Genomic DNA, 280,257 nt, shown 5'->3' on the forward strand with positions numbered 1-280,257 from the left:
AATGAACATGCGGGTGCATGTGTCTCTTTTAAGGAGAGTGTTGTCCGGATAGATGCCCAAGAGTGGGATGGTGGGGTCATATGGAAGTTCTATGTATAGATTTCTAAGGTATCTCCAAACTGTTCTCCATAGTGGCTGTACCAGCTTACATTCCCACCAGCAGTGCAGGAGGGTTCCCTTTTCTCCACAGCCCCTCCAGCACTTGTTATTTGTGGACTTATTAATGAGGGCCATTCTGACTGGTGTGAGGTGGTATCTCATGGTAGTTTTGATTTGCATTTCTCTTATGATCAGCGATGTTGAGCATTTTCTCATGTGTTTGCTGGCCATCTGTATATCTTCCTTGGAGAACAGTCTATTCAGGTCTTTTGCCCATTTTTCCATTGATTGATTGGCTTTTTTACTGTTGGGTTGTATAAGTTGCTTATATATTCTAGAGATTAAGCCCTTGTCGGTTGCATCATTTGAAACTATTTTCTCCCATTCTGTAAGTTGTCTTTTTGTTTTCTTTTGGGTTTGGGATTTCCTTTCTAATTTAGGATGACAAATGAAACTAGAAAAAAATTTTTTTAAAGCTATAATATCGGTTAAGGGGCAATGCAAGGAAAACGGTACCCAAACCCAGCAAAACAGAAAATTAGGCTGAGGGATGTAGACATATTCTCCCACAAAAGCCCACGTTCTCCAGCCATGGGCCCCTCCCCAGGATTTCCAAGGGGAGACTCAGACACTGGGGTTATTGGAGGAGCCTGGGTTAAAATGCCTGAGGCGAAATTCCCACGCCTGGCTCTGCCCCTGGCTATCCGAAGTGCACTTCCCTCTCTGGGAGCCTCGCCCTTCATCTGCAAAGCCTGTGAGGGTGGGGGCTTGGGCCCACACATCCTCGAGCCCCCTCCAGCTCTAGTCTCTGTAATGAGGTGTTTCACCGAGACTCTTAGGAGGGAGGGGCACTCAGATGTTTGGGAGCAAACAAATGTAGGCAGATCTGGAGAAAATATGCTCCATCTTAACAGGAAAGACACTTTTTTTTTTCTACACAGTTAAAGAGGACAGGCTGTGTGTCACTGATGAGACTGCCCTTGGGGGCTTGAAAGGCAGCAGAGAGGGGTATGGCGTTTCCATTCTCCAGGAACAGGTGAGAAAGGAGCTCAGTCACCACAGAGCAGTGTGTCACCAGCAGGGGGCAGCAGAGGCCAGGGCACAATGCATGGCCCCAGGCTGTGTCCAAGAGGCTCCCTCCAGAATGCTCCATCCAGGATGCAGAGGTGGGGGTGCTGGGTCCGGGGTGTGTCCAGGATGCTCACAGCAAATCTCCCTCTGCAGACCCTCCCTCCTAGCCTGGTTTGATTGCTCAAGCATGCACTTGCCCACCAATACCCCTCTGCTCTCCGTACCCTGCGTGGCCACAGCCAGTGCCTGGGAGGCAGGAGAGGCTGTGCTTTGTTTGTTGAACAGATGAATGAACGTACAAAGGAAGAGCTGAAGACCAGGACACAATCTGGTGCAGAGTCAGTCTGATGTGATGGAGGGAGTTCAAGCCGCGGGTTCCCTTCTGCTCACCTCAGAATGATGCTTGCAACTCAGAGGGCATGAATGTAAGGCTACTGTATGTCACTGGGTTTGTCACTAAATGCCTTGGGGCCACAGCTGAAGTCCTCACCTCCGTCACAGCTGAGTCCCATGTGTGATGTTGTGGGAAACACAATACCTTGTTGGGAAAACAAGAGCATTGGTCTCAGAAAGACTCTCATGAACTGACCCCCTCCTGGTAGCAAATTGAGGGCACCAGTTAGCGTATCCTTTTCCCTTGAGTCACTGTAAGTGGTAGTCAGATCCCCGTCATGTGCAGCCACACTCAGGGATGTCTTAGTGTGTTTCTACTAGAGACGTGGTACCCAGCTGATGATGTTATTTACAAAATGAGGAATCCTTGTCGTGGCTCAGTGAGTTACAAACCCAACTAGTATCCATGAGGATGCGGGTTCAACCCTTGGCCGCTCTCAGTTTACAAGGTATGGTCATTTCTGCTGTGCAACAAAGTGAGTCAGTTAGACACACACACACGCTTCCACTCTCTTTCAGATTCTTTTCCCACACAGATGATCACGGACTGTTGGGTGGAGTTCTCTGTGCTACACAGCAGGTGCCCATTGGCCAGTCCTTCCGTATACCTCAGTGTACACATGCCAGTCCCAAACCCCCAGTCCCTCCCTCCCACAACCTGTCCCCTTTGTTAACCAGAAGTTTGTTTTCAAAGTCTGTGGGTCTGTTTCCACTCTGTAAATAACTTCATTTATATCCTTTTTCTAATTTCTTGTCTTTTTAGGGCCACACTCGAAGCATATGGAAGTTCCCAGGCTAGAGATCGAATTGGAACTTCAGCTGGAGCCAAGGCCACAGCCACAGTGACATGGGATTCAAGCCACATCTTTGACCTACAGCACAGCTCATGGCAACGCCAGATCCTTAAGCCACTGAGCGAGGCCAGGGATCAAACCCTCGTGCTCATGGATGCTAGTTGGGTTCGTTAACTGCTGAGCCACGACAGGAACACACTATATCCTTTTTTAGAGTTCACTTATAAGTGATGTCACACTTTAATTTTAAAATACTTTGTTGCTTTAAAATGCTAACCATCATCCGAGCTTCCAGTGAATCATAATCTTTTTGCAGTAGGAACACCAGCCACAGATCACCATAACAAACATCATAACAATGAAAAAGTTTGACCAAAATGTGGTCACAGACACATGAAGTCAAAAAATGCTGTTGGGGAGTTCCCGTCGTGGCGCAGTGGTTAACGAACCCAACTAGGAACCATGAGGTTACAGATTCGATCCCTGGCCTTGCTCAGTGGGTTAAGGATCCGGCGTGGCCGTGGGCTGTGGTGTGGGTCACAGATGTGGCTCAGATCTGGCGTTGCTGTGGCTGTGGTGTAGGCCGACGGCTACAGCTCCAATTAGACCCCTAGCCTGGGAGTCTCCATATGCCGCAGGAGCGGCCCTAGAAAAGGAAAAAAAAAAAAATGCTGTTGGAAAAATGGCACCAATAGACTTGCTCAACACAGGGCTGCCTCAAACCTTCAATTTGTAAAAATCGCAGTATCTGAAAAGCATGATAAAGCAAAGTGTAATAAAATGGTGTATGCCTGTATATACAACACAAAGGCAAAATGCATTGTGAGTCCATACTTCTATTTTAAAATCAAATGTAGAGCTCCAGAGTTTTTGTACCCCTTAATCGGTCTTGTATTTGTATCTCCTTTGTCTGTTTTTTGTTTTTGTTTTTGTCTTTTAATGCAGGTTCAGAGTTCCCACCATGGCGCAGTGGGTTAAGAATCCAACTGCAGCATCTCAGTCACTGTGGGGGTGAGGGTTTGATCCCCAGCCCAGGACAGCAGGTTAAGGATCCAGCCTTGCCAAAGTCATGGCTGTGGCTTGGATTCAAACCATGGCCCAGGAACTGCAGCCATATGCCTTGGGTATGGCCATAAGATTTTTTTTTTTAATGCAGTACCTATTACTTTACCCAACATTCCATGGACCAGGTTAAATTTGGACTCCAATGTGTACAGACACATAAATATATAAACAAATAATATATTAGACAAAATGTAAAATAGAACCCATAATATATACTGTTTAATATTTCCTACGTAATATTTAGCCTCTAATAAACAAGCACAATGCATAAAACATGGTATATAAAGACATGAGGAAAACACTGCAAACTATGAAGAATGATTGTCTCCGGGATGGTAACATATAAGCAATTTTTATTTTCTTTTTTGCACATTTCTAAAATTCCCAATAAAGCAATATTTAATCTGCAAAGTTTGGTAGGCCCTGTATCAATGCTCTCCCAAATTTTAACTTGTATGCAGGAAATAATACTGCAAAAGGAATATAAAAGCCACCCATTATGATTTTGTAATCTTATTAATTCTAGAAGTGTTTTGTTTTTAGTTAAATGTGTGGTGTGTGTAACTTGAGCCTAACACTCGGGATGTCCCAGTGGGTGTCTCTAAATATCAGGATACCCTGCCTAGAAGTTGCTCCTGCCCCGCTCACCCCAAAATGCTGAAAGAGCCCAAGGGCTCCTGGTTATTGTCCCGTGGCTGACCCTGCGTCTGTCCCCTCCCTTCCTATCCACAAAACAGCCCCAGGATTGGGGATGAAAGGGCCCCCAGTCCACGCCCATGAACAGGCTGCGCCTTCCTGCAACACTTTATGGAGCAGCCTAAGCTGCAGTAAACAGGTTTCCTAACCACAGACCATCAATCTCCTTGTCTCATCTTCCCGGAACACCCCTCCCTACCTCCGGTGCATCCCGCAAGATCCAGCACACATACCCGGCTCTCGTGGCCAGCTCACAGTTCTCTCCACCACACATTCCACTTCTGTGACCTTCCCACCTCGAGGTCCAGTCATTCCTTCTGCATCTGGATATCTGTGATGCGTCCAAGTCAGGCTGTGGCTCATTCATCTCTGCATCTCTCCGCACTAAAGATATCATGGGCACTGAACACATTGCTATGAAAGAAATGGAAGGCATCCTTTAGAAAAAGCACACAGAGCTGTCCAGTGCTGAAACGGGAGAGCTCACGGGTAGAGAGCTCATCGCGCTCCGTGAATGTCAGGAAGTGTCCCTCCTTTGGAGAGAGCTGTGTAAAAGGGTGAACAAGCCCCTCCTCACCAAGCTTAGGGTCCAGGCCCGTGCAAGGAGCTTTGCAGACCCCATCCCAGGAGGATTGGGTTTTATTAACTATGTTTTATTGGAAAGTAACATGTAGGGGGGGGGCACTGCACAGCTCCCCAGCATACGGCTTGCTGGATTTCCACAACATGTGCACACACAGTGTGTCCAAGACCTGCCTGTGGAGCCCCCTGGCTGCCTAGAACTCCTCCTGGGCACTGCCCCACTTCAAAGTGAGGCCAGGCCCAGACAGATCCTTGAGTCCCCTGATCAGCCTGCTACTTTTGAAACTGGTCTCATGTCATGATGAAAGATAACGTAAGAAAGGGCATGAATATATGTGTATGACTGGGTCACTTTGCTGTACAGCAGAAATTGGCACAACATTATAAATCACCTATATTTAATTTTTAGAAGTTTTTTAACGTTTTAAAAAAGAAGTTGGGGAGTTCCCGTCATGACGCAGTGGTTAATGAATCCGACTAGGAACCATGAGGTTGCGGGTTCGATCCCTGCCCTTGCTCAGTGGGTTGGGGATCCGGCGTTGCCGTGAGCTGTGGTGTGAGTCACAGACACGGCTCAGATCCCGCGTTGCTGTGGCTCTGGCGTAGGCCAGTGGCTACAGCTCCGATTAGACCCCTAGCCTGGGAACCTCCATATGCCGCGGGAGCAGCCCTAGAAAAGGCAAAAAGAAAAAAAAAAAAAAAAGAAGAAGAAGTTGGTGTTGTGGAAATATGATACGTACTCTTTTTCTGGATGTGGATTTTTTTTTTCACTTAACACAATATTCAAGGAACATCTTTTAAATTTAAGTTAAAAAGCAAACTTTAAATAGGAGTTCCTGTTGTGGCTCAGTGGTAACAAACCCTACTAGTATCCATGAGGATGTGAGTTCCATCCCTGGCCTTGCTCATTGGTTAAAGATCCAGCTTTGCTGAGAGCTGTGGTATATGGTCCTGCGTCAGATCCTGCATTACTGTGGCTGTGGGCATAGGCTGGCAGCTGCAGCTCCGATTTGACCCCTAGCCTGGGAACCTCCGTATGCCGAGGGTTGCCAGTTTATTCAGCATCTTCTCAAGGCGAACAGGCTTCTGTTACGTATCATGTGTATATGCATCCAGGTGTATTCTTTCTTAAATTCCTTTAAGACAGCGGCACCATATGTTGCATGCAGAAAAGACCTCTTCACAAGGTCACCTCCTGGGAATCTCCCCAGTTAGCTTGCCTTCTCTCCCTGCCTATCGCCACCACGCTGCCCGCCTTTGAAGACTACACCCAGTTACTTAGTAGAAGTCATTCAGTTTGGCATTGCCTGGTGTTTCCTCATGATTTGATTAGGTCTATGCTCCTAGGGCAGTAAGACCCCAGAAGCGATGCTGTGCCCCCAGCACTTCCTGCCAGGAGACATCATATGTCCATGTGCCCCTTTTCAGAAGCACAAACTTTGATCACTCAGTGAAGGACGGGTCTCCGTGTTTGTCTATTTTAAAATCACTGAAATCAGTTTGTGATGAGTTAAGTAAAACTTGCAGGGCCTTCTTTGAGACAATGCACGTCTCCTTGGTCATCAAATGTCCACTCAAAGCATTGATGGAGAAAATTTGTGGGCACATGTGCTGCAGCCACACCTATAGATTCCTGGACCCCTTCCCACCCTGACAGCCGTCTGTCACGTCCTCCACACCAGTTTCAAGTACACAGAGCAGACATTTACCCTGAAGGATCCCCAGGGGCCAAAAGGAAAGAGAGAGGAAGGTTCCTGACCTCCTTCCAGAAGGAAGGGCCTGGTGGACCCTGACCTCTGGGGTACCACCTGCCCCCGGCAAGTCAGGCAGCTCAAGGCCTGGAGGCTCGCCGTGCCCATCCCAGGTCCTCAGTCTCCTGGTTCACAGGTCCTGGAGAGAAGGAGGCCTTCCGTGCACCCTCTGGCCATCCCCAAAGCTTGGGGCCTGCAGTGCCCAAGAGCAGTCCTGCCTCTGCCTCCAGGAGCTCCTCCAAAAGTGCTGTTGCTTCTCTGTGACTCTCTGGAGCCTCTGTCCTCAGAAGTTTCCAGAGTGGACAAGAAGAGAGCACTGCAGAGACTCCAAGTCCCGCCCCCTCGTCCCCTAAACAAAAGCTCTTATTTCAATCTCAAAGTATGCCTGTGATGGCCCATTTTGTGTGTCAACTTGGCCAGACCATCATACTCAGTTTTTGGTCAGACCCCAGTCTAGAGCTTGCTGGGGAAGTATTTTTAAGATACGATTAACATTTTAATCCGCAGACTTTGATTAAAGTAGATCTCCCTGCATAGTGTGGGTGAGCCTCGTCTAATCGGGTGAAGCCCATAAGAGACAAAAGATTGAGGTTTCCTGAGACAGAGGGATTTTTGCCTCCCCACACCCCTCGAGAGTCAAGATACAGCATCAGCTCCTCCCTGGGACTCCAGCCTGCCTCCTGCCCTGCAGATTTCAGGCTTGCCAGCCCCACGATTGCATGAGCCAACCCCTTAAAATAGATGGGGATTGGGGGAGGAAAGAGAGATAGAGATTAAAAGGCAGAAAGATATGGAACAACAAAAGACCCAGAATCACCAAAGCAATCCTGAGAAACAAAAACCAAGCAGGAGGCATGACTCTCCCAGACTTCAAGAAATACTACAAAGCCACAGTCATCAAAACAGTGTGGTACTGGTATCAAAACAGACAGATCAATGGAACAGAATAGAGAACCCAGGAATAAACCCTGACACCTATGGTCAATTAATCTTTGACAAGGGAGGCAAGAACATAAAATGGGAAAAGGAAAGTCTATTCAGCAAGCATTGCTGGGAAACCTGGACAGCTGCATGCAAAGCAATGAAACTAGAACACACCCTCACACCATGCACAAAAATAAACTCAAAATGGCTGAAAGACTTAAATATACGACAGGACACCATCAAACTCCTAGAAGAAAACATAGGCAAAACACTCTCTGACATCAACCTCATGAATATTTTCTCAGGTCAGTCTCCCAAAGCAACAGAAATAAGAGCAAAAATAAACCCATGGGACCTAATCAAATGGAAAAGCTTTTGCACAGCATAGGAAACCCAAAAGAAAACAAAAAGACAACTTTCAGAATGGGAGAAAATAGTTTCAAATGATGCAACCGACAAGGGCTTAATCTCTAGAATATATAAGCAACTTATACAACCCAACAGCAAAAAAGCCAATCAATCAATGGAAAAATGGGCAAAAGACCTGAATAGACTGTTCTCCAAGGAAGATATACAGATGGCCAGCAAACACATGAGAAAATGCTCAACATCGCTGATCATAAGAGAAATGCAAATCAAAACTACCATGAGATACCACCTCACACCAGTCAGAATGGCCATCATTAATAAGTCCACAAATAACAAGGGCTGGAGGGGCTGTGGAGAAAAGGGAACCCTCCTGCACTGCTGGTGGGAATGAAAGCTGGTACAGCCACTATGGAGAACAGTTTGGAGAGACCTTAGAAATCTATACATAGAACTTCCATAGGACCCCGCAATCCCACTCTTGGGCATCTATCCGGACAAAACTCTCCTTAAAAGAGACACATGCACCCGCATGTTCATTGCAGCACTATTCACAATAGCCAGGACATGGAAACAACCCAAATGTCCATCAACAGATGACTGGATTCGGAAGACGTCGTGTATATACACAATGGAATACTACTCAGCCATAAAAAAGAATGACATAATGCCATTTGCAGCAACATGGATGGAACTAGAGAATCTCATCCTGAGTGAAATGAGCCAGAAAGACAAAGACAAATACCACATGATATCACTTATAACTGGAATCTAATATCCAGCACAAATGAACATCTCCACAGAAAAGAAAATCATGGACTTGGAGAAGAGACTTGTGGCTGCCTGATGGGAGGGGGAGGGAGTGGGAGGGATGGGGAGCTTGGGCTCATCAGACACAACTTGGAATAGATTTACAAGGAGATCCTGCTGAATAGCATTGAGAACCATGTCTAGATACTCATGTTGCAACAGAACAAAGGGTGGGGAAAAAATGTAATTGTAATGTATACATGTAAGGATAACTTGATCCCCTTGCTGTACAGTGGGAAAATAAAATAAAATAAAAAAATAAAAAATAAAAATAAATAAAAGGCAGAAAGAGTCAGAGAGACTGGAAGAGGCAGAACAAGGCAGAGAAAATGCAAAGCACAGAGTCCTTGGAAATCAGGGGGCAAAATGCAAAGGAAAAGGAAGGAACAAGAAGGTTGGGCCCACCAGGGCCTCTGTGTCCCTCTTGCCTTGAAGGCAAATAGAAAGCCCTCTGGCCAGACCTGCAGAGCAGCTCCTGGGCACCTGGGCCCACCCGGAGCCGGGAAGACAAGACTAAGGTCCACCTGCTATTTGGCTGGGGGAGGGGCAGGGGGAGGGAGTCGGGGAACAGAGGGTGGGGCACTTCTGCAGCCCTTACCCAGAGGTGGGACTGAGTGACCAGTCATGAAACTGGGATGAGAGAATCAACTTCTCTCTCTCTCACACACACACACACACTCACACATAGAATTTGTTGCTACTGTTTTATTTTTGTTCAAGTTCTCATTGCTGCTTCTTGATTTTGTGAATTTCCTGGATTAATTCTGTAGATTCTGTATCCCCTGCAATATGTGGGGATATCTCTCTGCTAGCATTTTTTCTTTTTAGTTCTTTATGTTGTTGTTTTTTTTCCATTTTTTGGCCATCCTATAGCATATGAAGTGCCCGGGCCAGGAATCAGACCCAAGCCACAGTCAGGACCTAAGCCACAGCTGCAGCAATGCCAGATCCTTAACCCACTGTACCAGGCCAGGGATCGACCCTGCGTCCCAGCGCTCCCAAGATACCACCAATCCCTTTGCACCATAGCAGGAACTCCTCTTATTTTTATTTTTAAGCCTCGCTTCCTATGAGTCACCCTGGGTCAGTATCATTTAGCAGTCAGCCAATTATCAATCCTAAGATGTTCTTCAATGCCTTGAACCACCCTTGGCCAAGGGCATCTGTTTCTAAAGGCACATCTTGGAACTTCAGGCAGTTCACAAGACAGGTGTAGCGTTCATTTCCTGCTTGCATGGGGTCTCGAGGTCAGCCAGACCTCATTGCCCAGGTCCTTCCTGGGCATGGACGCAGCACTGTGCATGCCCAGGAATGTGCCAACGCTTTTTGAACTTCCCTATGGTCATGCGGTTCTCCAAGTCTTCCTCTTCAATTTTTAGCCAAGCTTTTTTCACCTCAGCTGAAATTATAGCCAGTGTAGCCACAATATTACCAGCAGATTGCTATTGTTTTCTGTAATAAGATATGGTTTGGTTTTGGTTTTTTTTCCAGAGCTGAACTCTGAGTCAAATCAAGCAGAGATTGTCCCATGGAGATGAAGTTTCTTCCAGGTCACTTCCAGTTAAGTTGGACTATTGACTCTGTGCTAAGGGGGCTTTTAGTGGAGCTCTCAATATGGTCATTCCGAGGTTGGCTGATCTGGGGAGGAAGGACAGATGTAATAGCCTTTTTTGGCCATGCCCACCGCATGCAGAAATTCCTGAGCCAGGGAATGAACCCAAGCCACAGCAGTGACCTGAGCCACTCCAGTGACGACCTGCTGAGCCGCACGGGAACCCCTCAGAATGGAGCCGTGGGAATACTGCCACACACCCCGCTGTTCTTGTGAAAATTCAGAAGATTTTTTTTTCCTTGAATGTATGCTTTGTCGTTTGTTCTGTGTCTTTGATTCATTTCTAGAGTTCTAAAATTGTTGGGTTTTGGAGTTTCCAAAGTGGCCCAGTGTGTTAAGGACCCAACATTGTCTCCATGAGGATGCAGGTTCGATCCCTGGTCTTGCTCAGTGGGTTAAAGCATCCCTCATTGCTGCAAGCTGCGACGTAGGTCCCAGATACAGCTTGGATCTGGTGTTGCTGTAGCTGTGGTGTAGACCTCAGCTGCAGCTCTGAATCAACCCCTAGCTTGGGAATTCCCATATGCCACGCACATGGCCATAAAAAAAAAATGTAAAATGGTTGGTTCTTATTGATTTGTCATCTTTGTTGCTTTTCCAGGAAAGCGGTTTCCTAAGATCCACTCTTTCAACAGCCTCTATTTTTAAGCTGTCTTGAAACTCTTTAGGAAACAGGTCCGGTATAAAGCATGACGTGATTATATCAGTTAACCAAAACCATAAGATTTTTATAAAACCATCCTTCAAAAACATAAGTCACTCTTGGAATATTCAAGAGAATTTCCAAAGCATTAAGAATAGAGCCTTACACACTGTATCTTTAGCCCGCACTATTCTGTTTTAAGTTGTCCTAGTTTTTCCATAGAACCCAACATACCCTTCAAGATAAAATACACTTGCAGACAAGAGATTCTGTCTGTGAACCTGACACAAAAGGGGCCCTTAAAGACCCATCAAGAAGCTTTTGTCTTAGGACTTCCTCAGTTCGTCAAGAGCAAATGCTTATAAACAAAGAAATCTGCCACCCAATGCAGCAGTAATTGTGAACCATTGGTAAATACCATGTCTGATTAAAGCAACAGGATGGAAAATCTTAGCACCCCTGTATCAGGCAGCCACCCTGACCAAAATGTTTAATGAACCCCCTGGTGGAGCAAAATCTGTACTTCCTTTTAGAGACTTTTAAAAATAGAAACGAAAGTCTGGAAACAGCTGATAACTGCTCCCGCCGCTCAAATATCTCAGTCATTATGATTGTTGATTCTGAATATACCCAAGACGATGGATGCCTGCAGTACCCACAAAGCTCGCGTATTGCTTTTGAGGCTGTATAAGGGGTGACAGCCCAGTCAAGGAATTCACACACCTCTGGGACCAAGATCCACCAGCCATTGACCCCTTGCTGCTATACACCAGTGACTGCTCACAGAAACTCAGATGAAGAGGAACGGCAACCTGAAAGGTACCCAGCCAAGGAGAAATTAGAGTCAGACCCAACCAGGGTTTATTAAACATGCTCTCATCTGTGCAACTACACGAATTCCAAGGCTTAGGGCAGGTAAGCCCCAGGACGCAATGCATTCTCAGCCCAGCCCGCCTGTTTCCCACGAGAGCTGCTGACTGTCTGCATTTCTGATTACAGCTGCCTTTCCAACCAGGAAGAATAGGCCCTATGTTCCCAAAGGCCTCTGCTCCTCATAGGCAGGACCCCCTGCTTCCTGGATGCTTTTTTCCCCCCTGACTCCTGTGTTCTTACACTTTAGTTCTGCTCTCTGTTCCTCAAGCCCTAGTCACTCATCTGGTCCTACGAGCATTTACCATTTTCTATGTGTATCACGCACCAGAGCTACAACAAGAACAGACCAAAGGCAGTGCACCAGGTGTCACAGAAAATGTGAACTGGGGGGTTTATTCAAAAAAACATGGAAGGTTTCACCCTTGACCAAATTCCCAAGTTGTGAAAGCTCCATTCAGCCAGCATCTTCTCATCCCTGCCCCACCAATAGCATCGCTCGGCCTTGACCTTCAGACCAGAGCTGGGGGGAGGGGAGGTCATTCCAGGGCACAGGTTTACTGCAAGGATAATGTACTTACTTGGCACACACACACTAACCCACAGGCAGATACACACAGACACACAGACACACTCACCCACACAGATGCACACACCCACAGATACACACGTGCACACTCACACACAGACACACCTGCACACACACACACATGAATATGCATGCACAGCCCTATACACATGTACACACCCAAAGACACATGCCCACACATGCAGGCACATGCTGATACACACATGAACACACGCACGCTCACACAGGCCCACAAGTGTGCATAACGCACACAGGTGCACACACTCAGCCATACACGGATCCACACAGAGACATACTCGCATGCACACTGACATACACACACACACACACACACACACACACACACACACACACACAGTATCTTGGAAGCCTCCCTGCAAGGCCAAGGAAAGCGTACGGACAGCACATAGACATGCTTCCTAGAAGGCTCTGGATCCAAGCACTTAGCTGGGCCCTCCTGAGCCTGGGTTACCGGGCGGGCGGAGGCCCCTGGCCCGGGCTCACGCGTAAAAGGCATAGAATCAAGCAAGACAGGTGGTCCCTCGCTCCCTCCCCAGCTTCTGCGAGCTTTAGAGTAAAGAGGTGGGGAGTAAACCGTGCCCCAGATTAGAGCAGAGCAGTGGGCACCGCCCCCTCAGGCCCCGGGGTCTGGGGCACCGGCCCTGTCCTCAGCCCGCGGCCCTGTGCAGCGGGGCCCTGGCCCCCTCTTGGGACTCATCCGGGTTCCCGAATTCCAGAGGCCTGCGCACGGTGACCCGCCAGCTCCCGGGGTCTGCCCCAGGCTGCGCCCCTCCCGCGCGTCCGCCCCCTCGCCGGGCGGAGGTCTTTGTGTCAGCGTCACGCTCGGGATAGAATCCTGGACACGTGGGGTATCCCGCGGGGAACACTACGGTGGCTCGGGCCCCCCCAAAGAATGCCCTTTGTTTTATTTTGCAAGCAGTCAACCGAGCGAGCGGCCCGGCGGGTCGCAGCGTCGCCTCCCGCCGAGCCGGGCAGGGGGCGGGCCCGGGCCCCTGGGCTTTGCGGCGCATGCGCAGCTCGGGGATGCAGCCGGCACCTGCCGGGCTGGCGGCAGAAGGAGGGGACCCGCCCGTCGGGGCGTCCCCTGGCCCTGCAGCGACTCCTTCTCCTGGTCTCCCTGAGCAGAAGGGCCGAGTTCTCTCGGAGCTGCGGTTGTCTACACCAGGCTGCTGAGAAGCTCCGTAACACTGTCCAAAGAGCGAGAAGAAAGAAAAGGAAACCCTCCACCTTTCGGGCTTCCTCTGCCCAGGAGGACGGGGTTTTTGTTGGGATTCGGGCCTCCCTTGCTGCCCCCTCCCATTTCGGCAGCTGAGGCCTGTCTTTAGGTAAAAACTGTGAGAGAAAAGAGAAAAGCTAGGAAGTAACCCCCCTCCCCTCCCGCCCCCACCTCCTGAGGGGTGCTTCTCCGATTTTGACTTCACAGTTTACAGCCTTTGTGACTCTTCTGAGTCCTCAGGCGACTGTATTTTGTTTTGCCCGGTGGTTTCTGTTGCACTCTGCGGGAGAGGCTGCGGCAGACTCCCGCCAGCCTGGTCGGAACCGGAGCTCCAGGGAGCCGTTCACTTCCGTCTCCATGGTGACTCGAGGCCTCTCAATGGACAGGGAGGTTTCCAGGTCTTTCCACCATCCCTGCTCATCCCCAAACCCCCGCCCCCCACCCTCCCCACCCCAGTTTGCAGGGACCTCCACGCCTGGTTCCCTCGAACCTCCAGGCATCTCAGGGTCTCCCATCACCTGCTGATATTTTCTGAAGACCCCCAATTCCTTCCCACCCTCTCCTGTCTTCCAGCAGCTTCTTCCGTTTCTCCAAAGGCTTGGCCACTGGTCACCCACGACCAGAGGTCACCAGGACCCATCTGTGTCCCTTATAACCATCTCCCTCACAAGGACCAAGAAAGTAAAATTCTTTCCATGTCACTGGAGTACAACCAGAGACAGGAAATCCTGCTCCCTCAATGAGGTGACAGTGGCCAGGAGCAACAGAGAAGGCACAGAGGCCAAGGGTGGCCTTTAGAAACAAAACGGCGGGGACGCTGGGAAGCAGAGGGAAGAAGGGTGTTCCTGGGGGAGGAAGGATCTGAGAAACCAGGCAGAGGACAAGGCGCAGAGCACGTGTAGTGCAGGTCTTCCTCCAGCCACAGGGAGAAGCCCCCACAGGGGCCTGAGCAGGAAACCCCAAGGAAGAATTAGCTGAAATTTAGCTGTGTATATTCTACTTCCTAGTTTTTTTTGTTGTTATATAAAACATGATATTACGTGCTCTAAAGTTTCCCTTTCATCTTGCTCTACCAGACTTTATTGGATTTTCTAAATTCTGCTGTCTTTCCTGAGATTGCACTAAATGTCACGCTTTTACTCGGGGGAGCATGTGTACCCTCAGCAGGGCACTTGTTTGGGCATTTCCTTTAACTCAGCATGGAATTCTCGAAAATGTCAGACCCTGGTAATCATTCCTGCCTCTGCTGAGATCTTGCTATTCCACAGCGGTAGGTAAGCGTTCCCAAGCTTGAGGGCTTCTTGAAACTTCTCTCCAGGCTGTACACCCACCCTCTGTCCACGTCTCCCCAAATTAGGGAATTTATTTGAAAACTATCAGAATTGTGTTTTCTCTCCTTTTCCCAGTATAGTCTCTGGGGCGTTGTGGAGGCCTGAGATGCAGCACGAGAATCTTCTCCTGTTTTCCTTGACTCCTATTTTCAAATGCTGCAGCACAAATTTGTACCATTTTCTCTCTTAGATAGTGAGATTTTTTTTTTTTTTTGCCAATTTTCTGTTTATTAATCTCATCAGGAATTGGGGAAGGGAGAGTCTCAGATCTGGGTTCATTGTACCATGTTTTACCAGGAAGTCTTTCCAGTTGGTTTTCTCAATAAACAATAGATTTGTTCTCAGAGGAAATTCTCAGAATATGGGAGTGGCAGCTATGAACCCACTAGACACTGTGACTCCTTCTCTTCCTTTCTGCGCTGGTGGAGGAAACAAGAACATAAGTGAACAAATGATGTTTATAGAAGTAAATGAATGATACTGTCAAGATGAAAAGGACTGTGCAAAATTCTCATTCCGCAGCTCTGCGGTGTGAGCTGCCAAGGAGCCTCAGCAGTGGGGCCTCAGGCAACAAACCGTGGGTGTTTATCTGGGGCCCCGGGATGGTGGCATCCGTTCCCAAGCCATTGTTTGGTTAAGAACCAAAGTAAATGTTTGAAAATGGTGCAGCACAGACACGTTTCAAACGTGCACACTCTGGGAGTTCCCACTGTGGCTCAGCCAGTTAAGGACACAGCCTCGATCCCTGGCCTTGCTCAGTGGGTTAAGGATCTGGCTTTGCCATGAGCTATAGTGTAGGTCATAGACACGGCTCACATCTGCCACTGCTGTGGCTGTGGTGTAGGCCAGCAGCTGCAGCTCCAGTTCAACCCCTAGCCTGGGAATTGCCATAAGCCACAGGTGTGGCCCTAAAAAAAAAAAAAATGGAGGGGGAGGGGGGAGAAAAGTGTGTCCCTTAGGTCCCTGCCCTTGGCTGTTAGCCAGTCTTGGGAACATAGGAGAAAATCGATTAAAGGATGTGTCCCCTGCCCAAGAGAATCAACGAACCTCACGTTTTGAAAGCCAATCTGTTTGTATTGGTTAATAGATCCTGATGGGCTCTTACAGAAGGCCTCGAAGAAGGAAATTAAAACCTTGTAGTGCTTTGGGTTCACATATGCTGACTCTTTAAGGAAAATCCCACGGACTCTGGAAGGCGGGACTCCATCTCAGAGGGGCAACCGGAACTGAAGCCTCCACCAACCCTGACTTGAGATGCTGTTGCTTAGCTACAGGACGAGGAGCAAAGAAATGCGATTAGTTAAGGATGAAAAGGAAAAATCTCCAAAACCCCTAAAATATCAAGATGTTTGAACAAGATCTTTTTTTTTAATTCAAGTCCTTATTTTATTTCCACATTAGTTTTTCTTGATTTAAACAAGATTTTTTAAATGTCAGCGTGCTCTGAAAATATTGAGGAATTATACAAGGATTTTTTGGGGGGCGATTACCAAAAAAATAATAATTCATTTAATGTTCCATGTCTCCGTTCATCCTGATACAAATTTAGCGGGGCCAGTAATTTGATATAAAATATTGCCGTTGACCTTCTTGTAACACAGCGGTGAAGCAAGTTGTGTTTATTTCCTCTTAATAAATCAAATTAATTTGAACATCTTAAATTTCCTATCCTGGTTTTATGCGTCACTATCATTTCCACTAAACGTTTAGTGCTGTGAGAATGTAATCATGTGTTCAACCAAATTGAATTATCATAACTAATGGCTTTACTTTTTAAAAAAATCGGTTTGTACTGTCAAACCAGGCTGCAAGCAGTATAGTCACACCGACAGATCTGCGGCGTCTGCAGTAAGCCTGTGGCTATAGTCGGCTGAAATGTAATTTCCAAGGCGCCTGATGGGTCCTTGATTAGTAAATGATCTTTGATTATTTGGAATTTTTCGATCAAATTAAAGTTCCATACAGCAGAAATTGGCACAACGTGGTAAATCAACTCTGAGTTTTAAAAGACCTATAGTTGGACCTGAAATATATGAATTAATTAATTTCCATAAAGACAGCGAGAGGGAAAATCCTGGGAACTGAGTCGTCACTGATACACACTCCTCTACCCAAACGCAGATCTGCTCTTGATTTCGAGTTTCTATTGTGACAGTAACAGTACATAGAAATCGTCATGGGCAGATGAGCTTAAGAATATGGAGCTGCCAGAGTTCCCACTGTGGCGCAACGCGATCAGCGGCTCCTCTGGAGCACCGGGACACGGGTTTGATCCCTGCCCCAGCCCAGTGGATTAAAGGATCTGGCATTGCCACAGCTTCAATATGGGTCACAAAGGGTCTCAATTGCAGCTCGGACCTTACCGCTGGGAACTCCATGTGCTGTCCAGTGGCCAAAAATGAAGGGAAAAAAGAAAAAGAGAGAATGAACAAACACGGAGTTCCCGTTGTGGTTCAGTGGGTTAAGAATCCCACATAGTCTCTGTGAGGATGCAGGTGTGATCCCTGGCCTCCCTCAGCCAGTTAAGTATCCCACGTGGTCACAGGCTGCAGCCTATGTCTCAGATGTGGCTCGGATGAGTGTTGTGGTGCCTGGGCTGTAGGCTGGCAGCTGTAGCTCCAACTCAGCCTATAACCCAGAACCTCCATAGGCCACAGGTACATTAAAGAAAAAAAATAAAAATTATAAAGCTAAACAGATGTTGCCTTAGTTTGCTAGGACTTCCATAACAAAGCACCAACAAAGCCACCAGGTGGCTTGAACAACAGAGATTTAGCCTCTCCCAGACTGGAAGGCCAAGATCAAGGTGTTGGCAGGGCTGGTTCTTTCTGAGGCTGTGGGGGAGAATCTGATCCCCGCTGTCCCCCAGCTGGTGCTGGCTGGCCGTCCTGGCACGCGTCATCTTGTAAAAGCATCACCAGGGGTCTGCCCAGATGTAGCCTCTCCCTGGGTGTCTCTGTATCCAAATTTCCCGCTGAAGGACAGCAGCCATTGGCTTAGGAGCCAGGGGGACCTCATATTGCCTGCATTTACAAGGACCCCGTCTCCAAGTGAGGTCACACGCTGAGGTGCTGGGCTTTAGGGCTTCAAACATAAGACTTGGGAGGACACAATCCAGCCCTTATTACCCAGTGTTCAGAAATGGGGCTGGGCTCCCGGTGGCATCCAGGCCCCCAAAGTCTCTGGAGGCCAATGGCCCGTGTTCCGAGGCTTTGGGGCCGTCATCACAGGAGGCAGGGATGGTCCCTCTCTGCAGACAGAGACAGGCCCCACCCCTTCGCAGATCTGGGGACCAACAGGTAGAGACAAATAATCTGGACGTGGTGAAGGGGAGTTAATCCGTTAAAATGAAAACAAGTTTTCTGGGTCCTTGAGGAACCTCCAGATGGGAATTTGTACAACTTTAAGAGGTTGACTGACCAAAGGGCAAGGCAGACTGTGAATCAGCTCCCGCCCGCCGCCCAAGGAGATCCCAGGGCCCAGATGGGCCCAGATCACAGTTGCTGTGAAAGGCCCAGGTAAAGAGTGACCAGGGCAGGAGTTCCGGTCGTGGCGCAATGGTTAACGAATCCGACTAGGAACCATGAGGTTGCGGGTTCGATCCCTGGCCTTGCTCAGTGGCTTAAGGATCTGGAGTTGCTGTGAGCTGTGGTGTAGGCCAGTGGCTACAGCTCCGATTCGATCCCTAGCCTGGGAATCTTCATATGCCGAGGGAGCGGCCCTAGAAAAGGCAAAAAGACAAAACAAAAAAACAAACAAAAAAAATGGGCCAGGGCAGTGTTGGGAAATCTTCCTTGGAGAAGGAAAGCAGCGTGGAGGATTCAAATCAGTGTGCAGATGATCGTGACAGAGAATGTGCGGCCCAAGTTAAACCCGTGTCTAATTTCCATTGTAGAAAGTGATTGACTAAGAGACACATTCCAGGGAGTTTCCTTTGTGGCTCGGCAATAACGAACCTGACTTGTATCCATGAGGACTCAGGTTCGATCCCCGGCCTCGCACAGTGGGTTAAGGATCTGGTGTTGCCATGAGCTGTGGTGTAGGACACAAACAAAGCTCAGATCCCACATTGCGGTGGCTGTGGTATAGGCCGGCAGCTGCAGCTCCGATTCGATTCGACTCCTAGCCCGGGAACCTCCACAGGCTGAGGGAAAGAAAGACAGGTAGGGTGGGAGGGGGTGGGGGGTGGGGGTGCCATCCAGGTGCACCTGCTGCAGGGCCATGGCCCTCGGGTGCTTGCTGAGTGATGGGAGTTTTCTGAGTGGCAAATGACCACCTGGTCCTCTGAGCTGAGGATTAGGCAGCCAGTGGGGCCCTCAACCCTGTCCTGGAAAAACCGGCTGGACTTCAGCACCAGGCCCTGCCAGATGCCTTTGCTCTCCCCCTCAAGGGGAAGGGGAGTGGGTGGGGTCGGTTGGCGGACCCTGCCCAGGGGGAGGCGGCCCAGAGGGACTGGTGTCCCATCCCCCACTTCCCCAGGGAGTCTGGGGTTTGTTCCCATCTAAGAGCAGACGCGCAGAGGGGCTGGCAGGGGGGCTAAGGTTTCCATGCACACCCAGAGAGCACCGAGCAAACACCAGAGTGGCCACATCACCACCTCCCTGTCCCCACTTTCCCAGAACCCCTCCCAACAGCCCACCCGAACGCCAGGTACCAGCTGGAACCAGCCTGGTTTAGGGTGGATCCCACCTTGCGCCTCTAAACAAGCTCAGAGGATGGCAGCAGTGTTGGCGAACAGGAGGGGAGGAAAGGGGGTGCCCAGGAGGGGAGGAGCGGGCACCCAGGGTGACTCAGGGCCTTGGTGTCAAGTGATGCCTGTTCTGGGGCCCAGGGGATTTCCTGAGGCCAAAGAGCCAGAGGGCAGCCTGAGAACACAGGGGACTTTTCCAGGAAACCAGACATTTCCTGGCAGTGCTTAGGCGGCCCCCAAGTCATGACCCTCCTGCAGCCCCCAGAGAGGCCAGAGCCTTGGCCCTTAACTCAAGAGGGACCAAAACAGGCCAGCCGGGGAACCGGACAGTCCAGCGCGAGGGTGACCTTGGTGTGTGTGGGTTTGGTGTGACCCCTGGTGTGGGTGTGACCTGGATGTGTAGGCTTGATCCTGGGTGTCACCTTCTTGTCATGGGGACAACCTTGCCCCTGAGGCACTGAGCCAAGGCCACCTGCCTTGAGGCCTTGAAGAGGAGACAGCCCTGCGTCTGCGTGGCCTTGCTGTGCGTCCTGTGAATCCAGAAAGTTCAGCATCCTCCCTTTGTCCAGCTCTGTCCCCTTCCATCCAGGCAGCACTGCTTCCCCTCCATCATTTCATGATCTCTTTACCAAGTGATAATCCAGCCACATTCTGAGGGTCTCTCCAGAACATTCTTTCTCACTTTTTGCAATACGAGTAGGCTGAGAATTTTCCAAATCTTCAAGTCCTCATTTATTTTTTGCCGAATAATTCCTTCTTCAGGAGTTCCCGTCGTTGGCTCAGTGGTTAACGAATCCAACTAAGAACCATGAGGTTGCGGGTTCAATCCCTGGCCTTGCTCAGTGGGTCAGAGATCTGGCGTTGCCATGAGCTGTGGTGTAGGTCGCAGACGCGGCTCAGATGTGGTGTTGCTGTGGCTCTGGTGTAGGCCGGCAGCTGTCAATCTGATTGGACCCCTAGCCTGGGAACCTCCACATGCCCTGGGAGTGGCCCTAGAAATGGCCAGAAAAAAAGACAAAAAATAATAATAATTCCTTCTTCATTCGTCTTCCTCCTCTAGCTTTTTACTAGAAGCAGTGAGGAGAGAGCCGGCCACACCTTCACATGCACACCTGGCTTAGAATTCTCTTCAGCTCAACATCCAGCTCCATCACGCCAAAGTTCTACTTTCCCACAGCGCGCTCGTTGGCCATTCTGCCAAGGTCTTGGCCGCCGTGTATCAGGGACCACCTCCCTCCGGTTTCCAACAACCCACATTCTTCGTTTGCATCGGAGGCCTCACAGTCCGTCTTCCACCCGCCTGTGCTCCGGATTGTTGGCATCTATTCTCTTAGAAGACAGAGGTTTTTCTCTCCATCCTCTTTTCTCTAGGAGCCCGACTAGAATCACCACTAACATCCATATTTCAGAGTTCCCGTCTGGTTCATCCGCTTAAGAACCGGACGAGTATCTGTGAGGATATGGGTTTGATCCCTGGCCTCGCTCAGTGGGTTAAGGATGTGGTGTCACCGTGAGCTGTGGTGTAGGTCACAGACACGGCTCGGATCGCAAGTTGCTGTGGCAGCGGCAGCTCCCCTTAGCTTGGGAGCTTCCATATGCCACAAATGCAGTCCTAAAAATCCAAAAAAAAAAAAAAAAAAAAAACCCACATACACACACACACACAAAAACAGTATGTGTGAAGCAGGGTTTGGGTTTCCTGGAAAGATGACCCAAACTTGTGTCAAATAAACACAGCGCATTTGTCCACAAGCTCTGTCCGCACAGCACCCTACTCTGGGACTCACTGGATCTCTGATCCACCTGGAACTGGAAGAGCATCCTGCTTCTGGGCCTATCACAACCCCCGCTCCCGCGACCGTAGATCCCACATCCCTCCGCCTCGGGAACTGGTGGCCTGGGCTATTTCCAGAACACTCCTCTCTGCCAGCTTTTCTAGAGATCCTGGCCAGGCTCTGCACCTCCCCCCCACCCCAAGTCTCAGCATGCAGCTCCCCTCCCGCCACCCCCACTCTCAGAAGAGTTATTTTAGAGCTCCGGCCCATGTCGTCCTGCTGCCATCACCCAGTCACTGTCACCTCCCCCAGGTCACTACCCTGAGCACATCTGTGCCCAGCCTTTTCTGGTCACTCTCAGATGACAAAATCACTTGGTCCACGGGTGGCAGTTAAACCAGCCAACCCCCCACACAAAACAGAGCTCACCCTATGCGGCCCTGTCTGGGGAAGGCCTTACTCTCCCCACTTCCTGCGCCCACCTCAGGCTCCTCCAGGCCACAGGGTGGAAGGTGCAGGAGCGTCCCCTGGCATTGCCCTCCCCTGGCTGGGCCAGGGCTCCAGGGTGCCCAGGCCCTCCCCCCACAGCCTCTCCACCTCCAAATAGCAGGAGACACACCATCAGACCCTCTGAGAGGCCTCCTGTGAAGCTCCTGCCGGCAGACTCAAGGTCAGGAGAGAAGAAGCCTGTCTCTCAAGAAGCCTCTCTTGGGAGTTCCCATTGTGGCTCAGTGGTAACAAGCCCAACTAGTACCCATGGGGACTCAGGTTCGATCCCTGGCCTTGCTCAGTGGGTTAGGAATCCGACATCGCTGTGAGCTGTGCTGTAGGTCACAGATGAGGCTCAGACCTGGTGTTGCCCTGGCTGTGGTGTAGGCTGGCAGCTGCAGCTGCAATTCAACCCCTAGCCTGGGAACCTCCATATGCCATAGGTGCAGCCCTAAAAGGCAAAAAAAATTAAAAGAAAAAGAAGAAGAAGAAGAAGCCTCCTTCTACCTGCCAGGGCCCTGCTGCCCTAAGTCCCAGCCTCTCACCTCCCCAGGCAAGGGAGGCAGTGGACCCTGTGGTCCTGGGGCCTTGGCCCAAGCAGACCGGGAACCCTTACTCTCCCTGTACCGTGTGCTGTAGGATGGGGCTAAGGACTGAACCGTGTCTCCCAAAATTCATGTGTCGAAGCTGAAACCCCAATTGCCTATATTTAGATATGCGGCTTTTAGGAAGGTGATTGAGGTTAAATAAGGTCGTAAGCCTGAGGCCCTAATCTCAAGGGACTGGCGGCCTTATTAAAAAAAGAGACGCCAGAACTCTGTCTCTCTCCGCCTCTCTCGGTCTCTCCCTGTCTGACATGTGAGGACACAGCAGGAAGGTGGCTGTCGACCCTCACCAGAACCCACCCCTGCTGGCACCCCGATTGCAGATTTCCAGCCTCCAGAACTGTGAGAAATCAATGTGGTTTGAGCAGGATGTTGTCATGGCAACAGAGCTAAGACAGATGGCAGAACACATGAAGTGTGCCCAAGTGACCTGCCATCAGATTCCCATCAGCCCTCCGGTGATCGTTTTTTAGGTAGAATTCGCCTCACCTTTTACCTTCACGGCAGCTTCAGTAATAACACGCTCATAGCTGGGCACACGTGGTGCTTCGTTTGTGTCAGGGTTCACTTGGGTCCTCGAAGGGATCCTGGACTGGAGCCATCGCTCATGATACGGGCAGGAAGCCAACCCCCACCTGCCCAAGGGAAGGGGGGACAGACGTGAACCCCGTGCGGGTACTGGCCTGTGCTTGGTACCCCGCAGCGTGCTGCCTCCAGGCTTGCAGAGTACTTTCACAGGCACCGTTACCTAACATAACCATTCAAGTGATTCACCCACGAAGGCGCTAGTGAGCCCTTCTGCAGCCCATGCAGTGTGCATGAGTCCTGGACGGCCAAGGACACAGGAGGCAGACACACCACTGGCTCCCCGGGGCCCCGTAGAGAAAGCGAGAAGCCGTCGAACTATTCCTGCACAAGCACAGGTAAAGCTGCAGGTGTACAAACTACACATTCACTGCCATCTCATTCAAAACTCCAGCTGGAAAGACGCTAACAAGCACGTTCTAGAATTCGTACAGGACAGGAGAGATCTGCAGATAGCTCTGTGCATTTTGGAAAAAAAGGAGCAGACAGAGGACTCCGTTTCCCAAGCACTCAGACCTGCTTCAGAGCCTCAGCGACAGCAGCCAACCCTGCTCCAGAACCGACAGACAAAGGGCCCCTGTAGGGGATTCAATAGGAGAGGCAGCGCCACCAGAAAGCAGAGGAGACAGGAAATACAGCTTCATGGGCAGTATTGTTCCTAATATGGGGACACAAAAAGCCAGACCCCAAGTCACACCATCTACAAAGGTGGACGTCACGCAGATTAAAGTCTTAAATGGGGAGTTCCCACTGTGGCTCAGTAGGTTAAGGATTTGGCGCTGCTGTAGCTGCAGAGTAGGTCATAGCTGTGGCTTAGATTCAATCCCTGGCCCAGGAACTTCCATACGCCACAAGTGTGGCCCACCCAAAAAAAAAACTTCGATGGGAAAAAGGTATAATTATAAACCTGTGAGAAGAGAACAGAGAACGTTGTCATGACTGGGGTGAAGAAAGTCTCCTTAAATAACAGGAAAACAATAGGCGTTCCCGACGTGGCGCAGTGCAGACGAATCCAACTAGGAACCGTGAGGTTGCGTCACTCAGTAGGTTAAGGATCCGGCATTGCTGTGAGCTGTGGTGTAGGTCGCAGCTGTAGCTCCGATTAGACCCCTAGCCTGGGAACCTCCATATGCCATGGGTGTGGCCCTAAAAAGACAAAAAAATAAAAATTAAAAATTAAATTAAAATTAAAACAATAAGTAAAGTCTTTTTTAATTTTTGTTACTCAATGAATTTATTACATTTATGGTTGTACAATGATCATCACAATCCAATTTTATAGGATTTCCATCCCACAACCCCAGCGCATCCCCCCCCCCAACTGTCTCCTTTGGAAACCATAAGTTTTTCAAAGTCTGTGAGTTAGTATCTGTTCTGCAAAGCAGTTCCGTCTGTCCTTTTTTCAGATTCCACATGTTGGTGAAAGCATTTGATGTTGGTGTCTCATTGTATGGCTGACTTCACTTAGCATGAGAGTTTCTAGGAAAATGCCGGTATTTCGTTCCCTTTAGTGGCTGAGTCGTATTCCATTGTGTATATGGACCACATCTTCTTGATCCACTCCTCTGTCGATGGACATTTAGGTTGTTTCCAGGTCTTGGCTATTGCAAATAGTGCTGCAGTGAACATCAGAATACATGTGTCTCTGCGAGTCATGGTTTTCTCTGGATAGATGCCCAGGAGTGGGATTGCTGGATCAAACGGTAATTCTATTTTCAGTTTTTAGTTTACAGTAAGTAAAGTCTTCTTAAATAAAAGCACAAACCACAAGGTGAAGACATGTTAGATTTGATGATAAAAATATTAAGGACCCTGTTCAGCGACAGATACCACCTGCACATGAAGTGATGAAGCCACACCTAAAACTCTAAAGAGAGTGCGGGGAATTCCAAGGAACGACTGATGCAAGTCGGAAACCCTCACAGACAGACGCGGATGAATGGGAATTGTAGGAAAGGAAGCCCAGCTGGCGAGTGAGTCTATGAGACATGCTCGCCCTCACTGGTAACAGGATAAAGCACAGCTTTTAAAGGAGAGCCCGCGTTGAACCCAATAGAGTCACACACACACATTAGAAAGGGGTATGATGCCCAGTGCTCGCTAAGATGTGAAGAAAAGAGACCCCTCCTGCTCCACCAGGAGGAGAATAAACTGGATTCAGCCATCGGGGAAAGCAATCTGGCGCACTCATGAAATGAGGCAGGTACCCGCCAACCATCCAGGAACTCTGCTCCAGGGAAGGCATCCCGGAGACCCTCCTGGGGCTCCAAAAAGAGGGTGCCCATCACGGGATCCGGGGTGGCAGACAAGCCGGGCGTCCTCGGGAGGAGAATGGCCAGGTCAATGTGCCAGGTGCCTGGCTGACCCAACACTCAGTCCCCACCCCTTATCTACCTCCACTTTGCAGCGCGGAGAACAGAAATATTATGCGTTCCAGAGGCCCACGCCGACGGAGGTGGTTGGCAGTGAGAGAGAAGCGAGAGTCCGCTGAGGATGTGTTCAGCACGCCAGGAAGAGCAGAGACAGAGCAGCAGGCGACACAGCAGGTGCAGGGGCAGCCGCCAGAGCCGTGAACAGGGGCGCTTCCCCCCCACCCTCCCACTGGATGCCTTGTTTGTGTCTCTCATCTCTCTTGCCTTCTGAACTGGCCTTCGAAGGCAGCCAGTAGCGTGGACGCAAGGCCCCCTGGCTCTCTGAACACAGGAATTCTAGGGCTGGTGCTGTCTGTGTCCTGCCCCACCCTTCCCGCTGTCTCAAGGTCCTCCAGGTCGTTGGTTTACTTTGTTCCCGTCTCTTCCGTTCAGAGGCTAAAATTCCCATCCCCAGCTTCCAGGGCGTGTGTCAGGTTTAGGGGTGGGGACCCAGGCACCCCTTCAGATAACCCTCTGACACCAGCTGGGGGTCCTACACTTCCACCCAACTCTGACACTCTCTCCTGGAGACAGAGGCAGATGCCACGAGACTGACTCTCTTCACGACACTCTTTCAGATGCCAGTTGAAAGCCAGGCTGTCACCTGGGCTCTGACCAGCTGGCTCTAAATTGGAGGTTCTGTGATGCCCTGCTTCCTTGGGTTTGACATCAACTTGCTAGAGCGGCTCCCAGAACTTAGGAAACCCATTTACTTAATAAATTACTGGATGGAGCTCCCGTTGTGGCAGTGCCACCTGCAGTGGACACAGTCGCAGATGCGGCTCGGATCTGGCGCATTGCCGTGGCTGTGGCGTAGGTCGGCAGCTGCAGCTCCAATTCAACTCCTAGGCTGGGAACTTCCATAGGTTGTGGATGCGGCCCTAGAAAGACAAAAAAAAGTAATTAACTACTTAATTAATTAAATAGATCCCTGACTTATTATTACTGGATATAACTCTGGAACTTCCAGATGAAAGAGACGCACGGGCCCGGGTATGGGGACGGACACGGAGCTTGCGTGCCTCTCCCAGAGCACCATTCTCCCCGGGTCTCCCCTCGTTCACCAGCCTGGAAGGCCTCCAAACCCTGTCCTTGGCGGCCTTGGTAGAGGCTTCACTATACAGACATGATTGATTAGATCATTGGCCACTAGAGACAGATTCAGCCTCTAACCCCTCTCCCATTCCCAGAGGTTGAGCCGTTTGGGGGACACGGGGACCGAGAGTTCCAACCCGCTAACCACTCAGTTGCAAGGCTGAGTCTCCTGGCGAACAGCCCCCATCTGTAGATGCTTTTCCAAATTTACTTTGTTATTATAGCAAGAGACACATCTATCACACTTGTCACTTAAGAAATTCCAAGGGTTTTAGGAGCTCTGTGCCATAAACAGGATGAAGACATATATACGTATATATTTTTTTAGGGCCACACCCATGGCATATGGAGGTTCCCAGGCTGGGGGTCGAATCGGAGCTGTGGCCACCGGCCTACGCCAGAGCCACGGCAATGCAGGATCTGAGCCACGTCTGCGACCCACACCACAGCTCACAGCAACGCTGGATCCTTAACCCACTGGTCGAGGCCAAGGATCGAACCCACAGCCTCATGGATGTTAGTCGGATTCGTTAACCGCTTAGCCACAATGGGAATTCCCAAAGACCTATATAGATATAATATAATATATTATTTATTTATTTATTTATTTATTTATTTATTTAGGGCTGCACCCGCAGCATATGGAAGTTTCCAGGCTAGGAGACCTGAATTGGAGCTGCAACCTCCAGCCTACACCATAGCCACAGCAACATGGGATCTGAACCACGTCTGGAACTTACACCACAGCTCATGGCAATGCTGGATCCTCCCTGAGTGAGGCCAGGGATTGAAGCTGCATCCTCCTAGTCAGGCTCTTAACCTGCTGAGCCACAGTGGGAACTCCTAAATATATATTTCTTATTATAAATCACAATATCACAGAGGATCTCTGGGAAAGTCAGCTGACCCTGGACCACATGTGACTCCTTAAAAGGAGAACATTAAAACACTGGCTGGAGGCTCCGGCAAGAAGGCAGAGTCTGGCTCTACAGATGTGGCTCAAGTAGGGTGACCCCCCGCCCCCCGCCGTGGCCCCATAGCCTCGCTAGGGGAGCCCCAGAGGTCAGCATCCATTGCTCCTGCCTCCTAGCTTGGCAGCTTCCTCAGGGGGGATTGTCCGGCCTCCTGCAGGAGGGAACACTCCAGGAAGGGGCAGGGAAAGTGGCCGGGCCTCACCTCCCCACATGGGTCACCCTTCAGCCTCTCCAGAGTCACCCGGGTCTCCTTTGGGGGGAGAGGGGGCCAGGCGGTCTAGAGGTCCCCCCTGACCCCCCCGCTCCCCTCATGGGCGTGGCCAGTCCACAGCCCACCTGCTGAGCCCTGGCGCCCTGGCTCCCTGGGGTCCTTGTCTCCTGTCAGCCTGGCCCCCCAGGTGCCCCTGAGGTCTCTCCTTCTCCACTTTGCAAAGTGCACCTGCTTCCGGCTTCAGTAGGTGCCTCTGAGTGTCTTCAGACGTGTTTCCTGTTTCCTCCTTGTCCTGCAGCTCCCTCTGTGTGGGTTTAGGGGGTTCAGGGAAGTGAGCATTACTCCGCCGCATTTAACCCAAAGTCCTGTCCCCAAGTTTTCAGCCCCACCCAGGATTCTCTCCGGACCGAGGAAGGAACAGAGAAGGCCTGTGTTCCCTCCGGACGATCCCCCGAGGGCCGGTCTGCCTCCTCGCCCTCGAGTTCCTCTTCCCACCCCTTTGCTGGGAGCAGCGCTCTTACGGGAGCACCTGCGTCCCAGGAAGCGGAGTCTGCCTGAGCGGGGAGGTGTGGCGCTTAGACGTCCCTTCTCTGGCACCGTGGAGCCCTGCGTTCCAGACTGTGGCCTCGGCAGAACTCCAAGTCAGTCTTGAAACCCAAAACCAGGTAGCGACTGTCTTGTCCCACGCATTGTCTGAGTGGAATTGTATCAGTGCGAGGGAGCCCACGGGAGCAGCTGAGTTATGGGGATATAGAAATACCTTGGTTTGATGTTTGAACAGGCACCACAATCCTTCACGGTCCAATGGGCATGCGTAACCGGGGACTCCGACCCCTTCTTGTCTTCTGGGGAGGTGAGGGGCTCAGACTGAAGAACAGCAGGTGTTAATAGAGCCGAGGGGAACAGATGTGCCAGTGGCCCCGCTGCACCAGCCCTTTCCTTACTGCCTTCTGTTCTGATGTTTCAGATTCAGGGCTTCTGCTCGTGGGGAGGGTGGAAATTCTGGCCCCTCGGCCAGGGGCCAATAGGCTTCCAGGACAAACCTGCAGATTTCCTGTTTTGAAGTCCATGCTCAGAGTGGCTCCGTCCCGACCCTCAGGACCTTCGGCCCCCAGCCGCACCAGGCCTTCTTCCCACATCCAGGCTGGGAAACGTCAGAGCCTTGCCGTACCGAGCAAAGGCACTGGGGTCAGACCCATCACCTCACTTTTTCCTCCAGGCTGGCGCCCACACTGACCTCAGGGAGCATCACGCAGCCATTGTGTCAGGAATGGATGTGTTTTTCAGGTGGAAGCTCTCATGGGTGTCTCAGGAGGCGAGGGAAGTGCCTTCCGTCTGCCAAGTCCTGCCCAGTGCTGGGCCTGGGAGGGGCTTTCTGGATGACGCCTAACTTCAGGGAAACTACATGTCTGTGGTCCCATGGGCAGGCAGAGGAAATCCTGCTAGATGCAGTTCACCCTGTTTTTACAGCTCCTGCAGTTATTTGGAAGTTCTATGAAATTGGAGGCTGGGAGGAGCGGCGCTTGACAACCGATTCCATTCCAGAAGCAGCAGTTCCGAGTCTCAGTCCTAGACAAAAATCCTAGCATTTCTGGTCCCCACTAGTCCACTCATGGCCCAAGAACACAGCCACGGGAGCTCCTAATGACTCCCAAACCTTCATCTTTAGTTAAATCCCTCCCAAGCTCCAGATTCAGACATGGACCCCAGCCACCAAAATCGGCATGTGTCTAGAACTGAACTCATACCAGGAGGAGATCGGGGTGGGTGAGAAGGCCTTTAAATTGGGCCTCATAGGAGAGCCAGAGGCAGACATGGGAAAGGGATGGATGGAAATGAAAACAGATGTGAGAAAACTATACCGAGTAGAAGCAACAGGGCCAGGAATTTGAACAGATACAGCAGGGCAGTTCAGGTATAGAGAGGAATTCAGGCATATCCAGTAACACATGTTTAAATATTATTTCTGGAAATGATAATACTTGTACAGGTTCAATATTTTAAAGCTACAAAAAGGTACATAATGAAAAGTCAGTCTCAGAGTTCCCATCGTGGCTGTTAATAAACCCGGCTGGCATCCATGAGAACGTGGGTTCAATCCCTGGCCTTGCTCGTTGGGTTAAGGATCTGGTGTTGCCTTGAGCTGTGGTGTAGGTCGCAGACACAGCTCGGATCCCTCGTTGCTGTGGCTGCGGCGTAGGCCAATGGCTGCAACTCCGATTCGACCCCGAGCCTGGGAACCTCCATAGGCCGCCGGTGCACCCCTAAAAAGACAGGAAAAAAAAAAGTCCATCTGTCTTTCTCACGTCCATCCTGGACTGGGCCCACCAGAGGCCATGAAATACACAGTGCTCTGAACCTGACAACACACCATGGGGCTCACCTGCCTCAACACACATCAAAGGTGCCGCCTTGCATTTAATGAGTGTTCTGCTCCTGAGCATTCAAGCTGGTCCCAAAATTCTGCTGCCGTGAGTGTCTTTATGAGGCAGAATACGACCTCCAGGGGTCCGTGGAGGAGCCTGGGCTTCGATGCATGCTCTGATACGGCTACTGATGGACACGTGTGGCTTAAGGGCTCCAGAGAGTCATTCCCCACAGGCCTTGTTTTACTATAGGAAGTGTGCCTCCCCTACAGGCTTTGTTTACTATACGAAATGTGCCTTTCCTGCCCCCCCCACCTTAATCTCTAGCCCACTCCTCAACTGAGAGAAAAGGAATGAGAGGAAAGGTGACTCAGTCTAAGGAAAGAGAAGGACAAAGAAACCATAAAACTTATGGGGCACGTCCACCCCTAAAAGCCTATTGGACAAGCACTGATATAGGAAACTGGGCAAGGCCAACGGGAGGAAAACATCTTTCTGGACCCCACGTTGGTACCCCCCATCTTTAAGGGAGAAAAACCCCCACAGGACAATAGAGATCGGAGGTGGGAGGGGCTCTTCTCCCCGCTCCCAGCAGCCCTGGGAGGTATTTGCTTTCCTGTAATAAACACTTTGCTTGCTTGCTGCCTGTGTGTTCTCGAAGGTCATTCTTCAACTGCGTGATCAAGAACCCGGATACCGGTAACATCTTTCTGGCATCACTTATAACCTGTGCAAGTATGTTAGTAAGATGAATATTTGGTGAGGTGAAATTGTAGGTCAAAGGCAAACCCATTTCCATTTGGAAATGCAGACATCGCGGAAGCACACCCACAATGACTGTGCCAGTTCACGCCCCCACCAGCAACAAGTGAGAGCTTTGCCCTCACTTCCTCTCCTGCGCAGTGCAATGTCAACTTTGGATTTGTTGATCAGTGAGGAATGATGGCACTTTTGTGTGTGTGTGTGTGTGTGTGTGTGTGTGTTTAGTTATTTATTTATTTTGTCTTTTGTCTTTTGTCTTGTTAGGGCTGCACCCACAGCCTATGGAGCTTCCCAGGCTAGGGGTCGAATTGGAGCTACAGCTGCCAGCCTACACCACAGCCATAGCAATGCAGGATCCGAGCCGGGTCTGCAACCTACACCACAGCTCACGGCAACACCAGATCTCTGGCCCACTGAGCAAGGCCAGGGACCAAAGCCTAGTCCTCATGGGTGCTAGTTGGATTCGTTTCCACTGTGCCGCAACAGGAACTCCTGGGAAGCTGATTGTTTAAAGCAATCATTTAAAGCTTCTAGAATTATCCTAAGAGCGTAAAGCATATGGAAAAATATTTACTCAAGAAAATCTACTAGGAGTTCCCGTCGTGGCACAGTAGAAACAAATCCAACTAGGAACCATAAGGTTTCGGGTTCGATCCCTGGCCTCACTCAATGGGTTAAGGATCTGGTATTGCCGTGAGCTGTGCTGTAGGTCACAGACTTGACTTGGATCTGGCGTTGCTGTGGCTCTGGCGTAGGCCAGCAGCAACAGCTCCGATTAGACCCCTAGCCTGGGAACCTCCACATGCTGCTGGTGCGGCCCTAAAAAAAAGGACAAAAGACAAAAAAGGAAAACCTACTAAATCTCAGGAGGAGCAGTGAGACACTATGGCATCTGAGTACTTACCTATTCCTTTCCCCAGAGCTTGGTGAGATGGAATCTATATTCTGGACAGGCGCAGTCATGAAGACGGGGCTCCTTTTCTCCCCACTTCCCAATTTATGACAACAGTCATTCCCCAGGAGGGGCAGGCCCCAGCTTTTCTCACCTCGCCTGCTCTGTGCTGCAGAAGCTCTCGTCCAGACACGTGTAACTGAAAAATTCTTTTTCCACCCAACCCATACTTATAGGGCCGTAGCTCTACCCAGGGGCAGTAGGCTGAGAATATTGGACCCACTGTCCTAAGCTCACTCGTAGGGCAGGGTTCAATGTCAAGAGAGGTAAGCCGCAAAGACCAGAGGCTACTGCACATGTCCATCACCCTGCGTGCAGAACAGACGCATCACTCAGAGAGAAGAAAGCCACTGTCCTGATCCCCAGCCTCAAAACAGTGGCGTGGAGGTTCTCCGATAAAAGACAAGCAGTGAGAACGGACAGCTCCGTGGCCCTCACTGAGGGAACTGACTTCATTTAGAACAAAATTCAGGGACTTTCAAGCCTAAGGGCACCTAAGGGTACCATCGAAGACAATGGAGATTTTGGTGAAGAGCAGTTAAGAGGATGGCAGCTCCATCCATGAGAGCAGCAACTGAAATGGAACAGCGAGAAATTTAACAGAGAAAATCAGGAAACGAGACAGCTGAGAGGAGCCCTCCTGAGGTTGGAGCAAGCCTCAAAGACTGGCGTCAAAGAAAGCCAGCTAGGAGTTCCCAGGTGGCTCAGCAGGTTAAGCATTCAGCATCGTCATTGCTATAGCTCAGGTTCGATCTGGGAAATTCAGCATGCTCTGCTATGGCGAAAGAAAGAGAAAGAAAGAAAAGAAGGAAGGAGGGCTGGATGGAAGAGAGGCAGGGATGAAGGGAAGAAGGAAGGAAGGAGAAAGAAAGATAGAAAGAAAGAGAGGAAAAGAACTCCCTGCTTAGCATGGAGATATTAATTGGATCAGACTGTGGAGATGTATTTCGGGGCTTGTCAATTAAAAAAAAAAAATCATGGGAATTCTCTGATGGCCTAGCAGGTTGAGGTTCCTACATTCTCACCCTCACTGCTGTGGCTCTGGTTGCTGCTGTGTGGCATAGGTTCAATCCCTGGCCCAGGAATTCCAACACACTGCCTATGTGGCAAAAAAAAGAAAAAAAAAAAAAAAAAAACACCGAGAGGACCTGAAATAAACATTGCAACTCTCATTTAAAAAAAAAAAAAAAAAAAGCAATCGGCTTGCAGTTATCGAAGAATAATACCTGGGTGTGATACCTCTATAGGCAGACTGCCCCGAATTTCAACAGCGATACCAGGGAAATGGTCAAAGGAAACCCCAGTGAAGACGCTTGCCAGCCCTCGGGGAGGAGAGGTCAGGGCGATGCCCAAGGCTAGGTCTTCTGAAGCCTAAAATCAGAGGCTTCGTGCTCCAGGGGATACAGATTTCATCAAAGCAGTCGATCCAAGTCACTAAACAAATGAGCAAGCAGACAAGAAAACCAGCCAAAAACTCCTGAGGAGAGGCAATCAATATCCAAAATTGCTACAACATATTATCTAAAAAGTCTAATTTTTCCCCAAAGAAACATGAGACATGCAAAGAAACAGCAAAGCGTGATGCATATTCACTTTGATTTTTTTTTTAAGTGGGCAAAAGGAATTGCCTTTATCTTTGAGCCTCCCAGATATTGGAGTTAACAGACTAAGACTTCAAAGTAGCTATGATAAATGTGCTCAAAAACCAGAAGTAATCATGTGCAAAGAATTAGATGATATGGTTAAAAAAATGCCTCATCAAATAGAAAATATTAATGAAAAGATAGAAATTATGAAAAGAGCCAAATAGAAATTCTGGTGTTGTCAAGTACAACAGCCAAAAGGAAAAATTCAATAGAGCAACTCATCAGTATGAACTGACAAAGAAAAAAGATCAGTGATTTTGAAAGTAGATTAATACAATTTAGGCAATCCGAAGAACAGAAAGAAAAAGAATGAAGAAAAATGAACAGAACCTCAGCGAAATGTGAGACACCATTAAGCACACCGACAAACATGAAATTGGACTTCCAGAAAGAGAGGACAGGGTTACAGGTGCAGAAAAATTTTTGGAACAACTAGTAACCGAAAACTTCCAGAATGTGATGAAAAAAATTGTACACAGGTAAGAAGTTCAATGTACTCCAAGCAAGATAAAAACTAAGAGACACACACTCAGACACCTCATAGGCAAAATACTGAAAGACAAAGAGAAAATTCTAAAAACAAAATTATGCAAGAGAAAAATGACTTGTCACATACAAGAGATCTCCAATAATATCGATAGCTGACTTCACATCAGAAACAAGGAAGGTCAGAAGGCAGTGAGAATGTCACATTGAAAGTACGGTGAGGGAGTTCCCATGGTGGCGCAGTGGTTAACAAATCTGACTAGGAACCATGAGGTTGCAGGTTCGATCCCTGGCCTTGCTCAGTGGGTTGAGGATCTGACATTGTCATGAGCTGTGGTGTAGGTCGCAGACTCGGCTTGGACCCGAGTTGCTGTGGCTCTGGCGTAGGCCGGTGGCTACAGCTCCAATTTGACCCGTAGCCTGGGAACCTCTGTATGTCGCGGGAGCGGCCCTAGAAAAGGCAAAAAGACAAAAGAAAAAAGAGAAAGAAAAGAAAGTACTGCGGGAAAAGCACTGTTAACCAAGAATCTTAGATCAAACAAAACCATCTTTCCAAAATGAAGGTGAAATAAAGACCTTCTGAGAAAAAAAAAGCTGAGGGAATTCATTGCTAGCAGACGTGTCTTACAAGAAACTTCATCACAGGAAAAGAAAGTGACACCAAAAAATAATTTGAATCCACTTGAAAAATTAAAGAGCTCCAGTTAAAATCTCCCATGTGGCGCAGTAGGTTAAGGATCCAGCATTGCCACAGCTGTAGCACAAGCTGCAAATGTGGCACGGGCCCGATCCCCAGCCCAGGAACTTCCACAGGCCACAGGTGCAGCCAAAAATAAGAGCTCCAGTGAAGACAACGATGTACTTCACATGCCAAAGAGTTCATCTCTTCTCTTGGCTAAAGCAAAAGGAAATTGCATAAAACAATATCTATGAAATTGTATTGTTGGAACTGTAGCAAAAAAATATATAATATTTTTGACAACAGCAATACAAAGGAAGTGGGAATGAAACTACAGTGGTGTCAGGAAGTGAAGATAGAGAATAATTTGACTCCACAGGAGGAAATGGGAAGAGTCAGAAATGGTAAACACAAATGTTACTATTTTTAAAACTCTAAATACATTTGTTTTCTCCTTTTGTTTCTTAGCGCCTTTAAAAGACAGGATTGTATAAAGCTATAATTGCGCCAGTGTACTGAGTTTGTAACATATATGGATGTGACATGTATAACAATAATAGCATAAAAACAAGGACAGGGGAGGGAGCTCACAGGAGTAAATTTATATATCTTACTGGAATTAAGCTGGTATAAATCTGAACTAGATCTGCTATGTTAAGGTGTCTTAACGATCCGGCGTTGCCGTGAGCTGTGGTGTAGGTTGCAGACGCGGCTCGGATCCCGAGTTGCTGTGGCTCTGGCGTAGGCCGGCGGCTACAGCTCTGAGTGGACCCCTAGCCTGGGAACCTCCATATGCCACGGGAGCGGCCCAAAGAAATAGCAAAAAAGACAAAAAAAAAAAAAAATTTCTCTTTCTCATACTATCTTCCATTGCGTTCTATTCCAAAAGATAGGGTGTAGTTGCCTGTGCTGTACAGTAGGATCTCATTGCTTATCCATTCTAAATGTAGCAGTTTGCATCTATTAATCCTAAACTCCCCATCCCCCTCCCTCCCCACCTCCTTGGCAACCACAAGTCTGTTCTCTACATCTGTGCATCTGTTTCTGTTTTGTAGGTAGGTTCATTTGTGCTGTATTGTATTGTATTGCATTGTATTTTAATTTACATACTTTTTTGTTTTTGGTCTCACCCTTGGCATAGGGTGTTCCGGGGCCAGGGATCAAATCCGAGCTGCAGCTGTGCCCTACGCCACAGCTGTGGCAACATCAGATCCTTAACCCACTTCACTGGGCTGGGGATAGAACTGGCAACACCAGATCATTCACCTACTGCGCCACATTGGGAACTCCCTTTCAATCGTTTTATCAAGTATATCTTTGAGCTGTTTTCTTGGTGGTTTCTCTAGGGCTTTTGTTGTTGTTGTTGTTGCTATTTCTTGGGCCGCTCCCTCGGCATGTGGAGGTTCCCAGGCTAGAGGTCTAATCAGAGCTGTTGCTGCCAGCCTACAACCACAGCCACAGCAACGCCAGATCCGAGCCGAGTCTGCAACCTACACCACAGCTCACGGCAACGCCGGATCGTTAACCCACTGAGCAAGGGCAGGGACCGAACCTGCAACCTCATGGTTCCTAGTCGGATTCGTTAACCACTGCGCCATGACGGGAACTCCGAGAAAGAGAATATTTATATATGTAGGGCTGGGTCATTTTGCTGTATAGCAGAAACTGGCACAAAAATAAATCAACTATACTTTTTTTTTTTGTCTTTTGTCCTTTTTTAGGGCCACACCCTCGGCATGTGGAGGTTCCCAGGCTAGAGGTCTAATCAGAGCTGTTGCTGCCAGCCTACAACCACAGCCACAGCAACGCCAGATCCGAGCCGCATCTGCAACCTACACCAACAGCTCACTGCAATGCTGGGTCCTTAACCCACTGAGCGAGGCCAGGGATCAAACCTGCAACCTCATGGTTCCTAGTCGGATTTGTTTCCACTGCACCATGACGGGAACTCCAACTATACTTTAATCTTTAAAAAGAAAGAAAAAAGGAATTCCTGTTGTGGCACAGTGGAAACGAATCCAACTAGGAACCTTGAGGTTGTGGGTTCAATCCCTGGTCTCACTCAGTGGGTTAAGGATCTGGCGTTGCTAGGAGCTGTGGTGTAGGTCACAGACACGGCTCAGATCTGGTGTTGCTGTGGCTGTGGTGTAGGCCGGCAGCTGTCAATCTGATTGGACCCCTAGCCTGGGAACCTCCATATGCCGCAGGTGTGGCCCTAAAAAGCAAGAAAAAAAGAAAGAAAGAAAGAAAAAAGAATAGATCACAAGCTGCCCAAGAGAAAAAAGATTTAAATGCAAAGTTAACACAAAGCTATTTAATCAAAGAAAAGCAGCAAACAGCCATGAGAATAAAAATGATGCAAAGAAAGAAGTAAATCAGGTCAGAGAGGAAGGAGTAGAAATGGAAGAAATACTATTTGTATTTACTAGAACCCCTGAGGGCAAAAGCAAAAGAGTGGACTAGAATTAATATTCAAAAGTATAATGCAAGAAACATTCCAGAAACAGGAAAAGACTTAAATCTGTACAGTAAGGGGCCCACTGGGAACCTGGGAGAATTAACCCAGAATGTCCAACTTCAAGGCATATTTTAGTAAAACTACCACATATCAAAGATGAAGGTAAAATCCTCAAGGCCTCTGGGTATAAAGTAAAAATAACTTAAAAGGCAAAAGAATTAGATTAACCTCAGATCTTTAGAAACACAGGGCAAAGCTGGCAACAGTGGAATGGCATTTTTCAAAATCCCAGGGAACAAAAGTATGAAGGAGGATTTAAACACAGCCAAGCTGCCCTTCAGGCACCAAGTTTACAGGAGGCACATTTCAGCACCCAGGGACTTAGGGAACCCTTCACCCATTAGCCCTTCCGAGGCTCCTCTTTCTCTTGAGTTGAAAGCAAAACCTTTATATCACCAACACACAGGGAGGGGAGGGGAGGGAGGAAGGACGGGGAGTTTGAGGTTGGTAGATGCAAACTATTGCGTTTGGAGTGGATAAGAAATGAGATTCTACTGTATAGCCCAATGACCTATATCAGATTGCTTATGATGGAGAATAATGTGAAAAATGCATATATGTGTGTGTGTGTGTGTGTATATATATATGGATAATTGGGTTATTTTTCTGTACAGCAGAAATTAACAGAACATTATAAATCAACTATAATAAAAAGCGTTTTTTAAAAAACCAACATACGGACCAGCCATTAGGACCACCCACCTTCCCAACTCAACGCAAGATTTGAAGTTAACCCTCTAGCGTCCTAGAGATTTCCCCCAGAAACACCCCTTACCTCCAGTCACGCCTCTAGTGATGAGTGGGATGGGTAAGCGGTGTGGGTCAAGTGGGAGAAGGATGTTTGTCAACAGGAAGTAAAGAAACCCGTTACCCCTTAACCAAACTTCCCAGGCCGGTCGGTTTAATGCAAAGAGCTCTATGGAGACGAAACATCTAGAGACTGATTATTTAATCTCTCTTTGTGTAAGCACAGCCTTTGAAAGTCTTTTTGAGTTTCTACATTACAGGTACCCCCAGATGGAAGGATCCTTTTTAAAAGCGTATTCACCATTTCCAATCTCATTTATTTGCAGACTTATTGGGTTTTATACGTAGTTTCCTCTTTGTTGCAAAAAGTGCTTACAGAGGTCTGCAAAATGCATCCAATACCTAAAAAACAGAAGTCAAAGATAAGTGTAAACTAGAAGAGGGAGTGCGGTTAATACCCAGTTAATATCTTTGATATCCATGAGGTCCTGCACACCTGCAAGAGACGGGCCCCAGAGGTGACTCTCAATTTCCTCACAGCCAGTAAGAAAAAGAAAGCGTTACCCACTCTACACAGTTCACAGCATATAAAGGGCAGAAACAGTCCCCTTGGGTAAGAGAACTGCAACTGTTCTTGAAGTCAGACCAAAACGGAGTTTCTCGAAAACAAAATCATGGACTTGGAGAATAGACTTGTGGTCGCCAGGGGAGAGGGGCAGGGAGTGGGATGGACTGGGAATCTGGGGTTGATAGATGCAAACTCTTGCCTTTGGAATGGATAAGCAATGAGATCCTGCTGCATAGCACTGGGAACTATGTCTAGTCCCTTATGATGGAGCATGATCAGGTGAGAAAAAAGAATGTATACGTGTATGTGTAACTGGCTCACCTTGCTGCATAGTAGGAAGAAAAAATTGTATTGGGGAAATAACAATTAAAAAAAAAAGGGGAGTTCCCGTCGTGGCGCAGTGGTTAACGAATCCGACTAGGAACCATGAGGTTGCGGGTTCGGTCCCTGCCCTTGCTCAGTGGGTTAACGATCCGGCGTTGCCGTGAGCTGTGGTGTAGGTTGCAGACGCGGCTCGGATCCCGCGTTGCTGTGGCTGTGGTGTAGGCCGGCAGCTACAGCTCCGATTCAACCCCTAGCCTGGGAACCTCCATATGCCGTGGGAGCGGCCCAAGAAATAGCAACAACAACAACAACAACAACAACAACAAAAGACAAAAGACAAAAAAAAAAAAAAAAAAAAAAAAAAAAGGATTGCTCCTGCAAGTCGCTGAGTGATGCGATGACCCCGGAGTGTTACCTAACCACGCTGAGAACTCAGTCTCCTCATCTGCAAAATAGCCATAAAAATAGAATCTGCCCCAAGGATCATGTGGGGGTCACAGGATACAGGACACTTAGGCACAGTTTCCGAAAGGCAGTCAACATTCAGGAAGGATGTGCTATTATTTGTTCCTGGAAGCCCAGGTCCCACTGTTCCTTCCCTGTGGATTTGCTATCAGGAAATACTTTAATTCCTGGCCGTGAAGCTCCCTGCCTCCAACAGCCCCCTCTCTGGGTGCCTCGGAAGCAATCTACGGATGATCCCACCTACTTTTTTTTTTTTCTTTTTTAGGGTTGCACCTGCAGCATACGGAGGTTCCCGGGCTGGAGGTCGAATCTGAGCTGCAGCTGCCAGCCTACACCACAGCCACAGCAACACAGGATCTGAGTTGTGTCTGTGACCTACATAGCCACTCACGGCCACGCCTGATCCTTAACCCAATAAGCGAGGCCAGGGGTCAAAGTTGCATCCTCATGGATACTAGGTGGGTTCTTATCTGGCTGAGCCACGAAGGGAACTCCCCAGGAGGCTTTCTACTTCCCTAGAGGGCCCACCCAATGCCCCCTGCGAGGCTCCGGGGGGCGGGACCCTCTCCATGCCCTCTTTTCAAAGAGCTCCCATGAACTTGGCCTTGTGGGTTCAGCATCTGTGCCTGGGCCCTGGGGCTTAGGGAGTGCAGGAGGCGCCACTAGCAGGGGGTCCTCGCATGGACAGCCATCTCTGCACAGACGAGCTGTGATTGGACAGCCCCGAAAATCAAGAGGCTTCCAGCACCCCTCAGGTGTGTGCCACAGCCCCAGCACCCCCACCCCAGCCACAAGGGAGCCTGCTGTGACCCTCAGAGGCCAGCTGGGAACCCCAGCCTGACCCCCTCACCCCATCTCAGACAGGCACAATTTCTGAATTGCGGTTGGACCAGCCCTTGGTCCCTGTTCGACCCGCCCTCTGTTGGTTCCCAGGACCTTTGCACATGCAGACCCTCCACTCAAAAGTCCTTCCCGACTCCACTTAGCACATCCCTGTAGTGAACCAGACCTGTCTCCACGCCTGGCCCAGCGGCCCTCCTCTCCTCATCCCCAGGCAACAGCAGCCTCCCCGGTGCTCCCGCAGCTTTTCCCCACATTGTCATGGTCACGTGCTTTGCCCCCTCCCCTGCACACGGGGCCTAATTTCCCAGCACCCCCTCTGCGGCCCTTTCTGAATACCAGACCATGCCACCCGTTGTCCTGCTACCAAAACCCAGCTGTTGCCCAGATGTGGAGCCCTGTGCAGTGGCCCCAGAGCCCTTGTGTCTCCATCAGGTCCTGAGCCTTCCTGCCACCACCCCCAGGCAGAGAGATCGCTCACCAGCTAACCTCTTAGCCCTTGCCTCTCCCGCCCCCATCCATGCTGGGGCAGCTGGGGTTCCCGCACCCCAAGAATACAGGCAAGCCTCCATCCCTAAGACGTGTTCCTGCCTCCCGAATGGAGCTCAAAAGCAGACACTCACTCGGGGCAGGTGGAGGGGCTGGCAGCATCAGGAGCCTCAGAGATGACCGGGAGCCCAGGCTATGACAGAAGGTGGGGAAGAGCGCCATTTGCTGCAGTGGCCCGGGCCCTTTCCAGAAGGTTCAGCTTTTCTGGACTGCAGGGTCTCATATTTGAGATATTTTGCAAAAGGGTCATTTTAAAGCCATGGCATCGGCTACCGCCACAGCCAGCTTTTGCCCAAAAGACAGGGAATTGCCAACACGCAAATGTTCTGGGTTTTCTCCCAGAAATATTTTTTCAGATCTGACTCCAAAGCAAGGCCGCCCCCGCACCCCAGCCCCCTGGCCCAGCTGTGTGGGAAGCGGGGTGTTCCCCGGGAGAAGGCGGGGAGGGCACAGGCTCGGCACTCCATCAGCCATCCCAGGGCAGGCCTGGCCAGGCATCCTCACTGCTTCACCAACCACACAGCCCCAGGTCCACCGCCCACAGGGCAAGAACAACCACGCGAACCATCCTTCAGGCCCATCCTGGGCCGCCTCAGCCGGGAGCTCAGCCTGTCCCCCACGGGGCAAGTGTAACAGGCAGGGTGGCCGTCGGAACAACACTGACAGCCATCCCCCAACCACCCCGAGCGGGTTTCTCAGGCCAAGCCCATGGCCGGCCTCATCCATTCGCCATCACAGAAGTGCAGCCCCTACACACAGCCTTCCCCACAGTTTCATGTTTATCAAAAGTATATGTGGCCCAGTTTAAGCAGTAAAAAGAGATTTATGCATGAAAACAACTGGCCTGCCCACTGCCCCCATTTCCTCTTCAAGGTAACTGCTTTGATCTCTTGCAAACAATAATTTTAGTATCTTTTTCCTAACAGTTTTTATTTCAGTATTTTTTTCCAAGTGTATCGAGATATAATTGATATGTAATATATTGCAAGGTATACAATGTAATAATCTGATATATGTGTAGATATATTTTTTTTAGTAGTAGTAGAGAAAACTTTTAAACTCTGCTCTCTTAGCAAATTTAAATTATAAAATCTTGTTTGGAGGTGTTCCCTTCCTGGCTCAGCGGTTAACGAACCTGAATAGGATCCCTGAGGATGCGGGTTTGATCCCTGGCCTTGCTCAGTGGGTTAAGGATCCCAAGTTGCTGTGGCTGTGGTGTAGGCCAGCAGCTGCAACTCAGATTTGACCCCTAGCCTGGGAACTTTCATATGCAGCAGTGCAGCCTAAAGGGAAAAAAAAAAAATGTTTGGGGTTTTTTCTTTCTTTTTTTTATGGCTGCACATGTGGCATATGGAAGTTCCCAGGATAGGAGTTTAGGAGTTGAGTCAGAGCTGCAGCTGAGGCCTATGTCACAGCTACAACAACACGGGATCTGAGCCACATCTGTGACCTGCAATGCAGCTTGCGGCAGCACCAGATCCTTAACCCACTGAGTGAGGCCAGGGATGGAGCCTGCATCCTCCCAGACAGTATGTTGGGTCCTTAACTTGCTGAGCCACAGTGGGAGCTCCTCAAGCATATGGCATTGTTGACTATCATCTGTCACCTGCTATAAATGAAGTCCCCAGAACTTACTCATGTTAAAACTGGACGTTTGTATGCTTTGATCAATATCTCCCCAATCGCTTCCCCTGTAAACACCACTCTACTCTCTGTTCCTGTGCGTTCGGGTTTTTTTGATTTCACAGGGAAATGGGATCGGACAGTATCTGTTTTTCTCAGACTGCTCACTTAGCTTGCTGGCCTCAAGGTCCATTCCTGCTGCTGCAAATGTCCTTTTCTTAATGGCTGAATTTACCTCCCTCTCCCTAAATACCACGCTTGGTGGTGCTGCTGCTTTTTTGTTACATGTGGACTTTTCATTGTAAAGAAGGAAGCGTTGGGTCTAGATGCCCCCCCACCCATGCAGCCCCAACACCCACATCCCTCCAGTCCTCAACCGCCACTGGGTCCCTTCCTATTTGTTTGCGAGCAGAAGTCTGGATTCTGCAATGATAACTGTGTGATCCGAGATCACTAACTCCAGGAGATGCTGACAGCATGGAGAGGCCCATGGGGTGAGGAGCCAGAGCATCCTAAGTGATGCACCTGTTGAGCTTCAGATGAAGCAGTCCATCTGACAGTGTGACTGCAGCCTCAAGAGACACTGGACCAGACCTGTCCAGCTGAGCCACTCCCAGATTCCCAACTCTCAGAAACCCTGTAGGATAATTAATGTAACATGTTGTCTCACTCTGCTACGTTGTGACACAGCAATGGGTGACTAATGTAGATTTGTCCTTTTTAGGGGCTGAGGTGTGCCAGGTGGCACAACTCTGCCAATGAGGCTGGCCTTGGAGCAGGGCTGGAAACAAAAGACCAGGAAAAAGAAAGGTTCCCCATCTCCAGCAAGCAGGGGTCCCATTGTCTGATGGTCCGTCTAAAAATGAGGCGGTCCTCCTGGAGGCTTGCCATCCACCTGGCAAAGTTCCAGGGTTCAGCCCGACCTCAGGTCAAAGCCAGAGGTGGAGGATAAAAAAGAAGTCATGGGCCTCAGCCTTGTTAGAGGGGTTCTAACTTCCCTGGTCAGCCTGCTCTTGGCTCCTTGGAGGCCTCAGGTGGCTGCTTCTTGGATCTGTCTGGAGTTTGTTGGAATCAGGGGGAGAGATCAGCTTTGGTCAGCCTCCTCCATCTCCTGACTCATCTGCTCCAAGTTCTACGGGGTGTGCCACGGTATGGATGTAATCCTCCTGCTGTTTAGTCATTCCCAGTCTATCCATCCTGCAAACAACGCAACAGCACAGCCTCATTCCCTGTCCTTTACACCCAGGCGTGCACGTATTTCTCCAGCACTGCTCCTGGGCTGGGAAAAACACCTCTCGGAGTTCCCGTCGTGGCGCAGTGGTTAACGAATCCGACTAGGAACCATGAGGTTGTGGGTTCAATCCCTGGTCTCACTCAGTGGGTTAAGGATCTGGCGTTGCCGTGAGCTGTGGTGTAGGTTGCAGACGCGGCTCGGATCCCGCGTTGCTGTGGCTGTGGTGTAGGCCGGCAGCTACAGCTCCGATTCAACCCCTAGCCTGGGAACCTCCATATGCCGTGGGAGCGGCCCAAGAAATAGCAACAACAACAACAACAACAACAACAACAAAAGACAAAAGACAAAAAAAAAAAAAAAAAAAAAAAAAAAGGATTGCTCCTGCAAGTCGCTGAGTGATGCGATGACCCCGGAGTGTTACCTAACCACGCTGAGAACTCAGTCTCCTCATCTGCAAAATAGCCATAAAAATAGAATCTGCCCCAAGGATCATGTGGGGGTCACAGGATACAGGACACTTAGGCACAGTTTCCGAAAGGCAGTCAACATTCAGGAAGGATGTGCTATTATTTGTTCCTGGAAGCCCAGGTCCCACTGTTCCTTCCCTGTGGATTTGCTATCAGGAAATACTTTAATTCCTGGCCGTGAAGCTCCCTGCCTCCAACAGCCCCCTCTCTGGGTGCCTCGGAAGCAATCTACGGATGATCCCACCTACTTTTTTTTTTTTCTTTTTTAGGGTTGCACCTGCAGCATACGGAGGTTCCCGGGCTGGAGGTCGAATCTGAGCTGCAGCTGCCAGCCTACACCACAGCCACAGCAACACAGGATCTGAGTTGTGTCTGTGACCTACATAGCCACTCACGGCCACGCCTGATCCTTAACCCAATAAGCGAGGCCAGGGGTCAAAGTTGCATCCTCATGGATACTAGGTGGGTTCTTATCTGGCTGAGCCACGAAGGGAACTCCCCAGGAGGCTTTCTACTTCCCTAGAGGGCCCACCCAATGCCCCCTGCGAGGCTCCGGGGGGCGGGACCCTCTCCATGCCCTCTTTTCAAAGAGCTCCCATGAACTTGGCCTTGTGGGTTCAGCATCTGTGCCTGGGCCCTGGGGCTTAGGGAGTGCAGGAGGCGCCACTAGCAGGGGGTCCTCGCATGGACAGCCATCTCTGCACAGACGAGCTGTGATTGGACAGCCCCGAAAATCAAGAGGCTTCCAGCACCCCTCAGGTGTGTGCCACAGCCCCAGCACCCCCACCCCAGCCACAAGGGAGCCTGCTGTGACCCTCAGAGGCCAGCTGGGAACCCCAGCCTGACCCCCTCACCCCATCTCAGACAGGCACAATTTCTGAATTGCGGTTGGACCAGCCCTTGGTCCCTGTTCGACCCGCCCTCTGTTGGTTCCCAGGACCTTTGCACATGCAGACCCTCCACTCAAAAGTCCTTCCCGACTCCACTTAGCACATCCCTGTAGTGAACCAGACCTGTCTCCACGCCTGGCCCAGCGGCCCTCCTCTCCTCATCCCCAGGCAACAGCAGCCTCCCCGGTGCTCCCGCAGCTTTTCCCCACATTGTCATGGTCACGTGCTTTGCCCCCTCCCCTGCACACGGGGCCTAATTTCCCAGCACCCCCTCTGCGGCCCTTTCTGAATACCAGACCATGCCACCCGTTGTCCTGCTACCAAAACCCAGCTGTTGCCCAGATGTGGAGCCCTGTGCAGTGGCCCCAGAGCCCTTGTGTCTCCATCAGGTCCTGAGCCTTCCTGCCACCACCCCCAGGCAGAGAGATCGCTCACCAGCTAACCTCTTAGCCCTTGCCTCTCCCGCCCCCATCCATGCTGGGGCAGCTGGGGTTCCCGCACCCCAAGAATACAGGCAAGCCTCCATCCCTAAGACGTGTTCCTGCCTCCCGAATGGAGCTCAAAAGCAGACACTCACTCGGGGCAGGTGGAGGGGCTGGCAGCATCAGGAGCCTCAGAGATGACCGGGAGCCCAGGCTATGACAGAAGGTGGGGAAGAGCGCCATTTGCTGCAGTGGCCCGGGCCCTTTCCAGAAGGTTCAGCTTTTCTGGACTGCAGGGTCTCATATTTGAGATATTTTGCAAAAGGGTCATTTTAAAGCCATGGCATCGGCTACCGCCACAGCCAGCTTTTGCCCAAAAGACAGGGAATTGCCAACACGCAAATGTTCTGGGTTTTCTCCCAGAAATATTTTTTCAGATCTGACTCCAAAGCAAGGCCGCCCCCGCACCCCAGCCCCCTGGCCCAGCTGTGTGGGAAGCGGGGTGTTCCCCGGGAGAAGGCGGGGAGGGCACAGGCTCGGCACTCCATCAGCCATCCCAGGGCAGGCCTGGCCAGGCATCCTCACTGCTTCACCAACCACACAGCCCCAGGTCCACCGCCCACAGGGCAAGAACAACCACGCGAACCATCCTTCAGGCCCATCCTGGGCCGCCTCAGCCGGGAGCTCAGCCTGTCCCCCACGGGGCAAGTGTAACAGGCAGGGTGGCCGTCGGAACAACACTGACAGCCATCCCCCAACCACCCCGAGCGGGTTTCTCAGGCCAAGCCCATGGCCGGCCTCATCCATTCGCCATCACAGAAGTGCAGCCCCTACACACAGCCTTCCCCACAGTTTCATGTTTATCAAAAGTATATGTGGCCCAGTTTAAGCAGTAAAAAGAGATTTATGCATGAAAACAACTGGCCTGCCCACTGCCCCCATTTCCTCTTCAAGGTAACTGCTTTGATCTCTTGCAAACAATAATTTTAGTATCTTTTTCCTAACAGTTTTTATTTCAGTATTTTTTTCCAAGTGTATCGAGATATAATTGATATGTAATATATTGCAAGGTATACAATGTAATAATCTGATATATGTGTAGATATATTTTTTTTAGTAGTAGTAGAGAAAACTTTTAAACTCTGCTCTCTTAGCAAATTTAAATTATAAAATCTTGTTTGGAGGTGTTCCCTTCCTGGCTCAGCGGTTAACGAACCTGAATAGGATCCCTGAGGATGCGGGTTTGATCCCTGGCCTTGCTCAGTGGGTTAAGGATCCCAAGTTGCTGTGGCTGTGGTGTAGGCCAGCAGCTGCAACTCAGATTTGACCCCTAGCCTGGGAACTTTCATATGCAGCAGTGCAGCCTAAAGGGAAAAAAAAAAAATGTTTGGGGTTTTTTCTTTCTTTTTTTTATGGCTGCACATGTGGCATATGGAAGTTCCCAGGATAGGAGTTTAGGAGTTGAGTCAGAGCTGCAGCTGAGGCCTATGTCACAGCTACAACAACACGGGATCTGAGCCACATCTGTGACCTGCAATGCAGCTTGCGGCAGCACCAGATCCTTAACCCACTGAGTGAGGCCAGGGATGGAGCCTGCATCCTCCCAGACAGTATGTTGGGTCCTTAACTTGCTGAGCCACAGTGGGAGCTCCTCAAGCATATGGCATTGTTGACTATCATCTGTCACCTGCTATAAATGAAGTCCCCAGAACTTACTCATGTTAAAACTGGACGTTTGTATGCTTTGATCAATATCTCCCCAATCGCTTCCCCTGTAAACACCACTCTACTCTCTGTTCCTGTGCGTTCGGGTTTTTTTGATTTCACAGGGAAATGGGATCGGACAGTATCTGTTTTTCTCAGACTGCTCACTTAGCTTGCTGGCCTCAAGGTCCATTCCTGCTGCTGCAAATGTCCTTTTCTTAATGGCTGAATTTACCTCCCTCTCCCTAAATACCACGCTTGGTGGTGCTGCTGCTTTTTTGTTACATGTGGACTTTTCATTGTAAAGAAGGAAGCGTTGGGTCTAGATGCCCCCCCACCCATGCAGCCCCAACACCCACATCCCTCCAGTCCTCAACCGCCACTGGGTCCCTTCCTATTTGTTTGCGAGCAGAAGTCTGGATTCTGCAATGATAACTGTGTGATCCGAGATCACTAACTCCAGGAGATGCTGACAGCATGGAGAGGCCCATGGGGTGAGGAGCCAGAGCATCCTAAGTGATGCACCTGTTGAGCTTCAGATGAAGCAGTCCATCTGACAGTGTGACTGCAGCCTCAAGAGACACTGGACCAGACCTGTCCAGCTGAGCCACTCCCAGATTCCCAACTCTCAGAAACCCTGTAGGATAATTAATGTAACATGTTGTCTCACTCTGCTACGTTGTGACACAGCAATGGGTGACTAATGTAGATTTGTCCTTTTTAGGGGCTGAGGTGTGCCAGGTGGCACAACTCTGCCAATGAGGCTGGCCTTGGAGCAGGGCTGGAAACAAAAGACCAGGAAAAAGAAAGGTTCCCCATCTCCAGCAAGCAGGGGTCCCATTGTCTGATGGTCCGTCTAAAAATGAGGCGGTCCTCCTGGAGGCTTGCCATCCACCTGGCAAAGTTCCAGGGTTCAGCCCGACCTCAGGTCAAAGCCAGAGGTGGAGGATAAAAAAGAAGTCATGGGCCTCAGCCTTGTTAGAGGGGTTCTAACTTCCCTGGTCAGCCTGCTCTTGGCTCCTTGGAGGCCTCAGGTGGCTGCTTCTTGGATCTGTCTGGAGTTTGTTGGAATCAGGGGGAGAGATCAGCTTTGGTCAGCCTCCTCCATCTCCTGACTCATCTGCTCCAAGTTCTACGGGGTGTGCCACGGTATGGATGTAATCCTCCTGCTGTTTAGTCATTCCCAGTCTATCCATCCTGCAAACAACGCAACAGCACAGCCTCATTCCCTGTCCTTTACACCCAGGCGTGCACGTATTTCTCCAGCACTGCTCCTGGGCTGGGAAAAACACCTCTCGGAGTTCCCGTCGTGGCGCAGTGGTTAACGAATCCGACTAGGAACCATGAGGTTGTGGGTTCAATCCCTGGTCTCACTCAGTGGGTTAAGGATCTGGCGTTGCCGTGAGCTGTGGTGTAGGTTGCAGACGCGGCTCGGATCCCGCGTTGCTGTGGCTGTGGTGTAGGCCGGCAGCTACAGCTCCGATTCAACCCCTAGCCTGGGAACCTCCATATGCCGTGGGAGCGGCCCAAGAAATAGCAACAACAACAACAACAACAACAACAACAAAAGACAAAAGACAAAAAAAAAAAAAAAAAAAAAAAAAAAGGATTGCTCCTGCAAGTCGCTGAGTGATGCGATGACCCCGGAGTGTTACCTAACCACGCTGAGAACTCAGTCTCCTCATCTGCAAAATAGCCATAAAAATAGAATCTGCCCCAAGGATCATGTGGGGGTCACAGGATACAGGACACTTAGGCACAGTTTCCGAAAGGCAGTCAACATTCAGGAAGGATGTGCTATTATTTGTTCCTGGAAGCCCAGGTCCCACTGTTCCTTCCCTGTGGATTTGCTATCAGGAAATACTTTAATTCCTGGCCGTGAAGCTCCCTGCCTCCAACAGCCCCCTCTCTGGGTGCCTCGGAAGCAATCTACGGATGATCCCACCTACTTTTTTTTTTTTCTTTTTTAGGGTTGCACCTGCAGCATACGGAGGTTCCCGGGCTGGAGGTCGAATCTGAGCTGCAGCTGCCAGCCTACACCACAGCCACAGCAACACAGGATCTGAGTTGTGTCTGTGACCTACATAGCCACTCACGGCCACGCCTGATCCTTAACCCAATAAGCGAGGCCAGGGGTCAAAGTTGCATCCTCATGGATACTAGGTGGGTTCTTATCTGGCTGAGCCACGAAGGGAACTCCCCAGGAGGCTTTCTACTTCCCTAGAGGGCCCACCCAATGCCCCCTGCGAGGCTCCGGGGGGCGGGACCCTCTCCATGCCCTCTTTTCAAAGAGCTCCCATGAACTTGGCCTTGTGGGTTCAGCATCTGTGCCTGGGCCCTGGGGCTTAGGGAGTGCAGGAGGCGCCACTAGCAGGGGGTCCTCGCATGGACAGCCATCTCTGCACAGACGAGCTGTGATTGGACAGCCCCGAAAATCAAGAGGCTTCCAGCACCCCTCAGGTGTGTGCCACAGCCCCAGCACCCCCACCCCAGCCACAAGGGAGCCTGCTGTGACCCTCAGAGGCCAGCTGGGAACCCCAGCCTGACCCCCTCACCCCATCTCAGACAGGCACAATTTCTGAATTGCGGTTGGACCAGCCCTTGGTCCCTGTTCGACCCGCCCTCTGTTGGTTCCCAGGACCTTTGCACATGCAGACCCTCCACTCAAAAGTCCTTCCCGACTCCACTTAGCACATCCCTGTAGTGAACCAGACCTGTCTCCACGCCTGGCCCAGCGGCCCTCCTCTCCTCATCCCCAGGCAACAGCAGCCTCCCCGGTGCTCCCGCAGCTTTTCCCCACATTGTCATGGTCACGTGCTTTGCCCCCTCCCCTGCACACGGGGCCTAATTTCCCAGCACCCCCTCTGCGGCCCTTTCTGAATACCAGACCATGCCACCCGTTGTCCTGCTACCAAAACCCAGCTGTTGCCCAGATGTGGAGCCCTGTGCAGTGGCCCCAGAGCCCTTGTGTCTCCATCAGGTCCTGAGCCTTCCTGCCACCACCCCCAGGCAGAGAGATCGCTCACCAGCTAACCTCTTAGCCCTTGCCTCTCCCGCCCCCATCCATGCTGGGGCAGCTGGGGTTCCCGCACCCCAAGAATACAGGCAAGCCTCCATCCCTAAGACGTGTTCCTGCCTCCCGAATGGAGCTCAAAAGCAGACACTCACTCGGGGCAGGTGGAGGGGCTGGCAGCATCAGGAGCCTCAGAGATGACCGGGAGCCCAGGCTATGACAGAAGGTGGGGAAGAGCGCCATTTGCTGCAGTGGCCCGGGCCCTTTCCAGAAGGTTCAGCTTTTCTGGACTGCAGGGTCTCATATTTGAGATATTTTGCAAAAGGGTCATTTTAAAGCCATGGCATCGGCTACCGCCACAGCCAGCTTTTGCCCAAAAGACAGGGAATTGCCAACACGCAAATGTTCTGGGTTTTCTCCCAGAAATATTTTTTCAGATCTGACTCCAAAGCAAGGCCGCCCCCGCACCCCAGCCCCCTGGCCCAGCTGTGTGGGAAGCGGGGTGTTCCCCGGGAGAAGGCGGGGAGGGCACAGGCTCGGCACTCCATCAGCCATCCCAGGGCAGGCCTGGCCAGGCATCCTCACTGCTTCACCAACCACACAGCCCCAGGTCCACCGCCCACAGGGCAAGAACAACCACGCGAACCATCCTTCAGGCCCATCCTGGGCCGCCTCAGCCGGGAGCTCAGCCTGTCCCCCACGGGGCAAGTGTAACAGGCAGGGTGGCCGTCGGAACAACACTGACAGCCATCCCCCAACCACCCCGAGCGGGTTTCTCAGGCCAAGCCCATGGCCGGCCTCATCCATTCGCCATCACAGAAGTGCAGCCCCTACACACAGCCTTCCCCACAGTTTCATGTTTATCAAAAGTATATGTGGCCCAGTTTAAGCAGTAAAAAGAGATTTATGCATGAAAACAACTGGCCTGCCCACTGCCCCCATTTCCTCTTCAAGGTAACTGCTTTGATCTCTTGCAAACAATAATTTTAGTATCTTTTTCCTAACAGTTTTTATTTCAGTATTTTTTTCCAAGTGTATCGAGATATAATTGATATGTAATATATTGCAAGGTATACAATGTAATAATCTGATATATGTGTAGATATATTTTTTTTAGTAGTAGTAGAGAAAACTTTTAAACTCTGCTCTCTTAGCAAATTTAAATTATAAAATCTTGTTTGGAGGTGTTCCCTTCCTGGCTCAGCGGTTAACGAACCTGAATAGGATCCCTGAGGATGCGGGTTTGATCCCTGGCCTTGCTCAGTGGGTTAAGGATCCCAAGTTGCTGTGGCTGTGGTGTAGGCCAGCAGCTGCAACTCAGATTTGACCCCTAGCCTGGGAACTTTCATATGCAGCAGTGCAGCCTAAAGGGAAAAAAAAAAAATGTTTGGGGTTTTTTCTTTCTTTTTTTTATGGCTGCACATGTGGCATATGGAAGTTCCCAGGATAGGAGTTTAGGAGTTGAGTCAGAGCTGCAGCTGAGGCCTATGTCACAGCTACAACAACACGGGATCTGAGCCACATCTGTGACCTGCAATGCAGCTTGCGGCAGCACCAGATCCTTAACCCACTGAGTGAGGCCAGGGATGGAGCCTGCATCCTCCCAGACAGTATGTTGGGTCCTTAACTTGCTGAGCCACAGTGGGAGCTCCTCAAGCATATGGCATTGTTGACTATCATCTGTCACCTGCTATAAATGAAGTCCCCAGAACTTACTCATGTTAAAACTGGACGTTTGTATGCTTTGATCAATATCTCCCCAATCGCTTCCCCTGTAAACACCACTCTACTCTCTGTTCCTGTGCGTTCGGGTTTTTTTGATTTCACAGGGAAATGGGATCGGACAGTATCTGTTTTTCTCAGACTGCTCACTTAGCTTGCTGGCCTCAAGGTCCATTCCTGCTGCTGCAAATGTCCTTTTCTTAATGGCTGAATTTACCTCCCTCTCCCTAAATACCACGCTTGGTGGTGCTGCTGCTTTTTTGTTACATGTGGACTTTTCATTGTAAAGAAGGAAGCGTTGGGTCTAGATGCCCCCCCACCCATGCAGCCCCAACACCCACATCCCTCCAGTCCTCAACCGCCACTGGGTCCCTTCCTATTTGTTTGCGAGCAGAAGTCTGGATTCTGCAATGATAACTGTGTGATCCGAGATCACTAACTCCAGGAGATGCTGACAGCATGGAGAGGCCCATGGGGTGAGGAGCCAGAGCATCCTAAGTGATGCACCTGTTGAGCTTCAGATGAAGCAGTCCATCTGACAGTGTGACTGCGGCCTCAAGAGACACTGGACCAGACCTGTCCAGCTGAGCCACTCCCAGATTCCCAACTCTCAGAAACCCTGTAGGATAATTAATGTAACATGTTGTCTCACTCTGCTACGTTGTGACACAGCAATGGGTGACTAATGTAGATTTGTCCTTTTTAGGGGCTGAGGTGTGCCAGGTGGCACAACTCTGCCAATGAGGCTGGCCTTGGAGCAGGGCTGGAAACAAAAGACCAGGAAAAAGAAAGGTTCCCCATCTCCAGCAAGCAGGGGTCCCATTGTCTGATGGTCCGTCTAAAAATGAGGCGGTCCTCCTGGAGGCTTGCCATCCACCTGGCAAAGTTCCAGGGTTCAGCCCGACCTCAGGTCAAAGCCAGAGGTGGAGGATAAAAAAGAAGTCATGGGCCTCAGCCTTGTTAGAGGGGTTCTAACTTCCCTGGTCAGCCTGCTCTTGGCTCCTTGGAGGCCTCAGGTGGCTGCTTCTTGGATCTGTCTGGAGTTTGTTGGAATCAGGGGGAGAGATCAGCTTTGGTCAGCCTCCTCCATCTCCTGACTCATCTGCTCCAAGTTCTACGGGGTGTGCCACGGTATGGATGTAATCCTCCTGCTGTTTAGTCATTCCCAGTCTATCCATCCTGCAAACAACGCAACAGCACAGCCTCATTCCCTGTCCTTTACACCCAGGCGTGCACGTATTTCTCCAGCACTGCTCCTGGGCTGGGAAAAACACCTCTCGGAGTTCCCGTCGTGGCGCAGTGGTTAACGAATCCGACTAGGAACCATGAGGTTGTGGGTTCAATCCCTGGTCTCTCAGTGGGTTAAGGATCTGGCGTTGCCGTGAGCTGTGGTGTAGGTTGCAGACGCGGCTCGGATCCCGCGTTGCTGTGGCTGTGGTGTAGGCCGGCAGCTACAGCTCCGATTCAACCCCTAGCCTGGGAACCTCCATATGCCGTGGGAGCGGCCCAAGAAATAGCAACAACAACAACAACAACAACAACAACAAAAGACAAAAGACAAAAAAAAAAAAAAAAAAAAAAAAAAAAGGATTGCTCCTGCAAGTCGCTGAGTGATGCGATGACCCCGGAGTGTTACCTAACCACGCTGAGAACTCAGTCTCCTCATCTGCAAAATAGCCATAAAAATAGAATCTGCCCCAAGGATCATGTGGGGGTCACAGGATACAGGACACTTAGGCACAGTTTCCGAAAGGCAGTCAACATTCAGGAAGGATGTGCTATTATTTGTTCCTGGAAGCCCAGGTCCCACTGTTCCTTCCCTGTGGATTTGCTATCAGGAAATACTTTAATTCCTGGCCGTGAAGCTCCCTGCCTCCAACAGCCCCCTCTCTGGGTGCCTCGGAAGCAATCTACGGATGATCCCACCTACTTTTTTTTTTTTCTTTTTTAGGGTTGCACCTGCAGCATACGGAGGTTCCCGGGCTGGAGGTCGAATCTGAGCTGCAGCTGCCAGCCTACACCACAGCCACAGCAACACAGGATCTGAGTTGTGTCTGTGACCTACATAGCCACTCACGGCCACGCCTGATCCTTAACCCAATAAGCGAGGCCAGGGGTCAAAGTTGCATCCTCATGGATACTAGGTGGGTTCTTATCTGGCTGAGCCACGAAGGGAACTCCCCAGGAGGCTTTCTACTTCCCTAGAGGGCCCACCCAATGCCCCCTGCGAGGCTCCGGGGGGCGGGACCCTCTCCATGCCCTCTTTTCAAAGAGCTCCCATGAACTTGGCCTTGTGGGTTCAGCATCTGTGCCTGGGCCCTGGGGCTTAGGGAGTGCAGGAGGCGCCACTAGCAGGGGGTCCTCGCATGGACAGCCATCTCTGCACAGACGAGCTGTGATTGGACAGCCCCGAAAATCAAGAGGCTTCCAGCACCCCTCAGGTGTGTGCCACAGCCCCAGCACCCCCACCCCAGCCACAAGGGAGCCTGCTGTGACCCTCAGAGGCCAGCTGGGAACCCCAGCCTGACCCCCTCACCCCATCTCAGACAGGCACAATTTCTGAATTGCGGTTGGACCAGCCCTTGGTCCCTGTTCGACCCGCCCTCTGTTGGTTCCCAGGACCTTTGCACATGCAGACCCTCCACTCAAAAGTCCTTCCCGACTCCACTTAGCACATCCCTGTAGTGAACCAGACCTGTCTCCACGCCTGGCCCAGCGGCCCTCCTCTCCTCATCCCCAGGCAACAGCAGCCTCCCCGGTGCTCCCGCAGCTTTTCCCCACATTGTCATGGTCACGTGCTTTGCCCCCTCCCCTGCACACGGGGCCTAATTTCCCAGCACCCCCTCTGCGGCCCTTTCTGAATACCAGACCATGCCACCCGTTGTCCTGCTACCAAAACCCAGCTGTTGCCCAGATGTGGAGCCCTGTGCAGTGGCCCCAGAGCCCTTGTGTCTCCATCAGGTCCTGAGCCTTCCTGCCACCACCCCCAGGCAGAGAGATCGCTCACCAGCTAACCTCTTAGCCCTTGCCTCTCCCGCCCCCATCCATGCTGGGGCAGCTGGGGTTCCCGCACCCCAAGAATACAGGCAAGCCTCCATCCCTAAGACGTGTTCCTGCCTCCCGAATGGAGCTCAAAAGCAGACACTCACTCGGGGCAGGTGGAGGGGCTGGCAGCATCAGGAGCCTCAGAGATGACCGGGAGCCCAGGCTATGACAGAAGGTGGGGAAGAGCGCCATTTGCTGCAGTGGCCCGGGCCCTTTCCAGAAGGTTCAGCTTTTCTGGACTGCAGGGTCTCATATTTGAGATATTTTGCAAAAGGGTCATTTTAAAGCCATGGCATCGGCTACCGCCACAGCCAGCTTTTGCCCAAAAGACAGGGAATTGCCAACACGCAAATGTTCTGGGTTTTCTCCCAGAAATATTTTTTCAGATCTGACTCCAAAGCAAGGCCGCCCCCGCACCCCAGCCCCCTGGCCCAGCTGTGTGGGAAGCGGGGTGTTCCCCGGGAGAAGGCGGGGAGGGCACAGGCTCGGCACTCCATCAGCCATCCCAGGGCAGGCCTGGCCAGGCATCCTCACTGCTTCACCAACCACACAGCCCCAGGTCCACCGCCCACAGGGCAAGAACAACCACGCGAACCATCCTTCAGGCCCATCCTGGGCCGCCTCAGCCGGGAGCTCAGCCTGTCCCCCACGGGGCAAGTGTAACAGGCAGGGTGGCCGTCGGAACAACACTGACAGCCATCCCCCAACCACCCCGAGCGGGTTTCTCAGGCCAAGCCCATGGCCGGCCTCATCCATTCGCCATCACAGAAGTGCAGCCCCTACACACAGCCTTCCCCACAGTTTCATGTTTATCAAAAGTATATGTGGCCCAGTTTAAGCAGTAAAAAGAGATTTATGCATGAAAACAACTGGCCTGCCCACTGCCCCCATTTCCTCTTCAAGGTAACTGCTTTGATCTCTTGCAAACAATAATTTTAGTATCTTTTTCCTAACAGTTTTTATTTCAGTATTTTTTTCCAAGTGTATCGAGATATAATTGATATGTAATATATTGCAAGGTATACAATGTAATAATCTGATATATGTGTAGATATATTTTTTTTAGTAGTAGTAGAGAAAACTTTTAAACTCTGCTCTCTTAGCAAATTTAAATTATAAAATCTTGTTTGGAGGTGTTCCCTTCCTGGCTCAGCGGTTAACGAACCTGAATAGGATCCCTGAGGATGCGGGTTTGATCCCTGGCCTTGCTCAGTGGGTTAAGGATCCCAAGTTGCTGTGGCTGTGGTGTAGGCCAGCAGCTGCAACTCAGATTTGACCCCTAGCCTGGGAACTTTCATATGCAGCAGTGCAGCCTAAAGGGAAAAAAAAAAAATGTTTGGGGTTTTTTCTTTCTTTTTTTTATGGCTGCACATGTGGCATATGGAAGTTCCCAGGATAGGAGTTTAGGAGTTGAGTCAGAGCTGCAGCTGAGGCCTATGTCACAGCTACAACAACACGGGATCTGAGCCACATCTGTGACCTGCAATGCAGCTTGCGGCAGCACCAGATCCTTAACCCACTGAGTGAGGCCAGGGATGGAGCCTGCATCCTCCCAGACAGTATGTTGGGTCCTTAACTTGCTGAGCCACAGTGGGAGCTCCTCAAGCATATGGCATTGTTGACTATCATCTGTCACCTGCTATAAATGAAGTCCCCAGAACTTACTCATGTTAAAACTGGACGTTTGTATGCTTTGATCAATATCTCCCCAATCGCTTCCCCTGTAAACACCACTCTACTCTCTGTTCCTGTGCGTTCGGGTTTTTTTGATTTCACAGGGAAATGGGATCGGACAGTATCTGTTTTTCTCAGACTGCTCACTTAGCTTGCTGGCCTCAAGGTCCATTCCTGCTGCTGCAAATGTCCTTTTCTTAATGGCTGAATTTACCTCCCTCTCCCTAAATACCACGCTTGGTGGTGCTGCTGCTTTTTTGTTACATGTGGACTTTTCATTGTAAAGAAGGAAGCGTTGGGTCTAGATGCCCCCCCACCCATGCAGCCCCAACACCCACATCCCTCCAGTCCTCAACCGCCACTGGGTCCCTTCCTATTTGTTTGCGAGCAGAAGTCTGGATTCTGCAATGATAACTGTGTGATCCGAGATCACTAACTCCAGGAGATGCTGACAGCATGGAGAGGCCCATGGGGTGAGGAGCCAGAGCATCCTAAGTGATGCACCTGTTGAGCTTCAGATGAAGCAGTCCACCTGACAGTGTGACTGCGGCCTCAAGAGACACTGGACCAGACCTGCCCAGCTGAGCCACTCCCAGATTCCCAACTCTCAGAAACCCTGTAGGATAATTAATGTAACATGTTGTCTCACTCTGCTACGTTGTGACACAGCAATGGGTGACTAATGTAGATTTGTCCTTTTTAGGGGCTGAGGTGTGCCAGGTGGCACAACTCTGCCAATGAGGCTGGCCTTGGAGCAGGGCTGGAAACAAAAGACCAGGAAAAAGAAAGACTAAGGTTCCCCATCTCCAGCAAGCAGGGGTCCCATTGTCTGATGGTCCGTCTAAAAATGAGGCGGTCCACCTGGAGGCTTGCCATCCACCTGGCAAAGTTCCAGGGTTCAGCCCGACCTCAGGTCAAAGCCAGAGGTGGAGGATAAAAAAGAAGTCATGGGCCTCAGCCTTGTTAGAGGGGTTCTAACTTCCCTGGTCAGCCTGCTCTTGGCTCCTTGGAGGCCTCAGGTGGCTGCTTCTTGGATCTGTCTGGAGTTTGTTGGAATCAGGGGGAGAGATCAGCTTTGGTCAGCCTCCTCCATCTCCTGACTCATCTGTTCCAAGTTCTACGGGGTGTGCCACGGTATGGATGTAATCCTCCTGCTGTTTAGTCATTCCCAGTCTATCCATCCTGCAAACAACGCAACAGCACAGCCTCATTCCCTGTCCTTTACACCCAGGCGTGCACGTATTTCTCCAGCACTGCTCCTGGGCTGGGAAAAACACCTCTCGGAGTTCCCGTCGTGGCGCAGTGGTTAACGAATCCGACTAGGAACCATGAGGTTGTGGGTTCAATCCCTGGTCTCACTCAGTGGGTTAAGGATCTGGCGTTGCCGTGAGCTGTGGTGTAGGTTGCAGACGCGGCTCAGATCCCGTGTTGCTGTAGCTGTGGTGTAGGCCGGCAGCTACAGCTCCAATTAGACCCCTAGCCTGGGAACCTCCATATGCCGTGGAAGCGGCCCAAGAAATGGCAAAAAGACAAAAAAAAAAAAAAAAAAAAAACACTCTTTTCCCATGGAGATTGCTAAATTGTCCACAAAAAAGATACATTTATTTAAGGTCCAACCAAGATCTTTCAACACACCCTACCGACACTTGGCATTCTCCGTCTTTGTCATTTTCACAGTCAACATGAATATCTCCTTATTTTGATTTAAGTACCCTAAGACTTAGCTCCTTTCTGTGTGCCTGTAAGCTGTTTCTATAGCTCTTTGCAGTTCTTTGCTATCAGTGGCCTGTTTAAAAATTGCACTTTTTTTTTCATTGATTTATAGAAGTTCTTTTTATGTGTATATACACTCGATCTTGAGAGTTGTCCTATCTGGTTTATTCCTAGATATCTTACAGTTTTATGGCTATTGTGGATAGGCTATTTCCTACAATAATTTATATTTGAATATTGCTGTTATAGAAATAGATTAAATTGGTTTTGCTTCAAGCCGCACTAAAATCTCCTAGGTTCTAATTATTTTTTTGATGTTCTTGGCTTTTCTAGGTAGAGCATCGTGTGTCTGCAAATGGGGACTGTTTTGACCCTTCCTTTTCCACCACGTCATTTATTGTCAGTTTCTCGGCCCTGACTAAGGTCCCTGCCATAACACTGAGTGCCAGCTGCGACGTGAGCGGGGGTGACGGGAGACACCCGCCCACTCTGCCAGCTGCTGGTGCCTTTCATGACCAAACCCAACCAAAGCACCAACCACCCCAGGATCTGGGAGTCCCTCCCGGGCAGGGGACTGCCCCTGGGGACATGCAGAGGGCCAGGAATGGCCTCTGTCAGAGTCTCTCCTGGTGACAACAGAAACCAAACCTGTGGACCCTCTGACTCTGCTCGTTCATCACAGTTTTGTCCAGACCCCCCACAGCCTCCAGATACCAGGGTTCTCACAAGCAGGTGTAAGGGGACCCCCACCCCCACCTTCCTCAGAAACATGCCCTTCGCCCAGAGCCTCCCCAAGGCCAAGCCTGCATCCCACCTGGCCTCCCATCCAGCCTCCTTTGGTCCTGACCCCGTCTGACCCTCCAGCCCCTGCTCAGGCAGGACCAGTCACCAAAACCCTAGGGACCCAGTGCTGGCAGCCTTTGTGGGCCCTCTTCCTCAGCAAGTTGGGGAGGAGCCCAGGTCCTGGGCACCTGTGCAGCCTCTCCGCTCCCACAGGGCACAGGGGACTAGGTCAGCCTGTCCCCTGACCATCATCCCCTGACCGTCACCCACTCCCATGCTGTCACATGGAGGGACATGCTGGGGACTCCCCAGTTCAGACCTCAGCCCAGACTTTCCATAATGACAGCCACCAGTGAGCACCTACTGTGTGCCAGGTTCAGCTGAGCTGTGGATTATCTCATCCCATCCTCCCGAGACCCTGTGTAGACCAGAAACCCACCGTGTGCAGAAGCCGCATACTTGGCAAAGGTCACACCACAAGCGGCAGAGCCAGGATCGAACCCAGGCGGTCTCCTGCAGCACCCCCACGCCTTGACCATCATGCAGAGTCCACACATAGCACACCTCGGTCAAGGCCACGTTGAGGGTTCCGGCACCCACCCCCTCCAGGGGAGGGGCGACCTGGGCTGACCTGCGTGGAGGAGTAAGACAGAGGCAGGACCGCGCATGCTCACAGTGAGAACGGGGGACCGGCCAGGGTGAGATGCTGTCACTCGCGGGGGGGATGGGTTGGACAGCATGAGCCCGAATGTCTCTCCCAAGGAGCACAGCCCTGGGCTCACCACTCACACCCAGGACCGCAGAGGCTCTGCAGGGCTGCTTTGATGTCCCCGTGTCTGATCTCTACGCAAATCTGTCGCCTCTGTGGGTGTCCCACTCAGCTGTCAGCCTCTGCTGGTGTCCTGCAGCTGCTCCATTGTGTTGACAATGACCTGGGACATAAATGCCCCACATTCTAATTCAATTCAGTTTGGGCCCCTTGACAGGGTGGCTTTAACGTCTCCGTCTCTGGGGTTTGCTCTGACCCCATCGGGGCTCTTTGTTCTTGTCCCCGTCCCCACTTGTTCCCTGTGGGAAAACCCAGCTGCCTGTGGTTTAATATGTGCTCTCATGGAGCTGCCAGCTTCCTCTCACACTCACCTCCACCGTGTGTCCTCCAGCCTCCTCAGCCCCCAAATCCCCACAGCTCCTGCGAGCTCCCTTAGGCTTGGACTCTCCACATCTATTCCCAATAAAGTCAGTTCCCACGGAGAGAGCGCACGACTGCTGCTAGTGGAGACCTCTGACTCACTCTCCCGGGGTTGCTGGGGTCATGGCCAGTGGCCCATTTTCTTTCTTTCTTTCTTTTTTTTTTGGGGGGAGGGGGTCTTTTTAGGGCCATGGCCACGGCATATGTAAGTTCCCAGGCTAGGGGTCGAATCGAAGCTGTAGCTGCCGGCCTCCAACACAGCCACAGCAACACAGGATCCTAGGCACATCTGTGACCTACACCATAGCTCACACAACCCCAGATTGCTGACCCACTGATCGAGGCCAGGGATCGAACCTGCATTCTCATGGACACTAGTTGGGTTAGTTACCACTGCGCCACCATGAGGCATGACACCCCCGCTTTATGAGCAGGAGTTTGAGTGGGGGCAGCAGCTTCTGGTCCTCTCAGCCTGCCTCTCTTGGCAGGAACCTCCACTTTATAGGTGAGCTGATGGGGCCCAGAATCCTCAACATCCCGTGTCTGGCGGAGAGCCCCTCCCCTCACCACCAGGGAGGTCTGGCTGTGGGAAGGGAGCCCTGGCTTCTCACCCGTTCCCACCTGGAAGTTAGTCTCTGTGACATGGAAATCCCGGCCGTCCTAGGGAGATACCACATCAAGACTCCTTGTCCATAAAATGGATGGAGGGAGCTCGCGTCGTGGCTCAGGGGTTATGAACCCAACCAGGATCCATGAGGATGAGGGTTTGATCCCCAGCCCTGCTCACTGGGTTAAGGATCCGGGCTTCCCTGCATGAGCTGCGGTGTAGGTTACAGATGCAGCTCGGATCCCGTGTTGCTGTGGCTGTGGTGTAGGCCGGCAGCTGTAGCTCCGATTCAACCCCTAGCCTGGGAACCTCCATATGTCGCAGATGCGGCCCTAAAAAGAAAAAGACAAAATTCAATTCAATTCAATTCAATTTTTAAAAAATAAAATGCGCAGACAGGGAATCCCCTTGTCCTCAAGCTAGGGGAGAGACACACACACACACACACACACACACACACACACGCATGCATACACACACCTTCCCTGTGTGGGCCCGACCCCTCTAGACCCGAGGGAAAAAACCCATGAATGGGGAGAAAGCGGGGAAAGATTCACACATGAAACTTGAGTAGACTCGCCTTACTCCTGGACCTTGAGTCTGTGAACATGCTGAATGGACATCTAGCTTCCTTCCTGCTGGGACGAGTGGGGACAGGTGCCCGGGGTCCCGCCGGCCCCCACCCTCAGTCCTGCACACAGCACTGCGGCTGCCCCCACCGCCCCCAGGCCCTCAGGCCCTCGATGCAGGTGAGGCCCTCCGTCCAGACTCTCCAACACACAAGGCACAGGCGCACTGGTCTCAGTCAACGTCCCAACCAAACCAGAGGCCCCTCGGCCCGAAAGGGTGCCTGCGGACTGGCACACTAATGCATGTTTCTAGAAATAAGTGCACAGAGGACGTCAGACGGTGGGGCCGGCCCTAGAGACACCCTGCTCCTGGTGCCCTCTGTCCCTCAGAGGACGTGCCCTTTGCCGGCTCCTCTTCCCTCCCTGCCTTCAACGGGTACAAAGCAAGCCACCGTGTGCAGGGCACAGGGGTGCCATGGAAGTCTCCCTCCACCCTCAAAGTGCTGGGCACCCGCGGGAGGCACAGAACCGCAGTGAGCTGGGCGCGCAGACCCCTCCCACCTGCCCGCAGGGCCCTCCCCTCCTGTGAAGCCCTCTATGATATTCCCGTCTGTAAGACGGGCGTGGGGGACTTGCCAGTTCTAAGAGGCCAAGTTGGGTCTCTCAGAATTCCCTGAAATAAAGCTGGAAACCCCAGGGGTAGCATGAGTCTTTATTCACAGAAAGCACAGACACGGCAGACAGAGCTCAGCCAGAACGAGAGCGCTCGGGACTCACCCCAAGGTCTTGCTCACAGGGGGGCCGGTCAGGAAAGAGCCCACCCCCAATTCTAGCCCCTGGTCATGACAAAAGACACCAGGTCTCAGGCTGCGCGGCGGCTCCATGGAACCCTCAGCCCAACCCTGTCTTCCAGATTCTCTCCAGGCAGGATCCCGACCAAGAGGCCTCAAGGCCTGCAAAGCACAGACCTACAAAAGCCCCTCCCGCCCTCTCTTCCCCCAGGCCCAGCCAGGCGGGAAGGGGCACACCCTTCCAGAGGGCTGCTGGGGTGGAGCCAGAGTCGGGAGTGAGTTCGGAGTGGGAGATGGGCCCGAGCTGGGGTTAGGGGCCAGCCGCAGAGCCAGGGCTGGGGGTGGGGTCAGGGCGGGGCAGGGGGCGGGAGCAGTGGCAGGTCCGGGGGTGGAGTTAGGGCGGGGGGCGGGGTCAGGGGTGGGGGTGGAGTCAGAGCACGGCCTGGGCAGGGGTCAAGACCAGGAATGGGGCCTGGGGTGGAGATAGGGTCATGGTGGGTGTCAGGGCCAGGGCTGAGGGTGGGGTCAGAGCTGGAGGTGAGGTCAAGGCCGGAGGTGGGGGTCAGGCCCGGGGGTGGAGTCAGGGCTGGAGTGGGACCAGGGGCAGAGTCGGTGGAAAGGCAGCAGCAGGGTCTGGGGCCCCATGGGACTAGGTGCTAAGGAGACCTAGGAACCCCAAAGGCCCAGCCCGGCTGGGGACAGCGCGGGCGAAGCAGCGGCAATTGTGCCTGGCACACAAGCTCCAGCCACAGCACATTTTCTTTCACCAGCCCACGGCCACCCAGGCAGGGTCGGGGGGCAGCAGAAGCAGCGTCCACGGGCTCTCCCAGCCCTGGGGGAACTTTCTTCCATCTCTCCGGGCGCGGCCCCTCGGACTCACCGGGCCCTCACACCACCTGGGCGGCGCGTTTGCTGCGCCACACCACCAGGCCAGTCATGGCGAGGGTCAGCAGGATGGGCACCACGATGAGCGGGATGAGAATTTCATCCGGGGGGTCCTGCCACTGTTGCCTGTCCACTGAGCAGTTGTGGAAATAGCGCCTGTGGACGCCGGTGATGAAGCTCTGGGCCAGGGGGTTGGGCCAGTAGCAGCCCACCACGTTGGTCTCCACCTCAGTGCAGTTGGTGAAGCTCTCGTAGTACCTGCGAAGGCAAAGGGCTTGATGGTCCAGCTCCCCCGGCCCTCCTCGCTCTGGCCCCGACCAACCAACCGACCGTCTGCCCGGAAGTGAGGGGCAGTCCTGTAGAGCCGGCCACCTGCTCCCAGTCAGGGCCCCAGGCCACGTGGGAAGAGGGCACCCTCGTGCTCCCACTCCTGTTGGGCCTGCTGGGCTGGCAGGGTCCATCCCCCTGGCATCCTTGCCCAGAGGTTCTCTAGCCTGGTGACCGCAGCCCCTGCATCCTGGCACTTGCCACCTCTAGGCTCAGCCCTCCTCCATCTGCACCTGAGCCTCCCCCCCAAAGTTCCGCTCTGCTTCACAGGCTACTGGGCACAAACACTCAATTCCCCCCCAGGAGACCCTGCAGAGCAGGCCCCTCTGCACAGACCCCGAGGATCACCCAGCCCAACCCCGGGCCCTCTCATCTTGGAAGAGAAGCAGCTGAGCCCAGCAGGGAACCTCTGAGGCCGCGAGCTCCCCGTCCAGACCCATGCCCACATCCGCATCGCCTCACCGTCCCTGCCCTTCGTCATCCACACCCGGGACCTGCTCCTTATGAGGACACGTGCGCCCAGCACCCCAGCCCCGGGGTCCCAGCACTTCCCAGGTCTTCCCAGAGGACACGCCGGGCCCGGCTTCTTTCTCCAAGGCCAAAGGATGCACGGGGTCAAAGCCACTTGGACCTTGAAGGCCCTCGATACCTAGGGCCACCCTGTGGGCCCCCAGAGAGGAGGTGTCTCTGAGGCCAGGTGCCGGCTGCTTCCCAGTCAAGTCCACCTGCCCTCATGGAGCAGGTGGGGGGCGGGGGGTCCCTCCTCTCAGAAGTCTCCTCCCCTAGCCCTCAGCTGATAGGAAGACATGAGACCCACCCCCTGTCGCCGCCCCAGAGTCTTCCTGCCTGTGCTGATCAAAGCTGGAAAAGGCACTCAGCAAACCACCCATGAGGTGGCCCAGCCAGCAGGCAGGAGGCTCTGGAGAGTCCCTGAGGCCAACCAAGGGCGACAGCTACCAGGACCCAGAGTTCAGCCCAGCAGCCCCCTGGCCCGGGATTAGCGGCCTCTGCAGGAGGTGGCCTAGACTGGCAGCCACTGTCCACGCTGCTCTGGGGAGAGAGCTGGACAGACACCTGCTGGATGGTGCACCGGTGGGGTGCTGCAGGCAGGACAGGCGCAGGGAGGGGCTCCTGCCTCATCTCCCGTGGGAACTGGGGGCCGGGGTGAGGCCCCCTCCTCCCCCTATCCTCTGGCTTGGCCTGAGCTGGCAAAGGAAGGAACTGCTTCCTGCAAGGAGCTTCCTGTACAGAAGCTTGTCTCTGCTTGGGAAGGGGGTGGGAAAAGGGGCTGAACCCCTGGTCCCCACCTGCTGGGCAGCCCCGGGCAGTCGCCCAGCCCAGACCCTGAGTTACTGGTCAGGCACATGTCTGCCCTACAGCTCTCAGATGACCCAGGCAAGGAGGAGCCACACAAGGCAAAAAGAGGGCAGGAAGCATGGCTGTGAGCCATGATGTGGCCCTTGAGACCTGCCTAGGCTCTGGGACACCTCACCAGCCAGGTCTTCAGGCAAATCCAACACCCTCCAAGGCCCGCTGGGCCCCAGTCAGTGACCTGCTGTCCCAGAGCCTCTAACCCAACACCATAAAAAGCCTCGACCCACCCTGGGGGCTCAGAGGGGCTGAGACGAGGCAGATGGAGGACGCCCCGCTGTGGGCAGCAAATCCGTGGGGGCCAGGAGGTGGTGGGCGGTCCCCGCGACCCCCTCGCACAGAAAACCGCACAGAATAGCAGCTTAGGACTCAGGATGCAGAGTCCATGTGATGCAACAGGCTTCCTCCAATCCCAGCTCGGCCTGGACCGTCTCCCTGACTCTTCTGCCCACGTTGCTTAGCCTCCCTGGGCCTCGGGTTCTCTGCCTAGGAATGGGGCTCCTAATTCTTATCCAATGAGGTGACCAAAAAGACCAAATAAGGTGCCGTGAATACACTCTTAGCGAGTGCCTGGCTTGGTGAGGTTTCAGCGTGAGCCCGCATGGCTAGGAGCGGGGCACTGCTGAGCGCAGCACCCACCTCTGTGGATTAACCAGCAGGGCCACCGCAGAATGCCCACGTCTGGTGCCTCCCAAGGACGCAGGGAACTGGCTCCGTGTTACAACAGCAAACGTTTTTAGGGCCAAAGGTCAGGCCCTCAGGCACCTGGCAAGAGCCACCGAAGCCAGCTCCCACCGGCTGACATCCCGTGCTGCCCTGGGTGGGGAGGCAGGGACGCGCACGTCCCTGCACCCAGCCCCCCATGCCCTGTTAACTCACCAGCCCGGGTTCAGGCTGGAGATAAAATCAAGGCGTTCCTCGCAAGGAAGCCACTGTTTGCTGGACCTCACAGAACCAGGGTCACGGCAGGGTCTGCCCGTCCCAAGCATCCCTGGACATCTGCCCCCCACCCGTGTCCTCCCTTCAGTCTGGCCCCAGGAGCCCCCTCCCTCCAGCTCCTGGAGTGCATCTCACAGCTAGAGAAGCCGCAGCCAGAGCCCAAATGGCAAAGGGGGACACAGAGCTGGAGGGCAGCCGACCAGCCCATCCGACTCCACCTCCCACCAGGCAAATCTTGGCCCCTCTCTCTCCGACCCTCAGACCCCCTCCTGGCTGCCCTTCTGCCATCCCCCGGCCCTGGGGGTGGGTGTCTGTTTGAGCCCTGCACTGAGGCTTTAGCAGATGGCAGGGGCACAGGCCGAGAAGCCCCCGCCTCACCCTCCCTCACCTCCCTACCCCCTGTGTGTCCACTCCCACCTTGGCGTCCAGGCCAGATTCTGAGGACAAGAGGTCTGGCCAAGCCCCTTCCTGAGCCCTCAGCACGCATCCCCAGTGAACACAGAAATTTCACTCCACTTGGTCCCGTGAATGACTAGGCATGGGGCCCACCAGGGGGCGGTAGACGAGGAGCCACCAGCCCCGGGGAGACAGGCATGGAAGCCCCTAGAACAGCCACTGGGAACGGAGAGCACAGAGACCGGGGTCTTGGAGGGGAAAGAGGACTGAGGAGACTGAGCAGAGGGGGGGCTCCAAGAGAGGATGGGGCTCCCGGCAGGCACGGTTCCCGGGACAGCTGGAGTCTGGCGTGGCCACCAGCACAGCAGCAGCTTGAGAGGGCCAAGTGGGAAGTGGGGAGGGCAGGGATCGCCTATCAGGGATTTCCAAGGAGGTGAAAGGCACATCTTGACCTTGAAGCTGAGAGTGAGCACAGGAGAGGAAAAACCTCGGGAGCTTCTGGAACGTGGGGCCCTGTGGTGCGGCGTGGCCCCACCACACCGGGTGGGCATCAGTGAGATTCAGTGTCTCTGGGGTCCACTGGTCCCGACTACAAAGCCAGCCTTGGCTGGTGCTGTGAGGACGACCCCAAATGACAATCTCCACCCAGCACGGGACCACGAAGAGCGGCAGGCACCCCAAGGCAAGCACCCCAAGGCAATCCTGATCAGGGAGGTGGGTGGGGGTCAAGGGCTTCTCAGAGCAATGACCCCACTCAGAGGAGTGGGGGACACACAGCCTGGGGGGGTCCAGTTGGAAGCGCTAGCACGGTTGGTGAGGGGAGTAGGGGCCTGAGGACGGACCTCCGAGCATGGGGAGCACAGACGCTGTGGACAGAACGTGGGCAGGCTGCGGGCAGGGTGTGAACAGGACATGGGCAGGGTGTGAGCAGGCCGTGGGGAGGGTGTGGGCAGGCCGTGGGGAGGGTGTGGGCAGGCCGTGGGCAGGCTGTGGGCAGGGCATGGGCAGGGAGTGGACAGGCCGTGGGGAGGGTTTGGGCAGGCCGTGGGCAGGCTGTGGGCAGGGCGTGGGCATGCTGTGGGCAGGGAGTGGACAGGCCGTGGGAAGGGTGTGGGCAGGGCGTGGGCAGGGTGTGGGCAGGCCGTGGGCAGGCTGTGGACAGGCCATGGACAGGCCGTGGGCAGGGTGTGGGCAGGCCATGGGCAGGGGGTGGGCAGGGCATGGGCAGGGCGTGGGCATGCTGTGGACAGGCCGTGGGAAGGGTGTGGGCAGGCCGTGGGCAGGCTGTGGGCAGGGAGTGGACAGGCCGTGGGAAGGGTGTGGGCAGGCCGTGGGCAGGCTGTGGGCAGCGTGTGGGCAGGGAGTGGACAGGCCATGGGCAGGGTGTGGGCAGGCCGTGGGCAGGGAGCGGGCAGAGCGGGGGCAGGCCCAGCGCCTGAGCAGGGGCACTCACACGATGAACTCCGACAGGTTGCACCACTTCCAGACCTCCACCTTCTTCATCATTTCGGCGAAGGTCTTGCCGCAGCGGGGCAGCATGGCCAGCATGCGCTTCTCGTTGCAGCCGCTCACCGGGGGACACTCGCCTAGAGGGCAGACGGCCGTGAGCACTGCTCGGAAGGCTCGGGGGCCCCGGAAGGGCTCCTGCGGACGACGTCCCCCAAGGCCACCTGGGCTCCCCCTCCCCTTGGCCTCCATGCAACCCGGGAAGGTTGAAGCCATGCAGAAAGAGGGACCCACAGGGGGGTGTCACTGAGATTGGGCCAGAGGGGCAGGGCCTCCCAGTGGGCATGGGAGGCAGAAGGCAGGGGGAGGGCAGCACGCAGAGAGACGGAGTCGTGGGGGCGGAGAGGCTGAGGGCAGACGGGTCCCAGCAAGGGTGGGGGCGGGGAGCAGCGTCCATGGCTCGAGGGTGAGAGGCCCTGGAACATGTCCCGAGAAGGATTCCAAGCGTCTGATGACAGTTCCGGGCCTCTGGGCAGCAATGGAGGCCCCTTGAAAGTAAGGACGCCCCACCCTGCCAAAGTCACACCCTTGAGCTCCAGGAGGCCAGGGGCTGAGGGCTGTAAGGACTTGTGGTCCATCTACAGGGACCAGTCCTTGAACTCTCTTGGGGTCTGGCAGGGCCCCTGCCCCAGGACTCCTTGTCACTCCCACAGGAGAACACCTTCCTCCCACCAGGAATGCCCATCTGACCCTCAGGATCCCCCCAATTTCCAGGGGTCAGGTCCCCGCCTCGTCAACTTGCCTCTCATGACCCCCAGGTTTGCCTTCCATCATGTAATCAAGAGAAAGCCCTGCTGTGAGTGTCCCGGCGCATGTATGGTGTATACATACATGTGTACATCTGTGTGTGTGTACATCTGTGTGTGTGTACATCTATGTGTACACTGCCCATCTCGGGGGGGGGGGGTGTCTGCGCGTTGTGTGTGTGTGTCTATCTGCCCTGTCATGTGTATCCCGGTGTATGTGAATATAAATGTATATATACCGCCCTGCCATGTGTGTCCTGATGTGTGTATGTGTGTGTTGTGTCTACATGTATGACTATGTGGGTGTGTTGTATGTGTATTTGTGCATGCGTGCATGTGTACACTGCCCTACTGTGTGTATCCTAGTGTGCGTACTGGTGTAAGGATAGACGTATAGATCAATGGAATAAAATCGAGAGTCCAGGAATCAACCTTCATTCTAGAATAAAACTATTTTCTGCAAGTGTACCAAGACAATTCACCAGAGAGGTTCACCAGATTGTGGCCTTTTCAACAAATGGGGCTGGAGCAACTGTCTATACACATGCAAGAGAGAATGAAGGTAGACTTTATCCTCGCAGCATACACAAACATTAATGCAAAACATACAATAGATCTAAATGTAAGAGCTAAACTATGAAACTCTTTGCAGCTGCATTATCCACAATATCTAGAAGTAGAAACAACCCAAATACCCACCAAGGGATGACTGGGTAAACAAATGCAGGATATCCTTATAGAATATGAGAGTTCTATAAAAGATCTCTAGATTCTGAATACAGACTATTGGTTTCCCATAAAAGAATGAAGTACTGACACCTGCTACGATACGGAGAAACCTTGAAAACATTATGTTCAGTGAAAGATGCCAGTCGCAAAATATTGCAGGTTATATGATTACATCTAGTCAAATCTACAGAATAGCCAATTCTACAGACAGAGGCAGAGTGCAGACTAGTAGTCGCTTAAGGCTGAGGGGGTTGGTGGAGTGGGGCATGGCTGCTAGTAAGAGTCCGGAATGTTTTTGGGGTGATGAAAATGTCCTCATGCAGCCTGTGGTAATAGTTGCAAAATTCTCTGAATGTACTTAAAAAAATTGAACTATATACATCAAATGGGTGAACTGTAGTACTGAGTTATATCTCAAAAAGCTTTTTTAAAAAAATTAAAACATTTGGGAGCTCCAGCTGTGATACAGTGGATTAAGAATTCAAAGGCAGGAGTTCCCATCATGGCTCAGTGGTTAATAAATGCGACTAGGAACCATGAGGTTGAGGGTTCAATCCCTGCCCTTGCTCAGTGGGTTAAGGATCTGGCGTTGCCGTTAGCTGTGTTGTGGGTTGCAGACACGGCTCGGATCCCGCATTGCTGTGGCTCTGGTGTAGGCCAGCGGCTACAGCTCCCATTCGATCCCTAGCCTGGGAACCTCCATATGCCACGGGAGCGGCCCAAGAAATGGCAAAAAAAGACCTCCCCCCCCCAAAAAAAATTCAAAGGCAGCGGCTCAAGTCACTGCAGAGACACAGGATCAATCCCCAGCCCGGCGCAGTGGGTTAAAGGATCTGGCATTGCCAGGCTGTGCCATAGATGGCATCTGCAGCTCAGATTCAATCCCTGGCCTGGGCACTTCCATGTGCCGCAGGTACAGCCATAAATAAGTCAATAAATAATAAAATGAAAGTTTTTAAACATTCAAAAGTTGAAAGAAAGTATTACCAGCACACTGAAACTTCAAATAATATTTAAGAATATCCTTGAGGGAGAAAGAAGTACCATGGAAGGAGATACTGATCTTGACAAAGGAGGAAGCGCGCGATAACGTACGTAACCAATTGTAACTACACGCGTCACGTATAAAACTCGCTTCTCAATAGTTAAATCTCCTTAAAAGGTAACTGACTGTGAAAACTGAACCAACAAAGTATCGTGGATTTACAACTTCAGTTTAAATAAACTGTATGACAGCAAAAACGTAAAAGTCAGAATGGAAGATTCTCGTGCTATACGTGAATTGACATAATATCACTTAAAGACGGACTGTGAGACGTTAAAAACACACACTATAAACCCTAAAGCAACCAAAGCTAATAAAGAAAAGGAGGAGGCAGAGGAGAGGAAGAGAATCCCTCCCAACCCTGGACCTCAGTTTCCAGGTCTATGCCATGAAGAGAAGCATCAGAGGAACTCCAAGCCACCTGCTGGCCAAGCACTTCCTTGCAGTCCCTGCATCCCTGGGGTACCCGCTAGCCAGCTGCTGCACCTGGGCCCACTTGAGTCCACAGAATCCAATGGGACAGGAGGTGGCTCAACAGCAGGACAACATGACTCCTATTAGTGACAAAAACTGTGACCGTGCCACGTTCGCACACACAGACTAGCATGGGCACTCTCTGGGGGCGCTGTAAGGGAGCCCTGGGAGGCACAGTTGCTAGCAAACTCGTACATGTTAAATGCTAAACATTTATTGAAGGTCTAAGTCATTTTTTTTTCTTTTTTTATTACTCAAATGAATTGATCACATCTGTAGTTGTATAATGATCATAACAATCTGATTTCACAGGATTTCCATCCCACAGCCCAAGCACATCCCCCCACCCCCCAAACTGTCTCCTCCGGAGACCATAAGTTTTTCAATGTCTGTGAGTCAGCATCTGTTCTGCAAAGCAGTTCCGTCTGTCCTTTTTTCAGATTCCACATGTCAGTGAAAGCATTTGATGTTGGTGTCTCATTGTATGACTGACTTCATTTAGCATGATAGTTTCTAGGTCCATCCATGTTGCAAAAAATGCTGGTATCTCATTCTTTCTAATGGCTGAGTAATATGGTCTAAGTTATTTTTAAGATAAAATACTGGAACATTGATTGCTAGATAAGTCTGAGTTTACCTTTGTTTGTTTTATGAGAAAAAAAAGCTAAAGATGTTTGGGCTTATTAGACACACGTCTGGTGCCATTTTAAAGAGAGAAATTATGCTATAAAACACGTATGTTTGGGGGAGGTCCCTTCATGGCACACCAGAAATGAATCCAACTAGTATCCATGAGGATTCGGATTCAATCCCTGGCCTTGCTCTGTGGATCAGGGATCTGGCGTTGCCGTGAACTGTAGCATAGGTCACAGCAAAATACTTGGATCCCGCGTTGCTGTGGCTGTGGTGTAGGCCAGCAGCTGTAGCTCTGATTCGACCCCTAGCCTGGGAACTCCCATGTGCCCTGGATGCAGCCCTAAAAAAAGAGGAAAAAATAATTTTATCCTAGAGCTGGCTGTTTCTAGATGGGAAAAAAATGAGAGACAAACATATAGATACAGAAAGTTGTGGAAGGTTTATGGGAAAGAAAATTTTGGAAAAGAGTTCTGTGCATGGTCAGAACGGATTAATATTAGATTGAATCTAATGAAATAAATAAATTTTGTTATTAAAAGTAAATACAAGACTAGAGCTTGGTTTTCTCTGTTAAAAGAACAAAGTTTTCATGAAATATTGAGCTGCTTTTGACAACAGGTTGCAAGTTTCTTTCTCTAGCTAACTTTGAGTTTCCCAAAGAGCCCCTGAGGTAGCTAAGAAAGAAATACTAAACTAAGATTATTTGGTTCTTTAAACCACATGGAAAACAATATATGAAAAAATTTCTGAGTTCCCACTGTGGCACCGTGGGTTAAGGATCCAACGTTGTCTCTGCAGTGGCTTGGGTTCAATCCTCAGCCCAGCACAGTGAGTTAAGGATCGAACGTTGCTGCCGCTGTGGCGTAGGTCACAGCTGCAGCATGGATTTGATGCCTGGCCCAAGAACTTCCATATGCCATGGGTGCAGCCAAGAAAGAAAAAAATTCTCTGGTAAAGCTGTCACAGAGTATAGCTACTCATGGCATGTATCACTGCTTGAAGCACATGTACAAAGTTTGCATGACAATTTGGTAATTGATATCACCAATTACCTGTACTTGGTTATTATGTCAGGAGTTTCCCCCCAGTGTGAACACCGAGGCAGACACATAGACAAAAAAGGAGGCCTAACACCAAGACATGGTGAACCCAGAGCAGGCAGCAACCACAATCAAGGGACAAGTATTGGGATCATTAATGCTTTCGACTGAAAGATTTGCAATCAAAAGGGGGAAATGATAGAAGAAATTTTCACAGATTAAGGTATGGGGGGAGTTCCCATCAGGACACAGCAGAAACGAATCCGACGAGGAATCATGAGGTTGCAGGTTTGATCCCTGGCCTCGCTGAGTGGGTTAAGGATAAGGCATGGCCATGGCTGTGGTGTAGGCCGGCCACTGCAGCTCCAATTCGACCCCTAGCCTGGGAACCTCCATATGCTGCAGGTGCGGCCCTAAAAAGTAAAAACAAACAAACAAAAAAGGTATGGAAAGGTCATCCTGGTTTACACATGATTTAATGGGAACTTCAGGCTAACCAAAACAGCCTGTATATTACACATACAATGTACATCTGCTTTAGCCACTAAGGGAAAAAATACAGAGATGCATTTTCATTACTATCTTCATTGCAATATGTCTACTAATTTTCAAATGTTTGTCCAGGTGCTCTGACAAAGCAATACAGAAAGAAGTAACGTTTTCATAATACAAAATATTGATACTACACTTGGAACTGGGAACTGTTTCCAACTCTGTGTCCACACCCCAAATTGAGGCAAGACCACACCCTGTTTCAGCAGGAAATACCTAGAGCAATCGTCACCCCGTTTCTGCAAAGATTCAGGAACAGCTCAAACAAAAATGGAACGAAAACCAAACTCCACTGCCAAGTTTATGACTAACCTCGCAATCCAAAATTTTATTCGCTTTCATGTTCCGCACCTGTGCCTCTTCAGGTGGGGGGATATCACCGAAAAGGAAGGACTGAAACCTACCAGGACCCTGTGGGGCCCCTCAGGTACCAAAGCCCAGAAGGCTTTAGTCTCCTGAGACCTCCCCAGAGTCACAAATAGCCTGGCTCAAGAATGAATGATGAGGAATTCCCATGGGGCCCAGCAGGTGAGGGTCCGGAGGTGTCACTGCAGAAGTGTCACTGCAGAGGCTCAGGTTACTGCTGTGGGGCAGGTTCAATCCCTGGCCTGGGAATTTCCACATGCTGCGGACACAGCCAAAAAAAAAAAAGAAGAAGAATTAATGATTGAATCACTGAAAGGATGTAGACATGTAATGACAAAAATAGCAGTTAAGCCTACAGACTGGTAACCGTTCAAAGAGCAAATCAGCCATTTAGTGCTTCCAGAATCTTTAGTTCCTCTCTGAAGAACATAGATAGCAAGGTCCGGTGTGTGATGCACATTCCTGAGTTGTTTTGCAGCTGTTAAAACCACCACCAGAGGGAAAAATCTAACTGCGTGATGATCAGACTGCAGCCATGACATAAGCTGCTCCATTTTGAGCAGTGCTGCTCTGCACGTAGCCCCCTAGCTGCATATCCTTGAAGTTTTCCTTTAAAAGCTCTTGCCCTCTGATTGGCAACTCAGAGATGGTTTGGGGAGGACGCTAGTTTGCAATCTTCCTAGGTTGCCAGCTTCCTGAATAAAGCCTCTTCCCCCCGACCCCACCAACCCTTGTCTCTAGAACATTGACTTTTGAGCAATGAGCAGCTAAACCTTTTCAGTTCCAGCTCTGGGTGGGAACACACATAGAAGCTCAGAGGCAGAGCCCAGCTGAGCAGACTGCTGCTGGACCACACTACCCCAGACCAGATTCCCCCACTTTACACAGCCCAGAGGCAGCTCAGGGACAAGCAGGGTGTCAGGATCCAGAGCATAGGCAGCCAGCAGCCCTGGATCCTCCTTCTAGAGGCAGCAGCTTCCAGGGCTGATGTGGCCCCCATCTCCCCCATGACAAAGCAGCATGTGACCTGCCTGCATCTCCCTCACTCATTCCGAGCCAGCTCTTGGGGCCCTCACTCTGACCAGGCAAGCACTGGATTGATGTCTGCTGAGAAGCTGGCCTGGCCCCATCCTGGCTCCAAGGGAGGGGGATACTGGGATGGAGACAAGATGAGGTGGCCTCCAGAACTGTGCCAACGTGGCCCGAGGTTATTAAGAGAGATTTCTGTCTTGGTCCTTGCCCTGTGAGGACAGCCTTAGCTTCCCTCGAAACCAATCAGAAGATTCCTCCTCCAAGGGCTTTGCATTCGAAGGTCACAGATCCTGCCTCAGTGTGCTCCTGCTTTCTGGAATCACCCATCACCCTTGCCTTCAACCCAAAAATCCAGCTGACCCTAGGGCTCTAACACCGGAATATGAAATGAAGTCACACCTTCTTCCCCCCAGACACCTTCTGGAAAGGTAACCTAGAATTCAAGATGTCAGTGAGCTGATGCAGCCTTTTCCAAATGCCAGATGGTCAAAGCTGACAGTGATACTGCAAACAAGCCCAGTTGTGCATCTTACAGTCAGAGAGGCCAGTGAGGGCAAGGGAGCATCCCAAAGGACCTAGGGGACAGTGCCCTCCCCAAGACAGGGCCTGGGATTCCTGGCCACCAAGCCAGGGATCCCCCACCCCCACCCCGCCGGACCCACCTGCTTCCCCTCCCAGAGCCGCCCAGGCTCAGACCCTGCTCTGCAACCCAGCCTCACCTCGTCTCGCCCAAGGAAGCCCTCCCCAAGCGCCCAGACCCTGTCACTTGTTCTTAGATGATTTCTTTAGAACGATTTTGCAAAGCAAGCTTTTCATTCAATCCATTCCCTATTTGTGAGCCATGCCTCCCCCCAGGAGTGGTGTTTTCTAGCTTAGAAGGGGTCTGGGAGGTAAAACCTCAGAAGGCTGCCCCCTGCCCCCTCCAGCCAGACACACGCACACACATTTACACTGAAGGACCGTCCTGGAAGCGGACAGGCACCGCAGGGAAGGTCCAGGCCTCCCGGTGCTGGATTCCTCTCCTCCACACCCCCGTGCATGGCGCGCACGCACGAGCTCAGGACAAGGAATGCACTGCCTCACAGGGGGAGAGATGGGCACGCCCGCTATAGGAGGTCGCGCTGCCGTGGCGACCCTAGCCCCCGGGCAGCAACGAGGGGGACATCGCAGCTGGGAGCAACAGGCCCAGGCCCAGCTCACTGGCGATGCAGAGCCCGAGGGAGACCCCGCGCCTTCCGTCCTAGTCTGATCCGTCGCCATCAGCTCGAGAGGAGCCTGGGGACAGAGCCCCGAGTCACCCCTCGCCCCTCCGGAGCAGGACGCACGGGGCTCGCCCTGGTGGGCTCAGGGGAGGAGGTGCAGCCAGGTGCGGGTGCGGGAGGACGAAGGCCGAGCGGGTCCCCGTGGCCCCCGAGGAGGTTGGGGCGCCCCCGTGCCCGACCCAGCATCTTCTTACCGCAGAGCAGTAGCAGCAGCAGCAGCAGCGGAAGAAGGTGCCGGCGCCGCGGCGCTGTCGCCTCCATGGCTAGCCAGCTGTGGCGCGCCGTCCAGCTGCGGCGGGAGCAGTCCAGCTGCGGCAAGCGATACAGCTGCGTCCCCGCTGGGGGCGCTAGGGGCTCCCGGAGGCGGAGCTCAGGCGGGGGGGTGGGGCCGCAGAGAGCCCGCCCCCAGGAGGTGCTTTGCCCCCGGGAGGGGCTCCCACCCCAGGACGCGCTCCCACCCCAGGACGCGCTCCCACCCCAGGACGCGCTCCCACAACGAGGATGCACGCCTCCCCCCGCCTCAGCCTCCCAGGGGCCCTCCGTCGGGTCGTGCTCCTCCGAGATACGCTCCCCCGCAGGACGCTTCCTCCCCTAGGATACGCCTGACCCCCCAAGACATGTCCTCCCCCACAGGGCAGTCCTTCCCCCAGGAGGCACCCCCTCCCCGGGGCAAGCCCCCTCCTCCTGCTCCAGGGGCAAGGCCCATGCCAAGTTCGCGCTTGTGGGGCCTCGGCGTCCGGCGGGGCAGGGGGACCGGAGAGGGGTGGGCAGCCTGGCAAGGAGCAGACGGGATCCGGCAGGTGCACCCACCCTTACCCCAGCCCGCAGAAGGGCTCGGGGAGGTGTCTGGAGAGGGGGTGCTGTGCAGCGCGGGGGGACAAGAGAGACTGGGAAGGGGGGAGGGGGTGCGGAGAGGGAGCCCCCCTGAGGAGGGAGCTAGCTGGGAGTGGGGGAGTCCCTGTGTGCCGCGAGGAACCCTCATGGTGAATCGTGACTGACTCTAGAGTTCCCGTGGGCCCCAATCCTTGCTGGGGGCCTCCCTGCGCTGGAGCCTTTGCACCCTCCGGACCAGAGGGGATGGGGCACAGACAGGTGCACACACCTACACTTGCACACACACCACTGCCCATGGCCCGGGTCCTCAAGCCCTGGTGCTTGCTCTGTGCTTTCTGAAGGCCTCGGGGGACAAAAGAGGGCCTGGAGCATGACTGGGTGTCCCTAATGACCTGACCTAAAGAAGTGTCATGGGCTCTGAGGGGAGGGAGGAGGGACTCAGGATTCTCCTACCATGGGTCACGTAGCCTGGTTTGGTCGCCTCTGTCACTCATCCCCTAGCACAGACCCTGGCCCCCATGGACATCTGGGCACTTTGTCACCTGGTGGGGTGGAAACCCTTCTGCCCTGCAGTGCTCAGAGACATGCTGGTCTGAGGGCTCAGGGAGCAGGGCTGGGAAGGTAGGACCCCCTCAGGGGTTGACTGCTCTTAGCCGGAGCATCCATCCCAAGTCAGAGGGATGAGCAGGAGGGATCCCCACCTGGCCAGGGCCTCCGCCTCTCTGAGTGGGGGAGGCAGGAATTAACCCGGCCTGGAAGGCCGGGGGTGTGGGAGGATTCTAGCGCAGGCGTTGCTGAACAGCTGCCTCGCATAAGCCCTGCTGACCTTTCCTGCATTAGGAAGCCCACTTAATAAGGGATTTCTGCGCTTATTCTGCTAAGAACCAGAATTATTTCAAGGAGGAATTAAAGCTAATTAAAATTGACCAACCAGCCTGCCCAAGGTGGTGGGGAGCACAGATGCAGGAATGACCCAGAACCTCCTGTGACCCAGGCCTGGCAGGGGCTGCAGGCTCCATCCGTGCATCCTGCCAGCCACCCTTCTCAGATGCCCTGCACCAAGAGAGACAAACCAAGAGCAAGTTCAGATGTCACCAGTGTCCCAGGAGGCCACAGGATCACGGAGGCCCACACCACTCCACAGGAGAGGTGAGGCCAGACCCCACAGATGGTTGCACACAAGCAGGCTGGGACAGGAGGGTGGGTCATCAGAGGGGGCCAGACCAGACAGCACCCTGAAGTCTGCCCCCTGGGGCCGTGCTCCGCACACCACCAGTACTTGGGAATGAGCACCCTGGGAGGCAGCGCTGGATAAAGTTTCTCCTCTTTCCAGGATGCCCTCCCCTCCCCCATCCTGGCTCTGATGTCCCTGCAGGTTCATTCCCTGCACCCCCACCTCCATGCAGCTCCTCGGTCTCCCACAGCAAACTTCCCAGGGCCCACAGGCTGCCCCATTGCCCCTGTTAGAAGGAGTCCATGAGAAGCAAGGCTCTAGCTCCTCTCCCCTGTGCCCCCACAGAGCAAATGACTGCTGGTGCAGGTGGTTTTTGTGAGAAGGGAAGATGCACAGACATAGACCCAGCCAGGCTCCATTATATCCAAAACACAAGACCCTCAAGGAGCCTAGCATTTTCCATCTGAAGCTGGAGAGAATAACATCCCTGCCCCATTCTCAGGACAGAGGTGAGGACAAAGGAGCCTGTGCTGAGCCCACAGCGGGATAGAGATGGAAATTATGGAAGTGGAGGTGGTGGTGGAGGTGGAGGTGATGGTTGAGGTAGAGATGGTTCAGGTGGAGATGCAGGTTGGAAGTGGCAGAGGTGGAGATGGTGGAGACCGTGAAAATGGTGGTGGAGGTGGATGTGGAGCTGGTGATTGAGGCAGAGATGGTACCGGTGGAGGCAGAGGTGATAGAGGTGGGGATGATGAAGATGGTAGTGGATGCGGTAGAGGTGGAGTTGCTGGTGGAGGTAGAGATGATGGAGATGGAGATGGTGGTGGAAGTGGAGTTGGTGGACATGGTGGAGATGGTGGTGGAGGTGGAGTTGGTGGACATGGTGGAGATGGTGGTGGAGGTGGAGTTGCTGGTGGAGGCGGAGATGGTGGAGGTGGCAGAGGTAGAGATGATGGACAGAGTGATGGAAGTGGAGGTGGTGAAGGTGGAGATGGTGGTGGAGGTGGAGTTGGTGGTTGACGCGGAGATGGTACAGTAGAGGTGGCACGAGTGGAGATGGAGGTGGAGTCGAGGAGGACCCAGATGGCCGCAGCTGGCTCAGAAAAGCCCAGCAGCCTCATCTGACTCCTCCTTGCAGCCCCATCACCTGAACAGGTGGGAAGACATGGTTATCAGACGCCATCTTCTCTAGCAGGCCTAGAGGGTCCTCTCCTCACTCCTGTCTGGCCGCAGGCCACCGGATGGAAAAAGAGCAGATATGTTGATTGAGGAGGGGCCTCTGCAGGCTCCTGGGACATGTGCCAGGTCCTCTGGGAAACCCAGGCACTGGATGGGCACAAGAGCCCCTAAGACAGGCACTTCCTGTGTGGCTCCTGGAGGGCCCAGGCTCCCTGGAGCAAGCCAAGCCCTCAGGAATGAGCCTGAGTGGTGTTGCTAGCCTGCCGGTGACCTGACAGTCAGTGCCACCCAGAGGGCAGCACGGAGTGGGGGCTGCTTTCCACCTATACAGCTGGACCCCAGAGTCTGAGACCCAGCGAGAAGGCAGCTACCCCTGCACCTGGGTCTTCTCACCTGTGACATTCGGAGGCTCAGTTCCACTTACATGTATGATACACCAAGGCAGCACCTGGCCCCTGATGTACTCCCCCAAAGATGTGGCCCCCAGGAGTCTGCTGACCGGGTGCCCCTACAGCTGTGTCCTGTCTCCCCACGTAGACCGTCCCGTCTCCCTTCCCAGTTCTCTGTATCAGCCTCTCCTGTGCCAATTACTGCATAGCTTCCCTCTCCTGACCAGCCCTGACTGACACAGTGTTATATTTATTCGGTCATTTCTCTTTCTTGTAATGGTTTTAAGAGTAAGTTCTCTCAACAGTAAAGTTCTCCTGTAGCTCAGCGGTTAACCCTCCACTGCAACAGCTTGGATCACCGCTGTGGTACAAGTTCAATCCCTGGCCTGGGAGCTTCCACATGTGGCCTGTGCAGCCAAAATAAATAAATAAATAAATAAATAATTAAATAAAGGCACTTCTAAGTGGAGGGCTTGTGAGCAAATGCGATCAGAGAAACGCGGGCCATCTCAGCCCCACGCATCTCGCCCAGGAGCCAGCAGGAGAGGAGCCGAGCCAGGCTCAGGGAGGGCCCTCTCTGGAGGTTTCCCTGCAAAGCCCTAGACCTTGGGAGACTTGACTGGAGAGGCCCGAGGAGCAGGGCAGGCGCATCGGTACTTGGCGCCCCCTAGCGGTGAAACATTGCGTCTCCATCCTCAGTGAAGCAGAGAAAGTGACACCCGCATTTGAAGTGGCAGCGATCTGTCTACACCGTAGGCAGGAAGGAGATCCTCTGACACTCTGGTTTCCCAGAGCCCCAGGGCTCAACCCTCTGTGTGTGGTTGTTGCTGCTGTTGTTGTTGCTGCTGCTGCTGTAGTAAAACACACATCATAAAATTTACCTTCCTATCCACTTGTCCGTGTAGCGTTCAGCGGCATTGAGCAAACTTGTATGTTGTGCAGCCATGACCACCATCCATCTCCAGAACTTTCACCTTCCCAAACCCTGCCCCCATGAAACACCAACTCCCCCTTGCCCCCTCCCACAGCCTCTGGCACCCATGAAGTGTCTCTATGAATCTGACCATTGGGGACCCCATAAGTGAACTCACGTCTGCCCTTTTGTGACCGGCTATGTCACTTAGCATCACCTCTTCCAGGCTCCTCGTTTTGCAGTGTCAGAAGTTCCCCTCCTTCCTGAGGCTGAACACTATTCCACTGTGTGACACACCACCTTCTGCTTAGCTCTACTTTGCCGTCCGCATCCTCTGTAAGTGAACAAAGCAAGCTTCCTTTCGTTTAATTCCATTTTTGTCAAACCTATCAGAAAATGTTTTGGGGAGGAGTTCCCGTCATGGCGCAGTGGTTAACAAATCCGACTAGGAACCATGAGGTTGCGGGTTTGATCCCTGCCCTTGCTCAGTGGGTTAAGGATCTGGTGTTGCCGTGAGCTGTGGTGTGAGTCACAGACGCGGCTCGGATCCCACGTCGCTGTGGCTCTGGCGTAGGCCGGTGGCTACAGCTCTGATTAGACCCCTAACCTGGGAACCTCCATATGCCATGGGAGTGGCTCAAGAAAACGCAAAAAGACAAAAAAAAAAAAAAAAAAAGTCTTGGAGTTCCCCCTGTGGTGCAGTGGGATCATATCTGGCATTAGTGTGGCTGTGGCTGTGGCAGTGCCTACAGCTCCGATTGGACCCCTAGTCTGGGAACCCCCACATGTCTCGGGTGTGGCCCTAAAAAAAGTTCTGGAGGGCCGCACTGCCCAAATTCCAGGGGAGGGCGGCGGTGATCCAGGCTAAGGCGGAAGTGGCAGAGGTGGGACCAGGAGCAAGAAAGCTGCCAAGCTCCCCTGCTTCCATGGCATATTTATCCCCCCTTGATGTTTCCTGGGGGGCAGGGAGGGGGCCATCTCCCCAAACCCCCCTTCTCAGGCTTGAGAGGTGTGTGCCTTCCCAGGACCTGAGGCAGCACATCCTCAGCCCAAACCCCCCCTGCTGGACCCTGGACCACGCCCTCTCTGAGTCCCCCTGGTCCCATGTCAGGACACCCGCAGGTCACAGGTCTCAGTCCTCACGGCTACAGCTCTTGCAGCCCCTCAGATGCGGCTGTGCTCCCCCCTCCTGGAGCAGAGGAGAGGCGTCCCCCTCACTGCCTGCCTCCCTCTCCTCCTCCCTTAAAGTCACCTCTTTTCCCACGTCCCGACTTTTCCACCATAAATGAGCTTCCCTTTTCCAGCCGGAACATGACAAATATTCCATGCGACTGCACATTAGTGATGGCAGGCCTGATCCTTCAACAGCAATAACCTAATCACTTGATCGGTGACCTGATTTGCATGAAGTCCCTCCATAGCACGCGGTGGAGCCTGGCTTGTCCGAGTATTCTGGCCTCATAGCCCAGCCCGCTCCCCAACACACCCCTGGGCCTGAGATGAAAGGGCTGCTGTCTGTCTCCTGCGGGACAAGTGCTCCTGGCACACGATATGCACACAAGGTGTATCTGCTGGATGGATGGATGGACGGATAGATGGACGGACAGTGGCCATGGACGGCCCACCCTCTCCAGCTGGCAGGTCACTCAGCCTGTCAAAACTTGTGAGCAAGAGTGACTTCACACCTGCATTTTGAGAAGCAGCTGGAGGAGGGGCCCTGGACCACAAGCTCTCAGGGAGACGGAGGAGGAAAAGGCAGTGAGGAGTGGGAGTGAGGCATTTAGGGATAACATCGGCAGGACTTGGCCAGAATCCCCCAGTGTTCTGCCCAGGCTCAGTGGGTGGAGGTGCAGGCTTAGCAGGAGAGGGCCTGGCCAGACCTCAGAGGAAAGACAGGGCTGGCTGGAGGTGGGCCGTGCAGAAACCCCAGCAAAGCGGAAGCTTGGTGCCTTCAGGACCTCATTGAGAGGCTGAGCGCTGGAGGTTAAGCCAGCGAAGCACCAAGAAGGGATGCCAGGGTTGAGAGGAAAACCAGGCGCACAGTGGGCACAAAGGGACCACACATCACAGGGGGGAGGAGGCTGAAGGCTGGGGACGCCCACAGAAGTCGCCACAACTTTGGCAGGAGCTGATTCAGAGGCAGCTCGTCTGCCCTCCCTGCCCTGAGCCTGGAAGGGGTTGCTGCTGAGGCACAGGCTGGATCCCTGGCCCAGTCCAGTGGGTTAAGTATCTGGCGTTGCCTCAGCTGTGGCATAGGTCACAGCCATGGCTTGGAGTCGATCCCTGGCCTGGGAACTCCCATATGCTGTGGGTGCAGCAAAAAAAAAAAAAAAGAATGTGTGTGTGTGTGTGTGTGTGTGTGTGTGTGTGTAACTAAGTCACTTTGCTACACAGCAGAAATTAACACAACATTGCAAAACAACTATACTTCAATAAAACTTTTTTTAAATTAAATTAAAATTAATTAGGAGTTCCCATTGTGGCTGAGCAGTAACAAACCCAACTAGTATCCAGGAGGACATGGGTTCGATCCTCGGCCGCACTCAGTGGGTTAAGGATCTGGAGTTGCTGTGGCTGTGGCATAGACCGGCAGCTGCAGCTCCCACTCAACCTCTAGCCTGGGAACTTCCATATGCTGTGGATGTGGCCCCAAAAAGACAAATTAAAATATAAAATAAAATATAAAGATAAAGAGTAACATCAGAAATACAGCAGAGAGGAGTTCCCATCCTGGTGCAGCGGAAACGAATCTGACTAGAAATCATGAGGTTGCGGGTTCGATCCCTGGCCTCGCTCAGCCCGTTAAGGATCTGGCATTGCGTGACCTGTGGTGTAGGTCACAGACAAGGCTTGGATCTGGCATTGATGTGGCTGTGGTGTAGGCCAGCAGCTGTAGCTCCGATTAGAACCCTCGCCTGGGAACCTCCATATGCCGCAGGTGCAGCCCTAAAAAGAAAAAGAAAAAGAAAAAAGAAAGAAAGAAAGAAATACGGCAGAGTGAAAAACTCCCTTTGTCTCTCCCCTTCAATCTACACCAGTAAAACATCCAATTCGACAAAGGTTCCTCCTAACACAGCAGGACAGAGAGAATGCCCGCGTCAGTACATCTGAAGGTGGGTGGTTTGGAACAGAGGAGGCAGAACCCAGGGAGCAGTGGGGTCGGTGCCTGCGGTGCTGGCCCTCTGACCAAGGCGGCTTCAGAGAAGCCAGGAGCAGCAGGGGAACCAGCACACAAGAGTCAGGCCTTCCAAGTGCACAGGTGCCCATGGCCACAGATGCCTGGGCAGCAGGGGCAGTGGAGCCTTCCAGCCACTGAGGCACCCACTACACCCGCCCCCCCACCGGCAGGGATGTAGCCGGTGAACCTTACAACAGAGGCACAGGAGAGATGCCTGTGGACCCGGGCGCCCCCTCCCATCGTCTCCCTCTCCAACAGTGGAGCCTGTGTCTCGGGGATCCCAGGCACAAGGGAAGAGCCCACCTGCCCAGGGATGACAGCAGCTCTGTCAGAAAAAAGGAAGCAATGACCCCAGAGGCACAAGAGTCAACAAAGAAGGCACAGAGCCACGCCTCTTACAGAAACTGCAGTGGAAACTGGAAAGGGCTGATTCTCAAGTATGACCAGAGGCAGCTCAGCTAAAAGAGAAACCAAACACTGTGTGACAGCGCCCCCTACCGGGGAATAAATGAAAGGACTCTAACTTTTTTGGGGGGGTGGGAATTGCACATTTTATTTACTATTTATTTGTTTGTTTATTTTTTGGCCACGTCTGCAGCATGAGGATGTTCCCAGAGCAGGGATTGAACCCGAGCCGCAACAGTGACAACACTGTAAAGGACTCTAGCTTCTAACCCATCTTTTGCGCGCGCGCATGTGTGTGTGTGTGTGTGTGTGCGCGTGCACATGTCTTTTTAGGGCCACACCCACCGCATATGGCAGTTCCCAGGCTAGGGGTCGAATTGGAGCTTCAGCTTCTGGCCTCCACCACAGCCACAGCAACACGGGATTTGAGTCGCATCTTCAACCTACATCGCAGCTCACTGCCATGCCCAATCCTTAACCCACTGAGCGAGGCCAGGGATCAAAACCTCATGGATACCAGTCAGGTTCGTTACCACTGCGCCACCATGGGAACCCCCATAAGCTGTCATTTAATATCAAATGCATCAGCAAAGAAAGAGTTCATCAAACAACATGAAGAACCACAGTAATACTACGCAGAAAGAAAATGACAACTCTCCCGAAACCAGATTAAAGTCATGAAACAATTGCATCTACCTGACAGAGAATTCAGAAGAGCTGCCATGAAGAAACTCAAGGAGATACAAGAAAACTCAGCCAGGCGGTTGAATGAGCTCAGGAATAAAACTGATGAACAGAAGGAATACTTTACCAAAGAGACTAAAACTCCAAAAAAGAGCCAAACAGAAATTCTGGAGCTGACGACCTCAGTAAATAAGATGAAGGATGGATTAGCCCTGGAAATAGAGCAGAGCCTGGAAGAGAGAATCAGTGAGCTCAGAGACAGGAGTCCGGCAATGATACAAGCAAAAGAGGAAGAGAAGTAAGATTTTTTTTTTGTCTTTTTAGGGCCGCACCTGCGGCATATGGAGGTTCCCAGGCTAGGGGTCAAATCGGAGCTGTAGCTGCCGGCCTCCACCACAGCCACAGCAACAAGGGATCCTTAACCTACTGAGCAGGGCCAGGGATCAAACCCACGTCCTCATGGATACTAGTCGGGTTCGTTACCACGGGGCCACGAGGCGAACTCCTGGACTCTCCTCGCTCTTGGCCTCAGTCCCTTCACCGAGCAGGACGGGCCTGGGTCTCTATCATGTGTCACTGTCTGACAGCACTGCCCCACGTGACCCCTGGGACCATCCACACCTTAAGTCCGCAGTCAGCCCCCAGGCCCCTGCCCGTGAGATGCCCGCCAGGGTATACCTGGGGCTAGAGGGCCACATCTCATTCACCACTGTCCCTGGCCAGCCAGCCTGGACGAAGGGTGGATAAATGAGGACGCTGCATAAGAGTGACACCCTGAGGGCCCAGCCAGCCAAGCCTTCCTCCACCGTCCTGCCCACAGCCCCTGGAGCCTACCCTTTGCCCTGGAGGTCCTACCAACCCAGCAGACCCCACCCCCCAACCGACCAGGAGCCTAGGGGGCCATGGCGCTGCTGGGACAAGAGGAGAAGGGTAATGAGCCCCTGTGAAACTGGTGCTCCAGGTGGTCACAGCTGGGCCTCGGTTCCCGTCCATCCTGGCACACCAGAGCCGGGGGAGGGACAAGGCCTGCAGGTCTGGGAAGAGGACAGGTGGAGGCCCGGTGGGGCCAGTAAACACCCCCAGGGCCCAAGAACACTGCGTCCCTGCTCCAGGGCTGGTGAGCTCAAGGAACATCATTCCTGGAAATTTCTAGCCCTCGGGGCCGAGCACCTGCCCCAAGGCCTGGCCCACCAACACCTCTCCCTGCCCAGCCCCGCCAGACCTGCACCCCCTCCTGGCCAGGCCTTCGGGCCCCAGGCAGTTGGGGCGGGCCCCCAGCCCCCTCCAGGTGAGAAGCGCAGTCCCATGGCTGCTGCATGAAGGGTTCCCTTGGAAGCTGAGGAAACGGGTTAACGGTGGTGGCCTGCCAGGTAAGTGACCTGGTTCCCCACCACTGATGACATGCTTTCCAGAAGTCTTGCGGGCATGAGAGAACTCGGAGTCTCTGTGACTGCACCACACCTGCAGCACAGCCCCAGTGACACAAGATTGTGTAGGGGCGTTGGGGACAGTCAATATATCTACAGAAGGATGTGGTATATACAGAGGTGCCTGCAGAGGAAAAACCAGGTGAAGCTGAACCAAGACGTGCCCAAAGAAGCCCCCAGTCATGTGTGATTTGTTTTCTTCTTTGAGCTTTTCTGAATTGTTCAAGTTTTCCACAAGATGTACTTGTGGGTTTTGTAATGTAAAAATTTTGAGGAGTTCCCACTGTGGCTCAGCAGGTTATGAACCCAACACAGGATCCAGGAGGATGTGGATTCACTCCCTGTTCTTGCTCAGTGGGTTATGGAGCCAACATCGCCATGAGCTGTGGTGTAGGCTGCAGGCACGGTTCGATCCCACGTTGCTGTGGCTGCGGCATAGGCAGGCAACTGCAGCTCTGATTGGACCCCTAGCCTGGGAACCTCCATATGCCGTGGGTGCGGCCCTAAATAAATAAATAACAGAACACAGTTGGGTTGTTGGTATTTAAAAAAAAGAAAGAAATCTGTAGAGAGCTTTCATTCATGTGTCACTTCATGTAATCCACATGCCTACCGATCGTGAGAGATGCTGCTGCTGCCTCCGCTTCATAAACGGGAAACTGAGGAGGGCACGTGTCCAGGGAACAACCTGAGGTCACACAGCAATAAGACTACGGCCTGAGTCCCAGGAACAGCCCTCTTCCATGAAGGGCTTACCCAGGGGCCTTAAATCCTGAGACTTCAAATCTTAGGCAAGACTTCAATGTTAGCCAATGCATTTGTATTGATCAAAAAATACATTCTGGGGGTTCCCACCATGGCACAATGGGATAGGTGAAATCTGCAGCATCGGGAGGCAGGTTCGATCCCCACCCGGCCTGGTACAGTGGGTTAAAGGATCCAGTGTTGCCAAAGCTGCCACGTAGCTTGCAACTACAACGTGGATCTGATCCCTGGCCTGGGAGCTCCACAGGCCAAGGGTCGGCCAAAAAAGAAAAAGCAAATCTGAGGTGTCCCCTCAGCGGGTTAAGGATCCAGCATTGTCACTGCCGTGGCTCTGGTTACTGCTGTGGCCCAGGTTCAATGCTTGACCCAGGAATTTCTGCATGTTCAGGCATGGCCACACCACCCCGAGAGTCCCAGCTGTGACCGTGAGGATAAGAAAACGCCAAGGACAGGAATCTCTGCTAATGTGCCGAGCACCGGGCACCGAACCCTCACAACAACCTGGTCCCAGAGGTATCATCACCACCTCTGGCACCGATGAGGAAGCAGTAAACAGACACTCACAGAGCTAGCAGTGCCTGGACACCCCAGGCGTGGACTCGAACCTGACTCTGAGCCTCGTCATAGAAAAGGCATTCACACCATGCCTCATGCTTATTGGACTTCACCTCCCTGGGTAAAGGAGGGAAGTTTTAGGGGAGGGGGCTAGTGATAGGATCATGCCAGTGGGTGGAAGCTCAGCTGGCCAGAAAGGGGCCCCTGGTGCAGCCCCCTCCTGCTCCCACCTGTCCACAAAGTTCCCGAAGAATAAGGGAGCTGTCCCAGACACTGGGACACCTGATCAGTGAGACAGAAGGGAGCCCTGACCGCAGGGGACTTACACTCAGGAAAAACAGACAATAAACAGGAAAATCAATGAATGATCAAGGTCCTCCAGAGTCAAACAGGTGTGGTAAGGCAGCCGTCAGCGGCCCGGGTACCAAGAGAGCCTTGGCAGGGCAGAGCCGGGGAGAGAGGCGACAGCGAGCGGGAGGGCTTCCAGAGGACCAATGGGGGAGGCTTTGCAGGTGCCAGGCTTCCTGCTCTGGGCAGGGGTGGGGGTGCTGTTCCCCAACAGAAGAGATTCTGGGCACCCAGGAACCAGTGCCCAGGCTGTGCCCATCCCGGAAAAGACGGTCACTCTTGGGAGGGGAGAAACCAGGGCAGTGAGGCCGAGGGGCAAGTGTAGATGTGACCCCAAAATGGGCAGAGCAGGAGGAGCAGCGGCGGCGGAGGGACCACTGGGCAGGGCCAGGGGAGGAGTCAGGACCGAGGAGGGAACGGAAAGGAGGTGAGGCGGGTTGAGGGGCACCTTTCCATGGAGGCCAGACTGTGCAGAGGGGGAGACCATGGCAGCCCAAAGCGGAGGGAAGAGGACTCAGAAAGAGGCCCGCTCTTTTAATTTTTTGTTGTTGTTGTCTTTTTAGGGCCACACCCGTCTCCAGGCCAGGCGTCGAATCAGAGCTGCAGCCGTTAGCCTACGCCACAGCCACGCCAGATCCAAGCCATGACTGGGACCTACGCAACAGCTCACGGCAACGCCAGATCTTTAACCCACTGAGCGAGGCCAGGGATCAAACCTGTGTCCTCATGGATGCTAGGCAGATTCATTTCCACTGAGCCACCATGCGAACTCTGAAAGAGGCCTTCTAGCACACAAAGTTCATTTGTCTTGCCCAGAAAGAAGATGCAACGGACTCCCAAACCCCTAGAATTCCATATGTATGAAAGTGTCCCCAAGCTCTCTAACTTCATACTCAACAGAACATTTTTTTTCTCTTTTTACAGCCATACCTGCACACATGGAAGGCCCCGTGCTAAGGGTCAAATCGGAGCTGCAGCTGCAGCTGCCGCCTCCGCCAGAGCACTCGGCAACATCAGATCCTTAACCCGCTGAGCAAGGCCAGGCGTCAAACCCACATCCTCATGGAGATGAGTCAGGTTCTTAACCCACTGAGCCACAATGGGAACTCCTCGACAGGACACTCGATACGATGTGGAGCCTTGCGAGGGCGGGGCAAGGCATGTGACATGTGTGTCCACCCTTCCTGGCCACCCCAAGTGCACCCGGCATTCGTGATGTCCCATGTGACCCCAACTGGAGAGGAACGGACATCCTGGGTCCCTAGGAGACTTCAGACACAGGGAGGAGGCAGGGGCGTCTAAGAACCCCAAGGGACCCAGAACGCCCCTCCCCCTTCCAATGAGGCTTCTTCCTGTAGGACCAGCCAGTTACACAGAAAATGAGGACAAAGAGAAAGGGACAGACAGAAAGAGCCCTCCGCTCCTTCTCTTTCAGCCTTGCAGACTCCGGGCCGGCTGGGTGGAGTGCAGACAGACTGTGCAGGTAGGCAGCGAAACCAGGAATACCCTCAGCAGCACTACTCAGCAACAGCCCGAGCAGCCGTCGGTACAGGAAGGGCGAACAAGACGTGGTCCAGCCGCTCGGCCGAGCAGTGTCCGGCCATAAACAGAAAGGAAGCGCTGAGCACGCTCCCCTGGGACGCCCCCTGAGGACTCGATGCTCACTGAGGGCCAGACACAAAAGGACGCACAGGCCACGGTTCCGTCTACATGCAAAGTCCAAGACGGGCAAACCCACAGAGACAGGAAGCAGACTGGAGGTTGCCAGGCGCTGGGAGGCGGCGAGCAGTCACTGCTAACAGACACAGGGCTTCCTGGGAGAGGAATGAAATGCTCTAAAATTAAAGAGTTAGTTGCAGGGAGTTCCGGTCATGGCTCAGCAGAAATGAACCTGACTAGTATCCTCAGGGATGCGGATTCGACCCCTGGCCTCCCTCAGTGGGTTAAGGATCCAGCATTGCCGTGAGCCGTGGTGTAGGTCGCAGGCATGGTTCAGATCCCACATTGCTATAGCTGTGGTGTAGGCCGGCAAATGCAGCTCCAACTGGACCCCTAGCCTGGGAACCTCTACATGCTGAGAAAAGACAAATAAGGAGTTCCCATTGTGGTGTGGTGGAAACAAATCTGACTAGGAACCATGAGGTTGTGGGTTCGATCCCTGGCCTCGCTCAGTGGGTTAAGGATCCAGTGTTGTTGTGAGCAATGGAGTAGGTTGCAGGCGCAGCTTGGATCCTGCATTGCTGGGGCTGTGGTGTCGGCTGGCAGCTGTAGCACCGAATCAACCTCTAGTCTGGGAATGTCTATATGTCGTGGGCACAGCCCTAAAAAGCAAAAAAAAAAAAAAAAAAAAGACAAAGAGTTAGTTGCACAGTTCTGCAAACTAAAAACCACTGACTTGTACACCAGTGAACTTTATGACATGGAAATCATATCTCAGTAAAAAAGAAAAATAAGATAAAATCAAGAATGCAAATTTTACCCTCTTCAACATAGAAACACACCTAGAAGTGTGCGGCCGTGAATGAAAACCAGACCTTCAGGCAGTGTCTGGCCTCACCCTTCGGGCACAGGCAGGACCATGGAGGGTTAAAGGGGTTTTGTTGACGGGAGAGGCCCGTCTGACAAAAGTCAATCAGTTCATTGTATCAGGAAAAATAAAAGTGCTTCCGAGGACACAGACTCCTCAGAACAAGAATGCGTCTGAAAATAAAAGGAAAAGAGGTGAAGAGAAAGCTGCTGGGTGAGTTTTGTGCAGAATGAAATACACGTGCCTGTCCCAGCCAGGGATGTGAAGTGGGTGATTTCGGTGATTCTGCATAAGAGTTAAATGCTCCTGAGTTTGCATTTCAAGCGGCATTGCACAACATAAAGACAAACGGTAATAATAGAAACATTTAATTTTTTTTTTTTTTCATTTTTGGCCACCCTGCAGCAATGTGGAGGTTCCCAGGCTAGGGGTCTAGTTAGAGCTGCAGCTGCCGGCCTACACCACAACCAGAGCAACACAAGATCCAAGCTGCGTCTGTGACCTACACCACAGTGCTTGGCAATACCGGATCCTTAACCCACTGAGTGCGGCCAGGGATCGAACCCGCATCCACATGGTTATAGTTAGTTGGATTCGTTTCCACTGCACCACAAGGGTAACTCTAACACATTTTTTTTTTTAAACACCGTTTTTAAAAACAAAAGAGAGACCTGGAAAAGAGGAAAACCTTTGTATTTAGTCTATTTGCCCACTTTTTTCCCACTTGTTGAACAAAGAACCCCACAAAGTACATCGCCAGCCCTCTGTCAGCGAGGAAGGGACCAGGCTCTGTGACCCTGTGACTGCAGGCCCCAGAGGCCAAGGGCTGTGACCGTGGGAGCCAGAGACTGGAGACTCAGAATGAGGCCACAGCCCAGTGGTCTGAGTTCCTGGTGTGGTCAAGCCAGGCCTTGGACCTTGCATCTGAGTAGGGGGGACCCTGAGACCTCCCGGCCATGGTGTAAGGGAAGCGCAGAGAATAGGGAGAGAAAGGCCAGCTGGGCCAGACAGAGAGTGATGATGGCCTGGCCGCCCCTCGCTTCTCCACCCTCAGTGTCTGGCGTAGGTACCGCCTCTTTTCCAGGCTGCAGGACGGGAAACAACCAAAGGCGTGGCATTGTGCCAACTACCAGCACGGAAAGGCACCAAGAGAAAGCAAGTCACCCTTGGCCAGGACCTCCAGACCCCAATCCCCGAAGGCCAGCCCTGGAGGGGTCTGGGCTGAGGCCCTAGAATGATGCTGAGGGGTTTTCTGGGCCCAGACGGTGCTGCGTGGGGTCCAGGGCAGGGAGAGCCAGGGGCGTTGGAGCCACCTATCTGAATGCAAGTGTGTTCTGGGCTAGAACATCTGGAAAGGTCTGTAGCACAAGCTGAGGGCCCGATGGGAAGAAGTGAGGGGCTCTGTGTCCAAGGCCTCGAGGCCGCAGGCCCAGCAGAGGGGTGCGGCCTGGACCAGAGCGGGGTACTGACTATCGGCACATGTGGTCGCCCTGGGGCCACCTTCCCTGTCCATGCCCTCAGGGCACAAGGATCAAGGAAGTCTCCCCAGAGAAGAAGGGGCAGAGTCTGAGCATTCATCCTGCCCCCCACCCCTGCAGCCTCCCAGGGCACAAGCGGGGTCCTTCTGGGAAGAGGCCCTCCCAGTGCCCACACTGCACGGAAACAGCCCCGACACTGAACCTGCCTGCCCCTCCCCTTCTCAGACAACTGACATTCTCTGCACAGAGCACACAGCTCATAAACTCAAGATGGCCATTCTTGCTGCAGGTTCGGGGCGGGGGGCAGAGGGGAGAAAACCACTGCAGGAGAAATAAAATGCCCTCCACAGTAACCCCTGCTCCACCTCCTCTGCTACCTGTGGGCCATGTTCTGAACTGGACATGTCACTCCCTGTCCCTGAAGGGCCCTCCATGACCACAGAAAAGGTTGGCTATCGTGGAACTTGTTTCTTCCTTTGTCTGCCCTAATTTTCTTAATTCTCATCATCAGCATACATTACTTTCAAATGTATGCTTATTGTGGGAAAAAAGTCCACCTTAATAGGAATTCTTTTATTTTTTCCTTTAAAAATCTGGCCCAGGGTGCTCCTGTTGTGGCTCAGCGAAAATGAATCCAACTAATATCCATGAGGATGCAGGTTCAATCCCTGGCCCTGCTCAGTGAGTTAAGGATCTGGCATTGCTGTGAGCTGAGGAGTAGATGGCAGATGCAGCTCGGATCCTGTGTTGCTGTGGCTGTGGCTGTGGCACAGGCCAGCAGCTCTAGCTCCAATTCAACCCCTAGCCCTAGCCTGAGAACTGCAGATGCAGCCCTAAAAAAGCAGGAAAAAAAAAAAAAAGTGGCCCAAGGCAGCAACTACCCCATCTGGGGTCTATCCAAGCCGGAAGCCCCTAGGCCCTGCTGGGGCAGCGCCAGCCACCCGCCCTCCCTCTAGGTTCCTGTACCCGCTGCCTCCTTTAAAAATGCCCCAGGGCCACCAGCCACCATCTGCCACCTGCCTGCCAGCCACCACCATGCGCTTTCTTACCAGTCTGGCCCTGGCCCTGATCGCCCTGGAGGCTGCCCTCGCACTGGCCCCAGCCCTCAACCTGCCAGGTAGGCCCAGGAGGGTCGTCCCGACCTTCCCCCTCTCCAGGTGTGCCCCAAAACACTATCCAGACCTCACAGTCTGGCGACCAGGACAAGAGGAGCAGAATCGGGAAGGCACATCCCCAGGGTCAGTAACAACCTAAGCATGGGATGGGAGCTCCCATGGTGGCACAGCAAGTTAAGGATCTGGCATTGTCTCTGCAGCAGCTCGGGTCCTTGCTGAAGCACAGGTTCCATCCCTGGCCTAAGGACTTCCATTTGCAGCGTGTGTGGGGTGGGGGAAAAAAAAGTGGGGTGCTGCCCAGAGACTCCCACATGCTGGGGAACAAAGCTACAGGGCTGAGGCCACTGTCCCTGGAAAAGAAGTGACCAGACAGTGAAGTGGATGTGGGGGGCACCTGTCCTGTCCTCAGGGTCTTAACTCCACCTCCTGCAGTGGGCCTGTGGCCTTGTTCCCGAATTCTCACAGCTGACTCACACTTCTGTCAGCGGTCACATTTCTGGCATTTTTCCTTCCTGGAAGCAGGGTGTTGGGGTGCCGAGGAGCAGGCTCCCCACGCTTCTTGTCCTTGCCCCACCCTGCTCTTCCCTAAGGAGCCCCATCCCACCGCCCCCCACCCACCTGCCCACCCTGTGTGCAGGGCTGGCCACGTGCCCAGAGCTCAGCTCCTCCTCCGAGGACCCCTGCGTAATCTCCTGCGTCAACGATGAGAGCTGTCCCCAAGGCACCAAGTGCTGCGCCAGGAGCCCCTGCAGCCGATCCTGCACGGTCCCCCTCCTGGGTAATGCCACCCATCCCTGTGCCCCAGCAGAGCCCTGCTGGAGGGAGGGCTTTGCCAAGTGTCCGCCTAGAGTCTGCACTCCGCACCCCTCTCTCAGAGAACCCCCGGCAGCCCCACGCACTCGGCCTGGCCCTGACACGGGCCCACGGCTGGACCCAGTCGAGGCTCCCCCACTTCTTCCAATGTCATGCAGGCTGCAGTCTCCCTCCCGGCCCTGAAGGCCCCAAACCACTAAGGGGGTGGGGGTGGGGGGCCCACGGAAGACCCACAGCAGGGCAGGCCCAGCAAGCCAGCAGGTGAGGAAGGCCTCTCCCATCTCTCTCCCAGTGCCTGTCCCCAAGGCCGGCCGCTGCCCCTGGGTGCCGGCCCCGCTGGCCCCTGAGCTCTGCTTGGAGAAAAATGAGTGCTCCAGGGACGACCAGTGTAGGGGCAACAAGAAGTGCTGCTTCAGCTCGTGTGCCATGAGGTGTCTGGACCCTGACACAGGTAAGTTCCCAAGACCCCACTCCTGGGACACCGTTCTGGGCCACCGCCCTGGGAATGGTGGACTTGGCTTCTCCCTTGGCCTCCCCTGAACTTGGTGGCCTCCACAGGGCCCCAAAGGCCATGATATTCAACAGAGGGTGGGGGCTTAAGGGACAGCGTGACCCAGGCTGCACCAGCCACAGACTTCTGCAGGCCCCTGATGTGGTCACTGGGATACAGAGGGTCTCCGTCTAGCAGAGGGGGCTCAGAGGAGCCCTGACTTCCGGGTGGGACTTCCAGCCAGGCCCGCCTGCCACGCTTGTGCCTTTGCCACTCAATCTGGGGAGGAGACCTGGGCTAGGAGCCCAGAGATGCGGTTCCTGGATAACCAGTCCCTGCCACCCTTGACCTTGCCGGCCCACCTACGGCAATGATGAGGGCCCAGGAGGGATGGGTGTGGACGGCTCGCTGGCTTGCCCACACAGTCCCTCCCTCCCCGCCCCCACATGGCTGGGCTCCACCTCCTCTGAGGCCTCCGTGTCCCCTACAGAGGCCCCTCTTCAGTGAGGGACATCCCTGGGAGCCCCCGGCTGCCAGGAGTGACCAGCCCGAGTCCACTCAGCAAGAACCTTCTCTCTCGGATCCAGAGACCACACGATGCCTCCTATCTGCTGCTAATAAAAACCTACTCGGCTTCATGTCTCTCCGCCCTCTGTCTGTCTGTCCCTGGAACCTGCCAGAGGGCACGAGACACACAGGCCTTGCCTCTGAGAGCTCCCCAGCAAGCCTGGAAGCCCCTGGAAACCGGCAGTCCCAGCTGAGGTGTAGTGAGACCAGGCAGGATGTAGGTAGACAGGACGGGTCCTGGGTGAGCCAGAGGAAAGGCCACCACCTCTTCTCTCCCAGGGTCTGGGGGAGCTATGGGCCCCAGGTGGGCACAGGCTTGACCTGGGGTCAGTCCTGTCTGGGCCATCAGCCAGCACTTAAGGTCAAGGGGGCCACCCACATCATCACACTGGCTGAGATGAAGGTGGGACATGGGGACGTGTCTCACCTCCCTCCATCCCTGCCCTGGGGAGAAGACCCTTCCCAGAGCTTGGAAGGTAGGGTGACAGGGCCAGTCATGGGAAGCCCAGGCCCATGGCACATGAGGTCACTCCTCCCTGGCTTTGGTGCCCACGAGGCCTGGCCCCCATTATACGGAGTCAGTGAAGAGGAAAAAAGCATTCTCGACTGCCTATTAGCCCCTGTGTACCAGCCCTCCCCAGGCTACTGGCTTTGGGCGTACACAAGGTCCCCCACAAAAGAGAGCCTGCTGTGTTGCCATATGCAGGAGAAGAGAGGAGCCCTCCTAAATGAAAGTGGCCCTAGAACTGCTGGAGAAGGGGAGCGGTGGGGCCCAGGGCCATCTCAGAAGGCACCAGGCACTGAGAGTGGGCAACTGCTTGAGACCCTGGGCCTCTGTGTCTCCTCCACCTTCCTGTCCAGATTCACTCGATAATTGGCCACATTTCAGTCTCTATCATGTGCCAGTTGATGAGCGGGAATTGGAGAGACAGGATGAATTGTCCCAAATGAAAAGGGCTTCAACCAATGGCTGAATTCTGTTTCTGAACCACTAAAGGAATCAGAATTCCTTGGAGAAACAGCCAAGCTGAAGAACTATCAAGCTAGTGTGGGCATCTTGCATCATAAAGCATGGAGCCAGCCTGAGTCCCCACCAGCCAAACTTGGCACCACCAGGGTATCCATGGTAAAGCATGACATTGGAGCAAAGGGAAAGCTCTTCTTCACAGAAGATGCTAGTTAACACATGGAGAAGGAACGACTGAGTTAGAAAAGCCACCATTTTGCAACACCCAAAATAATCGTTAATCTGAGCAAGAATCATTAGAAGGCGAAAACCCAGGTGCAGAGATTGCCCAGGATTCACAAAGGGGGAAGCTGCTTCCACAACAGGCAGTGAGGAGAGGGAGGAGGAGGAAAACAGAGACTAGGGGGAGAACAGCTGAAGAAATTCGAGTGTGGACTAGACACTAGATGACCTGAGTGAATCGATGTGAATCTTCTCGGTGGAATAACGACGTGGTGGTCACGTGGTGAACATACACTGCTGAATTACTGAGAGTTCACGATGTCTGCAACTCACTTTCACAGGATATATCGCACTAACCAATACACACACAGGCTTACATCTATCTATGGAATGCCTACCGACATGTGCGCGTGCGCGCGCACACACACACACACACACACACACACACACACACACACACACACACGTGTGCCGTGGGGAGGAGAGAGGGAGAAAACAAAGGCACGAGAGCAACTGCTACCGGCTGAAGCCAAGTAAAGGGGAGAGGATGGTCACTGTGCTGTGCTCTGAGCTTTTCGGAAAGGTGGCCGATTTTCACAATAAAAAGGGAAAGAAGGTCAATGTCCATGAGCCGACCTTCCAGGCCTAGAGAGTGCTGGGTCACCCGATGGGAGGCCTGTGCAGGCTGCCATGTTTGGAAGGTCCTGAAGTGGGTAACGCGTGGCTGGGAACCCAGCACCAGAGAGGAGGCGCTGCTCGAGGACACACAGGAGGGAGGCCTGGATGCCCAGCAGGCAAAAGGGCACTCCAGGGGGCGAGGAAGTTGGGTCTGCAGGTCTGGAGGGAGCCCCAGCCAACCAACACGCAAAGGGACTCTGGACTTTGGTCAAGGACACACAGAGCTACCACACCTCCAGGAAGCCCCAAGGCTGGAAGAGAGAAGGCACCCCTTCCCCCACCCCCACCTGTGCTGGACAGGTGCCGGTAGAGCTTCTGGGGAGACAGGTGAGTCTGAGATGGAGCTGAACCCCTGGACGGGGCTGTCACTCATGCTGGGGCCCAGGCCCAGGAAAGACCCCTGGCTGGCCCTAATCCCAGCCTGGGCAGCTGGAACCACCCAGCCCACCCTGCCCTGAGCTCATAATGAATGGTGTGGAAGATGCAGCAGCCCTGCTCACTCCCATGCTGGGGATTCTTCTCCTGCAGAGAACACCCATCCCGGCATCAACCACATGCCAGCTTCTCTACTGTGATGCTCTTAACATCTACCCTACATGCATATCCTGGACGCCTCAATGACACGCCCGTCCCACCCTGCTCGGCTTCCCGCCTCAGGTGTGCAAATCAACCAACCCAGAGACCACACCCCCACCACCTCCTCTATGGGGTCTTATACTCCAGGTCACTGTCCTACCACAGGGCCAGGGACAGACAACTAGGGGCAGCCCCTACCCCCCCGAGCCCTCTGCCATTACTCACACTAGCCAGTCCTAAGCCTGCTCATCCTGACTCTCCCACTCCTTCCACGGAAACCACAGTAAAGGCTCCTGCCCGCCAACCCCACCCCTCCTGGCTGACCCTGTGCTTCCCCCGGTGGCCCTTCATGAGGGAGGTGCCTCTTTCTCGTGGGAACTGTTAGTAATAAACCATCCTCACTGGCAGTCATCTTAGAGTTTCCATTAACACACTCTTTCAAAACAGTCACTTTCAGGGGCGGGAGATCCAGGGGCTGTGAGGGGATTCGCTCTCCACTCCACCACCTCTTGAGGCTTTTGCTCCCAGCAGCCCACCCCAGAGCTCTCAGCACCCTACGAGGCTGACCCCTTGGCCTCACCACAGCTCCATCACTCCTGCAATGCCCAGAAAGGGCCCTTCCTGCAGCACAGGTACTCAGTGCCAACCGCCTTCAGAGTAGGAGCGCAGGTGGAAGCCAGGAGCGGCTGTAAGGAAGGTCCCGGGGCGCAGCACCACTCTGGGCCTCGGTTTCCCCATCTGTCAGCAAGCGTGTTGGACGAGAAGGCTTCTGAGGTATCCTAGCTCTCTTTTCCAACCCCTCTGGGAGGGAGACCGCAGCCCTGGGCAGCCCGATGTCCTGCCAGGTGGAGCCACAGCTTGTTCCTCATTAGGGACCTTGCTGTCTAAGGAAGGCATTTGGCTCAGATTCCCCACCTCAGGCCAGTCCATCCCTCAAAGTCACCAAGAAGCCAGTCCTAAGGGGAGGAGGAGGTAGTGCTAGAATCAGGAAGGAAATAAGAATGAGCAAAATATCTGCTTCTTCCATGCCCTCCTCCACACTAAATTCCATTTCATCGCCTCTGATGGCAGCACAGTCCCACCCTCAATGCACAGGAACTTATTTTGAAGATGTCTTTAAAAGTCAGATCCTCTCCCCCAATCCACAACCTGAATAACTACCTCTCTCTATCCCCTCCCCAAAAAAGGCCAGAAACTTCTCTCCAAAGAAGATAACAGAGGGCATCTGGAATGGACTGCCTCAGCCCTCTGCAAGAGCAGGGTTACCTTGCAAAAATCCAATGACTGTGGCAGTTCTAAATGTAGGGAGGGAGGGAGGGGGAACAAACATCTCACATACAACTTCTGGACGCCTCGTAAACGTGAGACACTAACGAGCTAGAGGTTCACAGAGTAGCCTTCGAAATCAGGAAATGACTTCTAAAATACCCAGCCAGGGGGTCCCTGTGGCCTAGCAGTTAAAGACTCGGCATTGTCCCTGCTGAGCCTCAGGTCACCACTGTGGTTCAGGTTCCATCCCTGGCCCAGGAACTTTCCTATGCTGTGAGAGAGGCCAAAAAATAAAAATTAAAAAAAAAGTGATAAAATATGCAGGCAAACTATCAATCAGGCAGGAGGATATAATAAAGACATTCTAAACCTGCAAAAGGCCTTTAAAACTTACCTCCTTGGCATCCTCTCTCACAGAGGTACTGGAAAATGTGCTCTACCCAAACAAGGGGATAAACCAAGAAATACGATAAAAGACCTAGGAAATGAGAGAGAAGCAAAAGGAACACTTAGGACGTGGTAAAGGGAGACTCCCAGGATGACACCTGCCCTGAGAACATAGTGGTGATAATACGCCCTGGAGGTCAGAAGGCTCAGGAAGAAACTTCCTCAGTTAAGATTAAATGTATGACGTATGTGAAGTGTTGGAACATCTCGAGAGACTTAGACAACTGGAGACGGATCTTGGGGAGAATTTGCAATAAATACGTGGAATCTTAAACCGCAACAAGACAATTCTTTATATCAAGGAAATAAAAACTTCTGCAGGAAGAAAAATTAATTGAGTCTCTTTACAGACCTCTTGTTTGGCTTTCCCCGCACTTTCATTCTTTTATAAAATTAAAAGTCAATACTCAAAAATCAGTACATTGCACTTAAAATTCCAGAGTCCTAGGTTCTTTTCTGGAAAAACTGCAAGACCTAAGCAAATCGTGCCTACCTTTCGGCACACCTATACCGAGCGGCCGCCCACCGGGTCAGAGCCCAGCCCACCCCTGGGCAGTTTGCAGACGGCGCTTCTCAATCAACTGGGAGAGGCGCGCGGGGCAGGCAGGAGAGGCGGGGGAGGCGGGGTGAGGACAACCGACGACTGAGGGTCGCCTCCTGCACTCCGAATGGGGGCTGGGGACTGACTGGCGGGCGCCCCAGCCTCCTAGCCTTTATTTCCGAGCCTTTTACTCTTTCCCCGCCCATTCTCCCGACACCGTTCCACGACGGTCCGTCACTTCCCTTCCCATTAGCCAGTTTGCGCCCTCAGCAAAGATGGCACCCGACCGGAAGTCAGCGGCAGGGAAACGGAAGCGGGAGCGACTTCTGGCCCGGAGGCGGGCGGCGAGCCTCGCTTCCGGCGGCGCTCCGAGTGACGAAAGCGAGCGCGCCGCGCCGTGTGGAACGAGGGCCGTGCTCGGGCGCATGGAGGTCAGCGGCGGCGCTCGTGACGGCGGCGGCGGTGGCGCCGTAGGTCTCGGGGCCCGGGGGGAGGGGGTCCTGAAGGCAAGGGGGGCGTGGCCAGGAGAGGAGACCGGGAGGGCGCGCTGGGATGGAGGGGTTAGGGGTGCGGGGCAGGGGCTGGGCCCTGTTCTGAGCCGCGCGCGCTCGTGCGCACGCTCCCTCTCCCGAGGTGCGGCGTACCCACCTGCGAGCCACGCTTTGGCCCTCGGCGTCTACCCCGCTGGCCTTCGTGCGGGTCGTTCTAAGCCCGAGGGCCGAGGTTCCGGGTTGGTGTTTCCGTAAATCCAGTTGGGCTTCTCAACTTGTTACTTACCCAGCTCGTTGGGCTGCCTTCAGTAGGGAACGCTTCCGGTCCTTCCCCGCTGCTGGGGCTCCGTGGGAGGTGCATATTGCCCTTGGGCCAGTGTTCCTTCTCGCTGAGCCTCTTTGTTAAAGCATTTTACAGCTGCCATGATCAGCTCTTATAAAAATAAAATGTCTCAGAACTGGGTCGAAGATCCCACACGCTCTCTGCTTTGGCACCGGAGAGGCCCAGGTTAACCTTTTGTCGTTCCCGGGCGGTGCCTTACGAGGTCAGTTAATCACACTGGTGAGCAGGACAGAATTGTTGAAAGCAGCGGCATCGGGATATGTAACAAATTCATGGGGTAGGTAAGGTTTTGTCTGGGTGTGGAAAGGTGGAGAGTGATTTCCTGTGCCCTGTGTTGGGGTTAAAAAAAAAGAGAGAGGCAACAGGCCTTACCCTGCCCTGCCCTGCCTTGCCCTACCAAGGTGTAATGAAAGTGCAAGGCCTGTTTAGACTGAGGGCGTGTGTTCCAGGGAGGAAGAAGAGGTAAAACTGGGAATATAATTCTGGGCCATATTAAGAAGTGCTTTTTATAGTTGGTTAGGGAATTTGGCTCTTAGAAGGGATGTATGTGTGTTTAGTATGTCAGTGGTGTAATACCGTAAGTTGGTTTGGGGAGGTTCACTCACATGTCTGTAAGTATTAAAATATTTCTACACCTCAGGAGTTCTGGGATATGTATGGATTATATGTCCAGGGTTTTCCAGGAGTAGTCTAATTTAAAATATTCTGTCTCCAAAAGAAAAAAAAAAAGTAGTTCCCGTCGTGGCACAGGGGAAATGAATCAGACTAGGAGCCATGAGGTTGCAGGTTCAATCCCTGGCCTCTCTCCGTGGATTAAGGATCCAGCATTGCCATGAGTTCTGGTGTAGGTCGCAGACACAGCTCGGATCCAGCATTGCTGTGGCTGTGATACAGGCCGGCAGTTAGAGCTCTGATTCAACCCCCCAGCCTGGGAAATTCCATATGCCACAGGCGCAGCCCTGAAGAGATGAAAAAGACCAAAAAAAAAAAAAAAAAAATTCTGTCTCATCGTCTCTACTGTAAGGTAATAATTTTTAATCCTGGGTACTTTAAAAAAAATTTTTTTTTTCATTTTTTTGCTTTTTAGGGCCACACTTGCAGCATGTGGAAGTTCCTAGGCTAGGGGTCAAATCAGAGGTACAGCTGCCTGCCTGTGTCACAGCCCCAGCAACACCAGATCCAAGCCACATCTGCAACCCTCACTGCAACTTGTGGCAACGCCAGATCCTTAACCCACTGAGCGAGGCCAGGGCTTGAACCTGCATCTTCACTGAGACTATGTCCAGTTCTTAACCCAATGAGTCACAATGGGACCTCCAACAAAAAGGAGTTCCCTCGTGGCTCAATGGGTTAGGCTCTGGTATCACTGCCGTGGCTCTGGTCACAGCTGTGGCACGGGTTCAATCCCTGGCCCAGGAATTTCCACCTGCTGTGGGTATAGCAACCTCTACCCCCCCAAAAAAGGAATGCTGTTTGCAGAGAAACCCACTCTGGAAGTCTTGGACGGGCCTGGGATTCTGCAGTGGTTCACCATTCCCGAGGTGACTACACAACCAAGACTAAAATCCTCCAGCCCAAGCTGTGATGCTCTGATTTTGGATATTTGGTTGTATTCTAATCTAGGGGTGGGGGGTGGGAGCCTTCAGATTTTTGCTTCAGAAAACACTGTTGCGTGTGGACAGTCAGGAGGGGCTCAGGCTGCTTTGTGGGAAGTGTGGCAGTGACTCCATTCAGCATGTTCTTCTGTTGTGTTTGTGAGTCAGGAGCCGCCCCCCACACCACCCCCTTCTCTCTCCTTTTGCTCTGCAGGGCTTTGGACTCCCTTGCTAGCAGTCTTCCCTCCCCACCACCGGGCTACCAGTCATGGCATCTCGCCTGGTGAGGCGATGCACGTGCCTCCTGAGAGAGGCCGCCCGTCTGGCCCCTGCCATGTCTCCGGTTGGCCAGCCGAGACTCACCCGGGGAGCCCCCAGGACTCTGACCTCCTCGGCTACCTCGCCCAGCTCCCACCTCCCTGGTTCCTTGTCAGAGCTTGTGGAGAGGGGACAAGTGTTTACTCCCTACCCGGAGCGCCAGGAGGTGGACCATCTCATCGAGAGGGCCACCCAGCCAGAGGAGATCCTGGCGCTGCTTGGTGGCGGCCACTGTCTGCACCAGAACCGCGCGGCCCTCATGGTCATCCAGCTCTCCCGCCTGCTGTCTGAGAAGCCGAAAGACAAAGCCTTGCTCATCAAGGATGCCCGCTTTCAGCACCTTCTCCGTCTTGTTAACAGCCAGGTGGGTTCTGGAGCCCAAAGCCTCCGGTTGCTTCGTAGGTATAGACGGGAGCTCTGCTGAGTGCTTAGTTCCCCAACATCCTGTAGTCTGTTTGTGTTTCTCGTTTCGGAGATTCCAAAGTACTTTATCCTGTTAATTCTCACAGCAGCCCCGTGAGCTGAACACTGCTGTCCTCATCTTTTGGGCAGGCAGCCAGGACACAGTAAACAGCAGCGCGGGGCTCGGGCCTGCTTCCTCTCAGTGCGTCTGGCTGCCCTCAGACGTAGTGGAAGCTGGAGAAGAGGAGGAGTGACAGGGGAAGGGCGTAGATGTCATCCAGCCGGTCAGATCCTTAAAGGAGGAGCGTGGAGAGAAGGGACCTACCTATGTGTGGCAGGAGTTGAGGGGTCGAGCTCACCCCAGTCTCTCTTCAGCGTGAGGAGACTGAAAAGCACTCAGGACTCCTGTCATGCAGGCTCTTCCCCAGGCGTCGCGGCGTTGGCTGCAGGCAGAGGGCCCGCGGCGGCGCAGAAGGGAGGTAGAGCCCTCACGCTGGCTCTGCTGGCCCTCGCTCCCCTGGTCTTGGCGGGGGCCGGGGGCGCCGTCCTGTGCCTGCTTGTCTGGGATAATGAGGACATTCACAGCTCAGGAGGACTGCACTAAACTGCGGGTCCTGAAAGCGTGGGAGGTGTGACCAACTGTTTTCAGTGTCGTGGAGAATACTGTGGAAACCATTCCCCTTGCAGCGAGGGAAGCTTTTCCTGGAAGTCTCTTTTAGTGAAGTGAGGAGGTGTTGGGGTTGCAGTACAAGTTGTATTTCTTGCTGAGAATGTAGCTCATAAAAATTATCTTAATCAGGGAGTTCCTGTCGTGGCTCAGCAGTTAGCGAACCGGACTGACATCCATGAGGAGGCAGGTTCAGTCCCTGGCCTTGCTCAGTGGGTTAAGGATCCAGCATTGCCCTGAGCTGTGGTGTAGGTCACAGACGCAGCTTGAATCCCATCTTGCTGTGGCTCTGGTGTAGGCCAGTGGCTACAGTTCTGATTGGACCCCCTAGCTGGGAACCTCCATACACCATGGGTGCAGCCCTAAAAGACAAAAAGACCCGTAAAATAAATTTTATCCTAATTAGATCTCTTGTTCTAAGGCTATAATTCTAGTTGTTATTTATCGAACATTTTAAACACACTTAGTGGAAGCGAAGCTTTAGAGACAAGACTGAACCTTGTGGCGTTCCCGCTGTGGCACAGTGGGTTTAGAATCCTACTGCATCCCCTTTCTAAAAGCACTCAGGGGGCCTTTTGAATATGACCCACTGAGCCGTCAAGAAAGGGCAGAGTGAAAACACCACTTTTGGGTGAAGCAGCAGCGTGTCGTGTTGTTTTGCTTCAATCGGTGGTGTGATAAGGTGGGGGAAAAAAAGAAGAATCCGACTGCAGGTGCCCGGATCACTGGAGGTACAGGTTCAACCCCCAGCCCAGTGGGTTAAGGATCCCGCAGTGCAGCTTAGGTTGCAGCTGCAACTCAGATTCAATCCCTGGCCCGGAAACTCCATATGCAGGGTTGGGGGCAGCCATTTAAAAAAAAGACTGAGGGAGTTCCCGTCATGGCACAGTGGATAATGAATGCAACTGGGAACCATGAGGTTGCGGGTTTGATCCCTGCCCTTGCTCAGTGGGTTAAGGATCCAGCGTTGCTGTGAGCTGTGGTGTAGGTTGCAGACACGGCTTGGATCCCACGTTGCTGTGGCTCTGGCGTAGGCCGGTGGCTACAGCTCCAATTCGACCCCTAGCCTGGGAACCTCCATATGCCGTGGGTGTGGCCCTAAAAAAAAAAAAAAAAGGACTGAACACTATAACAAAATTATAAGCCAGTAACAAACTGGCAACAAAGTGTTTAGAAATAAATATAACCAGTGACAAAGCTTTCTTTTAAAGGTCCCGCCTGCTGTCTGGGCCATTCTCCTGCCCAGCCCTTCCCATAGCAGCCCTTCTCTTGCCCCTCCTCTCGTGTGTGTGATTTCAGTTCCTACTCTCAGCTGCAGCCTCATTTCACAGACCGGGGGTCAGGAGGCGTGCAGCGTGGCAGCATTAAGAGCCTTAGCACAGCAAAGGACAGAGCCAGACTCGTGTACCACAGGCTGCCTTCCGCGAGGGGAGGTCTGGGCTCCTCAGGTGGCCCCCATATTTCTCTGAGGCCTGGGAACAACTGGGTCACCAAGGTGCAGGAGTGGAGCTGGCAGAGCTGGTCCCATTGCTGGGTGCAGATTCAGGTTGTGCTGTTCACACCAAGATTTGGGGGAAATGGGGAGCGTGGGGTGAGGAGGCCTCACAGGATGCTTGGTTTGATGAGAACTGGTAGGGGAGTCTGAACAAGTGGCCAGCCGGCTGCTCGTCCCCCAGCGCCCGGAGTTTCAGAGTGGGCCGGACTCTGTGACAACAGGAATCTTTTACCCACAAAGAACTTTCCTGCACAGCATTGGGCCCCATGGACACCTGGCTGGCTTCAGTCACACCACTGGAGGGAGGGCAAGGCCATCTCTGCTCTAAAGCAGCAGTTGCATTCACAAGAAGCTCCTTGTTGATAGAAACTCTTAGAGAAAAGGGGTATAGGTTCTGGAGCATCTCAGACCCGACAGTTATCTTCCTGAAGAAAAGTCAGTGTTGTTTCTGTTTGTTTTATCCTGGCCCCACCTATGGTATGCAGAAGTTCCCGGTCCAGGGATCGAACTCTCGCCACAGCAAGAGCAACACTGGATCCCCTAGAGAACTACTGTCATTGTTTTTGATAGCTAAAAACTCTAATTGTCACTGCAAGCAAAAGATGGGTTGGAGTTCTGGTTGTGGCTCAGAGGAAGCGAATCCAACTACCCATGAGGATGCAGGTTCAGTCCCTGGCCTCACTCATTGGGTTAAGGATCCAGCGTTGCTGTGGTGTACGCCGGCAGCCGTACCTCTGATTCAACCCCTAGCCTGGGGACTTCTGTGGGTGCAGCTGTAAAAAGCCAAAAACAAACCAAAAAAAAAATGAGCTGGTTGACAAAACTGACCTAATGGTCCCTTCTTGACCCACTCCTACGGGCTTCTTTCTGGCCCCTGGACTTGGCAGTTGGCATGCAGCTCAGGTCCGTGCATGAGAGACAAGCATGGTCAGGGGTGCCCCCCATGCAGAGCTATAGCCAGGTCTCCATTGAATCAGCCGCACCAGTGGAATTTGTGCTAGGGAAGCTCTTGGCGGAGTTGCCTTATCCCTCTGAGTTCTTGCCGTGATAGCAAACGGCTGGCTGGCTGGCACAGAAGTAGAGTTTATTGGAGGCTGGAGAACCAGGGTCCGAAGACAGGCCATGAGGAGCAGCCTGGTGCCCCTGCAAGAAGTGCCTGCCTTAAAATGATGGGTCAGGAACTGGTTCTGGGGAGGTAGCCCCAGCTCAGACCCTTGGATCATCAGGGACTCGGGTGTGACTTTACCTGTGTCCCCCACCCAGATAAATGCAGTCTGGCACGGGACCCTCGTGAAGCTGCTCCGGAGTCTCTACGCGCTGGGGCTCCCGGCGACCTCCAAGGAGCTGCAGTCGGTGGAGCAGGAGGTCCGCTGGCGCATGCGCAGGCTCAGGTACAAGCACCTGGCCTTCCTGGCCGAGTCCAGCGCCACCTACATGCAGGAGCAGGGCTCCCAGGAGCTGCTGGCTGAGCTGCTTGTGCACCTGGAGCGGCGCTGGACGGAAATCGATGACGGGCGCACAGTGGTGGCCATGATGGTGAAGATAGGACACCTCTCCCAGTCGCTGATGAACCGCCTGGAGGACAAGGTACAGGGGCAGGAGCCCTGGCAGCTTCCGTCCATGGAGTCTGGGGCGTGGCGCTAGAGGGACTTGCGCTTCAGGTGGCTGCAGGCGGCACTCCGTGCCCACTGGCTCCTCCAAGCATCCTGGCAGTGGCGGGAAAGGTGCTCTCCTTTGTCTTAGGTGTAACGCAGAGAAGGCAGGGTCAGGCAAGCCCAGTGGCTCCCCTTCTGGTGGGTGCTTCCTAGAGACCATGTCGGCCACCCCGCCTTGGCCCTGCAGTCAAGTCAAATTCAGTCCCTGCTCTGTCGTGGCGGGGACTGGCCCAAACGACTGCCACAGCAAGCTTGCAGCTCATGGGCCCTGGGTCTCCTGCTCTGGGACCTGGGGATAAGTTTGGCTGCGAACATGGTGCCCCTGGGCTGGGAGCTGAGGCAGGCCCTGCACAGACGGGGCCTGTGTTTAGTAAGCTCAGGCCCAGTTGCTGTCTCGCAGGGCCTCACTGCATGGGACCCCTGGCCCTCGGGCCACCGAGCTGACCCCTGCCGGCTGTGGTTGACAGTGCCTGGAGCTGGTGGAGCAGTTTGGCCCTGAGGAGCTGCGGAAGGTACTGGTGATGTTGGCAGCTCAGAACCGGCGCTCGGTGCCCTTGCTGCGGGCTGTCTCTTACCACCTGGTCCAGAAGCCCTTCACCCTGACGAAAAGCATCCTCCTGGACCTGGCCTATGCCTATGGTGAGCCCGGGTGCGGGCAGCAGAGGGAGGGGGCGAGCTGTGGCCGCAGCTGTGTCAAATTCAGTGCCTGCCCGCCCATGGCAGACACTGGCCCAAGAGGCTGCCACAGAAACACTGTGACTCATGGGCCCTGATCCTCTCTGTTGGGCCTCAGGGATAAATTTGGTTACAGACACGAAGCTCTTACTCCTTGAGACCAGGGCGGGCTGGGGTGTGGGCCCAAGGAGAGCCTGCGGATGCTCACCGGTTAAATCCCAGGCTCTGTCCCCAAGGCAAACTCGGCTTCCACCAGACCCAGGTGTTCCAGCGCCTGGCTGCTGACCTGCTGCCCCACACGCCTAGCCTGACTTCCAGCGAGGTGGCCCGCTGCACCAAGTCCTTTGCCTTCCTTAAGTGGCTCAGCCTGCCCCTGTTTGAGGCCTTTGCCCAGGTGAGCTGGGGTGCAGACCCGAGAGTCCTCTGCCTGACCGCCTGCTTGAGCCAGCTCCCTGGTTGCCTCATCAGGGGCCCAGCAGCCTGTAGCCGCTTCCTGGTGGCACATGTGGCACCTTACTCTGGCTTATTTGGAGAGACCCTGTGTGACTCAGTAGCGAGAGAAAGAGTAGTTGAGAATGATTATCTCCAGTCTTTCGCCACACGTTGGCGTTTTTGTCTGTCATTGAGTGGCTGTGCGGGGAGCGGTGCAGACAGCAAGGCCGGGAACCCACTCAGTGCTCTCCCCAAATTTCCAGCCGCCCCAGGTGGCGTTGAGAAGAAAGAGGGTGCTGGCTCTTAGGTTTATGTGCCACAGGTCAGAACTGCGTTTATGGGCTGAAGGGTATTTGTAAAGCTGTCGTCAGGGGCCTTTGCGTGTGTGATTATCTCTGAGAGGCTAGGGTCTGGCCCTCCACCCGCTGCCATGTGTAAATTAGCCCTTATGGTGGGGGGCTTGTGGGCACCGGGGACTGACCACCAGGCCCCTCTCATCCCGCCCTTCTGCCCTCTGTGACCGGCCCAGCACGTCCTGGACAGAGCCCAGAGCATCGCTCTGCCACACCTGTGCAACATGCTCCTGGCTTTCGCCCGTGTGAACTTCCGGCCAGAACGGGAGGACCAGTTCTTCAGCCTGGTACAGTCTTCTGCTCCCCCTGCCCCATCCCCCTCCCTCCCACTGATGCTCAACCCTCCACGAAGAAGCAGCTCGGGACTTGCGGGGGTGAGGGGGTGGACTTCTGCCAAGGAGCCCTGGGCGCAGAGGTAGTAAGGAAGAAGGCCTGGCATGGAGGGAGCTGGCTAGAGTCAGATAGGTGCCCCAGGGCATGTCCGGGGGCCAATCACGCAAAATCCAGCGTGGCGGCCCGGGTGGGAGCATACCTGGTGGCTCACAGTGCCGTCAGGCCTGGAACCCCTGTGCTCACCTCCTAGTGCTCCCTTAATGCCCTGCTGAGGCCCAGAGATCTCAGTCCACTTGGAGTGGTCAGAGCGTCCTAGGTGTGGACGGCCATGACCCGAAGCGCCCCCCAGAGGACCCCACCGCAGCCAGCCGGCTGCTTCCCCTTTTACAACCCCCAGCTCCTCCTGGCGACGTGGTTTTGTGCCGTGGGTCCCTGCCAGTGGGAGGGGCAGGGGTAGCCCAGCTGCTGTCCACATCGGGCCTGGGAGAGGAAGAGGGTGTCTGGTACCTTCCACCAGGGGTGCCCCAAGCCTGACCAAGGGTTGCTCCCCATCGCCCCTTTGGGCCTGGCCAGGGAGGTCTGGCCCCTGAGCAGAGCCCGCTCTCTCCACCCCGCCCGGTCCTTGCCCAGGTGCATGAGAAGCTGGGGTCGCAGCTGGCAGGCCTGGAGCCAGCCCTGCAGGTGGACGTGGTGTGGTCCCTGTGTGTGCTGCAGCAGGCCAGGGAGGCCGAGCTGCAGGCTGTGCTCCGCCCTGAACTTCACGGCCAGTTTCTAGGTGAGCCTCTCCTGAGTGAGGGCAAGCCCGTGGTGCCCTCTCCCGCCTGAACCCACAACTGCCGAAGCGGAGAGGCTGCCTGAGCAGGAGGGAGACGGGCAGGCCGGGGCTCACCCTGCACTCACTCCTGCTCTGGCCACTCCTCGTGAGTGACCAGCAGACCCTCTTTCTGCTGCTCCCAACCCAGAGTCCCTGGTGAGACTTGGGTACGGGGGTGCCTCTGGCGCCCCCTCCTGGCCTCTGTGTCCCTCCATCCCAGTGCTCCTGCCCTCCCTTCTGACTCCATCCTCTCCCCTTAGGTGACAAGTCCCCAAAGGATCAAAGCACCTTCCAGAAGCTGCTCCATATCAACGCCACTGCCCAGCTGGAGCACCCCGAGTACACAGGCCCCCACTTGCCATCCTCAGCCTTGGTCCCCAGGCCCTCCGCCCTTGACAAGAAGGTGACCCCCTTGCAGAAGGAGCTGCAGGAGACACTGAAGGGACTGCTGGGGAGCGCCAACAAGGGCAGCTTCTTGGTGGCCACACGATATGGCTGGATTCTGGGTGAGGGCCCTCCCCTCCCCCTCCCGGCAGTCCTGTCGGGGACGAAATTAAACCTGCCTCCTCTGCTCTCCAGGGTCTCTGTCCATCCACGGAGCTGGGCGGGGGCCTCTCAGCCCAGTTGGTCTCCCAGGCACAGTCCCGAGCACATTTTCGTTCCGTGCTCTCCCCAGATGCTGAGGTCCTGCTGGACGCCGACAGCCAGCTCCTGCCCCTGAGGGACTTTGTGGCTCCTCATCTCGCCCAGCCCTCTGGGAGCCAGCCGCTGCCCGCTGGGGCCAAGAGGTAGGAGCCACACAACCCCCAGGCCCGACAGACTGGACCCTCCTCTGATAGCCCTCTTCGCTCCCAGGGCCCTGGCCGGCCTGTTGCTCGGGGCCCGGGAGAGCTGAAGGCACCCGCAGCGTCCCCTGTCCCCCTGCAGGCTGGCCTTCCTGTGCTGGGAGTTCCCCAACTTCAACAGCCGAAGCAAAGACTTGCTGGGGCGCTTTGTGCTGGCCCGGCGCCACCTGCTGGCCGCTGGCTTCCTGCTGGTCGACGTGAGTGTCTGTTGGACGGGCGGCAAGGGCACAGGGAGAAGGCCCCGCTCCTGCTCGGGTGATGGAGGAGCTGGTGCTCACACAGGTCCCAGCTCTCGAGGGTGGCCTGCTGGGGTTCCCCATCCACGGGTGAGGACAGGCAAGCTTGGAAGCTCTTGTATTTTTTCCCAACGTCACACAACTTTTAAGTTATCAGTGATGCCTCTCCACAGCCAGGTGCCTGGGTCGAGGTGTCCGTGTGTGTCTGGCACACCTCTGTGCTGTGTGCCAGCCCTGGGGCCTGGCTCTAGCTTTTTACCTCAGAGACCTCTGCCCCAGGAAGCAGTTTGTCCCGTAGGGGCCAGAAAATAGGAGTGGCTGTCCTGGGTGTTTGTGTTTTGTGGTCGTTTTGGGGGTTGTGTGGGTTGTGTGGGCTGTGCCGTCAGCATGCAGATCACAGGGAGATCGAACCTGTGCCGCAGAAACCTCCACCCCCTGGGCCACACAGAAACTCCTTTTTGTTTTGCCTTGAAAATTTCAGAAGTCACCCTTGGTCTCGAGTAGTTGTGGGCCCCTGCAGCTCTGAGCCGGCCAGGAGTGTGGGGTGCAGTGCAGTGGGGCCAGCACGAGTCCCCGCCCACCCTGACTCGTCTCCACTGTCTCCCCCAGGTCCCGTACTACGAGTGGCTGGAACTCAAGTCTGAGTGGCAGAAGAGCGCCTACCTCAAGGACAAGATGCGCAAAGCAGTGGCAGAGGAGCTGGCCAAGTGACCTGTCTCACAGCCAGGACCTTGTGCCCAGGGGGCCGGACTGCCCCAGAGTCTGGGCGGCAAGGGGGTGGCACACTTGAGGACAGATCTCAGTGCAGGACCGTGGTTGGAAGTGGGGTGGTGGCAGGCTGCTCAATAAACGTGTCATCAGCTGCCGGTGTCCCAGCTTCTCTGCCACCCACAGAGGACCTTCTCATGTTCACACCTTCATATGTGGCCGGCCTGCTGCTCAGGGCCTGCGCTCAGCCCCGGCACAGGCCGAGTCTCAGTGCCGCACTTCGGCGCAGGAGGACCTTCCCAGGGGAGCCGGCTGGGTGGGTCCTCGGTGCGCGGCTTAGGGTCTAATGGGTCACCGTCGTCCGGGCAGGTCCCTCCCATCCAGGGGCCTCCACTGCCACAAGGCAGGAGCACCGGTCACCCAAGTAGAAGGTGAGAGTGCAGGACAGGTGCCACAGTCTGCTGCCCCTACCGCTGTCATGGGAGTGGCCCGGGGCCCCCTTCACCGCACCAGCAGTGACACCGCCAGATGCTGGAAAGAAATGGGCTTTCTCCTTTCCAGTCCTGCACAGCAGGCTTTGCTGGAGACAGGGCTCTGTCATTTGCCTCCAGCAGTGGGGGATGGAGGGAGGCTGATGGGAGCAGAGCTGAGCAGAGGAGAGGACTCTTCCTCTCTGGGCCCCTCCTCAGCCATTCCCCACCCACTCCAAAGTGGTCCCTCGGAAAGCAAGTCACGTGGGGAGTTCCCTTCGTGGCTCAGCGGTTAACAAACCCGACTAGGATGCAGGGATTGAACCCAGAGGAAGCGGGTTTAATCCCTGGCCTTGTTCAGTGGGTTAAGGATCCAGCGTTACCATGAGCTGCAGTGTAGGTGGCAGATGCGGCTTGGATCTGGCATTGGCTATGGCTATGGTGTAGGCCAGCAGGTGTAGCTCCAATTTGACCCCTAGCCTGGGAACTTCATGTGCCACGGGTGTGGCCCTAAAACACAAAAAAAAAAAAAAAAAAAAAAGTCCCGTGGGCGTTGGCATAGAGGGAGCCACAGCTCAGGATGCAATGCAGTGGTCCTGTGCCCTCTCTCAGTTCCCTAGGTGGTGACCTCTTGCAGAACTCTGGCACACGGCACACCAGGATGCCGGTGGGAGTAGAAGTGCACGTGCAGGGCTGTATCGCTACCGAGATGCTCACTCCCCCCCCTCCCCCGCCTTGTCCTCTGCCGCCAGCAATTGCCAGCCTGCCCTTCGTTTCTGTTTTGTTACTTTGGGGATGTGCTGTAGAGGAATTGTTCAGTAGATAACCTTTAGAAATTGGGTTTCTTCATGGGCAGTTCTCCGAAGCTTCATCCAGCATCTCCCAACATCCTTACTGCTGTTGGGCTGTAGTTCACCCTGTGTGGGGGCGTCCCTGCAAGCCTGAGTTTTCATTTCTCTGGGACGAGTCCCTGGGAACGCAGCTTCCAGGTTGTATGGGATTTATTCATTGGTTAAGAAACGGCCACGGTGTGTTCCGGAGGTGCTGTGCCATCCTCCGTTCCCCCCAGCGGTGTGAGAAGCGGTAGGTCCTTGGCATCCCTGCCCGTAAATGGTGTTCACGGACTACTATAGCGGCTCCGATGGGTGCGGAAGGATACCTTCCATTTCATTTGCTCGTGACTAGGCATGTTGCACACTCTTCCCTTCCAGTCATCTTGGTGGCTGTGGAGTGCTATCATTGTGGCTTTAATGGTCATTTCCGTGATGATTGATGATATCTTTTCATGTGCCTGTGGCCCGTTTGCACATACTTGTCTTTGGAGAAATACTTACTTAGATTCTTTGTCCAGTTTTTAGTTAGGTTGTTTCATTGAATTGTAGGAGTTCTTTGTATGTTCTTGAAGCAGATCCCTTGGCGTTCTCACGGTGGCACAGTGGGTTGAGACTGCAGCAGCTCAGGTTGCTGTGGAGGCACAGGCTCAATCCTCAGCCCCGAGCAGGGGGTTAAGGATCCTGCAATGCTGCAGCTGTGGCTTGAATTTCATTCCCGCCTGGGAACTTCCATATGCTCTGGGCATGGCCATAAAAAGTAAAATAATTAGATCCCTTGTCAAATATTTTCTCCATTCTGTAGACTGTATTTTCACATTCTTGATGGTGTCCTTTGCAATACAGAAGTTCTAAATTTTGGTGTAGTGGAGTCCTCTCCCTCAAGTGGGGGCTAGGCAGAAAAGAGAGCCCCACCCCTTGCCTGGGGCTCCACCTCAGCAGCAGGAACCTCCCTGGAAGAAAGCCCTGTGGCAGGAGCAGCGTGGGGTGGGGGCCAGGGGTTCTGGGCCCTGCAGTGGCTGCTCCGCCTTGTGAGGGAAGGAAGACCCTGCTTCAAGTGGTGGGCTTCCTTAGCACGCTGGCACAGATTTTCTTGGAGAAGCTATTTCTTTACCTGTTTGCCCTTCAGACCCTTCCATGAGCTTTAAATGTTTGTTGTTTTAGAATTTTTAACAATTTCCCTGGGGAACTGGTCAGTGGAGCTCCTCCTGCTTTCATGCTCAAGTCCATCTCCCTTTTTGTTTTCTTTCCTTATTGCAGGGGTGAGAATTTCCAATACTATTAAAAACAGAAACAACACTTCTGTTGAGAGCAAGCATCCTTGCCTTGTTCCCAGTCTCAGAAAGTGTTCAATCTTCCACCATCAAGTGCGAAGCTGGCTGTAAGGCTCTTATATATGGTCTTTATCAAGTTTATTTTAACTGGCTGCAAAGTTTCTTAAAAATCTGAAAGGCTCTTGGACTATGTCAAGTGCTTTGTCAAATGTCTGTGTCAATTGATACATGATCTTTCTTCTTCCGTCTGTTGGTGTAGTGGATGACATTGACCTTCAAGTGTCAAACCACCTGGAACAAATTCCACTTGGTCATGGTGTATAATTATTTTTACACATTCTTGGATTTGATTTGCTTCTATTTTATTGAGAATTTTTGTGCCTAAGGTCATGCGAGATATTGGGCTTTAGTTTTGGTTTTTGGTATTATCTTCGCCTGGTTTGGGTATCAAAGGACTTCTTGTCGCATAAAATGAATTAGGAATGTTTCCTCCTATTGTGTAAAAGAAATTGTTTAAAGTCATTGTTAATTCTACTGTAAATACCTGGTAGGTGGAGGTGCCACGGGCACATCCCAAACCAACACCTGGTAGAACGCCAGTTGACACTAGCTGGATCTAGAGACTTCTTTGGGGAAGATTTAAGTTACAAATTCAACTCTTTCATGGTTATAGGACTATTCCTATTATCTGTTTCATCTTGTTTGAATTTTTGATCATTTGAATGTTCAAGGAGTTGTCCATCTCTTCAAAGTTGTTGCATTGATGAGCATCGAGTTGTTTGCAGCCTTACCTTCGTATCCTTGTACTGTCCTCAGGCTTTGTAATGTTAGCCCTGTTGTCAGCATTCTCCAGAGAAACAGGATCTATGTACACACACATAAAGGTAAGAGGAGATTTATTACAGGAATTGGCTCACGCAGTTATGGAGGCTGAGAAGTCCCATAATTTGTTGTCTGCACCAGCAAGAAAGCCGTAGCCGGTGGTCTAAGTTGAGTCCAAGTGCAAAGGTTTGGCAGGAGGAGGGGGTGTCACTGGTGTCAGCCCTGGAATCCAAAGGCCAGAGAACCAGGAGCTCCGGTGTCCAGGGGCAGGAGATGGTGTCCCAGCTCAAGAAGAGAGTGAAATCCGGCTCCTTTGCCTTTTGTTTCTCTCTGCCCCCGCCCTCGCCCCCCCCAACAGATTGGCTGGTGCCCGCCCACATGGGTGAGGGCGGATCTCCAGACTCCGAATCACATGCCAATCTCTACAGAGATGCCCTCACAGTACACACCCAGAAATAGCATTTAACCCGTTCTCTGGGCCTTCCTCAGCCCAGTCAAGGTGACACATAAAATTAACTATCACAGCAGAAATTATCACAACATTGTAAATGAACTAAACTTTAATACAACTTTGTTTTTAAATGAAAAAAAAATAATTTAGGCCTAAAAATAGAATTAAATGATCTAATAAATAAATAAGTAAAATCGACCATCACAGCCCCCATTGCATGCTGATCATTTCTGTCTGTATTTTTGCCCATCTTGCCATTTTATCGAATTTTTTCAAAGAATTATTCTTTGTTTCATTGATTTCCTCTGTTGTTTTCCTGTTTTCAGTTTCATTGATTTCTGCTTCTGACTTTGTAATTTCTTTGTTTCTGCTTGTGTTGCTCTTCTTTTCCTTGTTTCCTGAGGTAGGAACTTAGACGATTGATTTAGACCTTGCCTCTTTAGATGTGCTATAAAAACCTCTCAGCACTCTTATCTGCAGGCCACATAATTTGATAGTTTGTATTTTTGTTTCCATTCACTTCAATTCTGTGTTTTAAAATTTTCTATCTAGTGGTTTTCCTGTTGGATTGACTAGTGATTTTTTTTTTTTTTCTTTTTTGTACCTTGGACAGCTAGGCTCTTATGTTCAGGGTTTTTTGTTTTTGGGGTTTTTTTTTGTCTTTTTGCTATTTCTTTGGGCTGCTCCCGCGGCATGTGGAGGTTCCCAGGCTAGGGGTCCAATCGGAGCTGTAGCCACCGGCCTACACCAGAGCCACAGCAACGCGGGATCCAAGCCATGTCTGCAACCTACACCACAGCTCACGGCAATGCCGGATCGTTAACCCACTGAGCAAGGCCGGGGACTGAACCCGCAACCTCATGTTTCCTAGTCGGATTCGTTAACCACTGCGCCACGACGGGAACTCCTCTTATGTTCAGGTTTTTAATTTTAGCAGACAGTCACCCTGTTTGGGTTCAGGATGCAGGTTCTGGGCAACTTTCACAGCCTGCGGCTCTAAAGAGAGTGTAACACTCAGGCCTCTCTGGCCTGCATTGGCTTCATCCTGCTGGTCCCTGCTGGTGCTCTTGAGCGGGTGGGAGGCACTCTGTGGGCTGAACCCTCCCACGCCTCTGGGTGGGGAAAAGGGAGCCTGGCCCTGGGGAGAAAGAGTGACTGGCTGGACTGGAAGCCAGTGCCCCCACCCCCTAGAGCCTCTGCGGGGAGGGGGAGGAACGTGCTTCCCTTGGTCTCTTATCTGGAGGCTGCCCCTTGGTCCTCAGGCCAGTTCTGCTAGAGTTGTCACAGACTCCAGTCCATGTGGGGATGGATACATGATCCCCCTCCGGTAGTAGCTGGGGTCAGGAGATGCTGGGCCTCGGTCCCCTTCTGTTGGGGGTACGGCTCTGCTGTTCTTCCAGTCCTGGAGCCCCTCGCCAGCTTATCTTCCATCTTTCAGAGTTCAGGTGGGGTTTTTCGTTTTTGTTTTCTTTTTAGGGCCGCACCTGTGGCATAGGAAAGTTCCTGGGCTGAGGGTCGAAAAAGATCTGAGCTGAATCTGCAACCTCTGCTGCAACTTGCAGCAGCACTGGATCCTTGGAGTTCCCTCTGTGGCACAGTGTGTTAAGTGTCTGGCTGCAACAGCTTGGGTTGCTGCAGAGGCTTGGAATTTACATATACCGTGAGTGCAGCCGTAAACAGACAAACAAAAAAGTAAAAATATTTTCCTTGGAGTTCCTGTTGTGGCACAGCAGAAATTAATCTGACTAGTACCCATGAGGATGCTGTTCGATCCCTGGGCTTGTTCAGTGGGTCGGGGGTCCAGCATTGCCATGAGCTGTGGTGTAGATCACAGACTCGGCCTGGATCTGGCATTACTGTGGCTGTGGCCAGCAGCTGTAGCTCTGTTTCAACCCCTAGCCTGGGAATCTCCATATGTCACAGGTGCAACCCTAAAAAACAAAAACAAAAAACACTAGATCCTTAACCCACTGAGCAAGGCTAGGGATCGAACCTGCATCCTCTAGTCGGGTTCTTAAGCTGCTAAGCCACAGCAATTCCAAGAGTTCTTATTTAATGGTCTTGTTTCTGCATTTTTACTGGATTGGTCGGGAGAAGCAGAGAGAAAAGCTTATGGCATCTTGTCCAGGCTGGAAGACACTCAGGCACTGATGAAAGTCTTTTGGTTTCTGGAAAGTCAGTAGTGTTGGCCAGGCATAGGGGTTGGCAGAGCAATGAAACTTATGAATGATTCAGCTAAGGCGATTGGAGACGGCAACTTAGAAACTCCTGGGAGGTGAGGATGAAGATGGGTGCTGAGGAAAGGGAGGAAGAAGAGGAGCCCCCCCATCAGTGGGATAGACAGGTTTCCAGAGACTGAGAGGGATGCAAAATGCAGGGCTTAGATTGGGATACGATGGGTCTGGCGCCGGATGCAGTGGGGAGATGCCCAGCAGGCAGCCCCTGGCTCTGCGGGCTCCGGGATAGAGCCAGCAGAAGACTGAGGAAGTAGCAGACTCCCCCCACCCCGCCACAATGGCCGCTCTGATTGCCTGCCCCCGCCCCTGTCTAGCTCTGGGGTGGTGACAATGTTCTCTGTCTCTCGGAGCCTGGCACAGGGCGGGTGCTCGGCGAGTCCGACTGCAGGAGGGCCTGTGTGGAAGCAAGGACGCATCTCCGGAAAGCTCAGGGAGGGCTTGCGTCCTTGGGGGTGTGGCAGGGGCGGCTGCGGAGAATGGAGGAAGGCGTGTTTCTGCATCTTCCTTCCACTGTCTGGGAGTTGAGGGATGGAACAGCGCTGAGGTGCTGGGAGCCCCGGGGACCGCTCAGCCGAGGCTGCCTTCCCTGCTGCTCTCCCGCCAGCCAGCCTGCTCTGGTTGCCATGGAGCCAGGAGGCGGTTGCCACGGAGACCGACGTGTGAGAACCAGCCAATCAGTGAGGAGCTGCAGCGCCAGCTCACCTCTTGGATGGAGGCACCGGGCTAGGCCCCCGGGGCAGCTGCGGGCCGGGAGTTCGAGCAGGGGAAATGCGCTGCCACCTCCCCCAAAGAGCCTTGGCCACCTATAACCTCCAACCACCCCCTCGACCCCGCACCCCCTCTTCCCCACCCGGCTAAGGGGTGATGCCTGGAATGGCCCTGAAGCCCTCTCCCGTTAGTGGAGGGGGGGAAAGGGGGAATACTGCGGGAAAGGCGGGGCCGCGCACGCCAGGAGGAGGATGCGGCCGGGGGAGGGGAGGGGGAGGGGGGAGGCTCCCCCCCCGCTACGCCCGCCCCCTCCGCTCTGGGCGCACCGCAGTGCCTGGCGCGCCCGCGCACGCTCACTCAGGGCGCTGGGCGGGCGGGGCGGTGCTTACGTCATCCACGGACGCCCCCCCCAACCCCCTGGCAGAGGGGCGGTGGCCGCGCAGGCTCCCGCAGACGGACTCACGGACAGACAGGGGACGGAGGGACGGGCGGACGGCCAGGCCATGCCCGGGGAGGCTGCCCGCGCCGAGCTGCTGCTGCCCGAGGCAGGCGGGCCGGGGCCCCGCACAGGTGAGACCAGGGCGCTCTCCCGCCTGCGTGTATCTCCGCCGCCGTCCCTCTCTCTGTCCCTGTCCCCTCTCTACCCCTCTTTCTCTGTCCCTATACCATCTCTGTCCCAGTCTCACTTCGCCCCCCCCCCCCGCCTCCGCCCGTTCTCTCTCCGTCGCTCCCCCTCTCTGTCCCTCTTCGCCCCTCTCCCTTCTTCATCCCCCCTCAGGCCCCTTCCTTGGTCCCCTGCCCTCCGTGCCCCTGAATCCTAGCCCACCCTGGCCCCACTCAGGACTGCAGGGAAGGGCGTGGCGGAGCAGGGATGTCCTCCAGGAGCCAGAAGCAACTTGAAGGCCTGCGGGCGTCCCAGGCTCCGTGGGCTCCCAGCCGCTCCGCCGCCGCGCCCCATTGTCTGAGCGGAGTAGCTGGCCTCCCTGGGACCACGCAGCTCTGGACCTAAGGCTGCAGGTCCAGACAGCACCCAGGCCGCTATGGATGCACCAGGCACCGGGGGCCTGCCCCTCAGAGCTGGGGACAGCTCCTGGCTCAGGAGGGAGGACCAGGACGGGAGCTGGAGCCTGGGGAAGCCAGAGGTACTGGCTAAGGTCTGGAAGGTGGGAGGCCCTGGGAGCGTGGCCTGGGGAGCAGCAGCCCCGGAGCACAGGCCTGAATCCTTGGAGAGGCTAAGTCAGCAAGTGTGGGTGGAGGCTGAGGGGAGCAGCCTCGGCTGGGAAGGCCAGCCGGGATGGCCCCTGGGCAGGTCAGCCATGTGTGACTCTGGGAGGGCCAAGGGCACCTTGCTGTGGGTGAGAGGTCACCTGGAGATGACACCAGGGCTGGGTCCAGGGACCTCCCTCTCGGTCCAGTAAAATGGGTTGGGGCCAGCTCTGCTCGGACCGTTTGATGGGGCACAAAATGGTTTTTGTGCCTTGAATGAAGCACAAAAACCTCTGACCTTTGGCTTCCCTTCCTCTGCCCTCTTGGACCCACTCCACCCTCTGCCTGCCTCGGGGCCCTGGCATCCACTGCAGGTGCGCAGAGGTACCACATCAGGCTCGGTGCCCAGAGCCCCGTCTCCGGCACCCAGCCCTGCCTGCCACACCCACCTCCAGAATTAGCTGTTCCTGGGGCGTGGGGACCCAAAAGACCCCTTTTCTCAGGACCCTGTTGCCACACCAGCACTCCAGCTTCGTGGCCCAGGGGCCTGGGATTCTGCCTCTGCTGCAGCAGCCGAGCAGCCTGGGGAGGGGGCTGTCCCTTCTGTCAGCTTCATCTCTAATCCTGGCAGAATCTTTGCAGATGGAAAGCTGAGGCCCAGAAGGTGTGCTTGTGGGTGGCCGGGGTGAAGGTGGTAGAGCAGGAACCCTCTGGAGAACTCAGCAGGCCTGGGCAGCCCCTGTCCACCACCATGGGACCCACTCAAATGACCCTGGCAGAGGGAGCTGCCCTGAAGATTCCGCTGGATGCTCTCACAGCCCCCAGAGCCCACAGCCCCCCAGAGCTGGATGCAGGGCAGGGCGGGGCCCCCTCTGTGCTCCACCCGATGACTGTCACCACTGCCAGCAGTGCCCCCTGGCCTCAGGCTGAGCTGGGGCGCTGTGGCCCTGCTGCTCCTCCTCTGTGTGCCAGCTCTGGGCACAGAGTCGGGGTGGAGCCCAGTAGGACCCTGCCAGGTCGGCCTTGGGGGTAGGCAGCAAGGAAAGGGGAGAGAAGAGGCCGAGAGGCAGGACCCCCACTTCACAGCAGGAATGATCCTGCCCTGGAATGTTCCAGAGCTGAGCGGAGTGCAGGCCTCCTGCTCCCTGGGGGCCCACAGGCCTGGGGGGTCATGAGCGGGCCTCTCTTGCAAGCCCGGCCGAGGCGGCACAGATTACGTGCAGGAAGTCAGCAAGCTGCTGTCTGAGGAGAACAGACCTGGTCTCATCTGTACCGAGCGTCTCGGAGAAAAGCCAGACCCCAAGCTGCTCACTGTGGTCAGAACTCTTGGAAAGCCTCCCCCAGGCACAGCCATTCCCTTTGCCTCTTCTGTCCTCTCTCTTCGGGGACACCTGCCCCCGCGGCCCCTGGCCCTGAGCTCAACTCCCATCGGAGGGAGGGGTGGCTGTGGTCTGGGAGCTGCTTCTCTCGGGGAAGATGCCCGCTCTGCTCATGCCCTTCTCTCTCCACAGATCTGTCCTGTGATGCGGCTGCAGCTACCACCCCGAAAGGGGACCGGCTGGAGCACTGTGCCCTGAGCCCTGGCCCCAGCACCCTGGCCCTCACGTTCCTGCCCAGCAAGCCGGGTACCCGGCCCCCGCCCGAGGGAGCCAGCTGGGATGCAGGGCCGGGCCGCGCCCCCTCGGCCTGGGCAGTGCAGACAGAGGGCGGCCCCAGCCCAGGGAGCCCCGAGGTTCGGCCCGCCGAAGGTCCTCTCCCAGCCTCCCTGGAGCCCCGGATCGTGATGGGCGAGGAGACGTGCCGCCGGGCACCCCCACTGCCCAGGGCAGCCCTGCCAGAGCTCAGGAACTGGGAGGGTGGGCACGCCAGCCCCCACCCACCCCCCGAGTTGCGTTCTCAGGGTGACCCTCCTGTGCCTTTCCCTGCCCCAGACTCTGACTCCTTCTTCACGCCTCCCTCCACCCCCACCGAGACAGCCTGCCCCCTGCTCCCCGGCCCCGGGCCCCGCAGGGACGCCGGGGATGCCCAGGCCGAGCTGGGGGACTCGCCCCCAGCCTCCCCCTCAGGCTCCTATGTCACAGCAGATGGGGACAGCTGGGCCTCCTCTCCATCCTGCTCCCTGAGCCTGCAGGCCCCGGCCGAAGGGCTGGATGTGCCCTCAGGCTGGGGCTTCTCCCCAGCCGGGTCTGTGGCAGATGAGAGGGAGCTGCCCCCGGCGCAGACCTCGGACACCCCCTCCCCAGAGTCCAGCCTCTCGGGGGACAGCAGCTCTTCCTGGGACCAGGAGGGCCACTTCTTCGACCTGGACTTCCTGGCCAACGACCCCATGATCCCTGCTTCCCTCCTGCCCTTCCAGGGCAGCCTCATCTTCCAGGTGGAGGCGGTAGAGGTGACACCGCTGCCCCCCGAGGAGGAGGGGGTGCAGGAGGAGCAGGAGCAGGACGAGGAGCAGGAGGCCCCCGTCCCCAGGGGGGACCTGGCCGGGGAGGGTGAGGACGACAGCACGTTCGCCTCCTCCCTGCACTCGCTGTCTGACCTCTCCATCACCGAGGGCATGGACGAGGCCTTCGCCTTCCGGGATGACACCTCGGCCGCCTCCTCTGAGCCCGACTCGGCCTCCTACGCGGGGGCTGACGATGAGAGGCTGTACAGTGGGGAGCCGCATGCACAGCCCACCACTCTGCTCCAGGACAGCCCCGCTGACGCCGCCTTCTGGGGCCCAGAGCCTGCTCTTGGAGCGGCCCCCAGAGAGGCTGGCACTGCTGCCAAGAGCCAGGAACCAGGCTCTGAGATACCCGAGGTGGGTCCCACGTCAGGCCAGGCATCCGCGGCTGGCGTGGGCCCTCACATCCCACAGGAAGCCCCAGGCCTCACTGGGGTGACCCCTCAGGCCCAGGTAGAAGAGGCAGGCTCCACCATGGGACCAGCACCTGTTGCCATGGTCGCACTCGGGCCCCTGAAGGAGGGAGACAGCCCTGCCTTGGGCACAGAGCCACGGACTTCGAAGGGAGAGGAGGGCCTCGCCTCCCTGCAAAACCGGAAGGAAGAAACAGGCCAGGGGTCTGCGGCTGCAGCCAGCCCCGAGCTCCAGCCGGAAGAGGATCCGGCCATATCCTCACCCTTGCAGGATACAGGCCTCCCCTTGGTTCAGGGGTCTGCCACCGAGGCCAGCCCTGAGCCCCAACCAGAAGAAAGGGACCTGATGGCACCTTTGCCCCTGCAGGATGCGGGTCTCCCCTCAGACCAAGAATCTGCCACCGAGGCCAGCCCTGAGCCCCAACCAGAAGAAAGGGACCTGATGGCACCTTTGCCCCTGCAGGATGCGGGTCTCCCCTCAGACCAAGAATCTGCCACCGAGGCCAGCCCTGAGCCCCAACCAGAAGAAAGGGACCTGATGGCACTTTTGCCCCTGCAGGATGCGGGTCTCCCCTCAGGCCAAGAATCTGCCACCGAGGCCAGCCCTGAGCGCCAACCAGAAGTGGACCTGGTGGCACCTTTGCCCCTGCAGGATGCGGGTCTCCCCTCAGACCAAGAATCTGCCACCGAGGCCAGCCCTGAGCGCCAACCAGAAGTGGACCTGGTGGCACCTTTGCCCCTGCAGGATGCAGACATCCCTTTGGTCCAAGAATCTGCCACCGAGGCCAGCCCTGAGCCCCAACCAGAAGAAAGGGACCTGATGGCACCTTTGCCCCTGCAGGATGCGGGTCTCCCCTCAGACCAAGAATCTGCCACCGAGGCCAGCCCTGAGCCCCAACCAGAAGAAGTGGACCTGGTGGCACCTTTGCCCCTGCAGGATGCGGGTCTCCCCTCAGACCAAGAATCTGCCACCGAGGCCAGCCCTGAGCCCCAACCAGAAGAAAGGGACCTGGTGGCACCTTTGCCCCTGCAGGATGCAGACATCCCTTTGGTCCAAGGATTTGCCTCCGAGACCAGTCCTGAGCCCCAGTTGGAAGAAGACCTGATGGCATCTCTGCCCCTGGAGGATGCAGACCTCCCTCTGGTCCAGGGATCTGACTCCGAGGCCAGCCCTGAGCCCCAACCAGGAGTGCACCTGATGGCACCTTTGCCCCTGCAGGATGCGGGTCTCCCCTCAGGCCAAGAATCTGCCACCGAGGCCAGCCCTGAGCCCCAACCAGGAGAGCTGACTGCAGCCCCCCCCCTGCAGGATGCAGACTTTCCCTCAGGCCAGGGGTCTGCCTCTGAGACCAGCCCTGAACCCCAACCGGAAGAAGACCTGATGGCATCTCTGCCCCTGGAGGATGCAAACCTCCCACTGGTCCAGGGATCTGCCACCGAGGCCAGTCCTGAGCCACAGCCAGAAGTGCACCTGATGGCACCTTTGCCCCTGCAGGATGTGGTTCTCCCCTCGGGCCAGGAATCTGCCACTGAGACCAGTCCTGAGCCCCAGCTAGAAGTGGACCTGATAGCATCTTTGCCCCTGCAGGATACAGAACTCCCCTTGGTCCAAGCATCTGCCTCAGAGGCCAGTGCTGAACCTCATCCCAGAGAAGGAGACCTAACTGCAGCTCCACCCCTGCAGGATGCAGGGCTCCCCTCAGACCAGGGGTCTGCCTCTGAGACCAGCCCTGGACCCCAGCCAGAAGAAAGGGACCTGAGTGCACTCCCACCCCTGCAGGATGCGGTTCTCCCCCTGGTCCAGGCTTCTGCCTCTAAGGCCAGCCCTGAACCTCAGCCAGAAGAAGTGGACCTGATGGCATCTTTGCCCCTGCAGGATGCAGGCCTCCCCTTGGGCCAGGAATCTGCCTCCAAAGCCACTCCTGAGCCCCAGCCAGAAGAAAGAGAGCCGACGGCATCTTTGCCCCTGCAGGATGCAGGCCTCGCCTTGGACCACGAATCGTCCACTGAGGCTGGTCCTGAGCCCCAGCCAGAAGGAAGGGACCTGAGTGCACTCCCACCCCTGCAGGATGCGGTTCTCCCCTCGGTCCAGGCATCTGCCTCTAAGGCCAGCCCTGAGCCTCAGCCAGAAGTGGACCTGATGGCATCTTTGCCCCTGCAGGATGCAGGCCTTGCCTTGGGCCAGGAATCGGCCACTGAGGCTGGTCCTGAGCCCCAGCCAGAAGAAAGGGACCTGAGTGCACTCCCACCCCTGCAGGATGCGGTTCTCCCCTCGGTCCAGGCATCTGCCTCTAAGGCCAGCCCTGAGCCTCAGCCAGAAGAAGTGGACCTGATGGCATCTTTGCCCCTGCAGGATGCAGGCCTCCCCTTGGGCCAGGAATCTGCCTCCAAAGCCACTCCTGAGCCCCAGCCAGAAGAAAGAGAGCCGACGGCATCTTTGCCCCTGCAGGATGCAGGCCTCGCTTTGGGCCAGGAATCGTCCACTGAGGCTGGTCCTGAGCCCCAGCCAGAAGAAAAGGACCTGAGTGCAGCCCCACCCCTGCAGGATGCAGTTCTCCCCTCGGTCCAGGCATCTGCCTCTAAGGCCAGCCCTGAGCCTCAGCCAGAAGTGGACCTGATCGCAGCCCCATCCCTGCAGGATACAGGCCTCCCCTTGGGCCAGGAATCTGCCTCCGAGGCCAGTCCTGAGCCCCAGCCAGAAGAAAGAGAGCTGACGGCATCTTTGCCCCTGCAGGATGCAGGTCTCCCCTTGGGCCAGGAATCTGCCACTGAGGCCAGTCCAGAGCCTCAACCAGAAGAAAAGGACCTGAGTGCAGCCCCACCCCTGCAGGATGCGGTTCTCCCCTCGGTCCAGGCATCTGCCTCTAAGGCCAGCCCTGAGCCTCAGCCAGAAGTGGACCTGATGGCATCTTTGCCCCTGCAGGATACAGGCCTCCCCTTGGGCCAGGAATCTGCCTCCGAGGCCAGTCCTGAGCCCCGTCCTGAGCCCCAGCCAGAAGAAAGGGACCTGATGGCATCTTTGCCCCTGCAGGATGCAGTTCTCCCCTTAGGCCAGGAATCTGCCACTGAGGCCAGTCCTGAGCCCCAGTCGGAAGTAGCCCTGACCATATTCTCGACGCTGCAGGATGCAGGTCTCCCCTCAGGCCAGGGAGCTGCCAAGGCCAGCCCTGAGCCTCAACCAGAAGAAGTGGACTTGACAGTATTTCTGCCCCTGCAGGATGCAGACCTCACCTCAGACCAAGAATCTACCACCAAGGCCCTGCAGACAGATGCGGGCTGCACCCCAGGGACCGGGCCCATGGCCACTACCGCCCAGCGGAAACGAAGCAAGACCTCAGGACTGAGGCCAGAGCCTGAAGAGAAGGACCCAGACCACAGTGGAGGCGCAGACGCTCTGGCCTTGGATCAGGCCCATCCCAGTGGCTCGGAGCCGGCTGCAGATGCTCGGACACCTTGGGCCTTGCAGGGAGATGTGGGCCCCCCTGAGCCTACCACAGAGACCCCGGACCGCCCTGAGCCTACCACGGAGGCCCCAGATCTTCCAGAACCTGACTCCAGTGGGGAGGAAACGGCCAGGGCACCTGAGCAGGGAGCCTGTCTTGACGGCCATGTGCGCGGGGATGATGAAGCTGAGCCCAGCTTGTCCCCGAAGGAGGCCCTGGGGGCTGAGAAGCAGGGCGGCAAAGTCCTGGAGCCGGTGGCCCTCAGCCCAGAGGCGAGTCCTGCTGCCTGTCTGGAGGCTGGCCCGGTGCGGCCCCCAAGCCCCGTGGAGGAAGGAAGGGCCACCCTGGGGCCCAGGCTTCCCAGGGCTGCGGCCTCAGAGGCTGGGCTGGGTCCCGGCTCAGAGTCTCCATCGAGGGCTGTGCCCAGGTTGGGAGGGGGCTGTCCCAAAGATCCTGCCCCAACACTTCCACTGCCCTCAAGGCAGCCAGAGCCCGTGCTGGGCCGGGGCAGTGGAGGACAGGCCCGGGCAGCACTCAGAGTCCTCAGCCCCTCCCCGCCGCAGCCCCCAGAAAGCCGCGCCAGGCACCTGGCCAGTGCACCCCAAGACAGGACGCGGGGCCCTGAGCCACCTGCTCCCGGGGTCCCCATGGAGTCAGCCCCCACCCCATCCGGCCCCCCTGCCCCCTGCTCTTGCCAGGGCCCCCGGGAAGACTTAGGGGAGGGCCAGGAGCCCCTGGGCTCTCCCGGCCTCCCACCGCCACGGGCAAGAGCCCGGCGGGCAGCGGCTGCCTTCTCAGGGACTCCGAACCCCCCTGGGGCCGGGCAGGTGGGCCTCCCGCCCCAGCCCCTGCCCCTCAGCCCCAAGGCAGCCCCCAAGGGGGGCAACCATGCCAAAGACCTGGCCTCGAGCATCTCACCCCCCTGCCAAGTGCCTCTTGGCTCTGGGCCCCGGAGCCCAGCCGGCCCTCGAGGGCTCCCAGCCACCGAGCAGCAGGATGATCAGGACAGTGTGGAAGAAGGTGAGCGGGATCCGGGCTGGAGCCCTGGCCTGAGCAAGGAGCTGCAGCGGGCGGGGGCGGGCAGGGGCCCCGCTCCTTGGCACGGAGCCAGAGCAGCTCGCCCCCGGCCCCTGCCCGGAAGGCAGAGGCCACCCTCACACCTGCCCGGTCCGCAGACTCGCCACGGGCTCCGGGCTCCGGGCAGCACTCGGACAGCCACGGGGAGTCATCGGCCGAGCTGGAGGAGCAGGACCTCTCAGGACCGCAGACCGCGCAGTGCCTGGCCCAGGTGCTTGACCACGGGGGGATGGGGGGGGCGGGCAACGGGCCACTGGGAGGGCTCCGCACCCCACTCTCGGGTGCTCAGACAACCTCTTGTCCCCAGGCCCCGGCAGGCGGCGCGAGCGAGGAGACTGTGGCCAAAGCCAAGCAGAGTCGCAGTGAGAAGAAGGCCCGAAAGGTGGGCTGGGGGGTGGTTTCCTGGGGGGACCGGGGTGGGGCCAGACGACCCCAGCCACCCCAGGTCGGAGGCGGGCTGCCTAAGGGGACCCTTTACACCCCATGGCTGATGAAACCCCCCCCGGGGCCCTTGGGTAAATGCAGCAGCGGGACACCGTGGGAAGTCAGCCGCGGCGGCCCTGTCAGCCTGAGTCCACACGGGGGGCCCCAGGAGGGTCCCCTTGGCCATGTGCCGCCTCCCCCTGGGCCCCGCTTCTTCCCCCGGACCCCCGACAGGGCCCCTGGGGCTTAGGCCCTGGTCTGAGCCTGCTGTGCCCCCAGGCGATGTCCAAGCTGGGCCTCCGGCAGATCCAGGGCGTCACCAGGATCACCATCCAGAAGTCCAAGAACATCCTCTTCGTCATCGCCAAGCCCGACGTCTTCAAGAGCCCGGCCTCCGACACCTACGTGGTCTTCGGGGAGGCCAAGGTCAGACGGGCTGGCGTGGGCACTGGGCAGGGGCTTTGAGCGGGAGCACAGCTGACAGCGGGGCTCTGTGCTGCAGATCGAGGACCTGTCGCAGCAGGTGCACAGAGCTGCTGCCGAGAAGTTCAAGGTGCCCTCCGAGCCCTCCCCGCTGGTCCCCGAGTCAGCACCTGGGCCGAGGGTGAGGCCAGAGTGCGAGGAGGAAGAGGAGGAGGAGGAGGAGGAGGTGAGGCCCAGGGGCGCGGGGCCCCCCCTTGCGAAGGGGGGCAGCTCTGCTGGGGGCACCCGGGGGCCTCTTCCTGGGGGATGGGGCCGCTCCAGCACCTCCCCGCTTGCCCTGCTCCAGGTGGACGAGGCGGGGCTGGAGCTTCGGGACATTGAGCTGGTGATGGCACAGGCCAACGTGTCAAGGGCCAAGGCCGTGCGGGCCCTGAGAGACAACCAGAGCGACATTGTCAACGCCATCATGGTGAGTGGCCGGCAGCCCCCGCAGTGGCCCCGCTGCTCTCTGCTGGGTCCTCCCCCAACGTGGCCTTCTTTTGCACTTCCTGCAGGAGCTGACGATGTAGCTGCTGACCCGCGACTCGGCGCCACCCCTGCCCCCAAGCCCTGCTGCTCAATAAATGGGTGTCCCTCACGGCCTCTGTTCCTCCATCTGTTCCCCAAGCGCAGGCTCTGGCTAAATGGGTTTCCTGAAGCCACGCGAGGAGGGGGGCGGTCCTTCGCCCATGGTCCCAGAGGGTGGCAGTCCATCCCCAGAGTCCCAGGGGGCCCAACTTGCCCAGAGATTGCGGGCAGTCCAGTCACCTGCCTGTGGCCCAAGGTGTGGGTCTGGGGACTGCAGGTGCTGGAAGAAACTCCCCAGACAGAGGGGCCTGAGAAGTCTCTGCAGGAGTTCCTGTTGCGGCTCAGTGGAAACCAGTCTGGAACTAGTATCCATGAGGATGTGGGTTCGATCCCAGGCTTCGCTCCGTGGGTTAAGGATCCGGCATTGCTGTGAGCTGTGATTTAAGTCACAGAAGCGGCTCGGATCCCTTGTTGCCGTGGCTGTGGTGTAGGCCGGTAGCTGCAGCTCCAGTTTGACCCCTAGTCTGGGAACCTCCATATGCCCCACGTGTAGCCATTTAAAAAAAAAAGAAAGAAAAAGTCTCTGTGGGGGCACCTGAGCTGGCGGGGCTGCGGGAGGCGGTGTCTGCTCAGGGGTCGGCAGTTAATCCCCCAGTTCTCGGCCCCTTAACCACAGCCTGGCTCCAAGAGCCGCCCTTCTCTCCGTGTCCTCTCCTCTTCTACAAAGTCCAGGGACCCACCGGGTAGGGCCACGTACAGTGGCGGCCCTGCAGAGGATCCTGGCTGGCCACAGAACGTGCACAGGGCACCAGGTCCCCCTGTGTTGAAGCACAGTTTGGGCTATGGCGGGGCCAGCCCCTGGACTGAGTGGCTGTCTTTAGCTCTTCCAGATGCTTCCAGGGCTGGTCCATTTGCACACGCACACGCCCACGCCTAGAGACAGCATCTGCCAACTGTCTCCCTAGCTTTGTCCGGCCTGGGCCAACAACCTGCTCTGGGACAGTCGGCGCCAAAGCAAAGTCTGAGACCCCATCTCCCATCCCGCCCCGGCCCCGGTCAGCAGGGAGCCCAGGGGACAGCAGACCCTGCCTGGTGCCCGCACAGCTGCCCTGCACACCCACGGCCCTGCCCGCCCTCCGCAGCTTCCTGCACGTGCAGGCGTGGGTCTCTCAGGGCGAGGCCTCCCGTGGGTGAGGAGGGGGTCACGGAGCTGGTTCTTCCGCACCTGCCCCAACCTGACGGCCCCACCCTCCCCACGTCCCAAGGGCACAGGAGGGGCCAAGCCCGGGGGGGCCTGAGGCCAAGGGGCTCGAAGGGGTGAGCACAGTGCCCCCGCTGGCCTCTCTGCCCACCAGGGACCCTGGGCCCCAAAATGACCCTCTCTCAGGGTGGGAACGCACTTCTGGTGAACCGGCTGGCATCCAGGGTCTGCCGCAGAGACCACACGAAGGAGGGTGAGACCCGGGAACTGGGGGCGTGGGTCAGGGGCTGGAGAACGGCCAGCGCCCCTCAGAGAACCACTCCCGCCCGCGTGCGCCGAGGACACCTGCTCGCTGCCCTGGGTCCACGAAGCCAAAGCCCAAATCGGGCCTCTGTGCAAGCCGGCGTGAGAGCCCAGCCCAGCTCCCCGCGGCCAGCGTGCGCCCCAGGGCAGCCCAGGGCCCAGACACCCCGGCTCCTACCCGACTGGAGCAGAAACACACCGGCAACCAGAGATAAATTATTCACATTGCGGTAAACTTTTAAGGTCTCTGAGAGTTTCAATAGAAATGTCATGTGCAAAACTGACAGCTGTCCAGGGACGGGCTGACAGGACCACCCCCCACCCCCGAGGCAGGGTCTCGGGCGGGTGGGGGCAGCGCTGTCTTCGGCGCCCGCGCCAGGGTTCCGCCTTCACGGTCCAGCCCCCGCGCCCGGCGCCCCCCACGAGCAGGAGCAGGGCGGCCCGCGGGCCCGGCGGCGTCAGGCCGAGTCCGGGTCCATGCTGCAGCCCAGCGCCTCGATGTCATTGCTGATGTCCGAGATCATGCGGTCCCACTCGTCCCCCTCCGAGGGGGCCGACTGGTCGTCGGAGCTGCCCGCGGCCCTGTTCCCGTTGGAGGTGGAGGTGGAGGTGGAGCTCATGGTCCGGCGGTACCTGCCAAAGCTGTCGGTGATGATGCCGCGGCCGTCCTTCACGCCGATGGTCTCCAGAAAGTTCTCGAAGTGCTGGCTGTCCTTCTCAGGGATGAAGGGCCGCAGACCTGCAGGCATGCAGCACGCCTGCCCCTGCGCCTCCCGCGGAAAGCACACGCCTGCCGGCCACTGGGGCCCCACGGCCCGGAGGCCCCCACCCCGCCCGCCGCCCTGTCTGGCCCCACCCTGGCAGTGGCCGTGGCCCCACTGGGCCTGGTCTGAAACGGGGCCGGTGCAGGCCAGGAGCACAGCCGCGCGCCCACGCCGCTCCCTCGAGTCCTCGGAGAAGCCCCACTCCACTCCTCTGCGGAGCCTCCCCGGGCCCTCGACAGGCAGCACGGCTCCTGCCTCGCCCTCCGTCTGGCTCCCCTGGGGCCCTCTGCTGCCTCCCCGGGGGCAGGACCCCTCGGGCCCACTGGCTGGGACCCATTCCTAACGGGGCCCCTGTTGGTCCGGGACTCACCGAGCAGCAGGAACTTGCGGCTGTCCCCGTAGAGCTGCCGCAGGTTGATGCAGAACTCGTGCACCGAGGCCCCGTCGCGGTACTCGTGCAGCAGCGCCGCGAACTGCTGGATCTCCTGCGATGACAGCTTGGTGCGCAGCTGCCAAGGGGGCCCGGCGAGGGGTGGGTGGTGAGTGGTGCTGCCAAGCCCCGCCCAACCCCGGACCACCAGCAGCTTCACTACCTTGGATGGCGGGGGCGGGGGCGGGGGGGGGGGGGGGAAGGCACCAGAGCCCCGAGGCTCCCACACTGGCCCAGAGAGCCTCGGAGACCAGCAAGGAGCCCTTGCCGCCTGCCTTAACCTGTGCCGGGGCCACCAGGGCCGCTGGGGCCGGACCACAGTGGGGCCAAGGGGGCGCCTGCGCGCACCACTGCGGGGGGCCAGCATCCTTGGCGCCCAGAGTAGTGCTCAGCCAGGTGACCGGGTTTCTAACGCCAACATCATGTGCGGTCGGGGGACGGGGAAAGAACGTCTGCTGAGTGGTGACAGGGCCCATCTGGCCCTTTCAGGGGGTGACCCGGTCCCCCTGCCACCATTCACCACCAGAGACCCAGGGACAGGCCCGTGGTCCAGGCCCGGAGGCCAGAGCAGGCCCCACGCTCGGGCCTTGGTCAGCGCACACTCTCCCAGAGACTGGCCTGGTGGGAATGGCAGCGACGCCCAGGCATAAGCCAGGCGTCTGCGCCTCCCGCCCCGGCTCCCCCCATGGAGAAGCCAGCCTCTCCCCCTCCCCTCCTCACCCCCCGCCCCCCAAGGAGCTTCTGTCCCCAGGTGCCACAGGGCCAGCACGGAGGAGCACGTGGGCGGCGTACCGTGAGCATGTAGTCCTGCAGCAGCTCGGCAGCCGTGGCGCTCAGCTCGCTCTCACTGACCGTCTTGGCGTGGGGCGCCGTCTGCATGCAGAAGGACAAGGGCGAGACGCCGCCTGCATGCGCACACTCGGGGAAGGTGCTGCGGGGACACAGCTGAGTGTGGGTGGGTTGCCTCCCAGCCCCGCTCCGGACCTGCAGCCCGCCACCCCTGCGGGGGGGCCTGGTCAGGGACAGGGTCTGAAAGGAGGCGGGCCTGCCGTGGAAGGACGGGCTCGGGGCAGAACAGAGAGGACACGTGCCAGGAAGGACCCAGAAGGAACCAGCAGCCTGGCAGGGTCTTGGCGGAGTGACAAAGTCACCGCTGCCACCTTGGGGAGCCCACTCCCTGGAAAGGTCCTGAAGGCAGACTGGGGCTGGGGGGTGGGAACTGATGAGGACGCGGGGGGGGTGGGGGTGGGCGGGGAGCCGTGCTGGGGCTCTGGGACGGGGCGGACCACTCACAACGTGCTGGCTTCCGTCTCATAGGGCTCCTTCAGGTCCACCTTTGTGGAAGAGTCGTCTGTACAGAAAGCACAGAACACAGAAGCTTCTGGTTACAGGAGGGAGGGGGCACTGAGCCCAGCGTCCAGGCTCCCAACAGGAGATGCAGAGCCCTGGTGGTGGGGAGCCTGCAGGCCTTCGTGGGCAGAGGCAGCCTGGCTCCTGGGGTGCACCCCACGGGCTGCTCCCGCTCCTGCGCCTCCTGGGGGTCTTGTAAGTGCACCGCTTGCGGCTGGACTGGGCAGGAGCCAGGGCAGTGCTTCGGTCCTCGGAGGAGGTGCCAAATGGCGGGCCTGGAGGGGACTCCCCGATGGCCAGGGACAACAAAAGCGCTATTTGTGGACATGGGCACCACAGCCGGCAGCGCCCTAGGCACTGTGCTACCTTGCCTCCCCTGATCCCAGCAGGTATTACCACTGCCCCAACTTTTAGGTGAGGAACTGAATCAGAGAGGTTATGCAACGTGCCCCATGCCACACAGCCAGGGAGGGCAGGAGGCACGATTAGAGCTGGCAGGTCTGACTCCCAGCCTGGACCCAGCCAGGCTCCATGTATGAATGACTGCTCGCCAAGGACAGGGCGGGGCCTCCGGATGCCCGAGACCCTCGAACCAGCAAAGGGCCTGGTAGCCAGCAGCCAAGGGTGACACTGAAGCCAGCAGGTAGGAGCAACACTGAAGAGATGGCCTACGGTCCCCATGCCACAGACCACGAGGGGCACCAAGCACTGCTACTTACACGCAGCAGGTGAAGCTTTCAGAGAAAAGGGGTGAGGACGCGTGGGAGTGCGGGAGCGGACGGGGAGGGCAAGGGGATGTGGCTGGCAGTGGGAAGGAAGTGTGTGGCGGGCAGAATAACAGCCCCAAGATGCCCCCATCCAAACCCCAGAGCCTGAGCACCTGCTAGGTGACAGGGCGATGGGGGCGGAGGTCACCGGGCAGCTGACTCTAAAGCAGGGAGACACCCTGGGCCCTTCCATGGGCAGAGGCAAAGGGGCAGACAGAGCTGTGACAACAGGAGATCAGAGATGCCACCATGGCTGTGACACGGAGGGAGGCTGCCAGAAGCTGGAGAAGGCAGGAGACGGCTTCTCCCTGGAGACTTGAGTGACAACAGACCCACAGTGGACACACTGTGAGCAGTAATGTCTACGTGGCTTAAGCTGCTCAGTGGCGGTGACCTGTCACAGCAGCAGGACAGAACTGAGGCAAGGAAAGCCCCGAGGCAGAAACTGGCAGACGACACGTGTGTGAGAGCCTAGCATGGCGTGTCTGTGCGCGTGAGCATGTGTGTGCCGTGCGAGCATGAGACAGGCATGTGTGACATTTGTGATGGGTGCGTGCGTGCAGCTATGGGGACCCCCCGGGAGCCCTGGGGGCAGGGCACAGAACACACCTATGCAGAGCGGAGGCAGGGAGGAAGCGGGCTCAGGGAGGCCCTGACAGGAACGTCCTGCGTTCACTTCGTGAAAACTCATTTGATTGTACACTTAGGCTTGTGTGCTTTTCAGTAAAAAAAGTTTATTTTTTAAAAAAAAGGAGGGAGTTCCCGTTGTGGCTCAGTGGAAACAAATCTGACGAGTACCCATGAGGATGCAGGTTCGATCCCCAGCCTTGCCCAGTGGGTTACAGATCTGGCGTTGCTATGAGCTGTGGTGTAGGCCAGAAGCTATAGCTCCAATTTGACCCCTAGCCTGGGAACCTCCATGTGCTATGGGTGCAGCCCTAAAGAGACAGCAAAAAAAAAAAAAAAAAAAAAAAAAAAGAGAGAGAGTTCCCACTGTGGCACAATGGGATCAATGGCATTTCTGGAGTCCTTGACGCAGGTTCAATCCCTAGCTCAGCACAGTGGGTTAAGGATCTGGCGTTGCCACAGCTGCAGCGTAGGTCGCAAGTGCGGCTCAGATCTGATCCCTGGACCTGGGAATTGCATGTGCCATGGGGTGGGGGGAAAAAGAAGACCCTATTGGAAATTTTAATGCACCAGGGACCAAGCAATCACACCAAAGCTGAATGTTTAAATCCAGCTCAATAAACTACCTGCTACCCACTGGGGAGGCCGCTGGCCTCTGGGCCTCAACTTCCCGCCCGCAGTGAGGACAGACTACCAGCCTGGCTGGGCCGTCTCGTCTCTGCGGGTTCAGCATGAGCAGCAATAGGAGGAGGAGCAGGTGAGAGAAGCAGTCCTTCCTCAAAGAGCTGCCCTATCTTCCCGAACGCACAGAGCTCCGAGCTGTGTGCCGAGCAGTGCGAACCGCTGAGGAGGGGCGAGGGGCTGGGTCTCATCTCCACAGAAGGACCAGAGGCGTCCTGCACCAGAGGCGACAGCCGTGGTGCCTCCAATACCTCTCTCTGCTCATCTGACTTACAGAAGCCGTGAACCCACAATAAACTATAGATTTGAAAAACAGATGCTCTTGGCGGCTAGATTTAGCTGAAGTGGGCAACGCGAGAAACACAGTGTCCCGCATGCACTAGTGGATGCGTGAAACTGCTCCTCAGATACCCAGGCGGCTGCACGGCCTTTAGGCTCCTTCTTCTTCCTGCCCCCGTGCCCTCCCCACACCCACTCTCGGCCCCGGCGCTGAGAGCCCTTCCTGGCCCTCTGCTCTGGGTTCTGGGTTCTGCTCTGGGTTCTGTGACTTCAGCCACAAGTGGGTCCAGAAAAAGTGACCGCAGCCCCTGAAGTTATGGCTTAACGGAGGGGGTGAAGGGAACACAGAGTACCATCCACAGCGAGGTCTGGGGACAAAGGATGCCTGCTCAACCCCCCAGGACGGTGCCCTGTTCTGGGCGGACCCGGACTCCCAGCTGACAGCAGGGCCCCGGTGGGAAGGGGGAGGCCGCCCGCTGGCTCACGTACCGCTGTGAAGGGACGGGTGGTGGGTGGGCGTCGAGGCCCCGTCAAATATGGCTCTGTCCAGGAAGTCGATGGTGGACTCCGTGTACACGATCTGGAAGACTTGGCCGAGCAGGGAGCACAGCTCTTCGGCAGCGACCTGCCGACAGAGCACCAAGCTGAGCCTTCCCGGGCAGCCTCCTGACACCTCTGCGGCCTGCTGCCCACCGGGGCCGCCAGGACACCAGCCCAGGCCCCGGAGGCCCTCCAGACCCCAGGCGCGCCTGCCGCCGGCCCTCCTCTTGCCACCGCCCTGGCCGGCCACCACCGTCTCCCCGCTCGCTCATGTCCCAGCCTCGGGAAAGGTGCAGGGAAGGCACAGCACTGCTAACAGGTCACATGGACGCAGTCCCAATGTCTGCAGGAGCCTCCAATGGGGACAGGCCAGGGAGGCAGCCCCATGAGGAACCACCCGGTGGGGAGGAGGGCAGAGCTGGGGAGGCCACCTAAGGTGGGGGCCTTAAAGACGTGAGGACTAAACAGAAGGGTATCAAGGGGCTTGCGGAGGGGGCACCCGAACCCTAACTTGCCACCCCCAAGAACCCTCCCCAAGGACGCAGCTTGGGGTGCAGACCACGGCCCCCGTCAGCATGGGGGAGGGGGATGAGGCCAACCCAGAGAAGCAGCAGCGGGAAGGCGTCAGACTGGGACCCCGACGGCCCTGGAGCAGAGGGTGGGCCGGGCCTGGGTCAGGAGCTGGGACACGGGAGGGGCAGGCTGCCAACGCCGCTCACCTTGCTCTCCGCGGCCAGGATCACCAGGCAGCAGGCCTCCACAGGCCCCACGCCGCTCTCCGACAGGGAGCCTGTGGTGAGGCCTCTGGAACTTTCTGCACACAAGCTCTGGCTGGGGGAGATGCCGGGGTCCTGGGCTGAGAAGCCAACACCGTGGCGGGTTAGGGGAGACGCCGGGCGGCCCCTACCTGACTCAGGTGGGACAGACCCAGAGCAGGCACCTCCCCTCCGTTCCCTAGACAAGGGCACGAACAGGAGAGCCCCCGCCCATGCTCACGGTGCCCCGCCACTGCCCGAAGTCATCACCTTCCATGACCTTCCAGCATCACCCTGGCTCTCACAAAGGCCTCAGACACCCCCTGAACTACCGACCTCAAACAGAAATACAGCTGTCCCTCTGCGCTGCCTGGGCCTGGGTACTGCGTGCAGCCCAGGCAGAGGCCCCTGGCCACCCTGGCCTTCGGGAAATAAATGGCTTCAGTGCTCAACCCAGCCACCACCGGGACCCAAAGGAGCCCAGATCAGTGTCAGTGCTGCGGCAACAACCTGCCAACCGCCTGCAAAGGGCCCAGCGCGCTGGTTTCTCCCGTTTCTCAGGGGCTCGATGCCAGAGCAGAGGCTCTGGCCCCTGACCACGGTGGGGGCCGCTGGGCAGAGGGAGCCGAGGGCTGGTTTCAGCTTCTTTCCTGTTCTCCTACAAGGGCCCGCCCGGAACGTCTCCCCGACTGAGGGCTCCTCACTGGCTGGTCCCGTCTCTGCACCCCCGGCTTTGGGAAGACCGTGCGGCCGAAGGAGGGCCCGGATGCTGGCTGGGCTGAGCGGAGGCCCCACCTCAGCCTGCGGAGACGGCTGCTCCCGGGGTCCACCCTGCCTGGACACCAGAGGCCACTCGGGCACCCTGGGTGGAGGCTGTGCCAAGCGGAGGGCAGGCCCGCAAGGCTCTAAGCTCAGCACCTGCCCTCAGGGCCTCCCGGGTCACTGCCCTCTGGCCGAGGCTGACCTCGGAGCCTGGAGGGCTGGTTCTCGGGCACAGCTGGGCACCCCCTCGAGTCCACAGACTCTCCCCAGGACAAAGGCACGGGCTGCTCCTGCCAAGGACCCCCGAGCCCGCCTCGCGAGGCGCACCTGTCTTCAGCACCACCAGGTGCGAGGCGTCATCCCGCACGTAGGACACGGCGGCGATGTCATGGATGGGCACCCTGAGGATGGTGTCCTCCCCGTCCCTCCAGGCCAGCTTGACGTTGTAGGCAGACAGGCTGATGACCGCGTCATGCTCCTGGGTCAAGTGTCCGGGGAGCTGGTGGGCTCGCTGCGAGGAACCAGGCGGCATCGGAAACCCAGGGCCCGGCCGCAGGCTCCCCTGGCCCCGCAGTCCACACCGCCAAGGAGCCGGGAACTCTCCCTTCAGGGCAGCCCAGCTCTGCTCTGAGGCGCGGCCGGGGCGGGGCGGGGGGCGGGGGGGCGGGGACCAGCATGTGGTCTGGATATCTCCAAAATGTGAATTTTGAAAACATCCCAAAACCAAGAGGAACAAATCTGGAGAATAAAATTAATGTTGAGACCGAGGAACAGTCACTGTGGCCAAGAACCAAAGCCCCCCTTAAACATGATGGGACCGGGTCAGCCCTCTCAGCCATGGAGGCCCAGGGTCAGAGGACCAAGAGCTGGTGTCAAAGAACAAGGGTCAGAGGTCAAGTTGGGAGGTGGAGCAGGCCGAGGGTCAGAGGTCAGGTTAAGAGGTGGAGCAGGCCGAGGGTCAGAGGTCAGGTTAAGAGGTGGAGCAGGCCAAGGGTCAGAGGTCAGGGTAAGAGGTGGAGCAGGCCGAGGGTCAGAGGTCAGGTTAAGAGGTGGAGCAGGCCGAGGGTCAGAGGTCAGTTAAGAGGTGGAGCAGGCCGAGGGTAGGAGGGCAGAGTCGGGAGGACGCGTTACCTTTGCGTTGTCTATGAAATGCAGGATTTCCGTCCTACTGGAGGGATTCAGGTACCCTGGTATGGACGTTAACTGACCTAAATACTGAAAGTGAGGAGAAAAAAGAGGAAGATGCGTTAGCACCGTCACAGGCCCCAGAGCCTCGGACCTGCAGGCCACTTCTGGCACCAGGCCCAGGCCTGCAGCTCCAGCCAGAAGCGGAGGCCTCCTCCAGGCAGCTCCCAATCCCCAGGGACATCTGGCCGCGGAGACCAGCCACCCTGCCCGCCACGCTGCATCCAGGCTGTCATCAAAAGCCCTGCGAAGGACACTTGGAAACCAGTTCGCTGGAATCTGGATTCTAAGAGGACAGACAAGGACGGCCTGTGTTTCCGGGTCACCGTCGGAAACTGACAACAGCGGCTCTGCGCCACCATCCAATCCAAGGGGCCAGGCAGCTGAGAGGTGAGCAGAGCAACGAGGTGCCACAAGGGCACGGGGCCAAGGGACCTCAAGGACGAGGGCCTTGAGTGCGGTCCGACACGCGTCCCGCCAGCTGTGTTCGTGTCACATCTTCACCACCTGACCGTCTTCCAATGCGATTTAACAGGTGACTGAGTTCTCTCACACTCGACATGTCTCATCCTCTCACTAGCTCACTTTCTCTGTGTTTTGGGGGGGTTTTTTTGGCTGCATGCTTTTGCCCTGTGGAAGTTCCTGGGCCAGGGATCAAACCCACACCACAGCAACAACCCGAGCTGCTGCGACGACAATGCCGGATCCTTAACCCACTCTGCCACCAGGGAACTCCACTAACTCGAGTGTTTAAGGTCCCCATTAAACAGAGTGGCACGGACTTCAATCTCCATTCCGACATGTCAAGGGCTTAGGGGCCATCGCTCCTGTCCTCACACACACACACAAAAGCCAAACAAACTGAAAATCAACACGCCTTCTCAGGTCCAGGAGCAACCACAAGGTCACAGGGCAAACCGCTGCCCCCAACCTGGAGAGAGCAGTGGGGGACAGAGAACCGCAGCCCCCGGAGGAGCACCGGGAGCCTGCGGGGACTGGCCAGGGGCTGGACACGGGCAAGGACGAACTCGAGACAAAACTGTGGGGGCCCGTGCTTACGTGAGCGCTGCCCCAGGAGCCCTTGGTGCTCACGGCAAAGGCTGGGGAGGAAGCGCGGGGAACCACGTCCAGACTCTGTTCCCCTCAACAAGCGCCTTCCGCCAGGAAGACCCGTCTGCCAGCACCTGACCCACCAGGGGCGCAGCCAAGCCCGCCCCCAGATCTGACCCTCCTAAGACAGGAACCCGAGAAGTGAGCAGTGCGTGTGACAGCCACAGCCCCGGGCATGAGTTCACAGGGACCTTCAAATGAGAGGACTAGAGGGCGCCCCTCCCCAGCACCCCCACCACCCCAATGGGCTCCCGGACAACAGATGGCATGTATGAGACCCTAGTGAATGGCCCCCAGCCGCAGCAAACAGTAAACACAGCCTAACCCCTGGCCACATAAACACACAGCCTCATATGAAAGGCTCCTTTCACCTGAATCACCGCACCCAGCTTTGTTTTCTTTTTTTTTTTCTTTTTAGGGCCGCTCCCACCGCATATGGGGGTTCCCAGGCTAGGAGTTAAATCAGAGCTGCAGCTGCCAGCCTACATCACAGCCACAGCAATGCCAGATCCTTAACCCACTGAGCAAGGCCAGTGATCGAACCCACAGCCTCATGGATACCAGTCGGGTTCGTTACCGCTTAACCCCAATGGGAACTCCCGCATCCAGCTTTCAACAAAAAATTACAAGGCATGTTAAAAGGCAAAAAACACTGAACAGAATCAGACTCAGATATGGCAGAGATTTTGGAATTATCGGACCAGGAATTTAAAACAATTATGATTAATATGCTAAGGGCTCTAACAGAGAAAGTGAGCATCACGTGAGAACTAGTGGGTAATGCAAGCAAAGAGATGGAAATTCTAAGGGGAAAAAACACAATGGGAAAAGCTAAAAATAAAAAACATCACAACAGAAATGAAGAATGCTTTTGATGGGTTCATCAGTAAATGAACACAGCCAAGGGAAAAATCAATGAGCTTGGAGATATGCCATTAAAAATCTCCAAAACTGAAAAGCAAGTAGAAAAAAAAGAAGAGGAAAAAAAAAAAAGCCCACAGAAAAAAAGAACAACAAACCCAAAGAGAACTGCATATAATTGACATCTACAGACTACTCCATCCAACAACAGCACACAGGAGAATTCATATTCTTCTCAAGCTCCCATGAACATTCACCAAGACAGAGCACATTCTGGGCCATAAAACAGACCTTCACAAATTTAAAAGAATAGAAACCATACAATCCCAATGGAAGGAATTCCTGAGATACAATCTACCAAGATTCATATGAGGAAAAATGGACAATGTGAATCTGATCTGCTAAAGAAATTTAATAAATAATAACTTTAAAAAAAAAAAAAAAAAAAACCACACAAAAAAACTGGAGTTCCCATCGTGGCTCAGTGGTTAACAAACCCGACTAGGAACCATGAGGTTGCAGGTTCGATCCCCAGCCTCGCTCGGTGGGTTAAGGATCCAGCGTTGCCGTGAGCTGTGGTGTAGGTCGCAGACACGGCTCGGATCCCGAGTTGCTGTGGCTGTGGTATAGGCCGGTGGCCACAGCTCTGATTCGACCCCTAGCCGGGGAACCTCCATATGCTGCAGAAGCAGCCCTAGGAAAGGCAAAAAAAAGACAAAATCATAATAACAACTTTCTAGGGAGTTCCTATTGTGGCTCAGCAGTAACAAACCTGACTTGTATTCACAAGGATGTGGGTTCGATCCCTGGCCCCGCTCAGTGGGTTAAGGATCTGGCATTGCCATGAGCTCCTGTGCAGGTTGCAAACTCGGCTCAGATCTGGTTTTGCTGTGGCTGTGGCATAGACTGACAGCCACAGCTCTGAGTCAATCCCTAGCCTGGGAACTCTAATATGCAGCAGGTTTGGCTCTAAAAAAATAAAATAATAATAACTTTCTATAAAGAAAGTATCAAGCCCAAACAGGTTCACTGGTGAATTCTACTCAATGTTTAAGAAAGAAATTAGGAGTTCCCTTGTAGCACAGTGGGTTAAGGATCTGGCATTGTCACTACAGCAGCTTGGGTCCCTGATTGATCCCTGGGCCCAGGAGCTTCCACATGCCATAGGCATGGCTGGAAAAAAAAAAAAAAAAAAAGGAAAAAAAAAAAGGAAAGAACAATATTTCTTTTCTTTCTTTTTTTTTTTGTCTTTTGTCTTTTGTCTTTTCTAGGGCCGCACCTGCAGCATATGGAGTTTCCCAGGCTAGGGGTCTAATCAGGGCTGTAGCCGGTGGCCTACACCACAGTCATAGCAACACCAGATCCAAGTCACATCTGCGACCTACACCACAGCTCATGGCAACGCCAGATCCTTAACCCACTGAGCGAGGCCGGGGATCGAACCCACAACCTCATGGTTCCTAGCTGGATTCGTTAACCACTGTGCCACAATGGGAACTCCAGGCCAATATTTCTTATAAACATGGATACAAAAACCCTCAACAAAATATGAGCAAATCAAATCCAAAAATGTATAAAAAGAATTATATACCCAAAGCAAGTAGGATTTATCCCAGGTATGCAAAGCTGGCTATACATTGATAAATAATTTAATGTGATCCATCACACGAACAGGCTAATGAAGAAAACTCATATGCCCATAATCAATAGATGCAGAAAAAGCACATGACAAACATTCTCAGCAAACTGCAACTAGACGGGGAACGTCCTCCACGCGAGCAAAAGCATGTACAGAACCATGACAGCTAACGTCACACGCGACGGTAAGAAGCGCCAGGACGGCCTACGGTCAGGAGCAGGGCAAGGCCGTCCCCTCTCACACCGCTTCCCAACACTGTACTGGGAGTCCTGCCAGACGCGGGGGGAAAGGAACGAACGCTGTACGTGGGAGGAAGAGACCAGAGTGGCTTTGTGGGCAGATGCCCTCTCTGACCTTGGAACCAGGTGAGTGCAAGCAAGGCAAACATAGAGGCCTGAGCCAGTCCACCTTCTGCTGTGCCAGGCAACCACCTGCCCACGCAGAGCAGGAAAACCCGCAGAGGCTCACACAGGGCACCGTCAGATATGCGCTGGTCCAGGCACAGTCCGGTGGGGACCCTAAACATCAGAAAAATTGCTTTCAAACGCGGTTCAGGGAGTTCCCTTGTGGTGCAGCAGGTTAAGGATTCGGTGTTGTCACTGCAGCGGGCTGGGCTGGCGCCATGGTGTGGGCTTGATCTCTGGCCTGGGAGCTCCCATACACGGCAGGAGCAGCCAAACAAAAAAAAAGTTGTTCAACGTGTGCTGGGTGGCGCCAAAACTACTAAGCTCTGTAGGAGAGTTCCCCGGAGGTCCAGTGGTTGGATGTGGCACTTTCACCACCGCGGCCCAGGATCAATCCCTGGTCTGGGAACTGAGATCCCACGTCCAGCCAAGGCACACGGTGGCCAACGACAAAACGCAGGAAACCCAGCTCAACTGCGTATTAGTTTCCCCACTTTCTACAGGGCCTGGACCCCCAGATTCCTGACTCAGACTTAGTTTGTCAGTTTCCCCACTTTCTACAGGGCCAGAACCCCCTGATTCCTGACTCAGACTTAGTTTGTCAGTTTCCCCACTTTCTACAGGGCCTGGACCCCCTGATTCCTGACTCAGACTTAGTTTGTCACGAATGAACATTCCAGAGCATTTCCACAGATCTGCAGCTAGCAGAGGCCTTTCCAGTCAAATGCAGACCCTGGCTAACACTTATCGGCACTGCATTTCGTCTCTTCTCTCGCTTCCTGATTTCAAAGCTTATTACAAGTTCCTGCTGCGGGACAGTGGATGAAGACTCCGACGGCAACGGCCTGGGTCACTGCAGAGGCGTGGGTTCAATCCCTGGCCTAGGAACTTCCACATGAGCTACAATATCCAAACAGTGTGAGACTATGTGGTCTAAGGAGAGACACACAGAGCAACGAAACAGAATAAAGAGAGAGCTGAGAAAGAAATGTTTACATAAAGGGTCCTCTGACCTTTGCCAAGGGTCGCCAAGACCATTCAGTGGGGAAAGGACAGTCTTTTCAACAAAGGCGCTGGGAAAATACGAGTCCACGCATCAAAGAGTGAAGGTGGACCCCTCACCTAACACCATATACGAAAATTAACGCGAGTGGACCAAACACCTAAAGTGAAGACCCAAAACTATGAGACTCTTAGAAGGAGCCACAGAGGAAAAGCGTCGAAACACTGAATTGGCCAATAATTTACTGGGTATGACACCAAAAGCGCAGGCAGTAACAAAAGGCGGAAGCAGCCCAATTCTTGACGGAAAAATGGATAAACACAGTGTGTTATAAACAACGGGTATCATTCATTGTGGAAAAGGAAGGAACTCCTGACACATGCCACGACAGCGATGAAACAGTACATCGTGCTAAGCCAGTCGCAAAAGGACAAACACTGTATGATGCCACGGAGCTGTCCCTCGAATCAAATCCATAGAGACAGAAAGTCGAGAGGCGGCTGCCGGGGGCTGAGGGAGGAGGAGCGGGGAGTTGCTATTTAGTGGGAAGGGTTTCGGTTTGGGAAGACGGAAAAGTTCTGAAAGCGGATGCTGGGATGGCTGCACCACTATGAGAATGTTCTCGGCGCCACTGAAACGTACACTTCGACATGGTTAAGTCTGTGTCATCCGTTTTTTGCCACAATAAAAACAAATCTTAGCTTTACTCAATAATTTCACTTGCTAAAAACTTTTTGAATCATAATCCATATTATACTGTACATTACTGTATATTTGCTATCAGGTCTAGATTTGTATCATCCAAAATGATTAATTTCGGTTAAATTTAGGTGGTAATAAAAAATATTGTCTAGGAGTTCCTGCTGTGGCTCAGCAGTAATGAACCTGGCTAGTACCCACGAGAACACAGGTTTGATCCCTGGCCCTATTCAGAGGGTTAAGGATCTGGCCCGGGAGCTTCCACATATCACAGACGCAGCCGAAAAAAAAAAATGCCCTCTTATTACGTGCACAGGACCAGACAAGGATTGCCCCAGCTCCGTGTGGCCTGGGGAACTCAGTGTCACCACCCACATCCGATGACTCGCCTTTCTCAAAAAGCCACCACGCTCCAAATTCAGGCGCAAAGATCGCCAGAAGGATTCCACTTTCTTCACAGAGGTGAGTCCTCATTCATTCAAGATTTTTTTGCCATAAAATATGAGTTAGTGGGGAGTCCCCATCGTGGCACAGCGGAAACAAATCCAACTAGGAACCATGAGGTTGCGGCTTCAATCCCTGGCCTCGCCCAGTGGGTTAGGGATCGGGCGTCACCCTGAGCTGTGGTGTGGGTGGCAGATGCGGCTGGGATCTGGCGTGGCTGTGGCTGTGGCGTAGGCCGGCGGCTACAGCTCCGATTCGACCCCTAGCCTGGGAACCTCCATATGCCGCGGGTGTGGCCCTAAAAGGACAAAAAGACAAAAAAGAAAACAAAAACAACAGTAGGAAGCATTTCCAAGAATAATTGCTGATGAGACGCAAGAGATGTTCATTTCTACCTTTTTTTGGGGGGGTGGCACCCGAGGCACCCCCCCCCACACACACACACTATTCTTAGAAATGACACACAGGCCTCACTGGGACAGGCGCCTTTCATGACAACGCCTGTCTGCCTGGGATCCGCCCCCGCCTCCTGTCCCTCCCTCCCGGCCACAAGACTCCTTCCTGGGGTCAAACCTCAACGTGGCACAACTGGGGCCTGCTGGTCCTACTCAAGGGCGGGGACTGAACACCCTGAGCAGCTGTGCCGGGCAGAGGGGGATGGAACCCCGGCTGGCTGAGCGTGCCCATGGGGCTCTGCCCAGGGCACAGCGCTTAATCCCGCTGAGGGGCCCGGACGCACCTCCTACACTCCTAGCACAGCAAAAGCTCAGCAGAAAGTGAGGCCCAAATTAAACTCCGCGGAGACTGCAGACCTGCAGGGCAAACGGTGGATAAAGGTTTTAAAAGATGCAGAGAGGTGGGCCTGCTGGGTGGGATCTACCATGTCAGACACGGAACCTCCTTGGGAGGGCTGGGAAGATGCCCCACTCTCAAGGTTGAGCTGGAGTGAGAGGCAGGGGCGCCAGCACCCCGAGCAGCTCTGTGCTGGCCGCTCTCTGGGGGAGCGCTCATGGGGGAGATGCTTTAAAACCAGGCTTCCTGGAGCGAGGGGGCCCCCAGGCCCCCAGGAGAGCAGGAGCAGGTAGTGGCCCTTAACTATCAGGACGGGCAGCGACTGTAAACCGTCGAATGGCAGTGGGGCGGGGGTGAGGAGGCAGGAGACCCCATGGAGCTGCAACTAGAGCAGAGAGGTTCCCAGGGGCAGGCGAGCTGTATACGGACAGCTCGTGTACACAGACTGGGACACCCGGGAGTGCGGCTGCACTGCGGCTCCACTGCAGAGCGGGCAATCCCTGACCCCGTTTCCAGTCCCAGAAACCGACTGGAGGGGCGGCCACGACTGGAGAGTGAAAATGTAACACCGACCGAGTGTTCGCTGCAGCGATGCCCCCAGTTCCCTCCAAAGGGACTCCCGTCACGCGCCCGAGTACCAGCAGACTTGGGAGTGAGACGCTGTTAAACGTCTGGAGAAGGGCGCCTGAGACAACACCGGGACTCAGCGGCCCAGGGTGCCAATGAGGCCCTCTAAAACGCAGGGCATTTCCAGCGCAGGACACCTGAAAGGATGCCCCATCTCTTCAGGATGCAGGGCACAGCATGAGCCAACAGTGTTACACTGGGCTTTGTCCCAGGAGACAGAATGCATGGGTCTAGGGTCCAAGGTAGGGTAGCAGGAGTGGCTCCGCTGCCGTCAACCCAAGAGACCCATGTGGGGAACATGTGCTCCCTGCCCTACAAGCTTGGGCTCTGGGGGGTTTGAGAGCCTGGCTCTAGGGGGAGAATGCTTCTGTGAGGGGACGCGAAAAGGATCTAAGCGTAAAACTGCAGTCATGGAGTTCCCTGGTGACTCAGCGGGTTAAGGATCCAGCGCTGTCACTGCTGTAGCTTGAGGCGCTGCTGTGGCTCGAGTTCAATCTCGGACCTGGGGATGCCACCCCAGGACGGTAGGGGGAGTCACCTCCAGACGGTAGCAGACAAGCAACAGAGAAAGGAGGTCCCGTTCTGCAGGGTGACCGGCCTTGACCGTGATGAGGGGGGGGGAGGCTGCCAGGCGCCGGGGACAGAGAGATGCCGTGGGGTCCGGGGGGAACCTACCGGCCCAGAAGCGGGCAGATTCAGATCTTTTCTCTCCGCCCAGTCCTGCATCCTTCCCTCCCCTTCTCCTGAGAACACGCCCTGAACTGTCAAGCTTGCTCTCCGGTTTCAGGTTCTGCTTCCACAGAACCCAAGCATCTCCAAACACAGACACGCGACAGACAGGGAAACCCTGAAAACAAACTTCACGGCAAAGGGCGAACTCACCCGCCACGCCGGGCACTACGGAAAACGTATGGGAAAACCCACGAACCACTCAACAGAAAAATGGCTACAGAAAGACATTTAGGAGTTCCCGGAGTGGCTCAGTGGGTAACGAACCCGACTAGCAACCATGAGGTTGCGGGTTCGATCCCTGGCCTCGCTCAGTGGGTTAACGATCCGGCATTGCCGTGAGCTGTGGTGTAGGTTGCAGACATGGCTTGGATCCTGCGTTGCTGTGGCTCTGGCGTAGGCTGGGGGCTACAGCTCCAATTGGACACCTAGCCTGGGAACCTCCATATGCCGCAGGTGAGGCCCTAAAAAGCAAAACAAAAAAAGAGAGAGCGATTTAAGAGATCTGACTGGACCATTTGAACAGACACACAACCTCACTGATGAGTACACACTGAAGAAACAGGCCACAACCATCAGACTGGCGAAGGTCAGAAAGTGTGCAAGGACACCGTGCTGCTCTCTAGTGTGGACAAAGAGGTGTCACGCTGGCTTAAATCCTACACGATGGGCAGCCTGGAAATGTCAAAATAAAAAGTAGGAGTTCTCTTGGGAGTTCCCATTGTGGCAGAGTGGAAATGAATCCGACTAGGAACCATGAGGTTGCAGGTTCGATCCCTGGCCTCGCTCAGTGGGTTAAGGATCCAGCATCACTGTGAACTGTGGTGTAGGTCGAAGACGCGGCTCGGATCCCACGTTGCTGTGGCTCTGGTGTAGGCTGGCAGCAGCAGCTCCAATTAGACTCCTAGCCTGGGAACTTCCATGTGCCATGGGTGTGGCCCTAGAAAAGACCAAAAAAAAAAAAAAAAAAAAGTAGGAGTTCCCATTGTGGCACAGCATAAACGAATTCAACTAGGAACCATGAGGTTTCCGGTTCCATCCCGGGCCTTGCTCAGCAGGTTAAGGATCTGGCATCACCCTGAGCTGTGGTGTAGTTTGCAGACGTGGCTCAGATCTGGCATTGCTGTGGCTGTGGTGCAGGCCAGCAGCTACAGCTCTGATTAGACCCCTAGCCTGGGAACCTCCATATACCATAGGTGCGGCCCTAAAAAGACAAAAACAAAAACAAACAAACAAAAAAAACTGTAAAAATAAATAAATAAATAAATAAATAGTAACAGAACCTTACACCCACAAGTTCTACTTCTGGAATTTCTCCTATAGGGTTAGTCGAATGTGCAACAGACAAACTAAATATGTCTGAATAGATCCCTAGACAAATAAAATATGGGCCAGCCCTGTAATGGAATACTACGCAGCCACCGAAATGGAAGAGGCAGCTTTATGCATCCCTGTTCCCCAAGGCACCTGAGACAGACTGCTACGTGTAAACGAGGTGCAAAGTGCACACGAGGTGATCATTCGGCTTTTCTTTTTAGGGCCACACCTGAGGCATATGGAGGTTCCCAGTGTAGGGGTCGAATCAGAGCTGCAGCTGCCAGCTTACACCAGAGCCACAGCAACACAAGATCCGAGCTACACCACAGCTCATGGCAACACTGGATCCTTAACCCACTGAGCAAGGCCAGAGACTGAACCTGCATCCTCGAGGATACTAGTTGGGTTTGTAACCCGCTAGGCCATGAAGGGAACTCCTAGGTAATCACGTGGAAACAAATGTGCATGTGTGCTTGTGTAAGACAGATGACCAGTGCCAGGATACGGGAGAAACTGATGCCAATGACTCCTTCCAGTGGGGAGATCTGGTGACCTCTTCTCACCAAGAAGCCCCTCACCATAGGAATCTTGTACCACGTCCGTAACATACACATTCAACTTTTAAAAATACAGTAAATAGGAGTTCCTGTCGTGGCGCAGTGATTAACGAATCCGACTAGGAACCATGAGGTTGCGGGTTCGGTCCCTGCCCTTGCTCAGTGGGTTGACGATCGGGCGTAGCCGTGAGCTGTGGTGTAGGTCGAAGATGCGGCTCGGATCCCACGTTGCTGTGGCTCTGGCGTAGGCTGGCAGCTACAGCTCCGATTCGACCCCTAGCCTGGGAACCTCCATATGCCGCAGGAGCAGCCCAAGAAATGGCAAAAAGACAAAAAAATAAATAAAAATATAGTAAATAAGAGATAATAACAAATCTCATCAAGAAGCACCTTGGAGAGTTCCCTGGTGGCCCAGCAGTTAAGGACTCAGCACTGAGGCTCAGGTTACTGCTGTGGCACAGGTTCGATCACTGGCCCAAGAATTTCTGAATGCTGTGGGCATGGCCCCCCCCAAAAAGCAGCAGCAGCACCTTGGGTTTCAATCACAAACTCCAGAATTAAAGGCCAGAGTGTCCATTCACGGGTCCTGAGCCTGCACCACACTGGACCCCGCTCAGACAAATGTCAGCTTGTGATGGAATATATGAGGAGGACGCCTCTGCTTTAAACAGCCTGGGTGAGGATTAAATGAGAAAATACATTTAAAATGTTACACAGGAGTTCCCACTGTGGCTCAGCAGATTAAGAACCAGACATAGTGTCCGTGAGGATGTGGGTTCAATCCCTGCCCTCACTCAGTGGGTGAAGGATCTGGCACTGCAGCAAGCTTTGGCACGGGTCACAGATCCAGTGTTCCCATGTCTGTGGCATAGGCACCAGCTTCAGCTCTAAATCGACCCCTAGCCCAGTAACTTCCACGTGGCACAGGTTCGGCCATAAAAAGAAAAAAAAAAAAAAGGTGAACAGAGTTAAGAGTTCCTGTTGAGGCTCAGCAGTAATGAACCAACTACTATCCATGAGAATGTGGGTTCGATCCCTGGCCTCACTCAGTGGGTTAAGGATCTGGCATGGCTATGAAGCTGTGGCATAGGTTGCCGATGCAGCTCAGACCATGTGTTGCTGTGGCTGTGGTGTAGGCCAGCAGCTGCAACTCGGATTAGACCCCTAGCCTGGGAACTTCCATAAGCCGCAGATGTGGCCCTAAAAGAAAAAAAAAAAAAAAAAAGGTACGCGGTGTCGCGGTATACAGTAAGCACTCAGAAAAGAGAAGCTGCTCTTAAGTGCCTCCCACATGCATGTTATTTATGTTCATTCTAAATTCAAAATACTTTCCATAAAGAACCACGGTGGAGTACGTGGGGGTAAAACATTTCCTCATCAATTACGGATTGTGCTGTTGGCATGGTTTTTATTTTATCCAAGTCACACATGCACAAAGAAGACATGTAAGTGGGTCCCAAAAACGTACAACAAAACCCGACCATCTGGTCCCAACCCAGGCAATCCTACAGACCACTTCCCAGAGACAGCCACACACTCCCCCCCCCCGCCCCCCGCCCCCGGGGCCAGATCGAGGGCCAGCTTTCTTTTTTTTTTTTTTTTTGTCTTTTTGCTATTTTTCTTTGGGCCGCTCCCACGGCATATGGAGGTTCCCAGGCTAGGGGTCTAATCGGAGCTATAGCCACTGGCCTTCGCCAGAGCCACAGCAACGCAGGATCCGAGCCGCGTCTGCAACCTACACCACAGCTCACGGCAACGCCAGATCGTTAACCCACTGAGCAAGGGCAGGGATCAAACCCGCAACCTCATGGTTCCTAGTCGGATTCGTTAACCACTGCGCCACGACGGGAACTCCAAGGGCCAGCTTTCTAAATTGCTACTGCCCATCGCTTCTCGGCCTTTTGGCTAAGATCAAGTGTAAATTGCTACTGCCCGATGCATCAACTTAACACACTATCTGTTGATTTCCAGTTGCCGTGGAGAAAGCTTCAGCTCTCCTGTATCACCACCTCCACCTCTCCTTCCTTCTTTCTTACCGTGTAGATCATTGATTACTTACCTATTACTTGGGGTTGGTATCATTCTATTTCACTGTTGCACCAAGAAGTAGTGAAATCACAATTTTGTTCAAGCATGATTATTTCTTTTTCAATCTTTAAGATAATTATAACTCACATTCAGTGGTAAGACATAATACCCAGAGATGCACGCGCCCCGTACTCTGTCACACCCAATGGTAACATCTCGTGATTAACACGCATCACCGCCAGGAGCGTGGCTACACAGTCAAGTTACAGAAAATCCTGTCACCACAAAGGCCCTCCCACTCCTTTTACAGGTGTACTCACTTCCTGCCCACCTGGTCTTCTCCTTAATCCCTACCAGCCCTTTCTATTCTCCATTTCAATAATTTTGTCATATCGAGAATATTATACAAAGGGGATCACGTAGTCTGTAACTGAAGATTGGCTAGTTGGTTGGTTTGGTTGGTTGGTTTTGTTTTGGCTGCACCCACAGCATTCAAAAGCTCCTGGGTCAGGGACTGAACCTGTGCCACAGCAGCCACCCATGCCCTCGAGGTGACACCAAATCCTTAACCTGCTGAGCCACCAGGGAACTCTGGGATTGGCTTTTTTCACTCAGCATAATGCTCTGGAGATTCCTGGGGGCTGCTGAAGGAATCAGGAATTCATTCCTTCTTACAGCTGACCAGGGTTCCACGGGAGGGATCACATCAGCTGTTTAAGCAGCTACCCACTGAAGGACCTCTGGGCTATTTCTAGTTTTTAGCTATTATGAATAAAGCTGCTCTGAATTTCCGTGTACGGGCTTATGTGTCAACAAAAATGTCCATTTCTCGGGATAAATACCCAGAGGACAACGGCCAGGTTATATGGTGGTTGCGAGTTTAGTTTTTTTTGTTGTTGTTGTCTTTTTGCCATTTCTTGGGCCGCTCCCGCGGCATATGGAGGTTCCCAGGCTAGGGGTTGAATCGGAGCCGTAGCCACCGGCCTACACCAGAGCCACAGCAACGTGGGATCCGAGCCGTGTCTGCGACCTACACCACAGCTCACGGCAACGCCGGAGCCTTAACCCACTGAGCGAGGCCAGGGATCGAACCCGAAACCTCATGGTTCCTAGTCGGATTCGTTAACCACTGCGCCACGACGGGAACTCCCTACCATTGGGTTTTGAGAGTTCTTTACATGTTCTAGATGAAAAGCCTGTGGCAGATGTGCGCTTTGCAAATACCTTCTCTCAGTCGGTAGCTTGTCTTTTCACAGAGCAAAAGGAGAGTCTTCTGCAGAGCAAAAGTTTTTAAACTTTATGAAGCCCAGTTTACCAATTGTTTCCCTTTTTGGTGTCAAATCTAAGAACTCTGCCTACCCTGGGTCCCGAAGTTGTTTTTTTTTTTTTAAGCATTATCGTTTTACCTCTAAGTCCATGGTCCATTTTGAGTTAGTTTTGGTACTAAGGTGCGAGGTTCAGAATGAGGTTCACTTTCCTCTCTGGGGGTGTCCAGTGGCTCCAGGACCACTGCTAGGATGGTCCTTCCTCCCCTGACTTGCTTTTGCACCTCTCAGTGATCGGTTGGATGACACGCATGAGTCTGCTCCTGGGTTCACGATTCTGTTCCCCTCATTTCTGGGTCAGTCCCTCTGCCGTGAAGTCCCAGCTTCGTTGCTGGACCTCCAAAGTACATCTTGAAATCAGATGGACTGACTCCTCTCATTTTACTCTTCTTTTTCAAAACCGGCTCTTCTACTTCTTGTGCCTTTCCATATAAATTTTAGAATACTCTTGTCTATATTTACAAAATATCTCGCAAGGGTTTTGATGGGAATTACATCAAACCTATATATCAATTTGGGGAAAACTGGCATGTTAACTAGATTGAATCTTACAGTCCATGAACATGGTATGTCTCTCCGTTTATTCAGATCTTTGATTCTTTCATCAGCGTTGTGTCGTTTTCAGCACACAAACCCTACAGATGTTTTGTTAGATTTGTACCTACGTACCTATATTCATGTCTGCGATTTATTTCTGTTTTGTACTATCTGGTTTTGGTTATCGGGATAATACTACCCTCACAAAATTAGCTTAAAAGTGTTCCTGTCCCTTCTGCTTTTCTGGAAGAGATCGTATAGAATTAAGTATTAACTCTTTAAACATCTGACAGACTATTCCAGGAACCATCTGAGCCTGGAGATTTTCTTAAGGAAGTTTTCAAATTAGATATTAAATTTCTTTAATAGTTATAGGAGTTTCCAAACGATCTATTTATAGCAACCTGTGGCAGTCTGTGCTCATCAAGGAACTGGTCCATTGGCCACCTGCTGCCTGAGCACAGAGTCACCTTCTGTGCTCTCATCATCCTTTGATTCTTCGGGGTCTCCCGGCACTTGAATGTCAGTCATTTCCCTTTTGCCCTGTGGTTCTAGATGAGGATCTATCATTCTGTGTCCCTACAGGTAAAGCGTTCTTTCTCAAGACTCTGTCTTTACTTTTGAGAAGTTTTACTGTGATGAAAAACTTGGTGTGGGCTGCTTTGGTTTATCGTGCTAGTGGTGTGCTCAGTTTTTTAAATCTCTTACCACATCAAGAAATTTCAGCCATGATTCCATTGATCAGTTTTTCAGCACCCCGCCTCCTCCAGGACACTGATGACACAAGTGTCAAAAAATCTGCTCTAGTCCCACAGGGGGAGGAGAGCACACCCTGTTACCAGGTAGGAGGTGACGCCCCCTGGCCTCTGCTGTCACCTGAGTGACAGCATGCTGGGCATGGCTGGCATTCTGGATCCCCAACTACGCCCCACTGACATGAGGGTGCTGTGTGTCTCACTGCTGCCATCGGAGGGCAGAACTCCAGACTCCCCCCAGTCTCCACTGACACCCCTGTTTCACTGGGGGTTCATCAGGGATGAAAGTCCCCACTCCCTACCTGGCCTTCTCTGGGGTGGGTATAAGCCCCCACTCGGCCTTTGCTGGCAGAGGCAGAGGCAGAGGTGGGGCCACAGAGTTTTAGCAGCGTTTGTGGAACCAAGCAGGTATTGCTAAACATGTTCTGTCCTGCATCCCTCTTCCGGTCCTCTGGTCAGAGGGAGCGGCTTTTGCTGGAGTTTCATCTACACCTATGGGCTTCTCCGGGATGTGACCTTCTTCAGCTCCAAGCTTGGGGAACATGAGGAAAAAGAGAGCTGTGGGGGGCTCACCAGTGGGTAGCCCCTTAGGTTCAGAGGTCCCTGGCTGGTCTGCCATCTCTCTATGTCTCAGAGTCTTCTTGTTGCTGCATATATAACACCCAGGATTTTAAGGTGTACTTGATGGGAGGAGCAGGGGGACACCTGTCGACTCCAACTTCCTGGAAGCAGAAGCCCCCAGACTTCACATTTTCACGTAATATGGGCCTATCCTTCCTTCCACTTGCCTTGTTCTCAAGGCTCTCTCCCCAGTTCTTCAGCAGCCGCTACCCAAACACATGGAACCAGCCGTATTCCCTTCTTCCAGGGCTGCTTGGCCTGTTCCTCAGATTCCCGCCATGGGCATTCCCTCGCTCCTTTCCATGCTGGAGCCTCAGTTCCGGATCTGCATCCTCCGCCTCCCGGGTGCGTCCTTGTGCTCTGAGGCACCACGTCCCCAGGAACCTCCTGAGAACAGCCTCTGTGGGCTCACGTTTTGGAGACCTGACTTTCGGGTCACTGTTTCCATCTGACAGTCGTGTGTGCTGGTGATTTTGCAAAATGTCCCTTCATTACTGTCTGAACAACTTCCTCCCACGCTCCTCTGTTCTCTCTTCTCATGAGTCAGATGCTGAAACTCCCAGTTGGATCCTGTGATTTTTTTTCTCTCTCGATACCTTTGTTTACTAATTTTCTCTGTCTTTTTGTTATTCTTCTTGGGTGACTGCATCTTTCGACCCCTCTAACATTTTTAGGACATACAATTAAGGTCCTTTAATTCCAAAAGCTCTTATCTCTACCTCTTCTTTATTTAAAAGTAGATCCTGTTACCTCCCAGTTAACAGTATTTCATCTTATCTTCCTGAGAAGATTATGTATCTTTATTTCACCCCAGTTTCCGCACTGCTGCTGTTTCATTCAAGGTTACTTCTTGCATTTGTCTTGGGCTCTGACTTTAGGGTAAATGTTTTCCTCAAATGAGTGCTTCTGCCTGGCTGCCCAGGACAGAAGCCATGTGCAGGGACAGAGGTGTGGACCATCCCGGGCTGGCCGGCCGGCCGGGCACCCCAGCATTACCCTCGGGGGCCCTTCTGTGCACTTCTCAGCTTCCACATAAAAGCACCCCTCCCAGGATCCTCTTGTGGGAGAAGCCTGGCTGCAGGTCCTCCGGAAGCACGAGGGAAAGGGGGTTGGCGATTCTCACCGTTTGGGACACAGACTTTGACTTAACCTGCTGGTCTTTACACCGGGTCTCTCCCCGCCCTCCTCGGAGCCAGGGGTCCCCATGTCTAAAGCCTCCCTCGTGCCACGTCTCCACCAGGGCACACAATGTGCTCCACGGCCTCTCCAGCCCCAGGCCCAGCTGGGCAGCTCCCTGTCCTCTGAGGGACTCAGATCGGCTCGATCGGCTCTGGGAGCTCGTTACCCGACCCTCATCAGTTCCCTCTGCCGGGGTACGGGCCTCACTCATCTCTGCTGCCCCTTCCCTGTTCCCTCTGAGCCCGTGGGCGCAAACCTTTTTATTCACTCCTTTCTACTGTAGTGTTCGGTGGAAACACTAACAACACACGGGTGCACGTCGTTTTTATCCACGAGTGGCCACAGGCTCTGACAGGATTTGGGAGCCCTGGTTCTAGGCTGTGACAATGACACATGAAACAGTGCCAAGACGTGAGCAAGGAACCGAAACACACAGCCAGCCTTCACAAGAAAGGAGGCGGCTTGCTGCTGTGAAGAAAAGCAGACACGGGGCCAGAAGACAGACATCTGGGGTCTGGGTACCCGGTTACCAGTCACAACACCCCAGGCGGGACCACGGGTGGGAGAGCCAACACGGCGTGCGTGGGGACGGGTCCCAGAACCGCAGCCCTCGGTGCAGCCGAGGGGTCTTTGCTGGCGACGGGCAAGCGCGTCCTGCAGCCGTGAACTTACCTTCACCTCCTTCTCGATATAGTCGCTCAGCAGTCGGTCGGGCTCGACGCGCTCAGGCAGGGACAGCACCACGGTGTGCAGAGGGCGCCTCTCTGTCACCTTCTCATGGGCTTTCTTATCTCTACTCTTCTCACCCTTTAGGAACACGCGTTTAAACGGCGACACAATTCCAGGCTGCAGGCAGAAACGGCAATGATTGCAGTTCATTATCCACAAAGGCTTTGCGTCGGACCTACGGCCGCCGAGCAGAAGCAGCCACGACCACCACCACGGTCCCCGCGCAGCCAGGGCGGGCCACGGCGGGGCTGCCTCGGGCGCCCAGGGGCTGGCCCCGCACCTGTTCACGGACACTGAGAAGGTCAAGGGCCACTTCTCAAGGTGGGTGGCCTCGGCAGGGGAGGAGAGGGCAGAAAGGGGAAGATCGCCCCGGAAGACAAAGATGCAGCACCGCTCTGACCCGCGCGGCCCCGCCGGGCCCCTTTCCTGCACAGTCCTCGGAGAAGGCGCAGAGGTGCAGCCGGGGCCGGGGCATCAAGACCAGGGCCCTTTCCCTTGCCTGTGGGAGCGCGGCGCCTGCTCTGCTTTGCCCTCCCTCCAGCAGGGCCTCGGGGCTCAGGGTGCTGACGGTACCTGGGCCACCTCACACCCTCGTCTGGACTAGAAGGGCCTGGAGGCAATGGAAGCAAACCGGCAGAGCAGAGCTCGGGACCGCAGGGAGAGTACAGTCAGCCTCGCCCCTGGGCCCCGGGAAAAGGCCGAGGATTCGTTCCCTGCAGCTCTGCAGGGTCCTCCAGGTCCTCGGCGGGCACTCACACACAGAGGCCGTCACCCAGAGGGACATAAAACCAGAGAACATAAGATGCCAACGTGCAGCCTTCGCGGAGAAACATCACCAAACACAGGCGTGAAACCCAAAGCTAGTGACCTATGCCAGCCCGAGAGCTCACTTTCCTCTGGCTTGTCCGTGATTCTACAGCTCGCCAGCCCAGGCGGGTGACCTGGCGCCAACAGCATCCGGGGCCCATGGCAGGCCTGGCTCTGACCGTGACAGAGACAAATATTTACACCGCACCTGTATTAAATGCTCTTGTTTCCATTTCTCCTCTGCACGGGGGAAGTTCAGCCACACGCCAGAGTCCCACCCCAAACAAGGTCGCAGAACCCCCAGTCCTGGGAGGCGCCTCGTCGCCTGTCAACCTCACAGACGGAGGAGGGAGAGGGGCAGCGCCTCCCCCACAAAGGCAGGCAAGGCCTCGGGGTCTCCCAGGAGATCCTGCAGAGCCCGCCCCACGGCCACCAAGAGGCTCAGCTGCCAACAAAGGACACCCCACGTAAAACACGCCCTCTGCCAAGCAAACCCCAACTCCCTTCCTGCTCCTTCTAGCCTCCTCCTTCTAGCCAGGCTGGCTTTTCTCCTCTGCTCCCTGGCTTGAATCCCCAGCCCTGGATATCGGCCCGCAGACGCCTACCTCTTCCTGGAGTACCCCCTCCTTGCCCTGGGTACCCGCCTGTTCCCACTCCCCACCCCCAAGGCAGGCCCTCGGTGCCGCTTTGCTGCCGTGAGGCCACGGGGCTGCTGCTCATCCAAGCCGCACGTCATGCATGTGGGGCTCCACCGACTTCTCTCCCTGCTTTTGTTTGTAGGTGAAATTGTCCACAACGGGGGGGGGGGGGGGGGGGGCAGGTTGTAAGGACGAGCACAGCTCCTTCCTGCGGCTGCTTCCACCTAAGCTGAGACAAGCCAGCGGCATGAAAAGTTAAGGGGGACAAGATAACCAAGGACAGATCCCCTCCACGGTCCATCAGAAGGGACAGAGGGTGGGTGCTTCTCGGAGGAGCCTGCAATGGCCGACCCCAGCTCTCAGACAGACCCCCCTGGGTCCCAAAGGCGCTGTCAGCCCCCCACACGCATTAGGTGGGTGGGCGAGAGGGTGGGGGCGCTTCAGGTGAGATCCCGGGGGGTGGGGTCTGGACCAGGCCGTTGCCTTGCGGACTCGCGTAGAAACAAAGGGAAAGGGTCGAGACCACGTGCCAGGTGAGCACCGATGAGGAACTTTCAGTGGAAAGTGACCCTGGAAAAGGAGTCCTGTACACAGCACATATCACCAGCCGGGCCGCGCCCGGGCCAGGCCATCCTCAACTGGGACTGCCTCTCTGGCTGGCGTCCCAGGCCATCAGATGGCACACAGATGACACTTCCACCCCGTTCTGCCTGGTTGTTTATCTGCACAGAGAGCCTCCGAGTTCCGGTGATGGGCAAGGCACCGCCCTAGGGCTGTGGAAATACCACAGCATGTAACACAGTGTCACACAGATGATCCGAGTCTGAGCCTGGCCAGAAGTAAACATCTGTCCCTACACCCAGTCCACCTGGTAACCTCCTCCACGCTCCCGAATCAGAACCAGCAGGGGCGCAGCCCAGGATTCGGAATCCGACGGATCCCAACGGCGCGTGAGAACAGCTCGGCTCCGCGTGTCTGCTGTTCCACCTCGTTACTCCTCTACACCTGGGAGCAACGGGAGCTTATTCCGAGAGGAGAGGCTTGCCAGGCTCAGCCTCTGACCAAGAAGCCAGTGCCCCATCGCCAGGTCTGCAGGCCACGGGCAACCGACGCTGTTTTCACGCTGAGGAACCGGTCACAGCATCAGAGCCGTGCGCACGGAACAGGCTGTGTTGACAAGGTGCCCAAGTCCCGCGACCTCCCTTAAGGACACACCCTCTGCCGGCCGATACAGCCGCATCCGTCTGGCCCCCGCAGGCCAAGGGAACCAGGATGGCCCGCCGCAGGCGCCTCCGACTGCGGGGCCGGTTTCCCTCTGCTGAGCCCCGCTCCCTCTCCCTCTGCCTTTACCTCCTGGGACTCGGCACCCTTACAGCACCCCAGCACCCCGCAGGGCAGCAGTATAAGCTGGTCAATGAACGCCTGGTGCCTGTGCCAGCCGGGCATCGGGAAGGCCCTGCGGGGATGAGACATAATTCCCGCTTTCAAGGTCATGGTCAAGCAGAGGGGAATAAGCCCCGAGCAGACGAGCAGGGACTAAATCCATAATGAAAACTGCCAGCCAGATGCCTCGGAGGTGCGCTTTAGTGCCAAAATGCCCTGTTTCTGAAGGAGCTACCCCGGCAATGAGGCACGACCCTGTGATGAAGAGCGGTGCCCGCCCTCCACTGCTCACAGGGTGGCAGAGGCGAGGGGAGCCGCCCCTGTAACCTGGGCCCCACACCTAACCACCCGGCCAAGCATGAACTGGGCATGACCGATCTGGGAGCAGACACAGCTTCCCAAACCCATTCCTTGGCCTTGAATATACCAGGCACTACATGCTTTTTTCTTTTTTTCTAAATGTCCCAAATAAGTTAAGCTGGTGGGTGAGCCTTCCTAGAAAGTGGAATATTGAAACTATTATGTAAGGAAATGCACCCTAGCAACCCTGAGGCTTCCCTCTGCCACCTCACCCCATTTCAGTGCAGAACGGGGGTGGCTCCTCCACCCGATGACAGCAGACATGTGACACTGAGTGGCACATACCCTGCTCCCACTGCAGGAGCTGGAAGGCACACACAGCTGGGGGACGAAAGGGGGTGGCAGGCCCAGGCGCCCCAGCTTTTCCAGAAACACAATGAACAAGAGGGCACCTCAGGGTTTTAGAACTGATGCTGCTTTTAAACCTGAAAATGTGAAGGGCAGGAGTTCCCATTGTGGCTCAGAGGTAATGAACTGGACTAGGATGCATGAGGAGGCAGGTTCGATCGCTGGCCTTGCTCAGTGGGCTAAGGATCCGGTGTAGGCCGCAGACTCGGCTCAGATCTGGCATTGCTGTGGCTGTGGTGTAGGCCAGCGGCTACAGCTCCAATGAGACCCCTAGCCTGGGAACCTCCATATGCTGCGGGTGTGGCCCTAAAAAGACAAAAAAGAAAGAAAGAGAGGGAGGGAGGGAAGAAAGGTAAAGGGAAATTCTGGTTTATAAAAAATAAACTGAGAAACAAGACTATTGGGAGACACAGAATCAGGATTCCATTAAACAATCATGGATTCTTTAATTCCCTGTTATACCCTCCAAATCAGTATGGAGCTTTAAAAAGTGGTTTTAGCCCAAATGATTGTTCACTCTTCATTCAGTATTTTTATCCAGTGCTCACGTTCGCCATCACCAAAATGACCTTGTAATCTCTGACCCCCAAAGACACAAGGACTAGTTTAGCCCCTGGAAGAGCACAAGGCCAGGTGTGGTTTCTTTTGTGAAAGGAGCCCTGGCCCCAAGGCCACCTGGGTCCCTCTGTGCCTGAGTCTCTCGTGAAGAAACAGGGCCTAGGAGTTCCCACTGTGGCGCAATGGGACTGGCAGTGTCTCTGCAGCACCAGAACACAGGTTCAATCCCCAGCCCAGCACAGTGGGTTAAAAGATCTGGTGAGGCACAGGTCACGACCGTGCTCCCTGGCCAAGAACTCCACACGCCGCAGGGTGACCAAAGAAAGGGAGGGGGAGAAAGAAAGAAAGAAATGGACCTTTGAGTGTTGAAACAATCAGCCAACAGAGCTGGGAGGGAGGCGGGGCTTCAGAGGCCCCATCTGGCATTGCTCAGACTTCGCACCGCAGCTCACAGCAAGGCTGGGTCCTTAACCCACGGAGCGGGGCCAGGGATCGAACTTGAGTCCGCATGGATACTGACCGGGTCCGTTACCACTGAGCCACAACCACTGCATTTCACATTTGAAACAACTTTCGAACTCAGAAACCTCAAACGTAGCTCTTAGTTACATACACACACGCGTGCACCCTCGCGCACACACACACATGCACTAACACTGGTCCACTTAGCATCGTCCTAGAGGAAGGCCCAGGGGCCAGGCTGGCCTGGAGTATGGGAAAGCCTGACTTACAAGCTCACTTGGGGTGACCTGGCACCGAGTAACTGAGCCTCCTAAACAAATTCTCAGAGGTTAACGTGACCACCAGTGTCCGTCAGTTAATCAGTTATAAGAAATGCATGTTCTGGAGGAACCGGCACCACCACTCACGGGACTGTGCCCTCTACCTGGGGACCAAAGCGAAGGGTGACACATACCCATGCGAGCCGCCTGTGCGACGCTCAGAGCAGCATGTCCTGGAGGAGGCCTGAGGCAGCGAAGGGAGCAAAGCCGCACTGGGCACCTTAAACGCCCCAGGGCAGGGTCCAGGCGCTCTTAGTTAATCCTTTAATGACGAGACCGCCTCTGAACCAAGACCTCAGGCGCGAGGTCGGGGGTCCCTAAGTTCAGCACTCAGCACACGTCTCATGGGTGGTTAGCACGCGCCCGGCACGGAGGCCAGAACCGAGGGGACCTCGTCCCCACCTCAGGGTTCCCTTCTGCTCTGGGAGACAGAGCTGCGTGCCTGGAGGGTGCCAAGCTCTGCGGGGCTGCGGGGTGACACCTCAGGGAGACACCAGAGCCAGAGCGTGGGCCGGGTGGACGGCTCAGAGGCCTGTTTCCACAGCAAAAGCTGAAGCTACGGGGATTCTGTCCAGCTGCGCAAGTCAGAATGAAGTGTGTGTGTGTGTGTGTGTGTGTGTGTGTGTGTGTGTCCGCTTCCTTTAATGACAGCACCTTGACCACATTATAACCATGGAATAGAAATCAAGGTGAAACAAGAGATGTTCACGAGTGCAACAAAGCATTGTGCAGTTTACCAAAGTTTGTGTTCGCTCATAAATTATTAATCACTTCCATTATAGGTAATGCAGCCACAGACTCACACCTGCCCCAGGTCCATGAGGCACCCCAACCAATCCCCCCCTCTAAGTGCCACTGTTTAAATCTGCAGTGTAACATCGCCTATTTTAATTTCCATTGACTTCCAGCAGTTACTGCAATGCAAGCCAAGAGTCGCTATCTTTTTTTTAAAGTTAAATACTAAAAAAAAAAAAAAAAAAATTGAAAATAAATACGGAAAAGAGACTTTCTTCGGTGCCGAAGAGGCTGAAAGAACAAGCACGGCACAGCGGGCACCCCGGGACCTCCTACAGGGCCCAAGTTCCCCATCTCATGAGCAGGCGTGAACCAGACCTCCGTCACTGCCGCCGTCTGCTCGGTGACACAGGACCCTCCGGGGCGGCCAAGGCCACTCGGGCAGGGTTCTGTGCACAGCGCCCCCATCCGCCCGGGGCTGGCACAAATGAAACTCCAGGCTGCGGCTGGCCCCTTTCCTGACCTTTTCTTTTCCTTTTTTTGTTTTTTTGTTTTTTGGTGTGTGTGCGCGTGTCTTTTTAGGGCCACACCCACAGCATCTGGAAGTCCCCAGGCCAGAGGTTGAATCAGAGCCACAGCTGCCGGCCTACGTCACAGCCACAGCGATGCGGGGTCCGAGCTGCGTCTGCGACCTACAGCACAGCTCATGGCAACACGGGATCCTTAACCCACTGAGGAGGCCAGGGATCGAACCCCCATCCTTGCGGATACTCATCAGTTCTCAACCTGCTGAGCCACAACAGGAAGTCCCCGATCCGGGGTCCCAACTACAAATCCACACGGACTTTGCTCTTCCCCAGCAGACATGACACCTGCAGCCCTTACACCCCAAGTGAGGACGGATGAACCCAACAACCCACAAGCAGCTCCTCGCCTTGCCCACCAGCCATCTGGAGCCGCCGGTTTTCAGACCCGGAAGCCGGCAGGGACGCTCCGCTCCACCTTCCCGAAGCAAAGGTCAAGGACCCGGCCAACCGAGCTCACAAACACAGGCCTGAGGGGCCCGAAAGGTCATCCGAGGTGGCTCTTTCCAGGCTGCGTCAGCACCTACCTCGTTCTCCACGGAACACCCCGTCGGAAAGCCAGTGTGAGCAGCGATCTCTCGGGAGGAATCCTGGTTCCTCCCCCTCTGCCGAGAGCTACCGTGCATCCTTCTCTTTTCACTTGTGATCTTGTTGAAAAACAGAGTCAGATGTCAGCCCTCCCTCTGAAAAAAGCATGTGAATGAACAGGAAGACCAGAAACCACAGCTTCCTTCTGCACGCCCCAGTGAAGCCGTCCGCAGTTTTTAAAAAGGTTGAAGGAGCAGGCGACACCCCGAGACTGCTGGCAAAATCCAAAGAGACTGCGAGCACAAACGGTAAGAGTTTTTTTGTGGCACCGCGAGTTGAGCATAGGGGTTGTCACTGCAGCGGCTCAGGTCACTGCTGTGGTGCAGGTTCGATCCCTGGCCGGGAAATTTCCATATGCTGCAAGCACGCCCCCCGCCAAAAGACCCAAAGTAAACCCACACATCTTCGCACTAAACCAGCCCATCTAACTAAACCAGCCCATCTAACTAAACCAGCCCATCTAACTAAACCAGCACACACACCCCCCCACTACCTCCAGCACGCAGAGCCCGTGGCCACCCGCACTTGCAGCCGATACCGTACAGTCGGCTCGAGGACATTGCTGCGGAAGTCTGGCCACGGTGCCCCTCCCAACACCCAAGCGAGAACACAGCCGACTGAGGGCACTGCTGGGGCTCCCCCTCCTGACCGTGCGGCGTCACCTACATGGCAGGACCTGCCAACATAGCTGTTTCAGGCTGGCTGCTGGCTGCCTCGGGGCACACAGTCCAGAGGCAGGCAGGGCACAGCTGCAGGACCTCCAGCCTGCAAAGGCCTCTACCTGCGTCCAGGACGCCCGAGTTTGAGACACAACTCTGAAACTGAGTGTCCCTCAACAGGCTCATTTTACCTTCTTCAGGGTTAAATCTGATCCTGAAAAGGAGAAGGTGGGTTTGTTGACGGTGAAGGTCCATACTCTGGATATTCCACAACGGCTGCCAACAGGAGAGGCTAGTAATTAACTGTAGTGGTTAACGAGAGTGACCCATATCCTCACAGCTCAAAACGAAACAAACAGGAGTTCCCGTCGTGGCTCAGGGGCTTGTGAACCCGACTAGCATCCGTGAGGACCTGGGTTCGACCCCTGGCTTTGCTCAGTGGGTTGAGGATCCGGCGTTGCCGTGAGCTGTGGTGTAGGTCACAGACATGGCTTGGATCCCACATTGCTGTGCCTGTGGTGTAGGCCAGCAGCTTCAGCTCTGATTAGATCCCTAGCCTAGAACCTCCATATGCCGCAGGTGCAGCCCTAAAAAAAAAAAAAAAAAAAAAAAAAAAAATTTCACTAATACTTGGTTTGTTAATATTAATATTAGATTTGATCAAATCAAAGTGCTAATTTTCACAACAGTTTTCTGCCCATAGGAAAAAAAGGGCTATTTCAGGAGTTCCCATTGTGGCTCAGCAGTAATGAACCCGACTTGAAGCCAGGAGGATGCATGTTTGATCCCTGGCCTTGCTCAGTGGGTTAAGGATTGGGTGTTGCCATGAGTCGTGGTGTAGGTCACAGAGGTGCCTTGGATCTGGTGTTGCTGTGGCTGTGGTGGAGGCTGGCAGCTGCAGCTCCAATTCAACCCCTAGCCTGGGAACCTCCATGTGCCGCAGGTGTGGCCCTAAAAAAAAAAAGGGGGCTATTTCAGTTCAATTTAAACTGTAACAAAGCTTAGTATTTCCTGGTTTCGAAAAGACTGGTTCAGAACAATAATTCCACGCGTCAACTCCTACTGCCTACGGCACAGGCGTAGAAAGTGCAGTGGGCCAGGAAAGCAGTGCTGTCCTAGGTGGGAGCAAACATCTGGATCGCCTCCCTTTATCTTTCACAGACTCGAGGCACTGTGTACACAGGCTGGCTCCACTCTCTCCCTCCTACAAGCCGCCCCTGCAGAGCAGGACCAGGTGGCCCTGAGGGCGAAGGGGACCAGGAGTGAGACAGAGATTTCAGGATGCGGAGTGGCCCCCACACCTCATGGTGGTGATCGCAGGGCCTGAATCTTGCTGCCTGCTCCCCACCAGGTCCCCCTGCAGGTGACACACAGCTCTTCCTTTTTTTTTTTTTTTTTTGTCTTCTTTTTTAACATTTCTTGGGCCGCTCCCGCGGCATATGGAGGTTCCCAGGCTAGGGGTCCAATCGGAGCTGTAGCCACCGGCCTACGCCAGAGCCACAGCAATGCGGGATCCGAGCCGTGTCTGCAACCTACACCACAGCTCACGGCAACGCCGGAGCCTTAACCCACTGAGCAAGAGCAGGGACCGAACCCGCAACCTCATGGTTCCTAGTCGGATTCGTTAACCACTGCGCCACGATGGGAACTCCTCACAGCTCTTTCTTAAAGACCGCAGCTGCCCCTCCTGGGGAAACAGACACAACCAAAGGAAACTGACCAGGTGCACACACAAGCCAACCTGCCCGGCTTTCACCCGTGGGCACCACAGAGAGTTCCCCTGTGGCACCTCAGGTTAAGGACCTGGCACTGTCACTGCAGCGGCTCGGGTCTGATTCCGGGCCCTGGGGAATTTCCATATGCCACAGGTAGAGCCAAAAATAAATAAATACATAAGAGCACCAGGGTCCACATGGAAGAGAAAGGCCAGTGAGCATGCATGAGCAAAGCCGAGAGCTGAGGGGAACTTAAATTCTGGAGCACTTAGAGGCGTTTGAGAACAGCATCCATGAATGCAGCTGAGACAGACAGCACAACTAAGAAAGGCACCTTAGAAATTACAAATATGATTGCCAAAATAAAGAGTTCAGGAGTTCCCTCGTGGCTCAGCAGGTTAGGGATCTGGCATTGTCGTTGCTGTGGCTCTGGCTATTGCTGTGCTGAGAGTTTGATCCCTGGCCAGGGAACTTCTGCATGCTTCCGGTATGGCCAAAAAAAGAAAAAAAACTGACAGGATTTTTTTAAAATATCCAATTGGTGTTCAAATTTTCCACCAAGAGACTCACAAATTTTTTAAACAATTCATTCAAATCAAAATGCAAATAAGCTCCACAGAGCACTGAGCAGATACGATTTTTTTTTTTTTTTTTTGTATTTTTAGGGCCACACCTGCAGCATATGGAGGTTGCCAGACTAGGGGTCGAATTGGAGCTGTAGCGGCCGGCCTACACCACATCAACGCGGGTTCTGAGCCTTGTCTGCGACCTACACCACAGTTCACCACCACACAAGATCCTTAACCCACTAAGCGAAGCCAGGGATCGAACCCACAACCTTATGGATGCTAGTCAGGTTCTCTAACCATTGAGCCATGACGGGAACTCCCCAGACACAATTCCCCTCTCTCTGGATAGTGTTCTTCTCTCTTTTTTCTTGAAATGCATTTGTTACAGAGACGGGGCAGGTTGTCCTGTGGACTACCCCCCTTTCTGGCTCCTACCGGCTGCATCACATCTTAAAGGATGCTTCTCAGCCCCTGTATTTCCTGTAGACCTGTGGTTGGATCTCGAGGCTTTGAGGCAAATGTGATGTTTTTTACAAGAACGCCTCCACCAGGGCGGTGCTGCGGGGGGAAGCACCTGCCACTGATGGCTACTGGCCCCTGCCTCTCATATTTGGATATGATACTTTTTTTTTTTTTTTTTTTTTGGCCACACCTATAGCATGTGGAAGTTCCCAGGGCCAGGGATCAAATCCAAGCTGCAGCCCCGTGACCTACCATAGCTGTGGCAACACTAGATCCTTTAACCCGCTGCCCTGGGGCCAGGGATCAAACCCAATCCTCCACATCAAATAAACTGCTGCAGAGACATCAGACCTTAGCCCACTGTGCTACAGCGGGAACTCCTCGGATACACTATTCTTCAACAGTCTGATTCTGCCCTTCCTTCTTCATATATTAATGGAAACAGTTACATAAGGCTACATTCTCCTGCTTGACTACTTGGTCACCCCGAGGTACACACCATTCAGAAAAGTCTAGCTAAATGCACCATCCTTAACCTTCGGTCATAGCTTTCGAAGTAACACGAGTTCCTCAGAGTGGCCCCAGGTAAACAACCCATTAGCCACCATTTCATGGACGCTCCAATTGTTCCAACCCTGGCCGAGGGCTCTTCAGACCTAGACGCGGCCACACCCCAAGGGGCACTGCAGCTTCCGGCGGTTCAGGCCCACCACCACTCCCCCAGCATGCCCACTGCCTCAGCCTTCCTGGGCCTTTGCACCAGAGAGCGAGGAAACCAGCTTTTTGTGTTTGAGAGAAAACCCTCATGCGTTCCGAGGGATATTTCCAATTTAAATTTAGGAATACAAGGTTACCGATGACTGTCTCTGGTGTCATCTGCACCCACTCCTCCCAGGGTCAAAGCCGGCGTGTGATGTTACGGTAACTTCATTTCCACTGTATCCTAAAACACACGTAACGGCTGCGAAGTAACAATGCCAGTACTATTACTAATAAAATGACTATTGAAAACAGTTTGTTCCGTTTCTTTGTCGTTCTTCTTGGTCTTAGTTCGTCCCACTACGGGCCTGCAGTCAGATTGCTATGATGTAATTACTTGAACCCTTCTCTGTGGGATTATGTCTTTTGGTTTTGCCTTTTCTTTTTTCTTTTTTTTTTTGTTTTGCTTTATGCTTTTTAGGGCTGCACCCACAGCATATGGAGGTTCCCAAGCTAGGGGGTCAAGTCGGAGCTCCAACTGCCTGCCTACACCACAGCCACAGCGACGTGAGATCCAAGCCACATCTGGGACCTACACCACAGCTCACAGCAATGCCGAATCCTTAACTCACTGAGCGAGGCCGGGATCAACCCACAACCTCATGGTTCCCAGTCAGATTCGTTTCTGCTGTGCCAGGACGAGAACTCCTGTTTCTGTCATTTTTATAAATACTTTGCTTTCATTTCTTTCAATGTTTGGATTCAACTTGTAACACTGTAAAACATGACATGGTTCCAAATTCACAAGGCCATGCTGCGAGGGGACCCCCTTTCCTCTGGATGAGACCCTAAGAATGGTCAGTGGTCAGACCACGCACAAGCAGGTCCTGGAGCCCACGCAGGGCTCCACGTGCCTCACACCCCACTGTGTGGCTGCATCACGGTTCAGCGAGCCTGCACCCTGGAGATGGAACATGGCCAACATGAACAGCTTGGTGCACAAACTGCTGCGTATTTTTGCCAAGTGTCCTTGGAGGAGGTTTCTCGAAGAGGGAGGCCAGGTCGTGAGAGCACCCGAGTTCAGCCAGGCACTGTCCCTGTTACCCAGGCAGGGGCCATGCCAGCCGGCCGATCCAGCCTGACCAGCCTGGGGTTTCTGCTGGCCTGAGAGGTGAGAAAGGGCAGCTCCGGGCAGGCTTCATCTGCATCTCTCTTATTGCACAGGAGTCTGAGGTGCCTTTTCTGTCACTTAAAAGCCACTTGTATTTCTTTTTTTTTTTTTTTTTTTTGTCTTTTGTCTTTTTTGTTGTTATTATTGCTATTTCTTGGGCCGCTCCCGCGGCATATGGAGGTTCCCAGGCTAGGGGTTGAATCGGAGCTGTAGCCACTGGCCTACGCCAGAGCCACAGCAACGCGGGATCCGAGCCGTGTCTGCAACCTACACCACAGCTCACGGCAACGCCGGATCGTTAACCCACTGAGCAAGGGCAGGGATCGAACCCGCAACCTCATGGTTCCTAGTCGGATTCGTTAACCACTGCGCCATGACGGGAACTCCAAAAAGCCACTTGTATTTCTTTTGCAGTGAACTCTCTTTCCACCTCCTGGTTTTCCCTCTCTGGTCCTCGGCCCGTTTTCCCTATGGTTAGAAGCACCTTACTTAATGGGGATATGTATCTTTTGGGTTTGGTTTTGCTTTGGGCTGTGCCTGTGGTATGTGGAAGCTCCTGGGCCAGGGACTGAACCCAGGCCACAGCAGTAACCAGAGCCAGGGCAGTGAAAATGCCAGGGCCTTGGCCGGCTTGTCCAGTTAGCTCAACCCCACCCGCGAATCACGTCTCCCCACCGCGACGCAATGCCAGCTCGGCGCAGTTTCCCTGCGGAGTGGGGTCTGTGTCCGTATTTCCTCCTCTGTTCCTGCAGCCTCTCCCAGGACAATCCCAGAGTTTTTGGTTTCGTTTTGCTCAATTGTATTGAATGACCGTTGATTTACGAGGCTGTGTTAAGTTCCGCTGTGGAGCAGGGGGACTCGGGTCTGTATGGAGACCTTCTTTTTCACATCCTGTTCCGTTAAGGTTGGTCACGGGAGAGTGACTATAGTTCCCTGCGCGCCACACAGGAGGCCCTTGGTGTGTAGCCACTCTCGGCGTAACAGTGCGCCCCTGCCCTCCCGAGCGCTTGGCAACCACGAACCTGTTCTCTAGGCCTGTGAGCCGATGCCTGCTTCGAGCTATGTGGTGGCATGTTTTGCATGCCACACGTATCAGTGGTGTCACATGGCATTTGTCTTTCTCTAACCTTGCTTAACATGATCATCTCTGTTGGCATTCATGCTGCGGCAGGTGGCACAGTTTACCCTTTTTTATGGCTGGGAAATAGCTCAATGCCTATCTGTGCTGCATCTTTATCCATTCCCCTCTCATGAACAGTTAGGTTGCTTCATGCCTTGGCTATTGTGAACTGTGCTGTTATGAACATGGGGGTGTGTGTATCTTTTCAAATTAGTCTTGTCTGCGACCCTGCAGTTTTTTTTTTTTTTTTTTTTTTTTTTTTTTTTTGTCTTTTTGTCTTTTGTTGTTGTTGTTGTTGTTGTTGTTGTTGTTGCTATTTCTTGGGCCGCTCCCGCGGCATATGGAGGTTCCCAGGCTAGGGGTTGAATCGGAGCTGTAGCCACCGGCCTACGCCAGAGCCACAGCAACGCGGGATCCGAGCCGCGTCTGCAACCTACACCACAGCTCACGGCAACGCCGGATCGTCAACCCACTGAGCAAGGGCAGGGACCGAACCCGCAACCTCATGGTTCCTAGTCGGATTCGTTAACCACTGCGCCACGACGGGAACTCCTCGACCCTGCAGTTTTAATCAGGGGGTGACAGCACAACCCAATCTGGGTTGTTCCCTCATCGTTCTTTTTTTTTTTTTTGGTCTTTTGTCCTTTTAGGGCTGCACCCGTGGCACATGGAGGTTCCCAGGCTAGGGGTCCAATCAGAGCTGTAGCCGCTGGCCTGCACCACAGCCACAGCAATGCGGGATCCGAGCCACGTCTGTGACCTACACCACAGCTCACGGCAACGCCGGATCCTTAACCCACTGAGCGAGGCCAGGGATCGAACCTACAACCTCATGGTTCGGTTCCTAGTCAGATTCGTTAATCACTGAGCCACAAAGGGAACTCCCCCTCATTATTCTTTTTCAGAGGTTGTTCTTGCTTGTTCATAGCAAAAATGAGCTTCAAGTCACGTGGTCTAGTTCCATTTAAAGGATCACATTATAAATTAGCTCAAGGAGAATGGACACCGTCACGACGCCACCACCTCACCCAGACACACGGTGTCCTCCACGTCTTTTAAGTCCGTGTTTCTGTGTTTCCGGAGTTTCTCCCATAGAGATTCTGGACGTTTCTGTGAATTTTAAGCTTAAAGCATGTATCTGGAAAAGCATTAACAGGATCTTCTTTTTTTTTGGTGCCAAAATCTGGGATCGAACCAGGGACAGGATCTTCTGTTTTAAGCTGGAGCTCCAACAGGACTAAAGGAAAAGCCAAGCTGGCTGGAGGGGCTACAGAGCAATGGGGGGGGGGGGAATGGCCGTCAACGCAAGAGCCCAGCTTGGGATGGGGGAGCTGGGGGTCGGGTAAGCGGGGAGGAGGACGAGGTCCAGGAGTCTGGGCCCCGACATCCCACATATTCCTGGGAAACACGAGGACAGCTCCACTGCAGTTTTGACCAGTTCTCTCCCAAATGCATTCTCAAAAGGTGAGACCCACCCCAGAAGTGCCCACCGAGAGACAGAAAGTCCACCTCCACTTAGAGGCAAAACCCAGCCACTTCTGTAAACAGGCAGCTGCGCATGGTCTGGACCCAGAGGAAGAAGTGAGGTCCATCACCTTGCCCTCACTGCCGACTCAAGCACAAGTTTCCAGACACACGGGAAAAGTGCTGGAAATAAGGGTTTCCCAAGCAGGTGTTTGGTACCCTGGAACATTCATGTTGTGGAATGTCTTCTTCCTTCCCAGCGTGTTCCAGGTTGATAAAAACAGCACTCATAGAATGTGCTGCAATAGGTTTTTCTACTTCTGGTAGTTATGACAAAAATACAGCTCTGGGGGAGTTCCCACTGCAGCTTAGCAATGAGGAGCCCAACTAGTATCCATAAGGATGTGAGTTCAATCCCTGGCCTTGCTCAGTGGGTTAAGGATCCGGCATTGCCGTGAGCTGTGGTGTGGGTAAAAGATGCGTCTCGGATCCCGAGTTGCTGTGGGTTGCTGTGGCTGTGGTGGAGGCCGGCAGCGGCAGCTCCCATTCAACCCCTATCCTGGGAACTTCCATATGTCACGGGTGCAGCCCTAAAAAAAAAAAAAAAGCAAAAAAATTTTAAAAAAAAAATTTAATCAAAAAAAAGCAAAACAAAACAAACAAAAAAACCCAAACAGCTCTGGGAGGGAAACAAAGTTCACACACACAGAAGAATCGCCCCAGAAACACGGTCCACGTATGTCTCCTAAGAGACAACAGAGCCTTTGGAAGGGATGCCCCTAACAAGTCACCCTGACTCCTCAACCTACTGCAGGCTAAGTGACTCCACTCCCGATGGACCTGGAGGCCGCGCTCCATCGCCTACTTGCCTCTACACATGCCAGGCGTAGCGACAGAAACCTGGGCTGCTCATCACATTGGACAAGAAATAATAATATGACACTAACTTACAGCAGCCTGTGACAAGTTATGGATGCATATACTGTAATCCTTAAAGGAGACACGGCTGAAGAGCAGTTGGCAACAGAAGGGAACACTAAAAATACACAACCCAGGAGTTCCCGTCACGGCTCAGTGGTTAACAAAACTGACTAGGAACCATGAGGTTGCAGGTTCGATCCCTGGCCTTGCTCAGCGGGTTAAGGATCTGGCGTTGCCGTGAGCTGTGGTGTGGGTCACAGACACAGCTTGGATCTGGCATTGCTGTGGCTGTGGTGTAGGCTGGCGGCTACAGCTCTGATTCGACCCCTAGCCTTGGAACCTCCACATGCCGCGGGAGCAGCCCTAGAAAAGGCAAAAAAATAAAAATAAATAAATAAATAAATAAAAATTAAAAAAATAAAAATACTCGACCCAAAAAAAGACAAAAAAGGAGAAACAAAGGAACAAAGGGCAAAAAGAAATAGAAAACAAAGAGCAAAACGGTAGACAAACACAATCATAGCAATAATTACATTAAATATCAATGGCGGAATTAAAAGGAAGAAGGTGTCAGACAAAAACCTATCACAACTGGAGTTCCTGCTAAGGCGCAATGGGTTAAGAATCCGCCCGCAGCAGCTCAGGTTGCTACAGAGGCATGGGTTCAATCCCTGGCTCAGTGCGATGGGTTAAAGACTCCAGCACTGCCACAGCTGCAGCATAGGTCAAAGCTGCCAACTCAGATTCAATCTCTGGCCCAGAACTTCCATATGCCGTGGATGCGACCATAAAAAGAGGGAACAACAACAAAAAGATACAACAGGGAGTTCCCTTTGTGGCTCAGCGGTGAACAAACCTGACTAGGATTCACGAGGATGCCAGTTCAATCCCTGGCCTTGCTCAGTGGGTTAAGGATCTGGTGTTGCCGTGAGCTGTGGTGTAGGTCGCAGATGCGGCTCAGACCATGTGTTGCTGTGGCTGTGGTATAGGCCAGCAGCTGCAACTCGGATTAGACTCCTAGCCTGGGAACTTCCATATGCCTTGGGTACAGCCCTAAAAAGCAAAAAAAGAAAAAAGAAAAACCAGCATTGCTGTGGCTGGGGTGTAGGCTGGCAGCTACAGCTCTGATACGACCCCTGGCCTGGGAACCTCCATATGCCTCGGGTGTGGGCCTAAAAAGCAAAAAATAGAAAACAAACAACCCCACACTTTTTGTTTTTGTCTTGTCTTTTTGTCTTTTTAGGGCCACAATGGCGGCATATGCAGGTTCCCAGGCTAGGGGTCAAATTGGAGCTGTTGCTGCCGGCCTACACCCCATCCACAGCAACACCGGATCCAAGCCGCATTTGTGACCTACACCACAGCTCACCGAAACTCCAGATCCTTAACCCACTGAGCAAGGCCAGGGATCAAACCCGAAAACTCATGGTTCCTAGACAGATTCGTCTCCGCTGCGTCACGGGGGGAACTCCCCCACACAGTTTAAATACAAATTACAGACATGCTGAAATACATGCCAAGCAAACATGCAGCGTCAGAGAGCCGGTGTGATGGGGTTCCCTGTGGCTATATTAATATCAGACAGAGTAGATTTCAAAACAAAGATTACTGCCAGACATAAAGATGGTCATTTCATAGTGCAAAAGAGCCATTTAAAGATACAATAACCCTGACTGTGTATGTCCTTAAAAACAGAGATTCGAAAATACACACAAGCAAAGCAGACAGAACTACAGGCAGAAACAAACAAAGCTAAAACAATAACTGGAGATTTTAACACCCCCCTGTCAATAACTGACAGAATTAGCAGACAAAAAATTCAGTAGGGAACACTTTGGAAGTGTTTTTTGTTGTTGCTGTTTTTTTGTCTTTTTGCCATTTCTAGGGCTGCTTCTTGCGGCATATGGAGGTTCCCAGGCCAGGGGTCAAATTGGAGCTGTAGCCATCAGCCTACGCCAGAGCCACAGCAACACGGGATCCCAGCCGCATCTGCAACCTACACCACAGCTCACAGCAACGCCACATCCTTAACCCACTGAGCAAGGGCAGGGACCGAACCAGCAACCTCCTGGTTCCTAGTCGGATTCACTGACCACTGAGCCACGAAGGGAACTCCTGGAAGTGTTTTATACAATTAAAATACATGCACTGGGAACTATATCTAGTCACTTATGATGGAGCATGATAATGTGAGAAAAAGAATGCATATATGTATGTGTGACTGGGTCACCCTGCTATACAGTAGAAAATGGACAGAACACTGTAAACCAACTATAATGGAAAAAACAGAAATCATTTAAAAAAATTTTTAAATACATAGTTCCCAGGGAACTATGTGGCGCAGTGGGTTAAGAATCCGACTGCAGCAGCTCAGGTTGCGGAGGAGATGCAAGTCCCATCCCCAGGCCTGCAGAGGAGGTTAAAGGATCTGGCTTTGCTGCAGCTGTGGTGCAGGTCACAGCTGCATCTCAGATTCAATCCCTGGCCTGGGAACTTCCATCCTCCATAGGTGCGGCCATAACAATAGCTTTTTTTAAAAAATCTGTGTATACAGTTCCTATATAACTCAGCAATTGCATTATTAGGTATTCGGCCAAGAGGACTGACCACATATATGCACACGATCAGATGCTCACAGACGCTCACAGCAACTCTTCACAGTAACACAAAACTAGAAAGAACCCCACCTGTCCGACAAGGGATGGATAAACAAATGGTGGCGTGTACATTTAACAGAATACCACTTAGCAACAACTGATACCTGTAATGTTACGGACGAATCCCAGAAACATCATGCAGAGGAGCTTCCTTGTGCTGCAGTGGGTTAAGGATCTGGCACTGTCACTTCACTGGTTCAGGGTGCTGCCGTGGCACAGGTTCAACCCCTGGCCTGGGAACTTCCACAGGCCAAAAAAGTTCCATGGCCAAGAAACAAAAACACGGAGTTCCCGTCGTGGCTCAGTGGTTAACGAATCCGACTAGGAACCATGAGGTTGTGGGTTCGATCCCTGCCCTTGCTCAGTGGGTTAACGATCTGGCGTTGCCGTGAGCTGTGGTGTAGGTCGCAGACGCGGCTCGGATCCCGCGTTGCTGTGGCTCTGGACCCCTGGCCTGGGGACCTCCATATGCCGCAGGAGCAGCCCAAGAAGTGGCAAAAAGAAAAAAAAAAAGAAAGAAACAAAAACACATTATGCTGAGTAAAGGGATCTTTGCCCACAAGAGTAAATGCATGTATACTGTATGAATCCATTTGTATGAAGTTCTAGAGCAGATGAAACTAACCCAGACACTAATCTATAGCAGAAACACCGGGAAAGGGACTTGCTGAGAGGTATAAGGGAACTTTCTGATTGATGATGATAGCCTATTTCTTGGCAGGGTTTGGGTTACACAGGTGTATGCTTTTGTCAAAAATTACTTAATGTACATTTAAGGTGTGCATATTTCACCATATATAAATTTCATAGCAAAAGAAAACTGTAGACAAATAGTGCATCCTAGTTAATAATATGCCTGCTGAAGTGTCCAGATTAAAGTGAACACATGCCTACAATTTACTTTAAAATACATCAGAAAAATAAAATGGGTTGGAGTTCCCGTCATGGCACAGTGGAAACGAATCCAACTAGGAACCATGAGGTTGAGGGTTCGATCCCTCGCCTCACTCAATGGGTTAAGGATCTGGTGTTGCCATGAGCTGTGGTGCAGGTCGAAGATGTGGCTCAAATCTGGCATTGCTGCGGTTATGGCATAGGCCAGTAGCTACAGCTCCGATTCGACCCCTAGCCTGAGAACCTCCATATGCCATGGGTACAGCCCTAAAAAGACAAAAATAAATAAATAAATAAATCATAAGAGCTATTTAGAGTGACACATCTATCAGCAATAATAAAACATTTAGGAGTTCCCTCATGGCTCAGCGGATTAAGGGTCTGGCTTGTCAGTGCTATGGCTCTGGTTGCTGCTATCGCTCGGGTTCAATTCCCGGCCCAGGAACTTCTGTGTGCCATGGGTGAGGCCAAATAATAATAAATAATGATAATTTTAAAATATTTAGACACAATCAAATGCAGAACACCTCGTGACACGTGACAGGCAGGATAACGTACCTAACACGTAGGTCTGTCCGAGGGATTGAATTAATAAAACTGTACTCACAGGCCACCACGTGAACTGCAAGGGAGTATATTCCAAACCACACCTGACTGTAGAGCTAGCTAATGGTAACGACACACAGAAGCGTATCTGATGGGGCGGGGAGAAACTGCATGTCATTTCAAACTACAGAGTAGATTTAAAAAAAAAAAAAGATTCAAGCTTCTCTCTTCTCAGAGTCAGAAGTAACAGCTTAGGTTTTCCTGAAGAACAGCAGTAATACAACAGACGGAGAATGACCACTTTTCTCACGTTCAGAATCCTTTTTTTTTGCTTTTTTAGAGCCGCACCCATGGCATGTGGAGGTTCCCAGGCTAGGGGTCCAATCAGAGCTGCAGCTGCCGGCCTCCACCACAGCCACAGCAATGCCAGATGAGAGCCGCATCCGCGACCTACCCCACAGCTCATGGCAACGCTGGATCCTTAACTCACTGAGCGAGGTCAGGGATCGAACCTGCAACCTCATGGTTCCTAGTCAGATTCATTTCTGCTGCGCCACGACAGGAACTCCTCACTTTCAGAATTCAACTATGCTTTTTACCTCCTGGGTTACAAGATCTACACCGCAGTTCACCGTCCTAAGCCTCAAACAAAAGCCCAAATTCCAACTTCCTGCTGCCCTCACTAAAGAGGATTATTCTCATTGCACCACACACCTCTAATACCCGCGATCAAACGCTCTAATTCTTAACACAATCCGGCAGGAAACTGCTACTACTGAGCTCCACTTAGGAGGAAAAACAGCAACATTTTTGGCACTGGCACAGAACTAAGGAAAAAATCTACGAAACTGACAAAACTGAACCTCAACACCCTTGCAATGGAGTAACCATTACAGCGGAGCGCCACGTCTGAAGAAGAGCCACCGTCCTTGGACTGAGGGGTAAGGGCAAAGGGAGTAGAGGAAAGTGTCCACAAAGGCCGTGGGTCAGGACAGTGACATGAGGAGGTGCAAATGTGGCTCAGCCCAGAGGCCACGCGCCGGCGTGCGCGTGCAGCATGCGGCCCCAGCAGAGCACGGGCACGTGGTCCCACCCCTCGCCCCTCGGAGTAGCCTGTCCATGTCTGGGGCAACAGTGGAGACCCGTTCCTCAGAACTAGACTGAGCTCTAGTCCCACTGAGATGGTCCCGGCACAGGACCTTGTCACATCGGCCTGACCTCTAGGGTCTGCTTCCAAATAATGTGCCACCCAAATGACGCTTTCCAGAGAAAAGAAAATCATGGACATGGAGAAGAAACTCGGAGCGGGAGGGACTGGGAGTCTGGGGTTGACAGATGCAAACGACTGCCTTTGGAGTGGACAAGCAATGAGGGCCTGCCGTACAGCACTGGGAACGGCATCTAGTCCCTTGTGACGGAGCATGATCATGTGAGAACAAGAATGTATACAGGTATGTGTGATTGGGTCACCTCGCTGCACAGGAGAAAACTGACAGAACACTGTAAACCGGCTATAATGGGAAAAATAAAAATCATTATAAAAATTAAAAAAAAAATAATGTGCCATCTCTGTCTCTCTTAACAAAGCACCACAGAGCAGGCAGCTAAGGATCCAGTGGTGTCACTGCAGCAGCCTAGGTGGCTGCTGTGGCATGGGTTCAATCCCCAACCCAGGAACTTCCACATACGACAGGCGCAGCCAAAAAACACAAAAAAGAAAGAAAGCGTAGTTCCCGTTGTGGCTCAGTGAGTTAGGGACCCAATGTTGTCTCTGTGAGGATGGGGGTTCGATCCCTGGCCTCGCTCAGTAGGTTAAGGATCTGGTGTTACTGTGAGCTTCAGTGTAGGTTGCAGATGCAGCTCGGATCAGATCCCACATTGCTGCTACTGTGGTGTAGGCCTCACTCAGCTGCAGCTCCAATTCAACCCCTAGCCTGGGAACTTCCATATGCCGCAGGTGCGGCCCTAAAACAGAAAAAAGAAAGAGCAAGCACCACTTCCGAAGGAGGAGCTAGTGATGCAAGCGTGACGGCCGCTGGAAGAACAAGGAAAAAGGCGGCCCTTTCCCCTCCCCACTTTCCTTGGATGAGAAAACTGGAGGCCACCGCATCCTCGGGACAGAGCCTCCGTGCCTGCCCAGTGCAACTCTCACAAGCGTCCCATCTTAATACATCTATTTCTTGCCTAAGCAAGCACCACAGAGCAGGCAGCGACGGCAACTCGTCTGTTCTGTCCGAGTCCTCGAGGCTGGAGTTCCGAGCCCAGGGTGTCGCGGGGCTGGGCTGTCCTCAGCCTGGGGACGGCCATCTCCTCCCGGCTCCCCAACTGTCCTCGCCCCGAGTGCGCAGCCCTGGTGCCTCTTTGCCCAAACTGCCCTTCCTTGAAGGACAGCAGTCACGTGGGCTAGGGCCCACCCTAGTGCCCTCTTTTATTTATCCTTCGTCCCCTCTTTAGAGGCCTCTCCCCAAACACAGACGCCTCCCGAGGCGCTGGGGTCAGGGCTTCGCCACCGACCTCGGTGGGGCAGTGGGGGGCACAGCTCAGCGCATGACCCCCAGGGAGCAGGTGCGGGTGAGGAAAACGTGTTCTGAGACGAGCTGCCCAGGCGTGGCCGTATTTAACACTGGGGCGTGGGGCCGTCATCAGAAGATTTTCTTGGGAGTTCCCGTCGTGGCTCCGTAGTAATGAACCCGACTGGCATCCATGAGGTTGGGGGTTCAATCCCTGGCCTGGCTCAGTGGGTGAAAGTCCTGGTGTTGCCATGAGCTGGGGTGTAGGTCACAGATGCAGCTCCGATCTCACGTTGCTGTGGCTGTGGTGTAGACCAGCAGATGCAGCTCCGATTTGACCCCTAACCTGGGAACTTCTACATGCCGCGGGTGCGGCGCTAAAAAAAAAGAAAAAAAGCAATTTAGGTTGTCACCAGCAGTTTAAAAATAAAAACAGAATTAAAAAAAAAAAAAATCAGAGTGCATTGCTTATAGTGAGAATTGTTTTTTTAAACTTTCATCTCGGCCATACAAACATTTACACACACGCGTGTACCCCTGGAGAAGGTACAGCTGCCTGAGGGCTGGTCTAATTCAAGCTCCCAGCTCCTCACAGGCACTAGAGCTAAGGGATGATTTGCTAGTTACGTGAGCTGACACCCAGGGTCCATGGTCTAGAGGAGTTTTCTTTTCCCCACTCTGTATATGGAAACTTCAAGAATTCACCAAAGTAAAAAGAATAATGAATAGCCAAAGCATTCAGCTATGCCCCACTTTTTTTTTTCCAGCATGAGTAAAAAGCAAATCTCAGAAGTCACATTATTTCACCTCCTAATGTCTCAGTCTACACGTCTATCAGATTAGAACCAGACAAAACATAAGTAATATACCCAACAAAACTAATAATAACTCATTATCACTTATACCCAGTCCTACATTTCTGGGTACTTTCTAACCGTTTTCATTTAAAAATACAAATAGGAGTTCGCATCGTGGGGCAGTGGTTAACGAATCCAACTAGGAACCATGAGGTTGTGGGTTCGATCCCTGCCCTTGCTCAGTGGGTTAACGATTCGGCGTTCCTGTGAGCTGTGGTGTAGGCTGGCAGCTGTAGCTCCGATTAGACCCCTAGCCTGGGAACCTCCATATGCCACGGGTGTGGCCCTAAAAAAATAATAATAATAATAATAAATAAATAAAAATACAAATAAAATAAATCAACAAAAAAAGTATTTAACTTTGTTCAGGTTGAAATCATGGCCACTGTGGTGTGACCTATGACCCAACAGCAGAAGCAGCAGAAACTGGGACCTGAACAGGTGACTTCGCACAACTGTATCTTCCCAAGGACTGTGATCCTCTGAGTCAAGTGTCTTTATAAACATGTACACAATCCAACCCAAGTGTTACACCTAAGTTTCTCACAAAAAGGAGATGCATCCTGACAGAATGAGCATCAAAATGCATGGAACTCGGGTCTGTTTTGCAAGGAGGCAGAGCCTTACTCTCCAAACCCCCAAGCAGGACTCATGGTCTGAAAGGTAGCCGTCCCTCTGGGGACAGGTCAGGCAAAGAGTGACCCCCAGGGTCATGCCTCCCCCCAGCCAGTGCACTTCTCTGTCCACATGCTCACCCCCAGGACCTCTCCACCAGCTCCTCCCACACCCCGGCACCCGGCACCTGCCGCGGGACAGGACTGCTCGAGTTCCCCTCATCACGTGCCAGGGGAGCCGAGGAAGGCCGGGGCGCTACCTGTGCGATCTACGTGAAACCCACTCTGCTCTAATGGCTCTCTGGAAGCTCAGGGAGTCCTGTCCTGAGCAGAGAGGCCACATTAGAACAAGCCTGAATAACCGCTCGACAGAACACCAAGACAAGCATCTAAAGACCCGTGAAGCCTATCAATCCACTTTTTTTTTTTTTTTTTTTTTGGTTTTTTTTGCCATTTCTTGGGCCGCTCCCGTGGCATATGGAGGTTCCCAGGCTAGGGGTCGAATCGGAGCTGTAGCCTCCGGCCTACGCCAGAGCCACAGCAACGCAGGATCCGAGCCGCTTCTGTGACCTACCCCACAGCTCACGGCAACGCTGGATCCTTAACCCACTGAGCAAGGCCAGGGATCCAACCTGCAACCTCATGGTTCCTAGTCGGATTCGTTAACCACTGCGTCACGACGGGAACTCCATCAATCCACATTTTTAAAGATTTAAATCGGCATGTTCTGAGGAAACTAACTTGGAAAGAGAATTTAAAATTTTTTTTGTTTTATAATGATTTTTATTTTTTCCGTTATAGATGGTTTACAGCGTTCTGTCAATTTTCTACTGTGCAGCAAGGTGACCCAGTTACACACACACATGTATACATTCTTTTTTCTCACATGATCCTGCTCCATCACAAGGGACTAGACATAGTTCCCAGTGCTACGCAGCAGGATCTCACTGCTCATCCATTCCAAAGGCAAGTTTGCATCTATTAACCCCAAATCCCCAATCCATCCCCGCTCCCTCCTCCTCCCCCTCGGCAAACACAAGTCTCTTCTCCATGTCCACAATTTTCTTTTTTGTGGAAAGGGTCATTTGTGCCGTGTATTAGACTCCTGATGTAAGTGATATCATATGGTATTTGTCTTTCTCTTTCTGACCTACTTCACTTAGTATGAGCGTCTCCAGTTCCATCCATATTGCTGCCAATGGCACTATTTTATTGGAAAGAGAATTTAAATGTCCAAACAGTACTTTCATAAAACTATCAAGTCATTACTCGCTGCTTTAGCTTGAATTTGTGTGTAAGTTTTAAAATAGCTATCTCTGGTTAATTTACCATAATGAGAACTACCTAAGCATCAAATTTATTGAGTTGGACGTGACCTCACACCGAATGCAGGAGCAGAGCAGGAAGGTTCTGCTGGCTTGTGACTGGCTGAGAGCAAGAGGTAAAGTGTGCTAAGTCGTGGCCTGGATAGGAATCCACGCCCCAGAGCTGTCTGTCTGGCCTGCCTATGGGAAAATGAGCCGGGGCATCGGCAGAGCACAAAGAAAACACAGAACGCCCAGCTTAGGCGACTCCGTAATAACCCATCACCTCCTCTAACAGAGAGAGTGACAGGTCCTGCCCTCCTCTGAGCCTCCACCTTCCCGGTGCCTGCCCCCGCCCCTCCCCCACTATAAAAGGTGGTGGGGTTTTTTTTGGTTTTTTTTTTTTTTGCCTTTTTAGGGCAGCACCCATGGCATGTGGAGGTTCCCAGGCTAGGGGTCAAATCAGAGCTGCAGCTGCCTGCCTACACCACTGGATCCGAGCCACGTCTGCGACCTACACCACAGCTCTCGGCAATGCCAGATCCTTAACCGACTGAGTGGGGCCAGGGTTGAACCCAAGTCGTCATGAATACAAGTCAGGTTTGGTACCCCTGAGCCATGATGGGAAGCAGTTGCACTGGTGTTTAACCTCTATTCCAAAGGCTCAGGAATGTGTTACCTCTTTGTCTCTCTCAATATTGCTGAACGCTCAAATGTTTCTACCAAAGCTGATAGAAGGCTCTAGAGAAAATGCAGTCATTCTCATGCTTCCCTGGCAAGACAGGATAGCATGCATGTGGAAGGAGTAACCCTCCTTAGCAGGCCCTGTTTGGACGGACTGTCGAAGACTCTGTGGGGCCAAAACAGGTCCTCTGCTAGGACTGGACAGGCTCCTCTATGGAACGCCGGCAGCCAAGAGCACTGGACACAGGCCATGCCCTACTAGGGCCCTGGCCCGCCTGCCCACCTGTGGCAGGGAACAGTAGAACTGACTGCATTTCACATGGTGCCTCCTCTCCGCTTTGGCAGAAACGCTGAACTCAGCGCTCCCGCTCCCGCTGTGCAGTGGCCGGCGTCCCCCTGAGGTCTGTTGCTTGCCGGCTGAATCCCCTTCTCGGGTTGCTTTCCAGACCTCAACCATCTTTGTAGAGAACTGCAACTGACACTGCACTTAAATTAGATACGAGTATTTTTTGTTTGTTTGTCTTTTTAGGGCTGAACACACAGCATACAGAGGTTCCTAGGCTAGGGGTCCAATCAGAGCTGTAGCTGCCGGCCTACACCACAGCCACAGCAACGCGGGATCCGAGCCGAGTCTGCAACCTACACCACAGCTCACGGCCATGCCAGATCCTTAACCCCCTGAGAAGCCAGGGATCGAACCCATGTCCTCATGGATGCTAGTCGGGTTCGTTAACCGCTGAGCCACGACGGGAACTCCAGACGTGTGTATGGATAACATAAGAAAGGAAGGAGTAAAGGAGGTGGGAGAAGCGGCATTACACAGTCCTCTGAAGACCACCTGCCTGCACTTCCCTTCAAATACCTCAGTAAAATGGGGCACCTTGCGATGCGTAATCATCGCCGCAAGGACGGCTGCCTCTGAAAAGCAGAGGGTCGCGGAATTTATCAAGGTCTTTTATTAAACTTGTGTATAAAAGTGCACACACATTTATCAAAACGAAAATAATAGGTAAGACACGTCAATTATAAAGCCTGTATTTGAAAAAGATGCACTGCATTGAAACCCATTTTCCATTTTGATGACAGCTTATCCCACGTGGTTATTTGTCTCCGAAAAATGGTGAGTTTATCGATTACTCTAGCCTGTAATTAAAGCCACACTTTTAAAATTACACAGACTGAGGAACCTCTTGAACTATGTCCTAAATCTAACTGCCAAACATAACATCACTGAAATCACTCAGCTGGGATTAGGTAGAGCAAAACTCGACCTCTGCGGGCCTACCGTGAGTGAGCCTGCTGTACCATGAAACACGGTTTTTGCTTTTACTTGATACCCCAAAATTGAAGTCAACTCAGCAGCAAATGTTTCTCCATTACCGTACACCCCATTTTCTCAAAGATACTAACCCTGGAAAACTTTCTGGCCCATAACCAGGGCCAGCTCCTCTGCAGCCCCTGGTCACTGACCCGCGGGGAAGGCCATGTGGACAGCCTGGGTTTGGGGCAGAGTTACTGACCGGAAGGGGCGGAAAGGCGTGGCTCCTTCCTCCCCCGCGCTCCCGGCCGGCAAAGGACCACCTAACCCCATTGTCCAGGGGCTCGCCTCGTACTCCATCGCGCAGAGACCGACTCCCACGACCCTGTCCGGGACTGACCGTGGACTGTCCACCGGGGGGCCCTGGCCTGCCCGCCACGCTCACCCCAACCGCGGGTGCCTCCGGGCCTCTCCACGCCGGACTTCCAACCTGGGGCCTCTCCACGCCGGACTCCCGCCCGGGACCTCCCTACGCCTGGCCTCTCCGCGCCGGACTCCCGCCCGGGACCTCCCTGTGCCTGGCCTCCCCACGCCGGAGTCCACACGCCAGACTCCCGTCCCGGACCTCCCCACGCCTCGCCTCCCCACACTGAACCTCCCAAATCAAAACTCCCCTCCACGGACCTCCCGAAACCAGACTTTCCCACGCCCCGCACCGGCAGACCGACAGGCGGCCCCGAGCGACCCTCCCGCGTCCCCCTCACTCCCCCCCTAGTCCCAGCCCCAGACCCTCCGCCTTCCGCCAGCCTCCTGCCTTGGTCGGGGGTCCAGCCCACCCCGCGCCCGGCCCTCGGGAGGACGCGCCCCGCAGCCTCACCTTCTTGCCCTTCTTGCTCTCTTCCTCCATGTCGCCGCGAGCGGCCCCCGCGGCCCGGCCCGCCCCGGGAGCCCCGCGCCGCCCGCGGCCGCTACATGCTCGCCCCGGCCCCGCGGCCGCCGCCGCTCCTGCGCCGCTAGCCTGGCCGCAGTCTCCTCCCGCGGCCGCCAGGGGCCGTCCGCGCCCTGCACCCCGCACCCCGCACTTCCGGACCGAGGGCGCAGCCCCGCCCCCGCGACCACGCCCCGCCCCGCGCGCGCACGCCCCCTCGGCCCACACGCTCCGCCCCCAGCCCTTCCAGGCGGCCGAGAACGCGCCTGCCCTGCCCGCCCCTTTCAGGGCCGCGGGAGCGCGCCTGTCGCGCCCCTGTCCCACCCCACGCCCTTCAGGGAGGGCCTGCAGCCCGCGCCCACAAGCCCGGCGCCTCAGGGCCGCACGAGCGGCTCCAGCGTTTCAATTCTGCCGCCATCTTTTGGGCAGCCAACTTCCCAGCCTGCCTCACGCTCAAGCAGATTAGGCTCAGGCCGCCAAGAAACGGTGGGCGGGGCCGGCGGGAGGGGCGGGGCCTGTGGGAAGGTGAGGACGGGAAGTGGGGGTGTGGGGGCTCTGGGAGGGGCTGGCGAGAGGGGGCGCGGTCATCGGAGGCGGGGCTGCGGACCGGAGTGGTTGGCGGGAGTGGGAGGGCGGGGCCTGCAGGAAGGTGAAGGCGGGAAGACCTGGGCGGGGCTGCTCGAGGAGCGGGGCCTCGGGGAAGGGGCACAGGACCACTCCCTTTCCTTTCTCCCTTTGCCCTTCTTTCGTGTGGGTGCAGTGAAACATTTTGCTAAGACTTCCTGTGTTTCAGCGTCAGCCTTCCTTAGACAAACACGTTGGGAAAGTTTAAATGCAACAGCGAGTACGTCCGGACCCTACCAGAATAAAATGTAGAACGGGAGTTCCCTTCGTGGCTCAGTGGTTAACGAGTCCCACTAGGAACCATGCGGTTGAGGGTTCGATCCCTGCCCTCGCTCAGTGGGTTGGGGATCCAGCGTTGCCCTGAGCTGTGGTGTAGGTCGCAGACGTGGCTCGGATCCCGTGTTGCTGGGGCTGTGGTGCAGGCTGGCGGCTACAGCTCCGATTAGATCCCTCACCTGGGAACCTCCGTATGCTGCGGATGCGGCCCTAGAAAAGACAAAATGAATAAATAAATAAAACCTAGAACCTTTTTTTTTTTTTTAATGGCACATAGAGGTTCCCAGGCTAGGGGTCGAAATGGAGCTACAACTGCCGGCCTACACCACAGCCACAGCCACGCAGGATCTGAGCTGTGTCTGCGACCTACACCACAGCTCACAGCAACACGGGATCCTTAACCCACTGAGCGAGGCCGGAGATCAAACCTGCAACCTCATGGTTACTAGTCGCATTGGTTTCCTCTGCACCACAAAGGGAACTCCCACACACAGAACCTTAATAGTCACCTAGAAATAACAGCCACCTTTTACCGATGAGGTCCAGAGAGATGGTTTGCCCAAAACACACTGTGAAGTGGAGTCAGCAGCAGCAGGCCCACTGTTTTGCCACCAAACAGCTGCCAGTAAGAACCCTGCTGTTCAACTAAAATGTAAACTGATACCAAACAAAACAATATTTGTCTCGACTGGTTAACTTTTTAGAGTGTTAGATCCTGTGCCAGGGGTCAATGGTCTCTCTCTCGGCTCCCATCGTGGGATGGAGCTGGGCCCTTTGAGCTGTCCTCCCTTGCCAGGCGGCCCAGTGTGAAGCTTTGCGGGTAGAAACTGCAGGGAGGCAGTGCAGGAGGAAGGAGCTTTACTGCCTGGTTCCAGTGAGCTTTCTGAAAAAGCACCTGCAGAAAGAGGCCTCTAAAGCACCCACCTTCCTACATCAAGGGTAACTTCTCCAGCTCCAGGTTCTCGCAAGCACCTGGCTCTCCAGTGCCGGGAGCACCCAGCTCCCCTGTGGTCTGAGGTCGGCGAGACGCCGCCTTCAGGAACAGTTTTCCCACACTCTGGAGGGTGGACTACAGCAAGTTCTGCCAGCACTTCTCTGCCATTCCTTGAGCAGAGCTGTTCTCTACCAAAGGCTGGACCTCAGCCTGGGGGGGTTGAGGGGGCGAGGTTATTCCTCAGAAGCTTAGCACTCAGAATAGTAGCTGCCCTTATATCTACTATCATTGTGGCCTTCAGAGTTCTCTCCATTTTTTCTTAACTTTTTTAAAAATTGAAGTAGAGTTGATTTACAATGTTGTGTTAATTTCAGGCATCCAGCAAAGTGAGTCAGTTATATATATTCGTTTTCAGATTCTCTTCCCTTATAGGTTATTACAAAAATACTGAGGGTAGTTCTCTGTACTATCCAGTAGGTCCTGTTGGTTACCTATTTTATGTATAGTAGTGTGTATATGTTAATCCCAGACTCCAAATTAATCCCTCCCCCTCCCTTCACTTTTAACAGCCATTCCCTTGTTACTGTAATTCTCTGTATTAAACCCTTCCTGCACTGTTTGTCTCCTGATTGGACCCTATTAGATAAAGACACCAAAGAAACAAGTAGTCCCCAGCACTCCCTAAAGGCATTAGGTACTGCAGTCCCTGGGTACATAAAGCAGAAGTGTGGGAAATGACCTTTCAGTCTCCCTCCTGCAATAGTTTAGCTTGCCACATGCACAGACACGAATAACGCAGTGCATTCAGTGGTTGTTCCATCCACCACTACGGAACATTGGTCTGATATTTTAAGATCTTCCACTGATGTACCTTTCCATAGTTGTCTCTCTGTAACACTGTAAATAACGCTACTAAAACTTCCCTTAACCTAGGTTTAGGAAAAACTCACTCAACTCCTATATTTCTCCTTACTCTCACACGACAACCACTCTTGACACTTCTGACACCAGATGTGTGGGCATTTTTCCCACACCAAGCAATTCTTCAACACCAGCTGTGTCCTACACTTTAACTCAATTCTGGAGAGAGCATCAGATCCCACCGGTCAAGGGCTCAGTCCCACAAGACTGCCCTGCTCCCCACTTCAGATGACAACAAAAGTCCAGGTTGTTACCTCTGCCTCTGACCAGTCAGCTGTAAACTGAATGTTCCCAGGACTCCTCCTTGGGTTCAATTAATGTGCTAGAATGGCACAAAAACTCAGAAAAATAGTTTATTGTTTATCAGCTCATTGTAAAAGGATATGACAAAGATCCAGATAAAAGAGATGCCTAGGAGTTCCCATCGTGGTTCAGTGGAAACAAACCCAACTAGTACCCATGAGGATGTGGGTTTGATCCCTGGCCTCGATCTGTAGGTTAAGGATCCTGTGTTGCAGATGCGGCTTGGATCTGGTGTGGCTGTGGCTGTGGCTGTGGCATTGACCCCTAGCCTGGGAACTTCCATATGCTACACCAGCAGCCCCGAAAAGTTTTTTTTAAAAAAATGGGATTTCCCCATCTTGGACCACAGTGGAAACAAATCCGACTAGAAACCATGAGGTTTCGGGTTCGATCCCTGGCCTCAATCAGTGGGTTAGGGATCCAGAGTTGCCGTGAGCTGTGGTGTAGGTCGAAGACACAGCTCCAATCTGGCATTGCTGTGACTCTGGTGTTGGCCGGCAGCTACAGCTCCGATTGGACCCCCGGCCTGGGAACCTCCATATGCCGAGGGTGCTGCCCTAAAAGACAAAAAGACCAAAAAAAAAAAAAAAAAAAGTGAGAGATGCCTGGGAATGTGTGTGGGAAGGGGCTTGCTCTGAACACCACACTCTTCTGGCCCCTTCATGTGTTCACCAACCCAGATCTTCTAACTATTGGAATTTTATGGAGACTTCATCATATAGGCATGATCTTATTTTTTCCTAGTAATAGTATTTATTTAAATTGTTTAAAAACTTTGAAATCATGTTGGTTTACATGGCATGATTGAATATTAACTGCATTTCCTCTCTGGAGGATGAAGGGTGAAGCTGAAAATTCCAAGCTTCTAATCACGGTCTTTCTGGTGGCCAGCTTCTATCCAGACACCATCCAGGAGCCCAACTTACATCAACTCAGAACAAAGACATTCCTTTCACCCAGGAGCTGTCACAGGATGTGGGAGCTCTATGCCAGCAACGGGGACAGAGACCAGTATGGGGGTTCTGTTTTGGTTTTTTTTCTTTTTCGGCCACGCCCTCAGCATATAGAAGTTCCCTGAGCAGGGATCAAATCCAAGCCGCAGCGGTGACCTATGCCACAGTTACAGCAACACCAGATCCTCAGCCTGCTGAGCCACACAGGGGAACTCCCGTATTCTGTTGTTTCACAGCCTGGCTGACCCTAGGCTGAGCCTCCTCAGGCTGCTCCTGTCCATTTGAATGCCTTTGCCTCCTCTCCACATACACACATCCAGGCTTCCAAGTAAAATTCTACCTACTAAGAATCAGATCACGGTAATTTTGGAAATAAAGGAGGACCCCCTAGATGAGACCAGGCAAAGCCTATTTGCTCAGAGCTGGCTCTAGGGAGGAGTCAGCCACCGTCACTTGCATGCGGCAGAGAGAGACCCGAAGGCAAGCAGAGCCGTGGGAGAGCTTTCTAGTGAAAAAGTGGCCTTCAGGGCCCAGGGACGCAGCAGTTGGGCTCACTGGAAGTGGGGTAGCCTTGGAGTTCCCGTCGTGGCTCAGCGGTTAACGAAGCTGACTAGCACCCATGAGGTTGCGGCTTCAATCCCTGGCCTCAATCAGTGGGTTAAGGATCCGGCGTTGCTGTGAGTTGTGGTGTAGGTCTCAGACTAGGCTCAGATCCTCTGTAGGCTGGCAGCTAAGCTCTGATTCGACCCCTAGCCTGGGAACATCCATATGCAGGCAGTGAGGCCCTAAATGACAAAAAAAAAAAAAAAAAAAAAAGGAAGCGGGGTAGCCCATGTGATAGGTTGAGGGAGCATGTATGGCTTTCTCCAGTTGGTCCTAATTTAGAAGTGGGAAAAACCAGGGAAGCCATCAGTTATTGAACGAGTTCTGGCCATGTGGTTTGTTTGGATTGTGACAGGTTTTACTGTGTGGCTTCCTGAACTGTCACTAGAGTTAACATTCTGACTTCCCCCAAGTCTGCCTCACAGCAGCTGGCTTCCTGGGCAGGCTGCCGAGACAAGGGCTAGGTTCCCTGGGCTGACTGCTGCAGGTTATGGGTCAGAATTCTATTTTTACAAACGGTCAGACCATAGTCTGCCTGTATATTCAGTCTCTCAGAACAGACATCAGGCCAGCTGCAATGTTAGTGGGCAACACTGTTTCTCCCAAGGCCACACTTCAGCTGTACAGGGGTCTAACAGTGTCCTTTTTCGGGATCACTGCTTTCCAGTAACTTCCGTAGCCTGCTCTGTGGCCCCCACCTGGTGCACAGAAATGTCTGTGAACCAACTACTAAACTGTCTGCACTTCGAGAAAGCAGCAGTCTGCAAGTGGTCCTTACTTCCCCTCTCCCCGTCTCAGAATTACTCAGTGCGGTAATGAGAGGTGGCCCAGAATCCACTGGGATTCTCTCTGGTTGGAGCAGGTTGATAAAACAGACTTCGCTGGATGCCTGGTTTGTCCCTGGTGGATTTGGCTGTTAGGCTTTATCATCCAGCTCAAGAAATACCTCTTCCCCTAAATCTATCAATGCAGTTCCCCCCCCCAGCCCCCAGAGCACTTTATTTGCATATCTCTTTTCTCTTTTTGTCTTTTTAGGGCCTCACCCAAGGCATATGGAGGTTCCCAGGCTAGGGGTCAAATCGGAGCTGCAACTGCCAGCCTACACAGCAGCCACAGCAACACCAGATCTGAGCCGTGTCTGTGACCTACACCACAGCTCATGGCAACCCCAGATCCTTAACCCACTGAGCGAGGCCAGGAATCAAACCTGCATCCTCATGGATACTAGCCAGGTTTGTAACCCTCCGAGTCACATCAGGAAGTCTCTGAGAAGTTCTGAAAGGTGATGCACACCTGGTACATGGAAAAGAACTGACATTACCTTGACTTTGTACAGATGCTGCCCAGGTTGCTAACTTTTCAAGAAATTCATGAACAACTGAAAACTTACCCTCAATTGGCCTATTTCAAGACAGTTTTCCTGGACTCACATCTTTGCTAGATTCCAGTTTGTTTGTTTTTTTTTTTTAAATGAATCTTTTCACTCTTCCCAAGGCTGACTATTGCTTTTTCCTCTTTGTCCCTCTCGCCCATTGAGAATTAAATAGCTAGTAAATTACTAACTAGATGTTTCTGAGCTGTTTTTGGACATAGGCCATGCAACACTGCATAGCATGCTGTGCATGTGAGAAATCCAATATTGACTAAATTTAGTGAAGAATTTTTTTTTTCTTTTGGCTAGGCTCATGGTATGCATTAGTTCCTGAGCCAGGGATCACACCTTTGCCACAGTGGTAACCAGAACCACTAAACCACAGAGATGATTTGAGTGAATTCTCAATGAATTTATAAAATCCAGTTTCCAGGCCTGTAAATGATAGAGGATTAAATCAACACTAAATCATGACGACCCCTTGGAAGTAGAGCCACCCTATGTGACCCCCATGGAAGAAATCTTTCGGGCGCTACTTTGAGATCTTCTTGCCTATTACTGCCTCTGTATTCTTTCAGAGCCAAATTACTAATTTTCTTTCTAGGCATACATCCCAATTGGCTTGGAAGAATAATGGCATTACTCTTTGGACATGTGGTTTGAGGGAAAGTTCTTTTCAACATTCTGATAAGAAGTTAGGCTACTGCCGAAAGGTCTCTCTTTGTGCCAGGCTCATGCAGCCTTCTACTATAATGTAACTGAACTTTAATTATGTGTTTGGTTTTGGTTTTTGGCCACACCCACAACATGTGTACATTCTCAGGGTCAGGAATGGAACCTGTGTCACAGCAGTGACCCAAACTACTGCAGTACCAACACCGGATCCTTAACTCCCTGAGCCACAAGAGAGCTTCTTTTTTGTTTGTTTGTTTTTTAAGGCCACACGCAAGGCATGTGGAAGTTTCCAGGCTAGGGGTTGAATCGAAGCTTTAGCTGCCAGCCACAACCAGCTCTGAGCCGAGTATGCAACCTACACCACAGCTCAAAGCAACCCCAGATCCTTAACCCACATCCTCCTGGATGCTAGTTGGGTTTGTTTCTGCTGAGCCACAAAGGGAACTCCAAGAGAACTCCTTGAATGCTAGTTCTTATCCATCTCTCCTTATGAAGACCCTAGAATCCTGTTGAAACTTAGCTGTATCTCCAATAAGCCACACCTTTTCTAGTCTCAGTAACTTCCAATGTGCTTTCCTCAGCATGTGTGGGAGAAATAAAATTAAAGCCAAAATTTCCTTCTGCCAATTGAAAATTGGCACTGGCCATCTGTCTCTACAAGCATTAAATCACCAGCCGCTGCAGCTGCTGACCTTCACCTTCAACCCACCCTGAAAGGAGCTCCTGATGAAGATTAGGAGTGAGGCACTCTGTGCTCTGGGAAAAACTGGTGGAACAGGTCTTCAGATAGTTAGGTATTTTGAAGAGAAGATTTTATGAGCCCAATTCTCCTCCTATCTAGAAAAGCACCAAAATCATTTACGACATCTGCTCCTCGCGACTAGAAGCAAGCCTCTAGTAAAATGTGTTCTTGACTGCAGTACCCCCTTCACTGAAATCATATATAACACTGAACTCCCCACCTACCTCTTTGGAATAGTTTTGCACAGCGCTCTAAAATGCTGTCCTCATTTTGCCCCAAATAAAATGACTCATAACAGTTGTGCTTTTTCCCCCAGTGGACACTGCCAACCCAGAAAATCTTTCTATAAAGATAGAAGAGAAAGAAAACAATTTTATTATCTGATAAGCATTCAACCAGAATGTGATGCGCATCACAGTTAAGCGGCTAAAATGACACAAACGGAAAGAAACCTTACTCTTCTATATAGCTAAGTGCACATAACCCATTACACTAGCTAGGCTGTGCAATGTGGAGTCAGGTGACAAATGGGCCCTTAACCTCCCTGGACACTGGGAGATCAAGGTTTCTCTCTCTTGACAATAACGTTTCTGAAAGAGCGATCCCAGGCCTTTGGGAAACCTTCCTGAGCGGCGAGACTAATGGATTGGGCTTACTTAGCCACTAAGGCTTTACATTCATTCGAAAAGAACAGCGACTACAAAATCCTAAGAGTAAAGAGGGTTTCTCCCTATTTTGAACCGAGGCCCCAGCATCCAGCCTCCCACTTGTGCGGTGTTCCCGCGCCCCGCTCGCGGGCTGCCTCCCCTTCCCGGGTCCCCCAGTTGGGGGGCAGCAGGAGCGCCGGGCGTCTCCACGTGTTTACCGCACTTCTGCTTCCGCTCACACAGAAAACAACCCGAGGGCGCAGCTAACCCGCCCCCGGCCCCGCCCCGGCGCCCTCGTGACGTCATCCCCCAGGGCCGCTCGGCGCCGCCGATCACTTGGAGCCACGTGCGGCCGCCGGCGGGCTGCGTAGTGACGCAGGCGCGAGACTGTGCGGTGGCAGCCATGGCGGACGGCTGCGATGAGGCTGCTCCTGGGTCTCGCGGCTATCCAAGACCATCGAGGGTCCCCGGCGGCGCCTGCCGTCTGCTGAGGCTGGGTGAGAGTCACAGGAACTGGGGGCCCTGCTGGGTTGCGAGGTCAGGGATTTCGGACCCGGTGGGAGCGGGCGCGCCCCCCTAAGTTATCCCGCCCCTGGCCCTGTCGGTTGGGTACTCGCTGCGGGTGTTCGGCCCGGGCCATTCCGTCCTGGGCTTGGCTGGGACGCGGGAAAGTGGCTCTAACTGAGCTTCTGAAGATTCCTTTGGAAATACACGTGCGGCCTTGGCGAGTGCCGCTTGAGGTGGGGAAATGGGGTCGTGGGGATGGCCTAGGCGAAAACCAAGGTGGGGGCGGGACATGAGGACTGGCTTGAGCTGACCACGTGGCCCTTGCAGGTGGACTCCTCTGCGGCAGATCTCCTGTAAGATGTGCTGGTAAGTGACGCTGCCGGGGGCCCAGCTCCTCGCTCCCAGAACCGGGCGCGCTGGTCACTGTTACTTCATGGGGGAAATTCTTACTGAATCAACTAGTGACTTGGCCTACGGCTCCCAGGGGTTTTCTGAACTGTAAAATACATACCGAGAATAATATTCAAGAAAAGGGGATTTTGTGTATAGATGTGATCAGCGTCTTTGTAAAAGGAAGGAAGTTAGTCCACTGCTACCGCCACAATTCCGCCTCTGTCTGCCGGTGCCAAATTGAAACGCAGACACAGAGTTTGGGGTAAAGGAGGGGAAAAAAAATAGTTTAATTGCTTTGCCAGGCAAAGGAGGATCACAGCAGGTTAATGCCTTAAAGACTGTCCCTTCCCCCCCACCCCAGTTAGAAAGAATTGGAAGGAGTTTTATAGCAAAAAGGAGAAAAACAGGTTTTCAGATAGGAATCAGTATTGGGACAAACATGCATTCATCTTTCTTTGGGTCAGTCTTGGTCATCAAAGCTGGAGTCGGGAGATTTTCACAGTGGTGGTTTTCTGGGTTATTGCCTAGAATAACAGTACTTGCGAAAGGGCCGTATTGATCAGAGATCAGAACAAGCTTGGAAAGTTCCTGAAAAAACATCCCATGCTAATAATCTTTAACCCACAGGCCATTGTGCTCAGGATGCCTAATCTTTAGCTTACAGGTGATTGTGTTTAGGGTGTAACTAAGTCAGGAAGAAGAATAAGCTGTTAAATTTCAAAGTATTCATTTCAAAAAGAAGCGTAAGGAATATGATTTTTCTCTGAGAGGTATGATAAGACTGCCTCTCCCAAGGCTGCTTGTCTTCCTCCCTCAAACAGAAAGGATTGCTGTGTCCTTCTTACTATCAAGAGTTGTCGGAGTTCCCGTCGTGGCGCAGTGGTTAACGAATCCGACTAGGAACCATGAGGTTGCGGGTTCGGTCCCTGCCCTTGCTCAGGGGGTTAACGATCCGGCGTTGCCGAGAGCTGTGGTGTAGGTTGCAGACGTGGCTCGGATCCCGCGTTGCTGTGGCTCTGGCGTAGGCCGGTGGCTACAGCTCCCATTGGACCCCTAGCCTGGGAACCTCCATATGCCGCAGGAGTGGCCCAAGAAATAGCAACAACAACAAAAAGACAAAAGACAAAAAAAAAAAAAAAAAAAGAGTTGTCTCTGTCCAGGGGCTTCAGGAGGAAACCCAAGTAGGCCTAATCCAACCCCATGATCTCTCCTCTCAGCTTCTGGTCCCGGCTGGTGCTCAGTACAGCTGAATGCCCAGGGCTTTAGGGGCTTGAAGGAACGTGGGCTGCAAGCCTCCAGCGTGCTTGGGTCTGCGGTGACCCTGTGCATTCCTACAGTGCTTGCAAGAAAATTTTGAGATGGTTTGAGGCCTTGCCCTGCTTCATCCAGAGCAAGGTTATAGAAATTTCGGACACTGTTTTGCTCCCTTCCCTATCTGGTGTGCTGGGCACTGTGCAGGTCTGTACCATCTGAGGCGGTGACCACTTGACACATTCGGTTAAATTTAAGATTCCGTCTTTCGTTCACACTAGCCGCGGTTTAGATGGATGCTCATTAGCCACACTTGGCAAGTGGCTGCTCTGTTGCACCGTGCACATTAGAGAGCGTTAATGTCTTTGAAGAAATTGTTTTGGACTTTGGGTGTTTACCGTGCTCCAGGCTTGTAAATTTTATTATATCCTTCAAACGAAAGCCTTAGAAAAGTTGAAAATGGGAGTTCCCTTGATGGCTTAGTGGTTAATGAACCCGACTAGTATCCAAGAGGATGCAGCTTCAATCCCTGGCCTTGCTCAGAGGATTAAGGATCCTGCGTTGCCGTCAGCTGTGTAAGTTGCAGGCAAAGCTTGGATCTGGCGGGGCTGTGGTGTAGGCCGGCAGCTGCAGCTCCGTTTGGACCCCTAGCCTGGGAACCTCCGTATGCCTCGGGCATGGCCCTAGAAAGATGTAAAGGAAAAGAAAATGAAGCTTGAGGGAGTGGTAAAGATGGAGTTAGACCAGCTAGTAGGAAATAGAGTGGAAAGGAATAATAGGGATGGGCCATGCCCTGGGGGATATTTACCATTGGCAGGGAAACCAAAGAGAAGGAAGGGCCAGCCAGGTTCTATAGCAGGGCCGAGTGTCCCCGGAGCTTACTGGGGGGCGGGGGTCGTTGCACATTGATCTTAAAGGAAGATCTAATATAGCAGGGCCGAGTGTCCCCGGAGCTTACGGGGGGGGGGGGGGGGGTCGTTGCGCATAGATCTTAAAGGAAGATCTAGTGGGAGAGAAGGGCACTTGTGTCGATTGAACTCTTGTCTTGCAGACTTAATTCTTAACCCGCCAGAAGTCTTCAGGGACCACCGTTAGGCCATCTTAGGTCCAGTACAGGTGGGGGAGCCACGGTCAGGATTAAGTGTCCAGCGTTGCCTGGCCAGACACTGGAAGGTCAGGATTGGATGCCAGGCCGCTCCAACCCTACTGGCTCCACTCCTTTCCCGGATGCCAGATTGGAAGGGAGGGGTGGAATCTAGAGGCAATGGCTGGTTTGAGTCGGAGGGCAATGCCAGGATGGAGTAGGCAGCACAGCTCCTGAGCTCCTGGACGGCGGGGTCACACCACCACCCCTTCTCTCTTGAAGGTTAAGGCTTCTGGCAGATTCGGGTCAGTCCCAAGTGCGACCGGTCTTCTGGGGCTGCCGTCCGCAGACCCTTCTCGGTGAGTCACGCTTCTGCAGTCCTGGGGGCAAGTTAACCCTTTGACTTTCTTTTCAAAAACGTTCAAATAGCAGAGAGCCTTGGGATGTCTGCGCTAGTCTCTCCAGAGCAGAGAGCACGTGTGGCCACTGTGTGTGTGACTTGACTTTCCTGCGCTCGGAGTACCTCTTTTCTTTCCTTCTTTCCTTCCGTCTCCCCCTCTCTCTCTGTCTCTCCCTCTCCCTCTCCCCATGGCATACGGAAGTTCCCAGGCCAGGGGTACAAGCTGTGCCTCCAGTGACCTGAGCCCGGCTTCTTAGCCCGCTGCGTGTGCTGGTGCCTTCTGGCTCCCCTTGTCTCCCTGTAAGACATGGGGCTGGTGGGAAGTGCTGATGTTGTGGCCGCTGCTGTTGTGAATAATCGACTGGCTTTGCCCGTGTCTCCTTTCAGCATCCACGTACCTGGCGGCCTCCCTCATCGCGTGCTGTTGGTAGGGGGGCGAGTCTGGCCCTGTACACGTCCTGACAGGCACCCGGCCCACCCCCAGCCAACTGTGCGCTGTGTTCCTGCCCCAGCACGAGACCTGTGGGGTGTCCGCGGCAGAAGATGTCAGAGCTGGAAGAGACCTGAGAGGCGATCCCCTTGGTGGGTGATGGTTCTTCCGGGAATCTGGTGGTAAGTGTCGGGGAGGGTCTGGCCTGGTGGGTCCCTTCACTTCCTTTTGAGTGTTGATTTTCTGTAAGTCCCTCTGTCCAGGAGTTCAAAACCACCCGCTTACCCTACCTTCCCATGTTGCCTGTCAGGTGATGGAGTCCCAGAAAGCGTAACTGTCTGCCAGCTCACGAGGCCGTTTTGTGCAGATAGTTTGATTACCTCTGTGGTTGGGATTCAACTTGTCGCCTTTTCCCCGGGAATCTCCAGATGAGCGGTGTGTCAGCCTGGAAAAGGTGGGCTCCTGCCGCATCCCTGTGGCAGAGGCCTCTTAGCTCTCTGCAGTCAGGAGTGGGAGCCCAGGTTCACGCCCATTTATTGCCGCTTGCTCTCAATTGGCATTTGTTACAATCTCTTGTTTATGCTCTTACATTACTTAATTGTAACAGCAGTTTCCTGGTTTTTAGAGACGAGGAAGTGGGAGCCGAGGGTGTGACCTGCTGCACTGACACCCCAGGCCTTTGGGCCTCTTCTCTAGGCAGGATCAAATCCTTGCTCTCTTTCCAGGAGGCTGGGAGTTCTGGTTCTCGGCCCAGGCTGGGGGGGAAGGCCTCCAGGCCACGTGTGCATGTCTGACCAACATTCTCTGACGCCAGGTTTGCGCGCCTTGTCGTCTGCTTCCAGAACAAGGATCTTCGCTGTATGCCAAGACCCAGACCCCTCTGACATCGGAATGACAAGTGGGATATTTAATAAAACAGTTTCAAATTTGGAGTCAGTCCAGCCTCTGTTGTTTTCTCTTTTCTGTGTTAGCTGCAAAGGGGAAGAAGACCCCGCCCTTGAAGGAGTTTCAGCCAAGTGTGAGGCATCCCTAGGGTGTCTCCCATTTTGTTGCTTGTGTCTTTGTAAAGTGCCCAGTGGGTGATAGAGCATCAGGATCTGTACCTTGGGATCCCAGAGTGGGTTCCGGTGGTTTGACGGGGTCTCCGCCCCGTCCTCTTCAGTGTGGGTCACACTGGGTCACACACTAGAGTATCCAGACCTCCACCTGTGGGTTGATGCCTTAAGAATGCATGACCCTCGTGGTCTATTTTATTAGACACTTGGATAATGCACCGATGGGTTACACCCACAACTGGAGCCCGCACGTATCAGTCTTGGTGACCTTTTTGAAGGAGCGTCCGCAGGCCAGGCTGAGGCTGACTCGAGCCAGAAAAGACAGCCCGTTGATGTTCAGGCTGTGAGTGATAGGAACGGAAAAGTCCCCAGAGGTCCCTGCACCCTGAGTCCCCGAAGCTACACCCTGAGGGGGCGGGAGGGGGGGGTAGAGCCTCACACCTCAGAACCACCGGATGCCAGGGGAAACCCTCCTGACAGCCTCACGGGCAGAGGAGGAAGAGAGGTCACAGCTCCTCATGCTATCAGAGTGAGTTGTGGCCTTCATGGGTACGTGCTGCTCCAGGCGACCTTGGCGGGACATTTTCCTGCTCGCCCAGCAGTTGGTGTGCTCTGAGATGAGATGAGGTGAATGTTTTATTTATTCATTTATTTTTTGGGGGGCTGCTCCTGCGGCATATGGAGGTTCCCAGGCTAGGGGTTGAATCAGAGCCGTAGCCGCTGACCTACGCCACAGCCGCAGCAACGCGGGATCTGAGCCGCATCTGCAACCTACACCACAGCTCACGGCAATGCTGGATCTTTAACCCACTGAGCAAGGGCAGGGATCGAACCCGCAACCTCATGGTTCCTAGTCTGATTTGTTAACCACAGAGCCTCGATGGGAACTCCAAGGTGAATGTTTTAAGTCCCAGTGTGGGTCTGGTGATTCAGGGGAGCTGAGAATCAAAGGGACTAGGGACATGGTGCAAAAGCCTGGGGGGCGGGGAGCATCTTAAAATTGACCTGGATTAGGTGATGAGAGAAACTGCTGTCCTGCCCTCCATCCACCTGTTTACACCTGTCACTGTGCCCCAACTTGTCAGACCTGTCCCTGGGAAGTTTCAGTTAGGCCTCCACTTGCCCTGCCTGAGACAAGGCAGAGACAGTGGAACCAAAGGGGTCCAAGCCGGACCCAGGAAGGGAAAGGATGCTGTCTGTGCCATCATCAGCCACATGAAATAAATGAGCCAGTGGGTGGCCAAACTGCAAGCTGGCGAGAGCCCAGGATTGCAGTTCGAGGTCACACAGCAGCAGAGTAAAACCAGGACAGGCTAGCTTCGCCCAAGGTCCAATGCCCAATTTAAGAACTGTCATGACATATTTATATGAAAAAAAGAAACAAAACAAAACCCAAAGAAAACTATTATGTGGCTTGAAAATTTTATCAAGTTCAGGTTTCAATGTCAAGTTTCACTGGAACAGCCCAGTCTTTTTTCGAGTCTCGGTGCAAACCCCCGGCCCAGAGATAGTGGAAGCGAAACTCTGTGGCTCAGTGAGAACTCCCCAGATTGTCCTGAACATGGGTTTGGAAAACCCTTCAAAAGCACCAGCCCAAAACGCAGGGGTGGTGGAGGGTGTCGTCAGAGATCGGGGGAGGAAACTTCACTGGGACGTGCCTAAGCGAAGCCCCAGGCCTGGCACAGGGTGGTGCCCAAGCCCTGTCCTGATGGAAGGGCCCCCTCAGAACAATGATGGGAGACTTAAATTATCAAGCATCTGAAAATAAGCACTTAACAATTTTATTAGCCATGTATTCGTTTTAAAGTCATTGAAGGAGTTCCCGTCATGGTGCAGTGGTTAACGAATCCGACTAGGAACCGCGAGGTTGCGGGTTCGATCCCTGGCCTTGCGCAGTGGGTTAAGTATCTGGCGTTGCCATGAGCTGTAATGTAGGTTGCAGATGCGGCTCAGATCCCACGTTGCTGTGGCTATGGTGTAGGCCGGTGGCTACAGCTCCGATTCGACCCCTAGCCTGGGAAGCTCCATATGCTGCAGGAGCAGCTCAAAAAAAAAAGACAAAAAATAAATAAATAAAGTCGTTGAAGAAAGGGGTTCCCATTGTGACTCAGCAGAAACAAATCCGACTAGTATCTATGAGGGCGACGGTTCAATCCCTGGCCTCAATCAGTGGTTCGGGGATCTGGCGTTACCATGAGCTGTGGTGTAGGTCACAGATGTGGCGCGGATCTCCCATTGGGAGTTCCCAGGCCAGGGGTCGAATTGGAGCTACAGCTGCCGGCCTACACCACAGCCACTGCCACACCAGATCCAAGCCTTGTCTATGACCTATACCACAGCTCCCAGCAATGCTGGATCCTTAACCCACTGAGCGAGGCCAGGGATCGAACCGGCATCCTCTTGGTGCCTAGTTAGGTTGGTTAACCATTGAGCCACGAAGGAAACTCCCAAAACTAGCTTTTTGAGTACAGAATCCCAAAGGTAGCACACAGGTGACTCAAATCCTCAAATCCCCCCGTGTGAGCGGAGGGATGAGAAAGAACTGCCCTCCCTGCTGCCACTCCCCTCCACCCCTGCCATGTGGTCAAATCAGAGCTGGCCAGTCTGGCCATTTCTAAAGGGGCCGCCTGGTTTACAGAACAAAGTGACAGTCCTCATGTCACAGAGGTAGGACAGGAGGGCTCCTGGGGCAGTTCCTGGGCCTTATTACTAAAAGGGCCAGGCAGATGGGCCCCAAGGACACAAAGGAACCTCCTGGAAAACGTCCAGAAGCCTGGACCAGCCGCAAGACTCAGGCACAGTGTGATGAATCGTTTAGGTCCCAGTGGGGTCTCGCACACTTTGAGGAATTATGGCCTGGGTTCCTCCCCCACAGATCTTGTGTCAGCATTTTTTTTTTACTCTTTATCAAGGCATTTACCCTAAAATCCACCTCGTGTTGAGGTCTGAGAGTTTACAGACACGGGGCTTTGCAGCCACGACTGCGTCAAGAAATCTCTCCTTACAGGTCCCACAGGTGACTCAGGTGTGGCCGGCGGGCCCCGCAGAGCCCGCTGCTGGGGGAGAGGATGAGCTCACAGAGGGTCGGAGTTTCCCAAAGACGGCGAGCAGGAACCGTCCAGAGCATCAGCACCTCAACCGCCTCGACCGTTAGGCACGCCCTGAGGGGAACCAGGAAGCAGGGGTCAGAGCCCCTGGGGAGGGGACGGCAAGTGGAGAGGACAACCCCTCCCCGGGGCCAAAAGAACCCACTTCCTACTTCACCACACCGCTGGGGCGGCAGGCAGGGAGGGCTGTGGGCAGAGAGGGCTGGGCCGGGGCAAGAGCACCCCTCCCCTCCACCCCTCTGCACAGGAAAGTCAGGCAACCTGGCCTGGGTGCCTCTGCCGGCAGGATGGAGGACGAGGAAGGCCCCGAGTGTGGCAAGCCCGACTTTGTGCTCTTGGACCAAGTGACCATGGAGGATTTCATGGAGAACCTGAAACGCAGGTAAGCCCAGGACACGGGCTCCCCGTCTCCCCCTCCCCCACCACAGGTCTCCATCCATCAGCCCACCGTCTGGGTGATCGCTGGGGGACATCAGGGCAGGAAGGACTGTCCCCTCAGGGCCAGGGCAGCCAGCCAGTGCTGGAGCGGGCTCCCCAGAACTGTGCCTCCCCAAAATCCCAGGCGCCTCGGACCCCTCCTCCTGGCAGGTGCCAGGCACCCAGACCGGGTAGACGCTCCCCCCTCCCTTGTGGGGCTGTGCTGAGCCCTGAGAGCTTCCAGGGAAGTGGCCAGGTCCCGCTCTGGGGTGCAAGTGGACAAGTTGAGATGACACTTTCGGGGGGGGGGCACGTGTGGTGCTTTGGGGTGTGGCTGGTAGAAGTGACATGGGACCCCATTTGCCAGAAGGTGGAGGGCAGGCTGGGGAAGAGGTGGTGACATAGGGCCGCACCAGGAGCTGGCTTCATCTCTGCACAGCCAGGGGAAGCAGAAGGCAGCCTGCTGTGTGGAGCTTGGGGACTGGTCCCACTGAGCCCAGATTGTGGGAGTCAGGCAGCACTGGCCCTGGACCAAGGCCACGGCTGTGGGATGGAGAGGAGAGTCAGACAGGAAATGAGCTTCTCTTTTGTATGGTGCACAGAACCAAGCATGATTCCCCTTCATTCTTAGGAACTAGCTTCTGGGACAGTAGCACCACCTGCATATTAACCATGAAACATTGAGCCCCAGGCGGCACAGCTCGCAGATGGGACAGTGTCTCCAGCAGGGGTCTCGGGCAGTCGTCGAGAAAGGGTGGAGGGAGCCAAGCTGGGGAACTCGCGTGTCAGAGGCGGCGGGGGAAGAGGAAGCCCGGACAGGCCGTCAGGGCAGGGCGGTCGGGACACCACGGGAGCCGGCGGGCCAGTGCTCCTCCCTGGGGCAAGAGAGGGCTGGACGCCGGCACCCGGGCCGGTGATCAGGTTCCTGGAGGCAAGGCCTGAGAGGTCTGGGGAGGTGCCGGGGAGGGTGGAGGCGCTGCAGCCGCAAGCCGGGTGTCAGCCCTGCTCCGGGTCCCTGCTGCCTGGGTGGGGCCGGGCGGGGTTGGCTTCTGCTTCTGGGTCCCCGCCCAGGTCTCGAGACGGAAACAGCCGGAGGCCCCTCCCTCCGCTTCCCACCCCCACCTCCTCCCAGTGCCCCAGCCCATCCCCCACACCGCCGTCTGGGCCGGGGCCGTGGGCAAGTCAGTCCATTAATAAAATGGGTAGGCATGATTCTTGGAAGGTCAGGACCCTCGTGGACAGCAGCTTGGATCCCAACGCTACACTGCCGTGGGGGGTGGGGCATCCAGCAAGTGGGCACCGGGAAGACTCCCCGCCCCCTTCTCTGCTCTCAGCCCTGGGGGTGGGCCTCCCCTCCCCCCAGGGGCCCAGCACGTGGGTCCCAGGCCCCAGGACCTAGGTGTGTGTCCCCGAGGCCCTGAGCGCTGAGGACTGGCCCTGCCTGTGCCAGGTTCCAGAAGGGGCGCATCTACACCTATATTGGCGAGGTGCTGGTGTCCGTGAATCCCTACCAGGAGCTGCCCCTGTACGGGCCCGAGGCTATCGCCAAGTACCAGGGCCGAGAGCTCTACGAGCGGCCGCCCCACCTGTACGCCGTGGCCAACGCCGCCTACAGGGCGATGAAGCGTCGGTCCAGGGACACCTGCATTGTTATCTCAGGTACCTGCCCCGCCGCCAGGGGCCCAGGCGCGGGCTCCCAGCCTCCCCCGGGCTCCAGAGCGCAGGGTCTTCGTTTGTCAATGATGAGGAGGTGACTGGAGCACCTGGGAGTCCGGGGGGTGGGGGGGGGCAGGGAGCTGGATAAAGGGAAGCGGCCAAAACTTCTGACTGTCCGGCTGTCCAAAAACTTCTGACTGTCCATCTGTCCGGCAGGGGAGAGTGGGGCAGGGAAGACAGAAGCCAGCAAGCACATCATGCAGTACATCGCTGCCGTCACCAATCCCAGCCAGAGGGCCGAGGTGGAGAGGTGAGGACCTGGCGGGGGCAGTGGGCTCAGGTCTCATGCCTGGTGGGGGAGCAGGAGGCGTCTTGGACCCCAGCTCAGGCCAAGCTCAGCGGGCTCCTCTGTCAGCAAGGCTCCAGGTGACCCACAGCCTGGACCTCTCGACCCAGGGAGAGGCGAGGCCCGGCGTAGGTACCCTTCCTCTGGGGATAGAAAGCAGGTGAGGGGCAGAGCGCCCGCAGTGGGGAGGCTGGCCAGCTGGTCAGAAGGGCTCAGGATGCCAGACCACCTGCCTGCCATCTGCTCACCCGTGGGGATTTGTAGGAGCAGCTTCCTGTGTGGGAGCCCCGGCTCCTCCTGTGGAGGTGGGATAAAGTGGGGTTCGGGGCAGGGGTGGGGTGGGAACCGCGATGGAAGTTCCCCAGGACACAAGGCTGGCAGCGTCCACTCCTGGGGCTGGAGGTCAATGGTGAGCAGCTAGACACAGCTCTTCACTGCAGGCCGCGGCTTTGATCTGGGAAGGGAGGGCCTGTGCCTGCCCAGGCTCAGGCTTTACACCACATCATGCCTGACAGGGGACTCTTGCAGCGTCTCAGAATCAAGGGCCGTTCCACAGCCTGCCGGGGGGCCCCCTCTCCTTGTGTGATGGGGAAGCCTCAGGTGCGATGCTGGACCAGGGCTCAGTCCGCATTGTGAGGTCTTTGCATTATAGCCCCGGCCCCTCTGCCCCACACAGGGTCAAGAACGTGCTGCTCAAGTCCACCTGCGTGCTGGAGGCCTTCGGCAATGCTCGAACCAATCGCAACCACAACTCCAGCCGCTTCGGCAAGTACATGGACATCAACTTTGATTTCAAAGGAGACCCCGTCGGGGGACACATCCACAGCTACCTGCTGGAGAAGGTGAGCTCTGCTGCTGAGGCTCCGGGCAGGTGGGGGGCCAGGCAGCGCTCCCCAGCCATGCTGACCCTCCCGGGACTTGCAGGCACCCCGGGGGCAAGAACATACCTTCCCTGAAGTCCCAGGTTTGAAAGGGGGGGCTCCCGCTGTGGCCAGGTCTGCCACCACCCGCCTACCTGCACTGCCCTGGGGGCTCTAGGGCAGGTACCCTGGACTGGGGGTCAGTACCCAGGCATGGGTCCAGCTGCCCCTCTCTCCTCAGTCTCGGGTCCTCAAGCAGCACGTGGGCGAAAGGAACTTCCACTCCTTCTACCAGGTGAGCCGAAGCAGGCGGGAGGGACCCGCCTGGAAGCCCTTCTCATTGCCCCACTCGGTTCCCTCCCTGCCCCCTCTCTGTGCCTCCCCCTGTGCCATCCCCCATCCCCCATTCACACCAGGACCGGAACTCCCTGGAATTGGCTGTGCGTACACCTCATCTGACCCTGACACGGGGTCTCCCTGGGCTCAGGCAGTGTCTACACCACGTCTGACCCCAGAAATAGCATTACCCGGACACTAGTGGTGTCCACACCGAGTAAGACCCACTAAGATGGGGTCTCTCTGGACTCAGGTGGTGTCTACACTGTGTCTGACCACGGAAGTGGGTTCTCCCAGGACACAGGCGTATCTACATCATCTGACCATTCCTCACTGACTCTCTGAGGAACTCTCTGAACATTGGTGGTCTACACTGTTTCTGACCCATGGAATTAACTTCACATTGGTTATGGGCAATGTCTACACCCTGTTGACCACTGAAGTGGGAACCCCACGGACATATACACGTGTCTGATGCAATGAGATGAGATCCAGGACTCAGCTGGTGTCTACATTGTGTCTGAACACAGAACTAAGATTCTCCTGGACATTGCTGGTGTCTACACTGTTTCAGTCCAACTGTGGTGGGATCTCCCTGGACTCAGGTTGTGTCTGCACCCTGTCTGACCCACTAAGGGGGACTCTTCTTGGATATGGGCAGTGTCTGCACCCTGCCTGACCATGGGCTCTGCATCTCACTGAAGTGGGATCTGCCTGGATATTGGCGGTGTCTACACCAGAGTCCAACCTACTGAGGTGGGATCTCCTTGGACTTGGGTGGCATCTACATTCTTCCTGACTCCCTGAAGTGGGATCTCCCTGGATATGAGTGGGGTCTACCTTGGCCCCTCTGAAGTGGGTCTCTGTGGACTCAGGTGGTATCTACATAGTGTCTGACCACTGAAGTGGACAGGGGGGTGTCTACACTGTGTCTGACAATGAAGTGGGGTCTCCCTGGACTCTGGTATTGTCTACTCCATGTCTGACCTAGAAGTGGCTTCTCCTGGACCCAGGCAGTGTCCACACTGTCACTGTGCTGACCCACATCATGTGTTGGTCGGGTCAGTGGTGGTTGAAGGATGTGTCTGTTTGTCCTGTGTACGTGGGTGGGGTCTTTGGAGCTCAGGGGCCTAACGGAGGGGTGTCGGGGTCCTCCAGGTGCTGCGGGGCTGTGAGGACGAGGAGCTGCAAGAACTGCACCTGCAGAGAAACCCTGCCCTGTATAATTTCACCCGCCAGGGAGCGGGGCTCAGTGTGAGTGGGGGCAGGGAGCCCAGGCCCCAAACACGCCTAATCCCAGCGCCCTGGTGCTGGTGACCAGGGGCTTCAGCAGGCCCTAGGATGGTGTGACTAGTTCAGCAGGACTGGTGGGGCCCTGATTCAGCAGGCTGGCAGTGTTGGAGGAAGGGTGGCTCAATGTGGGGACGGGGTGCTGTGGCTGAGCACGCGTGCTGGGACAGAGGAATCCAGGCTCAGTGTGGCCCTGGGAAGCTGAGCCCCTTCTCCCCCAGGTCTTGGACAGCGACGAGAAGAGCCACTACCAGGCAGTGATGGAGGCCATGCGGGTGATCGGCTTCAGTCCCGAGGAGGTGGCCTCTGTGCGCCGGATCCTGGCTGCCATCCTGCACCTGGTGAGCTTGGCCGTGAGGGCTCTGCGGCCACTTCCTCATGTGGTGCCCGCGTGGGCACCTGCCCAAGAGAAGACTGGCCTCTGACAACGCAGCCACGTAACCGGCCCACTCCTTGCTCTGCTGAAAGCGAGTCGCTCTGGCTGTGGGTTCCCTCAAGGCCGGGCCCTGAGCCGCGGGCTCTGCATGCCCGGAGCATGCGTGGTCCGTGTCTAGATTAGCTCATACTGAGCGGGCAAGGGCAGTCTGGACTTAGTGAAGCTGAACATCGTGCAGACATGGCTCTTGCTTCTGTCATTTAAGAGCTGGGTGGCTTTGGGCAGGTGACTCAGCATCTCTGGGCCTCTGTTCTCTCTGCGGAAGTATGAGGAATAGGCGGCACGCAGCTGGCTGCAGCAGGATGCGGTGGCATCCTTCCCATGACATTCCGGGGGGGAAGCCTCTGGTGTGTTCCTGGAACTGCTTCCGTATCTCCGGTTGTGTATGTGGCAGAAGCCAGCCTTTGCTATACCCTGTCCCTGCCCTCCCTTCCTTCTCCCCCAGCAAAGTCACGCGGGCTCCCCAAGACACAGGGCCTGACGCTTCACGGTTCCCCCATCACCAGGGAAACATTGAGTTCGTGGAGCTGGAGGAGGGCGGTCAGGAGCAGGGGCGCCTGGCGGTGACTGAGGAGGTGCTGGTGGACCACGTGGCTGAGCTGACTGCCACACCCCGGGAGATGGTGCTGCGCTGCCTGCTGGCTCGCACTGTGGCCTCGGGAGGCAGGGACCTCATTGAGAAGGGCCACACTGCAGCCGAGGCCAGCTACGCCCGGGACGCCTGTGCCAAGGTACTCTGGGGGTGGGTGGTGATGGCGGGGAACCCAAGAGGCCTTCCTGGAGGAGACAAGGCCAGAGGCAGTCAGAAGCAGCTGGCTCCTGGCCTCTGCCCAGGCAGTGTACCAGCGACTCTTTGAGTGGGTGGTGGACCGGATCAACGGTGTCATGGAACCCCGGGGCCGGGACCCCCGGCGCGATGGCAAGGACACGGTCATCGGCGTGCTGGACATCTACGGCTTCGAGGTGTTCCCTGTCAACAGGTGGGCAGTCCAGCCACCACATCATACACTCTGGTCACCCCAGCCTCCAGGACCGTCTCAGTCCTGGGGAGCTTGGCTGTGCTGGGGAGCAGAATGTCTGGCATTTGGCGCAGTTGGTCCCTTGCCCCAGGCTGGCAGCCTCAGCTATGCCACCATCCAGTGGCTCCCAGAAAGGCAAGATCTCAGGTCACTCCCGCTTGCTGAGATGCCCAAATCCGCTCTAAGGCGTGTGTGCTGGACTTTGGGGCAGCAGGTAAAGGAGCAGCCCAGAGAGGGAGATGCACCCCCAGAGTGAGGCCGCCAGGGCGCCTGGCTCCAGAGCCATTAGGGGAACTTCAGGGGATCTAGCTGGGGGGAAGCCTCCAGCCCTCATGGAGCAAAAGCCCTAAGGTGGGTGGGCAAGGCATGACTCTGAACAGCCCATCCATGCCCCAGCTTCGAGCAGTTCTGCATCAATTACTGCAACGAGAAGCTGCAGCAGCTCTTCATCCAGCTCATCCTGAAGCAGGAGCAGGAGGAATACGAGAGGGAGGGCATCGCCTGGCAGAGCGTGAGTGCCCAGGCCATTCTCGCACACTGCAAACCCCAGAGGGAGAAGCGTGGTACTGGGCGGGAGGATGTGCAGGGGAGGGCTGGGCGGAGTGGGCGCTGGGCAGAAATGTGGGGCAGAGGCTGGCCGACCGGGCTCAGGAGCTGCCCTGCTTGCCCTGCGGCAGGTGGAGTATTTCAACAACGCCACCATCGTGGACCTGGTGGAGCGGCCACACCGGGGCATTCTGGCCGTGCTGGACGAGGCGTGCAGCACCGCGGGCCCCATCACCGACAGGATCTTCTTGCAGACCCTAGACACGCACCACCGCCACCACCCACACTACACCAGCCGCCAGGTGCACCTCTGCCCCAGGCGGTCGCCCCCCCACCCCACCCCCGCTGGTCCCAGCTCTGGCAGGTGCCCCACATGCTCCTTGTCTGGGGTGGGGAGCTTGCTGATGGCTCGGCCTCCTCTGCAGGACTGTCTCCCCCTCTTCTCTCCCACACCTTCGGTGTCTTTACTCTGGCCTGTCCCCTGCCCACAGCTCTGCCCCACAGACAAGACCATGGAGTTTGGCCGAGACTTCCGGATCAAGCACTATGCAGGAGATGTCACGTAAGCAGCCCCTCCCACCACCCTGAGTGTCTGGTCTTCCCATCAGCCCCTTCCCCTTTTTTCTTTCCTGTCTTTTGAGGGTCGTGCCCATGGCAACACTGAAGTTCCCAGGCTAGGGGTCCAATCAGAGCTGTAGCTGCCGGCCTACACCACAGCCACAGCAACGCCAGATCCCAGCCGCATCTGCAGTCTACACTGAAGCTCACAGCAATGCTAGATCCTTAGCCCACTGAGCAGGGCCAGGGATCAAAACCAAGTCATCATGGGTACTACTCGGGTTCGTTACCACTGAGCCACAGCCAGAACTCCCCTTCCCCTTTTTAAGACACTGAAAATATGCCCTTCACCAGATTCACCAGTGAAAGGCGTGAAATGGGGCTTTTAAGATAGCAGTTCTCGGATTCTCATTGTGACTCAGCAGGTTAAGAACCCAGCTAGTGGAGTTCCCGTCGTGGCTCAGTGGTTAACGAATCCGACTAGGAACCATGAGGTTGCGGGTTCGGTCCCTGCCCTTGCTCAGTGGGTTAAGGATCCAGCGTTGCCGTGAGCTGTGGTGTAGGTCGCAGACGCGGCTCAGATCCCGCGTTGCTGTGGCTCTGGCGTAGGCCGGTGGCTACAGCTCCGATTGGACCCCTAGCCTGGGAACCTCCATAGGCCACGGTGGGGCCCTAGAAAAAACCAAAAAAAAAAAAAAAAAAAAAAAAGATACAGCACCAGTTGTATCATAGAATTTTCTGGGGAGCTGTAAAAAAAGACACATTTCTAGGGGAGAGGCTGGAGATTCCAAGGTGCAGCCAGGGCAGGACCTCTCCTCCTAGCCCAGGATCCATTTTTGTCACCCTCTGAGCAAGGCCTGCACGTGGAGGTGCGGGTGGGTGACGAGGGACAGAGGAGGAGAGGCTGTGTTTCTAACCAGCTTCCAAGCCAGGTGGACACTGTGACGCCTCAGGCCACTCACTGAGTGCCAAGACCCTGGGTGTCCTCCAGAAATCGCCGTGACTCTTTCCTTTTCCTTTTTTTGGCTGCCCCTCAGCATATGGAAGTTCCCAGGCCAGGGATCAGATCCAAGCTGCAGTTGTGACCTACGCCACAGCTTCAGCAATGCTGACTCCTTGAGCCCACTGTGCAGGGCCGGGGATTGAACCTGCACCCCGATCCATTGCACCACTGCGGGAACTTCTGAAACGTAGATTTTGGTGCTGTTTTCTAGCAGTCAGAGGTCGGGACGATGAATCTGAGGCTCTCAGTGCCACAGGCGCAAAACAGACCAACACCTCCGGAGTGCCTGGTTGTAACTGCAATCGCTAGTATTTACGGAATTTCAGTAGGCACGGTTCCGAGCGTATGATGTCTGTTGAGGCACAGAGAGTTTAAGTAACTTTCCCAGGTCACACAGCCTGTATGTGCTAGAGCCAGGATTCAGTGATGGGACAGAGCCGTGAGCATAAGCACTTGGCTCATCTGTCAAGAGAAGAAACTTGTGAGGGAACAGGTCTTGTGTGACAAGAAGGAAAGCAGGCAGGGGAGGGGGAGGAAGGAGGGAGGCTGGCCAGGTGGGAGGGGGCGCGCCCCTTGCCTCCTCACTGGCCCTGGCCCCCCAGGTACTCGGTGGAGGGCTTCATTGACAAGAACAGAGACTCCCTCTTCCAGGACTTCAAGCGGCTGCTGTACAACAGGTGAGCTGGCTCTCTGGGCATGCATGTGGATGCCAGAGGGCCAGGGCCCTGGGGCTTTGGCTGGAAGGGCCTTCAGACGCTCCAGTCTGACCCTCTTGGGCAGCCTGAGGTTCAACGCTGAGGCCTTGACGCTTACACGTGGCCGAGCTGGTGTGCGAGCTGTCTTCCTGGAGGGCAGCTGGGCATGCAGCCTGTGTCCACAGCTCGGATCCCACTCTGCGGGCCATGTGGCCGGACGGGCAGCAGGATATCACAGAGGTGACTAAGCGCCCCCTGACGGCCGGCACGCTCTTCAAGAACTCCATGGTGGCCCTGGTGGAAAACCTGGCCTCCAAGGTACAGTCCCCACCCCTGCCCTCACCCTGGATCCTTCCAGAGCCTTCTGTCTCCTGGATGTCAAGCTGGGCCCCCGACACCTCCGTACATCATGGGGAGGGAGGGTGTTCATTTCCCATCTGCTGTGAGTCGTACGCCCTCCAGTGGGGAGGGACCTGCCACTGCACAGGTTAAGATGCCCTGGGCAGAGCGGAGGATTATGTAAACACAGGGTCCCAGCAGCCTTCCCCTGGCCCTGTTGGCCCCTTGGGGGTGGGCTGGGAGGGACTTTGCTCAGAGTTTGGGTTGATCCAGCTTTGGTCCTGCCTGGAGCCGGGATGAGCTTCTGGAAGCTGGGGCCACAGGGACAGGAAAGAGGCACTCGTTTCTTGTGGAGCTTGGGGCCCAAAGACAGAGGGGGCAGTGGGAAGATGCCAGGGCTGGCTTCACAGCAGAATATCCAGACCCTCAGCCCGGCCCCTGGGAGGGTGAGCGGAAGGGCTGATGGGGCTCGCTGCTGCCTTTTCGGACTTGGTCCTGGGCCCAGCCTCCTGCCCACACTGGGCACTGGGCTCCTAGGTCCCATTCTGCCCTCCATCCTCTCATCCCCCAGCTCCTCCTGGCACCACGTTCTCTGCCTGCCCTTGGTCTCTTGGCCTCCCCCTCTCGCTGGGAGAGCCTCTTCTCCATGCAGATGGCGGGTCGCAGGGGAGCGAGGGAGACGGCAGGCCTGAGCTCACTTGCTGTCTGTCACCTGCCTGGTGACCCTGGGGCTGTGACACTGGCCTCTCCACGTGCCCTCTGTCCCTTACAGGAGCCCTTCTATGTCCGCTGCATCAAGCCCAATGAGGATAAGGTGGCTGAGAAGCTGGACGAGGGCCACTGTCGCCACCAGGTCGCATACCTGGGGCTGCTGGAGAATGTACGGGTCCGTAGGGCTGGCTTCGCTTCCCGCCAGCCCTATCCGCGTTTCCTGCTCAGGTACGGCCCCTCTCCGCCGTGGGCGTTTGCTTGAGGAGCTCCAGCCGCAGCCAAGAGCTTTTCAGATGTCAGTGCTGCTGACCTTGGGGCACTGACAGTCATCAGGCCACCTGATGCGCGGGCTGGGGTGGGCGTGGTGGGAGTGCGCGTGGCGCGAGGAGGGAGCGGGCCGTGGGCGGGGCGGTGCCACGCGCTCCCCTGCGTCCAGCGCCCACGACCCGGTCCTGCTGTGACAGGTACAAGATGACCTGTGAGTACACGTGGCCAAACCACCTGCTGGGCTCCGATAAGGCGGCCGTGGGCGCCCTCCTGGAGCAGCACGGGCTGCAGGGGGACGTGGCCTTTGGCCATAGCAAGCTCTTCATCCGTTCGCCCCGGACGCTGGTCACACTGGAGCAGAGCCGGGCATGTCTCATCCCCATCATCGTGCTGCTGCTGCAGAAGGTGCGGGGCTGGACGCCCGTCACGGAGGGGGTGGGGGATGGCAAGGAGAGCGTTGTGCGCTTTCCCGGTGGGGGAGGGGAGAGACGGATGGGGACCACCGGGAGTTAGGGGACCGTGCGGGCACACTGACGGGACCAAAGGCACACTTCCAAGTATGGGGGGTTGCTGCTCACAGGTGACAAACCAAGATTGAAACAGACTTAAGCAAAACGGGTGAATGTTGTTCAGGTCGCTGCCATCCTGTGGCCGCCAGCCTCAGGCCCAGCTGCTCAAAACAAGATATTAGGGAATCTGGCTTCCTTCTTTCCTTCCTCTTACCCCCCCTTCTTTTAGTCTATTTATCCTGAGAGATTTCAGACCTGGAAAGTGTCCAGGCTGGTATATACTAAATCCCCACACTCCCACTGGCCTGCATCAACCATTCAGACATTACGCCTTTTTTTTTTTTTTTTTTTTTGCCTTTTTTCTTTTTAGGGCAGCACCTGTGGCATATGGAGGTTCCCAGGCTAGGGGTCGAATCAGAGCTGTAGCCGCCGGCCTACACCACAGCCACAGCAACTCGGGATCCGAGCCGCATCTGCAACCTACACCACAGTTCACGGCAATGCCAGATTCTTAACCCGCTGAGCAAGGCCAGGGATCGAACCTGCGTCCTCATGGATACTAGTCGGGTTCATTAACCACTGAGCCACGATGGAAACTCCAAAGACACCACACTTCTATCCCAGTTATTTTGAAGCAAATCATTTCATTTATAATCATTTCAGTATGTATTTTCAAAAGATAAGGATTCTCCCACCTCTTCTCATAACTTTTTATTCATTTATTATTTATTTATTTATTTTAGCTTTTTTTTCTTTTTTTTTTTTTTTTTGCCATTTCTTGGGCCGCTTCCACGGCATATGGAGGTTCCCAGGCTAGGGGTCGAATCGGAGCTGTAGCTGCCAGCCTATGCCAGAGCCACAGCAACGTGGGATCCGAGCTGCATCTGCAACCTACCCCATAGCTCACGGCAACGCCAGATCATTAATCCACTGAGCAAGGGCAGGGATCGAACCTGCAACCTCATGGTTCCTAGTCGGATTCGTTAACCACTGAGCCATGACGGGAACTCCTATTTTAGCTTTTTACGGCCATACTCGTGGCATATGGAAGTTCCCAGGCTAGGGGCCGAATCAGAGCTGCAGCTGCCGGCCTACACCACAGCTCACGGCAACGCCGGATCCCTGACTCGCTAAGTGAGGCCAGGGATCGAACCCGAATTATCATGGATACTAATTGGATTCGTTTCTACTGAGCCAAGTTGGGAACTCCCAACTTTTTAACATTTCAAACCTACAGAAAAGTGGAAGGACTCATACAATGATTACTCTTCACCTGGATTGCTACAACTGTGTGCTCCCCCAACCCTGTCTCTGTCTCTCTGTCTTCGTGTCTTTATCTTGCTCTCTCCACTCCCACATAAGAGACTCATATATGCATGTATTTGCATTTTCTCCTGAACTCTGTAGAGTCATGACTCCCAAATTCTCCCAAAGCACAAGGACATTCACCTTATAACCGCCCTGACATCAGCACACTCCAGAAACCCAACGCTGATCAAACGTAATCTACAAATCTGAATATCTAATATGCAAGCCAAACTCAAATATCTGAAAATGTCCCGCTATTACCTATTATATCTTTTAAAAACCCAGGATTCAGAGTTCCCATTTGTGGCTCAGTGGGTTAAGAACCCAACATAGTGTCCATGAGGATGCAGATTTGACCCCTGGCCTTGTTCAGTGGGTTAAGAATCCGGCTTTGCCACAAGCGGCAGCATAGGTCTTGGATGCAGCTTGGATCCCGAGTTGCTGTGGTGTAGACTGGCAGCTGCAGCTCTGATTGGATCACTGGCCTGGAAACTTCCATATGCCACAGGTGCAGCCCTAAAAACAAAAGAAGACAAAAACCAAGTCAATCAGTGAGGACACACCGCATTTCATTTTTACTTCTGCTATCTCCTCTAACACACAGGGGTTGTTTTTAAGAGCGTGGCCCATACCATCGCAGAAACGGGACTTAGAGAGTTCACACTGACTCGTTGCTGTTCTGTCCAGTCTGTGATCCCACGGCTGGGGAATCGTGTCTTCAGTCTGCTCAAGTCAGGGTCCACACATCGCAGTCAAGGGCGACATCACTTAAGTCTGCTCTAATCTCTGCTGGGTCTGCCGGGCTGCTTGCCTCCTAGGGTCTCCAGTTGCCTCAGGGCCTCTGAGTTTCGATGGTTACATTCTTGGGGTGCCGCTCCATTTCAAGGTCTCCTAGGGTGAGGGAGGCGGGGCCTGCAGGGCCTGACAGAGGGCTGCTCCCCCCTCCCCACCCCCCCCAGGCATGGCGAGGCACCCTGGCCAGGCGGTATTGCCGGCGACTGCGGGCTGTCTACACCATCATGCGTTGGTTCCGGAGGCATAAGGTGCGTGCTCACCTGACAGAGCTGCAGCGGCAATTCCAGACTGCACGGCAGCCCCCGCACTATGGCCGTGACCTCGTCTGGCCGCAGCCCCCCGCCGTGCTGCAGCCTTTCCAAGACATCTGCCAGGCCCTCTTCTGCAGGTACTCGCCCTCTGCCACCACCCCCTCGCTCCTTCCCACGCGGCTAGAGCCCACGGAACCCTGGAACCAAGTCATCAGAACTCCCTGGTGCCAGCTAGGAGACACATGGTCCCGTTGCATAAGCAGGAAAACGGGGCTGCGTGGATCAGCTGACTGCCCACACCCCACAGCTGGTGGCAGATTCCTAATGACCCCAGCACGCTGCTGGACATTGGAGGGATGCAGGCCTCTGTTTCCTTGCTAGAGGCCTGCGGGGAAGGTGGCGGGTCAGAGACAGAGGTGGAGGAAACCGCAACTGAGCAGGGCTCTGAAGGCTCAGTAGGAGTTCTCGAGGAGAAGAGCTGAAGGGCAACCAGCGTGCTCAGGGCAGGAGAGGCCACCTGCCACTGAGAGCAGGGAGGGTGGGTCACAGAGGGTGGCCAGTGCCAGGCCGAGGGGCTTGGCCTTCTCCTGTGGGGGAAGGGACATGAGAAGGCATTAATGTGTGTCTGGGGGAGAGGGCAGAACCAGGAGGGGGGAAGGGTGAGGCCTGCACGGGGGTCCATCTAACCAACCTGGCCCCCTCCAGGTGGCGGGCCCGGCAGCTGGTAAAGAATATTCCCCCTTCAGACATGGCTCAGATCAAGGCCAAGGTGGCCGCCATGGCGGCCCTGCAGGAGCTACGGCAGGACTGGGGCTGCCGGCGGGCCTGGGCCCGGGACTACTTGTCCTCCGTAAGTGCCTGGGCTGTGGGGGCTGGGTGCCAAGGAGGGGCTCGAGACAGAGACCTCCCCCTGTGTCCTTAGCTGTCCTCTCCCTGGGCCTGGCTGTCCGGTGGGCTGTACCTCTCTTTTCCACCTCTCGCTCTGAAGGTTAAGGGTTAGTCACCCAGACCCAGCTGGCCTGGCCTTTACCAAGCACCTCCCTCTCTGCTCCACTCCTACGCCCCTTCCTGTGTTCTCGGGTCAACAGCCCCCCTTCTTAGGCACAGCCTTCACGGCACCCCATGCCATGGCTCCCCTTGGCTCACACGGGTACTGTGAGTAGGCTCCTGGCCTGGTTCTACAGGGCATGAAGCCTCAGGGGAGCGAGGTTTGCCCAGGTGGGTGGCTTGGCATGGAAGAGCCAGGTCCCGGCTGGCCCATTCCATCTTAGCATCTGTCCAGGCCTGAGAACCAGAGCCGGTGGGTGGGTGTGGAGGGCTGCAGGGGTCTGTGCGGTGGGCCCTCGGTGAACCCAGCGTGGTGGGTGGACCCACTGGGAGGCTGGCGCATGGCTTGATGGGACTTTCTGAAGTCAAAGATAGCTGTGCTAAGTAGAAATTAATCTGACTAGGAACCATAAGGTTGCAGGTCAATTCCTGGCCTCGCTCAGTGGGTTAAGGATCTGGCATTGCCGTGAGCTGTGGTGTAGGTCAGCAGCTGTAGCTCTGATTAGACCCCCCGCCGCGGGTGCGGCCCTAAAAAAAAGCAAAAAGAAAAAAATAAAGAAAAAGGTAGCTGTGCCAGTTTCCCAGGGGTCCCTGTCAGTCACTATCAAGCATGGTCCCAAGACCCCATCCCAAGCAGTCCCCATCTGTCCTCAGGCCACAGACAACCCCACAGCCTCAGGCCTGTTTGCTCAGCGACTGAAGACGCTTAGGGAGAAGGATGGCTTTGGGGCTGTGCTCTTCTCCAGCCACGTCCGAAAGGTGAGCAGCACATGCAGGGGTGCGGGGCGTGTGGCAGCCCTGGCCCAGCTGAGAGCCTCCACGGCTGCTCCCGAAACTCTGAAAACGACCAACCCGGTCAGTGGGAAGGTAGCCCCAGGGAGGGGAGGCCACCAGCCACACCTGCTGAGGAGCCCACGGGGGCCAGGCAAGTGGTCCTGAAAGCACCTGTCCCGCAGGTGAATCGCTTCAACAAGAGCCGGGACCGGGCACTGCTGCTCACAGACCGGCACCTCTACAAGCTGGAGCCAGGCCGGCAGTACCGCGTGATGCGGACCGTGCCCCTGGATGCGGTGAGCCCTGTGGGGGGTGGAGGCGTTCCTGGGGCTTCGGTTGCCCGGTGGTCCTGCCGGGCACTGCCGTCTCCTCCCCTCACGTCTGCCTGGGATGGCCTGGGCTTTCTAGAATTCAGCATCAGCTCAGGATGGTAGCCTCGCCCCACCCCTACTGAACAGCCTGCGGAGGCTTTTCATTGCTCAGGGGTGTCGGTCCCAAACCCTCACCCTCATTTTCCCCGCCCCTTCCTGCTCCACTCTTTGCAGAGCCAAATGCCAAATGGGCCCTCTTCCCCACATCTGCACCTGCCCGGGGGTCTCCCCCACCACCCAGACCACACGGGCCTGGCTGCGGCATGTGGCATGTAGCTGCCACCTGTAGGACCCTGTCCCCTCTCTCTCACCCCTCTGCCCCGGAGTTGCAGCTCATATTCGCAGAGGACAAGGGGCAACCCAGGTCAGAGATGGATGCTGAGGGTCTCTATAATTGGCAAGGTGGGGGACCATCTGGTACGGTGGCCACAGCCAGGTGGCTATTTACATGCAATGAGGGAGAGTTCCCATTGTGGCTCAGCAGTAAGGAATTAACCAGTATCCATGAGGACTCAGGTTCAATCCCTGGCCTCGCTCAGTGGATTAAGGATCTGGCATTGCTGCGGGCTGTGGTGTAGGTCACAGACATGGCTCAGATCTGGTGTTGCTGCAGCTGTGGTGTAGGCTGGTAGCTGTAGCTCCAATTCAGCCCCCAGCCTGGGATCTTCCATATGCTGCAGGTGCAGCCCTATAAAGCAAAACAAGAAAAAAGAAAAGCAATGAAAAAGAAAGAAAACCTGGAGTTCCCACTGGGGAGCAATGGGATCAGGAGCATCTTGGCAGCACTAGGACACAGGTTCAATCCCCAGCTGGGCACAATGGATTAAGGATCCAGTGTTGCTGCACCTGTGGCTTAGGTGGCAACTGTGGCTCAGATCTAGTCCCTGGCCCAGGAACCTCATATGCCACAGGGCAGGAAAGAAAGAAAGAGAGACAGAAAGAAAGGAAGAGAGGGAGGGAGGGAGGAATAGAGGAAGGAAGGAAACGAAACTGAAAAGGCCAGCTGCTCAGTGGCGCCAGCACTTTTAGGTGCTGGGTGGGGAGAGATTGGTGGGGCCTGGGCAGATGCTGGGTGCGGGGTGGGGGGAGGCCCTGGGGCACCCCTGACGCTGAGGCCCCCCCATCCCCAGGTGACCGGGCTGAGCGTGACCAGCGGGCGGGACCAGCTGGTGGTGGTGCACTCGCGGGGCTACGACGACCTGGTGGTGTGTCTGCACCGCTCCCGGCCACCGCTGGACAACCGCGTCGGGGAGCTGGTGGGCGTGCTGGCCTCGCACTGCCAAGGGTGAGGGGCGCGGGGGGCGCGGGGGGCTGCGGGGCCGCGGGGTCCTGCCGCCCTGACCCTGACCTCCCTCCCGGCTCTGCTCGCTCCAGGGAGGGACGGCCCCTGGAGGTGCGGGTCTCCGACTGCATCCCCCTGACCCAGCGCGGGGCGCGGCGCCTGATCTCCGTGGAGCCCAGGCCGGAGCAGCCAGAGCCGGATTTCCGCTGCAGCCGCGGCGCCTTCACCCTCCTGTGGCCGAGCTGCTGAGCTGGCGCGGCTCCACCCGGGGCGGAGGGGTTTCCAGCGGCGCCCACGCCGGGCGAGCTGGCAGCGGCGCTGTGCAATAAAATGTTCTGTGTCGGTGCTTGGCGTGCGCTTGTGTCCGTGGGGGAACGGTCTCCGGCCGCTGCCAACTTGGCAGATGTCACCCCAGTGTCCTCCGCTGACCCCTGCATCCAAGACTACACTTTTTTTTTTTTTTTTTTTTTGTCTTTTTCATCTAGCACCGCCCCCGCGGCATATGGAGGTTCCCAGGCTAGGGGTGAATTGGGGCTGTAGCCGCCGGTCTACACCACAGCCACAGTGGGATCCAAGCCGCGTCTGCGACCCACACCACAGCTCACAGCAACGCCGGATCCTTAACCCACTGAGCGAGGCCAGGGATGGAACCCACAACCTCATGGTTCCTAGTTGCGTTCGTTAACCACTGTGCCACGACGGGAACTCCCCGTTTGTGGGTTTATACTGACCCACAGCCAGGGTCTCTGTCTCCCTCCAGGGCGCCATTGTTCCCAGTGGGCCACTGAGAAAGCTTGGGGGTCTCAGCGCATACACTAGGGGCACAGAGCAGCCCCGCTGGCTGACTAGGGCTACACACTGTCCCAGATGCTGTGTTGGTGTTGGGTATGCGGGTCACTGGGAACCCTACCTCTGGACCAGTAGCCAGGAACTTCCAGAGTCTGAGAGCCCTTCTTTGTGTCTGGGCTTCTCTAGAAAGCCAACCAGAGTTCCCGCCATGGCTCAGCAGTTACAAACCCACCTAGGAACCATGAGGAAGAGGGTTTGATCCCCCGCCTTGCTCAGTGGGTTAAGGATCCGGCGCTGCCATGAGATGTAGTGTGGGTTGCCAACTAGGCGCTGATCCCGCATGGCTGTGGCCGTGGCTGTGGCTGTGGCTGTGGTCGTGGCTGGCAGCTGCAGCTCCAATTCCAGCCCTAGCCTGGGAACTTTCATTTGCCACAAGTGTGGCCCTAAAAAGAAAAAAAAAAAAATGCTCTGGCCCCTTTCACGCGTTGGCCCTTTATGATTGCTGTGGGTGTGGCCTGTCAGAGCCTGTCAGCACCTCCTGCTTCCTCTCCAAATTCTCCCATGTTTCACGTTTCTTGTTTCTCAGAAGCTCAGCTGCCTGGCTGAGAAGAGAAGGGCTCAGCGAGGGAGTGAAAACTTCACGGAGCCCAAGGCAGGACACTGCACACACCACCTGGCAATATTTGGGGGTCCAGCCCTGCTGGGGACCACTCCAAGCTCAGGGCCCAGAGCCAAACACAGTTTGTCCAAAGGAAGAAAGGTCGCAGCTGCCAGGCAGGTTCTCGCACCTGCAGGATTCTGAGATCCAGTCCGAGGGGTAGGGGTGACGTGCTAGGAAGAGAAAGGCTCTCTCTTGGGCTCCAACCTTGTATCCTGCAATTCACATATATTACTTTACTTGACATGTAAAACCCACTACGTGCCACCATGCTAAGCGCTTGGCAGTATCTCCTCACCCCCTACCTGTGAGGTGGATGCTCCCTTTATCTTCCACTGCTGCAGGTGCAGGAACCGAGGTTCCGTGACTTGCTGGGGCCACCCAGCTGCTGAGCAGGACAGAGCCAGGGACAGACAGGCACACAGGCCCCATGCCACATCAATGCAGAGCCCCCTGTAAGTAGGGGACTCCCTTTGCCAACAGAGATTGCTGTCTTGAGCGTTGGCATGGGATGGCTGGCTCTCAAGGAGCAGGACCTCAATCAGAGTCCAGCTCCATTCCTGTGTCCCCTCCCGTGGATGTCCACACCTGTGCAGGCTTCGTCCTGTGGTCTGGGCTGGCCTTGGGTGTGGCTTTAATCAGGAGGTGGGGCCACGTGAAAGAGGAGAGGCCCTGAGGGAGAGGGAGAAAGAGACAGGTTAAGGGAATGGAGAGCCATCCCACCAGCAAGACCAGTAGATTTCGAGTAGAATCTTCAAGCAATAAAATGGTTGTTACAGAGTTCCCTGGTGGCTCAGTGGGTTAAGGATCTGGCATTGTCACTGCTGTGGCTCTGGTTGCTGCAGTGGCATGGGTTTGATCTCTGGCCTGGGAATTTCTGTGTGCCTCAAGTGCGGCCAAAAAAAAAAAGTTTATTTTCAGCCACTAAATTTAGTGGTGATTTTTAAAAATTTTTATGACAACACCTGAGCATATGGAGATTCCTGGGCCAGGGACTGAATCCAAGCCACAGCTGCAACTACACTGCAGCTGCAGCAACACCAGATGCTTTAACCCACAGCTCCAAACCTGAAACCTCTGCAGGCACCAGAGCCGCTGCAGTTGGATTCTTGGGTTTTGTTTGTTTGCTTTTGCTTTTTAGGGCCATACTTGCTGTATATGGAAGTTCCCCAGCCAGGGGTCAGATCAGAGCTGCAGCTGCTGGCCTACACCACAGCCACAACAACACCAGATCCAAGCCGAGTCTGTGACCTACACCACAGCTCACAGCAACATCGGATCCTTATCACACTGATCACGGCCAGGGGTCGAACCCGAATCCTCACAGAGATTATGTCGGGTTCTTAAGCGGCTGAGCCACAACCAGAGTGCTTGAGCTTCTACTTTTTACTTAGGGGTGGAAAAAAACACCCTTATGAGCTACAAAAGGTTAGAATATTCTAGAAGCCAAATCCAAACAAGCAGACCATCTGTTCTGTTTAAATCTTCACTGAGCTGAGCCCACATTGTTCCAGAGAAGAGTGCTGCACGTGGGGAGAGAGCAGGAAACACAAGGTCCCCACCTCGGTGGGGTGCAGTAGCATCCGCAACCCCACTTCCCACCCACCCTCCATCCCTCCATCCCTCCATCCCTCCATCCCTCCATCCCTCCATCCCTCCGTTTACAAGACTCGAAAACATGCCACCAAGCAATCAGCACATTTTCCAAGTGACTAAAGCAGGGCAGAAGCTCCTGACTTTCCTCTGCTGTCAGCCAGGCTGGATTCCTCCCCAAAGCAGGGAGAACCGCATCTGCTGCCACGACCCCAGGTTAAGCAGAGGGACCAGGGCTGCTGAGTGGGGCTTGGTCTCAACAGCAGGCTGGGCGTGGAGGTGACACGCCAGGGCAAGGAGCAGCCCCTGCGTCTGAAAACCCTGCGAGGGTCAGGAATGGGCCTGCTGCTGGGACAGGAACGAGGATGGAGTTAGAGGCCAGAGAGTGGAGGCCGGGGAGGCCAAGCTGCCAGAGTGATCAGGACCTTCCTTGTGGCTGTTCAGTTTCAGGTCGTGTCTGGAAACAAGTAAACGTTCATAGGAGAGGAGTGGTCTTCCTAGAGTCTTGGAAAGAAGAGTTTAAGTGATAAGCATCTACAAGATTCAAATAAAAGTCCCACGGTTTGATGGGTTGGTTAAAAAAAGAAAGTGACAAGCATCTGGCATCCTGCTCCTGATCACCATCAGTTGGGCCTGAGCCTCTCCACCGAGGAGTGTCCTCTGCCTCCCCTCGAGGCCCTGGCCCCGGTCTGCGCACCAGGCGAATCCACGGGAGTGCTTTTGTGGCAGGTCACGGCCCCCCCCCCCCCGAGTTAAGTGCTGGAGCCCATCCCATCAGCAGAAGGGCTTCACCCCCCAGGATGCACGCTGGCTGCCCTGAATCCCTCAAGCCTCAGTGCTCACAGGGCTGCACCCAAGGGAGGAGGGGGCTTGTCCTCCTCGCAGCCCGTTTTCAGGGAGGAAATCTTTCCCAGAAACCCCCATCCAGGGTCAGAGCTTGTGCCAGTGCCTGAGCTTATTGCTGGCTGGGAAGATGGCATGTGCTTGACCGGGGTGGAAAGACACAAAGATCAACCGATGAGGATGGCAGAGGCGTGTGTCCAGAGCTGGCTGTGGTGAGGGAGTCACCCCATCCCTTGGTCTGGCAGAGACTCAGGGCTGGCAGGGGAGTAGGAGGGCTTCCTGGAGGAGTACAGGGCTCAGGGGTGCCCTGAAGGGGGCTGTGGGCCTGGGGGAGCCAGAGGCGCCCTCGCCAGAAGGGGGCGTCCCACGTGATCGGTTGGGGGAGCGTGTCTGGCTTTCTCTGGTTGGTCCTGAGTTGGAAGAAGGGACAGAACTTGGGGAAGCAGCAGTCAGTTATTGACCAAGTCCTGGCCGTTTGGAGTCGCTTGTAACAGGGGCTGTTGTGTGGCTTCCTGGGTTGTCCCTAGAGACAGCAGGCTGGCTCTTCCCTCAAGTGTGACTTACAGCCTCTGGCTTCCTGGGCGGGGTGCTGTAGCTTGTAGGTCAGAGGTCTGTTTTGATAAACAGTCTGGCCATTGTGTGTTCAGTCTCTCATTGGCCGGGGCTAATCGGCATCCACTCCCCTAGGGGGGACCCCTGCCCCAAGCCCAAGGGGTGTCATCTGAACACAGGCATCAAGAAAGTGGGACGCTGGGTCCTAGCGACAGTCTCATGACACTTCCAATCACTGGAAAAATGGAACCCAGTAAATTAAAGACCAGTGATTTGATTTATACATTCACCTGTTAGTTTTTGGTTAGTAGGAGTCGGTCCCCAAAACTCAGGTCAGCTCTGGGTGCACTCTGGCAGAACTCCAGCAAAGATCATACCAGGATCTGATAATGGGACCAAAGGGTCAGAAAGGGCGCCTTCCTGGAAAGGATGCCAATTTCTCTGAAAACCATCACGTGGCTTCTGGTTAGAATTTCAACATTACAGCCGCTTTGGGGGAAAAGTGTCTATCAGACAGCACGGTTCTTTTAATTTTATCATATAGTGGAATATAAATATAGTGAGAGAGTTGAGCTGGACTGTTTATGACCGCTCAGCTGAGGACTAAAGTCAGAGTTAAGTTTCCTGTTGAAATAGTATTAGGTTTAAGGATAAATTTAGAGCTGGAGCTGGAACTGGGCTTGGGGTTAAGTTAGCATTAGGGCTGGAGTTTGTCTCAGCTATATAGCTAGGGCTCCATTTAGGATCAAGTTTAGGGTTTACAGAGAGCCATGGGATTTTTTTGGCTTTGGTTTTTGGCCATGCCTGGGGCATATGGAAGTTTCTGGGGCAGGAATCAGAGAGTTGTTGTTATAGTTAACGATTGGGTTAGGGCTGAATCTTGCTAGACTTCATATTGGGGTCAAGAATTGAAGTAGGGGGAGTTCCCGTAGTGACTCAGTAGAAACGAAACTGACTAGCATCCATGAGGATGCAGGTTCAATCCCTGGACTCTCTCAGTGGGTTAAGGATCTGGGGTTGCCATGAGCTGTAGTGTAGGTTGCAGACGTGGCTCTGATCTGATGTTGCTGTGGTGTAGGCCAGAGGCTACAGCTCTGATTTGACCCCTAGCCTGGGAACTTCCATATGCCGAGGGTGCAGCCCTAAAAGGACAAAAAAAAAAAAAAAAAGAATAGAAGTAGGGCTTGGTGATCCTGTTAGGGTTAAATTTTAGGGTTAGGGTGAAGGTTAAGGATAGTTTTAGGTCTGAGGGTTAGGATTAGATTAAGCTCAGGTTAGGGTGAACGTGGCAGTGTGCTTGGGCTGCTATTAAGAAAATACTGCAGACGGGGCAGCTCAAATTACAGACATTGATATCTCACAGGTCTAGGGCTGTTAAGTCTGAGATCAAGGCGCTTGGCCATCTGGTTTCCTGGGAGGGCCTCCTCCTGGCTTGCAGATGGTACCTTCATGCTGCACCTCACATGACCTATCCATGTGGAGAGCACAAGCTCTGGAGTCTCGCTCTTTTTTCTTTTTCGGCCGCCCTGTGACATATGGAGTTCCCAGGTCAGGGATCAGATCCAAGCTGCACTTGAGACCTACACCACAGCTGCGGCAATGCCAGATCCTTAACCCACTGTGCCAGACCAAGGATCAAGCCCTCCTCCCAGAGCTGCAGAGATGCTACCAATCCCATTGCACCATAGAGGAAACTGCTGGTGTCTCTTCCTCTTCTTCTTCTTCTTTTTTTTTTTTGTCTTTTTAGGGCAGCACCCATGGCATATGGAAGTTCCCAGGCTAGGGGTCAAATCGGAGCTGCAGCTACCAGCCTACACCACAGCCACAGCAATACCAGATCCAAGCCACGTCTGAGACCTATACCACAGCTCATGGCAACGCCGGATCCTTAACCCACTGAGCAGGGCCAGGGATCGAACCTCCCTCCCAGAGCTGCAGAGATGCTGCCAATCCCATTGCACCATGGTGGGAACTCTTGGTGACTCTTCCTCTTCCTTTTTTTTTTTTTTTTTTTTTTTTTAGGGTGGCACCCATGGCATATGGAGCTCCCAGGCTAGGGGTCTAATTGGAGCTACAGCTGCTAGCCACAGCCACAGCCACAGCAACACCAGATCTGAGCCACATCTGCAAACTACACCATAGGTCACAGCAATGCCAAATCCTCAACCCACTGAGTGGGGCCAGGGATTGAGTCCCCCTCCTCATGGACACGAGTTGCATTCATTTCCACTGCACATGACAGGAAGTCCAGAAAACATTATCTTGATGGGGGGTGGGGATGGACTGGGGGTTTGGGATCAGCATATGCACACTGAGGTGTACGGAATGATTGGCCACCAAGGACCTACTATACAGCACAGAGAACTCTACCCAGTATTCTGTGATCCTCTATGCGGGAAAAGAATCTGAAAGAGAAGGGATGTGTGTACATGCATAACTGACTCACTTTGTTGTACAGCAGAAATTATCACAACTTTGTAAATCAACTACTTCGATAAAACTTTACAAATGAAAAACAAAGCAAAACTTATCTTGAGCCTAAATCATACCCTTGACAAGGAGCTATGCCAATAAGCCTACAGAGGGTGGGCCCAGAATTTGGCCTCCCCAGGCACATTTCTCTGCATCCCTGAACAGAGCAGGGACCAAGGGACAGTGATGGGATTCCACAATAATAACTTTAAAAAAAAAACAAACCTGGAGTTCCCGTTGTGACTCAGTGGTTAACGAACCCGACAAGGAACTATGAGGTTGAGGGTTCGATCCATGACCTCGCTCGAATAAGGATCGAATAAGGATCTGGCATTGCCATGAGCTGTGGTGTAGGTCACAGATGAGGCTCGGATCCCGTGTTGTTGTGGCTGTGGCTTAGGCCAGCGGCTACAGGTCCGATTCAATCCCCAGCCTGGGAAACTCCATATGCCACCAGTATAGCCCTAAAAAGCAAAAAAAAAAAAAAAAAAAAAGCTTCCAACAAACAAAAGACCAGGGCCAGACGGCTTCAGGGTGAATTCTATCAAACATTTAGAGAAGAGCTAACACCTCTCCTTCCATTCCAAAAAAATGCAGAGGAAGGAACACTCCCAAACTCATTATATGAGGTCACCATCACCCTGATACCAAAACCAGACAAAGATACCAAAAAAAAAAAAATTACAGGCCAATATCACTGATGAACATAGATGCAAAAATCCTCAACAAAATACTAGCAAACCAAATCCAACAATACATTAAAAGGATTGTACATCACGATCAAGTGGGCTTTATCCCAGGGATGCAAGGGTTCTTCAACACCTGCAAATCAATCAGAGTGATACACCACATTAACAAACTGAAGAATAAAAAGCCATATGATCCTCTCAATAGATGCAGAAAAAGCTTTTGACAAAATCCAACACGCATTTCTGATAAAAACCCTCCAGAAAGTGGGTATGGAGGGAACCTACCTCAACATAATAATGGCCACATAAGACAAATCCACACCTAACATCATTCTCAATGGTGAAAAGCTGAAAGAATTCCCACTGAGATCAGGAATAAGACAAGGATGTCTGCTCTCGCCATTACTATTCAACATAGTTTCGGAAGTCTTAGCCATGGCAATCAGAGAAGAAAAAGAAATAAAGGGAATTCAAATTGGAAAGGAAGAAGCAAAACCATCACTGTCTGCAGATGACATGATACTACACCTAGAAAATCCTAAAGACACTACCAGAAAACTGTTAGAGCTCATTAATGAATTTAGCAAAGTCACAGGACACCAAATTAGTACATAGAAATCAACTGCATTTCTATATACTAACAATGAAAGATCAGAAAGAGAAATTAGGGAAACAATCCCATTTGCCACTGCATCAAAAAGAATAAAATACTTGGGAATAAACCTATCGAAGGAGACAAAAGACCTGTTCTCTGAAAACTATAAGACGCTGATGAAAGAAATCAAAGATGACACAAACAGAGGGAAGGACATACCATGTTCTTGGATTGGAAGGATCAACATTATCAAAATGACTATATTACTCAAGGCAATCTACAGAGTCAATGCAATCCCTATCAAATTGCCAAGGACATTTTTCACAGAACTAGAACAAAATATTTTAAAGTTTGTTTGGAAGCACAGAAGATCCAGAGCCATCCTGAGAAAGAAAAATGGAGCTGGAGGAACAAAGCTCCCTGACTTAGACTATACTACAAAGCTACAGTCATCAAAACCATATTGTGCTGGCACAAAGACAGAAATATAGATCAGTGGAGCAGGATAGAAAGCCCAGAATTAAACCCATGTATCTACACTCAACTAATCTATGACAAAGGAGGCAAAAACATACAGTGGAGAAAAGACAGCATCTTCAATAAATGGCATTGGGATAAGTGGTCAGCTACATGTAAAAGAATGAAATTTTAACACTTCCTAACACCATACACAAAAATAAACTCAAAAGGATCAAAGACCTAAATATAGGACTGGATACTATAGAACTCTTAGAGCTAACATAGGCTGAACACTCTCTGACATAAACCACAGCCAATATCCTCTCAGATCCACCTCCTAGAGTAATGTCAATGAAAACAACAATAAGCAAATGGGACCTAATTAAACTTAAACGTTTCTGCACAGCAAAGGAAACCCTAAACAAGACGAAAAGACAACCCACAGAATGGGAGAAAATATTTGCAAATGAAGTGAGTGACAAGAGAGTAATCTCCAAAATTAATAAACACCTCCTGCAGCTCAATACCAAAAAAAACAAACAACTCCATCAAAAAAAGGGGCAGAAGATCTAAACAGACAGCTCCCCAAAGAGGACATACAGATGGCCAAAAAACACATGAAAAGATGTTCAACATCACTCATGATTAGAGAAATGCAAATCAAAACTACTATGTGGTGCCACCTTACACTGGCCAGAATGGCTGCTATCAAAAAGTCTACAAACAATAAATGCTGGAGAGGGTATGGATAAAAGGGAACCCTATTACACTGTTGGTGGGAATGTAAATTGGTGCAACCACTGTGGAAAACAGTATGGTGATTCTGCAGAAAACTAAAAATAGAAATACTATTTGATCCAGCAATCCCACTCCTGGGCATCCAACAAGAGAAAACCATGACTTGAAAAGATACATGTATTCCAATGTTCATTGCAGCACTAGATGCAATAGCTAAGACATGGAAACAACCTAAATGTCCATCGACAGAGGAGTGGATAAGGAAGATATGGTACATATACACAATGGAATATTACTCAGCCATTAAAAGGAAAGAGGCAATTGCAGCAACATGGATGGACCTAGAAATTATCATGCTAAGTGAAGTTAGTCAGTGAGACACCAACATCATATGCTATCACTTACATGTGGAATCTAAAAAAAGGACACAATGAACGTCTTTGCAGAACAGATACTGACTCACAGACTTTGAAAAACTTAGGGTTTCCAAAGGAAACAGGCTGAGGGGTGAGGAGATAGGCTGGGCGTTTGGGATGGAAATGCTATAAAACTGGGTTGAGATGATTGTCGTACAACCATAAATGGGATAAAATTCATTGAGTTAAAAAAGAAGCATATGTGACACGTAAAATAAATAAAATTAATATCACATTTTACCTTGGGGTGTATTGTCTTTGACACCCAGTGTGTGTCTTTCACTGCCCGCACATCTGTTTGGACTCGCCTCACTGCCAGTGCTCAGAGCCCTGTGGCTGGTAGCACAGCTCAGCTCAAGAGCTCTGGAGGCCAACAAACCACTGAGGACCAACCAGGGAGGGGACTCAAGAACTCAGAGAAAGGCGGCGCGGCAGAGGATGCTGCCCGGGAGGAGGAGCGCCGCGCAAGGTGCATCCGCCGGCCACCAGGGGGCGGGGGCGCTCTGCTAACCTCCGGGTTACGGGGTTTTTTTGGTTTGGTTTCATGTTATATTTTTATTTTTGTTTTTTCCTGCTCAGCTCGCACTGGATTCAACTCTATGGTGCAACTCTGGCCGGGAGTGGGGACGTTTATGCAAATACTCTGGTGGCATCTCCACCCAGAAAAAGAAAACAAAACCAAAAAACCCAGCCCTCCGGGGGTGGTCTGCCCCCTCTGAACTCCCCTTCTTAAAGTTGAGGCCCTTGCTAGAAGGCCACGCTCAGCAGGGGACCTATCAGAAGGCCACGATCAGTGGGAGGCCAAAGGCATTGGTGGGACAAATGACTGATTCTTATCAAAGGCACTGGCGGGATGAATGAATGATTCTCAGTTGCACTGAGTGAATGATTCTCCTGCTCCGTCCTCCACATCTGCCACCTTAAGCCCGATCTCAGTATTTGGGCACAAGGGCAGCACTGGCCTGTGGGCAGACTCGATGCTATTTCTAACATTCCCAAAGCACTTTGAAACACACCTCATCTGATCTTCACAACTAACTTCAAAGTAAATGCCCCCCTTTCTTTCTCTCTTTTCTTTTTAGGGCTGCACTTGAGGCATACAGAAGTTCCCAGGCTCAGGGTTGAATCAGAGCCTCAGCTGCTGGCCTACACCACAGCCATAGCAATGCCAGATCCAATCCGTGTCTGCAACCTACACCGCAGCTCACAGCAATGCTGGATCCTTAACCCACTGGGTAGGGCCAGGGATCGAACCTATATCTTCATGGATACTAGGTGGGTTCGTAACTGCTGAGCCATAACGGGAACTCCAAATGCCCTCATTTCTCAACTGAGGGAAGTGGGCATCTTTCCGCCTGGGGACCCCAGGAGAGACAAGCAGGGGGATGAGCCACTTTCCTAAGCCACCCACCCACCTCAATCCGCTTTCTTCCCAACCAGGTGTGTTCAGTGGATCTGAACCCAGGGTCTTACAGAGTAAAAATAAGTATTTGGTGTTGGCTTTCTGTCCCAGCATGGAGCTCCCAAGACCCTTGGAACTGCCTGAGTGGTGGGAGTGTCTGTCGTTAATTCACTTTGCCTCAGGATGGGGGCTGTTCACCAGAAAGACCTGGAACTACCAGCTGCCACCTCAACCTCCAATCTCCAGGGGGCAAGGGGCCTGGAGCTGGAGTTCAGACTGTGGCAGTGACTTCATCCCCCCGGCCCACGGAGTGAAATGGCCATTGCCACTCTTGGACAAGTTGTGGGCTTCTGAGTCACTTAACACTTCCCTGTGCTGGGAGGGTGGCACACTCTAGCACCTCCCATCCACACCCAGCCCCAAATTCCTATGAAAACGAAAGTTCCAGGCCCTCCTCCAGCCTCATGAAGTTCTTTCAGGAGTTTACCTGTCATTAAATCATTTAAAATGTGGGCTCAGGAGCCTGCCCAACACAAACACGTGGTCTCACCAGCAGAACACATGGGCTCTTATCTCTCTTTCTTCTTCCTCTTTTTATAAAATATTTTTTAATTGTGGTTAAATACACATAACATAAAGTTTACCACTTTAACCATTTTTAAGTGTACGGTTTAATGGCATTAAATACACTCATGTTCTGCAGCCACCACTATCACCCATCTCTAGAACTGTTTCATTTGGGAGTTCCCATTGTGGCTCAGTGGTTAACAAATCTGACTAGGAACCATGAGGTGGCAGGTTCGATCCCTGGCCTTGCTCAGTGGGTTAAGGATCCAGCGTTGCCATGAGCTGTGGCGTAGGTCGCAGACGTGGCTCGGATCCCGCGTTGCTGTGGCTCTGGTGTAGGCTGGTGGCTACAGCTCCGATTAGACCCCTAGCCTGGGAACCTCCATATGCCACAGGAGCAGCCATAGAAAAGGCAAAAAGACAAAAAAAAAAAAATTAAAAATAAAAATAGAACTGTTTCATCTTCTCAACTCAACCAATTACGCGCTAACTCCCAGAGCTCCCGCTGTGGCTCAGCATAAGCATCCGATGTAGTGTCCATGAGGATGCAGGTTCAATCCCTGACCTTGTGGGACAAGGATCCAGTGTTGCTGCGAGCTGAGGGTTAAGGATCTGGTATTACTGCAAGCTGAGGTGTAGGTCACAGAGGTAGCTCGGATCCAGGTTTGCTGTGGCTGTGGTGTAGGCCTGCAGCGGCAGCTCCTATCTGACCCCTAGCCTGGGAACTGCTATATGGCACAGGTGCACCTAGAACAATACCAAACCAAACGAAAACGCTAACTCCCCATCCCCCTCTCCCAGTCCCTGGCACCACCCTACTCTCTGTCTCTATGAATGTGACTCCTCTGGGAGCCCCACGTAAGTGGAAACATTCAGCAGTTTTCCTTGTTTTTATCTGTAACTGGCTTCTTTCACTCAGTATAATATCCTCCAATTTTATCCACATTGTAGAATATTGCAAAGTTGCCTTTCTTCTTTTTCGGCTGAGTCACACTCCATTGTGTGTGCAGACCACATTTTGTGTATCTATTCACCTGTCAGTGGATGCCCTGGTTGCTCCTACCTCTTGGCTACTGTGAATGCAGCTGCTGCTGTGTGGGTTCTGCAGAGAGAGGAGTCCTTGCCCCAGCGGGGGTGGACTCAAAGCTGCACTGAGCTCCCAGAGTTACAGCTGGTGATGGGTGATGAGCTGAACCCTGACCTCCCAATCCCCATGTTGATGCCCTGTACCCAGGACCTCAGAACGCAACCGTGTTTGGAGACAGGGTCTTCAAAGAGGTGATTAAGGTACAAGGAGGCCATAGGTGGCCCTAATACAAGACAGTGTCCTGACAAGAAGAGGAGATGAGGGGGAGTTCCCGTTGTGGGGCAGCAGAAACGAACTGACTAGGAACCATGAGGTTGCGGGTTCGATCCCTGGCCTTGCTCAGTGGGTTAAGGATCCAGTGTTGCCCTGAGCTGTGGTGTAGGTCGCAGACACAGCTGGGATCCTGCGTGGCTGTGGCTCTGGCGTAGGCCAGGAGCTGTAGCTCCGAATAGACCCCTAGCCTGGGAACCTCCATATGCCGTGAGTGTGGCCCTAAAAACCAAAAAAAGAAGAAGGAGAGGAGATGAGGGAGTTCCCTGGTGGCTCAGTGAGTTAAGGATCTGGTATTGTCACTCCTGTGGTACGGGATGGATCCCTAGCTTGGGAATTTCCATACAGCATGAGCGCAGCCAAATGGAGGCGGGGGGGGGGCAGGAGGAGAGGAAGGGGGGAGATGAGGACACAGACACACACACACACACACACACGGAGAAGACGGTGTGCGGACACAGGGAGAATTCCTCCATCTACTCGCCAAGGAGAGAGGCTTCGTGAGAAACCAGCTTAAAGATACCTTGATCTTGGCTACCAGCCTTCGGAGTTCTGAGAGAATAAAAGTCTGTTGTTTAAACCCCCCCAGTGTGTATTTGTGACAGTGGCCGGACCCAACGTATACACAGCCACCCTTCCAGTCCCCAACAGGCTCCACCTTCCCCAGCAGGTGTCCCTGGACTTGGCTTGTTTCCAGCTTGTGGCAGAGAGTGCACACCAGTCCACATGCCTGGGGTCCTGCTTCTGCAGGTGCACGTCCAGCAACCCACTCTTCTTTCAAACCACCTGACATTCTGGAGGGAGACAGCCTCTTCCTTCAGACTTACGTCCAGCTCCAGCCACTATCCCAGTTTCCCAGAGGCCACTGATGCTCCTGGGAGCCCTGGCTGGTCCTAAACCACCAGACATGGGTAACCCAGCTCCCAAGATGGCAGCCCACATGAGAGGTATTGGGGTTTCCCAAAGCACACAGAGAAGCCCCCATGGAGGAGGAGGAGGCTATTAGAGCTCCATCCAGGAGCTTAAGAGGAGTGGTGGGGGCAGGGCACAGGAGGGCATGCTCCCCCGCCAAGAATGTGGGACACAGGGCACTCGCCAGCCAGTATCACACAGTCTTTGTCCTGCATGCATTTCAATCTTTGACTCAAATCTTCCCACGTGAAGTGACTAGTATGTCATCTCTTTTTCTTGGCCATGCCCACGGCATGCAGAGGTTCTGGGCCAGGGATCAAACCCACACCACAGCAGTGACAATGGTGCGTTCTTAACCCACTGAGCTACCAGGGAACTCCCTAGTTTCCAATTTCTTAAAACACATATTTAGAGGAAAATGATAATAACGAGTTGTGGGGAAGTGGGTTCAGAGGTCTACATGGTGTGCCCTGGATGTGCAGGAAACCGATTTGGAAAATGCAGACGTCCAAGGGCCACGTCTGACCCAGTGGATCAGTCCTGCAGATCTCCTGAGTGAGAATAACTGTTCATGGGAGCACTGCTTATAACAAACACAACCCTGAAAACAACTGAGACTTCCAACCACAGGACGATGTCAGCTCAATTAAATTGGAAATCACTAAAATGACAAGTTTTCATCATGCAAAGTGGGGGAGGGAGGAGAAAACGATTTCATCTTAATACACACTCTATACAGCCACACACCTGTCTACAACATAAAAAGAGATGTGCCTGTTGACAGAAACCAGGAGGGAATCAGAAAAATGAAAATGAGGGGATTGGTGCACTGGGGCCGTAGGAGTATGTATGAAATCTTTTTCCCTTTAAACTGCTTTTAACTTTTTTGTGAGGGGATCTTTTTAGCGCCGCATCCTTGGCATATGGAGGTTCCCAGGCTAGGGGTCCAATCGGAGCCGTAGCCACCAGCCTACGCCAGAGCCATAGCAACGCAGGATCTGAGCCGTGTCTGAGACCTACCCCTCGGCTCAGGGCAACGCTGGATCCTTAACGCACTGAGCGAGGCCAGAGGTTGAACCAGCGTCCTCATGGATGCTAGTCGGGTTTGTTAACTGCTGAACCATGACAGGAACTCTTGCCTTTGATATTTTAGTAAGGTTTTTTTAGGTTTTGTTTTCTTTTTAAGTCCACACCTGCAGCATATGGAAGTTTCCGGGCTAAGGGTCGAATTGGAGCTGCAGCTGCTGACCTCCGCCATAGCCACAGAAATGCCAGATTCGAGCCGCATCCGTGACCTACACCTCAGCTTGCAGTAATGCTGGATCCTTAACCCACTGTGCAGGGCCAGGGATCAAACCCTCATCCTCATGGATATTAGTTGGTTTTTTTTTTTTTTTTTTTTTTTTTTTTTTTTTTTTTGTCTTTTTGCTATTTCTTGGGCCGCTCCCACGGCATATGGAGGTTCCCAGGCTAGGGGTCCAATCGGAGCTGTAGCCACCGGCCTACGCCAGAGCCACAGCAACGTGAGATCCGAGCCTCGTCTACAACCTACACCACAGCTCACGGCAACGCCGGATCGTTAACCCACTGAGCAAGGGCAGGGACCGAACCCGCAACCTCATGGTTCCTAGTCGGATTCGTTAACCACTGCGCCACGACGGGAACTCCTTAGTTGGGTTCTTATGTGGCTGAGCCACAATAGATAAGTAAGGTCTTTAATAAATGACACTTTAAGAGTTCCCATTGTGCCTCAGGGGTAAGAAACCCAACAGTATCCATGAGGATGGGGGCTCAATCCCTGGCCTTGCTCAGTGGGTTAAGGATCCAGCATTGCCATGAACTGCAGTGCAGGTCACAGATGAGGCTTGGATCTGGCATTGCTAGTATACTGTGGCTGTGGTGTCGGCTGGCAGCTACAGCTCCCATCTAACCCCTAGACTGGGAACTTCCATGTGCTCTGGGTGTGGCCTTAAAAAGACCAAAAAAAAGATACTTAGAAAATATTTCTATCAAAAAAAAAAAAAAAAAAAAGGAGTTCCCTTAGTGGCTCAGTGGTTAATGAACCCGACTAGGAACCATGAGGATGCAGGTTCGATCCCCAGCCTCCCTCAGTGGATCAAGGACCTGGTGGGTTGCCGTGAGCTGTGGTCTAGGTCACAGATGTGGCTCAGATTCTGCGTTGCAGTGGTGTGGGCCAGCGGCTGCAGCTCTGATTCGACCCCTAATCTGGGAACTTCCACATGCCATGAGTGCAGCCCTAAAAAAACAAAACAAAAATTTAAAAAGAGAAAAATATTTCTTTCTCCTGAACTAAACTTCATGTTAAAGAAGTAGCTCAACCCAAGGAGGATGTCTTGCTGTTTATCCCACCAGGCACTAATTGGAAAGAGAGAGAAAGAAAGTATAATCCGCTCCCTGGGCCTGGAGTTTGCCCTTTTCCACTCTGAAGACAGGAGGAGCCAAGCTTTGGAAATAAAGGCATATTCAAGGCTGTGATGCAGGGCTCTGACTCTTGGTGTCAGGTTCCATTTTGGGGTAAATTCAGCTACAGCCAGTGGCTTGGGAGCAGATGGTGTGACTGAGGCTCCAACTGCGGGGGTCGGGGGGGGGGCTGGGGCTAGAGGAAAACGGGGGCTGGTCTCGGCCACATGGAGTCCAAGGTGGAGGCAGGACAACAGGCTAGAGCCGCCCTATGCAAGGCAAGCGAGGGAATCCAACGGAGACAGAAGGACCAGGGCTTCGGTGAGGACATGGCCTGCTGGAAAGCAGCAGGAGCTCAGGGAGCCCCTCCACACTCCAGGGCAAGGCTGGAGGGGCCGAAAGACCCCAAGGGGATGGCAGTGGGAGGTGACCAGGGCTCCTCGCCCAATAGAAAGAGGAACAAGAGCCAGAAATAGGCATTATTACCCCAGTGAAGAAACATGCCTACAGCCAAAAAGCACACAGAGAGGCCTGGCTTCCTTGTTAATCAGGGAGCCACAAGCCAAGGAGGCAAGAAAGAAGCTTTTTTTCTAACTAATGTTTACCAAAAAGGGAAGTGGGGGATACATTAGGAGTTTGGGGTGACACATACACAATTCTATATATAACAGAATCGACAGGGATCTACTGCGGAGCACAGGGAATTATAATTATACTTAATATTTTGTCACAACCCAGAAGGGAAAAGAATCTGAAAAAAAAGATATATATGTATATATAACTGAAACCCTTTGCTATACACCTGAAACTAACAGAACATTGTACGTTAACTATACTTCAATAAAAATAAATACATACATAAATAAAATGTTTTGAAAAGAAGTGTTTTTTTTTTATCCACTCCCTGACAAAAATGAAGACTGTGACAACACCAAGGGCTGGGGAGGCCTTTGATCTGGGGGTGTTTGAATCCACGGACACAGAGGGCAGACTAAGTCATACTTGGATTTTTGAAAATGGGGAGGGTTGGCACCCCTAACGTCCTTATTATTAGAGGCCAACCCTCCCCACTAGATATTTTACTGAGTGTTCACTGTACAGGAGACACAAAGATAAGACACAATCCCTCTCCTTGAGGCCAGCAGGCCCGCAGGAAAAGAAGCCTTGGGAAGAAACTGACCACAGGGAGCTCTCGGAGAGCCCAAGACTATTTCAGCCCAGCGAGGACACCCCGCTGCCCAGAGATGCTTCAAAAACCTTGTCAGAGATTCTAAGTGGGCAGGCCACCAGTCCCAAAGGGCTGAGTGCTAAAGGAGGCAGTGAAAATGGAAAGGGCACAGTGGGATAAGAAGGACCAACATTTATTTTGGGTGATTTGGGGGGGAGGGAGGTGGTGTGCCTGTGGCATGTGAAAGTTCCCAGGCAGGGGATCAAACCCACACCACAGCAGTAACCTGAGTCACTGCAGTGACTATGCCAGATCCTTAACCTGCTACACCGCCAGGGAACTCTGTGGCTCTGGCATTCTTTTTTTTTTCTTTTTAGGGTCATACCTGTGGCACATGGAAATGCCTGGGCTAAGGGTCGAATTGGAGCCGCAGCTGACAGCCTATGTCACAGCAATGCCAGATCTAAGCCGCATCTGCCACAGTTCATGGCAACGCCAGATTCTTTTTTTTTTTTTTTTTTTTTTTTTGTCTTTTTGCTATTTCTTGGGCTGCTCCCGTGGCATATGGAGGTTCCCAGGCTAGGGGTCGAATCGGAGCTGTAGCCACCAGCCTATGCCAGAGCCACAGCAACGCGGGATCCGAGCCACGTCTGCAACCTACACCACAGCTCACGGCAATGCTGGATCATTAACCCACTGAGCAAGGGCAGGGACCGAACCCGCAACCTCATGGTTCCTAGTCGGATTCGTTAACCACTGCGCCACGACGGGAACTCCATTACCTACTTTTTGATACAAGATATTCCAGGCTGAGCTTGTACTTCCTCTCCTCCAGCCCTGGAAACAGCCATTTCTCCAAGAAGCTGTGGTTCCTTCCGGTAGAAAGTGATATTAAGAAACCAAGATCTGGGTGCCAGGTGTGCTTATTGCTACTGGGGTGTCATTGCTTCTAGGAAATGTGTGTGTACAGATACACCCAGACCTGTATATTTGTGTGTGCGTGTATGTCTACGTGTCTCTGTGTCTGTGTTTTCCTATCTATCTGTGTACATGTGTATCTGTTTATTTGTGTATCTGTGATGAAACTACCCCAGCTCATGCCGACCCCTCCCACCCGAATCCACAGGGTTTGTTCTCATCTCCCCAGGCCATGCTCCTGACTTCCGCCTGGTCAAGATTCTGGAAAGTGCGGATGGGGTTCAGTTCCTCACCTTTACTGCTGGCCCGGAAACCGTGTCTCCTGACCATATGGCCTTGCTTGTGCTCAGCATGGACTTGGGCATCGCCAGCCTTTGTCTAATTGGACGAAGGGCAGACGGAGTAACCTGGCGAGGGCCCAGTTCAGAGCCAGACAGCCTTTCGGGAGGGTCAGGGGAGCCTGCAGCAGAACCCCTGGGGCGGGGAAGAGTGGGATTTTCTGGATGAAATGAGAAGCAGAACAGATGGCTGTTGTCCGGCTCCACAGAAAGACCACAAGTGACCTCAGGGCGCCTGGAAAGGGCAAACCTGTTCCCCACGGCAGCTGGGAGGAGAGCCCTGACTAGAGGCTTTGTGGGCACAGCTGGCTCTGGCTGAGCCACCAGGGCAGCTGGGAGGAGGCCCCTCTCACCCCCTGCAGCTGAGGAGAGACCAAGGGGATGGGGGCTGCCTCCCTGCTGTTTAGAACGTGAGTGGGTCCAAACACTAGCGACCTGAGTTACAGCCTCCTCAGAACAGCTTATCCATCCCAGCTGATACATTTTCTGCTGTTCTATCTCTAGGGCTCCAGTTCCTTTTTTTTTTTTTTTTTTTTTTTTTTTGTCTTTTTGTCTTTTTGTCTTTTTAGGTCCACACCCAAGGCGTATGGAAACTGCAGGCCTATACCACAGCTCATGGCAACGCTGGATCCTCTACCCACTGAGCAAGGCCGGGGATCGAACCTGCGTCCACATGGATACTAGTCAGATTTGGTTCTGCTGAGCCACAACAGGAACTCCTCCAGTTCCTTTCAAGGTGGTTGTGTTTGGCGTTTCAACTCTCTTGTCCAACAAAAGTCCTTTGCAAAGAAAAAGTCCCCCTGGGTTTTCTGTTCACATTCTCGCAACTCAGCACTGGGTCTTTTGCAGAACATGGGGTCTGTGGGAGCATCTGCAGGAAGCTCAGCCACACCCGTGAGTCACTCCAACAGGGCACGGCCATTTGGGGCTCCTGGGTGCCAGCTGTGCCCGCTGAATGGTCTGCACACATCACCTCCCTGACTGCCCTGAGAACACATTTCACAGCTGGGAAGCGGGCGTGAAGCAACTCACCCAAAGCGCTGGGTAGTGCAGGCCCAGAATGTTCTGAGGAACACACGTGCCTCTCAGGGAATCAGGGGGCCGTGAGGGAGGTGGTGGATGTGGGGGAGATGGGGCTTGACAGATGTGCTTAAAGCAGCCTCCCGGCCTCTGGGAGTGCCCTGAGAGGTTTTTTTTTTTTAATTTATTTTGTTATTTTTTGCTTTTTAGGGCCGCACTCGTGGCATATGGAAATTCCCAGGCTGGGGGTTGAATTGGAGCTACAGCCGCCAGCCTACACCACAGCCACAGCAACGCCAGATCCAAGCTGAAACTGCAACCTACACCACAGCTCACAGCAATCCCAGATCCTTAACCCACTGAGTGAGGCCAGGGATCAAACCTGCATCCTCATGGATTGTGTTACCACTGAGCCACGATGGGAACTCCAAGAGTTTTATTTTTAAGGGCAGGAGGAGCTACAAATCACGGGGGGCTACTGAGTTGAGTCCCGAGGCTAAGAGACTGTGCCCCCTGGAACCCAACACCAATGCAAGGAATTGATTTTCTTCCTCTCGGGAGACAAACATCCTTAGAATCAACAGCAGGTGCAGCCCTTCTGCCTAGCCCGGATGAAGCAATCTCTTTAGGTTGTGCAAAACCACACTTGCTTCCAGTCACATAAACCCAAGAACATGTCAGGGGAGGCTTCAACGCATGCCAGCTGGATGCTGGGTCCAGAGCGTCAAGCTGAGCTGCATCTGCAGGGCTGGGTGCCTGGCCCAGGAAGCTTGGTGCCAGTGCCCTGGGTGGTGCCCCTCAACACCAGGTTCTCCTAAGCCACCAGCCCGCCTTCTTCTCTACAGTTCCGTTTCCTCCTGGATGGAAAAGGAAGAAACAGGCAAGGGAGGGACACAGCTTCTGAGCAGCGCTCAGAAGGAGCGCTGGAGGGCCATTTCCACTACTCATCCAGTCTCTCCTGCCACCCCTGCCCTCCCTGTGGACGTTGGCACACACTACCATCTCACCTTCTTCCCTGCTCTGGGGTGGCTAAGCAGCATTTCACTCGCTGTGGGGAGCTGAGTCAGCCACAGGGCCAGAGGGGTTTTCAGACTGAGGTCAAGAAGGGCATCCAAGGAGTTCCCGATGTGGCACAGTGAGTAAACAATCTGACTGCTGCATAGGCATGGGTTCGATCCCTAGCCTGGTGCAGTGGGTTAAAGGGTCTAGCGTAGGTCGCAGCTGCAACTTGGACTCAGTCCCTGAACCAGGAACTTCCATGCACTACGGGTGCAGCCATGTTTCACATACATGGAGAACAAGCTTGTGGTTGCCAAGAAGGGAGGCGGGAGGGAGCGGGATAATGGGGAGTGGGGGTTAGTAGATGCCAACAATTACATCGAGCATGGGTAAGCAATGAGGTCCTACTGGGAACTATATGCAGTCTCTTGGGCTAGACCATGAGGTAAGATAATATATGAAAGGGAGTGTATGTGATATATATACATGTATATATTATATATGTATGATGGATCACTTTGCTGTACAGCGGAAATTGACAGGACATTGTAAATGACTATAATTAATTTTTTTTTTTTTGTCTTTTCTATGGCTGCTCCCAAAGCATATGGAGTTCCCAGGCTAGGGGTCGAATCGGAGCTGTAGCCACCAGCCTACGCCAGAGCCACAGCAATGCGGGATTCAAGCCGTGTCTGCAACCTACACCACAGCTCACGGCAACGCTGGATCCTCAACCCACTGAGCGAGGCCAGGGATCGAACCCGCAACCTCATGGTTCCTGGTCGGGTTCGTTAATCACTGTGCCACGACAGGAACTCCTAATTAAATTTTTTTTTAAAAAAAGAATCCTGAAACATTGTGTACTCCTTTCAAGCTTTTTTGTGTGGGTATCTGAAATTTTTCATCTTAAGTCTAAGGAGCTGCAAAAGACTAATGTCCACTGTAAATCTGAAATATTTTAACAGTTTAAACATCTTAAAATAACTGTTGTCACTCATTGAAAATGATTTTTATTTTTTTCCCTTATAGCTGGTTTACAGTGTTCTGTTTCTCCTGTACAGCAAGATATTGTCACTCATTTAAATGTATCCAAATAGAACTGCAACATTAAAGCAATGGATGTCCTAAACACAACTGCCTCCAAATACAAAGCGGGAGACAGTCTATAAAAAATAAGGCCCCTTTGCCTCTCCGCTGTAGCAAGGCCGGGAAAGACACAGACAGACTGAGAGAGGAGCAAAGCCAGTAAGGATGGTCAAGAGAGCAAGGCTGAGGGCCCAGCGGATGCAATAGCATCTTCAGATGCTGCAAAGAACATAATTGGGACACTTGGCAAAGTCTGACTCAAATCTGTGGATTCGCTGAGACTCTCGGGTCTGTGTTAAGTTCTTGACCTTGATCACTGGCTCTGGTGAGACAAGAGACAGCCCTCGTTGTAGAAAAGAGGTGCTGAAGGGAAAAGGGGCATCGTGTCTGCAACTTATTCTCAGGGTGGATCAGAGGAAGAGAAACTGTACACAGAGATGATGAAGCGAGTGTGGTCAAATCCTACCATGTGGGGGATCTGGGTGAGAAGACCTACTCCTCAACTGTTCTGGGAATTTCCATTCTAAGCTTAAGGGAAAACAACAGGAAAACAAAGTGGGTCCCACAATGTCTGACCCCTTCCTCCTTCTCCTGGCCTGAAACCAGGGGAAGGCACAGGCCATCTGAGGCCATTGGCCCTGGTCCCCCAATTGCCTCACGGGTCTCCCCAGCCCTGGCGAGGCCCGCGTCCATCTGCTGCCTCCTGCCGCACCTCCAAGCTGTTCCAAGTGCTCCTGGCCCAGCCTTGGTGGGATCCTGGGCTACTCAGGTCCTCACAGCCTCCTCCTCAGTATGTGGCCTCAATCTTGGGCCCTGGCACACATGCAGGAACAGCTCCAACTTTGCTCCTCTCCACCAGAGGCTCCTGTATCTCTCCTCCACTCCCTCCCAGGCTCACAAGCCAAAGGATGCCTTCTTGCTCCATCCAGCCCAGCCCCTCTCCCCACGTGCCCACCGTGCCCACCATCCTCCCTCGATGACCACGCCCCCTCCCAGCCCCTCCAGCTTTGGGGCCTGCTCAGGTCTCCTGGGCAAGGCAGCTTCATGCGTCTCTTTGCCAGTTATCATTCCCTTTGTCACCGGGTCAGGTCCTCAACCCACACTCCTGCCCTGGTTGGCACGGTGACAAATGGAGCTGCAGTTTCCGCTCCACCTCTTAGGAGCGGTGTGCTTCTCGGCACATTTCCAGGACGGGTGGCAAGTGTACAGTTTCCGTATGAACGGTGACACCCGACCCCGGTCTCCTCTCTCTCCCCATCTTGTTCACCTGTCCCTGTTTTCTCTCCAGAGCCCCCTGGGAGCTGGGGTCAAATCCACACTGTCTGCTGGATGCTCCTAAACCTGCAGCCCCGCTGCTGCCCTCCTGCCTGGCTGCGTTTGTCTGGGCCCCACAGCTGCTTGGCCACCTCCCCTCTGGCGTCCAGCTGGCTCCTCCAACTTAACACGCTAACACTTAAGACTCACACTCACTCGAGCTGGATTTGCCAAAAGGCAGTCACAGCGAGTGCTTAGGGCCACTGAGAAGGAATGAACGGGGCGGAATCGGATACTTCAAAAACGTGTGAGAGCAGATCTTCCCGTTGTGGACTGTTTCTTGGGAATTACATGGGGGCGGCGGGGGGGGGGGGTACCTAGGATTCGCAGCAGCTGGGTGTCTGAGGTCTCGCTGCATCCTCCTATCAGTTCCATCAAGGGCCTTGGCTCTAGTCACTCAGAGCACACGCTCCCAAAGCACCCTTCATTCCTTTCTGCCCCACGTCTGTTTTTTAAATCTTGACCCTTCTTATGGCCCAAAGGTCTCACTGGCTCCTTGCCTCTCTATCAGCCCCATTTAGTGCCCGCGGGCTTTTGGGCCTACAGCGTGGTTGTTGCCTCTTACCCAAGCCCACCCAGGCTGTCTTCCACCATGGGTCACCTCCTCCAAGCACACCGAGACGGTGGGTGTCACACTCCTGTTCACATGGCTCCAGGGGCTCCCCCTCGACTTAAGCCCAGTTTCTTGCCTGCCAGTGAAGGCCAGCCCCCGGGTTCAGGTTTAGCTGCCTGCAACTCCTTTGTTCACCAACCCCTCGTCACAGGCCCTGGGCTCCAGCCAAACTTGACTTCTCGCCATCTGGGAACACATGTTCCCTCTGCCCAAAATACCCTGCATTCATCTCCACCTGTCGAGATCTGTCCTTGAAGGGTTATTCGATAAATAGTACTGGGACAATTGGTCATTCGAAGGAAATTTTTTAGATTCTTCACTTCATACTACGGACCAAAATATATTCTAGATAGACTAGCGTTAAACATAAAATATAAATATATGACACAATCACATATATTAAAAAAATCAAACTGTAGGGAGTTCCCTGGTTGCTCAGTGGCTTAAAGATCTTACACTGTCACGGATGCGATATGGGTTCAATCCTTGGCCCAGGAACTTCTGCATGCCACAGGTGTGGCCAAAAAAAAAGAACGATAAAAAGTCTGGAGTTCCCATTGAGGCTCAGCAGGAACACATCTGACTAGTAACCGTGAGGTTGCAGGTTCGATCCCTGGCCTTGCTCAGTGAGTTAAGTATCTGGCATTGGAGTTCCAGTTGTGGTGCAGTGGAAATGAATCCAACTAGTATCCATGAGGATGGGGACTCGAGCCCCAGACTCGCTCAGTGGGTCGGGGATCTGGCATTGCCGTGAGCTGTGGTGTAGGCTGATAGCTGTAGCTCCGATTCCACTCCCTAACTTGGGAACATCCATATGTCACGGGTGCGGACCTAAAAAGCAAAAATAAATAAATAAACAAATAATAAAAGCTAAAAAAAAAAAGTATCTGCCATTGCCTTGAGCTGTGGTGTATGTACGTTGCAGATGCACCTCGGATCCTGCGTTGCTCTGACTGTGGTGTAGGCCGGCAGCTGCAGCCCCAATTCGACCCCTAGCCTGGGAACTTCCGTAGGCCGCACATTCACCCCTAGAAAGAAAAAAAAGATAAAGTTTGGAAAATGTGTAACTGCCAAGCATACGAAAAGGGAGAAGATCCTAAGCTTAAAAGCCAAGAATGAAATTTCAAAGGAAACAGCAATAGATCTAACTCATTAAATAGAACATGACTCATTAAAACCAAACTAGTAGAAATGAACAGAAGGGTAGAGAGTGCTTCACATGAGCTGAGTGCTGGGACCCCCTATACAGGGAAGTTGCTTGCTTAGCAAGAAATTAGAGGAGCGTCATGGACATCTCCTGTAAAGGCATAGTGGTGCCTGACATGGCCTTCCTTCCCTAGGGATTTGAAATGTCCAAATCCTCTCCAGGACTGAAATGTTCAAAGCCCCAAATTTGACATCTTTCCCTGGACGACCTTGTGTTTGGTTGATAGCGATTATTTTAAATTTGTTTGATTGGGTCTTTCTTACCAAACAGGAAAAAGGGTGATTAAGTACTTGGAAAGTGCTTCCTCTGTTGCAGGTTATGTGCTTTGTGTGCATTAGAGCAACCCCACAAGACAGGTACAATTACTCCCATTTAACAAGCGAGGCAACGGAACCTTAGAGATGAACTGAACTGCGCAAGACCTCACAGCTACAATGGGGTTCAGACCCACGTAGAGTGACTCTCAGCACACACCTCCTCCCATGGAAAGACATGCTTTGCACTTTTTTTTTAAGGCGGGTGGAGGCATGTGGAAGTTCAGGGGCAAAGACTGATCGCTGGCCACAGCCACTGTAGCTGAGGCCACACTGGATCCTTTAACACACTGCCCCTGCCAGGGATCCAGCCCGTGCCTCCGCAGGGACCCAAGCGGCTGCAGTCAGAGTCTCAACCCAATGGGCCACAGTGGGAACCAATTTTTAAATCCATTCCGGTTTCTCCACACAACGTGAACATGGACACACGAATTCTTCCGCGCAAAATGGTTGTCAGTACCTGTACATAGGTATTTGATAAAAGTTAACTCCTTCCTAGGCGCTTCAGCCCCACTACCACTGCTTAGTTGAGTCCTTCATTTTTTCTTACGTTGTTGTCATGGTGAAGATGATATTATCATGTATGTTTCAGGCACTATAGGAAAAAAAGGCAAGAGGCCACACTTAGTGAGCATCACTATAACTCAGGTATCATGCTAAACATTACTCACAGATTACTGTCCAGCAATCCTATAAAACTCGTTTTAGTTCTTTTTTTTTTTTTTTTTTTTTTTTTTGTCTTTTTGCTATTTCTTGGGCCGCTCCCACGGCATATGGAGGTTCCCAGGCTAGGGGTTGAATCGGAGCTATAGCTGCCGGCCTACACCACAGCCACAGCAACGCGGGATCCGAGCCGCGTCTGCAACCTACACTACAGCTCATGGCAACGCCGGATCGTTAACCCCACTGAGCAAGGGCAGGGACCGAACCCGCAACCTCATGGTTCCTAGTCGGATTCGTTAACCACTGCGCCACGACGGGAACTCCCCCGTTGTAGTTCTTAACGCAGACGACCTCAACATCCTCTCTCCTTTAATTCCTCTGTTTACAAATAATAACTGTATTCGGTATAATTTCCCTAGAATAAACCGCACTTATTCAAAGAGTACATTTCAAAGGTTTTGGCACATCTGTGAAGCCACCATCACAAACAAGCGCACACTATTTCCAACACCCTTAAGCTTCCCAGGGATCCTTCCCAGCCTACCCCTCGGGTCCTCCGCCCCGCGCCTGCGGCCCCGTGACGTCACTGCCCTGCGCCCCGCCGCCGCCGCGCTCGACACTTCCGGCAGCGAAGACGTAATGGGCGGGGCGGGGGTGGTGTCACGGAAGCGCGCGCCGGAAGCGGGCCCGCCGGAAGTGGCGGGGCGGGGCGCGGGGGCGATGGGGGGTGGCGGCGGCGGCCGGCGATGAGCAGCGGGAGCGCGTGAGCAGGCCGGCGGGCGAGGCTGGGGGGCCCCGGAGAGCGAGCCGCAGGGCGGAGGGCGGGGGCGCGAGCGAGGCGGGCGGCGGGCGGCGGCCTGGGCGCGGTGGCGGCGGAGGCCGAGAAGATGGCGGACGGCGATAGTGGCAGCGAGCGCGGCGGCGGCGGCGGGCCCGGCGGCTTCCAGCCCGCGTCCCGCGGCGGCGGCGGCGAGCAGGAGACGCAGGAGCTGGCCTCGAAGCGGCTGGACATCCAGAACAAACGCTTCTACCTGGACGTGAAGCAGAACGCCAAGGGTCGCTTCCTCAAGATCGCCGAGGTGGGCGCGGGCGGCTCCAAGAGCCGCCTCACCCTGTCCATGGCGGTGGCCGCCGAGTTCCGCGACTACCTGGGCGACTTCATCGAGCACTACGCGCAGCTGGGCCCCAGCAGCCCCGAGCAGGTGGCAGCGGCGGCGGGCGCCGAGGAGGGCGGTGGGCCGCGGCGCGCGCTCAAGAGCGAGTTCCTGGTGCGCGAGAACCGCAAGTACTACCTGGACCTCAAGGAGAACCAGCGTGGCCGCTTCCTGCGTATCCGCCAGACGGTCAACCGCGGCGGCGGCGGCCCCGGGCCCGGCGGCCTGCAGAGCGGCCAGACCATTGCGCTGCCCGCGCAGGGCCTCATCGAGTTCCGCGACGCGCTGGCCAAGCTCATCGACGACTACGGCGGCGAGGACGACGAGCTGGCAGGGGGCCCGGGCGGCGGCGCCGGGGGCCCCGGGGGCGGCCTCTACGGAGAGCTTCCGGAAGGCACCTCCATCACGGTGGACTCCAAGCGTTTCTTCTTCGACGTGGGCTGCAACAAGTACGGAGTGTTCCTGCGCGTGAGCGAGGTAAAGCCTTCCTACCGCAACGCCATCACCGTCCCCTTCAAGGCGTGGGGCAAGTTCGGGGGCGCCTTTTGCCGGTATGCGGATGAGATGAAAGAGATCCAGGAGCGGCAGAGGGATAAGCTTTATGAGCGACGCGGCGGAGACGAGTCGGAGGGAGAGGAGGTGGATGAGGACTGAAACGCGCAGCTTTCCCTACGGGCCTCTCCACCCCACCACCGTCCCCTTGGCTAGAGAGCTCCCCTTCCTGTTCATCCCCCAGTGAGCTAGAGGAGGGGGAGCGAGGGAGGCCCCAGAGGGAGAAAACAAAATTTAAAGTAATATAGTTAATTAAGAGAAGTAACCAGAAGAGAACCGTCACGGACACTTAGCGAAAAGCAGTGAAGTTCCAAGATACTGACAGCAACCTGCAAAGAGAGGAGAGAAGACAAAACAACAGCGTCTCCTCACCTGAGCAAAACAGTCTCAGCTTCTGTTGCTTCCCAGCTGAGGTTCCTGAACCCTGGGTGGGTCAGATCCTTGCACATTGGCCAAGGAACACCTTCGAGTTACCCAGACCCATTGCTGACAGTTGAGTTTGTGTTGTACCTGGGTAACCTGTTGGGAAGATTTTTCCAGACCACACTTTGGCCGTGTCTATCCCTTCACCTCCGTTGAAGTCAGCGTTTTGAACCTAGATCTTCATGGAATTCTTGTGAAGAGAGAGGCCTTTTCAGTTACCCAGTTCTGAGGGTACACGTTTCCTAAAGAGGAGCAACTAAGTAACCACAGACAGGGCAAAATCATTTCGTGAAGCCACCAGGGAATACAGAAACAAACTGGGTCCATTTTGTTTCACATGGTTTTGCATGGGACCTGAACCAAGGCCCATGTCTTTGCAGAATTGTTTTCCGGGATGCAAATGGATTCAGATATCACTCCTTGAACTAGAAGCCGTTACTATAATATTTTGAAAGCTGGCAAATTTTTTTCAAAGCTAGAAGAGCAGTTTTGCATGGGGGGTTGCTGAGGTAGGCACAAGAAGAAATCGGACATAAAGCACAAGGAAAACTGTTTGAGTGGATTGGTTGCTGCTCACTAAAGTTCTTCCCCGATCTCCAAATATGGAGGTCATTACCGAGAAATGGCTTAGATGTGAATGAGAGCCAGATCCCTGTGGCTCCACCGCGTGAGCCAGTGAATTGTGGCTAATTCGGCTGTTTCGGCCACTGGTTGGCTGGATTTTAAACCATAAAACTTGAAGATAGCTACAAAAGGAACAGTTTGGCTACAAGCCTGAGCTTTAATGGAACATACGTCCTCACAGAAAAGTTGGAAGTAACCAAAACTGAAGTTTTCATCTACCTTCAGTTTAGTCTGTGGATTTGTTCAAATACTAAAGATCCTCAGGTCCAGAATTCCAGCATCATTTATTCTTTTAAAATAAATTTTTAAGAACTTGATCCGTTGTATCAGTACCTCACAATCAAAGTTGGCAAATGATGGATGAGTGATTCAAGCAGCGTGCCCTTTGGAAGCTGAAATCCATCTGGATGGAGCCGAAGTGAACGTGAATATGCTGACTATATCCTGGAAGCATTTTTATACCATCTTGCGATTTCAACAAACTGGCTTTTGCCAGTTTATCCAGCTGTCTTTCAAGAATAAAAGTTGGGGTTTTCAAGGATCGCCTCTTCTATATTTTAAATGGATTTTCAGTATGATTTTTACTAATCAAGTTAATCCCACCCCATCCAAAGGTATTCCTACAAATGTTATAGACCTAGGTAACTTTGAATTGAATGGGAGCTAATGTTCTTTCCAAAGTTTTCAGGTATACTTTGTGTGACACCTTCTCAACCAGGAGGCAAGTAACCCCACCTCCACAATCTTAAGTTTGTTTTTTGTTTTTTTTTAACTGCATGCCTGCCCTTTATTTGAGCTGCCTTTTAATTTATTGCATACCCCTTTTATTATCTTATTTTGGTATTATTCAATCTATACAATCTTTTTGTATTTATTGTGAAATAAGTAATATACAAAAAGGTCAATTTCATGACTTGTGGCTGAGAGGGAGGGAAATGTGTATATAAAATTAGGCTTTTTAAAAAAATTAGATTTGATTCAGAATATCACTGATCTTAGATTTTTTTTTTTTTAAAAAAGGAAGAGCCACAAACATTGGTGCCCTTTTCAGACTATTTCTCTACTCTCATCATCCACAGTAGACTTTTTAAACAAATTTTTTTTAGGCTTTTCTTTTTTTAAAATTTTTCTCCGTTGCAAAGAATGGTTCCTAAATTGTATGGGAGCAATAGTATTTTTGATGTTTTAATGACATCTGTATACTCGTACTGTATTTTGTACTACAAGGCAGCTGTTTTCAATAATGTCCTGCTGTATTTACCTATGTGTTTTGAGTGTTTCTTTCTTTGCTGCGGAGAACAAATCCCTCAATAGTTTTAGTAGTAAAGGAGCTGAGAAGCTAGCTTTAGTAGGCTTGCAGAAACTGTTTAAGTTTCGAACTCTGAGGCAGCAATGAAAAATCAAGGTTGCAGCTCTTAGTTGATTGCTGTCACTTTTTCGATTTCAAAACATGTATAATTCCTGTATAGACCAACTTGTTTTCTTGCTTCAGCGGTGGTTCTCTTGCTCAGCTGCAGTGAGCCAGTTCAATTTTGCAAAGGTGCAGTACCTCTCCTTTTTAAGGGGTTGGTTTATTCTTTCTTCTTTTCTTTTTGTTTGGCTGAATTGCAGTAACTAGCCTTGCCTTTCTATTCTGTAGAAATGACAGGGTCTTCACAATCCTTCACCAGTGGCTACTAAGCTATAATTAGCTGAATAGAAAGAATGTGGAAGTGGTCTGAGGCATATAGAGTGTATGCCAAGAACACTGCCATATATGGCATCAGCTTTGGTTACCAGAGAAATTTTCTTAGTCATTAGACCATATAACAGTAATATATCATATGTAAATCTTTAGATATCAATTTGAGAATCCTCCAAAAAAAGGAGCAAAGAATGCATAAGCTATGTGTTGGAAAAGTAATTTATATTAAAATTTTGACCTGCCTATGTAAGATTAAGTGGTAAATGTCATAGTGGTGGGTTTTTCAGTCTTAACCAATCTCAGAGGTTTGTTTCTCCTGCAGGAGGCGGGTCCTGGCCTCTTCTCCCTGCAGGAAGATGACTGGAGGAGGTGGATTAATTGTAGCATTCACTGATCCTCATCCCAGTCAGTGGGGACGATAGAACGCTGCCAAGCACAGACACTACACTTGTGGCTTGTGGTTGGTTCGTTGAGCAAGGTGATGTGGACAGGCTGTCTCTCAGAACGCATTCCTGACTATTGCTACTAAAGGAAGGGATTCCCCTCCGCAAACGGCATGGTACAGACTATGGGAAACCAATTTTTTTGGTTTTGTCTTTCCCCCTCTACTGTGAACAGTGATTTAGGGCTGTTTTTCAACCTTGGCAAACATCCCAGCTAATCACGTGTTCAAAACAGTCATGTTCCTAAGAAGGAGGGAACTAAAATTCCCTCTTCGGGTCGTTGGTGGAATGTTTGTTTCTCAAACTACTGCAGTCACAGGAGAAAACAAATTTTAGGAACAGAATCAAAAGAGCGAAACCTGGAGTTCCCTTGTGGCTCAGCAGGTTGAGGATCTGGCGTTGCCGCTGCTGAGACTCAGGTCCAATCCCTGGCCCAGGAACTTCCCCATGCCACAGGCACAGCTTAAAAAAAAAAAAAAAAAAAGGCAAAAATCTGTGACAAGATCTTCCTTTCTGGTTTCTATTGTCCCTACCTATCATTCAAGTCGAATGGCAGTTCTAGTCAGCAGAGAAAGTTTTCTGTGCGAATGCTGCGCAATACAAGATGCAAATCTGTATGGCACCAAAAATCAAAGTGAAAACCAAACCAAAAACCCAGACACCCTATGTTACTGTGGGAGGCATGTAGGTGGTTTAAATGACTGTAGTTGTGATACACACATGGCTACACGTCGCTTCACTTTCCATAATTATTTACTGCAAAGTGATTGAGGAGCTTTGGTGCAGAGGCGGCCGAGACCTGCTGCTGCTTCCTTTGTTGCCTCTCAGTCACTTTGCAATAAATTGCAGGTCTTTTAAGAGATTCAAGCTTCAGTTTTCTCAAAACAAAACAATTATCCTGGCTTATCTGACAATGCAGGGTTGTGGGCAGAAGAGGCTGGTTATACTAATGCCCTCATATTGAGTGGTCTGTAAATGGCTGCACACTTCAGGCGCTACATAGTGGCTGAGAATGCTTTGTTAAATGTAACCTTGACTGGCTGTACAGGGGGTAGAGTGTGCTCTACACAAGGTGTTAAAAGCTAACTATTGGTCTGTGTCTACCTTGCTCTTGAGGTAGATGAAATTGAGAAGCTTGAGTGTGTAAGCCATGTGCACATAGGTATTCTTCACTGTAAATTTTGTTTTCATTTTTAACCCAGTTATGGTACTTTGTCCAATGCACAACTGATCTCTCAGTAGATATTCACTTGAGAATAGTGTGGCCTTGATCAGTGAGAAGGGGAAGGAGAGAAGTGACTTTTCGATTATGTAAAAATGACTCGTTTGCCGAGAGTCGTTCTGCAGCACTCTTAGTATCTAACGCGTTTGTGGTCGGTCTCCTTGTTGATGGGGGGAAGTTAATGTTTTTTGACCCCGGGAGTTATGAATTCAATTGAGTTGTCTTCTATTTTTAGGAAGTATCAGAATTGCTCTGATAAGTAACAAAGTTTGACTGCTTTGATGTCCAATCTCAGGTTTTAGAATATATATAGTGGCGTAAAATTCCACTGTTAACTCTTAAACAATTTTAATCTAGTACGTTCCCTAAAAGTCACACGCAGGAGGCCTGTTCAGAGAGCAGAGCCTCCCACCTTTTTGCCCCTTTTCCACTTTGTACTTCACTTGAGAAAGTGTCAAGTGATTTTCCATTGAATGTTTCCATTTTAACCCTGACGTATTTCTCAAAGATAAAGCACTTTTTGATCATGAAATACACGGAATCTGTGTGTGATGTGGATCATGGTTTCTCAGGCTCCCCAGATAATTTGCTTAGGAATATCGTTCTAACTCTGTGAGAAGAGTAGAAGTCTTTGCTAATGTGAGAGCGTTTGTAATTTTGATCTAGAGTGCATTCTGCTAGCTTCCAATGGATGGGAGAGTAAACAATGCTGCATTCACGATGGAAGAAGTTACTTTCCCTTGAGCCTTAAAGTAGCTTTTTTTTTCTGTCAGTAACGAGGCACTGAAGTTATAGTAAATGAATGAGATTTCTAGTTTTCAGGGTTGGTTTTAGAGAGTACTGTAAACCAATTAGCTGTCTTCCTAAACAGTTACTATTCCCACTGAATAAACTGGATAATGGGTGTGTGGGTGGGGCTTGAGGGGGGCGGGATTATTTGTAGGAAAAAAAAATTATTTTTACCTTAAGAAAAGTACGGACACAAAAGGAAGAAGTCCATATCAATGCTGTTTGAAATTCCAGGTATAAGGTGGAAATGGGAAGTTGTACCCTCATTTCACCTGTTTTTAATCTAGAGAAGCAAAGTCATTAATTTTAACATGTTAGCCCCCAGAAATTTCAAGAGATAACAGACTATTGAACGGTGACTTCTCTTCATGTGTATCTATCTGCTATTTAAAGTTGCTCTTCCCAGCCCTCAGTCTTAAGACTTAGTTTCATTACTGATGGATTTAATGGACTCTTTTTTTTTTCAGTAAATGTTGTTCAGAGTTCCCTGGTGGCTCAGCGAGTTAAGGATCTGGCATTGCCTCTGCTGTGGCACAGGTTCCATCCCTGGCCCGGGAACTTCCACATGCCATTGCCCCCCCCCAAAAAAAATGGTCCAATTGTCAGTATGAAATTTGGATAATATTGTATGTGAAGACTTTTTACTCTAGTAATTTCCAATTGATATCTGTATCCCTGATCCAAGTAAGACCTTTATGAATGTATTTTGCATTTCCTCGTGAAATAGGGAATATGCCATCAATGTAATCACCTTTATTTGCAGTCTTTTCCTTTTCGTTTGAAAAGCTGACTCACACCTCCTGGATTAGACATTCCAGTTGGGATAGGTAAAGCCATGTTAAAACAACAGCAAATGCCACATTGGTAGTTTTCACTGCTCCGTAGGACTTCTCGTAACAGGAGGGCAGAGCTTTGTTTGATGCAAAAATGTTATTTTTCTTTTTCTATAGGTGATTCTAACAGATGGTTTAATGAAAGCGTACGACTGTACTTTTGATTAACATGGGATTTTAGGAGCCAATTTCCTTTCCCTTTGTTATATGTAAAATATCCATTGACTTGGATAAGAGAGGGCTAGTCATACCTTTAGTATGATGAATGTGGGCCCAGAGGATTGGAGGGAAAGCAGTATTGAAGTTCATTGTCCACTAGCATATTGCAGGAGACATGAGTTTGTCTTTTTTTTTTTTTTTTTTTTTTTTTTCAATCCCTGCTCTAATACATCAGTGGCTGAGTCGTTGAAGAAATTGATTTAGATGATCTCTTATTTCTTAAGGCAAACTCTCATCCCTGGGCTTGCCCTACATTGCAAGATCAGACTGGGCTTAAAAAATCCTCACCCATATTTGGAACTAGAATGGCAAGTAGTAGATTTTTCCTCTTTTAAAATTCCTTTTTCAGGGACATAACTGGGGAGAGAAAGTTGAAAATTGAAAAACAGGTACATTTTAAACTGTTCAGATATGAGGCTTAAACCCTCTCCCAGCCCACATGTCACCTCTGTGGCAAAAGCTCTCTGGATCCCTAGAAGTTAATAGATTGGACAAAAGTCTAGAAACTGATTTTCTTTTTTATTTTTCCCTCCCTCCCCCAAGAAAATGATTTTAAATAAGTACAGGGCATACTTAAAAAGAGTCTATAGTTTTGTATGTTATGGTAGCAGATAAGTAAATTTGAGGGTTCTTTTTTCAATGATATCAATATTTGAATAATAACTAAGATTATCAGTGTATTTGGACTTTTTTCTAAAGTTCTGGAATGATTAGTAGGGATTTATTCTTCCTTTTGCACCTTCCTGCAGATGTTTTTTCCAAGACCATTGTTAGAAGTCTGTTCATCTTCTGATAGAAATGTCCAGATAACATACTTCCTTCACTGCCGGTTATGTCTGCCAGGGGCCTCCTTAGACTAGATTCTTCCTCACTCCAAAGTTGGGACTCATGTCCTGCCAGTAGCGAATCTGCAGAAGTAATTTGAATGAGTTAAAACCAAATCTTGATAGCAGGAGACAGAGCTTCCTGATCTAGATGTACCACTAGAGTTTAGATTGGAAGTTCCTTTAAAGGGGGTTTTTTGGGATGTCTTCAGTCTCTGTGTAAATATCCACATGCTTGTGCATTGTAAACCAAGTGTGTATTCCTACGTATGAATTTGTAGAACTGATCTCTCTGCTTCAAGAGAAGCTGCACCTTTAATTTTATAAGATCCCCTCCACCTGTTACCCTATAAATATTTGTAAATAGAACACTAAAATTTGTAGTGATAGGATCAATTTGGGAATATCTGCTGAGAGACCAAAAAGTTCATTTTTTTAAGTACCTTGGTTAAAGAGTAAAGATTATTCCTCTTATTTTTTAAAAGAAGAATGCACTTTAACAAACACAGAGCTGCATGGGCAATTCAAATAAATCTGTGAAGTGCAGTACCCATTCAGAAATCATACTTCCTGGAAACCGTTCAAAAGCAGAGTCTAGACGGGCTGTTGATCTCACTGCCTGGCCGTTGAAGCTCAGATTCCGGTCAATTTTGAGACGAGCAGGGCTGCTTCAAAAGAGCAACGTGAATACAGCCAGAAGCTTCAGACAGGTCTGTCAATGGCGGGTCCCGTACTTACCACTAACTAGCAAAACTGACAAGAAAAAAACTCATAGAGAAAAAAATCCTACTGCTGGTGTGCACTCCTTACCATAACAGACTTTTGCAAATGGAGTTTTACAGTCTATATTTAAAAAATTGTATGTTTGTAACAAATAAAGTATGCGGAAAAGTGAATGACAACCTCGTGCTGGTGTCTGATTTAAGGAACGACCTGGTGGCGGGGAGGGAAACGGCATGTGCCCCGTCTGCCGGGGCTCGTGAGTGGGTCTGGAATTGGGTGGGTTCCCACTTGAAGTGACTTCCAAGCTGTTGCACGTTTCACCCAACATACAGCCAGTTGGGTCCAGACCCTCTGGGTTCCCGAACCCCTTGTCTAGTTACTCTGCAATCTGTGGAGCGAATCCAAGTTGCAGATTCGTTTCATGCTTTGATTCATGTTCCAGACGGGCTGCTCGTTGCTTCCCAGAAGTTCTTCCTATTCTGTTGGCTCTTAGGCGGTATTGTTTTTAGTGACTAAAAAACCCACAAGCCCAGGTGTTGACTCACCATTTGTCAAAACTGACTTTAAAGAACAGATTAGACAAGTCTATACCCAGAGCTAAAGGAAAAATGAAAATTTTAGGTCCCTGGATCCTGGCTATGATTCCAAATTTTTGCTCTCAGGAACCCCCTTACTCCTTTAAAATGTACTGAAGACTGTCAAGGAGTTTTGTCTTTAGGGCTCTATCAGTTGATAGGTGTCCTGTTAGAAACGGAATTGTTTTTAAGACGACATTTGCTACAGAGCCATGTCATTGCTGTCACATTATTTATCCTCTGGAAAACACTAAGCTTGTGAGGAAAAGTGAACAAGGCAAATACCAATGTTGTTAGGGGAGTACCTTGGATTCTGGACTCCTGAGAGTCACGGGGATTGGGGGTTCCTGGATCACCCTTTGAGAACCACTGAACTAGACTGACATGTCAGTTACGCTTTTCTGAAGATGAAGAATGGGGTTGGAAAAGACCTAAGATAACTTAATACTTTAGTTCTTCCCATGTTTTCTTTCTATGGAGCATCTTAGCTGTAAAAAATTACTCCTGGAGTTCCTGTCGTGGCGCAGTGGTTAACGAATCTGACTAGGAACCATGAGGTTACAGGTTCAATCCCTGGCCTTGCTCAGTGGGTTAAGGATCCAGCATTGCTGTGAGCTGTGGTGTGGGTCGCAGAGGCGGCTCGGGTCCCGCATTGCTGTGGCTCTGACATAGGCCGGAGGCTACAGCTCCGATTCGACCCTTAGCCTGGGAACCTCCATATGCCGCAGGCCCAGCCCTAGAAAAGGCAAAAAAAAAAAAAATTACTCCTGCCACCACGCCACCACACAGCAATTTTCCCACTGTCCCCTTCGGTCTCTGGCCATGTTCTCTGTGCTCGCTGCCTTGAATGCTGCTGCCCAGGCACTGTCTGGATCAGAGATTTGGGGACATAAACAGTGTGTTGTGTGTTTTGTTCTTCCTTTTCGAGCTCCCCAAAGTGATTGCAATCAGTCAAGGATGAGAACCAGTGGCCTGTGGGATCCTATGGTAAGAAGAGAAAGGGATGGGGAAGTCCCAGTGTGATTCAGTGGGTTATGAACCTGACTAGTATCTGTGAGGACACGAGTTCAATCCCTGGCCTTGATCAGTAGGTTAGGGGTCTGGTGTTGCCGTGAGCTGGCTGTAGGTCACAGACGCTGCTCGAATCTGATGCGGCTGTGGTGGAGGCCGGCAGCTATAGCTCCGATTCGACCTCTAGCCTGGGAACTTCCATATGTCGCAGGTGTGGCCCTAAAAAGACCCCAAAAAATAAATAATTAAATTTAAAAAGAAAAAAAGGATGAAGGACTGGGAATTTTTGCTAGAGGCAAAAAACTCAGGATCTCAAAGAATTCTTAGGATGCACACACAGCTTTCACCTTGTGACTCTTGTTACCTAAGTTACCAGCTTACTGCTTAAACCCCCAAATAACTAATCTTATTTATTTATTTATTTCGTCTTTCAGGGCCATACCTGCAGCACATGGAGGTTCCCAGGCCAGGGGTCCAATCGGAACTGTAGCTGCTGGCCTACACCACAGCCACAGCAACTCAGGATCAGAGCCACATCTTCGACTCACACCACAGCTCACAGCAACACCGGATCCTTAACCCACTGAGCGAGGCCAGGGATCGAACCCACGTCCTCATGGATGCTAGTCAGGTTCACTAACCACTGAGCCACGATGGGAACTCCCCAACAAACTAATCTTGAGAAAAGTTTGCAGATGGAATCATTGAGCATTGCATTGATAAACCCCTCACTGGGGAAGTCGGGGGCTTTTACTGACACGGGGAACCCTTTAGTGTGAGTTGGAGTCACCTGGAGAGCTGATTCCTGAACCCACACCACGTGCACACAAACATTTCATGTTTCTGGTTGAGCAGGTCCGGTGGAGCCTGAGAAGCCACATTTCTCACAAGTCCCCTGGTGATGCTGATGCTACTAGTTGAGGATCAACACTTTGGGACTCACTAGAAATCACAAAAATTCTGGGAACAATTACCCCAGTTGCCATCAACAGACAGAGGTCGGGAAGCCTTTACCCTGAGGCACTGGTTTTACCATAGCCCTGCTGAATTTTTTAGCTTGATGAGAAGTTGTCACCTCCCAAATTGAAGGACTAAGTGTAGCCAGGCTATAGCCCGAAGCACTCTATTGGAGCCAGAGCTTCCAAGCAAAGGAGTATTACTTCATAGTTTGGCTGTTCTGGATGTTGTAAGTTAGGTTCTATCCCTGAATCTGTCATAAACTAATAGCGTGACTCTGAGCAAGGATCGTTAACACTTAAAGATCCTTGAATCCTACAACAGTGTCTAGTTTCCCGGAGAAGCCATTGGGTCTTCAGGAAAATGAGAGCCACCTGGTGGTCAGTACTGAAATCTTTTTGATGACCATCGCGAGGTGCTACCGTTTGTAAACTCATTCATTAGCTCGTTATTGGGCGGATACCATATGCCAGGTATTGTACCAAGTGTAGAAGATACGGTCCATGATCCAGATGGAATTTATGGTTTAGTTTGGAGAAGGAGAAAACTTTTTGGAGGAACTAGAAGGAACTGGGTTACATTGGACCAAAGGTGACTTTAGGTTCAAATGTTCTGGTTTATGTGACCCCCGGTCTCCAGGAGACTAGGGTGGGTTGCCGCTCAAATTTCCTAGACACACCCCCTCCTCAGGGAAACACTTCTGCGCAATCTCAAATCCGGAGACGTTTCTTCTCCGATAAACGAAGACTTCGCTGGTTGCATTTCACAGATATGTTCTACTTTAGGTGTATTTTCCTTGCAGGTAAACAACTTGAGTGTAAAATTAATAAATCAATAAATGAAGTGATTTTCTGCTGAGAATTCATTCACCTGGATTATTCACCTGGATACAGGGACTCCATTACCTTAGCTTTTGTGTTACGAGACTGTTGATAGGAATAAGAGAATTTGTCAGAGTTTTTGTTTTGTTTTGTTTTTTGGTCTTTTTAGGGCCTCACCCTCAGCATATGGAGGTTCCCAGGCCAGGGGTCAAATCGGAGCTACAGCTGCCAGTCTACACCACAGCCACAGCAACGCAGGATCCAAGCCGTGTCTTCGGCCTACACCACAGCTCACAGCAACACCAGATCCTTAACCCACTGAGTGAGGCCAGGGATCGAACCCACAACCTCATGGTTCTTAGTCAGGTTCGTTTCCACTGCGCCATGATGGGAACTCCATCATTTGTGAGGGGTTTTTTTTAATTTGTTATGTGATATACAGTGAGTTGTCTGTCTGTACATTTTAAATTATACCTACATCCAGCTTCTCATCTTGAAGTTTTTGCTTAGAATTCAGAAAGAGCCTTTATGAATATATAGCATTCTCTGTAACACATAGTTCAGAATAGAGGTAATATAAAAAAAGGAAGCAGGAGTTCCCATCATGGCATAGCAGTAACCAACCCAACTAGCATCCCTGAGGACTCAGGTTCGACTCCTGGCCTCGATCAGTGGGTTAAGGATGTAGCATTGCCATAAGCTGTGGTGTAGGTCACAGACACAGCTTGGATCTTGTGTTGTTGTGGCTGTGGTGTAGGCCGGTAGGTGCTGCCCCGATTCAACCCCTGGCCTGGGAACCTCCATGTGCCATGGGTGTGGCCCTAAAAAGACCAAAAAAAAAGAGAGAGAGAGAGAAAGCATGTTCGGTTCTGAGGGAGAAGAGCAAAAAACAGTCCTGTGAGGGAAGGAGAGCTGTTGTCAGCAACATGGAATGCTGCGGTCCAGCAGCTGCGGGCTTTCCAGCAGAGAGAACCCGGCTGGTGACATCACTCAGGCAAGTGACTCATCTGGGCCGTGGGATGTCATTAGTCTGCTCCTCCTCTGACCCCACACCTTTTCTGGTAAGGACTGCAAGCTCTCTTTTGGACACAACTGCTCATTCCACCAAACCTATGTCAGCTCAAGGGTTTTTGTGTGTGAACAAGAATCAAGTTTGTGGGGAACAGGGTGTGTGTCGGGGGTGGGGGGGTAGGTGGTTGCGGTGTTTCCACACAGTAGCTACCATTTAGCCTTCAGAGGCCACTCGTCGATGGGACCAGCTCTTCTATTTGGCCTGAAAGCTGCTCCCATCTGCCCTCTGAGGACCAGGTCTGACATCATTGCTAGGGTGTGTTCTGGAACAGAGCTGGAGGCGGTGGGCATTCTTTGGTTCATTAAGCCCAGCAGGGGCCTTTCCATGTGCCCATCAAACCTACAGATTTGGTTCTTCTCAGGATTCAGTGACCAGGAAGAGTGACGTTTTCACTGTGCTCGAAACAAGAACCACATTTAACCTCTATGCTCAGAAGAAGAGCTGAATTCTCTGTAACTGGCAATGTTTCAGTGCTCGGTGTTAGAACCATTTTTTTAAAATAGTGATTTTTATTTTTTCCATTATAGCTGGTTTACAGTGCTATGTCGATGTGTTAGAACCACTCTGTGGCATTATAGACTTACTTAACAGCCAAAGAGTGGCAACAGTTAAGAATATATAACTACTCTGCCACGGCAGTTTCTGGATCCATTATCTGGGTCCTGGGGGTTCTGAATATATCAAGTAAAAGCAAATGACATAAGTATAAGAAATAGAGGCAGATAATTCACTTAAAAAGTAATACAGGAGTTCCCGTCGTGGCGCAGTGGTTAACGAATCCCACTAGGAACCATGAGGTTGCGGGTTCGGTCCCTGCCCTTGCTCAGTGGGTTAACGATCCGGCGTTGCCGTGAGCTGTGGTGTAGGTCGCAGAAGCGGCTCGGATCCCGCGTTGCTGTGGCTCTGGCGTAGGCTGGCGGCTACAGCTCCGATTTGACCCCTAGCCTGGGAACCTCCATATGCCGTGGGAGCGGCCCAAAGAAATAGCAAAAAGACAAAAAATAAAATAAAATAAAATAAAATAAAATAAAATAAAATAAAATAAAATAAAATAAAATAAAATAAATAAAAAGTAATACAAATGGTTCATAGTTATAATGAAAACATATTCTATCTCATTCACAATAAGACAAACACAAATTTTTTTTTTGTCTTTTGTCCTTTTAGGGCCACACCTGTGGCATATGGAGGTTCTCAGGCTAGAGGTCTAATTGGAGCTATAGCTGCTGGCCTGTGCCACAGCCACAGCAACACCAGATCTGAGCCACATCTGCGAACTACACCACAGCTCAAGGCAACACCAGATCCTTAACCCACAGAGCGAGACCAGGGATGGAACCCGAAACCTCATGGTTCCTAGTTGGATTCATTTCCGCTGCACACCTATGGGAACTCCGAGAAATACAAATTTAAACTATATCATTTCTCACCTATCAGATGAGAAAAACAAAAACACAAACCAACGCTCTGACAGTAAACTCGACTGGCAAGACTGTAGGTAAACAGGCACATTCATATATTGCTGTGGGAACAGAGTCCCCTGTGAAATCTGGCAATACTTATCAAAATTACCTACGGGGCAGGGGCCTTCTTCCCCCTCCCATTAGCCCTGGGAGCTATTTGCTTTTCTATAATAAAGACTTTGCTTCTTGCTGAAAAAAAAAAAAAATTACCTACAAATTAACCTCTGAGTCAGCAATTCTACTTCCAGCAATCTACCCAAAGCATATACTGGCACAATGTGAAAAATGCACAGCAGCTAGGACCCTTGGCTATGTTGCTACATGTTTCAAAGGTCTGAAAAGTGAATTCTTACAGCTATAGCTGTAAATAGAATTCATGCTTCTTTTTCATTTTTGACCAAATATCTGTGTTGAACTATAATATACTATAATCCTAACTTTTCCTTTAGAGCAAGCTGAGAGACTTTTGATTTGGAATAACATAAGAAATTCCTGGGAGTCCCCCTTGTGGCTCAGTGGGTCACAAACCCAACTAGTATCCATGAGGATGCAGGTTCCATCCCTGGCCTTGATCAGTGGGTTAAGGATCCAGCATTGCTGTGAACTGAGGTGTAGGTCACAGATGCAGCTTGGTCCCCCCCAGTCTGGAAATTTCCATAGGCCACAGGTGCGGCCGTAAAAAGAAAATAAATAAACAGATAAAAAGAAACTATAAGTTCCCACTGTGGTGCAATGGGTTAGGATCTGATACTGCAGCAGCTATGGCATAGGGTGCAGCTGCAGCTTAGATTTGGTCCCTGGCCATGGAACTTCCATATGCCATGGGTGCAGCCCCAAAAGAAAAAACAGAAAGAAAATTTTAAGGATGAGTGAGCTTAAACTGCTGAGAAATGTAGTCATCTATTATCACACTATTTCTAAATTTTATTCCTCCCACTTGAAAAACTAATACTTTTAAATACCTTTTTTTTTGGGGGGGGGCTTTTGCTTTTTAGGACTGTGCCCACCACATATGGAAGTTCCCAGGCTAGGGGTCAAATCAGAGCTACAGCTGACGCCTACACCACAGCCATAGCAACAAGAGATCTGAGCGATGTCTGTGACCTCCACCACAGCTCACAGCAATGCCAGACCCTTAACCCACTGAGCGAGGCCAGGGATTGAACCTGCATCCTCATGGATACTAGTTGGGTTTGCTATTGCTGAGCCACGACAGGAGCTCCCTTAAATACGTTTTTTATAAAGATATTTATAAAGCTGACACATAGCCAAAGTAGAAAATTTCAAAAATACTAAAAAGTGTTAAAAACCCAAAACCATCACCATAAAGATTTCATTGTTAAATGTTGATCCATTTCCTAGCAATCCATTTTCCATGTGAACGAATGAATGCTTTTAAGAAAAGCAAATCTGGGAGTTCCTGCTGTGGTGCAATGGCATCAGCTGTGTCTCTGGAGCACTGAGAGGCAGGTTTGATCCCTGGCCTGCACAGTGGGACCAGGATCCTGTGTGTTGCTGCAGCTATGGTGTGTGTCGGATCCATGGCCAAAAAAGGGCCAAAGATAGAACCTGCATCCTCATGGGTACCAGCCCGATTCATTTCCTCTGAGCCACAATGGGAACTCCATGTTTTGGCTATTCTTGGTTTCTTATATTCCATATGAATTTTAAGATGGTTTTGTCAATGTCTGCAAAGAAGCAAGCTGAGATTCTGTTTAGATCTTTCATTTTTTTTTTCACTAATGTTTTGTAGTTTTCAGAGTACTAGTGCTATTTTTGTGAAATTTAATCCCCAATACTTTCTTTTAGATGTTATTATAAATGGAACTGATTTTCAGTTTATTCATTGCTAGTCTATGGTACAGAATTGATTTTTGTGTGTTGATCTTGGACCCTGCAATCGTGCTGCACTTGTTTACTTAGTTCTAATAGTTTTGCTGTGGATCCTTATACAAGATCAGGTCATTTGTGAAGAAATAGTTCTACTTTTTCCTTTCCAATCTGGATGCCCTTTATTTCTTTTTGCTGCCTGAATGCTCTTTCTAGAAACTCCAGTAGAATGAGGAATAAAAGTGGCAAGAGCAGACATCCTCATCTTGTTCCTTATCATAAGAGTATTCAATCTTTTATCATTACGTTATGACATTAACTTCAGGTTTTTCTGATGACCTATATCAGGTTAAAGAAGTTCCCTTTTATGGAGCTCCCATTGTGGTGTAGTGGAAACAAATCTGACTGGGAACCATGAGGTTGAGGGTTCATTCCCTGGCCTTGCTCAGTGGGTTAAGGATCTGGGGTTGCCATGAGCTGTGGTATAGGTCACCGACACGGCTTGGATCTGGCATTGCTGTGGCTCTGGCATAGGTCGGTGGCTACAGCTCTGATTAGACCCCTAGCCTGAGAACCTCCATATGCCATGGGTGTGGCCCTCAAAAAACAAAAATAAAAGTTCCCTTTTAATCCTAGTTGTTGAATTTTTTTTTATGAGAGTGTGTTGCATTTTGCTAAATGGTTTTTCTGCTCCACTGATGTGACCATGTAGTTTTTGTCCTTTATTCTATTACTATGGCATATTACATAGATCAAATTATAAGGATATTGTCCTGTGGGTTTTTTGTTGTTGTTAATATCTTTGTCTCATTTTTGGTATTAGGGTGAAACTGACATTTAATGAATGGGGAAGTGTTCCCTCCCTTTTTTAAAAGGCCATACTCTCACCTGGCCATACCCAGACCTATGCCACAGCTGTGGCAATGCCAGATGCTTGAACCCACAGCTGCAGCAACACACAGGATCCTGGTCCCACTGTGCAGGCCAGGGATCAAACCTGCCTCTCAGTGCTCCAGAGACACAGCTGATGCCATTGCACCACAGCAGGAACTCCCAGATTTGCTTTTCTTAAAAGCATTCATTCGTTCACATGGAAAATGGATTGCCAGGAAATGGATCAACATTTAACAATGAAATCTTTATGGTGATGGTTTTGGGTTTTTTTTTTTTTTTTTCCTGGTTTTGGGTTTTTAACACTTTTTAGTATTTTTGAAAATTTCTACTTTGGCCATGTGTCAAATTGGGGCTACAGCTGCCAGCCTACACCACAGGCACAGCAGTGCAGGATCCGAGCCACATCTGCAACCTACACCACAACTCATGGCACTGCTGGATTCTTAACCCACTGAGCAAGGCCAGGGATGGAACCTGCAACCTCCTGGTTCCTAGTCAGGTTCATTTGGGCAGTGCCACAATGGGAACTCCTCAAGGTCTTTGTAAGGAAACTGTTTTCCTGAAAAACCTGTGTTGCCTCTTTGCTTTACTTTGGATTTGTTTCATTGTAACCCAGGTAGGGAAGGGGCAGAGGTAAATGCCAATATAAAATAAAAGTGGCCGTGAGTTGACGACATTACAGTTGTGTGAGGCATATATCAGGTGCTCTGTACTATTTTTATTTTGTGTATGTTTAAAACTTTCCATAATAAAAAGTTAGAAATATATATATCATAGGCTTATTAGTCAAGCTCCACTCAGGCTGCAGAAAACACACCACTTATTGGAACAGAGAGAACAAAGTATCATTAACTGCTAAAGGGTAAACTGAGAACTCTGAGGTGAAAGGAGATTAACAAATAGCAGCTACCTTGAAGAAACAAAGGGAAAGCCTTAGAAACCTAAGGGAAGGGCCTGTGGCGCCAGAAAGAGCACAGAGCGCTAAGGAAGGAGCTGGCTGGCTGCTGGTGGAGGAGGAAGGAGCATGGGCTGTTTTTGCAACTGTTGTAAAAGCTGATTTAGCTGTTCCTACCAAAGGAACAGCTGCTGCCAGAGTAAAAGCCTTGCCTGGGTGGTGAGGCAGAGGAACAGAAAGCAGACAGAAAGGAGTAAGTCCCTTCTCCCTCCTCTGGTCTTGCAGTTTCCCTCTAGGGCTCCCTATTGGAAAGCCTAGCAAGGAAGCAGGAGGCAGAGCAGAAATGTCTGCAGAGTCCCAGCCTCGGCATCACAAAGCTGAAGGCAGGTAGATGGATACCGCGTCCTGACTGACCTCATTAGAACCAGGTAGGTTCTGGCTCCTGGAAATAGCTGCCTGGCCTCTGGGCCTCGCCTAAACCTCTACGGATGTTTAAAAAAGAGAAGAAGAAGAGTTCCCGTCGTGGCTCAGTGGTTAATGAACCTGACCAGTACCCATGAGGACTCAGGTTTGATCCCTGGCCTCGCTCAGCGGGTTAAAGATCCAGCATTGCCGTGATCTGTGGCTCCGATCCCACATGGCTGTGGTGTAGGCCAGCAGCTACAGCTCTGATTCGACCCTAGCCTGGGAACCTCCAGATGCCGCAGAGGTGGCCCCAAATAGACAAAAGATTAAAAAAAAAAAAAAAAAGAAAAGAAAGAAAAAGAAAAAAGAAACTTGACCGTCCTTTTCTAAGAGTCACTAAAAGAAAATGTCTCTCTTAAAGCCTTTATATTTTGGCGAGTACTGCAGTCTTAAAGGGGAGTTTAAAACTGAAGAGAAAGATGTAAACCTCCTGGAATCTCTGTCATCATTAAAGCTGTCCTCTCCAAAGGCGAAAATACTGTCACTGTACTTTCAGTGGCAAAACTGGTTGCCTATTCAGAAGTAAAATGGAGAACTGGAGAAGGGATGGCTTCGCTGTACCCTCTCTGTACCTTAAAGATTTTTGTACCTGTGAATAACTGCCCAATCAAAAAGCGACTAAAATTTTGCAGGGAAAGCCATTGTCTTAGATCAGGCTTCCCAGTGGACGCTCATGAGGGAATTTGCCTTCGCGTTTACTGCGACTCCACTAATTCTTGGCGATATTACTGTGAGAAAATAAAAGGAGCAGGATTAAGCTAGAGGGAGCAGTTGAACAGCCATGCAGTTCAAGCAAATTGTTGTTAATGACACAGAAAATCCTGGAGCTGGAATGGCCCTCCAAGGTTGTCCCAAATGAAGGCAAAGCAGCTGGGCAGTTCCCCCACTTCCACCAGTCACAGGCAGTAGGCTGCCTGCTGAAAAGGGTTTGACCTTGGATGCAGCAGCTCCTTTTGGCCAAGTCCAGTTCCTGGGAAGAGACTACTGAGCAATGATCGGTCGGTACTCTGGGGAGCTGAAAGAATAAGTGACTCCGTTTTGAAAAGGGCGTTGGAACTATGCACTACAGCTTATACTATTTACCAATGGTCCTCAAATTTTAGTGTGTTCCAGAATCCCCCGAAGGACTCGACGGGCCACAATTTCTGATTCAGTAGGTGTGGGTTGGGGGGCAAAACCTGCATTTCTGACAAATTCTGGGTGGTGCTGATGCTGCTGTCTAGGGATTACCCTTTGAGCATCCTTAAACTAGATCTTCCTGGGTTAAATCCAGCAAAGCCGAATAACTTATCAGCATATGTAGATGCTAATACCCAAGATTCTCTGGTTAGATCTGCTCCTTTTGAGTTCATCCTGCTTTCTTTGCAATCCTAGTTCACTGTAAACTAGACTTTATACACTAACACACTTGCACCAAGGGAGACCAACACAGTTCAGCAAGATAAGGGCTGATGATACACTGGGTGGTACAGGGCACTTAATTCAAATCAGGGATGTCAAGGAAGACGTAATGAAGAAAGTGATGTCTGTGTTGGCCCTTGAAGGATGATTAAAAGTTAGCTGGCACGGAGTTCCTGTCGTGGCGCAGTGGTTAACGAATCTGACTAGGAACCATGAGGTTGCGGGTTCAGTCCCTGGCCTTGCTCAGTGGGTTAACGATCCGGCGTTGCTGTGAGCTGTGGTGTAGGTTGCAGACATGGCTCGGATCCCGCGTTGCTGTGGCTCTGGTGTAGGCCGGAGACTACAGCTGCGATTCGACCCCTGGCCTGGGAACCTCCATATGCCGCGGGAGTGGCCCAAGAAATAGCAAAAAGACAAAAAAAAAAAAAAAAAAAAAAAAAAGTTAGCTGGCACGATTAAGTCAGGCAGAGAAATACAAATATCACATGAGATCATGAATATGTGGAATCTTATAAAAAATGCTTCCAAAAATGATGCAAAAGAACTTATTCACAAAACAGAAACAGAATCAAAAGATTTTGAAACAGAACTTATGATCACCAAAGGGGAGAAGTTGAGGGGGAGGGGTGGATTGGCACATACACGCTACTGTGTACAAAATCGATCAGCAACAAGGACCATATACACACTGCTATATACAAAATCAATCAGCAACAAGGATCTAGTATATAGCTCGGGGAAATCTATTCAATACTCTGTGATAGCCTATGTGGGGAAAGAATCTGAAAAAGAATGGATATATATGTATGGTTGAGTCACTTTGCTCTACGCCTGAAATTAACACAACGTTGTAAGCCACAAACACTCCAGTGAAATTTATTTTTTAAAAAATTAAAAATTAGGAGTTTCTATCGTGGCTCAGTGGTTAGCGAACCCCACCAGCATCCATGAGGACGCAGGTTCGATCCCTGACCTCACTCAGTGGATCTGGCGTTTCCGTTTGCTGTGGTTCTGGTGCAGGCCAGCGGCTACAGCTTCGATTAGAGTTTCCTAGCCTGGGAAACTCCATATGCTGCGGGAGCGGTCCTAAAAAGACAGAAAGACCAAAAACAAAAATTAAAAATTAAAAAAGGAGAAGTTGGAGTTCCTGCTGTGGCGCAATGGGACCAGTGGTGTCTCTGGAATGCTGGGATGCAGGTTCTATCCCCACCCAGAACAGTGGGTTAAAGGAGGATCCATATTGCCTCAGCTTCGGTGTAGATCACAACTGTGGCTCCAATCTGACCCCTGGCCCCTGAACTCCATGAGCCATGAGTCGGCCAAAAAAACCAAAAAAGTTAGCGAGGGAGAAACTGAGATGGAGGACTCAGCAACAGCAAAAGCCTGTGCAAGGGCAAGATGGAGCTTCAGGTGTGGTCGAGAAGCCACAAAACATGAGATGAGCAGGGGCCAGGGAAATGCAGGGCTCTCCATGCCATGCTAAGGATTTGGATTTTGTTCGAAAGTCAAAGAGGTTAAAAGGAAAAGTAAGATTTGTATTTGAGATTGCAACGAAGGAGAAAAGGGACAGAACATTAGTTAGCAGGTTTTAACTAATCCAGGAGAAAAATGACAAAGGCTAAACTGAATCAGCGGCAATACACACAGCGCCCACACACACACACAAAAGCACGATTGGATATTCAGGAAGTAGAGGGATCTAGTCGAGAATTACCCAGCCACACTGGCCTGTTTCTAAGTCCCTTCATTGTGACAAGTCTTTTTCCCTTGAGAGCCTTTATACTTGCCCTTTCTCGGTGGAACACTGCTAAATTACACCCTCCCTAAATTACATTCCTCGGCCTCTGTCTCTCAAAGGACCCTGCTCTCTTCCATGGACTTGCATTGATTATCATTCACACAGTGGCCTGTCTCCTTCTTCAACATCTGACCCCTGCTGTCAAGGACGGTTAGGGCACGGACAGGCCAAGGTTGCCAGCCCCAGAATCCTAGCACAGTGCCTCCCAACAGCGGGCCCTAGGCGATCTGTTGAAGGTGAACTCACAGGGGATGCTCTGGCCGACTCGGACCGCCCTCGCCAGGGCCAGGGACACAGAAGGGCAGTGATTAACCGTGGTTATCGCTCACTGGATCAATTCCCAACGCTTCTATTGTTCAGCTTTGCTACCTACTTTGCAGGCTTGGTTCACCTGGGCCTCCGATCTCACTGCCGCCCGCTCCCTTCTCCTCGCTCGTCTATACCTTCACTCGCATTTTTCCAAATCCTTATTAGCAGCTCCCCCCTCTTCCTCCCTTCGAACTCGTTACATTTCCTTAAAAACGAAGGGTCTCCTCCACCCCCACCCCATGTTACATCCTCGGGGTCAGAAGTAAGATCACTCTCACTTTGGGACAGGATCTCCCCACCTGGTGATAATCGCGCCAGAACCAAATCTCCGCGCGGGACGGTGGGCTCTGCACACCCGGAACGCTGCCCGGCGCGGTCAGTGCAGACAGTTGTGGAAAAGAGGCAAAGTTTTAAAACTGCAACCGCTGAGAGTTGGCCCCGAGCCCGGACCGGGCCCCGGCAACTGCGGGCTGTGTGGTCCTGGGGGCAGCCGGGGGCAGTGGCCGTGGGCCGACGAGCCCTTCTTCGCGCGCGTGCCTCAACTTGGCCGCAGGCTCGGAGATTGCGACCCCATTTCAGAGTTTCTCCCCCTTTTCGCTGGGCGGCTAACCTAACGGCAGAGGGAAGGCGCTGAGGCGAAGGGCCACGAGATGCCCCGGAGCAGTGCCGCCGTGAAGCGAGCCTCCGCTAGCACGGAGAAATAATCAGAATCTGAAAAGCCGCCAGGGGAAGCAGACAGACAGCAGTTCCCTTCCCAAACAGTTCTCAGACACTAAGAAAGGGCGGGAAAGTCAGAGCCGCCTCAAGTCGTTCCACCCATTGGCTAATCGCGCTGTCGTTCCCCGCGACCCGCCTCCCCTGCTCGCGGGCGATGTTCTAATTGGATAACTTCCTCCAGCCGTCCCCTTTCATTGGTGAATCCCTCCGTTTGTCAGGCTCCAGCCCTGAAGACTGGCGGAGAGGGGAGTTTGGCCCCGCCCCTGGTCGCGCACAGGCGCGTCTGTGTTGGGGGTCCGAGGCCCCGCCTCCGCGTGCCGTGTGCAAAAACAAACAGCCGTTAGGGAGGAGGGGCCGAGGGGGCGGGGTCTGTCTAGAAGGAGGCTCACGATTGGGCGGCCGGCGGGGTTCAAACGAGCAAGGCGAGCGGGCATTGGCCGGGGCTCTGTGAGGCGGGCCTCGGTTATTGTCCGAGCTCCGGCAGCGGCGGCGGCGACGGCGGCGGCAGTGGCGGTCGGTGCTGCGGCAGCGGCGGCGACGGCTCGGCGGGACCGAGGGCGGGAGCGGCCGAGACCATGGTGAGGGCTGCGGGGCGGGCGTCGATGGCTAGGCGGCGCCGCTACCTGTTGAGGCGGCGATGGGCGTCAGGCGGCGACGACAGCGGCGGGGCGGACGTCAGGCGGCGGGGCTGCCCGCGGTCCCGGCCTCGCCCGCCGCGGCGCTGGCGCGAACCGAGGTGCGCGGGCCTCGGCCCGGGCGGCCCTGAGCCGAACAGCCCTCGCAGCACCGCAGCACCTCCGTGGTCCCCGCGACCCACTTAGAGCCCCACATTGTGCGTGGGTTAGAAAGTGCGGGTTTTCAGAGACGCGAGTGGAGAGAACTTGGCCCGGTGTAAAGTTGGGAGGGAAAGGCGGCGAGCGCTGGCTGTGCCCCGCTCGGGAGTGAGCCGGCGACGCCGAGGCGACGAGCAGGGTCCGCCCGAGCGCCCTCCGGAGACAGCCCTGCCGGGTGCTGAACCGCAGGCAGAAATTGTGGTTATTGTGACGTTCTCACACCTCAGAACCGGAGTCGACCTTGTGGATCGTTGCACCCGGTCTCCGCAACTGGTGTGCAGTTAGCGGAAGCACTTCCACAGCCGACCGAGGCACGGCTTGCAGCTGCTCCGTGAACTGGTTTGCCGGAGCTCATGCTTCTCCTGCTCCTCGCTGGGTTTTAGGGTGTCCCCCACTTAATCTTTAGCGACGTGCCGTATATTGGCTGCCCCTTTACCAGCAGCTAAAAATACACGGGCGTTCACGTAAGCTAAAAATACAGGAGGCGTGGGGTGTCATTCTTGTTTTGAGATTTTTTGAGCTTAAGGAGAAGTGAGTGAGCACGTGACTGTTAAACTAAGGTGAAAGCAGGTTGGCATCCAGTTTTCAACTTTTTTTGAATGAAATGTACTTTAGCCGGCTCCGTAGGCGTATTTTCTAACTCAGGTTAATACTCACTCGGATCTTGGAAGAAAAATTTTGTCATGCTTGTAGTTTGTTTCTCAGTCCATCGTCTTTGAAATGTGCGAAGTTGGGAGAGTGTAACGTAAGCACAGTTTGAGGGGGTGGTGAAGAGAAAGTAATTATTCATTTTCTGTGCAGTTTTGTATTCACATAAGTTTGGTTCCATAAAAGTATGTTTTTGTTAAATATAACAAATGTATCTGTGGAGTTCCCGTCAGGGCACAGCGGAAACGAATCCGACTGGGAACCATGAGATTGCCGGTTCGATCCCTGGCCCTGCTCAGCGGGTTAAGGATCCCGCGTTGCCCTGAGCTGTGGTGTAGGTCGAAGACGAGGCTTGGATCCCGAGTTGCTGTGGCTGTGGTGTAAGCCGGCAGCTGTAGCTCTGATTAGACCCCTAGCCTGGGAACCTCCACAGGCCACAGGTGCGGCCCTAAAAAGCAAAAAAAAAAAAAAAAGAAAGAAAGAAAAGAAAAGAAAGAAATGTATGTGAAGCCTCCAAACTGTGGAAGTAGTCATTTAGTTGACTGAGATTTTTAAAAATTAATTTCATGTCCACTTCTTTGAAAAGCAAATAAGTTAAACAACAAATATGATGCATTTGAAACAGTAAGCATAGCATTGCTTACAAACAGTAAACTGGGAAACATGGGGTGTTTTGCAGTTGGTAACTTTTAATTGATAACTACTTATTTCATAATTCATTCATAGACAGTGATTATAATTTTAGACTCATATATCAATTGAGAGGTTTTTAAATGTTTTACACCAGGGCAAATAGAGCTGAAAAGATTTATTTGAAGAATAAGTGAGAATATATGGTTACTTAAACTGACCTCAGAAATCAATTGATGTGAAAGCTTTTCTTGTATAGCAGCATGGTCAGAAATTATAAAATAGGAGTTCCCTTCATGGCTCAGCGGTTAACAAACCTGACTAGGAGCCATGAGGATTTGGGTTTGATCCCTGGCTTCACTCAGTGGGTTAAGGATCCAGTGTTCATGAGCTGTGGTGTAGGTCACAGATGAGGCTTGGATCCTTCGTTGCTGTGGCTGTGTTGTAGGCCGGCAGTTGTATCTTCTTCAATTCGCCCTCTAGCCTGGGAACTTCTATATGCCATGGGTGTGGCCCTAAAAAGCAAAAAAAAAAAAACAAAACAAAACAGAGATTATTAACATATATGAGGCATCCTTGTAGAAGGCTACAAATTATCAATTCTATTAAATCAGTCTCTCGCTAAATTTTTAAATTTAAGGAAGAGATATTAGTTATTAGGTTTTTTCCCCCTGCTTCTAGTACCTGCCAAGACCTTTTTCTTCCCTCCATGTGGTTTTTGGGAAGTAAACATTAAATCATCTGAGACCCCAGGGATGGGGTAGTGCTTGAAGTGGTGTACATAGTTGATTGTTAGCCTAAAGAATATTTTAGGAGTTCCTGTTGTGGCTTAGTGGTAACGAATCTGACTAGTATGCATGAAGGTGTGTGTTTGATCCCTGACCTCAGTGGGTTGAGGATCCGGCATTGCTGTGAGCTACAGTGTTGGTCGCAGACATGGCTCAGATCCCAAGTTGCTGTGGCTCAGGCTGGCAGCTGTAGCTCCTATTCGACTCCTGGCCTGGGAACTTAACATATGTTGCGGGTGCAGCCCCTAAAAAGCAAAAAAACCCAAAACAAAACCAAAAAAAAAAAACCACGCAAAAAAACACAGACCCTCAAACAGCTAGCCAATCTTGGAAACTGATTTCTTTAACTAGTTTTTGTTTGTTTTAAACAGACAAGAAATCATAGATTTCAAATAGTAAAATCAAACCATCCAACGAGGAGTTCTGTGGCGCGTCGGGTTAAGGATCTGGGATTGTCACTGCAGCAGCTGTGGCTGCTGCTGTGGCTTGGGTTTGATCCTTGGCCTGGGAACTTCCGCATGCCTTGTGCTTGTCCCCCCTCCCACAAAAAAAATCCAAAGAGAATATTGGTTTCCTTGTCTAGCCAGATCCTTAGTATTCCCTCCCTAGAGGCAAATAACTTCTCTAACTTACTTTGTGACTAGATGTATATGGACACACTCTGCAGTGCTCCACTTTTACATAAACAGAAGCTCTCCGTACTTCCACATCCCTTGCCTTTTACACAGGTGGCTTTTCAGAGTTGTTCCTTATCAGCATACATCTGCGATCTCTTTGTTGAAATGGGTGCCTGGTCCACGGTATTTATATACTTTGCCTCATTTGTGAACATTAAGGTTATTTGGTAAATAATTACTTTATATCAACTGGAAGTAGTATTTGTTTAACCCGTGAGAAAGTTTGAATGTCTTTTTTAATACACGTAACAACGATTTCCATTTTGCCATTGTAAAGTGTACAATTCGGGGGGTTCCTGGCATGGCTCAGCAGTAACGAGCCTGACTAGTAACTATGAGGATGCGGGTTTGATTCTGGCCTCAAAGGATCAGGCGTTGCTGTGAGCTGTGGTGTAGGTCACAGATGCACCTTGGATCCTGTGCTGCTGTGTCAGTGGCATAGGCCTGCAGCTCCGATTTGACTCCTAGTCTGGGAACTTCCATATGCCGCACCTATGGCCCTAAAAAGAAAATAAAGAAGTACAATTCAGTGTCAGTAAGTATATTAACATTGTTGTGCAACCACTGTTGTCAGTCATCTCTGGGACTTTATCTTCCCAAATTGAAACTCTGTGCCCATTAAACAGTAATTCTCCCTTCCACACTTTTCCCCATCCTCTGGCAGCCATTATTCTGCTTTCTGTTCTTATGTTTTTTATTTAAATGGCCACACCCTTGGCACACGGAAGTTCCCAGGCTGTAGCTGCTGGCCTATGCCTCAGCCATGGCAACGCCAGATCCTTAACCCACTGAGAGGCCAGGGATTGAACCCTCATTCTCATGGAGACTCTTCTTAAAACCACTGAACCACCATGGAAACTCCTCTGTTCTTATGATTTTGACTAGGTACCTCATATAAGTGGAATCATACATGATTGTCTTTTGGCAGTTGGTTTATTTCACTTTGTATGTTTTCACCATTTACCCATATTGTAGAATGTATCAGAATTCCCTTTTCATAACTGAATACTATTCTGTGGTGTATATACCACAGTTTGGCCTATTCATTTATCCATGATGGACATTTAGGTTGTTTCTCCCTTTTAGCTGATATTTATAATACTGCTGTGAACATGAGTGTACAAAATATGTTTGAGTGTCTGTTTTCAATTCCTTGGGTATGTGCCAAGATGTGGAATTGGTAGATCATATGGTAATTCTGTGTTTAATTTTCTGAGAGTTTTTTTCCCTCCCAGAAGAGCTAAGTTCTGGATGTTTCTGTGAAAAAGACATATGCTAACATTGTTTTAAAGTTTTTCATTATGGGAGTTCCACTGTGGCACAGCAGGTTAAGGACCCAGCATTGCCACAACTGTGGCAGAGGTCATAGCTGCAACTCTGATTAGATCCCTGGCCCAAGAACTTCCATATGTTAGAGATATGGCTGAAAAAGAAAAATAGAATTTCATTATGAAATATTTCTAGCATAAGAATTATGTTAAGTTGATGAAAATTTTTCAATCTCAAATTTGAAAATTATGTTCAAATTTTTAGAAATCTCGGAGTTCCCATTGTGGTGCAGGGGAAATGAATCCAACTAGTAACCATGAGGATTCGGGTTCGATCCCTGGCCTGGCTCAGTGGGCTAAGGATCCAGCGTTGCCATGAGCTGTGGTGTAGGACGCAGACGAAGCTCGGATCCCACGTTGCTGTGGCTGTGGTGTAGGGCGGCAGCTGTAGCTCCATTTCGACCCCTAGTCTGGGAACTTTCACATGCTGCAGGTACAGCCCTGAAAAAAAAAAGTTAGAAATCTCTCTCTTTTTTTTTTTAGGGTCGCACCTGTGGCCTGTGGAAGTTCCCAGGCTAGGAGTCAAATCAGAGCTGCAGCTACAACATGGGATCCAAGCTGAGTCTGCAACCTATACCACGGTTCACGCAACTAATGCCAGATCCTTAACCCACTGAGTGAGACCAGGGATCAAACCTGAGTCCTCATAGATACTAACTGGGTTCGTTACTACTGAGCCACAAGGGAAAGTCCCTAGAAATCTCATTTTTAATAAATATTTAAGGTTTGACCTCATTTTTATATAATTTAATAAATGGTGATACAGCATGGGTATATTTAAAATGAAAGAAGGAGATAACAGATTTTTTTTAACCACCTAACGTAAAACTAGAAGAAGTTTTGTTTCCTAAATATATGTGAAATAGCATTTTTTAGTCTTCATCTGGAACCTTTTTTCCCCCTAGGCTGGAGGTAAAGCTGGAAAGGACAGTGGAAAGGCCAAGGCTAAGGCAGTGTCTCGCTCACAGAGAGCTGGGCTACAGGTAATGGATCCGTGCTGCTCCAATTCGTTATTACATTATTTTCTTTACTGTTGTAATTCATGACTCGTGAGTGTTTCTGTAATTACAAAAAATGGACTTGTATTACCTTAAATAATGACATTAGTTGATCAAAATATAAGTTACAGAGCAACTGTCTTTTAATTAGTATTCTCTTCTAATTGAAGACAAGTTATAAAAAGATCTTAAATGAAATTCGGTGATTTCATTCTCTTAAAATCTATTATTCTACATTATAATTGTATTCCTAGTTCTTTTATAAATTATATTGAAGTGAGTATGCTTTTGCTTTTATTTTTAAGAAGGTGTTTGTAGCAATACATCAGCTTTCAAGATGAGATAGAATTTTGCGTAGAATAATGTACCGTCTATCCACCAGTCCTCTGAATATTCTCCCAATATCTTCAAATGTAGATTGAATAATATACTCAAAACACTAAATCATTTTCAAATTTCATGTATTTGAATGGTTGCAGCTTTAATCTACAAACTCAGAAATTTCTGAATAAGTTAAGAATTATTCCCTACAGAGTTCCTGTCATGGCTTGGTGGAAACAAATCTGACTGGCATCCGTGAGGACACAGGTTTGATCCCTGGCCTTGTCAGCGGGTTAAGGATCCAGCATTTCCATGAGCTGTGGTGTAGGTTGCAGACACTGCTCAGATCCCGAGTTGCTGTGGTCGTGATGTAGGCCAGCAGCTGCAGCTCCGATTCAGCCCCTGGCTTGGGAACCTCCATATGCCATAGGTGTGGCCCTAAAAGAAAAAGAAAAGACAAGAATTATTCCCTACATATGAGACACTTTTTTAAATAGCACAGTTTGAAAGTCAGACTCTTGAGTTTTGGATTATTATCCTCTTGGCAGCAGTGAGCCATTGAAAGTTTTTTAGCAAGAGGATGAGATGATGCAGATGGTATCAGAGGAGGGGGGTGAGCACTTAACACTTGATGAATTGTTCTGTATTTTGGAGCCATTTTGGAAATCTCAAAATTTATTTGATGTGTCCTTAACTTGAAGGGGGAAGTAAAAAAGAGATGCAAGCTATTATAGTGATTTAGGACTAAGGTAATACATACTTGAATTTGAGTGGGATGGAAAGGACTAGAAGGCAAAAGTATGCTCCCAAAAAATGGGGGGAGAGGTATAGGGTTGAGAAGCAAGTCAAAGAGAAGTTTCTCTAAGACTTAGAACTTAAAGGGTGGAGGATTTTGTGGTAGGGACAAGGTATGAAATAATAAATTCAAGTGGCGGTATTTTGAAGTTCCACCAAAACATTCAGAAGTTGTAGGTTTGAGTCCAACTTTCCAAGAGAGGTGATTGAAAGAATTACAAATTTAAGATCACTTAAGTAAAATTGATGGCTTTTGCTGTGGGTGAATTTCCTAAGTAGAGCATGGCGAAAGAACAGAGGATATCAGTGGACCCCTCCCTTACTGTATTTGATGTGATATTTGAGTCACAACAAAAAGCCTGGGGAGGAGTTCTCGTCATGGCACAGTGGAAATGAATCCGACCAGGAACCATGAGGTTGCGGGTTTGATCCCTGGCCTTGCTCAGTGGGTTAAGGATCCAGTGTTGCCATGAGCTCTGGTATAGGTCGCAGACACGGCTCAGATCCTGTGTTGCTGTGGCTGTGGTGTAGGCCGGCGGCTGCAGCTCCCATTCAATCCCTAGCCTGGGAACTCCCATATGCCACGGGTGCGGCCCTAAAAAGCAAAAAAAAAAAAAAAGTGAGGAGTAGTCAGAGTTAGTGTCGAAACTGTGTACTCACTGCAGCCTGAGGAAGAGTGGTTTTTGAACTGCTCTGTATCAGACACCAAGCCAGTCGCTTAGGGCACGGAAGGGAGTTAGTCCTGGGCCCTGACCCTGGGGGGCTTAGAGTTAGGGAAGGAGTGGGAACAAAACAAAATAATCACGCCTTTTCTCCTAAGGGTGCCATCTAGAAGCAGCGGATAGATTCGGTGATTAAAATGCTACTACTGGCCTTTAAGAACGGTGTTCAGGAATCTGCGTATGGTACAGCAGGTTACAGATCTGGTGTGGTCACTGCTGTGGCACAGGTTTAGTCTCTGGCCAGGGAACTTCCACATGCCGTGGGTGAGACCGAAAAAAGAAGCAGTGGTGTTCAACAGAAGCCAGGTTTAGAGTGGGAGGAAATGGTTGACAAGAAAGTGCAGGGTTTAAAGTTTGCTTTTTTTTCTCTTCGCTTTTTAGGGTCCCACTTGCAGCGTGTGGAAGTTCTGGGGCTGGGGATCCAATTGGAGCTGCAGCTGCCAGCCACAGCCACAGCTACGCTGGATTCAAGCCACATCTGTGCCCTTCACCATAGCTCACTGCAACACCAGATCCTTAACCCACTGAGCGAGGTCAGGGATTGAACCCTCATCCTCAAGGTTACTAGTTGGGGTCATTACCACTGAGCCACAATGTGAACTCAAGGTGCGCTTTTAAATTTTGCCTAAAGGAGCCAGCAGAAAGGAAGTTATTGGAGCTGCTGAAATGATAGAGCAATGACAAGGTGAGGCAGGGTCCTTAAGAAAGTTGGGGGAGCGGGTAGTCGGAGGCCCAGACAGGTGGGATTAGCATCCTTCTGCAGTGAGGAAGCCCCTATTCTCAGAAAGTAGAAAGAGTCACCATGAGAGAATGGTGTTGGTTTTCTTGGCTTTTAGGTCACCTCTTGAACCTGAGGAAAGTAGAATGAAGTTGAGGCCTAAAGAAGGTGGTAGAGGTTCATGGTCACGTGAGCCTGTGAGGCCGAGGAATAGCACTGTGGAGTGTGTAGTTGGTGACAACTGAATTAGCTTCTCTTCCTTTTATAATGACGACACACTATGTAGAAATTAACTCATAAAAACCCCAAGGTTTGGTTTGGTTTGGTTTTTAAACTTATTCTCTCCTCAGGAGGGGTCAAAGCAGGCATGAAGATGTGGGACTGATTACTAGGACATGACAACATGTAAGACCCTGAGGACTGTTTATTGCCAAATAGATTTGGCTTCTGATATGTGTAAACAAATCTTGTATTTCATGCTTTACTCATATTATTCAGCCTCTGATACACTCAGTAGTGTGACGTTAAGGCTTCATTGCTTCCCATTTGGATGGTCTCTCTTGCAGTTTCCCGTGGGCCGCATCCACAGACATTTGAAGACTCGCACCACAAGCCACGGAAGGGTTGGTGCCACCGCTGCGGTGTACAGTGCCGCGATTCTGGAGTACCTCACCGCTGAGGTTAGTGGGGTGGGATATGTGGGACTCCCCGGGCTGTCCTAGACGCAAATGCAAGAATGGAGAATGGGCTTGAAACAAATAATAGCGGTATTAGCGGAATCTTAGCAGCCCGTTACCCAGTACCAGTGTCCCACGGAACTTGGGTATGCTTGTTTTTGAAGTCAAGCAAGGGTTGCCTTGGGTGCAGCTGAAATGGGGGAAAAATAGTAATAATAAAGTTAAGCAAGGGTCAGCAATCCTTATTTTAAAATGATGTGACGAACAAGTGTAAGACAATTTAAACAGTGCACTCCTCTAATTAGACTGAAGTATCTATGTGATCAATAAGCGATATTTGCAATATTACAGTGTAACTGTGAGTTAATAAAGATTTGAGATGGGATGGACTTTTTTCCATGATTCAGTGAGTTTTATGTATAGATGTGCAGCCATCATCACAACCTAATATTAGAACATTTCCATGAAGATGGGATAAATTTTTGCCAGTGTGGTGATCCCCCTTTTTTTTTTCTTTTCTTTTATCTTTTATTGGCTGTACCCGGGGCATGGGGAAGTTCCCAGGCCAGGGATCAAACTCCTCCACAGCAGCAACCTGTGACGCCAGATCTTTATCCCACTGAGCCACAAGAGAACTCGGGTTTTTTTTTTTTTTTTAAGACAGTGCAGGAGTTCCCTTCATGGCTCAGCGGTTAGCGAACTCGACTAGCATCCATGAGGACGTGGGTGGCTTGGATCCCCCGTTGCTGTGGTTGTGGTGTAGGCAGGCGGCTTCAGCTCCCATTGGACCCCTAGCCTGGGAACCTCCATATGCCGCGGGGTGCGGCCCTAAAAAGACAGACAGAAAGAAAGACACAGTGCAAATAGCTTTTATTTTTATTGATTTATTTATTTATGCTTTTTATGGCTGCACCCTTGGCATATGGATGTCCCCAGGCTAGGGGGTGGAATCGCAGCTACAGCTGTCAGCCTACACCACAGCTTACGGCAACACCAAATCCCCGACCCACTGACCCAGGCCAGGGATCGAACCCGGATCCTTTTGGGTACTAGTCAGATTTGTTTCTGCTTCACCACAACCAGAACTCATGACACTTTTTTTTAGGGCTGTACCTACAACATATGGAAATTCCCAAGCTAGGGGTCAAATCAGAGCTGTGGCTGGCGGCCTACACCACAGCCACAGCAACTCGGGATCTAAGTCTCGTCTGCCACCTACACCACAGCTCATGGCAAGGCCAGGGATCGATCCTGTGTCCTCATGAATACCAGTCGGGTTCATTACCTCTGAGCCATGTTGGGAACTCTTAATACTTTTTTTTTAAATCACAAGTTTATTACGATGATACGAAATTTGGTAAAAGATCTAACCGGGCCTTCTGGTTCTCTGCGTGCTTGTGTGCATGAAATGCTCTACCTTGCTCAGTTCAACAGGTCAAGAAGGTAAGTTAGTGGGGCCATAGTTCCTAATTCTTGGGTCATGGACCACCACTTCTTCCATCCTAATTAAGGAAAACGGAAGGGAAGCCGTGAAACTCCTTCAGCTCCCTTCCAAGCCAGGGAGGTAATTTGCGTAGCACGCAAGCCAACCTGGTAGAAACAGGGACGGTTCTTACTTGGGAAAGATGTGGCTGGGAGCTGGTTTGAAAGATGTAGGTTTCACCTGTGTGTTAATCATCAGTGTTGCCATTTCATTACCCTCCAAGGCATTGTTCTCCCATGGGAGAGTTCACATTAAGAGTTGTAACTTTTCTGTGTCATGAGCAGGGATTTTGTGTTGATGATATTTTTTGTGTTGGTACTAGTCGAGAGTCTTTCTCCTTTATTACGCCAGTTTCTATTTGCTTAGGTAACAGACTTTTCAGAAGGTGTGCATTTTGTTCCCTCATGTGGAGGCATAGGCTTCTGGCTCAATGTTTAAATTCCATCTAAACTCCCATTTCCTTTATTCTTAGGAACTTTGATTGTAATTTTCTAGGTTGAGATTAAACAAGAAACATATATATATAAACAGTCAATGTGTACTCTCCACATTTTTCAGTTTGAGGTTTTAGTCATTCACAGAGGTAAGGAAAATACTGAAATCTAAGTCGGGGTAACCACTTTTCAACGTTGCCTTCACACGAGGGTCACTTGGGGAGCTTCAGAGACCGTAGTCCTGGAGAGAATGGAATGAGGTACTGCTGGTTTTCATAGCTTGCTTATTGCTTCAGATGTACACCAAGGCTTCCCACCACTCTTTTTAAGTGAGGAGACTCGGAGTCCCTCGGGGGTTTTTTGGTTTTGTTTTTGCTGCGCCTATGGCACATGAAAGTTCCCAGGCCAGCAGTCTAGCCACAGCAGCAACCCAAGCCACTGCAGTGACAACCCTGGATCTTTAACTTGCTGTGCCATAGGGAACTCTCTGGAGTTATTTTTCTGTTACTTCTATCAAAGGTTTTATAATGGCCAATATAGTCTGGAGGCTCCAAAAAAGAGAAATGCAGTTTTACGTCCAAGACGAATGTTGAGATTTCGCTAGTTGAAAATTCCCCTTATAGGAGTTCCCATTGTGGTGCAGTGGTTAACGAATCCGACTAGGAACCATGAGGTCGCGGGTTCGATCCCTGGTCTCGCTCAGTGGGTTAAGGACCCAGCGTTGCTGTGAGCTGTGGTGTAGGTTGCAGACGTGGCTCAGATCCCGCGTTGCTGTGGCTCTGGTGTAGGCCAGGGGCTGCAGCTCCAATTCGACCCCTAGCCTGGGAACCTCCATATGCCGCAGGGGTGGCCCAAAGAAATAGCAAAAAAAGACAAAAAAAATAAAATAAAATAAAATCCAGCTGTTAAGGGCTATGAAAAAATAGATTACATGAGTATATTAAAATATATTAGTATTTTTCTAGATCTTCACATTTAGAGTCTTGACTAAGGGATAGTATTAGCCCTTGTCTTTATTTCTTTCCATAAAAGTCATTTGTTTTTCTCATGTCTCTAGTTCTCCTGCAAAGGTTGAATATAAAAGGGCCAAATGAAGTAAAAAGAGTTCTGTGCGAGTATTATAGAAAGAGGAAAAGGGGAGTTCCCGTCGTGGCGCAGTGGTTAACGAATCCGACTAGGAACCATGAGGTTGCGGGTTCGGTCCCTGCCCTTGCTCAGTGGGTTAACGATCCGGCGTTGCCGTGAGCTGTGGTGTAGGTTGCAGACGCGGCTCGGATCCTGCGTTGCTGTGGCTCTGGTGTAGGCCGGTGGCTACAGCTCCGATTCAACCCCTACCCTGGGAACCTCCATATGCCGCGGGAGCGGTCCAAGAAATAGCAACAACAAGAACAACAACAAAAAAGACAAAAAGACAAAAGACAAAAAAAAAAAAAAAAAAAAAAAAAAAAGAAAGAGGAAAAAAATGTGTAGGTTTATATGTATCTTCTGTTTTATGTGTAGATACTCTGGTGATCTTTTTAGCTTAATTGCAGGTCCGAATCAAATCCTTAAACACTTTGTGTGATGTGCTATCTCACGATGCCTTTCGTAGGTGCTGGAGCTGGCAGGTAATGCTTCCAAGGATCTCAAAGTGAAGCGGATCACTCCACGCCACTTGCAGCTTGCGATCCGTGGTGATGAAGAGTTGGATTCGCTTATCAAGGCCACCATAGCTGGGGGTGGTATGTAGTTTTCCTCTTCAGCATAGGACATAACTGGTCTTTTGTTTTTTCCTTTTGTTCTACCCAGTGGTGTGGAGGGTTTCTTGCCCTTTTTGAAGGTCCAAGGTCTCCTGCCGGCCTTGAGTAGATATGCCATGCCAGTCGTTCTACACAGAGATTTTTTTTTGATGTGTTCGTGGGAGAAGGCGAGCGCCATGTCTCACTGCTCCACCATCTTGATCTTCCTTGTAACTGGTCTTTCTAACTAATAAATAATTGAGATCAGTGATCCAGAACTTTTCTGTGGCCCACTAGAAAACTTAAATTCCAAAAGTGTTAAGTCTGTTACAATTCTGCTCTTCTTTTCATTATGATTTGAATAAATATTTCTTCTCCTTGTAGCCATATACGGTGCTGTTTCGATTTTAGCAAATTCTTGTCTAAATTTCCCATGAGACTTAAAACCTGGTATTTAAAATATTTCCCGTATCCTTTAAACTGTTTGAAAGATGATCTTGAGAAATGGCTTAATATGGTGCTCTGGAAAATTAAGACTAAGATAATTGAATGAGTCAGGATCAATGAAGGTGAGAGATATGCTTGGTGGTTCTTAATGCTTTTTGGATCACGTTTGGAGAACCTCTTGAAAGCTGTGGTTACTCTTCATAAAAGTATATAAAATCATACCATTTTAGGAGTTCCCGTCGTGGCGCAATGGTTAACGAATCCGACTAGGAACCATGAGGTTTTGGGTTTGATCCCTGGCCTCGCTCAGTGGGTTAAGGATCCGGCGTTGCCGTGAGCTGTGGTGTAGGTTGCAGACGCGGCTTGGATCCGTGTTGCTGTGGCTCTGGCATAGGCTGGCAGCTACAGCTCTGATTAGACCCCTAGCCTGGGAACCTCCATGTGCCACTAGAGTGGCCCAAGAAATGGCAAAAAGAAAAAAAAAAAAATCATACCATTTTATATATAGTTTTAGAGGGGTTTCCAGACCCCAAGATAGAGACCCCTTGGTATAGGTACTTTAACAGAATCCGAATATAAAAGGACTTGGCAAGTAAATTTCATTCTTTGTGTAAGCGCTCTTTTGGGTTGAGGCCCTGAGGTGGGGTGCTGTAGCCAGCTTAAAGGTATGTGTGTGTGTTTGCTTGCTTTTAGCTAATACTGTTTCTTTCCATTCCCTTCTAGGCGTGATCCCTCACATCCACAAGTCTCTGATTGGAAAGAAGGGACAGCAGAAAACTGCTTAGAGAGTTGTCTTAACCAACCCTCTTCCTCCCCGTCATTGTACTGTAACTGGGACAGAAGAAGTAATGGGGATATGTGGAATTTTTTAAAACAGTTCAGTGGAAAAGCTTAGGCAGTTACTGTAGACATGATAAACATTTGTACGTTCTTTGATAAAAAGTACCTTTTCATGTGGCAGCAGTCGTGTGTTGATTGGCTAGGTTTCTCCCTTGTGTTTTATACAAAAATGTGATTGAGTTCCCGTTGTGGTTCAGTGGTAATGAACCCGACTAGTATCCATGAGGATGTGGGTTCCATCCCTGGCCTTGCTCAGTGGGTTAAGGATCTAGCGTTGCCATGAGCTGCAGCATAGGCTGCAGATTCGGCTTAGATCTGGCATTGCTGTGGCTGTGGTGGAGGCCAGCAGCTGTAGCTCCAATTCGACCTCTAGCCTGGGAACTTCCATATGCCGCAGGTGCGGCCCTAAAAGGAAAGAAAATGGAATTGATGAACTTTTTTTTTAATTTGTTTCAGAACTTCTGTTTGTGCTGTATGTTGGCAATATTTTGCTCACACTTTGAAATTTTTAAAATTTCAATTGCTTATATATTCAGAAAAATCTTAAAACAGAAATTGGAAATTTACTGCAATCATGATTAATACCATATTATATTGAATTTTAGATGCTGTCTATTTTGTAGTATGCACCAATGATTTTACATACCACTAAAGAAAAAAAATGCCAATTAAACCATCATATGCCATTGATTATGAGATGCATCCCAATTTCAGAGATGTTAGAGTATGAAAATGTACGTTTAGAGTTGATGAAATAGGATAGCGGACTTTGTTTAATTATCTAATGAGCACTTACTGTGTGGCAGGCCCTGTGCTAAGCACTGCACTGGTGACGACGTTTTCTCACCCCCACTTTGAAGATGTGGGATTTGAGGCTCACGGAAATAAACGGCTTGCATTTATCTAGCAGGTAGAAAGGGGCATAACTAGGGTACGAACCTGGTCTGGCTGACCCCAGAGCCCACACTCTTACCTAGAATGGAAATTTATCAGAGTTTTCTGCTTTTGGCTTAAAATTCAAATTTTCAGTGGTCTTATTGATACAGTGACATTCAGTAATTTGTACAATATTTTAAAAATTCTTTTTCTCTGTCAGTTTCTAAGTAACTATTGTTAAGATTTAAGTTAATGTACCAGTTAATGGTCCATCAGAAAATTATATTTTTCTGCCTGGAAGTCTTCATTAAAAATGGAAATTCTTTAATGTTTTATAATACAACAGTATCAAAACAAAACTCTCATTTTTAAAAACTTATTTTATTATGGAAATTTTCAAAAATAAAGAGAACAGTATAAAGAATGCCCGTGTACTCATCCTCCACTTTCAACAGATGTTCTGTGGTCACTTTTGTTTTCCCTGTGTCCCCACCTGAGCCCTCGTCCCAGTGAATTGGTTTGAACCCCACGCCAGGCACGGTTTCAGCGTACATCTCTCACGACGGGGTACTGCTTAGCCTGCAAGCACGCACAACGCCATTG

The 280,257-nt window shown here is 52.7% G+C and overlaps 8 protein-coding genes, 3 long non-coding RNA genes and 4 other non-coding genes across 34 annotated transcripts; 11 read left to right on the plus strand and 4 right to left on the minus strand.

The window, feature by feature from the left end:
- Positions 1–24,184: 24,184 nt before the first annotated feature.
- On the minus strand, positions 24,185–28,940 carry LOC110257536 (uncharacterized). Of its 2 annotated transcripts, none has more exons than XR_014834001.1 (2): positions 28,429–28,940; positions 24,185–26,269 (listed from the first exon to the last, which is right to left on the minus strand). It is a non-coding gene; the product is annotated as an uncharacterized LOC110257536 (long non-coding RNA). The 2 variants fall into 2 exon arrangements; XR_002340287.2 differs by having other exon boundaries at positions 24,185–27,972.
- A 9,180-nt stretch (positions 28,941–38,120) lies between these two features.
- On the minus strand, positions 38,121–99,664 carry RAMP3 (receptor activity modifying protein 3). 6 transcript variants are annotated; one of them, XM_085004828.1, is made up of 5 exons: positions 98,816–99,081; positions 98,270–98,353; positions 79,990–80,145; positions 67,388–67,520; positions 61,922–63,159 (listed from the first exon to the last, which is right to left on the minus strand). In XM_085004828.1, the coding sequence occupies exons 4-5, from the start codon at positions 67,480–67,482 to the stop codon at positions 62,904–62,906; spliced, it is 351 nt and encodes a 116-aa protein (XP_084860954.1). In that variant the 5' UTR covers positions 67,483–67,520; positions 79,990–80,145; positions 98,270–98,353; positions 98,816–99,081; the 3' UTR covers positions 61,922–62,903.
- WAP (whey acidic protein) lies at positions 92,214–94,103 on the plus strand. The gene is given in 4 exon segments (NM_213841.2): positions 92,214–92,295; positions 92,931–93,071; positions 93,399–93,557; positions 94,087–94,103. Coding segments are annotated over 4 exon segments (399 nt in total).
- On the plus strand, positions 99,234–110,381 carry TBRG4 (transforming growth factor beta regulator 4). 8 transcript variants are annotated; one of them, NM_001123101.2, is given in 11 exon segments: positions 99,234–99,333; positions 101,507–101,974; positions 105,438–105,761; positions 106,297–106,468; positions 106,741–106,898; positions 107,466–107,576; positions 108,253–108,397; positions 108,697–108,942; positions 109,113–109,224; positions 109,364–109,478; positions 110,127–110,381. In NM_001123101.2, coding segments are annotated over 10 exon segments (1,899 nt in total). In that variant the 5' UTR covers positions 99,234–99,333; positions 101,507–101,560; the 3' UTR covers positions 110,229–110,381.
- On the plus strand, positions 103,226–103,362 carry LOC146395082 (small nucleolar RNA SNORA21). Its single transcript, XR_014834473.1, has one exon. It is a non-coding gene; the product is annotated as a small nucleolar RNA SNORA21 (small nucleolar RNA).
- On the plus strand, positions 106,012–106,146 carry LOC146395083 (small nucleolar RNA SNORA5). Its single transcript, XR_014834471.1, has one exon. It is a non-coding gene; the product is annotated as a small nucleolar RNA SNORA5 (small nucleolar RNA).
- Positions 106,513–106,646, plus strand: LOC146395084 (small nucleolar RNA SNORA5). The gene has a single exon (XR_014834470.1). It is a non-coding gene; the product is annotated as a small nucleolar RNA SNORA5 (small nucleolar RNA).
- Positions 110,382–117,468: 7,087 nt separating the features above from the next.
- NACAD (NAC alpha domain containing) lies at positions 117,469–127,082 on the plus strand. Of its 3 annotated transcripts, XM_085004854.1 has the most exons (9): positions 117,469–117,587; positions 119,735–122,839; positions 123,129–125,542; positions 125,698–125,810; positions 125,907–125,981; positions 126,302–126,448; positions 126,525–126,671; positions 126,792–126,914; positions 127,000–127,082. In XM_085004854.1, the coding sequence occupies exons 3-9, from the start codon at positions 123,220–123,222 to the stop codon at positions 127,012–127,014; spliced, it is 2,943 nt and encodes a 980-aa protein (XP_084860980.1). In that variant the 5' UTR covers positions 117,469–117,587; positions 119,735–122,839; positions 123,129–123,219; the 3' UTR covers positions 127,015–127,082. The 3 variants fall into 3 exon arrangements, with proteins under 3 accessions (XP_084860980.1, XP_003134919.3, XP_084860979.1); XM_003134871.7 differs by having other exon boundaries at positions 119,735–125,542; XM_085004853.1 differs by lacking the exons at positions 125,698–125,810; positions 125,907–125,981; positions 126,302–126,448; ... (1 more) ...; positions 126,792–126,914; positions 127,000–127,082 and having other exon boundaries at positions 123,129–124,064.
- Positions 127,083–128,728: 1,646 nt separating this feature from the next.
- Positions 128,729–181,932, minus strand: CCM2 (CCM2 scaffold protein). Of its 2 annotated transcripts, XM_003134872.7 has the most exons (11): positions 161,289–161,369; positions 160,735–160,854; positions 153,956–154,129; positions 136,603–136,686; positions 135,799–135,982; positions 134,674–134,810; positions 133,904–134,039; positions 131,004–131,061; positions 130,503–130,641; positions 129,651–129,789; positions 128,729–129,255 (listed from the first exon to the last, which is right to left on the minus strand). In XM_003134872.7, exons 2-11 carry the CDS (start codon positions 160,831–160,833, stop codon positions 128,975–128,977), a joined length of 1,431 nt encoding a protein of 476 aa, XP_003134920.4. In that variant the 5' UTR covers positions 160,834–160,854; positions 161,289–161,369; the 3' UTR covers positions 128,729–128,974. The 2 variants fall into 2 exon arrangements, with proteins under 2 accessions (XP_003134920.4, XP_020934730.2); XM_021079071.2 differs by lacking the exons at positions 160,735–160,854; positions 161,289–161,369 and adding an exon at positions 181,777–181,932.
- A 206-nt stretch (positions 181,933–182,138) lies between these two features.
- On the plus strand, positions 182,139–194,878 carry LOC100739791 (uncharacterized). Of its 3 annotated transcripts, none has more exons than XR_014833235.1 (6): positions 182,139–182,352; positions 190,121–190,374; positions 190,712–190,750; positions 193,395–193,471; positions 193,900–194,124; positions 194,757–194,878. It is a non-coding gene; the product is annotated as an uncharacterized LOC100739791 (long non-coding RNA). The 3 variants fall into 3 exon arrangements; XR_309131.4 differs by lacking the exon at positions 182,139–182,352 and adding an exon at positions 194,253–194,396 and having other exon boundaries at positions 190,261–190,374; XR_014833236.1 differs by lacking the exon at positions 182,139–182,352 and having other exon boundaries at positions 190,261–190,374; positions 194,025–194,124.
- Positions 192,063–192,194, plus strand: LOC146395085 (small nucleolar RNA SNORA9). The gene has a single exon (XR_014834472.1). It is a non-coding gene; the product is annotated as a small nucleolar RNA SNORA9 (small nucleolar RNA).
- A 3,469-nt stretch (positions 194,879–198,347) lies between the features above and the next one.
- MYO1G (myosin IG) lies at positions 198,348–215,266 on the plus strand. Of its 2 annotated transcripts, none has more exons than XM_021079181.2 (22): positions 198,348–198,486; positions 199,153–200,180; positions 200,394–200,487; positions 201,200–201,365; positions 201,625–201,678; positions 202,878–202,973; positions 203,231–203,350; positions 203,952–204,176; positions 204,280–204,425; positions 204,861–204,975; positions 205,142–205,312; positions 205,502–205,572; positions 207,174–207,248; positions 207,452–207,584; positions 208,378–208,544; positions 208,781–208,988; positions 211,360–211,583; positions 212,152–212,296; positions 213,148–213,252; positions 213,450–213,563; positions 214,769–214,923; positions 215,013–215,266. In XM_021079181.2, exons 2-22 carry the CDS (start codon positions 200,141–200,143, stop codon positions 215,167–215,169), a joined length of 2,781 nt encoding a protein of 926 aa, XP_020934840.2. In that variant the 5' UTR covers positions 198,348–198,486; positions 199,153–200,140; the 3' UTR covers positions 215,170–215,266. The 2 variants fall into 2 exon arrangements, with proteins under 2 accessions (XP_020934840.2, XP_020934837.2); XM_021079178.2 differs by having other exon boundaries at positions 199,972–200,180.
- A 26,468-nt stretch (positions 215,267–241,734) lies between these two features.
- PURB (purine rich element binding protein B) lies at positions 241,735–250,686 on the plus strand. The gene has a single exon (XM_013985807.3). It carries the CDS (start codon positions 241,911–241,913, stop codon positions 242,829–242,831), a length of 921 nt encoding a protein of 306 aa, XP_013841261.3. The 5' UTR covers positions 241,735–241,910; the 3' UTR covers positions 242,832–250,686.
- Positions 250,687–259,834: 9,148 nt separating this feature from the next.
- Positions 259,835–264,778, minus strand: LOC146395086 (uncharacterized). The gene is made up of 2 exons (XR_014833244.1): positions 264,304–264,778; positions 259,835–262,983 (listed from the first exon to the last, which is right to left on the minus strand). It is a non-coding gene; the product is annotated as an uncharacterized LOC146395086 (long non-coding RNA).
- Positions 264,779–265,209: 431 nt separating this feature from the next.
- H2AZ2 (H2A.Z variant histone 2) lies at positions 265,210–280,078 on the plus strand. The gene is made up of 5 exons (XM_021078658.2): positions 265,210–265,299; positions 270,531–270,608; positions 273,746–273,859; positions 277,365–277,494; positions 278,662–280,078. The coding sequence occupies exons 1-5, from the start codon at positions 265,297–265,299 to the stop codon at positions 278,721–278,723; spliced, it is 387 nt and encodes a 128-aa protein (XP_020934317.1). The 5' UTR covers positions 265,210–265,296; the 3' UTR covers positions 278,724–280,078.
- Positions 280,079–280,257: the final 179 nt, after the last annotated feature.

The sequence above is a fragment of the Sus scrofa genome, chromosome 18, assembly GCF_054392235.1.
Source record: "Sus scrofa isolate SSC_HxYL_T2T_F1_AM1 chromosome 18, Sscrofa_HxYL_maternal_Yorkshire_Landrace_v2.0, whole genome shotgun sequence".
NCBI classification, from domain to species: Eukaryota; Metazoa; Chordata; class Mammalia; order Artiodactyla; family Suidae; genus Sus; species Sus scrofa.

Excerpts from the sequence above, each read along its gene's own strand:
- H2AZ2 (XM_021078658.2), top strand. Across the intron at positions 270,609-273,745 it reads CACAGAGAGCTGGGCTACAG|TTTCCCGTGGGCCGCATCCA; the intron begins GTAATGGATCCG and ends TCTCTCTTGCAG. Across the intron at positions 277,495-278,661 it reads GGCCACCATAGCTGGGGGTG|GCGTGATCCCTCACATCCAC; the intron begins GTATGTAGTTTT and ends ATTCCCTTCTAG.
- TBRG4 (XM_005673333.4), top strand. The coding sequence starts at position 101,561 with ATGGCATCTCGCCTGGTGAGGCGATGCACGTGCCTCCTGAGAGAGGCC. Across the intron at positions 106,899-107,465 it reads TGTTTGAGGCCTTTGCCCAG|CACGTCCTGGACAGAGCCCA; the intron begins GTGAGCTGGGGT and ends TGACCGGCCCAG. Across the intron at positions 107,577-108,252 it reads AGGACCAGTTCTTCAGCCTG|GTGCATGAGAAGCTGGGGTC; the intron begins GTACAGTCTTCT and ends GTCCTTGCCCAG.
- NACAD (XM_003134871.7), top strand. The coding sequence starts at position 117,521 with ATGCCCGGGGAGGCTGCCCGCGCCGAGCTGCTGCTGCCCGAGGCAGGC. Across the intron at positions 126,449-126,524 it reads TGGTCTTCGGGGAGGCCAAG|ATCGAGGACCTGTCGCAGCA; the intron begins GTCAGACGGGCT and ends TCTGTGCTGCAG. Across the intron at positions 126,672-126,791 it reads AGGAGGAGGAGGAGGAGGAG|GTGGACGAGGCGGGGCTGGA; the intron begins GTGAGGCCCAGG and ends GCCCTGCTCCAG.
- RAMP3 (XM_021078512.2), bottom strand. The coding sequence starts at position 75,583 with ATGGAGGCGACAGCGCCGCGGCGCCGGCACCTTCTTCCGCTGCTGCTG. Across the intron at positions 67,521-75,516 it reads GCTGCTGCTACTGCTCTGCG|GCGAGTGTCCCCCGGTGAGC; the intron begins GTAAGAAGATGC and ends TCTGCCCTCTAG. Across the intron at positions 63,160-67,387 it reads AACCTGTCGGAGTTCATCGT|GTACTACGAGAGCTTCACCA; the intron begins GTGAGTGCCCCT and ends TTGCCTTCGCAG.
- PURB (XM_013985807.3), top strand. The coding sequence starts at position 241,911 with ATGGCGGACGGCGATAGTGGCAGCGAGCGCGGCGGCGGCGGCGGGCCC.
- CCM2 (XM_003134872.7), bottom strand. The coding sequence starts at position 160,833 with ATGCACGGTAGCTCTCGGCAGAGGGGGAGGAACCAGGATTCCTCCCGA. Across the intron at positions 154,130-160,734 it reads GGTGTTCCGTGGAGAACGAG|CCTGGAATTGTGTCGCCGTT; the intron begins GTAGGTGCTGAC and ends TTCTGCCTGCAG. Across the intron at positions 136,687-153,955 it reads ATATCGAGAAGGAGGTGAAG|TATTTAGGTCAGTTAACGTC; the intron begins GTAAGTTCACGG and ends CCTCACTTTCAG.
- MYO1G (XM_021079178.2), top strand. The coding sequence starts at position 198,392 with ATGGAGGACGAGGAAGGCCCCGAGTGTGGCAAGCCCGACTTTGTGCTC. Across the intron at positions 208,989-211,359 it reads TCGTGCTGCTGCTGCAGAAG|GCATGGCGAGGCACCCTGGC; the intron begins GTGCGGGGCTGG and ends CACCCCCCCCAG. Across the intron at positions 213,564-214,768 it reads GGACCGTGCCCCTGGATGCG|GTGACCGGGCTGAGCGTGAC; the intron begins GTGAGCCCTGTG and ends CCCCATCCCCAG.